At 43.3% G+C, this 288,358-nt stretch overlaps 1 protein-coding gene across 2 annotated transcripts; it reads left to right on the top strand.

Annotated features, from left to right (window-relative positions):
* The first annotated feature begins 65,083 nt into the window (after positions 1-65,083).
* On the top strand, positions 65,084-280,865 carry LOC138785988 (protein unc-13 homolog A). 2 transcript variants are annotated; one of them, XM_069962556.1, is made up of 42 exons: positions 65,084-65,173; positions 65,793-65,822; positions 73,698-73,797; positions 74,037-74,154; positions 77,559-77,682; positions 78,523-78,596; positions 79,245-79,299; positions 81,062-81,097; positions 122,542-122,752; positions 137,662-138,138; positions 139,312-139,396; positions 146,188-146,240; positions 148,461-148,539; positions 149,344-149,415; positions 149,510-149,729; positions 151,294-151,521; positions 155,626-155,767; positions 157,416-157,585; positions 172,627-172,742; positions 172,897-173,060; positions 180,541-180,691; positions 190,130-190,198; positions 192,022-192,111; positions 195,377-195,511; positions 197,339-197,472; positions 212,239-212,324; positions 220,406-220,532; positions 220,790-220,886; positions 224,277-224,420; positions 224,743-224,832; positions 234,066-234,143; positions 234,387-234,475; positions 234,876-235,028; positions 241,862-241,985; positions 263,550-263,588; positions 263,991-264,020; positions 265,622-265,678; positions 265,810-265,890; positions 266,334-266,481; positions 273,448-273,540; positions 276,706-276,865; positions 279,596-280,865. In XM_069962556.1, coding segments are annotated over exons 1-42 (5,016 nt in total). In that variant the 5' UTR covers positions 65,084-65,172; the 3' UTR covers positions 279,882-280,865. The 2 variants fall into 2 exon arrangements, with proteins under 2 accessions (XP_069818657.1, XP_069818656.1); XM_069962555.1 differs by lacking the exons at positions 65,084-65,173; positions 65,793-65,822; positions 73,698-73,797; ... (8 more) ...; positions 263,550-263,588; positions 263,991-264,020 and adding an exon at positions 139,675-139,735.
* Positions 280,866-288,358: the final 7,493 nt, after the last annotated feature.

Here is a 288,358-nt window from a genome sequence, read left to right as displayed (position 1 = left end):
TAACAAAAGTTCAATACACAGGCACAAGTATTCTTCTTCTTCTAAGTGTTTATCAACCTCATCCGCCAACATCCCGGCAGAACACAGTACTACTTGGGTTGGCACTTTCACAACATCCTCCTCTCTGCTTCTCTGTATTACTCAGTACACTACTCAGTCGGCACAACTGTATCCTACACTATATTCCTACTGCAGATTCGGATGCTGTATTGTCAAGTATTTGTCTTGAACTGTTGTCAATTATATTATCAAGTGCTTTATCAAGAGAAACTTCATAATCGTGTAACCTTGCCTCAAGCACACACTTTCTTAGTAAAACAAGCTTATTTAAGTTAAAGAGACTCTGTTAACTTTTGCTTTCCATCGACACAGTATACCACAGTATACTATCTATCTATCTATCTATCTATCTATCTCATTACAGGAGGAGATATAAGAGGACAATGATCACATGTCCTTCATGCACCAGCATCTTTTCAGCCCCGCCTTCCTCATCGCTCTGCAGGCTGTCTGCAAAAGAAATAACTTTTGCAGACAGCATTAAGCCTCTGAGACCTCAGTGAGCCACTGCCAGTGTGGGCCCAGGAGCCACTGCCCCCCCTGCACCCCCCAAATTTCGCTTATGGTCTGAACCCAACCACTGTCCCTACCTACTTGCCTCAGTCGGCCCTAGGCGGCCGTGGACAACTACAAAGGCGTTCCCTACGCTGTATATGTGGAACACTCAACAGGACAGACAAACAAACACAATGAAGGATAGTGAACAAGCCAAATCAGAACCAAACGGAAAATGCGGTACAAAACCAGCAAACAATCGGATAGTCAATAGTCAGGCAGGAGGTCAAATAACAAGTGGAGCAAAACAGAGGGATTAGGAACGGGGATCACAGGAGTAGACAGGGAAGCTGGGACCAGGGAGTTAACCTAATAGCCAGTGATCAGTAATTGACCGCTGGCTCTTTAACCCCTTAAGGTCAAAGCCAATTTTCGTTTTTGCGCTTTTGCTTTTTCCATTTTATGTTTAAAAGTCCATAGCGCTTGCATTTTTTCACCTAGAGACTTATTTGAGCACTTATTTTTTGCGAAACCAATTGTACTTTGCAATGACAGCCATTATTTTTCCATAAAATATGCTGCAAAACCAGAAAAAAATCATTTGCGCTGTCAAATTTAAAAAAAAAAACTAATTTGTTTTGATTTTGGGAAATTTAGCATTTACGCCGTTCGCCCGATGGTAAAACTGACTTGTTATGCATGTTCCTCAAGTTGTTACGATTACAACGATATATAACATGTATAACTTTTATATTATGTGATGGCTTTTAAAAATTTCAAACCGTTGTTAACAAATATATGTTCCTTAAAATTGCTCCATTACCATGCTTATAGCGCTTTTATACTTTGGTCTATGGGGCTGTGTGAGGTGTCATTTTTTGCGCCATGATGTGTTCTTTCTATCGGTACCTTGATTGCACATACACTACTTTTTGATCACTTTTTATTACATTTTTTCTGGATTTGATGCAACCAAAAATGCGCAATTTTGCGATTTGGAATTTTTTACCGCTGACGCCGTTTACCGTGCGAGATCAGGAATGAGATAATTTAATAGTTCGGGCGATTACGTGCGCGGCGATACCAAACATGTTTATTTATTTGTTTATTTATTAATTTATATTTATAAAATGGGAAAAGGGGGGTGATTTGGACTTTTATTAGGGGAGGGGATTTTTTATTAATAAAAACACTTTTTTTTTTACATAAACTAGAAGTCCCCCATGTCTCTATGATAACTCTGTGACGTTTCTATGTCATGTCTCTATGATAACTCTGTGACGTCTCTATGTCATGTCTCTATGATAACTCTGTGACGTCTCTATGACATGTCTCTATGATAGCTCTGTGACGTCTCTATGACATGTCTTTATGATAACTCTGTGACGTCTCTATGACATGTCTCTATTATCAGGGGCGTAACTAGAAATGGCTGGGCCCCATAGCAAACTTTCCAATGGGCCCCCCCCCCCTCCTCGCTGCTGGGGAGGAAATGGACGCATGGTTTCAGCACATGCATTGTCTGACTTTTTTTCTACGTGGTTTTTAACTGCTTAAAATATAAACAAGGTTGCACATTAAATATCTGCATACCAGACCTGACCAATACCACCATACTGTGACTACAATTCCTCGTGGAAGCAGTGGAATCCCCTCTAAGACGCACAGTCCTCAGTCAGGTTGGCTAACACCCGACACGTAATCCAGAAAAAGGTTGGGAAGACAGCGTCCTTTTGTAAATTTACAAAAGGACGCTGTCTTCCCAACCTTTTTCTACCATACTGTGACTAGATAACACCGCCATACCAGACCTGACCAATACCACCATACCAGACCTGACCAATACCGCCATATGGTGAGTAGATAACACCGCCATACCAGTCCTGACCAATACCGCCATACTGTGACTGGATAACACCGCCACACCAGACCTGACCAACACCACCATACCAGACCTGACCAATACCGCCATACTGTGACTGGATAACACTGCCATACCAGACCTGACCAATACCACCATACTGTGACTGGATAACACTGCCATACCAGACCTGACCAATACCGCCATACTGTGACTGGATAACACTGCCATACCAGACCTGACCAATACTGCCATACTGTTACTGGATAACACTGCCATACCAGACCTGACCAATACCACCATACTGTGACTGGATAACACTGCCATACCAGACCTGACCAATACCGCCATACTGTGACTGGATAACACTGCCATACCAGACCTGACCAATACTGCCATACTGTTACTGGATAACACTGCCATACCAGACCTGACCAATACCACCATACTGTGACTAGATAACACCCCCATACCAGACCCTACCAATACCGCCATACTGTGACTAGATAACACCAGCATACCAGGCATGACCAATACCGCCATACTGTGACTGGATAACACTGCCATACCAGACCTGACCAATACCAACATACTGTGACTGGATAACACCGGCATACCAGACCTGACCAATACCGCCATACTATGACTGGATAACACTGCCATACCAGACCTGACCAATACCACCATACTGTGACTGAATAACACTGCCATACCAGACCTGACCAATACCGCCAAACCACACCTGACCAATACCGCCATACTGTGACTGGATAACACTGTCATACCAGACCTGACCAATACCGCCATACTGTGACTGGATAACACTGCCATACCAGACCTAACCAATACCACCATACTGTGACTGGATAACACCGCCATACCAGACCTGACCAATACAGCCATACTGTGACTAGATAACACTGCCATACCAGACCTGACCAATACCGCCATACTGTGACTGGATAACACTGCCATACCAGACCTAACCAATACCACCATACTGTGACTGGATAACACCGGCATACCAGACCTGACCAATACCGCCATACTATAACTGGATAACACTGCCATACCAGACCTGACCAATACCACCATACTGTGACTGGATAACACTGCCATACCAGACCTGACCAATACCGCCACACTGTGACTGGATAACACTGCCATACCAGACCTGACCAATACTGCCATACTGTTACTGGATAACACTGCCATACCAGACCTGACCAATACCACCATACTGTGACTAGATAACACCCCCATACCAGACCCTACCAATACCGCCATACTGTGACTAGATAACACCAGCATACCAGGCCTGACCAATACCGACATACTGTGACTGGATAACACTGCCATACCAGACCTGACCAATACCACCATACTGTGACTGAATATGTATATCGTATTCTTCGCTTTATAAGACGCACTTTTTTTCCTCCCAAAGTGGGAGGAAAAACCAAGTGCGTCCTATAAAGAGAAGACGGCTCCCAAGCAGTGCCGAGCACCGCATGGAAGCCGTCCCGCCGCCCCCTCTATTGCCGCTCACTATGCATATGCATAGTGAGCGGCCCTGAACTATCCCCTTCGCCCGCCCAGCCTTCTATCGCCGCTCAGCTGAGCCGATCAGAAGCCCGGAAAAGTGCAATGAGCTGCACTTTTCTGGGCTCCTGATCGGCTAAGCGGCGATGGAGGTGGCGGGCGGAGGGGATCACTGTCCTACTCACCTGTCCGCCGGCCCCAGCAGCTCCTCTCCCGACACTCCGGTCTCCCGTCATCCTCCGGGCAGCGTACCCCACTGCCTGTGTCCCGGAAGTGTTCTGCAGCGGCAGTCTCTCTGTCCCCCGCTGCCTGTGCCGGAGGATGACGGGAGACCGGAGTGTCGGGAGAGGAGCTGCTGGGGCCGGCGGACAGGTGAGTAGCCTGTTTGTTGTTTTTCTGGTCGCAGGGGGGAATTGGCTACTATGGGGGGCACTATATGGGGGCACTGGCTACTATGGGGGCATTGGCTACTATATGGGGGCACTGTATGGGGGCATTGGCTACTATATGGGGGCACTGGCTACTATATGGGGCCACTGTATGGGGGCATTGGCTACTATCTGCAGTCACAGGGCTGCTTTCTTTACAGACAGTGTGTGACTACAACTCCCAGTGTGATCTGTCTGTTTCTTTGGGTGGAGGGGAGATGCGCAGACAGACCACATTGGGCGTTGTAGTCCTATGTCACAGCACTTGTGCAAATAAAACCCCACACTTATGCTTCTTTGTAAGCACACACACACCTTATCAGAGACAGTGTATACTTACAGAAGGGGGAGTAAGGAGCTGTCACTGTCTCTGGGTGAGGTCCGGCGGGAGAAAGCTAGGGGTCAGAGGTCATTCAACCTCACAGGTTGCTCCTGCGTGCTGGCAGCTGACAGGCCAGACAGTAGAGCGACCTCTAGCTGCTACAGATGCAGAGGAGTCTCTGAGGGAGCAGCCATGCTTTATCTTCCCCTCTCTTTATACTCTGATGCCCGGCCCCCTGCTGGTGGGTGTTCCCTCGACATTCTCCCCTGGTTAGCTAGTGTCAGGACAAGCGTCCAGAACAACTAACCAGGGCAAATCACACAGGCGGTCCTCTCCTCACAGTGACAGGGAGAGAGGGAGATGGAGCGCACAGGCTTTATCTCCCTCTACACAGTCTGTGCCCTCAGACTGTGACTTCGCCCCCCTCTCCCACCGTAACTGTACGGCAGAGCAGAGAGGACCTGCGTACATGCACTTATGTGGGGGAAGAGACAGTTCAGCTGTGGCTTCCGAGGCGGCCCAGAAAGCAGGAAGCAACGTGAGAGGTGGGAGGGGGCGACTTACGGGGGCGGGGGTATGTGTCCGAAGTTCAGATGCAGAGTGCAGACAGTTTATCCCCGGGTGGCCTAACCGGGGAGAAACTGTCTGCACTTTGAGAGGAGACAAACGACTAGCTGGCCGGGCCCGGGCCCCTTGATGCGGCGGGCCCCGTAGTAACCGCTACGGTTGCTACGGCGGTAGTTCCGCCACTGTCTATGATAACTCTGTGACGTCTCTATGACATGTCTCTATGATAACTCTGTGACGTCTCTATGACGTGTCTTTATGATAACTCTGTGACGTCTCCATGAATTGTCAAAGGTTTTTTATAATGACAGGTACACTTTCAGCATCCCACCACCAAAGAGATGCTGACCTATAGTGTGGTGTAGTGCAGTGCGCCCCATTCACTTCACTTGCCATAATGTAGTCAGCTAGAGATTGTTTGGGACACTTTCCATTGATATATACTAATTTACTTGGAAACAGCAGTGTGGTATACTGTGCTATTGTGTCCTCTTAAATAAGTGTATATCAGCCAGAAGCAGAAACAACGGTAGTTGTGCATTTATTGAAACGGTGGTAACCAATAGCAACAGTCTCTCTGGATGCAACCAGGAATAAGGCAGTCTTGGATATAACGAAGTAATGGGTGATGCTGCAATAGGCTGTGATGATAGCGTTACTTGTAGTAAGGAGACTGAATGATGGGAGTAGTAGTGCTGAAGATATGATACTGGGCGGAATGAGTTGAAATGAATATTTGCTGTTGATGATAATGAATGATGACGAGAATAGTGACTGAAGAGCGACACCCAGATCTTTGTTAGAGATGAGAATCTTGAAGAATCTTGAGAATCTTGAGAAGGAGAAACAGGTCCCGACTAGATGGGAGCACTTCTGGTCAGTACAGGAGCAGGTACCGCAGGGTTGCGGCCTTGTGACACAGGAGCAGCAGCAACACACACCCTTCTCCCCTGAAGGTGGAGAGAAGACTGAGGTAGACAGGAAGTGACATAGCATTCCCCAGCCAAAGCTCGACGGCTATTGGAGTTACTATGGCAGTCGGGGAATAGTCACGTGACTCACCAAGCCATTGCATCATCACACCATTAGGCACTGATAACTGAATATGCATGAGAAATAAATAAAATAGCAGACCTGAATACTGAGAGGGGTGACATAATATACACAGTTTGCAGTGGGCCCATATTTTTCTAGAACAGAACTGACTATAATGAGGGTGCAGACATAAAGTTACAGAAAAATACTGTTCTGGGACACTGCATAACTCCCTACTAATAATGAGCCGACCTCGGCGAATCACAAGTTGAGGTATATGTGTGAATGAAACATGGTGGACCAGGACAATAAGACAAGAGGAAGGAATGTGAGTGCGATTGTATGTGTGTGTTTCCCACGCTCAAGGCACAGGTGAGAAGAGAAATATGAAGAGAGAGGAAAACCCTAGTGGCAGGACTTCCCCTAGGGGTGCCTAACGTACTCTGGCGACCAGGTAGTTAGTGCGTGTACCATCTGACATGGAAGTCAGGACTACTTAACTGCTGGCGGGTGACCCTCAAATTCCAGACAGTTTCGACTGTAGGTTTTCAATGAAATAGGTTACCCTACTGGAAAAAGAACACGTGAAGACCTGTGTAATGCCTTGGGTGTGCTGACAACTGTGTGGATAGAGTGATTTGGACACCTGAAGAGAAAAAGGAGAAAAACAAGAAAGGCAAGCATACATTGGGGCCCCTTTCATACCGCTCAATCATACAACGCAATTATCCAATAGGCCAGACACACGAAAAAGGTGCCAAAGGTGCAGTATGTATGGACAAGTGTGAGTGTTGTGTGGGACTATGTGTGGCAACTACTGTGTGTTGGGACAAAACAGGGGTAAACAAACAATGGAGACACAAGGAAGGGAAACATGAAAGACAAAACACTGTGAGGTCCTGAAGAACACTGGCTCAAGGAATCTTTCCAGTTGAAAATACCATGACATAATAATGAAGAATACAATACTTTGTTAGAAGATACACTCTTTCAAAAGATACATTTTACTCTGAGACTATCTATACATAACCTTGCTTCTTACTCAGAGGGAGAAAAGTATATGACCCTGATAGGAAAATAAACGTTGACTACTGAAGTGCCATACTAGAGTGCAATAGTAAACCTTTTATAACCAAATACTCTTGAAAAGCGCTTTAGGAAGAACTGAATAAGTGTCTCTGTTTAGAATGAGTCTCTTTTAGCAATGAAAACCATCGTCCATAAAAGGCTCTGGGACAGGCACTGAAGAACTGAGTAATAACTTAGTGTCCTTTCAGCACATGGCTGGGTAATAAACAGGGAAGCTTGTTTAGGAGGACCAGGTACACAGCTTAAACGTTACAGGTGAACTTTTCTTATACTAAGGCAACAAGGTGAGCACAAGGAAACATAACATAGGGACAATCAAGAACTTTGCAACAGTCGGAATAGCCACCTTGACCTAGCTCCCGAATCGAGCCTAGTAGGAGGAGGCAGGAGGGCCCGCAGCAGACTTCTTTTTCTCCAACGGATAGTAAAAACGTGAGTGTGCTGGAGCAGAAGCATCACTAGATGCAGTGGTGACCACAATGCTGGGCGTCACTGTGGTGATAGGAGAGATGATAGGGGCCACATGATAGGTGACTGTAGTGGTGGAAGTAGCGGCTTTAGCCACAGCAGTAGGAGCAGCAGCGCTGGTAGCTGTAGTGGACGAGCCCGCTGTAGTTGAAGCTGCAGGAGCAGCGATAGGCATAGCGGTTGTAGCTGTAGTGACAGGCGGCAGGGCAGCGAGGGCCTCCTGAATGTCCTCGATCAGCTGCATAATTTTAGGCCCACGCCCGAGCACCCATTGCGGCGGGGGGGCCAATCACGCCCTGGAGGCCGCCACAGACCCGGGGATACTGAGGCCTTAGCGGAGGTCTCCCCTTTAGGGCTGAGGACTGAGGACAGCGGGGACGGTCCACTTACAATTAGCTCGCTGTCCGGTGATAAGGACCCTCCAGTAGAAGAAGCGAAGTCGGAGACACTGGAGTGATCGGGCCCTGGGGAGGTACCGGTCTCAGATGTAAGATCCTTGTTCGGATGAGCGGAGGTCAGAGTGGAGGCCCGGCTACGACTCCCATCATCCGATGTGGCAGTGCCCCAGCTGGTGTCGCTGTAGGATGGGAGCGGTGCTAGCAGGCTCGCCGGATCAAGCGCTGGCAGGGACGCTGGAAGCTCCGGTAACACAGAGTCAGTTGCGGCAGGAATGCGCTCCTCACAGGTCGCCATCTTGCTACGCACTGGCGTGTCTTTGAGGACCTGGGAGGAGGAGGAGCGCAGAGGCTGAAGTTCCGTCCCAACAATCTGCCTGCAACAGTGACGTCAGTGGGCTCAGATAGCCAATGAGGAGGCAAAGTCTATGGCGCCTTGCGATTCCCGCGCTTTGGCGGCATGGTGGTTAACCCCCTCCTGTCCGGGGTATGGCGCAGTCAGTAATTCTACCACAGTAGGCCCCAATAAAATGCAATAAACATTTTCCTCCTGGACATGGGCGCGGGGCACTTCTATAACTCCCATAGCAACACCACCATAGCAAAGTCTTTCTGGGGATTGTAGTACAGTTCTAGGGGTACTGGGAGTCGGCACAACGTAGTTTGTATCCTGATCGTGACGGCAAAATTTGCGCTGGGCCATTCCGCTGAGGGTAGTAGTAGGTGAAAGTACTGGGTAGGAACCCGGGTAGCCACTTGCCTAATGGTAGTCACGGTATGGGCACGAGGGATAGCAGCTGTAGACGGGGAACCTGACCAAGCGGAGGCCGAGCAATTCTTCATTGTCCTTAGTCAGGGCACCAATAATTAAACCAATGCCATGGTTCAGAAACAATGGTAGTTGTGCATTTATTGAAACGGTGGTAACCAATAGCAACAGTCTCTCTGGATGCAACCAGGAATAAGGCAGACTTGGATATAACGGAGTAATGGGTGATGCTGCAATAGACTGTGATGATAGCGTTACTTGTAGTAAGGAGACTAAATGATGGGAGTAGTAGTGCTGAAGATATGATACTGGGCGGAATGAGTTGAAATGAGTACTTGCTGTTGATGATAATGAATGATGACGAGAATAGTGACTGAAGAGCGACACCCAGATATTTGTTAGAGATGAGAATCTTGAAGAATCTTGAGAATCTTGAGAAGGAGAAACAGGTCCCGACTAGACCGGAGCACTTCTGGTCAGTACAGGAGCAGGTACTGCAGGGTTGCGGCCTTGTGACACAGGAGCAGCAGCAACACACACCCTTCTCCCCTGAACGTGGAGAGAAGACTGAGGTAGACAGGAAGTGACATAGCATTCCCCAGCCAAAGCTCGATGGCTATTGGAGTTACTATGGCAGCCGGGGAACAGTCACGTGACTCACCAAGCCATAGCATCATCACACCATTAGGCACTGATAACTGAATATGCATGAGAAATAAATGAAATAGCAGACCTGAATACTGAGAGGGGTGACATAATATACACAGTTTGCAGTGGGCCCATATTTCCAGAACAGAACTGACTATAATAAGGGTGCAGACATAAAGTTACAGAAAAATACTGTTTTGGGACACTGCATTTGTCTGGAAGGTTCTGAAGAGAAGAATTGTAGCTGGAAGAAATCGTCATGGTGGTCTGGACTGGATGGAGAGAAAAAGTGACGCCTCAGACCCGTGACCCGTGAGTAACTGGATGATTTTTCCTTTTGTATTTGGTAAAACTGGGAGGGGGGTCTGTGCACCATGTCATTCCTTGGTTTATGGTTTATGTTGTGAGAGTATTTGCTCCTTCTATTGTTTGGTAACTGTATGACTGTGTGTTAGAGGTACAAGGAGTTTCTGTTTTTGCCCCAGGCAACAAAAAAGCTAGAAGCAGTCCTGCATGTGCCACCATAGCTAAATTATCTCATTTCTGAGTGTGGGGGTCGGGTTGTGGTTTTGGAGTCGCAAGCCACTGCGTATGTGTGTTTGGGGGGGCAAGTTTACCTCTTGCACCAGGGCCCATGAGACATTAGCTATGCCCCTGTGCCCCACTAATCTCCCATTCTTTTGGGGCACCCCAAGAACACTGGCCCACTTCAGTGAGAAACTTCGGTGGTGACTCAAATTTCTCTCTTTGTCTCCTGAGCAACAGGTGGATATTCTATTGGATTAACTAGAGGGACCAGCAGCTGAAGAAGTCCGCACCTGGGCACCTGCTCACAAGACCAGTGTTCATGCTATTCTCCGCAAGCTGAAAGAAGGCCAGACATAGATTCTATGACAGACATCAGAAGCCAGGTGAGACCCTCAGAAACTATGCACTTTCACTACACGCTGCCTCCAGTTAGACAAATTCATGCCTGCAGATACAGAATGCATCATCATGGACAGATTCATAGAGGGTGTAGATTCTTTATCCACACAAGATAGACTCCGGGACTGGCACTCAAGTCACTTAGCCCACCTGGCACCAGTGATCCCCCTGCAGAGACACTCTATGCCACTCCTTCTCCTTCAAGTCTGGCTGCTCCATCTGTTTTACCTGCACTTCCTGCCACCTCACCAAGTCAGGCCTTCCAAACTGCAGCAGCCACTGTTAACCCCTTACAAGAACAAGTAGAAGCGATGACAGAAACTCTTAAAAGTGTATGTCAGGCCTTAAATGACTTGCAAGTATCCTCTGCTCCTAGCTCCTGAGAGTCCTCTGGAAGCCGACAACATTCCCCTGCACCTTCCATTCGGCTTGCCAGTCCTGAATGTCCTCCACCTAGGAGAGGACGCCCTTTGAGAGACCTTACTGTACCTCCTGCAAACGGTCTGGCCACTACTGATGAGCTTGCTACCAGGTAGGGCCCTATTACATCAACAGTTTATCTGACAGATTTTTTTTTTAAACTAAATCCAGGAATGGCTTCGACAAGAGGAGAAATCTCAGTCTTTCCTTTATTACCTGTTCTCTGAAGCGCAGTAACGTCACCCACAAAGATGCCTATCCTTTCCCCAGGATAGGAAAATCTCTGGCTGCATTGGAATCAGCTTCCTAGTTCTCCACCTTGGATTTAACCACTGGATACTGGCAGGTACCGGTAGCCCCAGAAGCCCTAGAGAAAACTGCCTTTACTACCCCCATGAGCTTATAAGAGTTTACAGGGATGCCCTTTGGCCTATGCAATGCAACTGCAACTTTCCAGCGCCTCATGGAAAGATGTCTGGGCCATGTCAACTTTTAAAGTGTCCTACTATGTCTCGATTATGTCATTGTGTACTCTGGCTCCTACCAGGATCACCTGCAGCACCTGACGGAAGTCTTTCAGGTTCTTATCCACCAAGTGTCACTTGTTGAAACCCCATGTCAACTACCTGGGTCACGTTGTTAGTTCCACAGGCGTCCAGCCTGACCCCGAGAAGATCGCTGCTGTCACCAACTGGGCTTCACCCAAAACTGTTAAAGATGTCAGAAGTTTCCTGGATTTTGACGAATACTACAGGGGCTTCATCCACACTTTGCCAAGATTGCTGCCCCTCTGACTGAGCTTTTATGTGGCTGCCAAAAAGATGTTCCTGGGAAGAGATTACCTATCCACTGGCAACAGGAACAAGAAGAGGCTTTCCAAGCTTTAAAAGTCTTCATTAATCAGCCCCCAATTCTGGTCTACACAGACTACACTCAACCATTCTGGTTGTACACTGATGCCAGCTATAAGGGCCTAGGAGCTGTCCTCTCACAAGTACAGGACAACAAAGAACTAGTCATTGCTTAGGCTAGCAGGCTAAAGCCTTAGAGAAAGCGAAAAATGACCAAACTACAGCTCCTTCAAACAAGAACTTCTGGCCTTAGTCTGGGCGGTCATCAAAAATTTTAAAGATTACCTGGCAGTCTTCAGCTTCCCTGTCTACACAGATAACAACCCTCTGGCACACCTTAACACCACTAAACTGGGTGCCTTAGAGCAAAGATGGGCCTCCCGCCTACCAAATTTCAATTTCACTATTAAGTACCGCAGTGGCAAGGCCAACGTGAATGCAGATGCATTATCCCGCTTACAGACTGGCGAAGAGGCATCATCTGAAGACCAGTGGGAAGATGTTGAGATGCCACCCTTCTATGACCGCTTCGCCCACCAAGAGTTAGTAACTGTGACTCAGCAGAAGCAAGAAGGTCCTAAAGTCGACCCCCGGCATGACCTGCCCAAATAGAAACTATTGCAGGTAGAAAGCTGAGTCCTTGAAGAACTCCAAGACTACCTGCTTACAGGCAAGATTGACATTGAGTTGCAAAGACTCTGGTGGCAAAGGAAGCGTCTCTTCCTAGAGAGAGGCCTACTCTTCAGGAACTCCTTAGATCCTGTGATAGGCGAAAGGGTCCAGCAAATTCTCATCCCCAGGCGAGATGCCATGATGGTCCTGGATGCCTACCATGATCAGTCCGACCACTTCTGTGTACATAAAACAGAAGCTACAATCCGGAGAAGATTCTATTGGGTCGGTATGAAAACTGACATTGAAGGTTGGTGTCAGAATTGCCCTGATTTCAATCTTGCCAAGCTAGGGAAGACGGATGCCAGAGCCCCTCTACATCCCATCAACACCTCCAGACCAGGAGAAATTGTGGCCATAGACCATGAGAAATTGGCCCCCACAAGATCTGACTAATGTTATGCCCTGACCATGATTGACCACTACAGCAAGTGGGCAGTAGTCGTTCCAGTGAAAGACTTAACAGCAAAGACCACGGCTATTGTATTGTATCACCATTACATGAAATACTATGGTTGCACTGAAGCCATCCTCTCAGACCAAGGTCTGGCGTTCGAGTCTCAGCTCTTCCAAGAACTTTGTCACTATCATGAGTGCAAGAAGGTCAGAACCACAGCCTACCACCCTCAGGGGAAAGGATTGTGTAACAAATGAATCAGGTGGTCATCAACATGCTGAGGACAGCCGCAGTCTCTAAACCAGGTGAATGGCCTGATCTTCTGGAAGAAATTGTTGAGATCTACAACAATACCATTCACTGTTCCACCGGCTATACTCCGTTCTATCTGATGTTCGGGCGACAAGGCCAACTACCTTAATAAAGGGCTTTAGGAATCCAGGTTACAGATTCTCCTGACCTGCTACCACAAACAAACTGGGTTCAGGAACACCAGCGGAGAATCCAAGAAGCTCAAGAGATAGTCAATAGCAGGATGAAAGAGGTTCACCACCGTCAAGAGGAATATTATAACCGGCGTGCCACCGTTTAACCTCTCAAGGTTGGTGACAAAGTCTGGCTGAAAGATGGTCATCGGTCTGGGAAACTTGATCCACTCTGGGAAGAATATCCCTACACCATTGTTGCAATTCCCCTTGAAGCTACTGATGTATACCAGATTCAGAAAATGGGAAAACAGCCCGTGAATGTCCATCGCAACAGACTGAAACTCTGTAGCAACAGAGATCTACCAATACAACCCTTGGCTCTTGAAACCGTTAAAGAGCCCCCTCTTCCAGCTCAGTTGCCTTCCATAGAAGGGGTACTTTTAAACACTGAACCCCTCTACCTGCCTTTCAGCCTAACCACAGGCCCAATTCCGGCAAAGGTTCCCTATGCCCAGCCAAGAAGCCAAGTTCACTCTCCTTCCTATGATCCAGCAGACAGCCACCATGTTGACTCTGTTGTCTCTCCAGAAGAACCTCCTTAAGTAAGAAGATCTACGAAAACAACCAAAAGACAACCTCCTGCACGTTACCATGACCTGGTTTATGTTTAGTTTTGCCCCTCGATTTAGGCCCCTTGATTTATTTATTTCCACATAGTTGTTGATTAGAGTAGTTAACTTTAGCTTAGTTAGGGATTTGAAAAAGCCATGGACTAAATGGACTTATACCTATTGTACATATGTTGCTCTTAAGGACTCTTGATGACAAGTTATTTGCACTATGGACAATGGATCATTGCCTTTGCAATGTTATTGTTACTGTTGTTGGTGTGAAACTGTTATCTCAGTTATGCAATGTTTTATAACCCATGCTGTGCCTTAACAAACGTCCAGTTTTTTCCTCAAGGTGGTACGCCGTGGACGGCTTTTCTCAAGTGGGGGAGTATGTGGTGTCCTACCAAGGGTGTTACTCTTATATACACCCTTCGTAAAAGTCTGTACTTATTGTACTTGTGTGGTGATAAAAGTAGTATTACAGTTTCGCCACTAGATGTCACTGTATTGTATATGTGTATTCAGAAGCTGCACAGCTGAAGTGTATAAAGGGTTATTGTTTCTTTGTATGTCACATGGATCTGCAGACCAATGGGAATCTGTTCTTCTTCTCTCCTATCAGCTCTCTCTTTGCTTCTTCTATTGCACGCTTCACCCACTTGAAGCACACATTAGATGCCCTGGAGGAAGGAAGTCACATAAGTGTAGGAAGTGTATGAGTCTTTCGTGGTGGACATCTTAGAGAAAGGACGCAAGCTAGATAGCTGTCTACGAGTGGTCCTATCTGGGCCATGGCCCTCTGCCAGGTCCCCTACCTAAGTCAGTCTTAGCTAGAACCTTGTATGGGAAGGAAGCAAGACACAGCTCACAGTTTCTTCTCAGTAACACTACACAACACTATTCAGTGCTAAACCTACACAAGAGAGGACAAGTCAGAGACAACCTCAACCCACGCCGTGGACTAGGAGAGTCACAGAGCAGGACAGTATCCACAGACAGCAGTAAGCTAGGAACTGATCCGGATAGAGCAAAGTGCAGTAAGCCTATTAATGCTATCTCGCAGCGTGGATGTCAGCAGGAAACCCTTAGCATTCCGCTTATCCCAGGTAACAAGGTCTGTGGTCTTGTGTCACCCTCTAGGACGGTTCAGTCAAATCTAGTGGGCATTAGGTGGTGTGAAGACTAACAAAAGGTCAATACATGGGCATGGGTTTATCTCCCTCATCCTCCAACATCTCAGCAGAGCACAGTACTACTTAGGTTGGGACTCTCACAACATCCTCCTTTCTGCTTCTCTGTATTATTCAGTAAACTACTCAGTCGACACGACTGTATCCTACAATGTATTCCTACTGCAGATTCAGTTGCTGTATTGTCAAATATTTGTCTGGAACTTTTGTCAGGTGCATTATCAAGTGCTTTATCAAGAGAAACCTCATATTCGTGTAAATTTGCCTCAAGCACTTCTTAGTATAACAAGCTTAAGTTAAAGAGACTCTGTGATCTTTTTCCTTCCACCGACACAGTATACCACACAGCCTTGGGACACTTCCCCATTCTATGGGTGGTGGTTCCGATACTCCGGGAGGGTCACTACACCACTCTGGTCATCTGTGATCACACTAACCCAAGGGACCCTGTAGCAACCCGGCAGGACACTGAACACAGGGGAAAAAGGTACAAGGGACTTTGTAAAATAAAAGCAGGCGTGTCATCACACCTTTGTGCCTACCCGGCACTAACATCACAAAGTAGCAACTCAAGGTCCGGCTGTATCTCGGCCAACCAGAGTGGAGTCACACCAGAATGGACTCACACTTCACCACCTAGCAAGTGACGGGCCAATTCCCCTAACACAACATCTACCGGGGGCTTTACCACAACAGATTCCCTTTAAAGTATTTCTTACTAGGGCGCTCTTGAAGTCCCTGTTAGGCACTATTATTTTTCTCCTAGAAATGCATACCTACAGTAGTTAAATGTGAACTTCCTCCATAAAAGGAGGCAGACTTTGTAGCTACAGTACATTATATGTTGTGATAAAAGCAGCTAGCCAAAACATGTTTTTTATGTCCAGAAATATTTTTGAATAAAGAAATATTTTATTTTTACTCCTTGGTGCTGGATTACTCCTTTCTTCAGGTAGGAGGGGAAAGGGACACGTTAGGAAGAAGAAAAACATTTAAGGAAAGTATAATTAGAGTTCATAGCGTATTGGGTAATGTAACTTAGCTGTAGCAGGTATGAAACTTCAAAAGACCATGTGGGAAAGAGTAGGATATGGGGGGAAGGGTGCAACATCAGTAAATACAGGCTGTGCAAGCATAGGTATACAGCCCAGATAATGGTAAGGAAGGGACTGCAATGCAAAGGTAGACTGAAGAGAAATGTTATGCAGAATAATAAAAGAGAGTGAATCAGGGGATGCTGATGTAGAGAGACTGCTGGTAGTAGTGTTAAAGGGGTACACCAGAGAAAAAATATTTTCAAATTAACTGGTGTCAGAAATGTATACAAATTTGTGAATTACTTCTATATTAAAATTAAGTCTGACACAGTGCTCTTTACTGCCACCTCTCTCCGTGACAGGAACTACCAGTATAGGTTTTCTATGGAGATTTACAGCTACTATCCTGGACAGTTCCTTTCACAAACAGAAGTGGCAGCAGAGAGTCCCATATAACAATGGAAAGAATCCACTACTTCCTGCAGGGCATACAGCCGCTAATAAGTACTAGAAGATTAGAGATTGTTAAATAGAATAGTTGATTTGAATTTTTTCTCTCCAGAGTACCCCTTTAAAGTATGCAGATTGGAGCTGGGTATGTGAATTCATGGAGAAAGCACTGTGGCAGCTGAGAGCCGAGTCAATGGGAAATGCTCTGTCAGGGAGAAGGCATCAGCACCAGTTGATGACAAAGCTAAGGTGTGCCATCACTGTCATGTAATAAGGACTCTCTTCAATATAGTACACTGTATGTGTCAATGCAAGGAAATTAATAGTGTTAGGAGAAGTGGCTCTAGTGAAGAGCAAGTGAACTCCAGGGAACGGTGTCGGACTGGGGTACCTTGAGACCTCCCGGGAAATTGATACAGCAATTTTGCATAGAATTGTTCAAGTGACCATTGATGCTAGCACACTGGCAGTGGCTTATACAATCGTTGCTGTGGCACCATATGCAAACAGCATACAGTGCCACATAATTTTTTAAGTGAAGCAGGGACTCCTATCAGCCTGACAGGAGCCCCAATTTCTTGCGGCGAAATACCAGGTGTAGAGAATTCTAATATATATATATTTTTTGCCATTTAATGACCGCTGTAAAGGCATATCAGTGGTTAAGAAATCATTACTGTCATTAGGGCTGGGCGATATGGCCAAAAAATAGAATCTCAATTGTTTTTTACATTAAAGAACTATTCTCGATGCACCCCTTTAGTTGACATCCTCTGTAGTCAAGTTTTACCCATGTAAGGCCCACAGTACATAATTCCCCTTTAAGCAAAGCAGCAAAGCCCCCTCCCCTGTAGGCAATCACTCATAGAAACATAGAAGATTGTCGGCAGAAAAAGACCACTGGGTCCATCTAGTCTGCCCTTTTAGTATTTTCTTTCTTATTATCTTAGAATAGATATATGTTTATCCCAGGCGTGTATAAATTCTGTTATTGTAGATTTACCAACCACCTCTGCTGGAAGTTTGTTCCAGGTACATACTACTCTTTCCGTAAAAAAACACTCCCCTCTTGAACCTTATTTATTCCTTTAACATACTTAAAGGTTTCAATCATGTCCCCCTTTTCTCTTCTTTACTCCAGACTATACAGATTCAAATCCTTAAGTCTTTCCTGATATGGTTTATGCCTCACACCCTGCACCATTTTTGTAGCCCGTCTTTGGACCTGTTCTATTTTATTAATGTCCTTTTTTAGGTGAGGTCTCCAGAACTGGACACAGTATTCGAGATGTGGCCTCACCAGAGCTCTATACAGCGGGATCACAATCTCCTTCTTCCTACTAGTAATACCTCTAACTATACACCCCAGCATACGATTTGCTTTCCCCACCGCCTGGCTGCACTGGTGACTCATTTTAAGGCTGTCAGATATCACTACCCCTAAATCCTTCTTTTCTGAAGTCTTTTCCAACACAGTACTGCCGATGTGATACTCGGATAGAGGATTCCTCCTCCCCAAGTGCATTGTTTTACATTTGGAAACGTTGAACTTCAATTTCCACTGTTCGGATCTCTTATCTAGCAAAGCTAAATCATTTCTCATATTACTGACACCTCCAGGAATATCAACCCTATTGCACACTTTTTGTCATCAGCAAACAGACAAACTTTACCTACCAAACCGTCTCCTATGTCACTTAGAAACATATTAAAAAGAATAGGACCCAGAACAGACCCTTGTGGCACACCACTTGTAACCAATCTCTGGTCTAAATCATTTTCCATATTACTGACACCTCCGGGAATATCAACCCTATTGCACACTTTTGTGTCATCAGCAAACAGACAAACTTTACCTACCAAACCTTCTCCTATGTCACTTACAAACATATTAAAAAGAATAGGACCCAGAACAGACCCTTGTGGCACACCACTTGTAACCAGTCCTGTACTAATACCCTACCCCTGTAGGAAATTCCTCTTGCAAGTAATCCCCCTTTTGAAAAAAGAAAAATAACAAACACTCATACTCACCTGACTCCTGGACAGTCCTTTGGTGTCTTCTCTTCCTCAAATCCTGCAAGCTAGGTTTCTGGTGGAGAAAGAGCCCTCTTGTGGTCTGAACCAAAATGCCTGAAGCCAAGTTTGCCTCCTCTTTAACCCTTTTTATGCTGCAACCTGTCATTGAAACAGTCATTTACATGCTGCAACACAGAAAGAATTAACAGCTAAAATCCTCTGAAAAAAGCAGACCTTTGCACTGAAGTCCTGCCCATTTTTCCTACTTGCTGGTAGCCTCAAAATAGAGGTTGGGGGTTGTCATCAGGAAACGAAATGCTTATTCTTCTCAATCCTCCAACCCCAGTTCCAAGGCTGCTGGCAAGTATCGCGTTTCGCCGAAAATGAGACGGTGCCCTATATTTCCCCTGTCTCAAACAGACACTATGGGGGAAGTTATCAAGCAATAAAGTTGTATTTGTTGGCATAAAATGGCCAGATGCGACTTAATTTATTCGCAAATGGCTGTTTTGCAAATAAAATATTCGCATCTGCCCATTTCACGCCACCTTCGCCAGTGGGGCGGGAAAGGGGTGTGGAGGGGGCGGGACTCTGGGTCCCCTGCATTTATCATTTTTCGCGATAAAAAATGATACTGAAACCTACAACAGCTCTGAGCTGGCGTAGGTTTCAAAATTTTCGCATGGAGAGGCTCTGTGAAATCGGGATTAATGTGGAGGCAATGCGTCTCTACATAAATCCCTTGAGCTCTGGAGCTGCGGGGACATTTTTACGCCCCGCGTAAAAAATGCCGGACTTAATAAATGTCCCCCTATGTCTTATTTTCAGGGGAATATCTTATTTCTCTCCCCCGGCTGGGGGGGGGGGCAGGGGGAGAGAAATAAGGCATCTTCCCCGGAATACCCGGAGCACCAGTGTCGTGTCAGGCATGTGGTAGCGTTGTCGGGTCAGGCGTGCAGCAGCGGCATTGGGTCAGGAGTGAAACGTCCTTTCAGGCAAGCGGCGGAGTGACATTTGGCTGCGTGCTTCGGGACGTGTGGATGACGTGGGGGCCATGGACCAGGCTGCCTGTGGTGACGGTTTCAGAGGTCCACAAGGGGATTAGGTGAGTTCTGGGTGGCCGGGTGGCAAGGTGTGGACTTACTTTCAGGGAGCCCCTTACTTTTGGGGGGTGTCCTAGTTTAGAGTAGGAGGTGCCTGACTTTCGGGGGATGCCTTACTTTAGGTTAGAGGGTAGAGTAGGTGGGGTGTCTTATTTTAGGAGGGTGTTTTATTTTAATGTGCAGGACTCCCAGTGTGGCGTTCGGAGGTCATATGAAAGTAATGCAGAAAGTGATGTAGTGATTAAAGTGTCACTGTCGTTATAATTTTCAAAATTTAAATCAACAGTAGATGTAAAATATAGCAAGTTTTTTTTCTTGTTATCATGCTGTAAAACAAAGCTGAACTTACCAGAAATCCAAGTCGAGTCTCCGGAGGGCAGATTTTTAGAGTTGTGCTGGTTGAAAAAACAGTCTAAACTCAGGAATTCCAGTCAATACAGAAAATCACGGCATAATGTGTCCATCAATCACATGGCTGTCTTCTCTCTGTGAGTGCTCAGATGGCCTGGGATACACATGACTTCCTGTTTTCTGACTGTTTCCTGTTTTTTAAGGAAAAAAGAGTCAGAAAACAGTGCTATGTTTTCCATGATAGCTAAAAAAACAATTAATGTAAATAGCAAAATTGCTTTATATCACATCTACTGTTGATTTAGATTTTGAAAGTTATAACGACGGTGATATTTTAAAGGGGTAGTGCGGCGCTAAAAAATTATTCACAGAATAACACACATTACAAATATACAAATATGTAATGTATGTTATGTCTGTGAATCGCCCCCTTCCCCGTGTCCCACCACCCCTGCACGTGTACCCGGAAGTGTGTGGTGCATAATACATTACCTGATCCATGTCGAGGCCATCGGCCATCTTGTGCCAAAGCATCATCTTCGGACAGCCGCGTCATCAGCCGCTCAGCCGCGGTTAGTTGAGCATAATTGTGCTCAGCCAATCGCGTCTGAGCACAGTTGTGACGCGGCAGAGGGGGGACGGCGGCAGCGATCCGTCCGTCCGTCCGAAGATGACGTTTGGCACAAGATGGCGGACGGCCTCGACACGGATCAGGTAATGTATTATGCACCACACACTTCCGGGTACACGTGCAGGGGTGGTGGGACACGGGGAAGGGGGCGATTCACAGACATAACATACATTACAAAGTTGTATAACTTTGTAATGTGTGTTATTCTGTGAATTATTTTTTAGCGCCGCACTACCCCTTCAATTATATCTCTTAAATGCTGCCCTGCATCTTCTGCACAGCCCTGTCCTGCACTTTTTTTTTCCAAGTACAGGAGGCAAAAATCAAAATAGCATTTTTTTTTTGGGGGGTCGGGGGGAAACTCAGCATAATTTCACTGACATTTTTTACTGTAATTAAGCTGAAATTGTAGCAAAGCAGAAGAGGTTTTCTATGGGGAATTGCTGCCGCTCTGGACGGTTCCTGTCTCAGACAGATATGTCTGCAGAGAACACTGTGTCAGACTGAAAAGAAAATAACATTTTCTGCAAGACAAACAGCAGCTGATAAGTACTGGAAGGCTGGAGATTTTCAACTAGAAGTACATTACAAATCTATATAACTTTCTGAAACCAGTTTATTTGAAAGAAAAAGATCTTTGCTGGTTAACCCCTTTAAGTAATCAGTCCAAGGGGGGAGCATGTGGCACAGGTGAGTTTGTTTCTTTATTATTATATAGACAAGAGTCATCATATGACTGGGCCATGTATATTGGGGACAACACTGCAGGGGCCATACATGAATATTCAGGCAGCAGGGGGTCATGTACCATAGTGGGAGCCCTATCCAGATGGCCATCTATTATAGGGGACAGCAGCATAGTGGGTTATCTACTAAATGGGTACTGCACAAAAAGGGCCATTTACTATATGGGGTCACGGTTCAGCTAAAACTACAAAGGGAAGAGAATTTCTAAAAGGAGAAGTCCAGCGAAAAGTATTGTATTGCCCCCCCAAAGGTTATACAAATCACCAATATACACTTATTAAAGGAAATGCTTATAAAGTGCTTTTTTCCCTGCACTTACTACTGCATCAAGGCTTCACTTCCTGGATAAAATGATGATGTCACCACCCGACTCCCAGAGCTGTGCAGGCTGTGGCTGCTGGAGAGGATGATGACAGGGGGATGCTCAGTGTCGCTCCAGTGCCCTGTGTCCCTCTGCCATCATCCTCTCCAGCAGCCACAGCCCACACAGCTCTGGAAGTCAGGTCATCACCATTTTATCCAGGAAGTGAAGCCTTGATGCAGTAGTAAGTGCAGGGAAAAAAGCACTTTATAAGAATTCCCCATAATAGGTGTATATTGGTGATTTGTATAACTTTTGGGGGGCGATACAATACGGACTTCTCCTTTAACCTCCTGCAGGATAATTTTCTGGGCCAGTTTGTGGAGGAGCCAACTAGAAGTGATGCACCATTGGATCTGGTTATTTCTAACAACGCTGAGCTGGTTGGGGATGTCACTGTCCATGAACACCTGGGTAACAGTGACCACAATATAGTGACTTTTAGCTTAAAGTGTAGAAAACAAAGACATGTTGGGAGGGAAAAAACATTTAATTTTAAAGGGGTCAATTTTCCTGGGTTAAGGGCTGAACTACAGAGCATAGACTGGGAGCGGCTGCTGTCACATACTGATACCCAGGGCCGCCATCAGGAATTTCGGGGCCCCATACAGTCGAATTGTCTGAGCCCTTTTCCCCATTAATAAAATATATGGAACATATCTTTGACTCAGGGCCAGCCTTCGGGGGGTGCGACCTGTGCGGTTTTGGGGGGTGCGACCTAGGCCAGGGGTGCTCCGGCAGACAAACAGCACACTTAACTTACAAATTGAAATTATGCTGGGCAACTACAACCTCTAAGTATGCCTGGCCAACTGCTACTGTGAAACTAAAACCCTCATCATGCGTAGACACCCGCTGCTGTGCAACTACAACCCCCAGCATGCCTAGTCAGCCACTGCTGTTCAACTACAACCCCCAGCATGCCTGGTCAGCCTCTGCTGTGCAACTACAACCACGATCATGTTTAGACACCAACTGCTGTGAAACCACAACCTCCAAGCATGTCTGGCCAGCTGCTACTGTGAAACTACAAACCTCATCATTGACATCCTTGACACCCGCTGCTGTCACCTACAACCCCCCAGCATGCTTGGTCAGCCGCTGCTGTGCAACTACAACCCCCAGCATGCTTGGTCAGCTACTGCTGTGGAACTACAATCACCAGCATACCTAGACAGATAGCCATACAGCCTGGGATATAGTATACAGATAGCCATAAAGCCTGGATATAGTATACAGATGCCATACAGCCTAGATATAGTATGCAGATGCCTACCAGCTACCAAACAGCCTGGCCATAGTATACAGATACCATACAGCCTGGATATAGTATTCAGATACTATACAGCCTGGATATAGTATACAGATACCATACAGCCCGGATACAGTATACAGAAGTCAAACAGCCTGGCTATAGTATACAGATATCATACAGCCTGGATATAGTATACACAAACCATACAGCCTGGATATAGTATACAGATACCATACAGCCTGGATATAGTATACACAAACCATACAGCCTGGATATAGTATACAGATCCCATACAGCCTGGATATAGTATACAGATCCCATACAGCCTGGATATAGTATACAGAAGTCATACAGCCTGGCTATACTATACAGATACCATACAGCCTGGATATAGTATACACAAACCATACAGCCTGGATATTCTGGAAATTCAAACCATTGTTAACAAATATGTGTTCCTTAGAATCGCTCTATTCCCAGGCTTATAGCGCTTTTATCCTTTAGTCTATGGGGCTGTGTGAGGTGTCATTTTTTTGTGCCAAGATCTATACTTTCTATCGGTACCTTGATTGCGCATATACAACTTTTTGATCGCTTTTTATTACAATTTTTCTGGATTTGATGCGACCATAAATGCGCAATTTAGCAATTTGGGATTTTTTTGCGCTTACGCCGTTTACCGTGCGAGATCAGGAATGTGATTAATTAATAGTTTGGTGCGATTACGCACACGGCAATATCAAACATGTTTGTTTATTTATTTTTATTTATAAGGGGGGGGGGGGCTTTTTATTAACAACAACACTTTTTTTTTTTTTTTTTTTTACACATATACTAGAAGCTCCCCTGGGGGACTTCTAGTATATGTACTCAGATCTCTCATTGATCTATGCTGTATATACTTATACAGCATAGATCGATGAGATAGGCACTTGATTGCTTTCGGCTGCTGAAAACAACCAAGTGCCGAGCCGGGGCCAGCGCCATCTTGGACTGGACCCCGGCAGGTAAAAGACACGGAGATCGCTCCTCTGGGACAACGTCCCGGGGGGCGATCTCCGCCACTAGACACCAGGGACGGCTGCAAACAAGTGATCGGATGCAGCTGTCAACTTTGACAGCTGCCTCCAATTACTTAATTAGCGGGCACGGCAATCAGACCGTGCCCGCTAATAGCCGCGACCCCGGGTTACACGCGGCCCCGCTCTGAACACCTCTTGCGGACACATGACGTACCGGTACGAGGTTAATGCAAACAATTTGCGAGCGAGCAACGATAAAAATAGGTCCAGGCCTTATTAAACAATCAACAAATTCTCGTTCGGTCGTTAGTCGTTAACTGCTATTTAAACGAACGGTTATCGTTTAGATTTGAACGATTTAACGATAATCTGAACGTTAATCGTCCGGTGGAATAGGGTCCTTAGACACATTGGTCGGAGATTTATCAAAGGGTGTAAAATTTAGACTGGTGCAAATTGTCCACAGCAACCAATTACAGCTTTCAGCTCTGATTAAAGGAAAAAGGAGCTGTAATTAGTTGCTGTGGGCAGTTTGCACCAGTCTAAATTTTACACCCTTTGATAAATTTCCCCCATTAAGTGTTTGGGCATCCACTTTGCAACGAGGTTCAAAGTAGATAAATGTTAAGTTATCTACCTGGGTACTAATAACCCACATGCATTTTATGTCCTAGGGGGAGTAATGGTGATTTATCTATTTATCAGAGAGATTTATCTGACAGATTTTTGAAGCCAAAGCCAGGAATGGATTTAAAAAGAGGAGAAATCTCAGTCTTTCCTTTATGGCCTCCTGTTCTCTTTTTATAGTCTGTCCCTGGCTTTGGCTTCAAGAATCTGTCAGATAAATCTCTCTATGTAAACTGGGAGAGTCACTGGTAAAGGATCTGGGTGTACTTGTAGATAATAGACTACATGACAGCGCACAATGTCAGTCAGCTGCTTCTAAGGCCAGCAGGATATTGTCATGCATTAAAACAGGCATGGACTCTAGGAGCAAGGATATAATATGGAGAAAAGATGTTCCAGGTAAAACCCCCTCAAAAGACAAGAGGGCACTGCCTCTGCCTGGAAAAAAAAGGTTCAGTCTCCAGAGGGAACAAGCCTTCTTTACCATGAGAACAGTGAATCTGTGGAACAGTCTACCTCCGAATCTGGTCAAAGCAAAAACAGTGGAGGGCTTCACAATAGGCTTAAACAAGTTCCTAGAACAAAATAACATTAATGTATATGTATAAAATCTACCCATCATCCCTTCCCTGTAACCATCCTCTCCTTGTATAACCCCCTTCCCTGTATCCATCCCCTCCTTGGTTGAACTTGGTTGGGCATGTGTCTTTTTTTTAACTGTATTAACTATGTAATTATGTAACTATTAGATAAGGAATTTGATGGGGCACCCATCTCTCTATAATGAACATTGAACATGAGTTGTTTAGAAGGTTGGATGTATAATAATAATAACAATAATAATAATAATAATAATAATAATTTTTATTTATCTAGCGCCAACAGATTCGGCAGCACTTTACAATTCTGGGGGGAATCTTTAATGACTTTAGCATTAACGCCTTCACGACAAAGGGCGTAACTGTACATCCTCGGTCAGGTAGGGGAGTTCAGGGTGGGGTCGCAATCCCGGGTGTTATTAATAGCCTGGACCCACGGCTATAAGCGGGCACGGTCCAATCGCCGTACCCGCTAATGAGCCATTTAGATGCAGCTGTCATGGCTGACAGCTGCATCTAAATTGCTCTTTGTGCCCCATCCCTGGTGTCTAGTGGGCAGATCACCCTCCTGCGGTGCGATCATGGAAGGGCCATTCCGTTTAATTTACCCAGCCGGGCCTCAGCATCAGAATGACACTGATCCCAGCTCGTTATTCTGCTGATCTGGTCTGCAGCAGACCAGACCAACAGAGCACTGATCTAATGGATCGGTGCTCTGTAATGTACGCAGCATTGATATCAATGGGAGATCAATGCTGTGTTTATAGAAGTCCCCAGGGGACTTCTAATTATTGTGTAAAAATAAAAATAACGTTTTTTAATAAATAAATAAACCCCTCTCCTAATAAACCATAAGGATAAAAGCATTATAAGTATGGTCATAGAGCAATTTTAAGGAGCATTTAGATTTTTAAAAAGTTTTTAATTTTATTAAAAAAAGCAAATAAAAGTTACACAAGTTACATATTGTGGTAATCGTACTAAATTGAGGAACATAGATAACATGTCAGTTTCAATTTCACTGTGCAAATATTTTTTTTCTGGTTTCGCAGCATATTTTATGGAAAAATTAAGTTTGTCATTGCAAAGTACAATTAGTGGCGCAAAAAATAAGGGTTCGTGTGGGCCTGTAGGTGAAAAAAAGGAAGTGCTACGGTCTTTTAAATGCATGGAGGAAAAAACTAAAGCGCAAAAACGAGAATTTGCATGGTCCTGAAGGAATTAAAAGTGTTTGCAAAAATTTGCTTTGCAAATTTGTGCATGCTTTATTTTAAAAATTTGGAAAAAAAAGAAAAAGAAATGATATGCTCACCTGTCCATTCTCCTCCGATGTCCTCTTCTGTGTCGCTGTGCCTCCAGCCCGCTCAGACAATTACTGATTGAGATAGGACAGCTTTACTGCCCGTGACTGACTGAGGGGGCTGTCCCCAGGATAGCACATTCAGCAAATCACTGGCCGCAGAGCTGCCCCGTCTAAGTCGGTAATTGGCTAAGCAGGCTGGAGGCACAGGGACACAGAAGAGGCAGGGCCGTTTTAATACATTTGTGGGCCCAGTGCACAGCTCTCAAGAATTGCCCCCCCCCCCCCCCACCCCACCCAGCGTTATCAGATTCGGAGCTCCACACACAGTATAATGCCCCCACACTGTATTAAGAGCCCCAATACATAGGGTAGTTACCTTATAACCTTATAAAGATATCACCAATGATACCATTACATAATACCGCCACACCATGACCACTATCACTACAGACCCTATAACAGTTACATCCATATACTCACAGTCTTCTCTGATCAGAGTCTTTCACCTTTTCTTTCTCTCCATCCAGCGTGGGCCACCTTTAAGTATTTCCCCAGCTGTGAATCCTCTCTCCGGAATCTGTCAGAGAAACATTTTAGGCTCCAACACATTTTAGGCTCCAAGTAGTTAGGTCCCCTGTACCCCTATATAGTAGTCACACACTTCTGTGTCCCTATATAGTAGTTACCCCCCTCTGTGCCCCTATTTAGTAGTTACACCCCTCTGTGCTCCCACTTAATAATTAGGTATGCTTTATGCCACAATATACTGTAGTAGTAAGGTCCCTATATAATATAGGCACCTCTGTGCAGCCCCAATGTTAGTATAGACCCCCTGTGTGCTGCCCCCAGTAGTATATAGATCCCTGTGTGCTGCCCCCAGTAGTATAGAAAGCTGTGTGCTGCCTCCAGTAGTATAGACAGCTGTGTGCTGCCCCCAGTATTATATAGACACCTGTGTGCTGGCCCCAGTACTATAGACAACTATGTGCTGCCCCCAGTAATACATAGACCCCCTGTGTGCTGCCACCAGTAGTATATAGACCCCATTGTGCTGCCCCCAGTACTATATAGACCACTTGTGTGCTGCCCCTAGTACTATAGACCACTAGGTGCTGCCATCAGCAGTATATAGCCCCCTCTGTGCTCCCCCAGTTATATATACCCCCATGTGCAATGCCCCAGTAGTATATAGCCCCCCTGTACACCCCCCAGTTATATATACCCCCTGTGCACCCCCCAGTAGTATGTAGCCCCCCTGTGCGCTTTCCCAGTTATATATATACCCCTCTGTGCACCCCTCAGTAGTATATAGCCCCCTGTGCGCTCCCTGACTTATATATACCCCCCTGTGCACCCCCCAGTTATACCCCCCTGTGTGCTCCCCCAGTTATATATATACCCCCTGTGTGCCCCCCCAGTTATATATAACCCCCTGTGTGCCCCATCCCCCCAGTAGTATAGGCCACAAGGATGACTGACAGGGAGGGAGCCAATGGCTCCCGAACTGTCAGTGCCTCTGCTGCTGCCTGTAGCTATGAGCACTCGTTACAGTGCAGAGCGCAGAAGCAGGCGGGGGGGGGGGCCTGCAGGGGGCTCCATGGATAGGTAACTTACCCATCCCGATGGCGCCCCCCTGGCAGGCTGGTGGCCGGAGCCCTGTGTGACCGCGCTGGTGACACGGAACAAAGGCCGGCCCTGCTCAGGGTGGGCCCCTTTAACCAGTGGGCCCGGTGCACGTGCACCATGTGCCCTCTGGTTAAAGCGGCCCTGAGAAGAGGACAATGGGGGGCATGGACAAGTAAGTACTACACAAAAACTGCTTAACAATTGTTTAGCTTTTTCAGTGTAGTTCATTAAGGTTTAGTTCAAACGTTTTTGGTGTAGAACTTGGGGACTGAGCAAACCAAATTTCTTAAACTTTCACCCATCTTTAAAGGCAATTCTAAAAAGAAATATTTGATCTTATGTTAAAGAAAAACTGTGGTTATACTCCACTGAAAAATCTTTGCCTATTTTTTCTGGTAATAAATAAAGTGGTAACTTGTTGATTTATATATTTTTGCACATACATTTCAAAGAAACTTCTCCTGGTTGGGTGGACAGCCCAGGGTACATTTAATCCACCACTGGAAAATACTATTAGTGCAATGTATATAATAGACTTATGTTATAAAAAGCTATATATAAAGAGCAATTGATCTTGTGTTTGCAATTTAAGCTGCTTGGTTCCATGTTTTGCAATAAACTGACACAGTAGGCTTTTTTTCATAAGTGTAGCCTGTCAATTGCTCTCTCTTTGTAGGAGAGGGATAAGTTCCTGTAATTGAAAGCAAAGCTGCAAAATGGTATGTCAGGCTTGGTGGAAGTGAAATGGGATCAGTAGAAGGTAGTAATAAGTTGCCCCATTTGATGTACGATGGACGGTTGGTAAATCCTGTCTTTTCTAGTCTCACCTATGTATAGCAGTCCACAGAGAAATTTAATGGCGTTCACTACAAAATTGCTATCACAGTTAAAAAATCATTGATTGGCATGGGGTGATACCGTTTGTCCCTTTTGATAACATGGGTGCATTGTATACAGTGAAGACATGGGTATGTTACCCTTTTTTGTAGGTAAATTTGGCGTGTGAAGGAGGTGGGTCCTATGTTTGCTCTTACAAGGTAATCACATACATTTTGGGGCATTTTGTGCAGGACAGTGCTGTTTTGTGGAATTCTTTTATTTGTTGATACGCCTTATGTGATAGTGGCCAGTGTTGGCATATGGAGTAAAGAATCTTATTCATAAATGAATAAAATGTATGCACAAATGGTTTTCTGTGGGTAATGTCATGTGTGGTAGTGTTATTAGTGGTTGGGGTATGCTGTAGTAGACAATCATGGTAGCACTGGGCTATGAATTTCTCAGCCATTTTAAAGATGCGTAGTTGTTTGATGGTGTGGTCAGTGACGATTCTTTCTACTCTAAGGCTATGTTCACACTACGTAAAACTACGGCCGTAGTTCTCGCCGCAGAACTACGGCCGTAGTTTTGAGGGGTGGAACATAGCTTTATTTTCAATGGGATCCCGTCCGGAGCGTACACACATCATATGCGCTCTGGCCGGGATCCCATGCGGCGCCTGGAAAAAACTGACATGTCAGTTTTCTGCAGCCAGTGAATTCCAGCTGCAGAAAGACCTGTCAGTTCCCACAGTGAAGCAAGCGGCTCCGGCTATGGGAAGCTCTGATGCGGACGCGCGCTGATGTGCCCGCATCAGCGATCCACGGCCGGAAAGATCAACCGGCTGGTACTTAAGTACCGGCCGGGATGATCCGGCCTGAGACCGGCCGGGGTCACGGAATGGCCTGGTGTTCACAGCGTGTGACCATAGCCTAATACTGTATATGGGAATGAAAGATAGTATGTAATAAAAAGCTGTTTCCATATGTCTCTTTGGTGTAGAGATCTAAGATACATTTGCCTGTATAGTACCAGAAAATTAATTTTGTGGTTTTCTGCATGGAGTGTGAAAGGTAGTTCTGGCCAGATAGAGTTTGATAAGGTATGGAAGATATCTAAGTAGGTGTAGGAGTAGGAGTAGGTGTTTGGAATTGATTGGGTAGGGGAAGAAGTAGATTTGCTTGAAGTGGGCCATAAGGGCGGGGGCTACATAGACCTGTAGCTGTGGGAACAACTGATCTTGAAATAGTAAATAATAAATCAATGTGGTGTCAATAGTAGATTGTGAACTGCCAAAATGCCTTTGGAGTGCTGGATTAAAGTATAAATAGTAATAATGTCAAATGTGACCAGGATAGCATCAGGGTTTATGTGGTCTCACTGTCTGTTAAGTTGTAGGAGGGCTGAAGTGTCAAGCAAAAATGATCCAGTTTCCGTTTGCTTTACATCCTTTTTTTTTAAACCATCATCACCATCTACACATCTTCACTCTTATCCCCTCTGCATATCTGACACCTTACAATACATTCTGTACTATCTTTCCTGCAGTTTATTTGTCCATCCCTAGGGGCACTAACACTATTAATTGCCTTGCATTGACACATACTAGTACATGTAGCTCCGCCCACCAGAGTCCTAAACACACAACAGTGACATCACACCCAGGCCTAGTGATCCGCTTAGAGCGGATTCTCCATTTGCTTGACTCTCAGATGCCACATCGCTTTCTCCAAGGAGCCACCTATCTCTTGGGCAATCCCAAATGTACCCCGCTCCACTCTGCATGCTTTATTTCCAGAGATTTTTTTTTAACTCAACCTTTGTCAGAAAGTCAGTAAATTACTTTTCTATTTTATAATCTCAAGTCCAGTACTTATCAGCTGCTGTATGTCCTGCAGGAAGTAGTGGATTCTTTACAGTCTGACATGGTGTTCTCTGCTGCCACCTCTGTCCATGACAGGAACCGTCCAGGGTAGTAGTAGTAGTAGTAGTAGTAGTAGTAGTAAATCTCCATAAAAAGCCTCTACTCCTTTGGACAGTTGCTGTCACCGACAGAGGTTGCGGCAGAGCAGAGAGCGCTATGTTAGACTCTGAAGATAACACCACTTCCTGTACTTGTAGAACATTCAGCAGCTGATACATACTGGAAGGCTTGCGATATTAATATAGAAGTAATTCACAAATCTATCTAACTTTGGGATACCAGTGGATTTGAAAATAATTACTTTTCTCTGAAGTACCCCTTTACAGCTACTGCCAGCAGCCTCTCCATATCCTTATTTACCATTTACTGGACTTTATACTTATGCTCACCTAGCCTGTGTTTACTGATGTTGCCCCCCGACCCTTCACCCCCATAACCTCCTCTTTCCCTACAGGTCTCTTGGAGTTGTTTTTGGATTTTCAACATTCTACCATAGGCCAAGTTTCTCTGCTATACTTCAGCAATAAACAAGCTCACTCTAGGGGACCATGAACGTACCCAAGTGTGTTGTCTGAGATGTTTTACTAATGCACTTTTCTCTATTTACTTTATACACAAACCTTTGTGTGAAGTACCTCCTGCTAAAGTTATGGCTTAGCCCAACAATTCCTTCCTTCCAACTGACCATACCCACATCATCACTGTGAATTTCATGTTACTTGAATAAGGCAGCAATTGCACCTGAAAAGCCCCCCCCCCCCCCCTTCATCTTCACACTTTTGCCTAGTTGGGTCAAGGCAGGGAGCAGGTCTGATGGCAGCATAGGAATGGTGGTCTGGATCTTCTTTTGTTATACTAGGTGGTTATGTGCCTTCAAGCCTTGCTTCCAGGATATATCTTACATATACATAGGATTAACAAACTACTGAAGCACAATTTATAGTCCACTGCTGTTAGGATGTAAGTTCTTTCCCAGTACCACCTCCTCTTTACACTACATAGTCACTATACAGAGCCTGGGAGTGGGGGGTGCACTTTCTTCTAGTAGTGACATGTTAAAGACTTTGTGGGTTTTTCAGGTGTGTTGATTCCTCCTCTCTCCCTCCCCTCAGAGCTGCACTCACTTCTCCCCCTTCTTCTTCCCCTGACGTCAAACGGAGCTCTCCACAGCCCTGGTGCTGAAAGACATAGAAAGATGGCAGACAGTGTGCGGTGTGGGAGACAGTCAGTATGAGCAGCTGCAGCCGGAGGAGCGCACTGACCAGCTAAGGCTGCAGGAGGGAGCGGTGGGCATCACTCCCCTCTCCACACTAGGCACCAAGCATCATGTCGCTGCTGTGCGTGGGAGGTAAGGCTCACCCATAGGGAACCCATGTCGCTTAGGGTGTTGGCTGCCAGATCATTTTCCTGGACACTTTATGATTCTACATTTGGCTGGAAAACGATCCCATGGTTTTATAGTTTTCTGGTTGTGAGATCTGTATGTGTGGAGAAATGTATTTTTATTTTATTGTATCTTCTGGAATGGAGGGGGCTAATGTATAAATAAGGTGATCTTTCCATCTTCGGATATATCATTGTATTCGCCTAAATTTCTAATTTCTAATAGCCATCTATACGGTATGTGTGTGCCCCTTGTTCTGTCCCCAATGCCCCTGGTTCCTGTATACAGTGCACTGTGCCTTCCTGCAGATTACCCTATGTACACATGTTCACTGTCCCCTGTAGAGCTGAATCTGCTTTTTTTCACTGAGTGAGGAATTTATGAATAGAAAAACATGGAGGTGACGTGAGCAGACGGAAGAGGGTGGGGGAGATGAGTTTATGGTGTGCATAGACTGAATCTATCCTGCTAGCTATATGCCTGTCTGCTTATCCTTATCAATATTTGAAAAGGGTCTTTATACTTGCATATATTATATTTATTTGTCCTGAGACCCTTGGAACCATGACTAATTTAGCCAAATGCAATCCACAGTAAACATATTCTGTATATTAGAAGATGGTTGTATTTTAACTGAAGCTGTTTGGTGCTCTTTACGCTACTTAAAAGATGCAATATTATACGATTATAGAAGTAATTATTCAAAGCAACCTTTTGTGTATTTGATCCCTGCCATCCCTGCCATGTGACTAAATCTAGATGTCTTTTATATGTACATCCACCTTTGTGGATCTAACCAAGTCTGGAATGTGCCAGCTTAACTAACAAATAGGTGAAATGAATATTAGGCTATTAAACCAAGACTATAAGATGCTATATATATTCGACCTTCTGTATGTTCTCATAGGTGCAATGTAATGTATAAGAATGGGAAGCCGACTGACATGGCAGCACTTCTATCTCATTCATTGGACAGCGCCTATTGCTCCACAGAAATTGCTTCCATGATGACATGCAAGTCCTCTGGTTATGGACTCTTCAGTGTAGTCTCCCATCTATTGGCAAAGAGGTCTGCTGAATGTCTATGCAGTGTATTGTACATTGTTTTACCAGAGGGTCATAGAATCCATGTACTGCTGACAATAGAGGGGTTTACATATGTAATGTTCACAATGCATGATGTGCTACAGTTTCTTTTCCTTCCTTCCCATTCCGTCGCTTTCTTCTTCTGGAAGCATTGATTTCCTGTAGAGATCTTGGTATGGTTTATATAGTAGGAGGCAAACTGACCCCCCCACACAGGCACACACCTCCCCCTTCACTCTTGCTTTCTCCCTGGAGTTCCGGAGCATCAGCTGGGACTGAGAGATATTGGGCTTGCACTATATAGAGCCTGGAGGGGAGCACTTCCTTCAATCAGTGACATGTGAAACACTTGGTGTTTTTTTTTTTTTGCAAATCAGGTGTGTTCACTCCTCCTCTCTCCCTCCCCTCAGAGCTGCACTCACTTCTCCCCCTTCTCCTTCCACTGACGTCAAACGGAGCTCTCCACAGCCCTGGTGCTGAAAGACATAGAAAGATGGCAGACAGTGTGCGGTGTGGGAGAGAGTCAGTATGAGCAGCTGCAGCCGGAGGAGCGCACTGACCAGCTAAGGCTGCAGGAGGGAGCGGTGGGCATCACTCCCCTCTCCACACTAGGCACCAAGCATCATGTCGCTGCTGTGCGTGGGAGGTAAGGCTCACCCATAGGGAACCCATGTCGCTTAGGGTGTTGGCTGCCAGATCATTTTCCTGTTGATTTGTGTAATCTATCTTTCAGAGGAAAGTGATGCATCACACAACCAGAATTCTTCAATCATAGATTTGTATAGGTGTTAGACACATGTATACAGCATTCTGCTTTGATGTGCTATGTACAGCAGAAGATGGGTGGAATAGCTTCTTTGCCTCATGGTTATAAGTGTGACTTTAACCTGATAAAAAAAATGTAGATTTTTTTTTTGTATTTATCTAAAATCATCTGAAATAAAATGAAGTATATAGGTGGTTCAGCAGCAGTAGATCAGTATGAATTGTCAGCTATATTTCCACTCTCTTTCACATGTAATATCTTTGTAATAACTACAACATATTACTGGATATTAATCCACTATCATATACATAGACTATACATATAATGTATAGTCTATCTCTTCCATTGCCCCTCTCTATATTTATTAACATCTCTCTAGAATCTATCTGCCTATAAATCTAGAATACATATACATACACAAAACATATAAAGTTTATTCTATCTATTTCATTGCCTTCTCTCTCTCTCTCTCTCTCTCTCTCTCTCTCTCTCTCTCTCACTTTATGCATACAGTATATATATATATATATATATATGTATTTATTCGTGTATCTTTTTGATCATCTGTATATCTACCTATACATTCATTTTATATTAATATGTGTATTTGTGAAATAAATATCTATCTCTATCTGTCTGCTTAGAGGCTTTTAATTAACCATATGGACTCAATATTTGTACATCTTTGTCTGTCTTTCTACTACAACTCTGTGGAGTGCCCACTCTGTCTCCTACACGCTGTCACTCTTTTCTTTAGGTTGTCAGAGACATCTACCCACTCTCAGTCTGTCCCTTATTCTTTCCTCAATGTCCTTTATTTGCTGTATACAGCACACTGTGCCTTGCTGCATATTTCCTTATGTACACATGTTCTCTGTCCCTTGTAGAGCTGAATCTGCTTTTTTTTTCAGTGAGGAATTTATGAATAGAAAACACTAAACTGATGTGAACAGACAAAATGAGGGAGGCAGTTCCAGCCTGTGGGCAACATAAATCTATCTTGCTAGCTATCTGCTTATCTTTATCAATAATGAAAATATCTATCTATCTATGGTATTTAATTCCGCTGAGACCCCTGAAACCATGGTTGATTTAGCAAAATATGATACATAGCACATGTAGTCTGTATATTACAAAATATATGTATTTTAATTGATGCTGGTGCTTTTTATGTTGGTTACGATATGATGTTATAATATGAATATTATTGTAATTAGGAAACCTAAATAAACCATTAATGTATTTGATACATGTCATACCATGTAAATATATGAAGATTACATACATCTACTACTAGATGTCTAGAAAATGCTAGTTTAGTTAGAAATGCATGAAGTGAATATCAAGCTATTTTATCAAGATTATGGTACCGGTTGTGTATCAACATTCTGTGTGTTCCTAAGGTTGTAATGTATGGGAGTGTCATGACAACTCAGTCATGCATCATGAAAAATAGTTGCAATAATACCATGTATGTCCTCTGGATATGGACTTGTAATTCTAGTGTTGAAAGGACTTTTGTAGAGCATTAGATTTGCTGAATGTCTACGTAGTGTATTGTAATTTTTTAACCTGAGGGCCCTATTAGTAAATCTTTTAAATGTTTAGTTTGCGATATTTTTACTGCAAAATTCACGAACGTTGCAGCCTGAACTTGACGAATATATAGTATCCTTTCTGCATTCCCCTGGTTTCCTCTTTCATGTCTTCAGCCGCCTCCAGCTTAGACAATCACTGATTGAGAGACAGACATCTCTTATGGCTCTACTAGGCATTGCTCCCACCTAGCCAAAATCCTGCTCCACACTGATGAGGGGCAACACCCAAAAACAGCTGTGTGTGGATGAATACCTGGCCTTGGTTTTTCCCTTGTCATTAAAATGACTTATAGGGACACTTAATATGGTGGTTTTGGTGGTTTCCCTACAGGAGCCACCCCTTGGCTGGATCCTTGCCGGAGGGATATTTAGCTAATCCTCTGTTTCCAGACTCTTTAATGAGGCTTCCTGGGCTCTTCTTTTGCATATTTATGTTTCCCAAAGGGCAATGCACCCAGGAGAGCGCTTTCACTAGCAGCCGGCAGTGTTATCTTTGGCTGGTCTCCCTGAGATTAGTGATCTGTTTCTCTTATGGCTCTACTAGGCATTGCTCCCATCTAGCCAGAATCCTTCTAAACACTGATGAGGGGCAACACCCCGAAACACCTGTATGTGGATGGATACCTGGCCTTGTTTTTTCCTTGTCATTACATTGACTTATATTGACTTGCAGAGCTTTCTCTCAACACCAGAGGAGCACAGAAAGGTGAGCAAACCATTTTTTATGAATTTAGCAAAAGTTTGCCTTGTCAATAAAGCAAACATTTGCTCATCTCTAGACCCTACATCATAGAACACATGTTCCTGAGAAAAAAGGAGTTTATATATTTAGTTTTACAATGGATCATATGCTGCAGCTTATTTTTCTAAAGCTTTATTCTTTCTCTCATGTGATTTCCCATTCATTTCTTCTTCCTCTGGAAGCATTGATTTCCTGTAGAGATCATGGTATGGTTTAAATAGGAGGCAAGCTGGCTCCCCGCCTCCACACAGGCACACACACCTCCCCCTTCTTCACTCTCACTTTCCCCCAAGGGTTCTGATGCATCAGCTGAGCTGTGAAATAAAACAACTGCACACACAATTACTTAAAAGAGATGAAATGCCTAATTCTACCTATTAAAGCCTAAAATCTGTCACTGCAAATAAACAGGTCTGGGAATGTGACAAATATTGGAAGAACTCTTTGCCTTGTGCTACAGAAGTGAACTACAGAGTAAATATATGTATATCATTGTGATATATATGATTTTGATTTTGATATTAGAGAAAAATCCAAGCCATGAGAAGGAAAGAACTGCCTGTAGAGCTCAGAGACAGGATCATGTGGAGACCCAGACCTGGAGAAGGTTATAATAGTTTTCTGCAACAAAGTGTCCTCCATAATAATTAAATGAAAGACATGTGGAACAACAGTATAAATGTAAGCTTATGCAATTATGTGCTAAATAAAACACTGGGTGAATCTTATTCTGAAAAGGACCTGGATGTATTGGTGGGCAGTAATGTCTGCTTTAGTGATCAGTGCCAGGCAGCGGTTGCCAAGGCTAATAAAATAATGGGATGCATCAAAAGAGACATAGATACTAAATATGAGAATATAGATTTGCCTCTTTATAAATCACAGGTCAGACCACACATGGAATACTGTGTACAGTTTTGGGCAGCTGTATGACATGGCAGAACTGTAGCGGGTACAGAGGAGGGCGACCAAGGTCATTAGGGGAATGGGTGGGTTACAGTATCAAGGCAGGTTATCCAAAGCAAAAAAACTAAGAAATTTATAGATAAAAACATATAGCTAAGCTTATTTCCAAGTAAATTATACATTATAGAAGATTGCATGTGGTCGATGCCAGTGGCGGGTTAAATGTACCCTGGGCCCCAGCTGTCCACCCAACTTGCTCCCCCAGTGCACAGGCAAACTGACGTGGCATGTGCCCTCTGTACATTCTCTTTATAGCAGATGCTCTCTATGCATCCCTCATATAGAAGATGGCCCCCTGTGTAGGTTCCCCTATAGTAGATGCCGCCTGTGTAGGTCCCCCTATAGTAGATGGCCCCTTGTATAGTCTTCCTTTAGTACATGGCTCCCTGCAAAATCCTCCTTTAGTAGATGACCCCCCTGTGTAGCCCCCCTTTAATTGATGAACCCCTGTGCAGTCGCCTTTTAGTAGATGGCCCCATGTGTAGTCCATGGTCCCCAGTGTAGTCCACCCCTTTCAACCATGGTCCCCGTGCAGCTTCTCTAAATTGGATGAATAGAAAAGGTTCAAATGAAACTCACCTCCCACATGTTCCCCCCATTGCTGTTGCTTTTCCCTGTTCTTCTGGCGCAGGCAGCGTGTATTACAGACACTGCCTGCACCCAAAGTCCTGGCCTCCTGTCACCGCTCCTGACAGGTTGTCAAGATTTCCTGTGCAGACAATAACTGTAACACAAGCTGCCTGTGCCAAAAGAAAGGTCAGGGGAGAGCAGTGCTGGGTGAACTTCAACAATGGGGGGGGGGGGGGGGGGGGAGTTTTGTTTTTAACTTGGGGTGGCTCTGCAGCTGCACATCACTCCAGTGGGCCTGTGTGTGATGTGAAACTGCAGTGAGGTCAGATGTGGCCACAAAGGTAGGTCTGTAATTTTAGAGCTAAAAGATGGCCATTTATTGGTACTGACAGATGCAAATAATGTTCACAATCATTATTTGCTGCCTTTTTTAATGTCCATCCAGAAAAACGGGTGTGAAATCTAGTTGTGGAAGCATAGCCTTAAAAGAATAAAATACAAGTTATAACAAATACTTTTCCCCAAAAATATATTAGTTTGCTTAGTTCCTCCATTTCTACAGGTTAGACAGCTTGTTTAAAGTGACTTCTGTATCATATTATCAGATCCACTTGGTCTATTAAAGGAAGAAACAAGTTAAAAAGTTAAGTTAAGAAACATTTAACCCTGTTCAATCCCCACCAATAAAGCTTGTTTGTAATAGGGCTCTATTACATGAATTGGTGCATTAATCTGCAGCACATCCTGACTCACACACTGAAGCTACTGAAAATCATCATTTCCTGGTCCACTCTGTCTCCGCTTCTCTGTCCTTCCCCTCTCTTTTGAGACAGTGGTCACATGATCTATGTTTCTTCTGTTGCCAGGTAAACTGTAACACCTAATCTGTGACCCCACCCAGCAGCCTTTCCTGAGTAGTATAGGGGAAAGAAGACACTGTTGTTTCCTCTCTTTCTATTTCTATATAGATGAATAGATCTTGGACAGGAAGATAAATAGATGCTGTGCTTACTGTGCAAAGCAGAAGCAGATCAAGCCGGTGGTTGGAAGATACTACAAGATGGAGTGGGTACCTGGAAGTTGATTCTAAGAGTCATGATGTTAAACTGGAATCATAGGAAAAGTTTAAATCTGGGGCTATAAGCAGTGTAGACAAGTGTCAAATGTGCCAAACAATCACTGGGGGATTAGTGAATGCACCTGTATGCCTTTGTGCTTTTTATTTTTATGGGATCGCTCGACTTCCCTTTTAATCCAGTGTTATTAGGTTTTATTTTGGTTTGTGTTAGGCTTGTTTCATACTGTGTTTTTGTTGCATTTTAAGGTAGTTCTTTGTTTTAGTTGATGGACTCCCATTTCTCTCAATGTGTTTGGGGCAATGGAACTATTACTTTACCCCTAGGTGTACCAATCCTCCAGCTTCTATAACAACACCTCCTGATGAATGCAGTGAAGTAAGCCACGTCCACTCTGAGTTCCCAAGCTTAGGGGTGGATTATAGTGAGGTTGATTTGGGCTGCTGTCTAGGGTCCAAGGTTCCTGGGGGGCCCTCTTTGAGCGATGTCCAGGCCCCCTCCTTTTCCCTGTACCAGGAAGTGCTCCAAACAGGGTTTAAAGGGCACTGTCTCACTGGACTCCCAGTGTGGTGGTGTAGAACAGGACATCTGGCTAGCTCTAACTAGTACTCTCTCCGCCTGCACCTGCGCTCTGAACACTCAACCTCCGCCTGCTGTGCTGTATGCTCTGCCTGGCGTTCCTTTATTACAAACTCCATTCACTGGTTAGGGTAAATTTTTCTCATCTCTTGGAGAAGTAAAGGTACAAGAGAATCCATACCATTCTGGTGCTAGTGATACTTCCTAGTCCAGTCAGTTTCTGAACAGGACTCTCTGATGGTGCCCACAGACTGCTGTCGCATGGCATCATTCTCCACGAGTACTTGGATCAGCTCCTCTTTCATTTGGTTCATTCCATCAAGCCCTTCGGCATGCAGGATTTTTTTTGTGGCTGTGATATGCCTCTGCCTTCTTAGCAGGTGCGTACCAAAAAAAATTGAAGGGACAAACTGTTTTCACGTATATATATCTGGATAACCAATTGTATGCACAGTTGAGAGCCTTCTTGTGGACCGAGATATTCTTTTGCAAGATATACTAGCCCTTAAGTGTAAGGAATATTTTATTGCTCCCACCACTTAAAGAGATTATTCAGTTAGGTAAAAAATATGATGAATCATCCTTCCCCCTGGAGACTAACATTTCATTCCATACATGTTATTATGGTATCTGCCTCTTTCCCTCAGTTTGGAGCTGCTGCTTTCTGCTAAAGACTCAAAAAACTGTGTCTGAGCTGTTTAGTGCATCTCTGTTCACTACCCCTACTTTGCCTCTCCCTTCCAGGCAGCTGATGCAAACAAGTCCCTGTCAGGCTTTTTATGCAACATTATAGCTGGGAGAGTTAATCTTAGGTCAAGTTGCTGATGAACTCACTGTCATTATTTGTCCCTTTATTACAAAGTTGCTACAGTGTTGCATATAAGGAGTTGTTTTTTTTTACCACTTTATTTTTACTTTTATTAAAACAAACCAGAGAATGATATAAACAAGAAAAAGAGAGGTGCCGCATATAGTCCCCACTATTGAGAAAGACATCAGCAATCATTACATTTATAGTCTCAAACATGGTTACCATAATTAAGTATGCAGAGGCCCAATCTCCCTGACGCCACCACGATACTTCTCGTCAATAACAACTGCAACCTGTCTCAGTCCCCTACTACCACTCCTCCCCCTAAGCCTAATTGACGATGATTCCATATCCTCCAGCCCGCCCACCGGGGGACAGACCACCAGCCCCAGCCTCATTCTTTAGTCAAGATTTACCACATTGCATCTGTTATTCACTACGTTGTCTCTATCTGAAATAGGACTCAAAAGACCATTCATACAAGTTAATTAAAGTGGTAGAAAAGGTCTGCCTACCTCCTTTCATAAGCATTCAGAACCATCAAGTCCACTTAACTATTCACATGTATACAAGTGCGGGCGTCCACATATTATGAGGCACACTCGCCCTATACCCAGTACTCCATGTGGCTCTTCCAACCATTTATTAAGATCGAACAGACCCACCATGGGCACCAGGTCATTCTTCACACATTCCTGGTTCAAAAACAGCCGCATATTGACCTGATGTGATCTAGTTGTTAAGCATTCAATCACACTATGTAGACATGTGCTACCTATATACATATTGACCATATATATATCTCAAAATCCACATAATATATAAACTTGCATTTTGTTTTGCACTATGAGGCCGGGGCCACTACTCCACCCCCCACTGCACAGGCCGGAAGGCACAGAACCCCCACCCTATCTACTATTATGAGAAAAATAAAGGCAATAGCCACAGGTTACTAAATCCATAGTATACAGTTCTAAGGCGCCAGGAAGGAGAGGGCCTCCGTTCACATTACATAGCTATTTAAGACCTTGCAGTAGTTCCAGAGACAGCTACAATTATATACATAAGAATATTGTTTTGCATTGATGCCAGTGTCTCTCTCATGCAGAGAACCTCCCTATCTATCTCTTTATTTTATTTTCTCTAACATACAATTTATAAAAAATTAAACCCACCCCCACCCCCCCTAACCCGCCCTGCCAAGGGAAGAAGGGAAGGAAGAAGAAAACCAAAACAAAACAGCAGAGAAAAATTTAAGAAATAAAAATAAAAATTATTTCCCATTTCATGTACTATATATTTTAACAATTCCAGCCTACGTATAGTATTCTTCATATCTAGCTTTACATCTTTCCCAATACACTATATTAGGGGCCTCTGGGCAAATCCAGTTTCGTATTAGCAACAGTCTGGCATAAAAAAAACATCTAAGTACTTTTTTCAAAGTTTTTTTCCCCATTTTAATCCCTCCAGATTTCCCCAAAACAGCAAAAAGGAGAGAAGGTGTCAATTTAATACTCCCTGATGGTGCCCACAGACTGCTGTCGCCTGGCATCATTCTCTGCGAGTACTTGGATCAGCTCTCCTTTATTTGGTTCATTCCATCAAGCCCTTCGGCATGCAGGATTCTTTTTATGGCTGTGATATGCCTCTGCCATCTTAGCAGGTGCTTACCAAAAAAAATTGAAGGGACAAACTGTTTTCACATATACATATCTGGATAACCAATTGTATGCACAGTTGAGAGCCTTCTTGTGGACCGAGATATTCTTTTGAAAGATAAACTAGCCCTTAAGTGTAAGAAATATTTTATTGATCCCACCACTTAAAGAGATTATTCGGTTAGGTAAAAAATATGATGAATCATCCTTCCTCCTGGAGACTAACATTTCATTCCATACATGTTATTATGGTATCTGCCTCCTTCCCTCAGTTTTGAGCTGCTGCTTTCTGCTAAAGACACAAAAAACTGTGTCTGAGCTGTTCAGTGCATCTCTGTTCACTACCCCTACTTTGCCTCTCCCTTCCAGGCAGCTGATGCAAACAAGTCCCTGTCAGGCTTTTTATGCAACATTATAGCTGGGAGAGTTAATCTTAGGTCAAGTTGCTGATGAACTCACTGTCATTATTTGTCCCTTTATTACAAAGTTGCTACAGTGTTGCATATAAGGAGTTGTTTACATCAGCCATCTAGAAGGGAGAAGGAAGAAGGGGTTGAGAGCAGAGACAGATTCAACAGCTCTCACACTGTTTTTCTTATGTCTTTAGCAAAAACAGCTTGCTCAAAACTTAGGGAATTAGACAGATAAGGTAATGACAACATATATTTTACTTAACTGGATAAGGTTCTAATATAAAATAATCCCACTGCTGCCACCAATGCTGTAAAAGATCCTAGTCAGATCTCTGGACTTAGATTCTGGATGAGAGCTTGCAGACAGTGTCGGACTGGGGTGATTAGGGCCCATCAGTTGCCCCACTCTACAATTACTGTACATATTATTATTTAGCAAGAGAAATTCCTATAATCGGGAGATAGAGCGACACTGCCAGACAACCCTGACCCTTTCCCTAATGGTCAGGCACAGTGCTCATTCAGCTGCTGAGTGAACGGTCTATCCCCTCCTCCTGCCAGGTACCGATCAATGCCAGGCAGGAGAAGAATCTGGAACTTATCCATAGGAACTTATCCACAACATGAACTAAGGAACCTATAGGAACTTCAATGATGTCACAGTCATGTGATAAGTCATCATGACTGTGAAAAGAGCTTCCTAGAGATACAGTGCTGTAAGTAGGTACGGACAATCTGTATTAAATTTCTGTGTGTGTGTGTGTGTGTGTGTGTCTGTTGCACGTTTGTTTATGTGTGTGATGTAGCAGAGGTGTCTGTATAATGGTGTAGTAGCACTGTGTGTGTCTGTAGGTATGTTAATGTATCAAAGCTCTGTGTGTGTGTGTGTGTGTTTATTTGTATGTTGCAGAAGAGCTAGTTGTGTATGATGCAGTAGAGCTGGGTAGTGTTTTAAAGTGGACCTGTCATTCTTAAACCACAAGAGAATTTTATTAACATAAAAAAAATATCATGTTTTTAGTTGTCTACATCAGGGTGTCTTATAGTCAGGTGCATCTTATAAAGCGAATAATATGGTAATCCTTGGATAGTTAATTTGTCATTGAAAGATAGATATCATTGTGTGTCCACTTCCATGTTCCAAGATGTGACATATAAGTAAGCTTGTCCTGTGTCGTCAACAGGTTAAGGACCTAAATCTGTATAGTCTGGAGGAAAGAAGAGAAAGGGCAGACACCATCGAAACCTTTATAAATGTTAAAGGACTAAATAAGGTTCTGGAGGAAAGTGTTTTAATGTATTAAGAAATGTATTGGCCACAATTTTTTTAGAGGGCATAATTTTACATGTGATAATATATCTAAATAATATTAAGGGAGCAATGTATATTATACAGAATTTTAAGGGGTCATTGTGTGTAATATAATGAATTTTAAGGGATACATTGTATATAATAATGACATTGCATCACAGTGTGTATTTTAATAGATTTCAGGAATCTGCAGTGTGTATTATAATGGATTTCAAGGAGTGACAATGTCTGTTATAATGGATGTCAGAGGTCATGGTGTGTAATATAATGGATTTCAGGGAGTCACAGTGTGTATTATAATGCATTTCAGGGGTTTTTGGTGTGTATAATAATGGATTTCAGGCTATTATGGTGTGTATTATGTATTGCAGGAGCATGTTGTGTATTATAATAAAGATAACACAGAACTGTTTTTTGGGGGGTACACTGCATGGCAGTATTCAGTAGGCACAGCCTGTGGAGCTGTTGAGGCACTAGTCTTCGTATAGAGAATAAGTATTTGCTGGAGAATTTAACAGCCAAAGACACCATAGCAGCGTAAGGTTCATCCCTGAACTGGTGAAACAAGAGCCCCCTAACTCTTGGATCATATGCATCTCTGATGCCTTCACTATTGTAGGGAGACAGGGATTGCTAGTGCTCTACAGTTAAGGGGGCACAGATTAATGGCTTTCCCGGGCGCTGATGCTAGACCACTGATGACAAATGACTGTCTCCCTGTAAGTAGGGAGCAGAGGGAAAAGGTTGGTGATTGGTACCCACCACACACACATATTTATACACAACATATACACAGTTAAAATGTACCTGTCGTTTTTTAAAAAAGAAAAAAAATGAAAAGTTTTTACAAATGGCAGGTATAGTTACCTAAATTAGGACTACTTATTACCAATGTCCAAATGCATCAGACAATATATACAATCTACAACGCAAAAATTGATGCTAGACAGTACCTTCAAAAATCAATACTTTATTGTTACACACATAGAAAATATATATTTAAAAAACATATTAAAAGCAGAGAGATACGAAAAATACTACAGTAAATGCATCAGATGGCTCACAAGGCAGATGGGATAATGTATGTCCCATATACACACATAAGTAGATGATAAGTCACTTAATCCCAGGGGGGCAGAGGTATATAAATCGTACTCCAAAGTACTGTAATCAGTAAAATATAAATCCAAATATATATACTGTATATATATGTGAGTGTGCTGCAAGTGCAGCTACAAAAACAAAATTGTATACAAAATTAGCCTACAGAAATATGCAGGGTACAAAATGTAATCAGAAAAATAAATATACTGAGAAATATAGCAGGGAGTATACTTAAACCTCAGGGTACAAGGAGTTTTTTCTGCCTGGTAAGACCACTCACCCAATGCTGCGTTTCGCTACACAAGCTTTATCAAGGGTCATGCCTTGTGAGCCATCTGATGCATTTACTGTAGTATTTTTTGTATCTCCCTGCTTTTAATATGTTTTTTAACCCCTTAACGACATCGGGCGTAAATTTACGCCCTCGCAGCCTGGTACTTAACGCACCAGGGCGTAAATTTACGCCCCAATGTTTCCCCGATCGCTGTGTGTTAACACACAGCGGTCGGGGAAGATGGCCTGCTAGAGATAGCAGGCCATCTCTGCTCATCGGCACGGGGGGTGATTAACCCCCCCCCCCCCCGTGCCGATGATCGCTGCTATCGGCTGATCAATACAGATCAATGATCAATAGCAGCTAAATACAGCTTTCCGGGTCATCGGTGACCCAGTGACCCGGAAAGCAATGGCGATTGGTGCTGTCCGGGACAGCACCAATCGCCATTAGTGTCCCCAACAAAGATGGCGCCGGTGCCACCCCCACGATCGCCGTGATAGGCCGGCCAGTACCGGCCGGCCCATCACGGTGATCTAACAGTTAAAAAGTGTCCGGCCGGGTTCTGCACCCCTCAGCTAGGTAGCTGAGGGGTGCAGAACAGGTGTGTGTGGTGCAGGTGTACCATACTCACCTGATCCTGGCCTCAGGAACGAAGATTCGCGGTCCCGCGCGTCCTCTTCTCCTCGTCGCCGCCACTTCCGGGTTTGTTCGGTCTTCGTCGGGAATCTTCGGCTCTTCGGGCTTTTCCGTCGCCCCCATCTTCAGCCATCTCCGCCAGCTTCATTCTACTGCCCCCTAGCGGCTGATCAGTGTATATTATAAACTGATCATTTTTTTTTTCTTTTTATTCGCCCTAACGCCGCTGAGTGCTGATCAGCATCGCACGTATCAGCACCGCTGATCAGCAACTCCTCCTTTTTGGCGTAGGGGCGTTTTTCCCCCCTATATCCTACCGCCACTGTCTGCTGATAAGTGCCACACATAAGTGCGGCATTTATCAGCAGATCCTTTCTTGGCGTAGGGATATTTTTTCTTACTGTCAAAAAAAACGTTAAAAAAACACTACATTACACCACACTACACAAAATAAAGTTTTACACTACACCAGAAAACATTTACATACCCCATATACTAGTCCCGGTATAAAGATGGCCCCCAGGGTGTTTTCGGCATCAGAGGCATACGCTATTATTGCCTCCGACACCGAAGCAGCCAGTGAGGATGAATGGGGGGATCCTTCTTTCCTCTATTCATCCTCCTCATCATCCAGTGATGTGTCTGGGGGTAGCGTAGCGTACGCTGACCCCCAGACACGTCTTTTCCGCCAGTACCGTCCCAATAAGAGATCACGGTATGGCGTGAAATTTTCCAAACTCTGTGAGTGTACCTCAGGGTACACTTACAGATTTAGGGTACGTGCACACTGCGGAATGGCGAAGGATAACCCTTTGTGCATTCTGCAGCTGGCACCTGCCGGCGGACTGATGTGGGCGCGCGTCTCCACCCGTGTCATAGACTCCATTCTATGCACGGGCGGATTCCATCGTCCATCCAAAGAATGAACACATTGATCGGAGAGTGGAATCTGACCGTGCATAGAATGGAGTCTATGACACGGACGGAGACGCACGCCTGCATCAGTCTGCCGGTGGGTGCCAGCTGCGGAATGCGTGAAGAGATATCTGTCGCGATTCCGCAGTGTGCACGTACCCTTAGAGTGTATGAAGGAAGGGACACCCGAATCCTGCATACCCCCCCCCCCTCCCATCCTCGGAGTTAGTGGGAAGATCGTTCGGGAACTGATCTTCCCACTGCTGGATAAAGGTCACCACCTGTATGGGGATAACTTTTATACCAGCACCCCCTCTTCCGGTCCCTCGCTGCCCAAGCTACTGTAGCTTGCGGCACGATCCGAAAATATCAGAGGCAGTAATAAAGCCCTAATATTTAGCAGCCATGGAGCGGCCCCAGCGCTTCTGGATATGAGGGACCCCGTATTGCACCAGGGAAACATTTTCCAGGTGACGCTCCACTCACTGGAAAACAGCAGACCCCAGAAGAAGTGCAGAGTGTGGCGTAACAAGGGGATCAGGAAGGACACCATTTTCCAGTGTGACGCCTGTCCTGATCACCCCGGCCTCTGCATACTGGATCGCTTCAAGGCGTACCACACGTCATTGGAGATCTACATTTTTTAAATTCTGTCCCTTATTCCTATTTCAGGAGTCACGTTGATCCGGGGATTATTCTGATCGCCATTATGGAGTCGAGAAGGAATTTTTTTCCCAGTGATGAGGTTACTGTTGTCTACCTCCTGAGGGTTTTTTGCCTTCCTCTGGATCAACACAGGTTGAATTTAATGGACAACTTTCATTTTCAACCTTATAAACTAATAATTAGCCTAATACCCCCAAATAAATTAGAATTGTCCCTTTTCCCCAGCTAAATAGGTATGGCCGCCATTCCCATTAGAGGATGCCATGATGCAATTACAAAGCCTCTGTGCGGCCAGGACAGTAGAAACCCCCCACAAGTGACCCCATTCTGGAAACTACACCCCATAAGGAATCTAACTAGGGGGGCAGCAGGGATATAGCCCCCTGTGGACGGCCACATTTGGGACGTGAAAATGAAAAAAATTGTATTTTTTATTTTCCTGGCACATGTTCGACAAATTTGCCCGTCACTAGTGGGGTCCATATGCTCACTGCACCCCTTGTTAGATTCCTTATGTGGTTTAGTTTCCAGAATGGGGTCACTTGTGGGGGGTTTCTACTGTTCTGGCAGCACAGGAGCTTTGTAATTGCGACATGGCCTCCATCCTCCATTCCAGCCTCTAAATGGCGCTCTGTCCCTTTGGTGGCTTGCCCTGTGCCCATATGGCACATAATGTCCACATGTGGGGTATTTTTGTACTCAGGGGAAATTACTCTACACGTTTTGTGTTCATTTTCTTTTTTAACCTCTTGTGGAAATGGGAAAAATCAAGGCTAGACCAACATTTAGAGTAAAAAATGCTTAATTTTTACACTAAATCATTGATCTTCGAGGGCCATGTTGCATTTAAAAGGCCCCTGTGTTGCCAAGACCGTTGAAACCCCCCACAAGTGACCTGTTTATGGAAACTACACCCCTCAGGGAATGTAACAAGGGGTGTAGTGAGCATATGGACCCCACTGGTGATGGGCACAAATGTGAAACAATGTGGCGTGAAAATGAAATATTAAATTTTTTACACTATAATGTTGGTTTAGCCTTGAATTTATCATTTTCACAAGGGGTTAAAAGAGGAAAAAAAAACAAAATGTGTAGAGCAATTTCCCCCGAGTCTGTAAATACCCCACATGTGGACATAAAGCGCCATGTGGGCGCAGGGCAAGCCTCCGAAGGGAAGGAGCGCCATTTGGATTTTTGAGGCTGGATTCGGCCAGAATGGATGATGAACACCATGTCGCATTTACAGAGCCCTCGTGCTGCCAAAACACTGGAAACCCCCCACAAGTGACCCTATTCTGGAAATTACACCCCTCAAGGAATCTAACAAGGGGTGTAGTGAGGATATGGACCTCTTGATGACGGGCACATTTGTGCCGTGAAAGTGAAAAAATGAAAAATTTCCCTTTCACGTAACATTGTTCCACATTTGTGCCCGTCACCAGTGGGGTCCATATGCTCACTGCACCCCTTGTTAGATTCCTTAAGGGGTTTAGTTTCCAGAATGGGGTCACTTGTGGAGGGTTTCATGTGTCTTGGCAGCACGAGGGCTCTGTAAATGTGACATGGCGTTCATCATCCTTTCTGGCCGAATCCAACCTCCAAAATCCAAATAGCGCTCCTTCCCTTCGGAGGCTTGCCCTGCGCCCACATGGCGCTTTATGTCCACATGTGGAGTATTTCTGTAATGTTTTTTTTTTTCCTTTTATCCCATTGTGAAAATGAAAAATTGAAGGCTAGAACAACGTTATAGTGTAAAAAATACATTTTTCTTTTTTCACGCCACATTGTTCTGAAAATCTGTGAAGCACCTGTGGGGTCCAGATGCTCACCGCACCCCTTGTTACATTCCTTGAGGGGTCTAGTTTTCTAAATGGTGTCCCTTTTGGGGTGTTTTTTAGGTTTTGGCACCCCAGAGCCTCTGCCAACCTGAAGTGGTACAGTCAGAAATGACCAAATATAACGGAGCCATTGAAATTTACTAGGCGCTCCTTTGTATCTGAGGCTTGTGGTTCCGTCAAACAATGCATTAGGGCCACATATGGGGTATTGCAGAAACGGGGCAATCAATATTGGGGTGAATTTCTCTGGTAATAAGTTTATAAATATGAAAAATATTGGATTAATAAAATCTCTGCACAGAAAATTAAAATTTTCACATTTCTTACACACTTAGCTTTTATTTCTGTGACTTTCCTAAAGGGTTAAACACTTTCTGGATGTGATTTTGCAGAGTTTTGGGGGTGCAGTTTCTGAAATGGGGTGCTTTGTGGGGCTTTCTAACATACAGGCCCCTCAAATACACTTTGAGGCTGGGTTCACACACACAGTATATTTCAGGCAGTATTTGGTCCTCATGTCAGGTCCTCATAGCAACCAAATCCACCAGGAGTGGATTGAAAACACAGAAAGGCTCTATCCACATAATGTTGAAATTGAGTGGATGGCCGCCATATAACGGAAAATAACTGCCATTATTTCAATACAATTCAATAGCCTTTCTGTGTTTTCAATCCCCTCCTGGTTTTGGTTGCCATGAGGACCTGACATGAGGACCAAATACTGCCTGAAATATACTGTGTGTGAACCCAGCCATACCTGAACAGGTCCCTAAAAATATCTGATTTTGAAATTTTACTGAAAATTTGGAAATTTGCTGCTTATGTTTTAAGCTTTCTATTGTCTTAAAAAAATGAAAGATCATTTAATAAATGCCGCCAACATAAAGTAGACATGTTGCTAATGCTATTTAATATATAATTTATGTGGTATAACCACTTCTGTACAAGCAAAAAAGTTTCAAAGTTGGAAAAATGCATTTTTTAAAAATTTTTCACTTTATTTGGGTTTTTTCATAAATATTCGTTATAAATATCGACTACAATTTACCAGAAATGTAAAGTACAATATGTCACGAGAAAACAATCTCAGAATCAGCCGGATAGGTAAAAGCATCCCGAAGTTAATAATGGCTAAAGTGACACAGGTCATTTTCATAAAATTTGTCTCTGTCATTAAGGCCATTTCAGGCTCTGTCCTTAAGGGGTTAAATATATATTTTCTATGTGTGTAACAATAAAGTATTGATTTTTGAAGGTACTGTCTAGCATAAATTTTTGCGTTGTAGGTTGTATAAATGGCAGGTATACTTTAAGCACACACACATATAGAAACCTCTTCCTATATGATCGGGGACCACCCGATGTGGTCCCGGTACAAGCGATCAGCGGTAAATACTACATACGGCTAATCGCTTGTTCCTAATGCTACCGACACTTTTTATCTTCTGTCACAAAAGTCAAGTGCCCCGGATTACCTGAAACCACCCCGGATTACCTGTAACCACCCCAGATTACTCATTACTAGAGATGAGCAAACCTCGAGCATGCTTAAGTCAATCCGAACCCGATCGTTCTGCATTTGATTAGCGGGGGCTGATGAAGTTGGATAAAGCCCTAAGGCTATGTAGAAAACATGGATATAGTCATTGGCAGTATCCATGTTTTCCAGACAACCTTAGAGCTTTATCCTACTCCAGCAGCCACCGCTAATCAAATGCCGAACGATCGGGTTCGGATTGACTTAAGCATGCTCGAGGTTCACTCATCTCTACTCATAACTACTCCAGTTTACCTGTAACTGCTCAGATTACCCGTCACCACCCCCGATAACCCGTCACCACCCAAGATAGCCAGTAAACACCCCTAGATTGTCCGTAACCACCCCAGATTGCCACAGACTTCCCATAACCACCCTAGATTGCCTGTAACTACTCCATATTGCCTGTAACCTCCCCAGATTGCCCATACCACCCCAGATTGCCCATACCACCCCAGATTGCCACAGACTGCTTATAACCACCCCAGATTGCCTGTAACCACCAAAGATTGCTCGCAACCACCCCAGATTGCCCGTCACCACCCCAGATAGCCAGCATCAGGATTTCCTGACAGTAATCAATCAGTTTTTAACTTCAGCACCATCAGGACATGCCTTCAGGATTTCCTAATCGGGAAAAAAAAAGAAGTGTTTTCAATATGGTCTAGTATGCCAACATACATCACAAGTACCGACATGGCCCCTAGTGTACTGTGCCACTGTGTTCCCCTCGTGTATCCTACCCCCCTTGTGTACTGTGTTCCCCTTGTGTACTGTGTCACCGTCTCCCCCTCATGCCATGTGTCATCCTCTAATCCAGGGGTTGAAAATCAAAGCTAAAGCTTTGGCTGTCCAGGCATGATGGGAGTTGTAGTTTGGGGTTTGGGTGGCAAGAGGTCAGCAAAGATGAGGTTGAGGGGGGGGCACGGGTGGTCCAAGGGGGTGGTGTGGGTCCGGTGGTGGGAAGGTGCAGGGGAGGTGCGCTTCACCACTGCTGCTGAGGTCCAGCTGGGGGGGAAAACACCCTGCACCGTTGCAGTCTGGGGTTGGGGCCGCTCTCAACCAATCTGGAATTCCAGATGCTTTCCTGATGTGTATCAGGAAAGCGCTCTTCATTTAAGCGCTCCCATAGAGTTCTATTGGTGCGTCTGTGCCACATTTTTCCTGCTAATGTACCCCTATGGGACCAGAAATCCGGGCAGATTTTCCGGACATGTGAAGGGGCCCTTACAATTCACAGCTGGTAGACACACATATGAGAATATATGAGAAAAATAAATATTTAAATCACTTTACACAGTCTCTAGTTACTGGAATAGACTCTTTAGTCACTGAACAGTGGTGACATTGGACTGCCAGTAGTTTCAGGAGGTAGTTATAGCCCTATCCACACCCATGGCTGTGGGGGCTTAGAGTAGAGTACCTATGTCCATTGGAATTACCTTCGGCCTAACGCTGTCTTGTCGGCACCCAGTGACACTCCACCAGGAATGTGGGCCCACCTAGTGGGAAAAACTAGCCATTGGGGTGACCCTTAAGGTACCTGTCCTGACATCCTGGAATGACCTTCAGGACTTGGCCCAGTGTGGTCAGTATGAATAGGGTTGTCCCATTCCCTATACCGCATCCAGGGCCGTATTTACCATTAGGCACCCGTGGTCCGGTGCCTAGGGCAGCACCTTGCAGGGGGGCAGCACCAGGGAGCAGGGGGACAGAAAAAACTAATTTTTTTGTTTTTATTTTTTTTTGTTTCCCTCCTCCCATTCAGACTTGCCAGTAAATCTGGTGTCTTTTCCAGGGGGGTGGGAGTATGGGGGTATTGGTCAGGTCTGGTATCGCCAATAGGTGCGTGAAGATGGGGCGTCTTCAGGTTTAGTGCTTAGGGCAGTAGCAGCTGTTAATACAGCCATGACCGCATCCCCATGTGCCCTAGCCAGACATAGCTAGGATAGATAGGTACAGAAGATGTAAAGAGAAGTCGGTCATATACTCCCACAAAGTGAGCCCTGGCCTTCTGGCCAGACCCTGGAAGGGTCTCCTCAGCAGTCGCTTTCTCTATATACACCTCGTCTCTAATATACAGAACAAGAACCCCTCAACTAGCTCCAACCCCACTTCATATCTCTTCAGGGGGGATCCAATTGGGCAGGAAGACTAGGTGAACCCTCTATGATAGGTTATAAGAAACACAGAGGAGTACCCAGCTCAGGCATTGTCATGTATAACAAACATGACAGTGCCATAGATAATAGAAAATACATACAATACAGTTCACAGTTAACCCTTCTGTTTTGCTTCCTTCAGCCGTGCTACATTCGACATATGATACAATGACATCTGGTGGTGGGAGTGCAAAATCTTCCTATCCCAAGCATATAAACACATACTGTATTACCGACTTACATATGCTGAAATAAAGCAGTAGACACCTGCTCTTCGACATTGCATTTTCATAACTCCAATCTACACTATAATGAGCCTGGCTTACTTACTCCTAAAGAACTACTTTATAAGATAGATTTTCAAGGCCAGAGCTTGCTAAGCTTCCATTTTAGAACAAAGCATATTAATTCACAGTGAGTACAAGATTAACCCATGATTGTACTGCAAACCTATACAATAATTCTCATAGTATGACGACTATTTATAAATGTTTAGGTCTTTTGCTCATTACAAGAACATTATAGAAACAATAGGCCTGTTCCTTAACATAATCACAACTGGATTATCAGTATAATGAGTAGGGAGCTCTCCTGACCGACCACCGACAGATGATGAGGGGTGGAGACAGGTCAGGCCTGATGTAAAATTTTTGGCTATCCGTTATTAAAGGTGCACAGAGACCTTAAAGTGTTATTGTCATTTAAAAATTTTTTGCAGAAATCAATAGTACAGACGATTCTAAGAAACTTTGTAATTGGGTTTATTAGCTGAAAAATGCATTTTTATCATGAAAAAGCAGTTTGAAGCTCTCCACCCCCTGTCTTCATGCTTGTCTATGCAGAGGTGAGGGATGGAGGGAGATGAGGCACCAAAACAGGACAGCAAAGAGTTAATTTACAGCTGACATCAGCATTGACCTCTCTGACCTCTGAATACCGGCTTTTATACAGCCCTCACTGTGTAATCCTTTGTTTTCTCCTCTCTGCTGGTGACTAATCTCCCTCCTCCCCCCTCCATAGATTACACAGGGCACGACTGATGTAAACTAATCGAGATTTCCTGATAATGAGCAGTGAATGAGAGGAGGGGGGGGGGCCTGGGCATATTTGCCTAATAAATCCAATTACAAAGTTTCTTAAAATCGCCTGTACCAAAAAAAAAAAAAAAAAAAAACAACAACAACAACAAAACACAACACTTTAACCCCGAGGACAAAGCCCAAAATGACCCAGTGGACCATGAAAATTTTCATTTTTGTGCTTTCGTTTTTTCCTCATCCCCTTCTAAGAGCTCTAGCATTTTCATTTGTTTTTTACAGGAATAGTTGTACTTTGTAATGGCGTCTTTCATTCCACCATAACATGTATGATGGAACCCCAAAAATATTATTCATGAAGATATAAATTGGTGAAATTGTAAAAAAGAATCTAATATGGTAATTTTTTGGGGGTTGTGTGACTACGTAATGCACTATATGGTAAAATCAACATGATACCATTATTCTATAGGTCAGTCAAAACACAACCACATGCAGATTCAGGGTGCGTTCACACGTACAAGATCTGCAGCAGATCCGCAGCAGATTTGATGGCCCTGAATTGATTTGCTTTGAATCTGCAGCTTAAAATCTGCCATAAAATCTGCTGCAGATCCTGTACGTGTGAACGCACCCTTACACAGATTCTCTAATGTTATATATTTTTTCTTATTAAATCCTTTTTTTGGCAATTGATTGTTGATAAAATGGTCCTATTGTGACTCTTATAATGGTTTTAGTTTTTCACCTTCAGGGCTGTATGGGCTGTCATTTTTTGCACCATGATCTCTAGTTTTTATTAACCCCTAGACGACCCTGGACGTACAGTTAAGCCATGGAAGTCTGTCACCAGACGACCCTGGGCGTAACTGTATGTCCAGGGTGTTTCTCCTGCTATGAAGCGCGCTCCGGAGCAGAGCGCGCTTCATAGGAGGTGGGGGCCGGCTAAAGTGAGCAGCCGGCACCTCACCGTTAATGACAGACTGCAGCGATCACGCCGCGACGTTTAAGTGTAAGTGACGGGGGAGTCCCCTGTCACTTACCGATCGGGACCCCCGCAGTGTGACTGCAGGGGTTCCGATCATTGTAAAGGACCGCCGGAGGTCTCTTACCTTCCTTTGCACAGGCAGGCTCAATGATCAGATCGCCTATCACACTGATCAATGCTATGCCTATGGCATAGCAATAATCAGTGTATAAAATCAAAGTACTGTATGTAAAAGTCCCCCAGGGGGACTTAAAATTTGTTAAAGAAAAAAAGCAAAAATCATTATTACACTACCCCAAAGCCCCTCCCCCAATAAAAGTTAAAATCCCCCCACTTTCCCATTATATAAATAAAACGTATAAAAATAAATAAATAATCATATAATATACCGTAGCGTCTATAATTGTCTGATCTAATAAAAAATAACAAGCGTTATCATGAAAGGCATAAATGAAAAGAGGGAAAAAAGTGCCAGGATTACCGATTTTTTGTTACATATATATAAAAAATATTATAAAAAGTGATCAAAACGTCCGATCTACACAAATATGGTATTAATAAAAAGAAGAGATCATGGCGGAAAAAATTAGAACTCATACAGCCCTGTAGGGGAAAAAATAAAACCGGTATAAGCGTCACAATAGAGACACTTTATTAATAATTAATTGCAAAAAAAAGATTTAATAAAAAAAAAATATATGTAACCTTAGAGAATCTAATCATTCATGTTATGGTAGAATGAAAGACGCCAGTACAAAGTACAACCATTCCTGTAAAAAAAACAAGCCCCCACATGGCCCTGTAAATAGAAAACTGAAAGTTCTAGAGCTCTTAGAAGGGGAGGAGGAAAAAACAAAAACACAAAAATGAAAATTGTCATGGTCCACTAGGTCATTTTGGGCTTGGTCCTCAAAGGGTTAATACCATATTTGTGTAGATCGGACGTTTTAATCACTTTTTAATACTTTTATATATAAAATTTTTATACTTTTATATATAAAATGAAACAAAAAATTCAATAATCCTGGCACTATTTTCCCTCTTTTTGTTTACACCGTTCGCCATTAGTGATGACACTTGTTATATTTTAATACATCGGACAATTACGCACGCTACGGTATATAATATGTTTATTTAATTTTAGGTTTTTGATTTATATAATGGAAAATGGGGTGATGTTAACTTTTATTGGGGGAGGGGCTTTGGGGTACTTATAAAAACTCTTTTATTTATTTTTTACACATTTTAAGTCCCCCTGGGGGACTTTAACATGTAATCCTCAGATTGCATACACTGTACAATGCTATGCCATGGGCATAGCATTGATTAGTCTTATAGGCAAACTGCACATTGAGCCTGCCTGTGGCAGGCTCAATGAAGAGAGAGACGATCGGACCACGCAGAGGCAGGTAAGAGACCTCCGGCGATCGGAACCCCCGCAGTCACACTGTGGGGGTCCCGATCGGTAAGTGACAGGGGATCGTGGCATTTAAGGGGTTAATGACATGCTGCAGCCTGATTAACCTCATTAGCCTTCTATGAAGGGTGCGCTTCCTAGCAAAGGATGTACCGGTACGCCAAGAGTCGTCTGGGGACAGGCACCCAAGGCATACCGGTACGTCCTTGGTCGCCTAGGGGCAGGGCCGTATTTACCATTAGGCACCCGTGGTCCGGTGCCTAGGGCAGCACCTTGCAGGGGGGCAGCACCAGGAAGCAGGGGGACAGAAAAAACTAATTTTTTTGTTTTTATTTTTTTAGTTTTCCTCCTCCCGTTTAGACTTGCCAGTAAATCTGGTGTCTTTTCCAGGGGGGTTGGGGGGTATGGTGGTATTGGTCAGGTTTGGTATCGCCAATAGGTGCGTGAAGATGGGGCGTCTTCGGGTTTAGTGCCTAGGGCAGCAGCAGCTGTTAATACAGCCCTGCCTTGGGGTTAAGACTCTCATATTATATGATTTTTAGGACATTTACAAAACAATTTGGTGGACAAAAATCTGTGTACATATTGATGATTTGCTGCAGATGTTTGCTGTGGATTTCACTTTCTTCCAGAGACTTTCTTGTCCCCAGCTTGGGCGGGGTTTTGCTGCTCAGTTCCACTGAAGTGAATGGAGCTTAATTGCAAACCGCACCTGAACTGGAGACAAGAGTCGTGTTGTCTCTGAAAGAAAGTGGCCATGTTTTTGTAGCACTGGATAACCCCTTTAAACAGTACTTTTTTTACTACTACTGCCCCAACTTATTTTTTTATAAATTTTACATGTAAGAGCGGTAAATATGATATTATAGAACCACTAGAAGTCGGATAATGTCAAGAGGTTGATGTCTGATGCTGAGTATGTGAGGCTGTGGATGCTGAGAGGAAGCAGGAGAGCTGCAGTGTTTAGGAACCACTTAGTATTCCAAAGAGCTCCTGTGCCTCATAGTACAGTACAGAGGAGCTAGCTGACAGCAAATGGCTGGCAGTGAGTGTATGGAGTCGGAACATGCATGTTGGAGCTGCAGCATGAGGCAATGAGACCCCTGGGGGAAAGTATTATCTTACCATCTGCCCCAAGATTTGCGCTGCCTATAGAAAGTAGAGTCAGACAAACAGCAGTGAATTAGATCCAAAGAGTCACAGTAGCTGGAGGAGCAGCAGCAGCTGTGACAGACAGTGACAGTGAGTGACTATGATCAGGCTGCTGAGTGCTGAACATTATAAAGGTAGAGGATGGACTGTTTCACAGGAAGTACAGAGATCCCCTCATGAAGCTGCAGCCTGGTATGTCTGTACAGGCAGTGGGTTCTGTGATTTTCATTTTATTTAATATGTAAGAGCAGCAGAGATGTTCTATTCTTTCCCCAAACATACAGCAAATGTTTCCACCTGTGCTCCACACTTTCAATATGTCCATCCTCCTCCTTCTCCCTTAGAGTCTTCAGCCTCTTATATCCCCTAAGCCCCTGCACGCTTGGGCTGCCCAGTTATATATATGGCTATGATAAGAGACGACTGCAAATCGCTGTGCAGAGATCAGGCTTTGTAAGGGATAAAGTACCTGGTTACTTTGTGACCCACAATGACCTGATGGACTTCTTGCAGCTGTGGTATGGTAGGCACTTGTGGGTCATAACTATGTTTAGTTACCCTCGTGCCAATGCAGCGCAGTCCAGGCAGAGCCCTAGCTTCATCTTGTATGGGTTCTACTACTTTGCCTGCATCCCTCCGTGCCAACCTGCATTCTTCTCTGCCTGCCTACAGAACCTCCTTGCCACCCTGTATGCCTCTCTCTGCCTCCATACAGAGCTTCCTTTCCACCCTGCATCCTTCTCTACCTCCCTACAGAATCTCCTTGCATCCCTCTCTGCCTCCCTACAAAACCTTCCTGCATCCCTCTCTGCCTCCCTACAGAACCTCCCTGTATCCCTCTCTGCCTCCCTACAGAACCTCCCTGCATCCCTCTCTGCCTCCCTACAGAACCTCCCTGCATCCCTCTCTGCCTCCCTACAGAACCTCCCTGCATCCCTCTCTGCCTCCCTACAGAGCCTCCCGGCGACCCTCTCTGCCTTCCTACAGAACCTTCCTGTATTGCTCTCTTCCCCCCTACAGAACCTCTTTTTCACCCTGTGTCCAGTGCTCTCTCTCTCTCTCTCTCTCTCTCTGGGACAGTTGCCTATTTGTTGGTTGTGGCCTAGCACTAGACCGGCAAGTAGACAAGAAAAGAGGCTGTGGCTAGATCAGGGCTCACTACTCCTCTGTCGTGGACATGATGGCTGTGTTCATTTCTGAGACCTCATCTGCAAGAAGTTATTTATAAAATAGAACATGGTGGACTGTCTGAAGCATAAAATATCAGGAAAGGCTTAAAGTGTCACTGTCATTAAAAAAAAATTTCTTGCAGAAATCAATAGTACAGGTGATTTTAGGAAACTTTGTAATTGCCGAAAAATGAATTTTTATCATGAAAAAGCAGTTTGAAGCTCTCCCCCTGTCTTTATTGTTCTCCTATGGAGAGAAGGGAAATGAGACAGGACAACAAAGAGTTAATTTAAAGCTACATCACCGGGCTCTCTCCTCTAATGTCACCACTGACCTACCTGACCTCTGAATAGCACTCTGAATAGCTCCCCCCTGTGTAATCCTTTTTTCTCTGCTGCGAACATTTCTCCTCAGTCTCTCCTCCCCCCTCCCCTCTCCATAGCACAGACAGGATCCGTCTGATTGAGATTTCCTGATTCTGAGCAGTGGTTGACAGAAAGGAGAGGAGGGGGGGCCTGGTAAAAGTCTTTTTAAATGCAGATAATGGCATATTTGTCTAATAAACACAATTACAAAGTTTCTTAAAATCGCCTGGACTATTAATTTCGGCAAAAAAGTTTTTTTTTTTACGACAGTGACTCTTTAACCCCTTGCCGCAAAATGACGTTTGGGGAACGTCATGTAAAACAAGTAGTTCCCGCAACATGACGTTCCCCAAACGTCATGTCTTCCCTGTCTCCCCCGCTGTCCCTAGGTGAGATCGGGCAGCGGGAGGAGGCTGTGTCACACAGCATCCTCCCGCTGCCTCTGCCCGGAGTGAGCCGCGCTCCCCACGGGCAGTTAACCCGATAAACGCCGCGGTCAATGCGACCGCAGCATCTATGGGGAGATTCAATGTCCTCCCGCCGATCGGGCGGCGGGAGGAGGCTGCAGAACGTTGCCTCCTCCCGCCGCCACTTCTAATGTGTCCCCCCGGTCCACCCCCCTTGTCCCCCGATACCGGCGGATTGCCGCTATTACCGTTATAGCGGCGATCCGCCGGTAACGGGTATTACCGGCGCCGCCAATCGCTTTCATCTCCCCCCACCGTGAATCCACACACTTTTTATTATAGTAATAATTGCAGTTTACTCCCAAATTACCCCTTACCCCCCCAGATTACCCGTAACCACTGCAGGTTGCCCATATCCGCCCCAGGTTGCCCGTATCCGCCCCAGGTTGCCGTAATCACGCCAGATTGCCCCTAACCACTGCACGTTGCCCCTAACCACCGCACGTTGCCCCTAACCACCGCACGTTGCCCCTAACCACCACACATTACCCATAACCACCGCACATTGCCCATAACCACCGCACATTGCCCATAACCACCACATGTTGACCGTAACCACCCTGAATTGCCAGTGACCCCCTCCAGATGGTGCGTAATCAGCCCCGATTGCCTGTAACCCCCCAGATTGCACGTAACCACCGCACATTGCCGCTGACCACTGCACGTTGCCTCTTACCACCGCACGTTGCCCATAACCCCACCGCACGTTGCCCACAACCACCGCACATTGCCTATAACCACCACACATTACCCATAACCACCACACATTACCCATAACCACCGCACGTTGCCCATAACCACCGCATGTTGCCTGTAACCACCACATGTTGACCGTAACCACCCCGAATTGCCAGTGACCCCCTCCAGATGGTGTGTAATCAGCCCCGATTGCCCGTAACTCCCCAGATTGCACATAATCATCGCACGTTGCCTCTGACCACCGCACGTTGCCTCTGACCACCGCACGTTGCCTCTGACACCCGCACGTTGCCTCTGACCACCGCACGTTGCCTCTGACCACCGCACATTGCCGCTGACCACCGCACGTTGCCTATAACCACCGCACGTTGCCTATAACCACCGCACGTTGCCTCTAACCACCCCAAATTGCCAGTGACCCTCTCCAGATTTCCCGTAACCACGCCAGATTGCCTGTAACGACCCCAAATTACAGGTACCCATCCCAGATTACCTATAAGCACTTCAGTTTATCCGTAACCACCTCACGTTGCCCGTAATCACCCCACGTTGCCCGTAACCACCCCACGTTGCCCGTAACCACCCCAGATTGTCTGTAACCACCCCAGGTTGCCCATAACCACCCCAGGTTGCCCGTTACAACCCCAGGTTGCCCGTGACCACCCCACATTACCTGTAATCTCATTTTTTATTGTATTTTAGTAACTGCGCTATTCTAATAACTATTACTAGCTGCGGTTTTGCTCCAGCAAATTGGCGCTCCCTTCCTTCTGAGCCCGGCTGTGTGCCCATACAGTGGTTTATGCCCACATATGGGGTAGCGTTTTACTCAGAACAAGCTGCGTTACAGATTTTGGGGTACGTTTTTTCTCCCATTCCTCGTGAAATTAAGAAATCTTAAACTAAACCAACATATTATTGGAAAAATTCGAGTTTTTCATTTTTACTGTCTTATTTTGAATACTTTCCTCTAATACCTGTGGGGTCAAACCGCTCACTGCACCCCAAGATGAGTTCTTTGAGGGGTGAACCTTTGGTGGGGTTCTATTCTGCTGACACTACAGGGGCGCTGCAAACGCGCCTGTTGCTCAGAAACTTCTTCGGAAAAATCTGCACTGAAAATGCTAATTGGTGCTCCTTCCCTTCTGAGCCCGGCTGGGTGCCCAGACAGTGGTTTATGCCCACATATGGGGTACCGTTCTACTCAGGAGAACCTGCCTTACAGATTTTGGCATGCAGCTTCTCCCCTGTTCCTAGTGAAATTGAGAAATTTCAAACTAAACGAACATATTATTGGGAAAATTCTAGTTTTTCAATTTTACTGTCTAATTTTTAATACTTTCCTCTAATACCTGTGGGGTCAAAATGGTCACCACACCCCAAAATGAATTCTTTGAGGGGTGTACTTTCCAAAATGGGGTGACTTTTGGGGGGTTTCTCTTCTGCGGACACTACAGGGGCGCTGCAAACGCACCTGGCGCTCAGAAACTTCTTCAGCAAAATCTGCATTAAAAAAGGTAATTGGCGCTCCTTTTCTTCTGAGCCCGGCTGTGTGCCCATACAGTGGTTTATGCCCACATATGGGGTACCGTTGTATTCAGGAGAACCTGCATTACAAATTTTGGATTACTTTTTTCTCTTGTTTATCGTGAAATTGAGAAATTTAAAACTAAACAAACATATTATTGGAAAAATTTGTGTTTTTCATTTTTACTGTCTAATTTTGAATACTTTCCTCTAATGCATGTGGGGTCAAAATGCTCATCCTACCCAAAGATGAATTTTTTGAGGGGTGTCCTTTCCAAAATGGGGTTACTTTTGGGGGGATTCTATTCTGCGGACACTACAGGGGCTCTGCAAACGCACCTGGCGCTCAGAAACTTCTTCAGCAAAATCTGCGTTAAAAAAGCTAATTGGCGCTCCTTCCCTTCTGAGCCCGTCTGTGTGCCCATACAGTGGTTTACGCCCACATATGGGGTACCGTTGTATTCAGGAGAACCTGCGTTACAAATTTTGTCACGCTTTTTTTCTCATGTTCCTTTTGAAAATGAGAAACTTTAATCTAAACGTATATATTATTTGAAAATTTTAATTTTCAATTTTTTTATGGCCTAATTGTGAATACTTTCCTCCAGCCCCTGTAGGATTTAAATGCTCATTATACCCCTAGATTAATTCTTTAAGGTGTCTAGTTTCCAAAATGGGGTCACTTATGGGGGTTTCCAGTATACAAGCCTTCTAAATCCATTTAAAAAAAGAACTGCCCCCCCAAAAAAATTAGTTTTGGAAATTTTCACAAAATGTGATAATTTGCTAATAAATTTCTAAGCCCCGTAACACCCTAAAAAAGTAAAATATGTTTCCCAAATGATGCCAGAATAAAGAGGACATATTGGTAATGTGATTAAGTAACTAATTTATGTGCTATGACTTCCTTTTTTAGAAGCAGAGAATTTCAGAAGTTCATAAAATGCTAAATTATTAAATTTTTCATGATATTTTGATGTTTTTCACAAAAAATACACAAAGTAGTGACCAAATTTTGCTACTAATATAAAGTGTCATATGTGACGAAAAAACAATCTCAGAATCGCTAGCATACGTGAGACAGGTCAGATATTGAAAAATGAGCCTGGTCATTAAGGCCAAAACAGGCTTTAGAGGCAAGGGGTTAAGGATCTAAATCTGTATAGTCTGGAGTAGAGAAGGGAAAGGGGGGACATGATCAAAAGCTTTAAAGTGTCACTGAAACTTTGTAAGCCGAAAAATGAATTTTATCATGAAAAAGCAGTTTGAAGCTCTCCCCCCCCCCGTCTTCATTGTTCTCTATGGAGAGGGGAGTGATGAGGCACCAAAACAGGACAACAAAGAGTTAATTTACAGCTACATCACCAGGCTTTCGCCTCTGACATCTGTGCTGACCTCTCTGACCTCTTAAATAGGGGCTTTCAGCGGTTCACTGTTGTGCAATCCTTTGTTCTCTGCTCTCTGCTGGCATCTAATCTCCCTTCTCCTCCCTCCCCTCTCCATAGCAGTTAAGATTTCCTGATAATGAGCAGTGGATGACAGAAAGGAGAGGAGGGGGACCTGGGAAAAGTCTTTTTAAATGCAGATAATGGCATATTTGCCTAATAAATCCAATTACAAAGTTTCTTAAAATCGCCTGGACTATTGATTTCGGCAAAAAAAAAATGTTAACAAAAGTGACTCTTTAGGGGTTATTCAGCAACAATCTTTTTCTGGTGTCAACTGGTGTCAAAAAGTTATCTAGATTTGTAATTTACTTCTTTTAAAAAATCTCAAGTCTTCCCATACTTAGCTGCCGTATGTCCTGCAGAGAAAGCTGTTTTATTTTCAGACTGACACAGTGCTCTCTGCTGACATCTCTGGCAGAGACAGGAACTGTCCAGAGCAGGAAAGGTTTTCTATGGGGATTCAAAGAAAACCAAGACAGAGTTCCTGCCTCGGCCAGAGATGTCAGCAGAGAGCACATTTCAGACTGAAAATAAAACATTTAGTAAAATGATTTAGTAAATCAAGTAAATTACAAATCTATATAGCTTTCTGACAGCAGTTTATTTGAAAGTAAAAACTTTTTGCTGGACAACCCCTTTAAGTATGTAACACAATAACAAGTGGACACACTCTGAGGTTAGCTGGGGGAAAGATTAGAAGCACAAAAAATATTACTTTAGTGAAAGAGTTGTAGATGCTTGGAACAAACTTCCAGCAGATGTGGTTGGTAAATCCACTTTAACAGAAATAATGCTTGGGATACACATATATCTATCCTATATAGATATATTAGCAGGAAAATACTAAAAGGGCACACTAGATGGACCCAGTAGCCTTTCTTTTAATCTCCTGTTTAGAAATTAAAAAGGGGGGTCACAATGTAATATGAAGGGGATGGCGTTCTAAGTTATTAGGGTGCACACATCTCTAGTGGAGGCACAGTGCATTTAATCTCATTAAGGGGGCACAGTATGATATCCTATTAAGGGTTTGTTCACACGTACAGACTCGCTGCGTATTTCTCGCTGTGAGTTTCTCGCACATAAATCCACAGTGATACTGATTGCTATCAAGCCAATGTATGTGTATTCTCGCTGCGTGTTTGGTGCGATTTTTAAATGCGAGTTTTCATTTTCACATGATTTTCACAGGCGAGTTCAACACCACAAAAAACGCAGCTACTTTCATGCGAGTTTGATGCGACTTCTGTGCGAGTTTTATGCAGCGAGTCTGTACGTGTGAACAGACCCTAAGGGTGCACAGTGCATTATCTCTCATTAAGCGGAAATGTGCATTAAAACTAGTTTGTTGGACACAGTGTATGTTAAAGGGGTTGGCCTCTTTATAGTAAAATAGGTCAGTACAAAGTATTAGTAAGTGTACTCAATGTAAATACTGACAGCAGCTCCCTGTGTACCTCATAAAGCCAAAATCAGACTCCCCTCCTCCAGGTTGGGCTGCCCTGCTCTGTTTAGTTTCTGTCCATAAAATGGCTGACATGGAGGAGCATGTGACCATGCCCCGCCCACTGTGTCCTCTATAGACATATACAGGCTCAGTGGTGGACACTGGGGGGCGGGGCATGGTCACATGCTCCTCCATGTCAACAATCTTATGGATAACACACCACAGAGCAGGGCAGCCCAGCCTGGAGGAGGGAAGCCTGATTTTAGCTCTGTAAGGTACACAGGGAGCTGCTGTCAGTATATACAGTGAGTACACTTACTAATACTGTACACTGAGCAATTTTACTATAAAGTGGCCAACCCCTTTAAGATAAATTGAGGGTGGTATAGTGTGTATGATTCGTTTCCATGTGTAGCACTATTACACTGAATATTTACACCTCTAGCTGTAAGAACTTGTGGGTTGTACACAGATGTGTAACTTGAAAAGGCTGGGCCCTCCATTATAATGCAAGCAAGTGCACACAGTGACAAAATAAAGAAAGCTTTCCGCTGCCTCCAAACTTATGGGAGGTCAAGGAGCTTTTTGTTCTGTTACATCTTTCGTTTGTATGTGCATTGTATTATATAGCTGAAGCTGCCTTTATTTACACCACCCCTGAACAGAACATTACAAGTGGTGGTGGGTGTCCACCCTAATGTCATGTGCCCCTTCACAGCCACTATGGTTCCGCCCCTGTTTGTTTAATATGGAAGTAATGACATTAAGAATGGGTGAATTTTAATAAACTACAGGACTATAGGGAGTTTCCTGGTGGCTGTCATGCAGGTGGAAGGACATATTAATGTGACACATTTATTTTATATTTTTCATATTACTACAATATAGATTATTATATCTGATTTTTCTTTCTTTTTTTTCTAGTGAAAAAGGCTAAATTTGATGGGCCACAAGGTAAGAAATACCATGTGTATTGGTACCTATTTTGTTCTCTCCAGACAATGGGGGAAAGTTATTAAACAAGAAAGTTGTATTTTTTTGGCGTAAAATGGTCAGATGTGTATTAATTTATTCGCAAATGGCCGTTTTGCGAATTAAATATTTGCATCAGGCCATTTTACGCCACCTTCGCCAGTGGGGCAGGGAGGGGGCGGAGCGGAGGTGCGGACTCACGGTTCGCTTCATTTATCATTTTTCGCAACGAAAAATGATAAGGAAACCTACGGCAGACTGAACTGGCGTAGGTTTCCTTGCGCACACACTGGTGCGCACAGGATTTATGTAGAGGCAATGTGCCTCTACATAAATCTCCGTAGTGTCGGAGCTGCGGGAACATTTTTACGCCCGCACAAAAAACACCAGACTTTATAAATGTCCCCCAATGTGTACACCAATCAGCCACAACATTAAAACCACTGACAGGATAAGTGTATAACATAGTTTTTTTACACATTTGCCTACAAATGAAATGTCAGTTCTTGAAGTTGCCATGTTGGAACTAGGTGTTGGTAGTGTTTGAATAAGAAGAGTTAGTAGAGACTGTGTTGGGATTCCATTTGACAATTAGGTCAATTAGTTTAAAAAAAAAAAAAAAGACTATACCCCAGGGCAGCATTTCCCAACCGGGGTGCCGCGGCACACAGGTGTGCCGGAAGAACCCGCCAGGGGTGCCGCGGGATCCCGGTGGGAAATGTGCGCTGTCACTTTAAGCATGCACAGATCACTTTGATGTTCCGCCCGCACAGTGAGCGGGCAGAACATTAAAGTGACCATAATGTAGGAGCAGGAAGTGTCAGCATCCTGCTCCTACATTCACCCCCATAGGCTGCCGGCACTTCATGCCAGCAGCCTATGGGAGGCCTCTCCAGCAGGCGTGATGATGTGACTTCATCACGCCTGCCGGACGTCCCGTCCCCGCGGCTTGCAAGATGGAGCCAGAAGAGGAGGAGGAGAGCTTCTGCCTGCAGCCACAGCGCGGATTAGGTGAGTAGGATGTTTGGTTTTTTTAGGGGCAGACCAGGGGGCATTATTAGTTCATGGGGGGCACCTCGGGGGCATTATTAGTATATGGGGGCATTATTAGCTCATGGGGGCACCTCTGGGGGCATTATTAGTTCATGGGGGCACCTCTGGGGACATTATTAGTTCATAGGGGCCACCTCTGGGGGCATTATTAGATCATGGGGGCACCTCTGGGGGCATTATTAGTATATGGGGGCACCTCTGGGGGCATTATTAGTTCATGGGGGGCACCTCTGGGGGCATTATTAGTTCATGGGGGGAACCTCTGGGGGCATTATTAGTTCATGGTGGAACCTCTTGGGGCATTATTAGTTCATAGGGGGCACCTCTGGGGGCATTATTAGTATATGGGGGCACCTCTGGGGGCATTATTAGTTCATGGGGGAACCTCTGGTAGCATTATTAGTTCATGGGGGCACCTCTGGGGGCATTATTAGTATATGGGGGCACCTCTGGGGGCATTATTAGTATATGGGGGCACCTCTGGGGGCATTATTAGCTCATAGAGGCACCTCTGGGGCATTAAGAGCTCATGGGGGCACCTCTGGGGGCATTATTAGCTCATGGGGGCACCTCTGGGGGCATTATTAGCTCATGGGGGCACCTCTGTGACGTCACCCGGCTCTGTAGCTGCGTCCGGCCTCCAGTCCCATCTTGATACTGCCTCCAGCATCGTCTCCTGGTGCCACAGCCCGCATCCTGGACAGCAAAATTGTAAGTGTGTGGGGAGGGATGAGGGTAAGGGTATGGTTCGGATGGGGAATTGTGTGTGCGTGTGGGAAGGGATGGGGCCAGGTGTGGTATTGTCTGTGTGTGTAGGGAGGGATGGGGTCAGGTGAGTTAGTGTGTGTGGGGATGGAGTTCAGTTAAGATAGTGTGGGGGGATTGGGGTCAGGTGGGGTAGTGTGTGTGGGGATGGGGGTCAGTTAAGATAATGTGGGGGGATGGGGTCAGGTGGGGTAGTGTATGGGGAGGGATGGGGGTCAGGTAGGGTAGTGTATGGGGAGGGATGAGGGTCAGGTAAGGTAGTGTATGGGGAGGGATGGGGGTCAGGTGGGGTAGTGTATGGAGAGGGGTGGGGGGTCAGGTGGGGTAGTGTATGGGGAGGGATTGGGGTCCGGTGGGGTAGTGTATGGAGAGGGATGGGGGTCAGGTGGAGTAGTGTATGGGGAGGGATGGGGGTCAGGTGGGGTAGTGTATGGGGAGGGATGGGGGTCAGGTGGGGTAGTATGTGTTTGTGGTTTTTAGTTTACTTCACACAATATTTTTTGGTTTATTAAGTACAGTTATATATTACAATTACATATTTTTGTTATTTAAACTATAAATAGTGCAAAATTATGGTGTTTTTCCCAAAGTGACACACCATCCTAGTTATACTCGGTTTTTTTGGCAAATGATAACACACCAAGCTCAAAAGGTTGCCCATCACTGGCCTAGGCCAAACTATACCACTCCAGGACAGAATATATCCTGGTGTGTAAAATAGCCTAGGCCAAACTATACCCCGGTGTGTAAAATAGCCTAGGCCAAACTATACTCGGCTAAGTGGGTGGGACGTCATTGACACATAGGTCCTACCCTCTCACCGACCATTGGAACAGGCAGGCCTAAAAATCTAGGCCCCACCCCCTATAGGTCGGCCCATACCAATGGCCGTTGAGGGGGCGGGCCTATGTGCCAATGATGTCACAGAGGGGTGGGGCCAACTGTGGCGCTGTGGGCAGGGCTACGTGGTGCTTTATGCCATGAAGCCCTGCCCACTGAGCACAATCTGCAGATGATTAAAGATCACAAGCACCATGACCAAGCACCATGACGTTGAACAAGCACCATGACATATGATATAAAATAAGGTGTGAAAACTGCTAAATTTACCCATTACACCTGTGTAGAGAAGTCATAATGCAAAAAGTTGGTGACAGTGTCTTTTTAAGCCAAACTATACCCCTCCTGGCCAGAATATACCCATCTAATGCCGTACCTGGGCCACAGTAAGCCCCAAGGGATAAACTCTATACTTGGGGGTGTAAAACAGCCTAGGCCAGACTATATCCCTGTGGCCCATAAATTTATCACTTTATAAGTTTTCATACTTTTTATATGTTTTCATACCCAGAGGTGTAAAATAGCCTAGATCAGACTATATCCCTCCAGGCCCTAATGTTATCACTTCAGTGATTTTCTCACACTGTCTAATTTGTTGAAAATTGCCCTGTCTCTTATCTCTGCAGGGCTTCCAGGTCACGTGATTAGTGTATGACACGTCATGTGCTGATCAGTTTAGGACACGTCATGTACTGATCGGTGTTTGACATGTCATGTGCTGATCGGTGTAGGATGCATCTTGTGCTGATCAGATGACCCATTAACATTCACCCGATAATTGAGCCATGTAAAGCCACCTTTATAAGTTAAAGCTTCAGGATGTTATTACTTCCTCATATTATGAACAGTCAAGATTTTCTGGTTGAAGTAATAAAAGTCTATAGGGTGAATATATCATCTGCACAATTTTTTGAGCAGGAGGTGGTTTTAATGGGCTGCGCAAAATTTTACAATTGTTGCGCAAAAATCATCATTACACACAAGTGCCTTAATAAATCTTGCAAAATTTATGCCTAAGGCTGGGTTCACACAGCATTTTTGCAGTCAGTTTTTTTCCGACGTTTTTTGCAAAAAAATTATGCTTTTTTGTGCATCCGTTTCGATACGTTTTTCTATTGATTTCCATAATAATAATATATATATATAAAAAAAAAAGGTTAAAAACTGATCAAAACACATGCTTTTTTAGCGTACAAAAAAACATGGTGACTATGCTTTTGTGTTTGCAAAAAAAAAACGAATGCGTTTTGATCTATTTTTTGAACTGTTTAATTATTATGGTAGTAATAATTGGCTAAAAAGCTACGGTAGGGGAGGATTTAGTGAAAAAACTGAAAATTCGCACATGATAAATGTAATGTAAAAAGTAGGTCAGTGGAAACTGATGTAAAATAGCACAAAACCCTTAATACATCTTGCACAGATTTTTATGAAGTGCACAAAATCTCAATTGCCAAAAATAAATTGTGCAAACGCAATGGTAAATGCCCCTGATGTGTTAACACTTTAAAAATTTACATAAGTCAGCACTTTGTTTGATCAGTGCTCCGCTCAAGAAGCCGACTGCCTTTCAGCGCTGCTCTGCTCCCTACCGCTCCACCTTGGGTGCTGGGGAAAAGCTGGATTCAATCCTAGGAAACTGGAAGAAGATCCATCTTTTCCCGACATCTTGGGAGGAGTTGCAGGGAGCAGAGCAGTGCTGAAAGGCAGTCGGCTTGATGAGCGGAGCACTGATCCAACAAAGCCTTTCGTGTAGATGAGCGATTGGCTAACCTCTAGTTACAATCACAATTGTGATTGTATACAAATGATCATAATAAGGAATGAATAATGTGTACATACAGTGAAAGAATTGCATAGATTAATAATGATTTTATGTTAAGTTCAAAAGGTACGATCAACCACATACAAATTTTCTTTAGTCATTTAATTGTTGACTGCATACTCAAAGAAAGATTATTGCTTAAATATGAACAATATAATAATTTTTTACACAATAATCTTTCCATGTAACATGACCCTAAGACATTTTTTTTTCTAAACTAAATAACCCCAAGCTTGATAACCTGTCTTGGTACTGTAACCAACCCATTCCCTTGGTCTCCCTCCTCTGCACCCACTCCAGTACAGCTGTGTGCTTCTCATATACCATGTGTGGTCTTCATAAATCAGTTATAATCTACTCCCCCCCCCCCTTTTAAATATCTATCGTAAGACCAGATACCACTGTGGACACATTTAGAGGTTTTGTGGTTTACTTTATGTCTCAATGGGTCAGAGCTTTACTGGCAGCAGGAGGAGGACATGTATAGCGAGCTGGTGGTTTTAATGATATGGCTGATCAATATATAAGTTATATGAGATGTTAAGAAACGTGCAGTTTTAAGAACCAGTTTACTTACAAGGAAAAGAGAACATTCTTAAACATTACATTTCCTGATGGCATGTTCCTACATGGAAAAATATTTTCCATAATCTGAATGGGGTTATTTCTGTATTATGAGTATAGCTTTTTCCTAACACTATTTAAATATTTGTTGACTTGCAACACTGTGCAAAAGTTTTAGGTAGGTGTGGGAAAAAATGTTGCACAGCAGGAATGCTTTTGAAAATAGTTTAAGGGTAGCGTCACACATACTGGATCCGCAGCGGATTTCACACTGCGAGTTTGCAGCGAAATCCGCTGGGGATCCTGTACTGTGAAGCTGAATGGGTCCCATACACGCGGATCCGCTGCGTGTATGGGGCCCGGCCCCTTTAACCCTCCCGCCGCCGGCCTCCGGCATACATTACCTGCTCGTCGCTGCAGCTGTGTGTGACGTTCCTAGCTCCCTTTGCTCCCCATCAGCCAATCAGGCAGCACTGATTGGCTGATGGGGAGCGAGGGGAGTCGGGAGGGTCACACACAGCCGCAGCGCCGAGCAGGTAATGTATGCTCGCGGCCGGGGCTGCAGGGGGGTTAAAGGGGCCGGGCCCCATACAGGCAGCGGATCCGCTGTGTGTATGGGACCCATTAAGCTTCACACTACTGATTTCACTGCAAACTCGCAGCGTGAGATCCGCTGCGGATCCAGTACGTGTGAACGTACCCTAACAGTGTTTAGTAGTTTAGTAGGGGTGCCCTCAGACACAGGTTGTTTGTGGCATTTTTCTGGCCTCCACAAAACCGCCAGAAAAAATGCTGGCGTCTGCTTTTTTGGTGTTTTTGTGTTTATGTGTGTATTGTTTTTTGTGTGTCTTTTACGTTTTTTCAGGTCTGCGTTCAGAACCGAACACAGACACTTATTGCAGATTGGCTGAGCAGACTTTCGAGGAGCCAGAGTCCACCACTTAACCCCCTTGCTTTCCGAGTGCAGTGCAAGATCAGTCTGACCCCCAGAGGGGTTAGGTGGAGGTGTTATGCATCCTCACTTAACCCCTTGACTGCCAGATTGTAAGCAGCTACCTGTATAGATGCTGCATACTGTAAGGAGCAGAACACCAATGAAATGATGAGTGTTCTGCTCCTGCTTTTTTTGTGTCTCTCCTTTTAGTTTTTTAGATATCAGTATCCTGAGGAATATGTTGGATTTCGTGGACTACGCAGACTTTTTGGTTTAATAAAATGTTCAACAAGGGGTATTTTTATTTGATTAGAAAATATTTTTCACTTGTGTATTGTCTATTTTTCTTTACTTTACAGGCTTAGCAGTGGAAGGCAAAAGATAGATGGCATCCATCACTAAGCCAGGGCTTGTATAAAATGGCTATCACTAACCTATAACTATAACTGGCATTATTAGGCTGGAGAGGGCCAAAATAAAAAAAAACCTTCCCATCCTGGTACTGCTGCTCTGACTACTGCTGTTTGGTTTTAGGCCTGGCAGGTTAAAGTAATGAAGTAATGACCCTCCATGCATTTTTTAAAAAATATATATATATTTATTTATTTAAAAAATAAAAGTATGTACGGGTTCCTTATTATTTCTATAACCATCCAGGTCAAAACCCAAACCGCAACAGCCTAGTAGTACCAGGTTGGGAAGAGCCACTTATTTTGGCTCTCTCCAGCCTCAGGTAATTACTGCTACCTGGCTGCTCCCAGTACCCCTGTTGTGGTGAATACTAGGGGAAGGGGGTAAATGTTAGCCATTTTACCAGCTAACACTATGCTCTCGCTTAATAATGGATGCCATCTATCAGATGGTTTCCACTAGTAAGCCTGTAAAGTAAAGAGAAAAAGACAATACTCAACTATAAAATATTGTTTATTCAAATAATAAAACCCACACCCCTTTTTAACCATATTTAAACTTAAAAAGCCGCTGGTCATTGCCTCAAAATCTGCCGCAATCCTCAGGATATCGATATCTGAAAAAGAAAATGGAGAGACACATTTTGACAGGTGTTCTGCTCCCTGTATACAGCACCCTTATAGTTCATTTTTATCAGTTAACAAAGAGCTACGGGAATGAAGAGTAATCCAAATGGAATCATTCTTCTTCTATGCACACTCAGGGATTTTGTGGGATTATAGTCAAATGTATGATCAACCAATTCTAACAAATAACGACCATTACTTTGTGTGTGTGGGTTGTAACACAATCATTAACTGAAACAGAAATTGGAAGCTGTAAGAAGCACCCAGACTCTGCTATAAAGGAAAGGTTGTGGAAGACAGCACAGAAACACGACACAAGGTTCTTATACTGTATCAGCAAGGTCTCTAGAAAGCCTACATCCACATAAGATCTATGGTTAGTTTCCTAAAATGTTTGGAACAACCTCTCTGCTGTATGCAAGTGTACATTGAAGAACTGATGCTTTGAAGGCAAAGGGCAGTCACACCAAAAAAACAATTTCTTTTAGATGTTTCTTCTCTTCATTCACTTTGTATGAACTAAAACCACTTTGACTTTCTAACTTTGTAGCAGTTTCTCCACACCTGCCTTAAACGTTTGGGCAGTGTATTCACCTATTATAATATTGAAGCATTCCACTTACCTAGGTCATAACATTGTTACCTATGGAAGTCCGACCCCTGGGGCCTCAATAGTTCTGGGAATAAAATGATTGAGTTCCATGTGGCTTTTCCCCACACAGTAGTGCTCCTGTTTACCATCTGTTAAAAGAATTGCCACACATCTTCATTCTTGTGATACTATTAGAACACTACTTAAATGTGTACATTAAAACTACTCTGTTTACATATCTTGACAGAAAAATTTAATGCCTATGTAACACTAAAAGTACAAAATGTGAAGAGCACAACTATTGCGGTAAGGGGAAACCTTCCCTGCTGGGAGCAAGACTTCATGTTGTGAGTATAAAGTTAATAATATTAAAAATAATAAAAACAGTAATAATGTTTATTTATATAGGGATAAAAAGTTTTACAGCCCTACAAATCTGAGGGTACATAGACATAATCAGACATTATACAATTAAGCACTAATTACCGAAACAAGAATGAGGGCCCTACTAGCAAAATCAGAAAACGTTCCATATAAAATCAAACTTGTATGTGTTATAACCTGAGGCTATATTTTCTGCTTTTAGTGAGATTAACAGGCTGGACCTTGGCCTAACAGTTGAAGTCTGGAACAAAGGACTGATTTGGGACACCATGGTGGGGACTGTATGGATCCCACTGAGAACTATCAGACAGTCTAATGAGGTATGTTTTTTCAATAAAAACACAAACACATTTACATTTGTAAGATATAAGCTTAACCTGAGTGCTGGCTTCTGTTTGCAGCCTTACACGTCATGACCCGGGTCCCCACTCTGAACTGGAGTGGAGGACAGCAGACAACAATGCTACAGATTAAGGCACGAATTAAGCTTCACATAGCTCCTCATAGATGAAAAAATAAAGTTATCAAGGTCAGAATAGGATACATTTAAAGTGTCACTGTCGTTATATACAGTATATATATATATATATATATATTTTTTTTTTTTTTTTTTTTTTTTTTTTTGCAGAAATCAATAGTACAGGCGATTTTAAGAATCTTTCTAATTGGGTTTATTAGCCGAAAAATGCATTTTTATCATGAAAAGCAGTTTAAGGCTGGGTTCACACACAGTATATTTTAGGCAGTATTTGGTCCTCATAGCAACCAAAACCAGGAGTGGATTAAAAACACAGAAAGGCTCTGTTCACACAATGTTGAAATTGAGTGGATGGCCGCCATTTAACGGTAAATAACTGCCATTATTTCAATACAACAGCCGTTGTTTTAAGATAACAGCAAATATTTGCCATTAAATGGCGGCCATCCACTTAATTACAACATTATGTGAACAGAGCCTTTTTTTGCATACAATCCACTCCTGGTTTTGGTTGCTATGAGGACCTGACATGAGGACCAAATACTGCCTGAAATATACTGTGTGTGAACCCAGCCTAAAGCTCCCCCCCCCCTGCCTTCATGATTTTCTATGGAGAGGGGAGGGGTGGAGGGAGATAAGGTACCAAAACAGCATAACAAAGAGTTAATTTACAGCTACATCACTGGGCTATCTCTTCTGAAGTCAGCACTGTCCTCTCTGACCTCTGAATACCAGCTTCACACAGCTCCCACTGTGTAATCCTTTGTTCTCTGCTGGCAAGTAATCTCCCTCCTCCCTCCTACCCCTCCCCTCTCCATAGGTTAGACAGGGCTCAACTGATGTAAAATAATCGAGATTTCCTGATAATCAGCAGTGAATGAGAGAGAGGAGGGAGGGGGGGCCTGGGGAAAGTCTTTTTGAATGCAGATAATGGCATATTTGCCTAATAAACCCAATTACACAGTTTCTTAAAATTGCCTGGACTATTGCTTTCTGCAAAAAAAAAAAAAAAACACACTCGACAGTGACACTCCTTAGAGGACCGGGCCAATTAAAATTTTTGCATTTTCGTTTTTTCCTCCTTGTGCTTAAAAGGCCATAGCACTTGCATTTTTCCACCTAGAGACCACATGAGCCCTTATTTTTTGCGCCACTAATTGTACTTTGCAATGACCGGCTGAATTTGTTCATAAAGTACACTGCAGAAGCAGGAAAAAATTGAATGTGTGGTGAAATTTTTTTATTTGGAGGGTTTTTGTTTTTACGCCATTCACCCTGGGGTAACATTGCCTTTTTTGATATATATTCCTCAAGTCGTTAAGATTACAACAATATGTAACATGTATAACTTTTATTTTATCTGATGGCTTGTAAAAATTTCAAACCATTGTTAACAAATATAAGTTCCTTAAAGAGAACCTATCACCTAAAATTCACTATCCCTATTATCAAAGGTAATCTCTCCCTAAGTCTATCTATGAAGATACAGACTGCCTTTGGAACGCAAGTGACGTCATCAAGATGGTGGCGGTGGCATTACTACACCGGAATAAAGGAGTAGGTAAAGTATAAGTTACAGACTGAAAATGCAGTCTGTATCTTTATGAAGTCTATTAATGAAGATACAGACTTCATTTGCAGTCTGTATTTTATACTTTACCTACTCCTTTGTTCCGGTGCAGTAATGCTGGCCGCAGCCATCTTGGTGACATCATGTGCGCTACAGCGGTGCGTTACAGCGGTGCGTTACAGCGTGACGTCATCAAGATGGCAGACTTCATAAAGATACAGACTGCATTTTCAGTCTGTAGCTTATACTTTACCTACTCCTCTTGTTCCGTGCTTTACCTACTCCTCTTGTTCCGTGCAGCAAGGCCGGGCGCCACCATCTTGATTACGTTACTTGCGTTCCACCACTGGAATGCTGACGCACTGCATGAAAAAAGTAAAAAGTAAATATTTAAAAACGCAGCATTAAAAATAATGCATTATATTTACAAATATTAATAAAATCATTATTTACATCTAATTAGGGGGGAAAAAAATTGATTTTCGTCCATGATTGGTTCTCTTTAAAATCGCTCTATTCCCATACTTATAGCGCTTTTATCTTTTGGTCTATGGGGCTGTTTGAGATGTAATTTTTTTGCGGCATGATGTGTACTTTCTATCGGTACCTTGATTGTGCATATGCGACTTTTTGATCGCTTTTTATTACAATTTTTTGGGATTTGATGGGACCAAAAATGCGCAATTTTGCACTTTGGGATTTTTTTGCGCTTACGACGTTTACCGTGCGAGATCAGGAATGTGATAAATTTATATTTTGGGGTGATTACGCATGCGGTGATACCAAACATGTTTATTTATTGATTTTTATTTATAACATGGGAAAAGGGGGTGATTCAAACTTTTATTAGGGGAGGAGGCTTTTTATTAATAATAACACTTTTTTTTTTTACACTTATACTAGAAGTCCCCCTGCGGTACTTCTAGTATAAGCACACTTATCTCTCATTGAGATCTATGCAGTATAGTTATACTGCATAGCTCAATGAGATCGGCATGCGATTGCTTTCGGCTGCTGCAGCCGAACACAACCGAGTACCGAGCCAGGATCAGCGCCACTACGGCGCAGACCCCGGCCGGGTAAGGACACGGGGATCGCCCCTCCGCGATTGCATCGCGGGGTGCGGGGCGATCCCCCCACTAGACACCAGGGAATAGGCTGCAGTAATAATCAGATGCAGCTGTCAACTTCGACAGCTGCATCTTATTACTGGATTAGCGGGCACAGCCATCAGACCGTAGACCATAGCCGCGGTCCAGGGCTACATGCAGCACCCGGGACCGCGTAGGTTCAGAACGGGGCCGGCGCGCGGCCCTGCTCTGAACACCCCTAGGTGGCCCAGGACGTACCTCTATGCCCAGGGTTGTCTAGGAGTTAAGCCTGTAGAAAGGGAGAAGGCAAAGAAGAGCAGAAAAACGCCCATTCGTTGGCTGATTGCATCATTTGCGCAGTGCTAAAATTTATCGCTATTGGCCGCACAACTCCCTCTGTAAACGAGATGTGTGGCCAATAGCAATATATTTAAATGTCCACACAAAAAATGCAGGGATCGTTTATGCGGCTCGGCCGCGTGATTGGTCATGCTTTGTATGGGCACTGCAAATAAGGCGGACAACCAAAGACTATTCAGTGAAAACATACCCAACGGTTTTCTTCTAACCTGTTATTGCTTGCAGGAAGGCCCTGGTGAATGGCTGACTCTGGACTCACAAGTTATAATGACAGATAATGAGATCTGTGGAACCAAAGACCCGACCTTCCACCGCATTTTGCTTGACACTCGATTTGAACTTCCATTAGGTAATGTGGAAGTCATGCTAGATATAACATTAGATGACATCCATAACTCTGATGATCTCCTCACAGTAACACGTCAAGAGGTGGGATATATAATAGGCAGAAAGTGAACAGTCAGTTCTTGAAGCTCATGTGTAAGGGTCCTTTCACACAGACATATTATCTGACAGATTTTCAAAGCCAAACAGGCTGTACACAGATCAGTACATTACAGGAATGGACCACATTATTACCACATGGGAACACAAGATGAAATTTCTGTTTAGGGACACAGAGGGCCTTATTACTATATGGTGGGATAGTAGCACATTATTGCTACATGAAGCACAGGAGCACAGTATATGGAAGCACAGGAGCATGGAAGCACATTGTTTCTATATGGGGGCACAGGAGCACATTATTTCCATATAGGATGGCATTAGTGTCATATGGGGACAGTAATTATTACCATAATCACTATACAGGGGGACAGGAGGACATTATTGCTATATTGGAGCACAAAGGGCATTACACTATTTATATATGGGCACAGATGGGCATTGTTAATTTGTACGAGGGCACAATAGGGCATTTTTATTCAGTCCTTGTACTGTGGGGGGATTATCAGAGAGGACATTACTATCGAAGGTTACATTAAGAGGGGCTGCAAACTCTGCTGAGACATGTCGCAGTAGGGAGAAGTCATTATGATGGCCTGGGACACATAGAAAATAAAAGGGAAAGTGAGTGAATAAATTCATTAGTAACTGCGTAAATAAATGCTGATTCTACATAGATTCTTCAAAGCATTTCTACAATTTAATTAACTCTAATGACACTAAAAAAATTATTATTTACTTATAGATATTCCTGAAGAGGAGGCTCGCTATTGGGCGAAAAAACTTGAACAGCTGAATGCCATGCGGGATCAGGATGATGTAAGTAATGCACCATAATAGATCTACAGGGATAGAGGGTTTAACCAACACACCACAGAAACCATAGATTTTTAATTGTATTATGTCTAATCAATCCTATTGATAATTTGGCATGTGAATGGCATGAATTTATGATACTATTAAAATGCCTCTGGTTATTAAGTGTACAAGTGCTGATCTCTTGAGCCTTAGTTGTAGGCAATGGGGAACTGACTTTTCACAGTGTTCTTTCATGGACATAAAAGTTTGAAAGTAGGGATGTGCATATGCATTTCTTCCATGTAGAACCAATCTTATTTATTCGAAATGAGCGCAACTGGAGTTATATCGTTCAGCATTTGAATAACGGTGAATGGTGTTGAATGCAGTCCTAGGGAGTCCTGGTAAACATGCCATAGCTATATCCATGTTCCCAGGACCACCTAGGGCTGCATCAAACTTTTTCATTCACCGGTAATAAAATAGCAAACAATTGGACTCTAGCATGCTCGAGTTTTACTCATCCCTAATAAATTATACCATGTAAAATGCATCATGAGTCATGAGTATCCATTACCACTGAACTACTGTATATACAGTAAAACATTGTAAAACATTGTCACCATATCTTCTGGTGAGTAGAATTAACAGTACATCTCTTACTTCCAGTATGTGTTTCGAGAAGAGGAAGAGAATCCACTGCCTGTCCATGGTTCTCAGTGCTGTATGTATATCTTTTTTTTACATTTTTGTATAGTCAAATGTACAGTAAAGTTTGGTTTTAATTCTGTTGATACTGTCAAGTCTTTCCCACCTAAAGAAGAAGTTACATCTTATAAAGTGATGGAATACTGCTAGTATTTGCCAGCAGTTTATGGTGGAGGTTGAACCTATAGGACCTACACTGATCCTGAGTATGAAGCAATTGCAGTGTTGGTGTAACTCTGTTGCCCCTTCACTGTATTTCTTTGTGCAGGGGTGCTCCAGCCACCCACCTGAGCAGGAGAACTACAAAGCAGCTGAACTGCAGTGTATGAAGTTCATTGCAGTTTAGTTCACAGCCAAAAAGCAGAGTACCCGTGTGGTGGAAGAACTCAGAAGGGACCACAGTGCTGAATCCCATTTTTTCTTAGGATCAGTGGGGCGGGCCAGAGGTTAGACCCCCATTTTGATCATAAAATGAGGGCATATCCTAGAAATATGCTATTACTTTGAATAGAATTTTCATTTATAGAAAACAAAACTATTAATGCCTTCATAATAAATTGCTCTCTATCTACTAGTAGCAACTTTAATGGTGGAGCAATTACATTTTTGAGCCATTCCTAAGGCTATGTTCACACATGGCGTTTCATAAGCATTAAATATAAGTACATCGATTTTGATGCTATTTTGCTGCAAACTGTGCCGTGACAGTATCATGGCAAAAGTAGTACTATTTTACCACATTTGAGCAGTTCACGACAAAAACACATAATTAACGCTAAAAAAGCAATGTGTGAACATAGCCTAAATGAGGGACCCTCCTTTCTTACTATTAATTACAAAATCCTTAAATTCCTTAGGCCTAGGAAATGGGAAAATTGCTTTTGTAAACCATACAACCCATACAATATTATAGTCCTATTATAGAGAGCGATATTGTATTCTTGGGGCATGCCATCACGAGGATGCCACAGCACCGAATTAGAGCTTTGTCCCCATTTAGGGAAACAGCAGGTTAAATGATTCCCTGATAATTAGAAGGTGCAAGCTGGCTGTGGGCAAATCGGCACTCTGGGGGCAGTAGCCCCACCCCCATTGTTTCAAATAGCCTTACAGGACGCAGGATTACACTACAAACTGCTCAGGAACAGTGCTGAGGATGAAAGTAAGATACTTAGCCTCATCCTCAGCACCCCTTGTGCATTAGGAAGATATCAGCAGGATAGATTCCTCTAACCGGCTGATAGTTTTCCTTCAAGGTTTTTCTTACACAGTGCCACTCCTGGATACCAGCTGTGTGGGGAGGTAGAGCAGATCCCTCTGTTTGAAAGTTTGGTGGGAACTGCAGAGGTTGGACCCCCCATAGTCATAAAGTGATGTCATATTCTACTGATCACTGCCAGAACTGTGAGATGAGAATAATCCTTTAACTGAGTTATTACTTTTGTAACTAAAGAGTTTTGTGGAATTGGTTCTTCTAAGTTTATTGTAAACACTCCTACTTAGCAACAGCTATTCCGAAATACTGTATATATGATGATTTACATTAGATCGGTTTATTGTATTAGCCCACAACATCCAGAAATATCTTTGAACAAAATGCTGAAAAAAGGCAATACTATCTGAATAATGCAAAACAAGATGGCACACAAGACATTGAATTCTCATACAGTGAGATACATTTTTTTTGAATATTGCTAGTTTCCAGTTGAATAAATGAAAAACTGATATTCTGAATTTGATGAGCACTGTTTATCTCATAGATTCATTATTTTATTCAGGTAACTGGAATTACTTTGGCTGGGGAGAGCAGCACAGTAAGTATAACAACAAACATTGTACCTTGCATGCTGTGCTATTCTTTCCTGTTAAAATAATGTACATCCCCATTTCAGCTGCTCAGCTTTATCTTCCATGGGGAATGGTTTGCACACCTACTAGAGCTTGCCAGACAATTTTTTTTTTTAACACAGTATTTCCACATTTCTTTTGTTTCAAATTTAACTGTGCTGTTGGCAGGACTGTTACAATAGATTTTCAGAACTGATGTAGTTTCAGTGTATATTCTTTGTTTAAGTCTTTTTTATATTTTCTATTGGATTTTTATACTCCTAATGGCTTCATGTCAAACGCCATAGATAAGTCTTTAAAATACTCATGTTCTAAAAAAGTGCAATTTCCAGAGGAATTATTTCTTGTCCATACAAAATGTAATGGATAGAACAGTTCCTTTGGTCAAACCTTAGCCTGGATTTACTTATTGCTGTATTTTAAATTAGTTGAACATGAAAAGGATCAAACATGAAGTAAGGTATCAGCTGTTAAAGAGGGTATACATCCTGTAAATTACTCAGTAAAATAAGAAAAAATGAGGTCAAATTTGGAATATGCTAATTTTTGTTGCTTAGCCAGTTGGTAATGTGTGTTTCTATAAAGGTTAATTTTTATCAGGGATATATATCTCATTATAGAAAGACAAAAACATTTTGGCACCTAGCATTTCTGTGCACAAAAGCCTTAAATGTCCTGCCCACTGTCACAGTTCATTTTTATTTATAACAAGAGGGGTTGGTTGCTGTGGTTTCTAGTAATGTGCTTGCTATAAAACCTATAGCCATAGTTTAGAACAGAATATATAAAATAAATCAAGTAACTCACCTGGTATATATGTGGGTAAAAAAATGCTAAACATTACCCACTCCACAAAAGAATGCGATCAATACAATGTGAGGTACACAAAAAAAATATGCATAGGACAAAACAAAGACGGTACCAGCGCTCAGAGACCATACAAAAACTTTGGTATAGTTTGTATGAAATAGTAGTAGCCACAAGATAGTAAACTTACTAGACTTGAGATAAAAGGTAGTGTTAAAGGGAATCTGTCAGCTCCTGGGCCCTACCTGAGGTGCTGACAATGTAATGTAGTATGGTGCCTTTTTGGTAATTTTCCGTGCGGCGGATTATGTACAATTTTATGTCTCCTACTGTACTGAAGAGTCAAAGAGAAGTTGTTCGTGCCACACTCTGGCAGACCTCTACACTCCTTCCTCCTATTCATCAATAATCAATGCTGCCTGGCCTACTGCTCGCTCAGCTGTCAGATTGCAGATCAGTCCTCTGTAGGCAGTTTATGTCTGAAAGAAACACTCAGGTATAATTGAATCTCTCAGCCCAAATGTGTAGGAGCTGTGGTCTAGGGGTAACTAACCTGTCTAGTGACCTGCCAGCAATTCATTTTCTGGTTTGAAACCCTTGATGGAAATTAAATAGAGGTCTTTTTTTTCTCATTATTGTATCATTTTTATCATGTTCACACAGTATTTTTACTCAGGATTTTGGTCAGTATTTTGCAAACAAAACCAGGAGTGGATTGAGAACACAGAAAGGCTAGGTCCTCACACTGGTGAAATTGAGCAGATGGCCGTCATTTAATGGCAAATATCGGACGTTGTTTTAAAATAACAGTAATTATTTGCCATTAAATGGCAGCCATCCACTCAATTTCAACAGTGTGTGCCTTTCTGTGTTTTCAATCCACTTCTGGTTTTGGTTGCAAAATACTGACCAAAATATTGAGCAATAATACTGTGTGTGAACATAGCCTTAAAGGGGTAGTGCGGCGGTAAACAATTATTCACAGAATAACACACATTACAAAGTTATACAACTCTGTAATGTATGTTATGTCTGTGAATAACCCCCTTCCCCATTTCCCACCACCCCCACCCGTGTACCCGGAAGTGTGGTGCGCTACACATACCTGTCACGTGCCGACTCGTCTCCGATATTCAGTCTGCGATGTCGTCTTCGGACGGCCCGGCCGAATCCCTCTGAGCATCCTGAGTGCTGGCCGGGGGTGGTGGAACACGGGGAAGGGGGCCATTCACAGACATAACATACATTACAAAGTTGTATAAATTTGTAATGTGTGTTATTCTGTGAATAATTGTTTACCGCCGCACTACTCCTTTAAAATGATACAATAATGATTAAAACATAAATAAATAAATAAATAAAGATCTTTATTTAGTTTCCATCAGGAGATTTGAACCAGAGAATGAACTGCTGGCACGTCTCTAGGCAGGTGAGCTACCTCTAGACCACAGCTTCAACTATATTAGACATAAACTACCTACAGAGGACTGATCTGCAATCAGAGACACCGGCTGGCAGCTGAGCGAGCAGGAGGCCAGGCAGCATTGATTATTCATAAAGAAGAGGGAGGGGAAGGAGTGGAGAGCTGTGCCAGAACAACTTTTCTTTGCTTCTTCAGTACAGTAGGAGATATAAAATTGTGCATAATCCGCTGCACGGAAAATTACCAAAAAGCACCATGCTCATTAGGGGACTGCCAGCTACAGCACACTGTAAGCACCTTAAAAAAGGGAGATTACCTTTAACTACACTATCCCCCCTCCTGGACACCTGTAGATAGCATTAAGGCAAGCCAGTACATATGCAGGTCCCAAAAAATAGTACATATAACACATTTATTCTCCAAACAATAGTGACGTATCATGGGTTGGACTGGAAGTTACCTAAACGTTTCACTGACGGAACGCTGACAACGCGCCTCCATTAGAATTAATCACCTACTCATAAATACATGCACACACATTCACGTTGGTTCACTATGAACTGCACGTTATGGCACACATATAATATATATACATATATATCATTATATGTAAATAAAATGTGAACATACACATTTAGGGTGCCTTTACACGTACCTGATCCGCAGTGGATTTCATACTGCGGGTTTGCAGCTAAATCCGCTGCGGATCCATGTAGTGTGTATGGGTTATATATCCGCAGCAAAATTTTCAATATGTAAGCCGGGCCCGTTAACACCCCTCCGCCCGCAGCCCCCACACGAAGCATGCATTACCTGCTCAGCGCCACAGCTGCAGTGAAGCTCCCGACTCCCCTTGCTCCCCATCAGCAGCACTGATTGGCTGATGAGGAGCTAGGGAAGGCGGGAGCCTCACACAGCCGCGGCGCCGAGCAGGTTATGTATGCTTCGGGCCGGGGCTGCAGGGGGTAAAGGGGCCAGCTTACATATCCGCAATGGAATGAAAATTTAGCTGCGGATATGTAACCCATAGACCTTTACACTACATGGATCAGCAGCGGATTTCGGTACGTGTGAAAGCACCCTTAAAATGTATACTACAATGAGTTATTTACTTTTAAAATACCTGTTCGAGGGCTTCTTTTTATCCATGGGGATTCAATGTATTTATCCAAAATATCCAATACATCTCTTTTCTACATCATTTCTATTATCCACATCTGGAATATTTTCTATTGGAATAATGCACAATAATTTTGCATTGCTATCATGGTATTCCAAAAAATGCCTAGAGATACTATAGGTTTTTATTACAGATGAGCGAAGTGAAACATTCACTTCGCAAATCCGTTAAACATGGCGGCCAAAGTGTAAAAGGAAAACTTGGTGGGAGCAAGGGGTTATTAATAATCCCTTGCGCCCATGGAATATTGAGAGCCCCAGTCCGTTGGCCCAGCCTCTCCCTCTGTATATAGAGCAGCACGCTGGTGCTTACGGGATTCACCTAGTGCAGAGGCCACTTAGGTGTAGAGGAGGTAGTAGCAGAGACAGAGAGCAGGGAGAAGAGGTAGGGAAATAGTGAGGATAAAATAGGTTAGTGCAGTCCATTGTCAGGGCTGTATTAACAGCTGCTGCTGCCCTTGCCACTAAACCTGAAGACGCCCCCTCTTCACGCACCTATTGGCAATACCAGACCTGACCAATACCACCATACCCCCAACCCCCCTGGAAAAGACACCAGATTTACTGGCAAGTCTGAACGGGAGGAGGGAAACTAAAAAAATAAAAACAAAAAAAAATAGTTTTTTCTGTCTCCCTGCTCCCTGGTGCTGCCCCCCTGCAAGGTGCTGCCCTAGGCACCGGACCACGGGTGCCTAGTGGTAAATACGGCCCTGTCCATTGTGAGTGAATTTGGGTAAATTGCCATAGCTATTCCTATTGTGTGAATGGTGTAAAGTTTAAAGCCTGAAGCCAGTTTAAATTGTAACTCAGGACTTGGGTGAATTAAACCCATAGCTATTCCTATTGTGTGGCTGGTGTAAAGCCTAAAGCCAGTGTATACTGTAAAGCAGGACTTGGGTGAATTAAACCCAAAGCTATTCCTATTGTGTGGCTGCTGTCCATCAAGTTGCAAGCCAATGTGTATTGTAAACCGGTCTGTGGGTGATGTTAACGCCCAGCTATTCTAATTGTGTGTCTGCTGTCAAGCAAGCGTCAAGCCAGGGCGTATTGGAAACTAGTCTGTGGGTGAGGTTAACCTATAGCTACTCCTATTGTGTGGCTGCTGTCAAGCAAGTGTCAAGCCAAGGGGTATTGGAAACCAGTCTGTTGGTGAGGCTAACCCATAGCTATTCCTATTGTGTGGCTGCTATCAAGAAAGCATCAAGTCAGCGTGTGTTGTAAACTAGTCTGTGGGTGAAGTTAACCCATATTTTAATTGTGTGGCTGCTGTCAAGCAAGCGTCAAGCCATGGTGTATTTGTGATTTAAATTTTTTATTAATTTTCAAACTTTACAAAAATTTACATTAATAAGGTACATACCTTATACTCATGATACGAAGCAAACACATAAACAATTATAAGCAATACTCTAAGTCCTGTCCCCCCCCTGACATGTGATTCTCTATGCTAGCCTGTTACTATATATATCACTAATTCTCAGTATATTGTACCTTAATTTTTATGTTTCTTATCCTAACTTCTATTGGGGTAAAGCTGTAAATAGTACATGCACCATTTTTGCCAATGTTTATGGGATCTTATAATCCCATCCGTCCCTACAGCTATTGGAGTTTCCATCTTATAATTTTGTTGTACCTTAGCTATAACCTCTAGTGTAGATGGGATTTCACTAGATTTCCATCTTCTAGCTATGCTGCTTCTTGCTGCCATTAATACATGCAGCAATATTACCGTGTCTTGGGGTGGAATGTTCTCAGTATCCATTGAAATTAATGCCAGACCTGGACCCCAATTTGGTGGGTAACCAAATATACTTCGTATAAGGTCCTCTATTTGGGACCAGAACATCTTAATTAAATGGCATTCCCACCATATATGAAGCAGAGTGCCATTACTCTAATGGCACCTCCAACATACCGGGGACATATTTGGAAAAAATTTTGCTAACTTATATGGTGTCCTATACCAACGGTATAATAATTTACGGCATGCTTCTAGGTGTCCAATACAATGCGAGACTCTAGATGGAATACTATACACCGTGTCCCATTGATCCTGTGTAAATATATGACCTAGGTCCTCTTCCCATTTCATTGTAAATGTAAATGATTTTCTTTGAGATGATAAAATTCTATATGTTAGGGCGAGGCCCTTTTGACTTTCTTTTAAGTTGTATAGGAATTCTTCATATTTTGTTGTTTTAAGATCAGATAATGAATTATTTGATTTGATCGTGTGAAGGCAGTGCCTCAGTTGAAGGTACTTCAACTGAGCCATGGTGTATTTGAAACCAGTCTGTGGGTGAGGTTAAATCACAGTTATTCCTATTGTGTGGCTGCTGTCAAGCAAGCGTCAAGCCAGGGTTTATTACAAACTACACTGTGGGTGATGTTAACCTATAGCTATTCCTATTGTGTGGTTGCTGTCAAGCAAGCATCAAGCCAACCTCTTCCATTTCAAGTGAGCCCCGATTAGTTCATGTCAACCCAGCAATATGTCCAAGCGTGCCAAGAAAACTGGGCCTTCTGAGGGTATGACAAGTGATAGCAGCTAAGGTGGCCCCAGTGGAATGCAGTGGATTGGTGATAGGAATGCAGTGGAGTAGTACCACAACATTTAACTGACAAGGCCAGAATGTATCCTCTGCCCCATCTCCTGTGGTGCCCCACACACACAACACTGCTTGCCAGGCCTGTGGGCGAGAGAGCTGCTGGCAAGCCCAGCACTCCCAGCCAGTCTATTTAGAGGATCTGTTAGAGGAATTGCCTCACAGGCAAGACCTGGAAAATAGCCTTGAGACTCCTGGAGTGGACAGGCTTAAAATGAGTCATGAGAGCAAGGCAGGTGCAGCTTCCGGCCAAAATATTGGATCCTCCCGTATGCCTACAGAGGAGGAGAGCTTGGGAGAAGATACTTTCATCCCAGACTATGATGATGATGATGAATGACAGATGTCATTCTCGGCATCGTCAGGGGATGGCACTGTATTTGTGCCTCCAACCCAGCATTAGCGCCCATTGACAGCTCTTGGTCCGGAGGAAAAAGAGGGAGACGGACACTGTCAGTTAGTCCGTGTTAGAAAGGCCCAGGCACTCAATGAGCACCCAAAGGCAGCGGCAGCATTCCACAACAGGCTAGCACTGGGCCTGCTCTGAAGAAACGCTCACTTACATCACCGGTCTGGCAGTTTTTTGTTGTCAGTGGCAGCAAAGACCATGCAGCGGTTTGCTGCATTTATGAGCTTAAAGTTGGTCATAGTTTGGGTTCAATTGCAGGCACCACTTCTATGATACAGATATGGAGCAACACCACCCTCGCTGCCTGGGAGAATCGGTACCACCACACTTTGCCAGGAACAGCAAATGGCTGCGGCTACCACCCCGCAGCCAATAGCTGAAAGCCAGGATTCTGCAGCCTTGGTTGCAAGTAGTAGGTCCCTAACCTCTGCCTCCTCCATCAGCTACAGTAGGCAAACATCATCACTGATCAGACAGCAGTCACTGTTGAAAGCAATGGCCAGAAGACAGCACTACTCGTATAACCACCGGATGGCACAGGTCCTAAATGCCCACCTGGCTAAGATCAAAGCCAATCCCTTCCAATTCAGTTAGTGGACTCAAAGCCATTTAAGGACCTGATGGCTTGTGCACAACCAAGATGGAGAGTGCTCAGTCACCATTTCTTTTCCAACAAGGTTATTCCAGCAATGCACTTGCACCTCCAGAAAAAAGTTGGCGACTCTTTGGGCCTCTCTGTGTCTAATCGGGTGCAAGCTATGCCCAGGGGCAGTATATGTCTGTGACTGCCGACTGGATTAGTGTAGTCCAGAGAGATGCAGTGGCAACAGGGAGCAAAGGAGGTCACACCACTGTCTCCTCCCAGAATTGTCTGTGGACATCATGCTCATCCTCTGCTTCCACCACCTTGTCCGGTCATTGCGCCACTGCACACCCAGTCCGAGTGGCGTGCCAACACTGCTGAGCCCAGTGCTGTCAGGCTGTCCTTCACCTGCACAGCCTGGGTGAAAGAATCGACACTGGGAACAAACTCCTTCTGGCAATGGAAGACATCACAAAGTGGCTGACCCCCTCGGCATTGTGGATAGGTTCCTCTGCCCATTCCCTTGACTTAAAGATCTCCCGAGGATGGCAAGGAAACTGTGCACACACTTGAGCCAATTTTACGTGGCATGAAACGCCCTTCGCAAGATACAACGCCAATGTGGACTGCAGAAACATTGCCTTATCTGAGATGTGCCGAGTTGGTGGAACTCGTCCCTACATATGTTGGATTGGCTGTACCAACAGAGATTGTCGGTGTCTGACTTCCTTGTCGCGCATTCTGGCAGCTTCACACAAAACTGCAATTTCCAGGTCACTGATTGACAGAAGATGTGTTATATCTGCTGCTTGCTGGTACCATTCGAGGAAGCCACTCTGTTGGTCAGCCACAATGAGTACAGTGTGAAAGACATCATCCTCTTGCTTTACATCATGAAGGCTGCTGACTAGTAGCACAAGCGTGGGGGGAACAGCAGCCACTTTAGCCGTTTAAGCCTCCACACCATGCCAAGCGTCTTCATAAAGCGTCTTGCCCCTGAATATTTCAGACCTGCTGCAATTCTGGGCAGAAAAGCTGGACATCTGGCCACAGCTGGCAGAGTACACTATTACCCTGCTGTCATGCCCAGCCAGCAGCGTTGCATCGGAGAGGGTGTTCAGTGTGGCAGGGGCCATTGTGACCCCCAGGAGAACCAGACTGTCTTGCCTTAGCATAGAAAGGCTTACATTCCGCAAAATGAATGAAGTCTGGATAGGATCCGATTTCACCACCCCCGTGCCTGATGACTGAAACGTCAGCCAGAAGTCAGCACTTAGGCATGTGCCAGGCTCTATCCAATTGAAGATCGCCGCACCCGCTAATTAGGACAGTTAAATGCAGCAGTCAAACATAACAGCTGCATTTTAGAGTCCTTTGCAGCCCATCCATGGTGGTCTAGTGGCTGGATCTCCCCCCTGCTATTTGATGGCGGGGGGGGGGGGGGGGAGATCCATTACACTGGCCGGGTCAGGACTCAGCATCGTCAGAATGACACTGATTCCGGCTCGGCAATCCATGTATCTGGTCTTCTGCAACGGCGTAAGAGCAAAAAAAAAAAAAAGTTCAAAATTGTGCATTTTTGGTTGCATCAAATTCAGATTCATTGTGATGAAAAATGATTAAAAAGTAGGTAAGGTCCGATAGAAAGTACAGATTATGGTGCAAAAAATGACTCCTCACATACTCATAGACTAAAGGATAAAAGCATTATAAGGGTGGGAATAGAGCAATTTTAAGAAACATTTAGTTTTTTTTTTAAAGGTATTAAGTTTTTAAAAGCTGTCAAATAAAATAAAACTTATGCAACTTGAAAAATTGCGCAAAACTTAAGGGCATATGTGAGTCTGTAGGTGAAAAAATGCAAGCGCTGTGGCCTTTTAAACATGAGGAAGAAAAAACTAAAACGAAAATTTGTCCAGGTGGGAACGGGTTAATGGCTCTTGTGGTCTCTTGAGTGGTTTAAAGCTATAGAAAAGGACTGGGGCACCTTGGGCCCACCAGGGAAACTTACTCTAAAGGCGGACCCTACATACACAGATTTAACCAGTGCCAAACCTTTCACATTAGTACCGCTACTTTGCATAGAGCTGTCTATGTGATTAGCGATGCTAGCTCACTGCCAGTCACTTGTACAGTCGTTTCTGTGGCACCATATACAGAGAGCACAGATTGCCACATACGTTTTTTAAAGGGGTTGCTCACCTGTAGAAATTCTACTCAGCACTTCCAGGTTCCTGGTACAGTTAGAAAAACACTATCATATGAGAATACCCTTTTAGGTGAAGCAGGGACACCTCTGTAATACCTGTGTGGTACCCAACCTGACAGGAGTTCCTTTTTCTTGTAGTAAACTAGAATAAGGCCTAATGTCCATCACGAAAGGCATAGAGTGGTCATTAAAACATTGTCAGACTGACATGTTAAAATGTTTGATGGGCCATAGTTTTAGTGCTGAAACCCCCAACAATAGCTGGATCATCACTCACCTGTCATATTGCTAGTGACAGGCTCAGCACCTATTGCAGGACATGGGTTCCATCAGTGGCGTAACTACCAGGGTCGCAGCAGTCGCTGCTGCGACCCGGCCCGCCACAAGGGGGGGCCCGCGGGGCCCGCTGGGCCCCTGAAGCCCCCCCCTCATCAATCACTCTTGTGACCGCAAGCATTGTGTTGCTTGCGGTCACAAGAGGCCGCCTCCGTCTGCCCCGGATCATGCGCTGCTGCCGGGGGTGTCGCGTCCTATCCCCGGCAGCGCGCGCATCATAGAGTTCACTGCTCCGGCACAAGGAAGCGCACATTAGAGACGCTCCCTGTGCTGGAGGTCCCAGCACAGGGAACTCTATGATGCGCGCGCTGCCGGGGATAGGATGCAACACCGCCGGCAGCAGCGCATGATCCGGGGCAGACGGAGGCTGAAGAAGAAGAGGATCGCCGGGGGAGCGCGTTGTTAGGTGAGTTGTGTGTGTTTTTTTTTATTTATTTTTATTTGTTTTAATAAAGGAAAGAGGGGGCTATCTATAGGAGGGAAGGGGCCATTTATAAAGGAGGGGGGAGAGGTGGCCATCTATAAAGGGGGGCAAGAGAGGGGGACCTTCTAGAGGGGGGGTATCTATAAGGGGGGGGAAGAGGGGGACCATCTATAAGGGGGGGGGGGGGGGACCATCTATAAGGGGGGGGAAGAGGGGGACCATCTATAAGGGAGGGGGGAGAGGGGGACCATCTATAAGGGGGGGGAAGAGGGGGACCATCTATAAGGGGGGGAAGAGGGGGACCATCTATAGGGGGGGAGGGGACCATCTATAAGGGGGGGAAGAGGGGGACCATCTATAAGGGGGGGGGAGAGGGAACCATCTATAAGGGGGGGAAGAGGGGGATCATATATAAGGGGGGAAAGAGGGGGATCATCTATAAGGGGGGGAAGAGGGGGGGCCATCTATAAGGGGGGGGGGAGGGGGACCATCTATAAGGGGGGATAGAGGGGGACCATCTATAAGGGGGGGAGGGGGACCATCTATAAGGGGGGGGAAGAGGGGGACCATCTATAAGGAAGGGGGGAGAGGGGGACCATCTATAAGGGGGGGGAAGAGGGGGACCATCTATAAGGGGGGGAAGAGGGGGACTATCTATAAGGGGGGGAGAGGGAACCATCTTAAGGGGGGGAAGAGGGGGATCATATATAAGGGGGGAAAGAGGGGGATCATCTATAAGGGGGGGAAGAGGGGGGCCATCTATAAGGGGGGGAGAGGGGGACCATCTATAAGGGAGGGGGACCATCTATAAGGGGGGGGGGAGAGAGGACCATCTATAAGGGGGGGGAGAGGGGACCATCTATATAAGGAGAGGGGAGAGTGGGCCATCTATAAGGGGGGGAAGGGGCCATCTATAGCAGAGGGGGCCATCTATAAGGGGGAAGGGGCCATCTATAGGAGAGGGGGCCATCTATAGGAGGGTGGGAGAGGGGGCTATCTATAAGGGGGCAATATATAAGGGGGGAAGGGGCCATCTATAAGGGGGGGGCATCTATAAGGGGGGCAACATAGGGGGAGAGGGGGCTTTCTATAAGAGGGGATATACAGAGGGGGCATCTATAAGGAGGCTACATAGTAGGAGGCATATACTATAAGGGGGGATACACAGAGGGGGCATCTATAAGGAGGCTACATAGTAGGAGGCATATACTATAAGGGGGGATACACAGAGGGGGCATCTATAAGGAGGCTACATAGTAGGAGGCATATACTATAAGGGGGGATACACAGAGTGGGGACCATCTATAAGGAGGCTACATATAGGGCATACACTATAAGGAGGTCACATAGTGTCAGGGTTACCCACTAAATGAGGCCAATACAAATGTGCAGTTTGTAGAGAGATTACGATGGTGTCAGAGTGAGGAGTCTAATATGTTTGTCTGGCAGATTCTGTGGATTCGTGGCTCGGAGAAGTTCTCATAATGGCCGAGAGCAGATGGAGAAGAAGATGAAGAGGGAAGAACTCCGATCAGAGAAGACGTCCCCTGTGAGTCACCTGATGTAACTGCACTGTAATATATATGGTGTCTAGAGCCTGTGTGGAGCTGCGTCCACCTCTATATGACTGGATGCGGTGATACGTGTACAGTGGATGTTATTCAGTAGCAGCGGTGGTGTTAGTAGGTGGTGGTGTTAGTAGCAGCGTTGATGTTAGTCAGTATGTGGTGGTGTTAGTCAGTATGTGGTGATGTTAGTCAGTAGCAGCGGAGGTGTTAGTCAGTATGTGGTGGTGTTAGTCAGTATGTGGTGGTGTTAGTCAGTAGCAGTGGTGGTGTTAGTCAGTATGTGGTGGAATTATTTGTTACTTGCTATCTGGTACTATGTTTTATTGGTCTTAGTATACAGGATTTGGTCAGTAACAATATGGCGGTAATATGTGTGGTGATAATATTTTCTCTTCCTATCTTAAGATCGTTATTCGTAATATCTGTCTTGGTGTATATATATATATATATATATATATATATATATATACACATATACCAATAGCATCAATTGGTCGAGGAAGGGGGGGGCCAAGTTGACCTCTCGCACCAGGGCCCAGGAGTCATTAGCTACGCCCCTGGGTTCCATTATAGTGTATAGAGCCCATTACTTACAACATAATGGACTGACTAATGATCCAGCCATCAGCACAGCATATACTATAAAACCAGTGATAATTGGTAACACTATATGCAGCATGAGATCAGTTATAACCAGTTACACATTATATACAATATTCACCATGAGACTAGTGATCACCAGTAACACTGTATACAGTATTAGGCTGCGTTCACACTACGTATATTTCAGTCAGTATATGTATATTTCAGTCGGTATATTTTAGTCAGTATTGCAACCAAAACCAGGAGTGGATTAAAAACACAGAGAGGATCTGTTCACACAATGTTGAAATTGAGTGGATGGCCACCATTTAATGGCAAATATTTGCTGTTATTTTAAAACAACGGCTGTTATATTGAAATAATGGCAGTTATTTACTGTTATATGGCGGCCATCCACTCAATTTCAACATTGTGTGAACAGATCCTTTCTGTGTTTTTAATCCACTCTTGGTTTTGGTTGCAATACTGACTGAAATATACTGACTGAAATATACGTAGTGTCAACATAGCCTTAGGCTATGTTCACACTATGGACCGGCCGGTCTCTGCCAAGATCATCCCAGCCGGTACTGAAGTACCGGCCGGATGATCTTTCTGGCCGCAGTATTCTGATGTGGGCGAATCAGCGCGCGCCCGCATCAGAAACTTTTATGGCACACAATGAAGCAAGCGTCCGGAGCCGCTCGCTTCATTGTGTGAACTGACAGGTCTTTCTGCGGCCGTAATTCACTAAATTGCGGCCGCAGAAAACTGACATGTCAGTTATTTGTGAGTCCGCATGGGATCCCGGCCGGAGCGTATATGATGTGTATACGCTCCCGCCGGGATCCCATGGAAATGTAGGCAGTGTTCACAGGCGTACAAAGTACAGCCGTTGTTGCCAATGGCAACAACGGCCGTACTTGTACGTAGTGTGAATATAGCCTTAAGCATGAAAATCTATGATAACCGGTAACACACTATATACTCCTAGCTCGGGATGCACGATGCACTGAAATATCATTACTACTATCGATATTCCGGGCAAAAAAACAGTTCGATACCAGGATTTCTACATATATGATTTCTCTGATAACAGAGTCTGGCTGTTACTGTATGTTACGCTGCCTAATTGTGCAGCTTAAAGCGACACAATCTGTCCCCCCCCCCCCCCCCCAAACCGCTTGTACCTACGGACAGCTGCTTTTAATCGAAGATCTGTCCTGGGGTCCGTTCAGCAGGTGATGCAGTTATTGTCCTAAAAAACAACGTTTAAACTTGCAGCCCTCTGCCAAACTGCCATGGCCTAGAGTATCTGTCCCCTAACTTTGCACCACCCCTCCATCCCTCCTACCCACCCTCCTCATCATTAGGAATGCCACTGGCAGGATTTTTCCTATTCCTCTGCAGTGAAAACTGCCCAGGTGCCTTAACAATCCAGCCCATGTGCCGTCCTCACACAGCTGATGAATAGGAAAATACCTGCCTGGAGCATTCCTAATGATGAAGAGGGTGGGGGGGGAGGGATGGAGAGGTTGTGCCAGCCTAATGCATAGTTACTCTAGGCCAGTGATTTTCAACCAGTGTGCCGTGGCACACTAGTGTGCCGCGACACATGGTCAGGTGTGCCGCGGGGAAAGTTCCCCAAACTATGGTGCCCCTGTGAAACAGGAGAAAACAATGGGGGAGAGAAACCTGGGAATGGGGGAGAAACAGGGGAGAGAAGCAGGGGGAGAGAAACATGGGGATGGGGGAGAGAAACAGTGGAGAGAAGCAGGGGGGAGAGAAGCAGGGGGAGAGAAACATGGGGATGGGGGAGAGAAACAGCGGAGAGAAACATGAGGATGGGGGAGAGAAACATGGGGATGGGGGAGAAACAGGGGAGAGAAGTATGGTGGAGAGAAGCACAGGAGAGAAGCACGGAGGAGAGAAGCACAGGAGAGAAGCAGGGGGGAGAAGTATGGTGGAGAGAAGCACAGGAGAGAAGCACGGAGGAGAGAAGCACAGGAGAGAAGTATGGGTGAGAAGTATGGTGGAGAGAAGCATAGGGGGGAAAAGCACAGGAGAGAAGCAGGGGGGGAGAAGTATGGTGGAGAGAAGCACAGGAGAGAAGCAGGGGGGAGAAGTATGGTGGAGAGAATTAGGGGGGCGAAGAAAACAGGCCCAGGTTTCACACTGAGTGAGTATAAATACATTTAGAATCTATATTATTAACTATATGTATAATATGTACTGTTTTAGGGTCATTTTGTGCCATTTTGGTTGGTGGTGTGCCCCCGGGATTTTTTAAGTATAAAAAGTGTGCCGCGGCTCAAAAAAGGTTGAAAATCACTGCTCTAGGCCACGCCAGTTTGGCACTGGGTTGCAAGTTTAAAAGATTAAAAGCAGCTATCTGAAGGTACAAGCGTTTTGGGGTGGGCAGATTGTGGGTACAGAATCACTTTAACATAAAGTATAGTGCAGAGAACACAGCAGGCGGCTAGCTGAGCGCCGGCCATGTTCTCTGTGTGCTGCCCCCAGCCCCCAACTGCCCCAGCCCCTCACCTCCTCTGCTCTCCCTCCGTTCCGGCGGCGCCAATCTCAAATAGCCGGCACATAGCGATCGCTTGTGCCGGCTATGTAACTGTGTAGATGCCGCTGTCACAACTGACAGCGGCATTTAACCCCTCCTGAGATGCTCTATATGCAGCAGGGGTCGGCTACTATGTGTAGCAGACCTATCGCTGTCGGTGTCTGTCTGATAATAGGGCCAGGCTCAGACAGATGCTGTTTTCAGAGAAATTATATATGTGGAAGAGCCGGAGCTGCATGGAGGTATCCGTGGCTGAAGAGGGAGAGTGGGAGGTCCTGGAGAGAAGAAAGGGTGAACCTGCTTCAGCACATGTGAGGAATCAGCTGGCTGTGAGGTGAGGGAGGCAGGCTGTGAGGTGCCGAAATGAGTGATGTGGGGGCAGGGGCGTAGCTAATGTCTCTTGGGCCCTGGTGCATTTTGGGCCTCCCTTCCTCGACCAAGCAATTATTATCTCAAGACTGATATTACCTATAATACCAGTATATAGGAAATGTAATCATCATACATATTACCACCATACTGTTACTAACCAAATCCTTTATACTGAGACCAATATTACCAATAATAACAGTATACAAGGGGCAAATTTTACCGCCACAACATGACCACCATATTTTTACTGACTAAATCCAGTATACTAAATCCAATAAAACAAAGTACCAGATTACAAGTAACAAATACCACCACATACTGACTAACACAACTGCTGCTACTGACTAACATCACCACATACTGACTAATACCACTGCTGCTAATGAATAACACCACCGCTACTACGGAATAACATCCACTGTACAAAGACCAATATCAACTCATTCAGTCATATAGAGGTAGCCTCAGATCTACACAGGTTCTGTACACCATATACATTACAGTGCAGTTATATCCAGTGACTCACAGGGGACATCTTCTGATCAGAGTTCTTCCCTTTTCATCTTCTTCTCCATCTGCCCTGGGCCTCTATGAGAACTTCTCTGAGCCACGAATCCACAGAATCTGCCAGACAGACATATTAGGTTTCTCACCATCCTCATCTCTATACGAAGTGCACATCTGTCTTGTCCCCCTTGTGCCCTCATTAAGTGGGTAGGCTGGCGCTATGTGATCCCCCTTATAGTTTATGCCCCCCTTGTGTAGTCCACTATAGTACATTCCCTATTGCATACACCCTCCATGAAGTCCCCCTTATAGATGCCCCCCTATGTTATCTCCCTAATAGATGCTCTCCCTATGTTATCCCCCTTATAAATGGCCCCCTATGTTATCCCCCTTATAGATGCCTCCCATGTTATCTCCCTTATAGATGCCCCTTGTTATCCCCCCTATAGATGCCCCCATTATTCCCCTTATAGATGCCCCCTAGTTATCCCCCTTATAGATGCCCCCTAATTATCCCCCTTATAGCTGACCAGTAGTGGATTATAATAGGGGCGTTTTGCCCTGAGCTCCTGGGGGGCCCATGACCACCCAAAAAGACTTATACTTTCAATGGTGTACTGTCTCCTGGCTACACTTCTGCCATGATTTGCAAAAAATCACTGTTTTTTTTATGGCAATTTTGCACAAATCAGGACATCATGACATTATCTATCCTGTACTATGAACGCCAGGCTAGTGCTTCCATAGTTACAGTGGGGTGGGGGGGCCCAGGCTTGGTGAACAGCCCGGGGCCTATGGTAAAGTTAATCCCCCCCTGGGCTGACCCCTAGTTATCCCCCTTATCGATGCCCCCATTATCCCCCTTATAGATGCCCCCTAGTTATCCCCCTTATAGATGCCCTCTAATTATCCCCCTTATAGATGCCCCCCGTTATCCCCATTATAGATGCCTCCCTTGTTATCTCCCTTATAGATGCCCCCTGGTTATTCCCCTTATACATGCCCCCTAGTTATACCCCTTATGGATGCCCCCTCCCTTATCCCCCTTATAGATGCCCCCTAGTTATCCCCCTTATAGATGCCCCCTAATTATCCCCCCTTATAGATGCCCCCGGTTATCCCCCTTATAGGTGCCCCCTGGTTATTCCCCTTATAGATGCCCCCTGGTTATCCCCCTTATAGATGCCCCCTCCATTATCCCCCTTATAGATGCCCCCTCCATTATTCCCCTTATAGATGCCCCCTGGTTATTCCCCATATAGATGCCCCCTGGTTATTCCCCTTATAGATGCCCCCTAGTTATCCCCTTATAGATGCCCCCCGTTATCCCCTTATAGATGCCCCCTGGTTACCCCCCTATACATGCCCCCATTATCCCCCTTATAGATGCCCCCTAGTTATCCCCCTTATAGATGCCTCCCGTTATCCCCCTTATAGATGCCCCCTAGTTATCCCCTTATAGATGCCCCCTAGTTATCCCCCTTATGGATGCCCTCTCCGTTATCCCCCTTATGGATGCCCCCTCCGTTATCCCCCTTATAGATGCCCCCCACCCCGTTATCCCCCTTATAGATGCCCCCTAGTTATCCCCCTTATAGATGCCCCCCGGTTATCCCCCCTATAGATGCCCCCATTATTCCCCTTATAGATGCCCCCTAGTTATTCCCCTTATAGCTGACCCCTAGTTGTCCCCCTTATCGATGCCCCTGTTATCCCCCTTATAGATGCCCCCTAGTTATCCCCCTTATAGATGCCCTCTAATTATCTCCCTTATAGATGCCCCCCGTTATCCCCATTATAGATGCCTACCATGTTATCTCCCTTATAGATGCCCCCTGGTTATTCCCCTTATACATGCCCCCTAGTTATACCCCTTATGGATGCCCCCTCCCTTATCCCCCTTATAGATGCCCCCTAGTTATCCCCCTTATAGATGCCCCCTAGTTATCTACCTTATAGATGCCCCCTAATTATCCCCCCTTATAGATGCCCCCTCCGTTATCCCCCGTATCGATGCCCCCCGTTATCCTTCTTATAGATGCCCCTTAGTTATCCCCCTTTTAGATGCCCCCGTTATCCCCCCTATAGATGCCCCCATTATCCCCTTATAAATGCCCCCTAGTTATCCCTGTTATAGATGCCCCCTAATTAACCCCCTTATAGATGCCCCCTAGTTATCCCCCTTATAGATGCCCCCGTTATCCCCCTTATAGATGCCCCCGTTATCCCCCTTATAGATGCCCCCTAGTTATTCCCCTTATTGATGCCCTCTAATTATCCCCCTTATAGATGCCCCCCGTTATCCCCCTTATAGATGCCCCCTGGTTATCCCCCTTATAGATGCCCCCTGGTTATCCTCCTTATAGATGCCCCCCGGTTATCCCCCTTATAGTTCCCCCCCCGTTATCCCCCTTATAGATGCCCCCCGGTTATCCCCCTTATAAATGCCCCCCGGTTATCCCCCTTATAGATGCCCCCTGGTTATTCCCCTTATAGATGCCCCCTGGTTATCCAACTTATAGATGCCTCCTCCATTATCCCCCTTATAGATGCCCCCTGGTTATTCCCCATATAGATGCCCCCTGGTTATTCCCCTTATAGATGCCCCCTAGTTATCCCCTTATAGATGCCCCCTGGTTATCCCCTTATAGATGCCCCCCATTATCCCCCTTATAGATGCCCCCTGGTTATCCCCCCTATACATGCCCCCATTATCCCCCTTATAGATGCCCCCTAGTTATCCCCCTTATAGATGCCTCCCGTTATCCCCCTTATAGATGCCTCCTGTTATCCCCCTTATAGATGCCCCCTAGTTATCCCCTTATAGATGCCCCCTAGTTATCCCCCTTATGGATTCCCCCTCCGTTATCCCCCTTATGGATGCCCCCTCCGTTATCCCCCTTATAGATGCCCCCACCCAGTTATCCCCCTTATAGATGCCCCCTAGTTATCCCCCTTATGGATGCCTCCACGTTATCCCCCTTATACATGCCCCCTAGTTATCCCCCTTATAGATGCCCCCTGGTTATCCCCCTTATAGATGCCCCCTGGTTATCCCCCTTATAGATGCCCCCTGGTTATCCCCCTTATAAATGCCCCCTGGTTATCCCCCTTATAGATGCCCCTGGTTATTCCCCTTATAGATGCCCCCTGGTTATTCCCCTTATAGATGCCCCCTGGTTATCACCTGAAAGATGCCCCCCATTATCCCCCTTATAGATGCCCCCTAGTTATCCTCCTTATAGATGCCCCCTAGTTATCCCCCTTATAGATGCCCCCTAGTTATCCCCCTTATGGATGCCCCCACGTTATCCCCCTTATACATGCCACCGAGTTATCCCCCTTATAGATGCCCCTGGTAATTCCCCTTATAGATGCCCCCTGGTTATCCCCCTTATAGATGCCCCCTAGTTATTCCCCTTATAGATGCCCCCTGGTTATCCCCTTATAGATGCCCCCTGGTTATCCCCCCTTATTGATGCCCCCCCGTAATCCCCCTTATAGATGCCCCTAGTTATCCCCCTTATAGATGCCCCCTAGTTATCCCCCTTATAGCTGCCCCCTAGTTATCCCCCTTATAGATGCCCCCCATTATCCCCCTTAAAGATGCCCCCCATTATCCCCCTTATAGATGCCCCCCCGCTATCCCTCTTATAGGTGCCCCCTAGACATCCCCCTTATGGATGCCCCCTCCGTTATCCCCCTTATGGGTGCCCCCTCCGTTATCCCCCTTATAGATGCCCCCTGCTTATTCCCCTTATACATACCCCCTAGTTATACCCCTTATGGATGCCCCCTCCGTTATCCCCCTTATAGATGCCCCCTAGTTATCCTCCTTATAGATGCCCCCCCCCGTTATCCCCCTTATAGATGCCCCCTAGTTATCCCCCCTATGGATGCCCCCACGTTATCCCCCTTATGGATGCCCCCTAGTCTGTGAAATGCAGATAAAAAAGAAAAAAACAACAACAACTCAGTTCCCCCGTCGTGGCTCTTCTCTCCTAGAGGCTGGAACTGGCCCCCAGCTGACCCGCGGCTCCCCGACTCTTTCCTGTCCCAGTCCCGGCGGCATCCGCACCATAGAGCTCTGTGTGCACCAGGGCTGTTACTTCCGGCACAGGGGGCGCGTGTTCCCCGCTGCACACAGAGTTCAGTTGTGCGTGGTGTTGCCAGGGCTGGGACGGGACAGTGTCGGGAAGCCGCGCGTTAGTTCTAGCAAAACACTGCTTGCTGTCACAAGAGGGAGTGGGAGGGGGGTAGAGTGGTGGCAAGGGGGGACCCCGCAGGCCCCCCCTTGGTAGCAGCCCGGTCGCGGCGGCTACTGCTGCAACCGCAGTCGCTACGCCACTGTGTGGGGGTGACTGAGGGATCGGCCTTGCTCTGGCTATACTGTGTGTGGGGTCTTCCTGACAAGCTGCAGCACATGTTTTTCACTTGGGCTCCCGACCTCCGCTGTCCCCTCGTCCCACCACCGCAAAGCACTGATAACCTCAGGCTGAAGAGAAAGAAATGGGCTGCAGCATGGGTCAGTAGCAGATCTGTGTTAAAGAGGTTGTCCAGAAAAAATCTTTTCTGGGTGATATCTGGATTGTCCAGGCAGCCCATAGGGAATAGCGATGGTCTGCTGCCGCCGCTCCTATTATACCGAGCAACGGCAGCAGATTGTTGCAGATCTAAGTTGCAAGACAAAACTACAACGATCAGCCGACTTTGTTAATGTCAGCTGATCGTTGCTTTCTATTCGAGGGGTGATTATCGAGCGCAACAGCAATATCAGCCGATAATCATTCCGTGTAATAGGACCTTGAAAGGGTTATCCAGCGCTACAAAAACATGGCCACTTTCTTCCAGAGACAGCCCCACTCTTGTCTAATGCTTGGGCGGGGTTTTGCTGCTTAGTTCCATTGAAGTGAATTGGAGCTTAATTGCAAACCGCACCTGAACTGGAGACAAGAGTCGTGTTGACTCTGAAAGAAAGTGGCCATGTTTTTGTAGCACTGGATAACCCCTTAAAGTGATGTAGCTAAAAGGTGTCGGTAATCCTGGTAACTAGTGTGGCCAGTAGCTGTTGTAGCAGAGCTATTTGGCTATTTGGGTGGTCAACGTATCTGGTGCAGAAGAGCCGTGTTAGTGCTAATAATATCTGGTGCATCAGAGCTAAGTGTCTAATGCTGCGTTTAGACGAAACTATAATTGGCCCGATCGTACGATTAACGATGTTGGAGTAACGTTTTTTTTTCCATAACGATCAGCGTTTAGACAGTACGATATATCATATGGAAAATTCTTTTTGCGATCGTTTTGCGATCGCTTAAGCCTATCTCACACATTGGTTAAATCGGCGAACGACTGTTTACACGGAACGATTTGCGAATTTTTTGCGAACAACGAACAACGATTTGAGAACATGTTGTAAGATCAAAATGAGCGATTTCTCGTTCGCCGTTTTATTGTTCGCTGCGTTTACACGTACGATTATCGTTCGAATTCGGTCAAATTTGCATGATAATCATTACGTGTAAACGCAGCATAAGTGATCAGAGTCTAAGTGATCACTCTACTTGGTATAGCAGAACTGTCTAAGTGATCACTTTAGAGTATGTGCACACTACGGAATCCCAATGGAAAATCCGTTGCGGATTGCGCAGCTCGCACCTGTTTGCGGACTCTGGCGGCTGCGCGCGTCTCCGCCCATGCCATAGACTCCATTCTATGCATGGGCGGATTCTGCTGTCCATCCAAAGAATGAACCTGTTCATTCTTTGGACGGACGATGGAATTTTTCAGCTATCATAGCCTGATGCTGAAATATTACAGGACTACAACCCCCAGCATAGCCTGATAGCTAAAATATTACAGAACTACAACCCCCAGCATAGCCTGATGCTGAAATAGAATAGGACAATTTTAACCACAATTATTTAAAAAATGTAAACTTTATTTTTTAACATAATAAAATAAAAAAGGTTCATAAATTGGTATCTATGAAGAATAGATAGTAAGTATCGAACTGGTATTGAGTATTTTGAAACTCAAAATTCTGGTAACATGACTTCACTACTCCCAGCAATCAGTAATAACCCGTAACATACTGTGTACTACAAGCAATCAGAGGGAAAAGGTATACAGTGTCGGGGACAGGGCATATATACGGGGCTAGGGGGAGATAGAATATACAGGGCTGGGGGGAGATGGAATATACGGGGCTGGGGGGAGATGGAATATATACAGGGCTGGGGGGAGATGGAATATATACAGGGCTGGGGGGAGATGGAATATACACAGGGCTGGGGGGAGATGGAATATATACAGGGCTGGGGGGAGATGGAATATATACAGGGCTGGGGGAAGATGGAATATACACAGGGCTGGGGGGAGATGGAATATATACAGGGCTGGGGGGAGATGGAATATATACAGGGCTGGGGGGAGATGGAATATATACAGGGCTGGGGGGAGATGGAATATATACAGGGCTGGGGGGAGATGGAATATACACAGGGCTGGGGGGAGATGGAATATATACAGGGCTGGGGGAAGATGGAATATATACAGGGCTGGGGGGAGATGGAATATACACAGGGCTTGGGAGGGGCAGTTCTGGCTCCAGGGTTTTGTGGGCCCTTGGACGACAGAGCCTCAGGGGGCCCCTTTGTGGACCACTCTTATAGATGCCCCCCTCTGCCACACAAACATCTTAGGCAGAATTCTCTGCAGTGGAATGCGGCCAGCCCCCCTGTCATAATCATAGTCTATGGGAGGCTCACGCGCCTCCTCTCTCTGCGCTGAAGAATGAACATGTCCATTCATTATGACAGGGAGGCTGGCGGCATTCATTCCGCTGCGGAATTCCGCCACTTTTGCTCTGTGTGTATGGAGCCTTAGGGCCCTATTACACCAACAGATTATCGGACAATTTTTTTTGAGCCAAAGCCAGGAATGGACTATACATAGAGAACAGGTAACAAAGGAAAGACTAAGATATCGCCTCTTTTCAAATCCTTTCCTGGCTTTGGCTTAAAAAAATCTGTCAGATAATCTGTTGGTGTAATAGGGCCCTTAGGCACTTCAACAACTTGCTCTATACAAGCTCCCAACTGTAACAGGACCCTCTTTGTGCCTTTAAAGGGGTAGTGCGGCGGTAAAGAATTATTGACAGAATAACACACATTACAAAGTTATACAACTTTGTAATGTATGTTATGTCTGTGAATGGCCCCCTTCCCCGTGTCCCACCACCCCCACCCGTGTACCGGGAAGTGTGGTGCGCTATACATACCTGTCACATGCCGACTCGTCTCCGATCTTCAGTCTGCGATGTCGTCTTCGGACGGCCGGGCCGAATCCCTCCGAGCGTCCTGAGTGCCGGCCGCCCTCTACAGCGTCATCAGATGCTCAGCCGCGATTGGCTGAGCACAGTTTGGCTCAGCCAATCGCGGCTGAGCAGCTGATGACGCGGCTGTGGTTAGGATGCCATCTGTAGTTGAGCCCCATTTCCTTATCCCTATCTGTAGCTGTGCACATATCTGTAGTTAAGCCTCCTTTCTGCCCCTCATCTGTAGCTGAGCCCCTTTGGGCTTCAATCTGTAGTAAGGCCCTCTCTTTGTGCAAAAAGTACTTTGCCCTTATGAACTATGCCACTACTCCCCCCTCCGCACAATAAACTCTCACTGCCCCCAATAATCTGGGCCACTGCCCCCTCCGATAAACTGTGTCACTGCCCCCCAATAATCTGTGCCACTGCCCCCTAGATAAATTGTGCCATCGTCCCCATAAATCAGTGTTTCCCAACCAGTGGCTTGACAGTTGTTGTCAAACTACAACTCCCCTTATGCCCTGCTAGCAAAGCATGGTGGGAGTTGTAGTTTTTCAGCAACTGGAGAGTGACAGGATAGCCAGTTTTCATTTTTGCACTTTCATTTTTTCCTCCTTGTGTATATAAGGCCATAGCGCGTGCATTTTTCCACCTAGAGACCCAGATAAGCCCTTTTTTTTTTTACGCCACAAATTGTACTTTGTAATGGCAGATGTAATTTTTGGCTAAAAAATGCTGTGAAACCAGAAAAAAAATATATGTGTGGTAAAATTGAAATACAAAAAATTCTATTTTTTTTATTGGGGGGGGGGGGGGGGGGTTATGCTGTTCCTCCTAGGGTAAAACTGACTTCTTATATATGTTCCTCAAGTTGTTACGATTACAACGATATGTAACTTGTATAACTTTTATTTTATTTAATGGCTTTTAAAAAATTTAAACCTTTTAAAAAATATATATGTTCCTTAAAATTGCTCTATTACCATGCTTATAACGCTTTTATCCTTTGGGGCTGTATTAGGTGTCATTTTTTGCGTCATGACGTTTACTTTTTATCGGTACCTTGATTGCGCATATGCGACTTTTTAATTGCTTTTTATTACAATTTTTCGAGATTTGATGCGCCCAAAAATGCAAATTTTTTAACTTTTGAATTTTTTTGTGCTTACGCCATGCGAGATCGGGAAAGTGATAATTTATTAGTTTAGGCGATTACGCGGCGGTACCAAACCTGTTTATTTATTTATTTTTATTTATAAAATGGGGGAAGGGGGGTGATTCTGACTTTTATTAGGGGAGGGGATTTTGTATAAATAAAAATACTTTTTTTTTTTTTTTTTTTACACACATACTAGAAGTCCTCCTGGGGTTAGGGTTATAACCCCTGGTGGACTTCTAGTGTTACTACATTGATCTCTCATCTCATAGCGAGATCGCGTCGCTGCGACAGCTGCATCTGAACACTTAATTAGCGGGCTGCATGTAGCACCCGGGATAATGGCATATCAGACCCACCTCTGAACACCCATAGCAGCACCAGGACGTTCAGTAACGTCCTGGTGCAGCTATGGGTTAGAGTTGTTGTCAAACTACAACTCAAATCATGTCCTGCTAGCAGTACATGGTGGGAGTTGTAGTTTTTCTGCAATATGTTATATGTTACAGAACACCACAAGAAATATAAATGTTACAGAACACCACACTATAGAACACTGCACTAATATACTATCCAACAAGTCAATGTTTACCAACAAGTGACTCTTCAGTTGTTATCAAACTACAACTCTCATCATGTCCTGCTATCAGTGCATGATTGGAGTTGGAGTTTTTCAGCAATTGGAGAGTCACATGTTCTGTAAACAGTCTACAAACACTGCCCCACTCCCCTTAGTACACTCACCCATCTCCTGGTCCAGAGCTGAGCTGCTCTGCTGCTCTGGCCTCCTCTATTCAGGTCTGGGCCAGGGCAGAAAGGTGCAGGGAGTGAAGACCAGGCAGAGTTTCAGCAGGAGCAGACGCTGGCTGGCCAAGCAGGCAGGTGAATGTTCCCTACGTCCAGCCAGTCTAAGGCTACGTTCACACAGAGCAAAAGTGGCGGATTACGCGAGGAAATATTTCCGCCTGAAATCAACTGACGCTGAATCCCGAGCAGAATATAAGCAGAATGTAAGCAGAATCCCTGCGTATTCCGCTAGGAAAGTGTTCAGCTCGTAATCAGCTCTTGACAAATTCAGCGAGGAATCCGCGCTGAATCCGCATGCATTCAGCGCTGAAATTCAGCGAGTATTTGGCGAGTAAACTAGACTATACCAGAATATATACTAGAATCCTCCTCCCCCCCTTTTTTCCCCATTTCCGCGCTGATTCAGCGCGTAATTCCCACTTGTATTACGCTTGTATTCCGTGCTGAATACGCGCGTATTCCGCGCTGAAACAGAAAATGAGAGCCCCATTGATTTGTATAGGCTTCCGCTAGCGGAAGAATGAACATGTTCATTCTTCTGGCGGAAAGCGGATTAGTTCAGTGCGGAAATTCCACAGTGTGAACTGCAGAGCAGAATTTCCATTCAACACAATGGAAATTAGCTCTGCACCTATTTTAACGGCTGAAATTTCAGCGCTGATTCAGCGCAGAAATTCAGCTGCTTTTGCTCTGTGTGAACGAGCCCTAAGTAAGGAAAGAAAGCAGTCCTGGTGGGACAGGGCCCATAGGGATGCTTTGGGCCCCGGCACTTGTCCAGGTAAGCTGGGTGCTGACGCTGGCCCTGGGGAGGGGATATACACAGGGCTGGGGAGAGGGGATATACACAGGGCTGGGGGAGGGGATATATACAGGGCTGGCGGAGAGGGTATATACACAGGGCAGAGGGGATTATATACAATGCTGGGGGGAGGGAAAATATACACTGCTGGGAGAGGGGAAGCTCTAAAGTGCAGATAAGAGGGTAAAGTTCTAGGGAGGCTCTGATGTGCTGGGGAGGATGTACATACTGTGCTGAGAGAGGTGGCATTTGGGGTGGTGCTGGGGGTCCTTTACAGAGTACAGGGCAATGTTAGGTGGGGGATGGACGTCTCATATATAGTGTTGGTCACTATTTGCTGTAGGGAGAGTATCTGCACAGTTTTGTGGGGGAGAGGCATTTTCACACTGGATCCCAGCAAGAGGGGCCAACCAGGGGGGAAGGGGGGCAAGGGGCCCACCGTGGTGGCCCAGTCTGACCGTGGGAAAGGATCTCAATGGGGTACATATCACAGAGGCTAATGTCGACAGGTTACTTTGCCCAGTTTAGAGTGCATTTATCCGTCAATAGTTGCTTTTCAGTTTCTGTTGCCTAAAACCTACAGCGGATGGGCTGCTGTTTTACAGCCACCGTTCAGTACTATGGGACGGGCTGATAAAATAAAGTTCAATGCAGAACTACCTAGTTCAATTCTGCAACTGTGTATTTCCCAAAGTCTACATATTACTGACAGGCATAACAATCCGCTGCTGGTTTTACACAGCAGCCCTGGAGTAACATGTGAGTGCACCATTAGGGTGAGGTTTTTTAGGAGTGACCAAAGTGAGGGTGGGAAGGTCACTCCCATAGCCGTAGCCCATCAGGGGTTTCCCTCTTCCCTGTTCATTTAAAGTGACTGTACCACCAGGCCCAGGCAGAAGCACTGGAGGCGGGCTGACCAACCCTTAGTGGGAGGAAACCCCCGCCCCTCTATGATAGGGTTCCATTGATTCTAATGGAGTCATGTCATGGAGGGGCTGGAGTTTCTTCCCACTAAGGGTGGGTCGGCCCGCCTCCAGTGCTTCAGCCTGGGCCTGGTGGTACAGTCACTTTAAACTGGACACAGTTTAGGGTCCATTTACACAGAAAGATTATCTGACAGATTATCTGCCAAAGATTTGAAGCCAAAGCCAGGAATGGATTTGAAACTAGGAGAAATCTCAGGCTTTCCTTTATGACCTGATCTCTGTTTATAGTCCATTCCTGGCTTTGGCTTCAAATCTTTGGCAGATAATCTTTCTGTGTAAATGGACCCTTAAACACTCCAATAGATGAATGCATTTTGCTGAAGCATTAAGCAGGTGTATGTTGTAGAGTCTTCAAAGACGAAGATATTGCCCCTAATGGGGCTGCAGTTTTACACCGGCTACATTCAGCACGGCTGCAGGAACGCTCTTATTTTTACAACTGACTTGCAGGCACTGTCGGGTGTGCCCGCAAATCAATTAACCATTTACTTCAATGTAAATGTTGTGTGAACATAGATAGCTCGACGGGATGATTGACAGTAACGGACCTCTCTGCCTGTCAATCATCCCCTCTGAGCGCGCTGACAGGCAGAGCGCAGTGACTAGATACGAGCGGGGAGCCGCCCACCATGTCTACTTCCCCGCTCGTATCTAGTCACGAGCCAGGGAATAAGTCATTTTCTCCGTTATAAAGCACCTGCTGCGGCCACGGCCGGTACGTGCCGGGGCCGCTCCAGGTGCTTTATACGATGCTCAAGGGAACCATATCAGCCCAAACGGGCTGATTGGTTCCCTTTAATGTGTGTGTATAATATGTATACAAACACATGCTCACAAAAATATAGACACACATTAGGCTAGGTTCACACTTCCATTAAGGAAGCTGGGTTAACAAATTTAGTTTATCTTGTGTGGAAAAAAAATAGTAATGCAAGTGGTAATCCACCTGACAGAAATGTGTCCACTCTTGAACAGATTGCCTAGCTACTTTCTGTGGCCGTAAATGGACTCTTTAACCCCTTGCCGCAAAATGACGTTTGGGGAATGTCATGTAAAGTAGGTAGTTAATGCAACATGACGTTCCCCAAACGTCATGTTGTTCCTGCCTCCCCCCGCTGTCGGTAAGTGAGATCGGGCAGCGGGAGGAGGCAGTATCACACCACATCCTCCCGCTGCCTTTGCCCGGAGGGGAGCCGCGCTCCCCCCGGGCAGTTAACCCCATAAACGCCGCAGTCGATGCGACCACAGCGTCTATGGGGGAGATGTGATGTTTTCCGCCAATCTGGCGGCGGGAGGAGGCTGCAGCACGTTGCCTCCTCCCGCCGCCACTGTCACTGTGTCCCCCGGCCCCCCTTCCCCTGCCGCCGGTACCGGAGATCGCCGCTATCAACGTTATAACGGCAATCTCCGGTACCGGCGCAGCCGACAAATGTAATAATCAGACCCCAGATCAGCCCCCCTAGTGCCCCGATCACTAACGATGTTTGTTTGCAGGGATGGAAATGAAAAAATGATCAAAGCCCCATGCTCTCCGCCACCGGAGGTAGCGGAGAGCATGGGGCAGTGATCGGGGACCCCGCTGTGGGGTCCCGGAACAGGCGATCGGCGGTATATACTATATACCGCTGATCGCCTGTTCCCAGTGCTGCCGGCACTTTTTATCCCCTGTCACCATAAATCATTGGTGACAGGGGATAAAAAGTGTTACAGTGTCGCCCCCAAGTCGCCCCCCACCCCCCCAGTCACCCCCGTCCCCCAGTCACCCGCCCTCACCGGATCCACGGAGCTCCTTCCTCTTCGGTGTCCTGGCTAGTTATGAAGTGCGCATGCGCTTCACAACCAGCCAGCTCTGAAAATTTAAAGTGACAGAGCCCAATTTGGTCTCTGTCACTGAACTATGATTACTGTGATAAAAAATATCACAGTAATCATAGTAATACAGTGAAAATGAGTGTGTAAAGTACAAAAAGTGACAAACATACAAAAAAATAAAACACACACTTTTTATTATAGTAATAATTGCAGTTTACTCCCAAATTACCCCTAACCCCCCCAGATTACCCGTAACCACCGCACGTTGCCCATAACCACCGCACGTTGCCCGTAACCACCGCACGTTGCCCTTAACCACCGCACGTTGCCCGTAACCACCGCACGTTGCCCGTAATCACGCCAGATTGCACATAACCACCGCACGTTGCCCCTAACCGCCCCAGGTTGCCTGTAATCACACCAGATTACCCGTAACCACCGCACGTTGCCCCTAACCGCCCCAGGTTGCCCGTAATCACGCCAGATTACACGTAACCACCGCACGTTGCCACTGACCTCCGCACATTGCCACTGACCGCCACACATTGGCACTGACCACCGCACGTTGCCTCTAACCACCGCACACTGCCTCTAACCACCCCAAATTGCTAAAGACCCCCTCCAGATTGCCGTAACCAACCCAAATTACATATAAGCACTTCAGTTTATCCGTAACCAACCCAGATTGTCCGTAACCACCCCACGTTGGCCGTAACCACAGCAGGTTACCTGTAACCACCCCAGATTGTCTGTAACCACCACAGATTACCCGTAACCACCCCACATTTTTTATTGTATTTTAGTAACTGCGCTATTCTAATAACTGTTTCTAGCTGCGGTTTTGCTCCAGCAAATTGGCGCTCCCTTCCTTCTGAGCCCCGCTGTGTGCCCATACAGGGGTTTATGCCCACATATGGGGTACCGTTCTACTCAGGAGAACCTGCATTACAGATTTTGGGGTACATTTTCTCTCCTGTTCCTCGTGAAATTTAGAAATTTCCAACTAAAGAAACATATTATTGGAAAAATTCGAGTTTTTCATTTTTACTGTCTACTTTTGAATACTTTCCTCTAATACCTGTGGGGTCAAAATGGTCACCACACCCCAAGATGAATTCTTTGAGGGGTGTACTTTCCAAAATGGGGTGACTTATGGCGGGATTTTACTCCGCTGGCACTACAGGGGCTCTGCAAATGCACCTGGCGCTCAGAAACTTCTTCAGCAAAATCTGCACTGAAAAAGCTAATTGGCGCTCCCTTCCTTCTGATCCCTGCTGTGTGCCCATAGAGTGGTTTATGCCCACATATGGGGTACCGTTCTACTCACAAGAACCTGCGTTATAAATTTTTCAGTACATTTTTTCTCCTGTTCCTCGTGAAATTGAGAAATTTCAAACTAAACAAATATATTATTGGAAAAATTCGAGTTTTTCTTTTTTACTCTCTACTTTTAAATACTTTCCTCTAATACCTGTGGGGTCAAAATGTTCACCACACCCCAAGATGAATTCTTTTAGGGGTGTACTTTCCTAAATGGTGTGACTTTTGGGGGGGGTTCTATTCTGCTGACACTACAGGGGCGCTGCAAACGCACCTGGCGCTCAGAAACTTCTTCGGAAAAATCTGCACTGAAAATGCTAATTGGCGCTCCTTCCCTTCTGAGCCCCGCTGTGTGGCCATACAGTGGTTTATGCCCTCATATGGGGTACCGTTCTACTCAGGAGAACCTGTGTCACAGATTTGGGCATACAGCTTCTCCCATGTTCCTAGTGAAATTGAGAAATTTCAAACTAAATGAACATATTATTGGAAAAATTCTAGTTTTTCAATTTTACTGTCTTATTTTGAATACTTTCCTCTAATACCTGTGGGGTCAAAATGGTCACCACACCCCAAGATGAATTCTTCGAGGGGTGTACTTTCCAAAATGGGGTGACTTTTGAGGGGGTTCTCTTCTGAGGACACTACAGGGGCACTACAAACGCACCTGGCGCTCAGAAACGACTTCAGCAAATCTGAACTGAAAATGCTAATTGGCGCTCCCTTCCTTCTGAGCCCGGCTGTGTGCCCATACAGTGGTTTATGCCCACATATGGGGTACCGTTGTACTCAGGAGAACCTGTTTTACAAATTTTGGTGTGCGGATTTTCTCATGTTCCTTGTGAAATTGAGAAATTTAAAACTAAACAAACATATTATTGGAAAGATTCAAGTTTTTCATTTTTACTGTCTAATTTTAAATACTTTCCTCTAATACCTGTGGGGTCAAAATGGTCACCACACCCCAAGATGAATTCTTTGAGGGGTGTACTTTCCAAAATGGGGTAACTTTTGGGGGGTTTCTCTTCTGCAGACACTACAGGGGTGCTGCAAATGCACCTGGCGCTCAGAAACTTCTTCAGCAAAATCTGCATTAAAAAAGCTAATTGGCGCTCCTTCCCTTCTGAGACCGGCTGTGTGCCCATACAGTGGTTTACACCCACATATGGGGCACCGTTTTATTCAGGAGAACCTGCGTTACAAATTTTGGCATGCTTTTTTTCTAATGTTCCTTTTGAAAATTAGAAACTTTAATCTAAACGTATATATTATTTGAAAATTTTAATGGCCTAATTGTGAATACTTTCCTCCAGCCCCTGTAGGGTTAAAATGCTCATTATACCCATAGATTAATTCTTTAAGGTGTCTAGTTTCCAAAATGGGGTCAGTTATGGGGGTTTTCAGTATACAAGCCTTCTAAATCCATTTAAAAAAAGAACTGGTCCCTAAAAAAAATCAGTTTTGGAAATTTTCACAAAATGTGATAATTTGCTAATAAATTTCTAAGCCCCATAACACCCTAAAAAAGTAAAATATGTTTCCCAAATTATGCCAGAATAAAGAGGACATATTGGTAATGTGACTTAGTAACTAATTTATGTGCTATGACTTCCTTTTTTAGAAGCAGAGAATTTCAGAAGTTCATAAAATGCTAAATTTTCAAATTTTTCATGATATTTTGATGTTTTTCACAAAAAATACACAAAGTAGTGACCAAATTTTGCTACTAATATAAAGTGTCATATGTGACGAAAAAAACAATCTCAGAATCGCTAGCATACGTTAAAGCATCACTGAGCTATAAGCACATAAAGTGAGACAGGTCAGATTTTGAAAAATGAGCCTGGTCATTAAGGCCAAAACACGCTTTAGAGGCAAGGGGTTAACAGAGGACTTTGGCAGAAATGTGAATTTATCCTTACACATGTGTAAAACATACAGTATCCATATATCATACATAGACAGTGTAATTAACATACAGTATACATATATCATACATAGACCGTGTGTATAACATACAGTATCCATATATCATACATAGACCTTGTATAGAATATACAGTATACATATATCATACATAGACCGTGTGTATAACATATAGTAGAAATATACATAGACCATGTGTATAACATACAGTATACATATATCGTATATAGACCATGTATATAGAATATAGTATACATATATCATACATAGGCTTTGTTCACACAACGTCAAAAATAGAGAAAAAGCGGCCAATTTTGATATTTAAAAAAACGTCCGTTATTGCCGCAATTTAACTGACTGCAATGGCAATGCATTGAAGTCAATGGAAAGACGGACGTCCAATGCACACAATGTATTAAATAACGGATGTTTTTGCAGCGGACATCAAAATAACGATCATGACAATTATTTTCGGATATCTTTTGCAAACAGCGGATGTTTTTTATTAGTTGTTCATGCACAGTTTTTATTTTGTCACCGTTTTTTCCTCTGTTTTTACTATTAAATCCAATAGACTTTTCAATTAAGCCACACCCAAAGTCCAATTAGTGCAATCTAGGGTCTATTTACACAGAAAGATTATCTGACAGATTATCTGCCAAAGATTTGAAGCCAAAGGGTGGGTTCACATTGAGGAATTCTTGCGGATAAACTCAGCGGAATTCCGCCGGCTATACACGCACACAGATGCGCGTTTTTCCGCCGGCTCCATAGACACCATTCTATGGGCCGGCTGATTCTGCATTCCGCCGAAAGAATTGACATGTCAGTTCTTTCGGCGGAATGCTGAATCAGCCGGCCCATAGAATGGTGTCTATGGAGCCGACGGAAAGGCGCGAGTCCATAAGCGCAAACAGCCGGCGGAATTCCGCAGAGTTTATCAGTGAGAATTCCTCAATGTGAACCCACCCAAACCCAGAAACAGACTATAAATAGAGAACAGGTCATGAGGAAGGAAGACTGAGATTTTTCCTCTTTTCAAATCCACTCCTGGCTTTGGCTTCAAATCTTTGGCTGATAATCTGTCAGATAATCTTTCTGTGTAAATGGACCCTAAACTAGAATTATGTACCAACAGCCTGGGGGAGGCCAGACAGCTAAATGATGTCTGTATTTTAGACTCAAAATGACGGACATCATTTTAAATGGAGCTGAAAAAATGTCGTGTGAACATAGCCATAGACTGTGTGTATAACATACAGTATAGCATACATATACATAGATTGTGTGTATAACACACAGTAACCATATATCATAGACCGTGTATATTTGCAGGACAAACATTACAACAAACAGTATTTTATTTATTCACACAAATCTTTTTTAAAATGATAAAAGATAGGAACAGAAGCAGTGACAAACACCACAAAATCAGTGAAAGGACATAAACAGTCAGTTTCATATAACATCATATATTTCATATAACATCATATATTTTATATAACATCATATATTAACATGATATGAAATAATATAAAGGGCTGGGTGCATGTATCTGACAAAGCAACGTGAAACGCACGTAGGGTGAGTGGGTGAATAGAACAATTAATACATGCATCCAACACCTTTTATTATATTATTTATATCATTTATTTTATGTGGTTCTCAAGTGCCAGGGCATCGCATTGCATTTTCTCATGCTATGACTTTCAAACCTCACATTCACATTGAAAACAAAAAAAGAACACTTCTGTTAGTAAAATTTGAAATATGCTATATTTTTGGCTTCGTAATGTGAGACTTGGACATAGGAAGGTTTCATACCATTAAAAGTTATATGTGACTACACATTGACCTGAAACATTCTGATAAACGTTTTCCTACACAAAAATGCATTAGGCTATGTTCACACAATGTTCTGTTTAAAATTGCATCCGTTATTTTAAGTCTAAAATAACAGACGTCATTTAGCTGTCTGGCCTCCTCTTAGTGCAATGACTGGTGTATGTACATTATTCTAGTTTGGGTTACTATCTGGGTTTTGGGCTACTATCTGTTATTCAATACACTGTGTGCATTGGATGTCTGTTTTCCTGTTGACTTCAATGCATTGCCATTGCAATCAGTTAAATGTCAGCAAAAACAGACTTTTTTTAAATATGAAAATCCTTTTTAAAATTTTTGACATTGTGTGAATATAGCCTCACATCCAAATTAATTGTTGTTTAATCTAAATGACAAATAGTGTAACATTGCAATAGGTCTTGGTTATTTTTACAACTCCTATTCAAAGCAATGTTTCTCTATGGTAACAGACAACAAGCAAACACCATATTATCTATACCCTAAGTAAAACGGACTAGTTTATTTTCAGAAGTAAAATCAGCAAGTTTTCTTATCATAGTGTGTACTATTGTTGAAAAATTGTCCATTAGAACACAAATGAGAAAAAATGGCCCATTATTTCAACAGTGGTTAAAGTAAGCATGACCGCTGCCTTTTTAGTGGCAAATTCCTCTCTTCGTCCAGAAGTCTGGGTAAAGTTTCTGTTGCGGCATTGTTTATAACCCTGGACACCCAGACTTCCGGATGAAGAGAGGAATTTGCCACTGATCCATCAGCAGTAGTGCTTACAGGTGCACTTTAAATACATTTGCATGTCTTTTACTTTTTGTCAGTTTGGGGTAAAAAGCAGGAAAAAAAGGAAATCAGCTTTTAAATGTCAAATTTTAATAGCTACAAAAAAAGTTACAGAAAAAAGCAGTGGAGAAATAAAAACTAACAGCAAAACTGTCTGGCTTCCTCATAGCAACCAGTCAGAGAACTTGTTAAGACATGAAAGCTGAGCTTTGGATTGGTTGCTATGGGAAGGCCAGACAGTTATGCTGTTAGGGTGGGTTCAGACTACGGAATTCTCACGGATAAATTCAGCGGAATTCCGTCACTTGTATGCGCCCTGTCACATCAATTCTTTCGGCGGAATGCGGAATCAGCCGGCCCATAGAATGGTGTCTATGCAGCCTGCAGAAAGGTGCACGGCCGTAAGCGCGTACAGGCGACGGAATTCAGCAGAATTTATCCGCGAGAATTCCGTAGTCTGAACCCACCCTTAGTAAGGTTTTTTTTTTTTTTCCCCAGTGTGTGAACATGGTTATTTTTGTTGTGTTTGTTGACTACTTCAGGTACTGCATATCTATATCATAAAAATAAAAATCTGTCTGTCTGTCCGTCTGTCCTCTATAGACTTCCGCCGTTTGACTCCAAATTTGTCACACAGATACATTGGGTACCTGGGAAGTTTAGAGCGAAGGTCCCTTCCTTGCCACATGTACAGGAGGGGAGGGGGAAGAGTGCCCCATAGAGATGAATGGGAGAATCTCCACACTACACACACAGGTGATATAATTAGTGCTGCAGCTGCCCAGCAGAAACAGCAGTTGGAGGCCTTAGCAACCAATATGATTACTAGTTCTATTTTCATAAGGTGCTGAAATGTGATTGGTTGCCAGTGCCAGCTGCCTCACAACAGATCCACATAAATAAACACAGTAAGGGTACAAACCCACTGGGCGTATCCGCAGCGGATTTCTCGCTGCGAATTCGCAGCGAGACCCGCTGCGGATCCCTGCCTTGTACACTCTAGGGGCAGACAAACTCGCAGCAGGATGGACATCCCGCTGTGAGTATGTCAGCAGCTTGTCCCATTAGTCCCCCCGCCGCAGGAGCGTATACATCACCTGCTCCCCGCTCTGGCTTGCTTTGGGGCTCCCGATGTCTTCACGTCCCGTTCAGCCAATCAGTGCACTGCAGCGGGGCAGCGCACTGATTGGCCAAGCAGGACGTGCCGGGAATCCCCGAAGCAAGCCGGAGCGGGAACCAGGTGATGTATACGCTCCGGCGGCGGGGGGTTAACGGGGCGGGCTGCTGACAAACTTGCAGTGACTACCTGCAGGGGGGGTGTATAGAGTATGGGGGCTACCTGCAAGTGGGGGAAGTGTATAGAGTATGGGGGCTACCTGCAGGGGTGGGGGGTGTACAGTTTGGGGGATACCTGTGGGGTGGAGTGTATACAGTATAGGGGCAACCTGCAAGAAGGGGGGGGAGTGTACAGAGTATGGGGGCTACCTGCGGGGGTAGAGTGTATACAGTATAGGGACTACCTGCAAGGGCGAGGGGGTGTATAGAGTATGGGGGCTACCTGCAAGTGGGGGGAGAGTATAGAGTATGGGGGCTACCAGCAGGGGTGAAGGGGGAATACAGTATGGGGGCTACCTGCGGGCAGGAGTGTATACAATATGGGGGTTACCTGCAGGGAGGGGCTACCTACAGTATAGGAGCACCTGCAAAGTGGGGGAGTGTATACAGTATGGGGGCTACCTGTGGGAGGGTTTGTATACAATATGGAGGTTACCTGCAGGGAGGGAGTGTATACAGTATGGGGGCTACCTGCAAGGGGGGAGTATACAGTACGGGGGTTACCTGCAAGCAGGGGGGGTATACAGTATTAGAAACTTTGAAACCTCTTCTGTGTTGTCCTCACCAAGGGTGAAAGGCAGTGCCTAAGAGGGCCAGAATATGATGATGCAGGATTGTGTTTGCACGTATTATTATAAGCTGCAGGTATTCTGCACACGCTCACACACTTATGGTCTGAGGTCAGCGGGGGGGGGGGGGGGACCTTGGAACAAATCTAATTAACACACTGACACTTTATACCCAGGCAGCGCCGGGTACATTTTCTAGTAGTAACAATGTAAACAGGCCTACAACATTGAATCAGTTATTAAAATAGACTGCGCAATGTGCAGTGACTATATGCAATCGGTTTAAAAAATGCACTGGTTTGCAACATTTATATTTTGGACGAATAGAAAATGGTATGCAGTAACATAATGTCAAGAAACTTGAATTCACACAATTTGCCAGTTTTTTATTGTTGTTTTTTTGTGTGCCAAAAAAATGCCCGTAAAATGTTCTTACGTTAAAAAATTGCATTAAATTATGTAATCAAAAATTACATTAAAAGAAGACTAAAGATAAACAATACAGATTCAAGTAAATATAACAAACTTGCTATTACATCTTATTTGAAAAACATGCCTCTTTATCCACTCATGAGCCACCTCCTCTCTCCTCAGAATGACCACCTGTTCACACTATTTTTTGCCTTTTTAGGGTAGCTTCACACGTACCGTATTCCAGCGTATCTGTAGCAGATTTGACTAAATGAATGAACACAGCATCAACTCTTTTGACGGATTTTGGCGGATTTGATGCTGTGTTCATTCATTTAGTTAAAGGGGTAGTGCGGCGTTTAAAAAGTATTCACTAAATAACACACTTTACAAAGTTATACAACTTTGTAATGTGTGTTATGTATGTGAATGGCCCCCTTCCCCGTGTCCCCCCACAAACAGAAGTGTGGTGCAGTATACTCACCAGATTCATGTCCACCCCGGTTGCCATCTTGGGTCGAACGACATCATCTTCTGGAGGCTGGCGGACCACATAACTGTGCTCAGCCAATCACGGCTGAGCAGCTGATGATGTGGCAGGTGGGGGGGCAGCATGATCGACGGCTGGAGCGATCCGGCCGGCCTCCCGAAGATTACGTATTTCAACCCAAGATGGTGGCCGGGGTCAACAGTAATCTGGTGAGTATACTGCACCACACTTCGGGGCGTGGAGGGACATGGGGAAGGGGGCTATTCACTTATTTACTTTGTAATGTGTGTTATTTAGTGAATAATTTTTAAATGCCGCACTACCTCTTTAAGTCTGCTGCGGATCTGCTGCAATACGGTGCGTGTGAAGCTACCCTTAAAGAGGTTCTCTGGGATTTTTTTACTAAAGCTCATCCTGCAGGGGACATGTGAGTAATATATACTTACCTGTCCCGTTCTCCTGCAGCTGCCGCATCTCAGATTGCCTGTTCCCTGCCTCTGATATTTTTTTTTAGAACATGTTGAGACATTCTGCTTCCTCCAGAAACAGACGGTAAGCATAAATCCTATACTGTGCTGACGAGCGTTTCCAGAAGGAGCAGCTTGTCACCGGATGTTTATAAAACCATATCAGTGGCAGGGAACTGTGTAGAGGTAAGTATACATTACTAAGCCCTGCAGCTAGGAGGAACATAACAGCGTTTTTTTTTATATTAATGTTTGTTAATAATGATCATAATCATTATAAATGGTTGTCATTATGATAAAACAGCAGTTTTTCCTAAAAAAGACATTGTGGTAACATAGCCTTAACATTTGTTTTTTTTTTGTTTGTTTTGATTTGTAAGTTCATTGAGAAACATGGGCGGACATTGATTGCAATTGAAGCAGCGTCCGTTCTTTACTGCATGGGCGGCATTGCATTGAAGTCAATGCAATGCCGTCCGCTGTTTTCACACAGCGTTATGTTAACGCTCACCCTTCAGAACGGTCGTTAAAATAATGTACATGCCTATTATTTCCAGACGCCAGTCCACCAAACAGCATCCGGAAATAATAACAGTTCACACAATGTAAAGTCGGCCGGCGGACGCACTTTACATTGAAGTGACTGGCTAATTGATTTACGGGCACACCTGACAGTGCTCACAAGTCAACTGTAAAAATAAAATGTCTCTTCAGCTGAGACAGAGATATCGGCTGCAGCAACGTCCTGAATGCAGCCCGGCGGCCGGCAGTTTACCGGCGTCCGTTGCTATGCAATACTGTTATATATATTTGGGCCCACAAAGAAAATGATTTTAAAAAAAACTATTGTTTTATCTATTGTTTTATCTTTTAGGAGTCCCCTGTCATGTCTTTGGGTCATGTTTATTATTATATATTTACTTATATTATTATATTTATTTTCTTTATGTACTCTAATCTATTATCTATAAATCCATCAGCACTTGTTGAAAGGACCATTTAGAGAGCCAAACTGTTGGGGGTTGATGACCACTCAAACAATGCTTTCATTGTAGGTGACAATGTTCACCTTCATTATGATTTTTGTGTCTGTATACACAATGCAATTAGTTGGCAAATGACTGTTTGCTAATTTGTCAGCTGATCACTGTGACTTTAAGGGTTGATTTACACAGAAAGATTGTCTGACAAATATTTGAAGCCAAAGCCAGAAATGGATTTGAAAAGAGGAGAAATCTCAGGCTTTTCTTAATGACCTGATCTTGGTTTATATTCTGTCTCTGGCTTAGGCTTCAAATCTTTGGCAGATAATCTGTCAGATAATCTTTCTGTGTAAATGGACCCTTACGAGGGGCAATAATCTCACACAGATAAACACAGATGCACTAAACTAACTTCATTAGCGTTTTCAGAAATACTGGGGGAGATTTATCAAACATGGTGTAAAGTGAAACTGGCTCAGTTGCCCCTAGCAACCAATCAGATCCCACTTTTCATTCCTCACAAGCTCTTTGGAAAATGAAAGGTGGAATCTGATTGGTTTCTAGGGGCAACTGAGCCAGTTTCACTTTACACCATGTTTGATAAATCTCCCCCATTAATATGTTTAAAACTAGCTGGTAAGGTAGCCAACCCTTTTAAGCAATATGAACGTGTATCTAATAATCATAATCTCCATTGGAGATGAGCAAATCGCTTTGTTAGATCAGCAATCTATTTATCAGTCTTCTGCCTTTGAAGTCCTGTTTCCCAGGACTGGTTCCAGCTTTTTCAGGCACCTAGGGGGTGCTACACGGAACAGCATTGGTCTTCAAAAGCCGCAGATTGATAAGCAGATTGCCAAGCTAATGAAGCGATTTGCTTTGTTCGTACTGTAAATTCACTCAATGGAATCTGTGTTCATTCTATACTGCAGGGGCGGCATTGAAGTCAAGGCAATGCTGTCCGCTGTGTTGACACATCGTTATTTTAACGCCGTTCTTTACATGTCTATTATTCTAGGATGTTGTTCTATAAACCACGTCCAGAAATAATAACTGTTCACACAGTGTGGTGCACTTTGCATTAGGGTGCGTTCACACCTACAGGATCCACAACAGATCCGCAGCAGATTTGATGGTGCAGTTTTGATGCTGTGTTCAGTTATTTAAATGAAATCTACTGCAGATCTGCTGCGGATCCGCAGCAGAAAATATGCTGCGGATCCAGTAAGTGTGAACATACCCTTAAAGTGAATGGTTAATTGATAGTGGCTGCAAGTCACTTGCAAGTTTTTGCAAGTGTTCAAAAAAGAACGTTCCTGCATACATACAGAGGTTTCGGCAGCAGTAATGTCCTGAATGCAGCCCGGCGACCGGCTGTTTAAAAGAGTCCGTTGCTATGCAACAGACGCTGTTAAACATAGTGTGGACATAGCCTAATACTTAGTTAGAATAAAGAAAAAATGTCTAGTGTATTCACACTTGGACAAACAGTTGGGCTTCTGTAGTAGTACCTAAGGCTGGACAGATTTTTTAACCCCTTAACGACACAGTGTCGCATGTAGCCCGGGACCGCGTCTATTAGCGGGCATGGTCCGATCGTCATGCCCGCTAATAAAGTAATTAGATGCAGTTGTCAAAGTTGACAGCTGCACCTCATTACTTATGCAGCCCGATCGGTGGTGGTATAGTGGCGGTCTCCGCCTCTGCTGCCGACCGGGGTCTGCACCGTAATGGCGCTGATCCCGGCTCGGCACTCGAATGCTTTCGGCTACAGCAGTCGAAAGCAATCGAGTGCCTATCTTATTGATCTATGCTGTATTACTATTCAGCATAGATCTCAATGAGAGATCAGTGTACTTATACTAGAAGTCCCCCAGGGGGGCTTCTAGTATAGTGTAATAGAAAAGAAAAAGTGTTATTAGTAGTAAAAAAGGTTGAATCAACCCCCTTTTCCCATGTTATAAATAAAAATAAATAAATAAACAAACATGTTTGCTATCGCCGCGTGCGTAATCGCCTAAACTACTAATTTATCACATTCCTGATCTCGTACGGTAAATGGTGTAAGCGCAATAAAATCCCAAAGTGCAAATTTGCACATTTTTTGGTCGCATCAAATCCAGAAAAATTGTAATAAAAAGCGACCCATAGACCAAAGGATAAAAGCGCTATAAGCATGAGAATGGAGTGATTTTAAGGAACATATATTTGTTAACAATGGTTTGAATTTTTTACAAGCCATCTCATAATATAAAAGTTATACATGTTACATATCGTTTTAATCGTAACGACTTGAGGAACATTTAACGTTTTACCCCAGGGCGAACGGCGCAAAAACAAATACCCCCCAAATAAACAAAATGCGGGGGGGGGGGGGGGTTCAATTTCACCACACATTGAATTTTGTTTTTTGGTTTTGCAGTGTACCTAATGAAAAAATTCAGTTTGTCATTGCAAAGTACAATCATGTGGGTTTCTAGGTGAAAAAATGTGCTATGGCCTTTTAAACACAAGGAGGAAAAAAACCAAAGTGCAAAAATGCAAGTTGGCTCTGTCCTTAAGGGGTTGAGCCAAAGCCAGGAATGGATTTGTAAAGAGGAAAAATCTCAGTCTTTTTACGACCTGTTCTCTGTGTATAGTTCGTTCCTGGCTTTGGCTTCAATAATCTGTCAGATAAATCTCTCAGTGTAAAGGCACCCTTAGACAGCAAGACATTTATGTTGATCTACAATGATAGTCAACCTAATTTACTATTTTATAGTGTGTTATATGGTAAATTTACATTCATGTAACAATGTGGTTTTTTTATTGCAGATAATGAGGATCCTGATAGTGCTGTGGATGACCGAGATAGTGATTATAGAAGTGAGACTAGCAATAGTATCCCTCCAGCATACTACTCCACATGCCAGCCAAACGCCTCAGTACATCAGTACCCAGTACGACATCAGTACAGTTCCCATGGATCATATACTGACTCAGTACATAGTTATGAAATGGATTTCTCTGACCACCGACTAATCAGGTACAGACAACAATCAGTTGTTTACATTAATATGAGGGTATTTCAAATGCTTTGATATGTTATAATGTTGAACATCATTATACATTAATAACTGGATAGCAGGATGGAGGGGTGTGTGTTACCCCCTCTGACCTGTCTCCTCTCTCCCTGGATGGCAGGCGTTACGATAGTGCAGACTCTGCCACAAACGGGCGCAGTGATGTGGAGTCTGTCTCTGGTTCAAGCCGCCTCACCAGTCGGCAGCATTCACTGGAAAGCCGGCAGTCACTAAACCTGTCTGATAGGTGGGTCCGTCCCAAAATGTTGCAGTGTGAGTGCTGCAGAGTCCTGTGCTCGTCCCATGCACATGCCAAGACAGGCCATAATCTATAGTTTTATAACCTTTGTGTGGTAATTTGCCACTTTTCAGCACACGCTCACTGGATAACTTTTCTCAAGTTTTTCTCAGGTTTTTAAGACTTTTATCTTTTATACAGCAATAACACCAGTAAAAAAGACCCAACCAATGTGTGTTAAAGAAGCACCCCAGGGTTTTTGCTGCATATAATGCACACTTACTATCACTGTTCCTACAGTGCCATCTGTTTCATTCCAGCTGAACTAAATCAATACATTTCATGGCCGCAGTTGGGTCATGTGACCAGCACTCCGCCCATCATAAAATGACATGTTTTTTTTGTCACAGGAGGTGGTCTGTCTAGGTTCAGATGACTAACGGATTCTGAAGTGCATGGTTACAACACCTATCAGATCCCTCCTGGAAGCTCTCAGATGACTTCCCTCCCCAACTCCGTCTATCTCTCTCTCTCTCTGTATAGCTTGCTGGTGCCACTATCTCTACTGGACTATAACATACCCTGTGTTTTTCCAAAAATAAAGTAGGGTCATATGTTATTTTCTTCTCTGTACAAAGACTCATTTGCAGGGTAGGGCTAGTTTTTGGAGAAACAAGGTAGCTGTTTATGAGTCTTTGCACTGATTATCTGAGTTATAGAGTTATACCTAACCTGATTACACTGCAGCCTATGCTGCGTGCTGTGGCCACATTCTATAGTGTCCTATGTGATATACAATTTAGCTGTATCTAAGGGGGTATAACACTCTCACAGATACAGCCTATATTGTAAGGGGACAGACCTTGCTCTATCAGTTACTGCGCTTAGGTGCAGTGATAAGACTCCAGCCTCTCTCTGCAAAGCCAAAGGCATCATAGAAATGTAGGCGGCATTAGGAAGCCATATTAGTTGAAAAATAGGAATCAAGGCTCAAAAGCTAAAACAGGTGTACACAAGGCATATACAAGAACCTCTGCATTATTTTCTTATAATAGTCTTTGCTGCAGTACATATATAACTACATTTACAGGAGTGCTTCTTTAGCTTTTAAACAATTCTCTATTTGGGCAGGTAAGACTTTGTAAGATACTGTGTATAATTATGTACTTTAAGGGTATAAACCCACACACCGTATACACAGCGTATTTACTGCTGCGATACGCAGCGAATACGCAGCAAAAACGCAACAAATACGCAACAAAAACGCAGCAGATTAGATCTAAATAACTGAACTCAGCATTAAATCTTCACCATCAAACTGCTGCGTATTTGCTGCGTATTTGTTGCGTATTTGCTGCGTATACGGTGTGTGGGTTTGTACCCTTAGACAAAACTTAATTCAAATTTTGTAAGAAGCTATCTCCATGTATCCAATAAATTATATGCACAAATGTATGCATGAAAACTATGCACCAGCACAAACAAGATACCCTTGGAGTACCTTCACACACTGTCTTTACTTGTAGTGTTTTTTCATTGGTTTATAGAAAAGCAACTGCAGCTTTTTATTTTGCACTAAGTTTTTTTTATATAAGGGAGCGTGTTTTAAGATTTTTGCTGCGTTTCTTTTGTTGTTGTTTTTTCTGCCAAGTCATGTGATTCTTTGATCATGTGATTTAAAGGAGAAATTTAGGCAAAATGTATTTTTTAACCCCTTCACATCAGCAATCTGTATACATACTTTCCTACTGCACATACCCCGTGCAGTAGGAATGTATATATATATATGTTCCTGCTCTGACGGGGTTAGAGAGAGCGATCCCGCTCACATCAAAGTCCAGGGCCGGAGGTAATGAGAATCAGCTGCGATCCCGCAGCCGACTATCATTAACCCCTTAAACGCCGTGATCTAAAGCGATCACAGCGTTTTAAGGTGCTCAGTGACAGATCAAGCGTGATCGGGACCCCCTCAGCCATTGCATGTGCGGAGGTCCCGATCGCATGTGCCGACAGGCGGGAGTAAGCTCCTTACCTCCGTCCTGTTGGATCGGTGATATATGTATAGAGTCTGCTCTCAGGCAGGCTCTATATATAGATCGCCGATAACACTGATCTATGCTATGCTATGGCATAGCATAGATCAGTATATGCAATCTAATGACTGCATATTTTACAGTGAAAAAAAGTAATAAAAAAGTTTTATAAAAGTATTTAAAAAACCCTTATAAACCCCCTCCCAATAAAAGTTTAAAAGACCCCCTTGCCCATTATAAAAAAAAAATATATTAATAAATAAATAAACATATTACATATCGTAGCATGTGGAATTGTCCAATCTTTTAAAATATTACTATATTGTTCCCGCATGGTGAACGGCGTAAACAAAAGAAAAAAAAACGCACCAGGATTGCTGATTTTATTAAATTATATATCACAAAAAAATTAATAAAAAGCACTCAAAATTTTTCTGTTACACCGATATTATATTAATAAAAACTAGGGATCATGGCGCAAAAAATTACACCCCAACCAGCCCTGTAGGTGGAAAAATAAAAGCGCTATGGCTCTTAGAAAGTGGGGAGGAACATTGCATTAATTTGACCTGGACTTTTGTGCATCTGTCTTGAAGGGGTTAATATGTTATTACATAAGGAAAGTTAGACAAATTTCTAATATACACTAATTATGGGAAATGCACATAAAATGCTATTTCCCTCAATTTAGTAGATCAGTCAGGCTTCAATTCTGCAAAAAAAACATAACGTCTCAAATCAGAGCAGGGCTGGGTGTAATTCCTATGAAGCGTCCAGCGGGGGGGGGGGGGAGCAGTGTATGGAGAATTACATGGTAAGAATAACTATATCACAAGTGCCAGCAGTCCCATGCACGGCACATAGGATTGGACTGCTGGCACTTGCGGTGTGGCTTTCCGCTGCTCACCCCAAATTACACAAAAGAAACCTTATCAGAATAGTGTTTTACTTATTACTTATTAGCCTATGTTCCCACTTCGGAAACGTGCCGTCATTTAGCAGGGAAAAGCAGTCGTCTATTGATAGTGACGGTCACAAATAATGATCATGATTATTACTTTTGGCAGGGATATTAAAAAAAGCAAGGGTGGCCACCACAATCATATCATTAGTTATTTAATTGTTGTGAAATAACATCTGTTATTTCACAACAATGGGCATTGTTTTGAAATAATGGACAATATTTGATGGCAAAATGACGACCGTTCGAAAAAAAAATGGTCGACAAATTGCAAAAAAAACCTTTGTGTTGTCATGACAAGCCTATGCGTATAAATAGAAAACATTACCAAACATTACTGTCTTTCCCTGACTAATGATGGTATGTTCCCTGTAGTGGGAACACAGCCATAAAGTAATTGTCCTATTGACTTGCAGCTAACATATGGTATTTTCACCAAAAAAGAAAATAGAAATGCATTTTTTTTATTCCATATGTAAAATACCTTTAATTTTCAAATCAGCAACTACATAAGTATACAAAGCAAATGTTGTTAGTGCTCCCAGATGCTCATAACTGCATGAGCATTAGATAGTTGTCAGGACAGGTCAGGGTACACACAGAAGACACAGAGACAAGTACAACCCCGACGCTGCCCCACACCCACTGTCCCTGCCTACTCGCCTCAACATATCCTAAGCGACACGGACAACTTGAAGACATTCCCTGCGCTAAAATAGGTGTAAAAGGGCATGAGACAAATACAAGACAAGGACAAGAATACACAATGGCAGGTGGTCAGCAAGCTAGGGTCAAACCAGGAGAGGCAGAAACAAGTACAAAGTCAGAAAACACCTAAGGAATAAAATACAGACTGAATCAGAAGGCAAACATGTAGTCAGAGACACAATCCAAGGTCAGGTTACCAATAGATCAGGATAGCTAGCACAGAATAAGACATATGTATAGGCACATGAGGTGAACACTATAGTAGGCTTCAGGCACAGTAACTTACTCAGTCTTAAAGTAAGTCAGGTTCCGGTCTCAGAGTTGATTGAGGCAGACAGACAAGAACTAAGGCTGCCTTCACACTACATTTTTGCAATCCGTTTTTTTTTTTTCATCTGTTTTTTTGCAAAAACTCATTGACTTCCATTATTAAAAAAAGGTTCAAAACAGATCGGGGTTTTTTTTACGTACACAAAAACGTAGCTGACCCTACTTTTGTGTCCATTAAAAGAAAGGATCTGTTTTGATCAGTTTTATTTTCACAATGCAAGACAATGGAAAAACGGATCAAAACGGATGCACACAAATGCATCCATTTTTTGCAAAAAACGGATAAAAAAAACTGATTGCAAACACGTAGTGTGAACCAAGCCAACCTAAGACAGGAGGAAAGGGCTGTCAGTCACTGGCCAGGTAAGGAGTTAACTGCAAAGGTGCTGGTAAATACACTCTTAAAAATGCAGGGCGTTAACCAGAACGTGATTAGTTAGGCCAAGACAGAATACAACTATGTTCATACCAGTGAAATGCAAGCATGAAAACAACTTGCAAAAACATAACTTCTGCCGCAACTGCCTTAGCAGGCAGTCAGAGCTTAAGACTAAGCGTTTATCAGATACCGTCATGACAATAGTGCTGTATTATGTCAGCCAGCCAAATCCAAGTAAGGCTGGGTTCACAATACGTTTTTCTTATCCGTTCAACCTACTGTATCAGTTTTTATTTGGTTACTTAGTCAACACTATTTTTTGTACGTTAAAAAAACACATCTGTTTCAACGGATTCAAACAGATGGCATACAATTGCATCCATTTTTTTAATAAAACGTATATGTTAAATGGATAGGAAAAACGTAGTGTGGACCCAGCCTGATGGTAAATACTTTTGTTTCCAAAACGACAAAGTATTTAGGTGAAGACAAAAGATCCAAACGGGATCAATAGACCAAGCGCCCCCCTTCCTTCGGAACAGAGCAGGTCTAAGGGTGAGTAGTCGGTAGTAAAAACGCATACACACCATTCACAGTGAGCGGTAGACCGTACACCTAATAAGAGTTTCCACCTACAATATCTAGACTCTGGGGATATGGTAGGTGGAAACACCTATTAAGTAAGAACTTACATGGGATTGTCTTAGCTGCCCATTTCTATTTAGACTTTATTATATTTATTTGTTTTTTACCATATTTATCTGCCCGAGTGCATTGTTTACATTTTGGCCTGTCACAGACCCAGAAGCCATTTGACACTTAGTAATATTTAACAATGGATGTGTATGCTTGAGAAAGGCTTGTTTAGATCTCAGGAGACGAAATGCCCTGCACTAAATGAACACAAACATGGAATCATCCATGTGTATGATCTACCGCTCACTGTGAATGGTGTGGATGCGGTTTTACTACTGACTACTTACCCTTACACCTGTGCTGATGCGAAGGAAGGGGGACACTTGACCCATTGATTCTGTGTGGATCTTCTGTCTTCATGCTTCTGACCTCCTCGGTGGTCCCCCCAGGAATAGCTGTGGTGTCAACTTTGTGATTTTTGCCTAGTATATTACACAACTTACCCAGGTGAATGCACCCCTGTGGCAATATGGCTGGAACTTGCTACTTTTAATGTTGCTGCACCAAGAGGCACCGCTGTGTAGTTTTTCTTTTCAAAATATTTTAGGTGGGATACCTTGATTGGCTAACTAGAGAAAATCATTATGTTCATAAGCTTTCAGTGTGCAAGGACATCGCCATCAGATGAGTTATGGATGTAATGACTCCAAAACTCCAAACTTAAAGGATGTTACATAAAGAAATTTGGGGGGGGGGTCAGAAGGAATAGATTCAAGATAAACACTATAAAAACATTTGGAGTATGGTTACAAGTAACAAGACAACAGAGGCCTGATTAGGAGACCAGGGATCTGGAGTCAGTCTGTTGTGAAGTTTATGAGACACCCCAGTGGGCAAACATTTCTCTGGACCGGCATGCGATATTATGAACCCTAAAGATCTTGGTGCAAAAGGCAGAGAAAGATCTGTGAATTGAAGCAGATATAAAACAGATATGTTCCAGTCATTGACATGTGGGTTGGGTTTAGGTTGGGGTGGGGTTTTACAACTCAGTTCCATTGAAGTAAATGGAGCTTAAAGGGGTAGTGTGGCACTAAACATTTATTCACAAAATAACACACATTACAAAGTTATACAACTTTGTAATGTGTGTTATGTATGTGAATGGCCCCCTTCCCTGTGTCCCCCCCCCCACCCTAGACCCGTAAGTGTGGTGCATTATACTTACCGCATTCGTGTCAACCCCCGGCCGCCATCTTGTGACAATGATGTCATCTTCGGGAGGCCATCCGTCCCTCATGCCGACCCCCCTCTGGCGTGTCATCAGCTGCTCAGCCGCGATTGGCTGAGCATAACTGTGCTCAGCCAATGTGTGTGTTATTTTGTGAATTAAAGTTTAGCGCCGCACTACCCCTTTAATTGCAAACCACACCTGAACTAAAGCCTAAAGTCGTTTTGTCTCTTGTAGAAAGTGTACATGTTTTTCTAAAGTTGGATAACCCCTTTACCAACTAGTTATATGAGCCATTACATTGATAAACCTCACAACACACTGACTTCAGTCCTCTGGTCTCCTAATCAGGCCTCTGCTGTCCTGTCACCTGTAACCATAATCCAGTGTTCCTATCGCGCTTATCTTGAATCGTATGCATGTATTCCCTCTGTTTTGCCCTCACCCCCAGATTTCTCTAAGTAAAGTCCTAAGGCTATGTTCATATGCTGTACGAGACTGGCCGTTCTGTGACCCGTCTGGTCTCAGAAAAGATCATCCCTGCAGTACCGGCCGGATGATCTTTAGCGCCACTGAGTTCTGATGCGGTCGCATCCGTGGGCGCCCACATCAGAACTCCCCACTGCACACAATGGAGCGTGCGGCCAGAGCCGCTTGCTCCACTCTGTGCATTGACAGGGTTTTCTGCGGCCGCTGTTCAATGAATACCAGCCGCAGAAAAATTACATGTCAGTTTCTTGCGGTGCCGCTGGGGTCCCGGCCGGAGTGTATACTATGGGGGACATTTATTAAAATGGAAAAATGCCTTTTTTAAGCGCAGATGGGCCCAATCGGCCCAATCAGGACGCAGAGGGGGCACGGCCTCTGCGTGAACCGCATATATCATTTTTCTGGTGGAAAAATGATACTGAAAACTACGCCAGCTCTGAGCTGGCGCAGGTTTCAAAATTTTTGCACAGACAGGCTCAGTGCGATCGGGATTTAGATGCAATGTGCCTCTACGTAAATCCCCTGAGCTCCAAAACACTGGACTTCATAAATGTCCCCCTATGTGTATACACTCCGGCCGGATTCCTCAGAAGGCAGCACTACGTAAGTACCGAAGAAATCACGTCCATTGTCACAACGGCCGTGATTACTACAGAACTTACGTAGTGTGAACATAGCCTAAGTTTGTAGTTTTCTCAGTCATCTCATTTGTAAATTATCTGATGGCGATGTCCTTGCACATTGAAAGCTAATGAACATAATGATTTTTTTCTAGTTAGCCAATAAAGGTATCACACCTAAAAAACTTTGTCATTTTGGACAGAAAAGTATTTACCATCATTTGCATGTGAGATCCAATGTAATGTGATACTATGGCGTTGGGTCTTGTATAGGAGATGGGTGCTACTGCTATGGACACTTCTTGCACCTTCTAATGCTCAGTTATGAGTGGTCGGGAATGCAGACACACATTGTGTTCTTGTGGATGATGGCCGCTTCATACCGGATATCAAATTTGTGTCATGGATCGCTATCTTCTCTGTAGTGGTCCGTGAAGTATGGAACACTAATGATGCACATTCATAGAGCAGTCCACCGTTGCATGCTTAACTACAGACATGTGAATGAGGCCTAAGAGTTTACACAGAACTGAAACTGGTTTTAAGGGATTGATAGATACTTCCCTGGTCACATGCTGTAAAGAGATATGAGAAAAAAGTTTGTTCTAATGATTCCACACTTCTAAACCAAGTATGGCTATCTCCAGTGATCAACTAAGGCTTGTTTTTCTTAGGCCTTATGGTATCTGTCCAGGGAAAACCCTTAAAGAGTATCTGTCACTACATAGCAGGCCTCAGCTGAGATCCAGTCTGATCAGAGGATATAGCCATGTAGAGATTGCAGAGGCATGAGCCACTCCCTGGCCAGTCGCTCATTCCATCAATATTTTTCAATGTAAGTCTTTGAGAAAATTTTTAATAAATGAGCATCTGGATGGGGAATGGATCATGATCTCTCCATGGCTATATCTCCCAATCAGACCAGATCTCAGCAGCGAGACCCGTTGTGATCAGTAACTTTTGACATGTCCGATGACAAGATATTTGTAGCGACGATGCCCATTTAAGTCAGTGCCCATTTAAGGGATTTGTTATCCAGACACAAATACTGTAAATATGAGTTAGTTCTAAGCATATGGAGTGCAATTTTTAGTTTAAAAGTAAACCTAATTTTTAACCAAAGAAATACATAAACTGAAACTATATAGTTGACGTATAGGTAAACATGCAAAAAAAGTATGGGTAAGCAATTATTACTTACCAATCAGTAACCATAATATTTAGAAAGTATATTGGCCTGTCGTGGGGTGTGCATCTGTAAATCTGTCTGCATGCGCGCTTCAGGGTGTGGCTTCCTGTTGCAGAAATATGTATGATCCACATGGTTTTTACTTTGCTGCAAAAACTAACTTAAAAACATTATGGTAAATTCTAGATGTATGGCATATGTGCACACATATGAAGTAGTGTAAAATTAAAGGGGTTGTACATCTTCCAAACCATACCACCCATACTTATAGGATATTTAGGCACCATGTCCAACTTTTATATAATACTGATTTACTACCACTTTAAGACCTTTCCAGTTCAGTATTTGCAGGATTGATTCTTACCTGTTAACAAGCTTGTCAATGTTCTACACAAATGTATTCAAGCTATTTCTTTTTTCAAAAATGAAGGGGCTGTACAGAGTTAAATAATTGATAGCCTATCCACAGGATATTACTAGTTGATTGGTAGGGCTCTTATACAGTACGAATGGAGCCAGAAGCAGTTGTCCCTGTTTCCTGTGTAGCAGTGGCACCAGGTTACTGTAGCTTCGGCTCGTATTTAAGTGAATAGGAGCCAAAACTGCAATAATGCTGTGTTGAAGCTATAAAGAGAATTGGGGCCAAATGCTTCTGGCTCAGTTCTGAGTGCAGTTGGTGCACGGAACAGCTGGTTGGCAGGCATTCCAGTCAATTGTTTTTATCCTTTTAAGGTTTTTTTTTTGTTTTTTGTATTTTAATTTTAACTTGTTATTGTAGTTCATTGTATTTAAAAAGTAACAGCAGCTATGACCATGTATAAATGAAATGACTAGTTTTTCATGTGCTTAGAGTCATAGCTGTACTACAAAATCACATAACAGCAATACAGACCTGAATAACTTGTTGTTTATGTACATGTACTGTCTGTGTGTTTAAGGTGTAAATAAAGGGGTACCCACATACAGTTTATGGGAACAGAATCAAAATGATCTCATTGGTTCTTCATAGTGGCACTTTCTTTAGACTTGCTTTAACAGAATAGAAAAGTTGCTATTTCTGGGTAAAGCTTATTCTTCAGTTTTGCCCACTTGGCTGCTTTTGGGTGCTTTGGGACTGGACCCAAAAGTAAATCTGAAGCAGAATATCTGCACTGAAAACATGCAGATTTCCTGCCAGAGAAATAATTATGGTATATTTAGAAAAGTGAAAAGAGTTAAATAAAAATCTACAGGTGCAAATTTTGCTGTGGATCTGCAGTGTTTTCACAGCACAAATGTAAACTAGTAGTCAGAAAAACTGTCAAGTAACTATAATATATATTCTGAAGCAAGGGGGAATTAGGTTTGATTAAAATAAAAATCAAATAAATACATGTAAACAATTCTTAAAATAATATTAGATGCACCGCCATTTTGAAAGTAGGGTCGCGCACATTGCAGTCTCATGCATGTTTATCATTTAGATTGGAGTTCACTGCTGTTTCGGCAGAGGCCCAGATGAGAGTTTCACTTTCAAGAATCTTGTGTATGCCTTGTGTATACCTATTTTACTTGATGTGCCTTTAGTGTCTAGTTGGCCGCCATTATAGGACACACTAAAGCACAGGAGTCAAACTGAGGCCCCCAGCTGTTACAAAACTACAATTTCTATCATGTCTGGACAGCCAAAGCTTTAGCTTTGCCTGTCCAGGCATAATGGTAGTTGTAGTTTTGCAACAGCTAGAGGGCCTGCACTAAATGGATGGATATCCCTGGATATCCCTGCACTAAAAGACTTTCCTCCCTCCCTAAAAGCCATAACTTTTTTTTTTAATTGCCGATGTTATGTTTTGTGTGTTTGGTTTATGTGTTTTTCTGTAATTCTTTTGGCATTCATCTAATATTTATTCTATTTATCCCTCTGTCAGTTTAAAAGATTAGCAGAGGCACAAATAGAAACATAGAAGATTGCTAGCAGAAAAGGACCACCTGGTCCATCTAGCCCACCCTTATATTATTTCCTTTATCAATATCTTAGAATAGATATTTTTTTCCCAGGCAAGTTTATCTAATGTGTGCTACACTGTATGATTCTGGACTCTAGGCTGTGTAGTTCACTAAGCAGTGCCTAGACCTGATACATTTGGAGTCATTTTTGGGCTATGTTCTCACATTGACCGTATTTTCAATGTAAGGCTATGTTCACACAACGTCAAAAAAAGAGAGAAGGCATCTGCTTTTTCTATTTAAAAAGACGTCTGTTACTGATGCAATTTAATTGACTTCCTTGCACTGTATTGAAGTCAATGGGATGACGGACATCCAATGCACACAATGTATGAAATAATGGACATTGTCTGCGCAGACGTCAAAATAATAATCGAGTCAATTATTTTCAGACATCTATTGCAAACAGCAGACGTTATTTTTTAGTTGTTTAAACACAGTCTTTTTTTTCACCATCCTTTACCATTTTTACTATTAAATTCAATGGACTTTTCAATTAAAGCCACACCCAAAGGCCAATTAGTAAAATAATGTACCAACAGCCGTCATTGCACTGACAGGCAGCCAAACAGCTAAATGACGTCTGTCATTTTAGATTCAAAATGTCGGACATCATTTAAAACTGAGCTGAAAAAACATTGTGTGAACATAGCCTAATAATGTACTCTATTGAAGTCTATGGGGAACTGACCATCAGTGCACACACAATTGATTACAATGTAATAAAGAAATATGCTTTATTTACAACCTGTTTGTTGCAACAACAAAAAAATGCCATTTTCTCATCACCTGTTCACACGTTTTATTTTTTTTCTCAAAATTACAACTGCAAGCTGATAGCAAGACTATGACTAAGATATGTACAGATTTGCAATTGTTCTAAATGTAAACAACACTCTCCAAGGGCCCTTTTAAATGGTCCAATTATTGTTAATGAGTGTTTCTAGGGGTCCGTTTACACAGAAAGATTATCTGACAGATTATCTGCCAAAGATTTGAAGCCAAAGCCTGGAACAGACTATAAACAGAGATCAGTTCATAAAGGAAAGCCTGAGATTTCTCCTCTTTTCAAATCCATTCCTGGCTTTGGCTTCAAATCTTTGGCAGATAATCTGTCAGATAATCTTTCTGTGTAAACAGACCCTAGGAACACTCAATCACCCGCTAATCGCACTGTGTAATGCTAAGTTTACACGAGGCGATTATTGGCCCGATCGTACGATTAACGATTTTGAAGTAACAATTTTTTTTTTTATAACGATCAGCGTTTAGACGGTACGATATATCGTACGGAAAAATCGTTTTGCAATCGTACGCCCGCAGCCCGGCCCGCCCGCCCGCTGAAGAGGAGCACTGATTGGCTGAAGAGGAGCCGTTTGAAATTGCCGGCTTATCTCTTTAGCCAATCAGTGCGCTGAAGAGGGGAGCCGGGGATGTCCGAAGACCTGCTGCGCGGAGCAGGTAACGTATGTTCTTGGGCGCGGCGGTGGGGGCGATCGGAGTGACGGCGGGAGGGGGGGCAATCGGAGCGGTGGCGGGTGGGGGTGGCGATCGGAGCGGCGGCGGCGATCGGAGCGGGGGTGGCGATCGGAGCGGCGGGGGTGGGGGTGGCGATCGGAGCGGCGACGGATGGGGGTGGCGATCGGAGCGGCGGCGGATGGGGGTGGCGATCGGAGCGGCGGCGGGGGTGGCGATCGGAGCGGCGGCGGGGGTGCCGATCAGAGCGGCGGGGGGGGTGCCGATCAGAGCGGCAGGGGTGGCGATCGAGACGGCGCAGGGGGCTGCGGATGAGCGGGGGGCCGGGCTGCGAGCGGGGGTCGGGCGGCGGGCGGGGCTGCGGGCGGCCCGGACTATCGCGCGACAACTGTTTACACAGAACGATCGGCAAATTTTTTGCGATCGGCGAATGACGATTTATGAACCTGTTAAAAGATCAAAATGAACGATTTTTTGATCGTTCGCCGCGTTTACACGTACGATTATCGTTCGAATTCGATCGTTATCGCGAAAATTCGCCCGATAATCGCTCCGTGTAAACCCAGCATAAAAGAGCCAGAGATCACGCCAGCTCCTCAGCTAATTTGATCTTTTCTATCAGTAAAATCACTGTTACCGACTGCACATCAATTTGTGTAAACAGGAGATGTGCAGCAAATAACAATGTATTTAAAGGGGTTGTCCGGCGCTAAAAAATTATTCACAGAATAACACACATTACAAAGTTATACAACTTTGTAATGTGTGTTATGTCTGTGAATGGCCCCCTTCCCCGTGTCCCACCACCCCCACCCGTGTACCCGGAAGTGTGGTGCGCTATACTCACATGTCACGTGCCGACCACGGTCTCCGATCCTCAGCAGTGACGTCTTCTTCGGGCGGACGGCGGATCTTCCCGAGTGCCGGCCGCCCTCTGCAGCGTCATCCGAAGCTCAGCCGCGATTGGCTGAGCATAACTGTGCTCAGCCAATCGCAGCTGAGCAGCTGATGACGTGGCCGCGTCATCAGCCGCTCAGCTGGCCAATAAATGTAAACGAGTGTCGATCTTCTAGATCGGCGCTCGTTTACTGTGCCTATTACACGGCTCGATAATCGTTTAACAAGGGCTGCAGGGACATCATTACCAATGTCCTTGCAGCCCTTGTTTAAACTTTATACATTACCTGTCAAGGCTGCAGAGCTCCTCTTGCTCTGTACTTCTCCCCGGGTCCCCACGCTCCCGGCCAGTGATTGGCTGAGCGGCCTGTCAGCTGAGACAGGCCACTCTGAAGCTGGAGCGCCCGGGACCCGGAGAGAAGCACAGAGCAAAAGGAGCCCTGCAGCCTGGATAGGTAATGTATTCTTCTTTGCTAATCGTCAGCGCCGGCCACGCACCGCTATTACATGTAGCAATGCATGTCGGCGTCCGACAATTATAGGTCAGAACCTATATCAACGATCAGCCAATGACAACGATCATCAGCTGATCGTTGTCTTTATTACATGGAACGAAAATCGGCGGGGTAGGAATGATTATCGTTCCGTGTAATAGTACCCTTAAAAAAGTTGTATTAAACTTCATATATACAATGAATGATCTTTCCAGCCGCAGGGTTCTGATCATCAGAACCTCCCACAGCACACAATGAAGCAAGCGGCCGGAGCCGCTCGCTTCATTTTGTGAACTGACAGGGTTTCCTACAGCCGCAATTCATTATATTGTAGCCGCAGAAAACTGACATGTCAGTTGCCGATGGCAACAACAGCCGTACTTTTACGTAGTGTGAACATAGCCTTACAGTGTATGAACATAGCCTTATACTGTATATATAACTATATACAAATAGATAGATAGATAGATAGATAGATAGATAGATAGATAGATAGATAGATAGATAGATAGACCATTTTGTGGAAAAAGATCAGAGTTCCTCATGTAGGTCAGTCTGTGGTGGATATGAAGAAGTTGAGCAGTTCTGTGGCAACTGAAGTATGAGCCAAGAGGAATCATGTCTTCCCTAATATAGCATATAAACCATATTGGAAGTTACTTTTGGAGTTGGGTGTCTTGACCTACAGCATTGTGCATTTTTATGGTCATGGAAATCCCTGGTGACCCCTAATATGCTTATATTTTCCAGTACTTGAATATATTATTGCGTCTATTAAGATACAATCAGTTAAGAATAGGATGTCATTTTTTTAGTGCCAGTACATATATATTGGGATATACTCTATGCCTACATTGATCTCTTTATGAAAAGATCTTCAGGAATAAATTAAACACTTACAAAAGCCTAATCTTTGAAGAGGCTACAAATACACACATATGAATTTATATTATTTTAAGTGTGTTATGTTATGTCTTGAATAATTTCATGGTCATTTGTACATTCATTTTGAATTTATCATATCTATATGAGCAAAAATATTAAAAAACAAAAAATCAGTGGATCGCTCGTGTTTATATTTTGGCAAGTGCAATAGTGGCTTGCTGTTTGTCTGTGATATTGCAGCAATAACAAAGGAAAAAGATGCTGCATTTTGTTTACTTTTCTGCTTTCATCCCTCTGCCCCCACTTTGTAATTTCTCTAGCCCTACTGGAAGCAGTCGATATGCCTCATCAGGAGAACTCAGCCGAGATTCCACCCAGCTTAGTGATGATTTTGATCCAGAGAATGACAGCCTACAGGGTTCAGAAATAGAAGAAGAGAGGGACAGAGATTCATATCACTCCTGTCACAGTTCAGTCAGTTATCAAAAAGATTCTCCAAACTGGGAGGGAGAAGAATGTCCTGAGGGCTACAGTGAAGAAGATGATGATGAAGGGGGGTACCCTGATAGCAGAGGACAGCTCTCTGACAGAGATATTTATGATGATGAGCTTCAGGATGAAGAAGATGAAGATGGAAAAATGAGATATGAATTAGAAGACTCCTTATATCTTTCTGAAGAGAGTAAAGAGAAGACACCTCCTGAGATCCCAGAGGAGAAGGAAAGGTCACAAGAGGTTGTTGCACAGGATGAGGCAGTATCAGCTCCTCCTGAAGTTCAAGAGCCACTATCAGAAAGGTAAAGGTAGTAGATAAATAAATTCTTGACTTAAAATGGGATTGACAAGGTTTTCAGGCCCAGAGATAGACATAATATTGAAGATAATGTATACGTCATATACATCCAGTTCACTTATGCTCCGTTATGCCACAGTATGAGCCATGTTCACATGTTGTAAGAGACAGGCTGCTCACGGAACGCCCAGTCTCGGAAAAGATCATCCCGCCGGTACTGCAATACCGGACGGATTATCTTTAACGCCGCTGAATTCGGATGCAGGCGCATCCGTGCGCGCCCACATCTAAATTCCCCACTGCTCACAATGGAGCGTGCGGCCAGAGCCATGTGTGTGTTCCATTGTGTGAACTGACAGGGATTTCTGTGGCCGCTATTCATTGAATAGCGGACGCAGAAAACTGACATGTCAGTTTCTTGCGGGGCTGATAGGGATCCCGGTCGGAGTGAATACCATGTGTATAAACTCCGGCCGGGATTCCATAGAGGGCAGCACAGTGTAAGTTCAGTATTAATCACGGCCGTTGTTTATATGGCTGTGATTAATACTGAACTTACGTTTTGTGAACATAGCCTAATATTGTATGATTGCTATTACTGCAGTACAGCATATGAAAGTGTGGCTGATGATCAGCACTCCAGTACTCATTTATGGAAAAGGATTTAAATTTATAAGTAGAGGTGTTAATGTGATCTATTTCACAGCTATATAAAGTCCAACAGCACTAACAAGCAAGTCCAAATAGCTACTGTAGATGTATAGGATGCACACAGGAAGGTCCGAAATCTCCAATACAAGCAATACTCACTCACTCACATAAATAAGGTCCAACAGCATCCAGTTGTAGTGTCCGAAACAGCAAATTTATTACATAGTGTACTTTGGAGAAAGCAACGTTTCGACCAACAAAGGGTCTTTTTCAAGCCCTTTGAAAAAGACCCTTTCTTCGGTCGAAACGTAGCTTTTGGTCTGTGCATGTTATGCAATAAATTTGCTGTTTCTGACTCTACAACTGGATGCTTTTGGACTTTATTTATGATGGTGTATATACATTTGTCCACTAGAATGACACATAAAATTTTCACAATATCTAATTAAATATCTAACTGAATAGTACATTTTTCTGCCAATCTTCATTTTATTGTTATAAATATTTTTATAACACATTTATTCAGTTACAGAGATGAGAGCTCCGGGATGTCAAGAGCTAAATCAAACTGGCTTAGGGCATTCAACAAGGTGCGGATGCAACTACAAGAGGTATGTGTGATGGAAGCAATGTCTTGAATATGAATTACCAACTTTAGAGGTCAACTTAATGTAGAAAAGCTTAGACAACAGTCGTCTAGAAGCTGTCAAGAAGATTCTGAGGTTATATGAAAAGATGTTTTTGTTTTGCTTTTGTTTACCTTCACCTTTTTCTGTTGCCCTGTCTGATTGGTATTTTATGTTTTTCCCTGTTTTATTTTGTTTTGTATTTTTTGTGTCATTTTGTGATTTTTCCATTCAGAATGGCTCCTTATCTCGCCCCCCCTGTTCACACATTCATCTTAAACATCATTTTGTCCAATTGGCAGTGGCCAAAGATATCCATCACAGGTAGGTGAGGATCTAGTACATCTATCTAGTACATTATAAAATTAGTTTATTTTGGCTTCAGAAATTACAATGCTTTGAAGAGAAAAATGTAAAAAAAAAAAAAATGCTTGGATCTTAAAGCAAATCTGTACCAACATGTAGCCCACCCAAAACCGCCGGTACCTGGTTCCACAGGTCCTCACGCCATGTTCGGTTTAGGGATTGGCCTTTCTCCCAGTGCCAGTATTTTGGAGAAAAAAGTAGTTTTATTTCTGCAGCGAGGTGGGAAGTCAATTCGGCATGGCCTAGAGCATCTCTCTTCATTTTCAGCACCCCCCTGGGCTGGATGAAAGCAGGGAGAAAGGCGCTGCATTCCTAGGGCACAGATGCTCTAGGCCATGCCACATTGGCTCTCCGCCATGCTGCGCTGAAGAAATAAAACAACTTTTTCTGGCCAACCCCCTGAACCGGACACAGCATGGGGACAAAGTGGTTCCTGTGGTTTGTGGGGTGGCTACATGGTGTTACAGATTCGCTTTAAGGAATATTGGATTTCTGCATTATCATAACATATTTAAATTAAATTAAAAGGGTATTCTCATCTCAACTAAAATAGTAAACTTGTAGGACTCTTCAAGTTAAATATTTTTACAAATACATTCATTTAACAAACTTGCCTCTTTCTACTATACCCATTAACTATACCCATTCTTTCTCTGCAATTGTTCATTGTCTAGGTTACAGACCAACACTCTGGCTAACATAATACCATCCTATTTTTTTCGGACCAACACACTAAAACAGTGGTCTGGCTTGTGTATATATATATATAGCTATAATGTTGATGTGTAGCAATATGGGGGATATTCATTAAGACCAGCATACTCGTACACCGGTCTTAAATTAGGGCCCCCACCCTTTTCCTTGGCCAAATTCACTAAGAGGTGCACGCCTCTTAATCTGGCCATCCGTGCGCCCGACCCTGCGCTCGGTAAACAAAATCCGCAACTGCTTCCTGGAGGTGTAGATATGAATCATGATTTATGCCTGCGAGCAGGCGTAAATCATGATAAATGAGGCGCAGGAGGAGGCCACTCCACCTCCCCGCTTTACGCACCCCCCCCCCTGTATGCCCACCAAGCGAGTGGGGGATATAAATTTGATAAATGTCACCCCATATTGAATATATACTGTATACAATACATATAAATATGTATACTATTACTATATCCTAGCCAGACCAATGTTATTAGAGCAGAGTGGTGGTCGGTAACCTAGACAACAAGCTGTCAACAATAGAATGGAAAGAGCAGCGAATCAGAAGAAAGAGACAAGTTTGCTAAATGAATGTGTTTACAAAAATATAAAACTAGTTAAGCCCTATGGCATTAATTATTTTAGTTGAGACGAGGATACCCCTGGGGAAGGCCCTTTTAGATGTTTCTTGAACAGTGAATCCTGTTTGAACAAATTAGAGTAACTTTTTCAAACAAAACCTTCTAAAAGTTTCCACTGCTTTCTTTGATATGGTTTGCTGGCAGTATGCAGTCTTGTTTCTGATCTAATGTGTACCCCGCATATCCATATCACAGGTATCTGAAAGACTCTAAAGGAACAATAAGGATAATTTATAAGAGCTCAAAGATTCTTTTATTCAGTTTAAGAGGCTTTCCTTTTACACATTGGGGCATATTTACGAAGACCGGTGTTTTAGTGTAAGATTACATGGAATTTATCAAGAGGCCCCCGTCCTATGTCTGCTCAGATCAGGTGCAGGTCTAAAATTTCCCTATAGTCTTGAGCAGTTCTAACAGCATAACAAAATATACAATAGCCCTGCATATTAAACCTTGATTGCAGGATCAAGATAATACTGAGGTTAAAATGGTTGTCCAGCGATAGCCAATTTTTAATATATCGCTGCTGATATAAAAAACAAAGAGCCTATACTTACCTCTTCACGCTCCCCTCATGTCTGGTTGTGGTGTTGCCACTGTCCCCTGGCAGCACCTCCACTTCCAAAACAGCCTGCCTAGCTGATCACTTACTGTGATGGGACATCACTATAGTTTGTGATTGGCTGAGTGGGCTGTCACTAACAAGACGAGTTTGCCTTGAAATTGGAGGCACTGCAGTCAGCAGGGGACATAGGCGACATCACAACAGGACACCAGAGAGCGGGAAGAGATAAGATAAGGCTCTTTTTTTTTTTCTTTTTTTTTTTTATACCAGCAACGATATATAAAAATTGCTTCACGCCAGACAACCTCTTTAAAGTGTGGTCTTTTTCTGCCGACAGTGTTTTATGTGTCTTTGTGTATATTTGATTCACTGGTGTGTCCTTTTAGTGTTTTTAACATGGGAACATAAATAAACTTCACTGTTTTAACAGATATAAATAAATTTGCAGTCATTTTTAGTGTATGTGTTTAACCCTTAATGCAAATTTGCAATCGCTGTGATTGGTCTGTAATTACAGATAGACCAATCATGGTGTAAACTGAGGCGGGGCTGGCTTTTGACAGCTGTTTTAGCTACGGCCCCTACCAGCACTGATCCACCTGCCCTATTGATTACACTGGTATACATCAATTATGCTGACATAACATGTCATCTTAATGTATTTTGGTGTGCTGAATCCAAAGATAACATCCGTTTCCTTCAGTCACGTCCTGCAAAATGTTGTTTACTAATAAACTCTTGCAGTTATAACGTAACATGATATATAATTATATTATTTGGAAATGCTGAGTGTGAAAAAAAGATAATAGTGTGCAGAAAGATGTGCTGTAGGTATAACTAAATGGAAGAATTCTGAATAAGTAGTTTAAAATTGCTGACGTCAGCATTTTGTTGCTATATAAGGCTCTCTCTCTCTCTATATATATATATATATACAGTATATATATATATATATATATATATATATATATATATATATATATATACATACATACACACACACACACACATTATACAAGGAAAGGCCTGTTAGAGAGACATTCAGGATTGGTAAAAAGAATATCAAGGATGAACCACTTGTTAATCCTCAGAAAGTGTTGCTTCAGCCACTGCATATAAAATCGGGACTCAATCGGGGGGTGCTTCAAGTATTTCTGTACCAAATTTCCTGCTCTTTTCCAAGAGAAGTTAAAAACTGGCATATTTGATGGCCCACAAATAAGACTTCTAACCAAAGACAAAGAATTCTTTAATAACATGAAAACCATAGAAAAGAATGCTTGGTCTGCCTTTTCTGATGTAATTGCAGACGTTCTTGACAACTTCAGGGAATTATAACCTTTTAATTCTAAAGTTATTGATTACTTTTCAAAGACTCAGGGCAAACATGAGTGTTAAATTGCATTTTCTTCATAGCCACCTGAACTACTTCCCTTCAAATCTGAAAGCTATGAGTGAAGAACAAGGAGAATGGATGGAGGAGAAGGAGGGCAGGTGAAACACAAACATGATGGCAGACTACTGCTGGTGTTTACAGCTTGACAACCCTGATCAGAACTATTGCAGGGCATCCAAAAAAAAGAATTGCGGAGGGAAGGTCCCTTCATCTCACCCATCCAGGCCTTAGCATCACACTGACACTGATCCCGGCTCAGAAATCTGTAGATCTTGGCTGCAGCAGCCCAGAGTAACACAGCATTGATCTTATCAATCAGTGCTGTATTATATATACTGTACTGATCTTTTTGAGAGATCAATGTAGTTGTATTTAAATTAATGTATGTAAAAAAAAGAAAAGTTTTCTTTATTAATAAAAAAAAGTTTTTCCCATTTTATAAAAAGAAAAATAAATAAACATATTTGGTATTGCCACATGCGTAATCACCAGAACGATAAAATTTCACATTCCTGATCTTACATAAACGGCGTTAGAGCAAAAACTCGCCAAAGTGAAAAATTGCATATTTTTGGTCACATCAAATCCAGGAAAATTGTAATAAAAACTGATCAAAAAGTCACGTATATGCAAGCAAGGTACCATTAAAAAGAACAGATCATGGTGCAAAAATTAACACAGCCCCATAGATCAAAAAATAAAAGCGTTGTAAGGATCAGAATAGAGCAATTTGAAGAACTTGTAGTTTTTTTCCCCCAAAAGTTTTAATTTTTTAAAAGCCATCAAATAAAATAAAGGTTATATAAGTTACATATCGTTGTAATCGTACTGACTTGAGGAACATAGATAACATGTCAGTTATACCATAGGGCGAACGGTGTACACGAAAACCCTGAAAATAAAGAGAATTGCACTTTTTTTCAATTTTAACTGCACAATTTTTTCCATTCTGTCATTGCAAAGTATAATAGGTGTTGCAAAAAATAAGGGCTCATGTGGATCTGTAGGTAAAAATATGCAAGCACTATGGCCTTTTAAACACAAGCAGGACACAATGAAAGCACAAAAATGAAAATTGGCTTGGGTAAACAAACATTTCTCATTTGTGAAAAAATTTGACGTATTGCATATTTTTTGCCTTCAAATAAGGTATGACCACCTTTCATTTAGGTACAATCAGCTAAATTATTTAGGTCAGCAGAATTTTTTTAAAATTTAGACCAGTGTAATCAATAGATAAGGTGGATGGGGGCAGGCCAAATCCATGTTCAGAGGGGTGGTAGCCGTGCCCCCAGTGCTCCTAGCGGCTTACAGGGCACAACAAACAGCATAGGAACAGCACAGAGGATGTAGTTAAGAGACATACCTTCTTCCTCAGCACCCCATGTGCAATAGGGAACTATTAGCAGGAGAGATTAATCTAACCTGCTGAAAGTTCCCCTTTAAGGCTGCGTACACACTACGTATATTTCAGTCAGTATATTTCAGTCAGTATTGCAACCAAAACCAGGAGTGGATTAAAAACACAGAAAGGATCTGTTCACACAATGTTAAAAATTGAGTGGATGGCCGCCATATAACAGTAAATAACGGCCATTATTTCAATATAACAGCCGTTGTTCTAAAATAACAGCAAATATTTGCCATTAAATGGCGGCAATCCACTCAATTTCAACATTGTGTGAACAGATCCTTTCTGTGTTTTTAATCCACTCCTGGTTTTGGTTGCAATACTGACTGAAATATACTGACTGAAATATACGTAGTGAGAACGCAGTCTTAGACTGGGTTCACACTACGTATATTTCAGTCAGTATATTTCAGTCAGTATTGCGACCAAAACCAGGAGTGGATTAAAAACACAGAAAGGATCTGTTCACACAATGTTGAAATTGAGTGGATGGCCGCCATATAACAGTAAATAACTGACATTATTTCAATATAACAGCCGTTGTTTTAAAATAACAGCAAATATTTGCCATTAAATAGCGGCCATCCACTCAATTTCAACATTGTGCGAACAGATCCTTTCTGTGTTTTTAATCCACTCCTGGTTTTGGTTGCAATACTGACTGAAATATACTGACTGAAATATACATATACTGACTGAAATATACGTAGTGTGAACGCAGCCTAAAGCAGTATCTATGGCATTATACATGTTCCATTTGGATACAGAATGTTTTATTTCTGTATACAGTTTTTACAGTGTTTGTCTAGATCTGAATATAAATAAAATGTAGCAATATTTGTATTATTTGAAGCATATTTTATTTTCCCATTTTTCTTTTTGTTTTGATGTAATAGAAAAATTCTAAAATAACCTTTAAAGAGGTTATCCAGTTAGCAGAAAACAGCTGAAGTCTTCTGCTCCTTGACGCTCACTTTTGGCTTTTTCTTGTCTTATAAGTAAGCCTTTCAAAACTTTGAGGGGTCAGGCACATATCCCGATCATTGTATGCAGGCAAATCACACCCCTACGCGCTGTCCAATAGCTGCATAATGTTGCCTCACCATTGGCAACATCGTTCAGCTATGAGACATAGTATGCGGTCATGGCATTGGGATTCAGACAGCTCCAGGAAGCAGAAGGCTTCAGCCGTCTTCTGCTCCCTAGACAAACCCTTTAGGATATTTGGCGGGGGTTCCTTTAAAGCCATCAGTACTATTGTATACATAAAGAATATAGTTCTAGAATTTGGAGTAACAAGAGCAGTAGCTGCCCCCATTGTTTTGTGATACCAGAGATAAATACAACTAAGGTAAAATCCGCATGGTACCTCTATATTCCCCATATCTTTGTATATGTTTTCAACTGAATTTTTCAGCTTACCCCCATTACTCTTATAGAGGTAGGTAAATTGCTTTTAATAAATTGGTTCTAGTGGTAGCATATCCGGATTTGTTATAAACACAATCACATTATGGCCATAATATATTATAGAAAAATTACTGTTGATGGATAGCTCCATTAAGTTAGGAAATCATGTTTGTGAATATACTTTGTGTACAGTACTGTAAACTATAGTAAATGAATAACTGTGTTTGGGTCAATAAAAACCCATATGAAATGGTCGTATCACATATTTACTTTTTTCATTTTTTCCTCTTCCAGGCCAGAGGTGAAGGAAGTGGAGAAATGTCAAAGTCTCTTTGGTTTAAAGATGGGTATGTAGCATGCGATGTCACGTTCAATTCAGTACAACAGTGGCAGCTTCTGGCAGTACATCCACAACACTGAGGCTAAATCAAAGAGCTATTAACAGTTCTCTTGTTTAATACGTGGCTTCTGCTTATACAGGACTCATAACACATAAAATGGTCTATTGGCCTTCATGGTTTAGTCCAGAAATCTGCTGCCAGTGTCATCAGAACCATAAGACAGCAGTCTGCTTTAAACAAGGTTTTTTGGTTTTGCTATATGGGCAAACCCAGGGATGTACCTAGCCTTTGACTTACCTGGGGAAGTTGGTATTAACAAGTTCCAGATTTTCTTTGAGGAGAATGTCCACAGCATAAAGTATTCAATGTTTTCTATTTGGTGAAATTAGGCTGCAGATGTGGCTTAAATTACACTTTTACAAAACAAAAGATGAGAGCCTTGGTCCCATTTAGGGAAAAAAAATCAAGGCGGAATGATCAGATAACAGCTGAAAAAGTTTGCAGTGGATTCTTTAGACCTGTGATCAGCATAAAATGTCAGCTATAGAAAATAATATATTTTGGAGTCATTGGTGTTGAAGGGGGAATGCTCACATTTCTGGGTCAAGTGCCTGAAGTCCAATAGTTTTCTCACCTCCTCAGGCTTAAGTGCTGTTTGATGTCCAATCACTGGTCAACACCTAGACTGGCAGAGGCTAAGAGGGCAGGCATTCTGGCATAAAAAGTGCAAAGAACAGGCATATGGCAACAACAGTCTCACTGTCACTAACACTTAGTGACGGAGAGGCTCACATCTACAATAAGCACACATATACGTGTACAGCAAAAAAACATAAACATAGACTCACATGATTTAATTGTATAATTATAAGTAGTGAAATCAGGGAGGTTCTGAAAAGTGGCAATGGCAATGACCCAAACACCACATCCAACAAGCTACGTCGCACTCCTATATAAATACAGACTTCAAATAACCTGAAACCCTAAAATAAATACGTCCCCCAAAATAAACATATACAACCAGAAAAGCGAAAAAGGTAAACGTATTTCCTAATGGCCATTGGCCCCATGTTACAGAGGATGCAGAGTATGTTGGGGATCTTTAATAGCAAATTGTGGCTCTGTATATTCATATTTAGGCAATACAGTCTGCAGATGCTTCCCTTCTCACAATATGGCGGTATTTCTCATGTTTCATAACTTAACCTAAGGGAAGAGAAAGGTTTATGTCATATAGGACATTTTAGCTGATTTCTGAGAATATCATGTTTCACTCTATTTTATTCATGGGAAATATAAAGGACTCTCTCTCATCTGCCTACCCTTCCCATCCCTCCAAATCATCTAAAGTTCCGACTTTTTATTAGGGGAGATGCTGGTCACCTTTAGGCAAAGTTTAAACTACAGGATTTTCGCTTTAGGTAAAAGGCATCCGTCTGTTGATAATGATTGCCCTAATTAAAGATCTTGATCATTATTTGCGTCTGTCACTATGAAGTCATCTGCATTTTTCTGTTAAATGACGGCATGTTCCTGTAGTGAGAACATAGACTTTTAAGAGACACTGAGGATGAAAAGAATCTACTCTAGACCATGATGGCTATATTACTCCTTTCTTCAAGTTTTCCTCTAATGAAAAGACTTTAGCTGTCTAGTTTGAAACCTAAAGTAAATACACATCCTAGACTAGACCCTACAATAAGTGTAGAACACAGTCCAATTTTTTCTCTTTCTTATTGGACACTTTATTAAAAAACCTAATATTTTTTACAAACTGGAAACCAGAATAAATCATAAATATTAAAGTGAAATATTTCTACAGCCTAGAATACTGAGATGACCCATTTTGTAGTATTTGCTGTAACTTAAAATATAAAAGGCATATATCGTGTTGTGGTTAGTGTTAAGCGAACCTGTCCAAATGTTTGGATTCGGTAACATTATCCAAACCCTTGGTGTTTGATTGCCAATGTGGCTGCAGAAGATAAAAAAGGGAAATATTTGGTAACAATTAGTGGAATTCTTACCTCTGGGATTTCACATCAGTCTAGATAGCTTGATAATAAAGTGATAGCTTATCTTAGAGAGAAAACATTACTATTTTTTTTTTACAACTCATGGCTGAGTCTTCTAAAGGCAATAGTTTATTTTTTATTGTATAAAAATACAAAACCAAAAACAGTTAATTGGAGTTATTGGTACTTATTACATCTTATGTTTTTTTAGGCCTGCAGGTGGTCTTATTATCATTGATAGTATGCCAGACATCCGGAAAAGAAAACCCATACCTCTAGTTAGTGACTTGGTGAGTAACCTCCATAACATTTCTTTTAATCTTTTTTTCTTTTTTATAATCTTATATTATTCACTAACTCTTTTCTGTTGTATTTCATGCATTCCTCCTCTGTAAAGGCAATGGTAAGTTTGTTTAGTTATAATACACAGTTTGACACATCAAATATATATCTATAAATCAAGAGCAAATTTTTTCCTATTTCCAATGCAAGGTCAAAATATCATGCAATGTAGTAGCCATAGGGACATGTTGGATTGCCAATAGTTGACTCATTTCTTATTTTAAGGTAATTAAATATATGAAATTAAAGTCTCATGTCCCTTTCTTTATGCCTACATTTAAAGGGTTTATTCAGGATTAGAAAAGACAATGGGGGAGATTTATGAAAGAGTGTAAATATACACCTGGTGTAAACTGCCCACAGCAACCAATCACAGCTCAGCTTTTAGCGCTGGTAGAATATAAGAGGAGCTGTGATTGGTTGCTGTGGGCAGTTTACACCAGGTGTATATTTACACCCTTTCATAAATCTCCCGCAATGTGTTTTGCTAAGACAGCACCCCTGTCCCCAGGTTGTGTGCGGTACTACAATTCAGCTCCATTCACTTCAAGCAAACAAGCTGCAACATCACACCCAAATTGAGGAGAGGTGCTGTTTTTGGAAGAAAGCAGCCATGTTTTCTAAGCCTTTAATACAACTAGAGAATCTTATATTTATTATTCAGTTTAAGATAATAACAATTTGATATTGACAATTTATCCTTTAAGCGACAGAATTTTAATTAAGGTACTTGTTTTGTGTTTTTCCGTCAGTCCCTGGTCCAATCACGCAAAGCAGGCATAACATCTGCACTTGCAACAAGCACTTTAAACAATGAAGAGCTAGTAAGTACTAGAGTTGTATAGTAAATGTTAAGTGTGAGGTGTTAATGGTAAATTTACATCACACTCACTTTACTATATTCTATGATGTTTTCAGAAAAACCATGTTTACAAGAAGGCCCTTCAAGCTTTAATATACCCGATCTCCAGCACTACACCTCACAACTTTGAGGTGTGGACTGCTACAACTCCCACCTACTGTTATGAGTGTGAAGGGCTCTTGTGGGGTATTGCCCGGCAGGGTATGCGCTGTACAGAATGTGGAGTCAAGTGCCATGAAAAATGTCAGGACCTCTTGAATGCCGACTGTTTGCAAAGTAAGCAATTGTTTGTGTGTGCACAGCTCAATATCTACACTCCTCAGCACCATTCAGGCAGACCTGTGTGTATATATTTGTAGGTAATGCTAACTATTCCTTTGGGAGGCAAGCATATACCAACATAGCCATTATTGGATTACTTGCTGTGATCCTTTATCAATATTTTTCTAACAATAGTTAGCATTATAACTAAGTCTAATGGTAAGAAAAAAGTGACAGAGAAATGACAAAAGAAAAATTGCCACTCGCATTTCTTGTGAATGTTGTTGCTAGTAAATGACCTGTTAGCCTCCCGAATAATTTACCTGTCACATAGGACACAAATTTTAGCAACGTATGTGCCTATTTGTCCACATTTACTACAGCTATAACAGCAATTGTGGTCAACATAAGTCATAGCATCCTGGACACTAAATTAAATATAATGCAAACAATGCCTTAAAGAGTAGTCCCCATTACACAAAACTATTATCGGCCGTACTACAATAATCATTGTAGTTTCACTATTATAGTAATTTTATTATTTGGTCGACTATTTGTTTTTTTTATAGAACTGCCAGAACTTTATTGGTAATGGGGTGTGAGCATGAAGCTTCCAGTCCCCTGAGTCTAGGGTCACAAACCATTTTTTTTAATAAAGGTCCCACCCATCGGATAATCATATAGCACAAGATTCAGTCCAGTGCCAACTCCGTGAACATTTCCATGTAATTCTTAAAGTGTACCTGTCATGCTGGCCCACTGCCAGATCAGCTGTGAGTTTCTCTGTTAAACTGGAGGTTTGGATCTCCTTGGATACCAACACACAATGGGACCATAATACTCACAATCCCTATTGGATCCAATAGGGATCACAAACATTACAGTCTTATTGTGTGTTGGTATCCAAGGAGAACCAAGCTTAACAAAGGAACTTGTCGCTGATCCGGAAGTGGGCCGGCATGATACACTTTAAAGCGTCTCTGTACCCACAATCTGACACCCCCAAATCGCTTGTACCATCAGATAGCTGCTTTTAATCCAAGATCTGTCCTGGGGTCCGTTCAGTAGGTGATGCAGTTATTGTCCTAAAAAACAACTTTTAAACTTGCAGCCCTGTGTCAAATTGGCGTGGCTTAGTGTGTCTGTACATTAGGGTTGTGACGTTTCTCTCTGTCCCTCCTCCCCACCCTCCTCATCATTAGGAATGCCCCTGGGGAGAATTTCTCTTATTTCTCACTTGTGTGAACACTGCCTTAATAATCCAACACACATGCACTCTAGGCCACGCCAATTTGACACAGGGCTGCAAGTTTAAAAAATTTTCTTTAAGACAATAACTACATCACCTACCGAATGGACCCCAGGACAAATCTTGGATTAAAAACAGCTATATGAAGGAACAAGCGGTTTGGGGGGGGGGGGGGGGCAGATTGTGGGTACAGAGTCGCTTTAAATTATTAAGTTGAGGTACACTTAAATGTAGTGTATACTTGAGGTACAATTATATATTAGAGGTATACTTCAAATTATATAGGTGAAAGGCTTACAATAATGTTTTGTTCTGTGTTTTCGCTAACAGGGGCAGCTGAAAAAAGCTCTAAACATGGAGCTGAAGACCGTACTCTTAACATTATTATGGTTCTGAAAGATAGGATGAAAATCCGTGAAAGGAACAAACCAGAGATATTTGAGCTTATTCAGGAAGTCTTCGGTGTTGCTAAAGCCACACATGCGCATCAGATCAAAGCTGTGAAGCAGAGTGTACTAGATGGGACCTCAAAGTGGTCAGCAAAGATCAGCATCACAGGTAAATAGGGTTTAATAATGAATGCAGAAAGAAAAGTAGAAACCAATTGAGTAACCTGCACTTTACATGTATGTGTAGAAAATGTTAAATATGTTTTGCAAATTGCAAACGGATAATTTTAAATAGAAGTCACTCATATATTTATTGTATTTGACATCATCACGAAAGGATTAGAGATGGGACCTGAAAGTTGTATATAAACTGCGATCCTCTCACCTTCCTTTGTATTAAAATCTATGGACCTTTTAATTAAAGACACACCCAAAACGGCCATCATTAACTTTGAACTAGAATAATGTTCCAATGGCCGTTATCACTGGAACATGCTAAACCACGGCTATTGTTTGGTATTTAAAACATTTATTTTAAGTATCAAAAACTGTCCATAGACAATCGTTTTGTGAACATGGCCTAGTATTTAACCCTCTAAACTGCATAAACTGGAAGCAGGGATTAAAACCTGCAATAAATGAGGTTGTACATTTTGGTAAAGAGCTATTTTGTAGCTTATTGCTGTAAAAGCAATATTTATAACCACTGACAGCAACATTGAAATGCCTTTAAATAAATGAAACTTTACTGTATTTATGCTTTATTTCCATAAAGCAAATAAAGTACTTTTAAAAGGAGTAACTATAATAACTTGGAGTGTTAGATAGCACAAAATGTAATGACTTTAGAATCAAGTAAAACATTCGTCAAAATCTATATAATGCTGTAATAGTAATATGATGGTGCCCCTAGGTGTTCCTTTGATTCCCACTAAGAATGCTTACCTAATGTATATTGTGCCAGTGGTCACACATACCCAAAAACTTAGTCTCACCACCTGATTCCTTCTTTTTGTTCAAAGGAAACAGAGTCATTATTGCTATCATGCAGGACAGCCAATAAGAATCTGTAAGTGACTTCCCACCAGCACTGGACACATGAAGTAAACATCCTGTGAACATTCAATGCCAAGCATGTAACAGCAAAATTTGTAAATAAATAAAAAACTATTTAGTCATGGAACAACTTTAAAGGGGATATGTCATGAGTTGCATTACTGCAATCAGAGTATGCCGAAGAGAAATAATAGTGTATAATACCTCCACAATGTAAAGTCAGACTAAAAAGCCTAAGAATGCACCAGATTTATCCAAGTGAATAAATATGGTACAGGTGTCCTGTCTAGGGATGAACGAACCGGCCGAGGTTCGGGTTCGTATAAACCTGAACTATCGGCTTCTGATTCCCGCTGTCTGCCCGCTCTGAGGAGAGGGTGGATACAGCCTGAGGACCGCCTGGAAAACTGGGATACAGCCATAGCCATAGGCTGTATCCAAGTTTTCCAGGAGGTCCTCAGGCTGTATCCACCCTCTCCACGGAGGAGGCAGACAGCGGGAATCAGAAGCCAATAGTTCAGGTTTATACGAACCCGAACCTTGGCCGGTTTGCTCATCCCTAGTCCTTTCCCCTTTGCAGAAAAGCAGTCCCAAAGTATGATGTTCCCACTACCATACTTCCCGGTTGGGACTTTGTTCTTGGGACTGTACTCATCTTTCTTCTTCCTCCAAACATGGTAAAGTGGAGTTTATACTAAAAAGTTCTATTTTGGTGTCATCTGACCACATGCCATGCCTTCTCTGGATCATCCAGATGTTGACAGGTGAACTTCAAATGGGCCTGGACATGTGCGGAAGTGAGCAGGGTGACCTTGTGTGCAGAATTTTAATCCATGACAGCGTACTGTGTTACTACCAGTAACCTTTGACACTGTGGTCCCAGCTCTCTTCAAATCATTGACTAGGTCCTCCCTTTGACACTGTGGACCCAGCTCTCTTTAAGTCATGGACCAGATCCTCCTGTGTGGTTCTGGATTGATTCCTGACCTTTTTCAGATTTGTCCTTACCCCACAAGGCGAGATCTTGCATGGAGCCCCAGACTGAGGAAGACTGACAGTCATCTTCTCTTTCTTCCTTTTTGCTAATAATTGTGCCAACAGTTGTTGCCTTCTCACCAAGCTGCTTGCCTATTATTCTGTAGCCCACCCCAGCCTTTTGTGGGTATACAATTTTGCCCCTGGTGTCCTTAGACAGCATTTTGTTCTTGGCCATGGTGGAGAGGTTGGAGTGTGATTCATCAAACACTTGCAAATTAGGAAGGCTTTAAAAAAAAAAAAAAAAAAAACACTAAGAGTGCCTTTACACTGAAAGCGATTCTATATCCACAATCTGACCCCCCCAAACCGCTTGTACCTTCGGATAGCTGCTTTGTCCTGGGGTCCGTTCAACAGGTAATGCAGTTATTGTCCTAAAAAAACAACTTTAAAACTTGCAGCCCCGTGCCCAACGGCCGGGGCTTAGAGTATCTGTGCCCTAACTTTGCACCACCCCTCTGTCCCTCCTCCACCACCCTCTTCATCATTAGGAATGCTCCAGGAAGATTGCCTCCTATTCCCGCACCTGTGGCAGCCTGGCACATGGGCTGGATCGTTATCCACCTGTGCATGGGGAAAATGTTCCAGTGGCATTCCTAATGATGAAGAGGGTGGGGAGGAGGACAGAGGGGTGGTGCAAAGTTAGGGCACAGATACTCCCGTTTGGCACGGGCTGCAAGTTTAAAAGTTGTTTTCTAAGACAATAACCGCATCACCTGCCGAACGGACCCCAGGACAGATCTTGGATTAAAAGCAGCTATCTCAAGGTACAAGTTGTTTGGGGGGTCAGATTGTGGGTACAGAGTCGCTTAAAATATTTATCTGACAAATTGAAAATGAAGCCAAAACCAGGAACAGACTATGAACAGAGAATAAAGGAAAGACTGAGATTTCTCCTCTTTTCAAATTTATTCATAGCTTTGGCTTCAAAAATCTGTCAGATAAATCTCTCTGTGTAAAGGCACTCGGGTCTACGAGAGTCAGAATTCTTGCTTGTTGGTAAGTGATCAAATATTTATTTAATGCAATTTTGTCTCTCACAGTTGAAGTGTACTCATTCTTTGTAGCCAGGGCCGCATTAACAGCTGCTGCTGCCCTAGGTACTAAGCCTGAAGACGCCCCATCTTCACTTACCAATTAGCATCATGATTTTCTAGTTTCAGAACATTATTTTGACATCTGATCAGTCTTAGGCCGCATTCCCAAATTTACTGTACGTCACCACATGCAGCCGAAACCAGACACTCATGTGGTAATCAATAGGTGTATGGCCTGAAGGAATTTGCATTACAAGATTGGTAGATTGGTAGGTAATAGCTCCAGGCATCACATTTAGCACGGCCACACCAGACCTGAATAATACCGCCATACTGTGATTGGATAACACCGCCACACCGGACCAGTTTTACTCCATGTGAACAGAGCCTTAAGAGGCACCTTTGGAGTAATGGTGTGTTTACACAGAGAGATTTATCTGACAGATCATTGAAGCCAAAGCCAGGAACAGATTATAAATAGAGAACAGGTCATAAAGGAAAGACTGGGATTTCTGCTCTTTTCAAATCCATTCCTGAGATTTCTCTTCTTATCAAATCCATTGCTGGCTTTGGCTTTAAAAATCTGTCAGATAAATCTCTCTGTGTAAAGGCACCCTAAGGGTAAGTCCTATTGTACAATACATTACACATATAGAAATCTGTGAGTTACCTGATGCCACAGCTTTCACATTTGTGATCTTATTACAGATAAAAAAAAAAATTTCTTTTTATATGTGGGATCAGGGGCGGACCCAGACTGCATAGGGCACTATGCAAAAAATCTGCATGGGCCCGCCCATAAGCAAACCATGCCACCACATTCCTCCCCCACCCAAGAGGATTGGTGCACGCTGGGCTGCTGTTATTTTAGCTAAGCTAGACTTCGGTAAAAGTACAGGGCAAGATTGGGGCGTCTCTCAGGGACCCGAGAATCTGCCCTGCATGGGCAAATCCTCACTGGCTGCCTGAAACCATGGCTATCTTAGCAGGCGGGGCCCTCTCTCTCTCTCTCTTGGGCCCCTGTGCCGCCAAAGCGGCTGCACATGCGGTATGTCCGCCGTTGTGTGGGATGATCACAATGTTAACCAGATTACCACTTTAACTCACGTTGAAGGTGCCATTCACTATTGTTTACTCTTTTGCAGTGGTGTGTGCGCAGGGTCTACAGGCCAAGGATAAGACAGGCTCCAGTGATCCCTATGTTACTGTACAGGTTGGAAAAACAAAGAAACGAACAAAGACCATCTATGGAAACCTTAACCCTGTATGGGAAGAAAATTTTCACTTGTGAGTGTCTGAATTATCTTAACAAATGTGTATATATTTTAAATATTCTTTTCACTCTTTTGTGTAGCTCTGTATTTTAGTCCACATTGTTTTCTGTGATATGTTAGTAAGCCCAGTATTGTTCCAGTTTTTGTTTTGTTCCAGTAATAAATGTGTTTAAAAAAAAAAACACATGTCAACTCTTGACACTGCTGTTTTTTTTACAGGATCCATTAAAAAGAAGACATATTTTAGGTCAGATTATGTGGATTAGGATGAAAAAGTGCACTGTACTGTACATAATGTGCACAGTCTCATTTGTGCGGCCACCGTTTACTGACATGTCAGTTTTTTTGTGAAAGGTAGAGTAGGTTTTCGGCGTATCTTTGAGTTAAAAAAATGATAAATCGCGCCCCCCATTCCGCCCCCTCCACACCCCCTCCCCGACCCCCCGGCGTACTCCGCGTGAAGTGCCGATATGCGAATATTTTATTTTAGCGGCACTTTACGCAGAAAATCATCAGTACGCCGGATGATGCATGTCCCCCATAGTGTGTAAACTTGGCCTCAAAGGGGAAATCCAGTGAAAATCTTTTTCTTTCAAATCAACCTGTTTCAGAAAGTTATACAGAGTTGTATTCAATTCAATTCAAATTTCAAGTCGTCCAGTGCTTATCATCTGCTGTATGTCCTGCAGGAAATTGTGTTTTCTTTCCAGTGTGGCAAAGTGCTTTCTGCTGCCAAGTCGGTCTGTGTCAGGAACTTTCCAGAGCAGTAGCAAACCCCTATAGAAAACCTTTCCTGCTTTGGACAGTTCCTGTCAGGGACAGAGGTGGCAGCAGAAAACACTGTCAGACTGGAAAGAATATACACCTTCCTGCAGGTTTACTGCAGCTGATTAGTACTGGAAGACTTGAGATTTTTTTTACATAGTCAATTAGAAATCTATATAACTTTCTGACACCAGTTAATTTGAAAGAATTTTTCTTGCACAAGTTCCCCTTTAATAAGGAGTATATGCCTATGTACATTTGATGCAATTGACTCCAAGTCATCTTATTTAGGCCAGCTTTACGTGAGTGTAATACAGGTATATTTCATCTTTCTTGTTAGTCCTGTCCTGACCATGAGTCATAGATTATATGTTACTATGAGTTCAGACAGGCTTGTACATTATGCTGTAATTCAGCTTATGTGAGACTGGTCTTATTAAGACAAGACAGTCTTAAGTCAGACTGCTAATGTATGTGAATAGAGCCATTTGGCAAACAAATCTTGGTTGCATCTCCCATTTATATGAACAGGAAGGTGGGCTGCAGTAACCACCACCACTTCTGGCTCCACTCACTGTGGCACCAAATGGTGGAGCCAGCTTTTTTACCAGGCTTGCTGCTATACCTATCTTTCTGCAGGAGACTGATTCTATTGTAAGTCTATGTGGCCCATCTCCTGCAGTGGTACAGGGAGAGCAGCCAGGGAGTAAAAGCAGTCAGCTAGTTTGGTGGCTGTCTAAACATGTCTCTTAAACCTGTCAAACATTTTATGTAATGATAGTGAAGCTTTAAAAATATAGAACAAATGTTGAGGGTAAATCTGCTTGTGTGAATGAGCCCTTGGTATGCTGTACGTGGCTGTATTACATTGTTTTGGGCTGTTTTTCAATTTCTAGTGAGTGTCACAACTCTTCAGATCGCATCAAGGTACGTGTATGGGATGAGGATGATGACATAAAATCAAGAGTGAAGCAAAGATTCAAGCGCGAGTCAGATGATTTTTTGGGACAGACTATCATTGAGGTTCGAACCCTGAGTGGAGAGATGGATGTATGGTACAATCTAGGTAAGCCATCTATTCTTGTATCAAACAGGATACAAAGCATTTACTACTATGGCTACTTTTGCTTCTTTGATACTGTAGCTTACGCTCTTATTTTTATTGACTCTTACTGCCTTTCAGCTCTTTGCCTCATCTCTACATTAATAAGTGTCAGATTATTTTGATTGTCTTGCCATCTTTCTTACATTTTGCTGTAGTGAGGCATGTACCACTTGTACATGATACAATAAAAGTAACTAGCTCACCACAGATTCACAACAGCTTCTTGTAGACTAATTTCAGAAAAATTCTATCATTGACCAGGAATTAAAATCTTTTGTTAATATAAATTTTGAAAGTAATATGTGGAGCAAGTAATATATAGTAAAAAAGTAATATGTGGAAAAATCCCCATGGTCTCAACTTACACGTTTCTGGCCTAAGATGCTCATAGTTGTAGTCAATTTAAACCAAGTTAAAACACTTAAATAAGCACTATCATTAAAAAAACAACTTTGCATCAAATATCTAACATAATTGTAAGTGACTTCATTTAAAAACAAACAAACACGTTGTTTGCATGTAATTAAAAGTTATAAGATTCTTTGGGTGGATGGCGGAGTGCGTGTAAGACATCCTATTGAATCGATGGGACAGGAGTAACTTCAAACTAAATCCACGGAGCAGACTCTGCTTTAATTTCCGTGCTAATTCCATAGTGTGAACGTACCCTAATACTTAAGCCATTAGGATAAGATGTATTTAACACTAGTATAAAGTAACAATCTCTATTAATGGGGAACTCCTCTATTAAAGGGGAACTCTATTAAAAGTACATTAACCCATTCATTCAGTGGGCAGAATTAAAAAATGCCATATTAAAGGCAACTAGACTACATGTGCGAGAAGTTAGCAAAAGTAAAAGGAAGAAGAATCCATTGTGGTTACTAGAGAGGTTAAGGCCATTGTAAAGGGAAAAAAGGCAGCGTATAGGAAGTATAAGGAGACTGGGAATGAAGCTGACAGAGAGACGTATAAAACTATACAGAAGGAGGCAAAGCAGATTATAAATGCTGCTAAAGCTTTAAAAGAAGAAGAAATGGCAAAATCTGTTAAGGAGGGGAATAAAAACTTGAGATATATCAGTGACAGGAAGAAGAAGAATGGCTGCAGCATTTCTAAAATAAGTAATGGGGAGAATATGCTTATTGATGGAGATAAGGCGGTCGCTGACTATTTGAATAGTTACTGTTCTTCTGCTCAGTGTTTTCAGAAGGAGGCCTTCACAATCACAGGATGGCTGGACACAGCATTGCCTCCAATTATATGGGTTCAGCTCCAGTATTTTCATAGGCTGAAGTTGCAGAGGAACTTGCCTGTTTAAAGCTGAATAAGGCGATAGGTCCAGATGGCGTCCATCCCAGGGTTCTTAACCCCTTCGCATCAGTAACATGTATATATACGTTCCTATTGCACATACCCCGTGCAGTAGGAATGTATATATACGTTTCTGACTTCAGGGGGCTTTGTGATGAGAGCGGGATCGCTGCAGAGATAGCGATCCCGCTCTCATTTGAGTCCAGCACCGGAGGTAATGAGAATCAATAATGACATAGTCTGTTCACAGTGATCAAAAAGTAAAAATTAATGAAAGCCCCATGATCTCTGCCACCGGAGGTAGCGGAGAGCATGGGGCAGTGTTCGGGACCCCCCTATATATACTATATACCGCTGATCGCTTGTACCATGTGCTGCCGGCACTTTTTATCCCCTGTCCCCATAAATGATTGGGGACAGGGGATAAAAAGTGATACTGTGCCCCCCACCCAAGTCGCCCCCCAGCCCCCCAGTCACCCCCGTCCCCCAGTCACACCCCCTTCCCCATAAACTCACCGGATCCAGGGAGGTCCTTCCTCTTCTGCGTCCTGGCTGGTTCTGAAGTGCGCATGCGCGGCAGAACCAGCCATCTCTGAAAATTTAAAGCGACAGAGACCTCTGCCACTGAACAATGATTACTGTGATAGAAAATATCATAGTAATCATAGTAATACAGTGAAAATGAATGTATAAAGTACAAAAAAGTGACAAACATACAAAAAAATAAAACACACACTTTTTATTATAGTAATAATTGCAGTTTACTCCCAAATTAACCCTAAACCCCCCCCCCAGATTACCCGTAACCGCCCCAGGTTGCCCGTAACCACCCCAGGTTGTCCGTAATCACGACAGATTGCACGTAACCCCCCAGATTACACGTAACCACCGCACGTTGCTCGTAACCACCGCACGTTGCCAGTGACCCCCTCCAGATTGTCCGTAATCACCCCAGATTGCCTGTAACCACCCCAAATTATATGTACCCACCCCAGATTACCTATAAGCACTGCAGGTTGCGCATAACCACCCCAGGTTGCCCGTAATCATGCCAGATTACATGTAACCCCCCAGATTGCACGCAACCACCGCACCTTGCCTCTGCCCACCGCACCTTGCCTCTGACCACCGCACCTTGCCTCTGACCACCGCACCTTGCCTCTGACCACCGCACCTTGCCTCTGACCACCGCACCTTGCCTCAAACCACCCCAAATTGCCAATGACCCCCTCCAGATTGCCCGTAACCACACCAGATTACAGGTACCCACCTCAGATTACCTATAGGCACTTCAGTTTATCCGTAACCACCCCAGATTGTCCGTAACCACCCCAGATTGTCCGTAACCACCCCAGATTGTCCATAACCACCCCACGTTGCCCGTAACCACCCCATGTTTCCTGTAACCACAGCAGGTTGCCTGTAACAACCCTAGATTGTCTGTAACCACAGCAGGTTGTCTGTATCCACCCCACGTTGCCCGTAACCACCCCAGGTTGCCGTAACCACAGCATGTTGCTCGTGACCACCCCATGTTGACCGTATCCACCCCATATTACCCATAACCACCCCATGTTGACCGTATCCACCCCAGATTACCCATAACCACCCCAGGTTGCCCGTAACCACCTCCAGATTACCCGTAACCACCCCAGACTGTCCGTAACTACCCCACATTACCTGTAATCTCTTTTTTTTTTTTAGTAACTGCGCTATTCTAATAACTATTACTAGCTGCGGTTTCGCTCCAGCAAATTGGCACCCCCTTCCTTCTGAGCCCGGCTGTGTGCCCATACAGTGGTTTATGCCCACATATGGGGTACCGTTGTACTCAGGAGAACCTGCATTACAGATTTTGTGGTACATTTTTCTCCTGTTCCTTGTGAAATTTAGAAATTTTAAACTAAACCAACATATTATTGGAAAAATGTGAGTTTTTCATTTTTACTGGCCAATTTTGAATACTTTCCTCTAATACCTGTGGGTTCAAAATGCTCATCCTACCCCAAGATGAATTCTTTGAGGGGGGTACTTTCCAAAATGGGGTTACTTTTGGGGAAGTTCTATTCTGTAGACATTACAGGGGCTCTGCAAACGTACCTGGCACTCAGAAACTTCTTTAAAAAAATCTGCACGGAAAATGCTAATTGGCGCTCCTTCCCTTCTGAGCCTGGCTGTGTGCCCATACAGGGGTTTATGCCCACATATGGGGTACCATTCTATTCAGGAGAACCTGTGTTACAGATTTTGGGGGGAATTTTCTCTCCTGTTCCTCGTGAAATTGAGAAATTTCAATCTAAAGAAACATAATATTGGAAAAATTTGAGTTTTTCATTTTTACTGTCTACTTTTGAATACTTTCCTCTAATACCTGTGGGGTCAAAATGCTCACTACACCCCAAAATAAATTCTTTGAGGGGTGCACTTTCCAAAATGGGGTGATTTATGGCGAGATTTTACTCCGCTGGCACTACAGGGGCTCTGCAAATGCACCTGGCGCTCAGCAACTTCTACAGCAAAATCTGCATTGAAAAAGCTAATTGGCGCTCATTTCCTTCTGAGCCCCACTGTGTGCCCATGCAGTGGTTTATGCCCACATATGAGGTACCTTTTTACTCAGGAGAACCTGCGTTACAAATTTTTGGGTACTTTTTTTCTCTTGTTCCTCGTGAAATTGAGAAATTTCAAACTAAACGAACATATTATTGGAAAAATTAGAGTTTTTTATTTTTACTGTCTAATTTTGGATACTTTCCTCTAACACCTGTGGTGTCAAAATGTTCATCCTACCCCAAGATGAATTGTTTGAGGGGTGTACTTTCCAAAATGTGGTGACTTATGGGGTTTTTTCTCTCTGCTGACACTACAGGGGCGCTGCAAACGCACCTGGCGCTCGGAAACTTCTTCAGCAAAATCTGCAATGGAAAAGCTAAGTGGCGCTCCCTTCCTTCTGAACCCTGCTGTGTGCCCATACAGTGGTTTACGCCCACATACGGGGTACCGTAGTACTCAAGAGAACCTGCGTTACAAATTTTGGGGTGCTTTTTCTCTCATGTTCCTTTTGAAAATGAGAAACTTTAATCTAAACGTATATATTATTGGAAAATTAAAATTTTTCATTTTTTTACGGCTTAATGGTGAATACTCCTCGAGCCCTTGTAGGGTTAAAATGCTCATTATACCCCTAGATTAATTCTTTAAGGTGTGTAGTTTCCAAAATGGGGTCACTTATGGGGGTTTCCAGTATACAAATCTCCTAAATCAACTTAAAAAAAGAAATCAGTTTTGGAAACTTTCACAAAAATGTGGTAATTTGCTGATAAATTTCTAATCCTGTAACACCCTAAAAAAGTAAAATATGTTTATGAAATGAAGCCAGAATAAATAGGACATATCGGTAATGTGACTTAGTAACTAATTTATGTGATACGACTTTCTTTTTTTAGAAGCAGAGAATTTCAAAGTTCATAAAATGCTAATTTTTAAATTTTTCATGATATTTTGATGTTTTTCATAAAAAACACACAAAGTAGTGACCAAATTTTGCCACTAATATAAAGTGCCATATGTGACGAAAAAACAATCTCAGAATCGCTAGCATACTTTAAAGCATCACTGAGCTATAAGCGCATAAAGTGAGACAGGTCAGATTTTGAAAAATGAGCCTGGTCATTAAGGTGGAAATAGGCTTGGTCTTAAAGGGGTTAAAGAACTCAGATCTGTGATTGCTGCCCCCCTGACAGATCTGTATAACCAATCCCTGCTAACAGGAGATGTCCCCGATGATTGGAGAACGGCCAATGTTAAACCAATCCACAAGAAGGGGAGTAGAGAAGAGCCCAGTAATTACAGGCCGGTGAGCTTAACATCTGTAGTAGTGAAAATGATGGAAACTCTTCTAAAAAAGAAGATAATGGATCACCTAAGAATCAACAATTTGATGGATCCAAACCAGCATGGCTTTACTGCGGGCCGATCATGTCAGACTAATCTCATTGATTTCTTTGATTATGCCACAAAAGTGCTGGATGCAGGTGGTGCTGTGGATATTGCCTATCTGGACTTCAGCAAAGCTTTTGATACAGTTCCCCATAAAGAGCTGAGAGAGAGTTGGAGAAAATTGGACTTAATCCCTGGATAGTCCGGTGGATTTGTGGTTGGCTGAAGGATAGATATCAGAGGGTTGTTGTTAATGGTGTATATTCCGAGCAGAGACTGGTTACAAGTGATGTGCCACAAGGGTCTGTTCTGGGTCCTATTCTTTTTAATATGTTTGTAAGTGACATAGGAGAAGGTTTGGTAGGTAAGGTTTGTCTGTTTGCCGACGACATAAAAGTGTGCAATAGGGTTGATATTCCTGGAGGTGTCAGTAATATGGAAAATGATTTAGCTTTGCTAGATAAGTGGTCCAAACAGTGGAAATTGAAGTTCAACGTTTCCAAATGTAAAATAATGCATTTGTGGAGGAGGAATCCTCTATCCGAGTATCACATCGGCAGTACTGTGTTGGAAAAGACTTCAGAAAAGAAGGATTTAGGGGTAGTGATTTCTGACAGCCTTAAAATGAGTCACCAGTGCAACCAGGCGGTGGGGAAAGCAAATTGTATGCTGGGGTGTATAGCTAGAGGTATAAGCAATAGGAAGAGGGAGATTGTGATCCCGCTGTATAGAGCTCTGGTGAGGCCACATCTGGAATACTGTGTCTAGTTCTGGAGACCTCATCTAAAAAAGGACATTGATAAAATAGAATGGGTCCAAAGACAGGCTACAAAAATGGTGGAGGGTGTGAGGCATAAACCATATCAGGAAAGACTTAAGGATTTGAATCTGTATAGTCTGGACTCTGGAGGAAAGAAGGAAGAGGGGGGACATGATTGAAACCTTTAAGTATGTTAAAAGGACTAAATAAGGTTCAATAGGGGAGTGTTTTTAGTAAAAAACTGAGCTCAAGAACAAGTGGACACAGTGAGAGGTTAGTTGGGGGAAAGATCAGAAGCAATGTGAGAAAATATTATTTTACTTAAAGAGTAGTAGATACCTGGAACAAACTTCCAGCAGAGGTGGTTGGTAAATCTACAATAACAGAATTTAAACACGCCTAGGATAAACATACATACATCTATCCTAAGATAATAAGAAAGAAAATACTAAAAGGGCAGACTAGATGGACCCAGTGGTCTTTTTCTGCCGACAATCTTCTATGTTTCTATGTAACCCTTAGAGGACCAGGCCAATTTCAATTTTAGCATTTTCGTTTTTTCCTCCTTGTGCTTAAAAGGCCATAGCACTTGCATTTTTTTTTCACCTAGAAACCCACATAAGCCCTTATTTTTTGCACCACTAATTGTACTTTGCAATGACAGGCAACATTTTTTCATTAAGTACACTTCAAAAGCGGAAAAAAATTTAATGTGTGGTGAAAATGGAAAAAAACGCATCATTTTGATCTGGTTTTTTTTTGTGTTTTTTTTTACGCCTTTCTCCCTGGGGTAAAAGTGTCTTGTTATATATGTTCCTCAAGTCGTTACGATTACAACCATATGTAACTTGTATAACTTTTATTTTATTTGATGGCTTTTAAAAAATTTAAACCACTGTTAACAAATATAGTCCTTAAAATCGCTCTATTACCATGCCTATAGCGCTTTTATCCTTTGGTCTATGGGGCTGTATGAGGTGTAATTTTTTGCGCCATGATGTATACTTTTTATCGGTACCTTGATTGTGCATATGCAACTTTTTGATCGCTTTTTATTACAATTCTTCTGGATTTGATGCAACCAAAAATGCGCAATTTTGCCCTTTGGGATTTTTTTGCGCTTACCGTGCAAGATCAGGAATATGATAAATTAATATTTTGGGCGATTACGCACGCGGCGATACCAAACATGCTTATTTCTTTTTATTTATAACATGGGAAAAGGGGGGTGATTTAAACTTTTATTAGGGGAGGGGATTATTTATTAAGAACACTTTTTTTTTTTTTACACTTATACTAGAAGTCCCCCAGGGTACACTGATCTCTCATTGAAATCTATGCAGTATAGTAATGCTGCATAGATCCATGAGATAGACATTTTATTGCTTTCGGCTGCTGCAGCCGAAAGCAATAGAGTGGAGAGCCGGGATCAGCCCCATTACTGCGCAGACCCCAGCCAAGGTCAGAAGCAAGGACTCTGCGGTCGCGTCGCGGGGGGGAAGTGCCCCACTAGACACCAGGGAACGGTTGCAGTTAGTTTTCAGATGCAGCTGTAAACTTTGACAGCTGCATCTGAAAACTTAATGAGCGGTCCCGGCGATCGGACCGTGCCTGCTAATAGCCGCGGTCCCGGGCTACAAGTGGCACCCAGGACCGTGGTGGTCCAGAGCTGGGTGGTCGCGCAGCACTGCTCTGAAGTCCCCTAGGCAGCCCAGGACGTACAATGTGGTTCTGCCACACTGGTAGCTGATAGAAATACAGGAAGTGAGTGAAAAAAATGGCCTCCGTGCCTATTCACATTGTATCCTGCTCCTTCTGCTATCCCCCCTGAGGAGACAAATATTCCATGCCTTTTTCATTTTTTTTAACTTCTACCTGGAGTTCCCCTTAAAGCAGGCAGTGTCTCCTAAAAAGAAATTCTAATTCACTGAGAAAGAATCAAAAAGATTACTACTCTCAAAACATTTCTTAAGGGGTACTCTGGCGGGGGGGGCACTTTTTTGATGGGACCTACGAGGGGGTGGCTGATGAAAAAGACGTCCACTTACCTCCCCGGTTCCAGCGGCGGGTCCCGCATTGCGGCGCTCTGGTCCCCGGTTCCCAGACGCTTCCTGGTGTTCTGACGCCGCCCGAGACGCTACGCCTCAGGTCCGCTCAGCCACTCAGCCAGTGAAGGAGGCGGGATCCGTGTCAAGTCTGCTCAGATCCCGCCTCTTTCACTGAATGGCTGAGCGGACCTAAGACATAGCGTCTCGGGCGGCGTCAGACACCAGGAAGCAGCCGGGGACCGGAGCTCCGCGATGCGGGACCCGCCGCTGGAACCGGGGAGGTGAGTGGACGTCTTTTTCCTCAGCCACCCCCTCCCCGGTCCCATCAAAAAAGTGCCCCCCCCCCCGCCGGAGTACCCCTTTAGTTCTTAGTTGCATCTGGTTTAAATAAAAACCTTCTTTTAGATGTGCTGCCACCCGTTATTCTTTATTGACAACATGTAATTAGACAACATGTGACTAGCCTACAAGTCACTTATTAAATGCATGTATCTGTTCTGCTACAACATATAACTTTGGTCATCAATAATGCTATTTATTAGAGACGAGTAAACTTGCCGGAATCTGAATCAAGTATTTACAGCAACCACAACTACCAAGCAATCAATGTTGCTAGTTACTAGCTTCACTATCATCTCTATTTGCCTGACAAGGATATATATGATCAGTGCAGGGCAGGTGAGAAATGTGCACACACATCATGTTCAGTTTCCTGTGATAGGGTATGTGCACACTGATCAATTCTCGAGGAATTGTAGCTGAAAGTTTTCAGGCAGAATTCAAGCAGAATTTAAGCCCCCCATTGACTTCTATAGGATTCCTCTAGCAGATCTACAGCAGAAAATTATGCTTGGAAATTCTGCAGTGTGAACAACAGAGCAGAAAACCCATTGAGCACAATGGGACTTTGCTCTGTACATTTTTTACGGGAGGAATTTCAAGCTGAATTTCAAGCTGAATTCCAAGATGAATTCCTCGCCTTTTTCTCAGTGTGCACATACCCATAGTGAGAACTTTGTGACTGTTCACTGCCCTAGAGTCTAAGTGCCCAGGACTGTTCTGTTTGCTCAGGGCAGGAAGGAAAGCTGAACGCAATGTGCACAGCTTTCTGTTAGCTGTGTCACATAGCTAGAGCATAGGTAAGTGAGTTAACTGTCACACACCTAGGTATTTACCTTTTAGGGTAGTTATTGAGCAGATTATTATCTAATGAACCATCACTTCTCAGACATAGTCTTAGGGCCCTATTACACCTTCCGATGACTCTCTGTAAGTGAGCAGTGATCTCCTAGATCAGCGCTCACTTACTGAGCCCACACAGTGCCCGATAATCGGGCAGCAAGGGCTGCACGGACATTGTTACTGATGTCTGTGCTGCCCTTGTAAAAAATTAAACTCCTACATACCTCTCCACCTGCCCTGACTTCCTGCTAGCTTGGGACATCTCCTGGAACTGTGTGAAGTCACAGGCCACTCCCACAATGTAAAAATAAGGACAAAACAATGGCCGTTATTTATTATCAGGACCATTATAACGGCCGCTTTTTTGTAACAACGGCTGTTATCTGCCTTTATTTTTACCTACTTGAAACATAGCCTTAAAGTGTACCCACAATCTGCCCACCCCAAACCGCTTGTACCTTCAGATAGCTGCTTTTAATCCAAGATCTGTCCTGGGGTAAGTTTGGCAGGTGATACAGTTATGGTCCTATAAAATGACTTTTAAACTTGCAGCCCTGTGTCAAACTGGCGTGGCCTAGAGTGTCTGTGCATTAGGCTGGCACAACCTCTCTGTCCTTCCTCCCCGCCCTCTTTATCATTAGGAATGCCCCAGGCAGGTATTCTCCTATTCATCAGCTGTGTGAACACTGCACATAGGCTGGATCGTTAAGGCACCAGTGCAATGTTCTCTGCAGAGGAATAGGAAAAATCCTGCCAGTGGCATTCCTAATGATGAAGAGGGTGGGGAGGAGGGACGGAGGGGTGGTGCAAAGTTAGAACACAGATACTCTAGACCATGGCAGTTTGACACAGGGCTGCAAGTTTAAAAGTTGTTGTTTAGGACAATACTGTAACTGCATCACGTGCCGAACAGACCCCAGAACAGATCTTGGAATAAAAACAGCTATCTGAAGGTACAAGCGGTTTGGGGGGAAAAATTGTGGGTACAGAGTCGCTTTAAAGTGATAAAGTTTAAACTGGCTATACATGATTACACCAGGCAAAAAAAAAGATTGCTATAACAACGTTATTCCCTGAATGACTCTTTTTTAAATTAACTATGGCTATAACCACACAAGGTATTTTGGTCAGTATTTGTGGCCAAAATCAGGAGTGGAACTGGCTAAATTAAGAAAAACTAAATTGGGAACATGCAGTTTCTGTGTTTTCAACCCACTCCTGGTTTTGGTTGAAAAAATACATAGCAAATTTAAAAAAATACATGTGAACGTAGCAAATTTAAAAAAGTATGTGTGAACATAGCAAATTTCAAAAATGTCAACCACTACTTTTTTGCAGACAGTGACATGTCTTCATATCTATCAACGGTTAGCTATACAAATAAAAGCATTTGTTAAATATTAAACAAAGTAGAATCCGTTAACACGATCCTTTTTCATCAACTTTAATGTTATGTCTATGGATAACTTTTTAGCATATCAACCTGGAAACAAAGTAATAATTCCCCCATATACCAAAGACCACGGAGGTGTCAAACCCCTATTTTACATCATTAAATAAAATTATATACAACCCTCATATATATATACATATATCCACCTTAAAATGAATTGTGAACCCCTTCCTATACCTCTAGACCTAGTAGCATTCATTTTTCCACTACCAGAGAAACTAGGCTATGTTCACATAATGTTGCTTTGCAGCCGAATTTTGGACAGTTGTAATTTCGATGGCAAAAGACAACCATCTTTTGGTGTCAAAATGAGGACTGTCCGAAAAGATGCCCGCCAAACAATGTTGTGTAAACATAGCCTTCATGAGTATAAAATTATTATTTTCTTATTTTCTGTTTTCTAGACCTGGATGTATAGATTCAGGCTATGTTACCGCACAGTATTTTTGCTCAGTATTTTGCAACCAAAACCAGGAGTTAGAAAGGCTATGTTCACACACTGTTGAAATTTGGAAAAAGTGGATGGCCACCATTTAATAGCAAAAACTATTTAAAGTATACCTGTCATTCCTTAAAGCTTTTGGCATGTCGTGTCAAGACATGTCAAAAGTTTTCATCAGTCCGGGTCTGAGTGTTCAGCTCTGCACTGCTTCCCGCTCTATGTAAGAAAAAAACATTGACTTACATTATTAGGCTAGGTTCACACTATGTAACTGTGCGGCTGTATTTTTTATGCGGCTGTAAATGTGCGGATGAAACTCCGGCCGTGGGAAAAAATAGACATGCGGCTGAAAACATACGGTCATTTACTTGGAAATCTGGTTCAACTAAAAATAACAAATAAAATCTTAAGAAAGTGATGCAAACACCTCTGGATGCATCTGGGAAAGCAGGGAACACAGTTTACATGAATCGCTATTACCGGGGTTTGCGATCCTCTGCAGTATGCCGATGCCTCTCATGTTTAATATATTGAATTAATAAAAAACATTTTCGTTGTAATAAAGTCCCTTTCATTGTTCAATAATTTAATTTAAACGATTCCATCATTTTGCAATTAAATATACTGTTAAAATAAATATATATATAAATAAATGTATATTTATATAAATATTTATTTTTTGACAGTATATTTAATTGCACAATGATGGATTCGTTAGAATTAAACTGATTTTATTTTAACGAAAATGTGTTTTATTAATTAAATATTAATTAGTACAGGAAGCTCCAGTAAGCCGTTAATTCATATTGCCGGCAATAGAGCATTCTGTACTAATCATCACTTTACTGTAATTAAAACATCAAATGTTTCTTCTAATTATGTTATCACAATAGCATTATTAGAAGAAACATTTAGAATTATATGTGCGCTCAGCTGATTGGCTGATCGGCTCAGCGCACATATAATTAGCGGGTCCGCAGCACAGTGACTTCATTGTGCTGCGGACTAGCGAAGAGGACACATCGGGGTGAGTATACAGATCTCCTCACCCCCTCCCCAGCACTGCACCCCTCCCAGCAAGGAAGGGGGGTCACTTAACCCCTTCCTTGCTGGGATGGGTGCAGTCTGACATCAGTCTGGCCCCCAAGGGGTTAAGGGGGATACAATACATCCTCCCTTAACCCCTTGGGGGCCAGACTCTAAGCAGCGATCTGTAAAGATGCTGCATACTGTAGGGTGCACAACACCGCTCACAATGATGGGTGTTGTGCTCCTGTTTGTGTGTTTTTTGTGCGTTTCTCCCTTTTTGTTTTTCAGATATCGGTATCCTGTGGATTACGTCGGATTCCGTGGACTACGTCGATGACCAGCGGTTGATTGTTGTTTTTTTTTTTTTAATAAAATGGTCAATGAGGGGTGTGGGGGTGTTTTTATTTGAATAAAAAAAAATTTTAACTTGTGTCTTGTCTTTATTTCTTTACTTTATAGACTTAGTAGTGGAAGCCGTCTAATAGATGGAATCCATTACTAAGTTGGGGCCTAGTGTTAGCCAGTATAAAATGGCTAACACTAACCCCCTATTATTACCCCAGTACCCAATGCCACCAGGGGTATTGGGAAGAACCGGTTGCCTGTGGTCCCGGAGCGTCAAAATTGGCGCTCCTGGACCGGGCGGCAGCAGGCTGGTAAGATTTAGGCTGGGGAGGGCCTAAACCAATGGCTCTTCCCACCCTGGTGTTACCAGGCTGCTGTCGTTTGGTTTTTAACCCGGCTGGTTATAAAAATAGGGGGAACCCTATGCGTTTTTTTAAAAATATAAATAAATAATAAAAAAAACCCGCATAGGGTCCCCCCTATTTTTATAACCAGCCGGGTTAAAAACCAAACAACAGCAGCCTGGTAACACCAGGGTGGGAAGAGCCATTGGTTTAGGCCCTCCCCAGCCTAAATCTTACCAGCCTGCTGCCGCCCGGTCCAGGAGCGGCAATTTTGATGCTCCGGGACCACTGGCACCCGGCTCTTCCCAGTACCCCTGGTGGCATTGGGTACAGGGGTAATAATAGGGGGTTAGTGTTAGCCATTTTATACCGGCTAACACTAGGCCCCAACTTAGTAATGGATTCCGTCTATTAGACGGCTTCCACTACTAAGTCTATAAAGTAAAGAAATAAAGACAAGACACAAGTTAAAAAAAAATTTAATTCAAATAAAAACACCCCCACACCCCTCATTGACCATTTTATTAAAAAAAAAAAACAACAAACAACCGCTGGTCATCGATGTAGTACACGGAATCTGACGTAATCCACAAGATATCGATATCTGAAAAACAAAAAGGGAGAAACACACAAAAAACACACAAACAGGAGCACAACACCCATCATTGTGAGCGGTGTTGTGCACCTTACAGTATGCAGCATCTTTACAGATCGCTGCTTACAGTCTGGCCCCCAAGGGGTTAAGGGAGGATGTATTGTATCCCCCTTAACCCCTTGGGGGCCAGACTGATGTCAGACTGCACCCATCCCAGCAAGGAAGGGGTTAAGTGACCCCCCTTCCTTGCTGGGAGGGGTGCAGTGCTGGGGAGGGGGTGGGGAGAGCTCTATACTCACCCCAATGTGTCCTCTTCGCTTGTCCGCAGCAAAATGAAGTCACTGTGCTGCGGACCCGCTAATTATATGTGCGCTGAGCCGATCAGCCAATCAGCTGAGCGCACATATAATTCTAAATGTTTCTTCTAATAATGCTATTGTGATAACATAATTAGAAGAAACACTTGATGTTTTAATTACAATAAAGTGATGATTAGTACAGAATGCTCTATTGCCGGCAATATGAATTAACGGCTTACTGGAGCTTCCTGTACTAATTAATATTTAATTAATAAAACACATTTTCGTTAAAATAAAATCAGTTTCGTTGATCAATAGTTTAATTCTAACGAATCCATCATTGTGCAATTAAATATACTGTCAAAAAATAAATATATATATAAATATACATTTATTTATATATATATTTATTTTAACAGTATATTTAATTGCACAATGATGGATTCGTTAGAATTAAATTATTGAACAACGAAAGGGACTTTATTACAAAGAAAATGTGTTTTATTAATTTAATATATTAACTATTAGAGGCATCGGCATTCGGCATCATTGCCGGCTATTTTTGAAGTACTCCGTACGGACCGCCTGTCAATCCACGGCCGCATGTCCAGCCGCAAACAATGGTCTTGTTAATTTTTTACGGGTCCGTTTACGATAGGGCCGTAGATTCATACATAGTGTGCACTGTGCAGCCGTATATCGTATACTTTCCAGCGTACGCATGAACCACCAAAAATACCGCCGCACAATTACAGCCGCAAATACAGCCGCACAGTTACATAGTGTGAACCTAGTCTGAGCCTGAATTTTTTATAACAAATATCACAATACAAGAAATCCTCCCTTTCAACAAACAATTGTTTGCCTCGACCAGGCAATCATGTGTGAACTCTTGTGAAATCAGATACATAGCTGTGATAGATGTGGCACCCACTAAGTGTAGCCACATTTGGTTTGGTTAGGGAATAAAACCTATTTAGTTAAGAAATAAAAGATCAAGTTTGTTACTACACTTGGTGAGTGCCACATCTTTTCTTTCTACGTATTTGATTTCTTTTTTCTAACACAGGCTGGGAGTGGACCGTGCTGCAGCGCATGCTCTCCCGCTTTTTCTCCCAATCGGTACGGGTCTTCACCGACCGTTCAAAACTTTTGGCATGTCTCTATGACATGTCAAAAGTTTTTACAAACAAAAGGTACACATTAACTTTCTTTCCCTTTTTCTAAACTTTTCTTTTTTTTCTTTTTTTAGATAAGCGAACAGACAAATCTGCAGTATCTGGTGCTATCAGGTTGCACATTAGTGTGGAGATCAAAGGCGAGGAGAAGGTGGCTCCATATCATGTACAATACACTTGTCTACATGAGGTTTGTAAATAGACTCTTACTCTCCAAACTGATCACCTTTTTCTTGTTGCATTCTCTTAATAATGTGTGTGTTGCTTTTTATGACTTTGCAATTGGCTGTATTAGACAGTAATAATGGAATCTCATCAGTGATTCACATTTTGTTTTCTTTTAGAACTTGTTCCATTACCTTACAGATGTGCAGAATAATGGGGTTGTAAAAATTCCTGATGCCAAAGGTGATGATGCCTGGAAGGTTTATTTCGATGAGACGGCACAAGAAATAGTGGATGAATTCGCAATGAGATATGGAGTGGAGTCAATATACCAAGCAATGACGTGAGAAGCAGTAATTTTGGAGAGAGAGGGGGTTGATGGGCTGAAGAGAAATGTTGCATATGCACACCTCCAAGACCAACCTAGTTGCAGAAATTTCTGCATCTGAAATATTTTCTATTTATGTTAAGGCTGTGTTCCCACAATGTCTTTTTAGGTTAAATGACGGCCTTTATTTTTAAAATAAAGTGGTGCCTTGGATTACGAGCATATTTTGCACCGGGACCATGATTGTAACCCAAATCCACTGTTAAACCAAAGCAAAACTTCCCATAAGAAATTACTGAAATGCAGACAATTGGTTCCATACCCCAAAAATAATGATTTTTTTTATTCTGAATAACATGTAAAACAAATGAAACAAAGATTTAAAAACATCTGAATATGTGATATTATAAGTTACTGTACAATATAGCAATCAGCATGTGGTGTATAATGTATAGTAACTGCATAAACCTGAAAAAACATCAGCTGTTTGTAGATACAGGATGGAACTGCAGATGCCCATATTGGCGAGGATGGGAAACACAAGGGCTGACAGAGACTGCAGGGAGTATGAAGGAATTAGCAGGGCAGATGTGGGAACATAAATGCAGCACTCTCTGTCCAGGGAAAGAGGGGTTACAGCTATAAAGAGAGTACCCCCACAGTCCTGTCCCCTGATGCAAGCCCCAGCCTGAAGTGGATCTGCTATGATTTGGAAGGTGAGGGAGACTTCCTGGGTCAGAGTACAGGGCTGTAGACCACCCTATGCAGACTATGCCCCTCCTCTTAAACCAAAGCAATGCTCTTAAACCAAGTCCCAATTTTGAAAAACTGTGAGCTCTTAAACCAAAACGCTCTTAATCCAAGTTACTCTTAAACCAAGGTACCACTGTAATGGCCGTTATTTTAAAATGGCGGCCATAAATAATGATCATGATCAATATTAATGGCCATCATTATAAAGAAAATGGTTGTTTTGTCACCCAAAAAAGTCGCTGTGGCAACACATGAGTTGCACAAGCCCTATTCCAAGGTAACAGAAATACCTACAACAAATCTGCAGCACATGCTTGGCACATGGCTAGGCTTATCTGCTTATTTTGACAAATAAGCACATTTAAAAATGCTGTTTGCAGTTTTTTTTTCTGGTCATATAAAATATACATATTTGTACAGTGCCATCAGATTCTGCAGCACTTTTTTTTTCATACACACGCAATACAGGGGTTGCTTAACATACACACATTACAGAATTTAATAATTTTAATAAATAAAAAGAATAAAGGACCTGCTCACAAGAGCTTACAGACTAGGAGGACTGGGGGTAACACATAGGCAGTAAGTGCTTAATTTGCAATTGGTCCAGCCATTGTACATAGAATCAGAAAGTGCTTATAAAATTGTTGGGTGAGCCAGTACAGGTACAAAGTAAATGGAACCGTTGGATATATAGTGTAAGAGGGGAGGGGACAGCAGAAAGGGAGACCAGTTTTGGGAATGTTATTAGCGTGCCTGAAGAGATAAGTCTTAAAACTGTGAGTGTTGGGTATGAGCCTGAGGTCTTTGGGTAATGAATTCCAAAGAACTGGTGCAGCACAAGAGAAGTCTTGGAGGCTGGAGTGTGATGTTCTGATTTTGGAATATGTTAGTGTAAGATCGTAGAGCACAGGCAGGATGGTAGATGGAAATGAGGGAGGAGATGTATGGAGGTGCGGAATTGTGGACAGCTTTATGGTTAAGGGTGAGAGGTTTGAAATGAATTCTGTACTTAATGGGTAACCAGTGCAGTGACTTGCACAGGGGGGAGACATCAATGTCGGCTTAAGAAAAAGATGAGTCTTGCTGCTGCATTCAGGATAGACTAGAGAGGGGAGAGCTTAGAGAGAGGAAGACTGATTAGTAGGGAGTTACAGTAGTCAAGACGAGAATGGATCAGGGCAACAGTAAGAGTCTGAGCTTTATCAATGGTTAGAAATGGGCGGATTCTGCATATGTTTTGAGGTGTAGGTGACAGGAGCGTGCAAGAGCTTGAATATAGGGAGTAAAAGATAGATCCCAGTCTAGCATAACTCCCAGACATTGAGCTTGATGCACAGGAGTTATGCTAGTACCACAGACTGAGAGTGAGATGTTGAGCTTAGATTTGTCAGCGGGAGGGAATAAAAAGTTAAATTTTAAAAAGATTAAGTTTGAGAAATAAAGAGATCATAATATTAGAGAAAGCAGATAGACAGTCACTGGCATTTTATAGGAATGCAGGGGTGTTGTCGCAAGAAGAGGTATATTGCACACCACAGTGAGTACTAAAAGTCAGGGGGGTCTCATGGGATCCTTTACTGCTGCTAAACTGATTCTGCGATGGAGACCCTTAACCTAGTCTTAGTTACAACCTGAAAAGGAGTACATCAATTATTTTTTGCCATAATGTAGCGGGAAAAAAACTGATCAGAAGCATGGCACTGTGCTTGAGACATAACTGTTTTATCAGCACAAAACAGTATATTTTGAGGTCGGAACGGTAATAGAGGTTTTTTGTTTTTTTTTACCACTCTGGCACAGTAGAAACTACTGTATCTTCCCAAAAAACATTGCACATTGCAAGATCCATAACATTCCTAACTTTCACATGACAGAGCTGGTTTTGGGCTAATTTTTTGCGGGAAGATGTATTGTTTTTATTTATAACAAGTTTTGCATATAAATGACTTTTGGATCTCTTTTATGATGTTTATGCTTAGGCAGATTGACAAAATACAGCAATTCTGGTGCTGTTTTATTTGTTCTTATTTTACAGCATGCATCTTGCTATAGATATAGTGATATAGTTTTATGGATTGGGTCGTTACAGACATGATCATAGCAAACAAGTATAGGTTTCAGGGACGTAACTACCATTGTAGCAGCCATAGCGGCTGCTACGGAGCCCGCCACATCAGGGCTCCATCAGGGCATTTGTATCGGAATAAAGCCCATTAGTGATCACCGTGATAAGGCGTATTGTCTGTCACTAATAGGTTACAGATAGTTTGTTTTACATTGTGAATCGTGTATTTACCTGAAGGAAAGATTGTTCTGATCTCGAAATGCGTTATTTTGTGCTACTAAAGATTAGATCTAGTTACGTCCAGAGTGCAGCACCATCATTCTGGTATTGTTGTCACATTGTATCCATTTAAAACTGGAACGTTTCCATAAAAAGGCAAGGATTAAGGGCGACAGCTATGGGCTACTTCATCCAGCAGTCACAGATAGGATAGGTGTTGTGCCCTGTGTACAAAACAACAAAATTAGCATGTTTCTTTTCCTTTCTCACCGTCTCTCCCATCCTTTATCTATCTGCACATAGCTTTCTCTCTTACACTCTACATTATAGTTGGTAAAGTTGACCTAAGTCAAAAGTCACTTAAAAGAAGCTGACAAGATGAATGTGGCCAGCAAATCAGACAGATATGGATATGTGTGTATTCTTTTTTCTACTCTATTCATATTTTTTGATGCTACAATAAATCAGATTACACATGCACAGTTTCAGAGCAAATGATCAAGAACAATCGATCTTTCTTTGGCTCCATCTGTCACTTTACTCCCGTGGTTGCATGACTATTCATACAGTCACAAATACTAGGCAGTGGGTGGTCATTAAATGGTAGAGCAAAATCTACAAAAATAGATTAAACATAGTCTACAGAAAGATCTGTGTGTTGCCCTCCTGCTGTCATTTTTGTACACAGAATCAGAGGTAAAAACCTAAAATGAGAAAGCCTTGTGATGAATGTGCAAGGAATAATGAAAAACGTGACTTCTGTGAAGTATAAAGCTTTCTAGAGTCACTCTTAAGTTCTTTTGTGTTCTTATTTGCTCAAAGAACTGCTCAAGTAGGGAGCAGTGGGGTGATTTTTCCATATCTACTGTGTAAAAAAAAAAAGGTACAGTCTTCTATGGCTTATTATTCTCAAAAGAAAATAAAAATCATTGCATCTCTTTATACCCATGAGAAAGATTATTTAAGGCTGATAAAATTATGGAACTTCCTGGAGAAACTGACTGGAATATTTACATTAATTAAAATTAGCAAAAAAATAAGCGGAAAAACTTCTGTTGTTGCAAAACCAGGGTCGTTATTAATGAACAGGATCATTAAAGGGGTATTCCACATACAGGATCACAAGATCATTAAAGGGGTATTCCACATAACTTTTGATATGTTGCTGCCCATGGTGAGACTTTTGATTCCAGACTTATTATTATTTATTCTGTCTTCTTCCCCAATTTCTCAGCTGCTGCTTTTTGCTGAAGACACAAAAATCTGTGTGTGAGTCTTGCCCTCCTCCCCAGCAGAAATGCTAGACAAATATACAAAATATAATATAGTTTATTGAATTGAATATAGTTTATTGAATCAAATATTACCCAAGATAAAATACACAATAAATTAAAGTGCAGCAAGAAAGACCAACAGACCAGCGTTTTGTGTACTGCTATTCCTAAACAACCCGGAACATTGCATTTCAAAGATCATTGATTTTTTGCAATGTTAGCTTTTCAGGGTACAAAATAAACATCTCAAAAAGTGAGATTCTTCCCTTGGCTACCTCCCCAGTCACCTAACAATACCAGATACACATAGGGGGAGATTTATCATAGGGTGTAAAATTTAGACTGGTGCAAACTGGCCACAGCAACCAATCACAGCTCCTCTTTCTTTTCACTAGAGCTGGAAGTTGAGCTGTGATTGGTTGCTGTGGGGAGTTTGCACCAGTCTAAATTTTACACCCTTTGATAAATCTTTCCCATGGTCTCTACCCACATAACATATTTAAGCATTAGGATTGGCAAGACAAATGACACCCTATACTCTCTCTAAATTATATCCCAATCATTAAAAAGATCACTGAGGAATTATGCAAATGGTAAGCTTTATCACTTATGTTTATGTGCCGCTGTCACCCGATCAAAATGGTCAGTTTCTCGCTCGCTCGCTGCTCGCTCTACTCCTTACAAACCCTTCCCATACTAGTTAAGCACTGAAAGTGAGGGACCTCATGGACCGGGAAAGCCATAGGTGGCTTATGAAATCTGAAATAACTGTCAGATTTAGCATACTCCCCCCAATAGGTTATATCAGTTACATGCCTTTTGCACATCTAGGGCAGCAAACCTGTCTAAAGAGCTTCAGACAAACTCCTTTGATGATCTCATAAGGTCAAAACCCAGCAAATCCTCCTTTTCCTTCCTATACATTGCTAAAACTAAACAAATCTATGATATTTAAGACATGGTCACGCTGGACCCAAGATCAGACCATAATTGAAAGAGTATGAAGACTTTGCAAATGTATTGTGGCACAAACTACATAAATTTGGTATTAACAAAATTGTAAAACAAATATAAATAGGTATTGCCATCTCAGCATTTTACTCCTTTCCACAGGAAAGAACATAACATGCTTATCTGTGGGGGACCCCCACTGATCTATTAAATGGAAGTGAAATGACCAGAGAATGAATGGATAATAACTCGGTTGATAGCCAGTGTTACATTTCTTAAAGGGATTATCCAGTGTTAGAAAAACATGGCCACAGACAACACAACTTTTGTCTCCAGTTCAGCTGTGGTTTATAATTAAAGCGACTCTGTACCCACAATCTGTCCCCCCTAAACCAATTGTACCTTCAGATAGCTGCTTTTAATCCAAGATCTGTCCTGAGGTCCGTTCTGCAGGTGATGCAGTTATTGTCATAAAAACAACTTTTAATCCGGCAGCGCTGTGTTTTATGTCCGGGGCTTTCATTTGTATATGCATTAGGCTGGCACACCCTTTCTGTCCTTCCTCCCCACCCTCCTCATCATTAGGAATGATCCAGGAACATTTACTGCTGTTTGAATTTTTCACAGGTGTATTAACGATCCAGCCCATGTTCATTATACACACAGGTGGGGAATAGGAAGCAATCTGCCTGGAGCATTCCTAGTGATGAGGAGGGTGGGGAGGAAGGACAGAGCGGGTGTGCCAGCCTAATGCATATACAAATGTAAGCCCCGGCCGTTAGACACAGCGCTGCCAGATTTAAAGTTGTTTTTATGACAATAACTGCATCCCCTGCCGAACGGACCCCAGAACAGATTTTGGATTAAAAGCAGCTATCTGAAGGTACAAGCGGTTTGGGGGGGGGGGTCAGATTGTGGGTACAGAGTCGCTTTAAGCTCTATTCACTTCAATGGAACCAAGTTGCAATACCCCACCCAAATGGAAGACAGTAATGTTGCTGTCTTTGGAAGAAAGTGGCCATGTTTTTCTAACATTGGATAACCCCTTAAATTTTGGGGCTTTTGAACATTGCCAAGCACTAAGCTCAGCAATGTTCAGAAGATTTAATAAATTTTGTATGTTATACTATGGACCCAGCATAATGTTGCTGCATTAACAAGGACTATGCTTCCTGGAACCTCCTGTATCACCCCCTATTCTCACCCGAGGGTTAAAAGTGAAACCCTCACCTAAGTGATCATAAAACTAGTTCTTCATTACTTCAAAATTCTGGGAATCAGAAATGTTATATATATTGCTTTGGCTAATGTAAAAATGAAAACGTTATGCATATTTACACCCATCCCCTCTCTTCTCCTTGATTCTGTGAAAAAACATAAAAACAGAACTTGCCTGCTAAGCCAATCCCTGTGGAAGGCGGGAGGTCATTAAGGCTAATGATTGGCTGAGCGGGCATGTTGCGTGACAGGGGACTAGAAGCAGCAATGGGAGTGTGGGGGTCTGGAGTAGGTAAGTATAATAAGTATAACTTTTTTTATATTTTTCCTTAATTTTTACTGCAGCCCAAGCAATATATAAAAAACGATTCACCGAGCACCCATTTAATAATTTATTATGGGTTTTTTTACATAACAATACACAGTTGCACTATGTGTAAAAATCATTAGTTTTTTTTACTCTTACGTTGGTGTAGGGAATATATTACAAATGGTAGATTTCTCTTATATACATGGTTAGGCCATGTTCACACAACGTATGTTAAGCATAAATCACAGCCGTTGTTGCAATTTGCTACAATGGCCGTGATCCATGCTGAACATACGTTGTATTTGAATGAATGGAATCCCGGCCGAAGTGTGTACACACAGAATACGCTCTGGCTGGGATTCCTTCCGGCTGCACGAAAAACTGACATTTCAGTTTTCTGCGGCCGCTATTCATTGAATAGCAACCGCACAGACATGTCAGTTCACTCATTGGAGCGTGCCGCAGTGAATTGGGATGCGGGCACACACTGGTGCTCTTCTGTCACCCAGCCGGGGCACAGAATGGCCAGTGTTATACTCAGTGGGAACATGGCCTTACAATGTATCTGTTGTATTATTGAATATAATGATACATTTATAACTGATGCCCTGGAAATTATATAGGGCATTATAATAAGTAGAATATGAGGTTTCTTTTAATCATTTTTTTATGTTATTACTTTTTTCTCCTTTATTTTTTCAGTCATTTTGCCTGCCTTTCTTCTAAATACATGTGCCCAGGAGTACCAGCTGTTATGAGCACCCTTCTTGCTAATATTAATGCTTACTATGCTCACACCACTGCATCAACAAATGTGTCTGCCTCAGATCGATTTTCTGCCTCAAACTTTGGAGTAAGTTAATTTTACAATCTATCATACTAAACAGCATGTTTATACTTTGCCATGAAAAACAAGGAAACATAAACAGCTATCCAGATTTATCCTGTGATGTGTAAAAAGTGAAGATACTCTGGCAATAAGTATTAGGCTATGTTCACTTAACGTTTTTTCTTTCATTTTTTATTTTTAAAATGACGTCCGTCATTTTAAGTTCCAAATGATGTCAGTAATTTACTTTTTGGGCACCCATCATTACAATGACGGTTCTTGGTACATTATTGTATTTTAGGCCCCTTTGGGTGTGTGTTTTGTTTTTTGTTTTTTTTTGTAGGTCCATTGAATTTAAGAGTAAGGCCATGTTCACACATGGCAAAACTGTTGTGTGACATGGCCGTGTCACAGAATAGCCGCTGTCTGAGATGTTAGCCTATCAGGCTATGTTCACACAACATATATTTTCGTAAAATCATCAATGTGCAACAATGACCGTGATTATTACGAAAATATACGCTACCTTGCCTTCTATGGGATCCCTGTCAGTGCACACTGTGGAGTGATGGGGAGTTCTGATGCGTCCGCATCAGAACTCCACCGGGCTAAAGATCTTCCAGTACTGGCCGGGATGATCTTTTCTGTGACCGGCCATTCCATAACCCAGTCGGGTCACGGAACAGCCACTCTCTTACTATGAATGAACATAGCCTCATCCGGGTGAACATAATCTCATCTTAATTAGAATGCAAATGTAAAGTACTGCCGGGTGAACAGTATTTTTTGTATATCTGTTCACTGAATAGTGGCCTCACAAAATAAACATGGAATCTCGACCCTAGAGTATACAGTGTGTCAGTCTCTATCATTAAACCGCTGCAAACCTGCAACAACGGCCGTTGTTTAGTGAAAAATACACTGTGTGAACTTGGCCTAAGGACGGTGAAAACAATTAAAAATAATGTCTGTTGTTTTCAGAAGATGTCCGCAAATAATTGCCATAAATTTGATGTCCGTTGTTAAATACACTGTGTGCATTGGATGGCCGTCATTCCATTGATGTCAATTAAAATTTGGTAATAACGTACGTTATTTAACCCCTTAAGGACCCGCTGCCTGGGCTTTAAGGCAACAGGGCGTAAATGTACGCCCACGGTTTCCCCGATCACTGTCTCTGTGCTCCAGAAAGATGGCGCCGGTGTCATCCCCACGATTGCCGTGATTGGCCGGCGATCAAATAGTTAAAAAAACAGTGTTGCCGGGTTTTGCACCCATCAGCTATGTAGCTGAGGGGTGCAGAACATGTGTGTATAGTGTAGGTGCACTATACTTACCTGATCCCGACGCCCAGAGCGAAGATCAGGTCCCACGGTGTCCTCTTCTCTGTGACAACTGTGTTCGGCTCTCGTCGGGTCTTTGGCGTCTAACTTCGGAAATTCGGAAATCTTCGGTAATCTTCGGCTCTTCGGGCTTCGTCTATCTTCGGTAATCTTCAGCAGCTTCACTCTACTGCCCCCTAGCGGATGATCAGTGTATATTATTCACTGATCAGTTGCTTTGGGGTAAAAAGAGGGTTTTTTTGTTTTGTTTTCAAATTTTTTTTTTCTTTTGATGCGCCCTAACGCAGCTGAGAGCTGATCAGCATAGCACGTAAGTGTGCCGCTGATCAGCAACATCTCCTTTTTGGCGTATGGGTTTTTTCCCCCTTTTTTTTTTCTTTATCCTACCGCCACTGTCTGCTGATAAGTACCGCACATAAGTGCAGCATTTATCAGCAACTCCTTTCTTGGGGTAGGGTTTACACTACACATGAAATAAAGTTCTACACTACACATTTACATACCCTATATACCAATCCCCATATAAAAATGGCCCCCAGAGTGTTTTCGGTGGAGGAGGCATACACTATTATTGCCTCCCACACCCAAACAGCCAGTTAGGATGAATGGGGGGATCCTTTTTTCCTCTATTCATCCTCATCATCCTCATCATCCAGTGACGTGTTTGGGGGTAGCGTAGCGTGTGCTGCCCCCCAGAAACGTCTTTTCCGCCAGTACCGTCCCAATAAAAGATGACGGTATGGCGTGAAATTCTACAATATCTGTGAGGGTACAGTTACAGATTTAGGGTACGTGCACACTGCGGAATGGTGTAGGATAACGCTTTGTGCATTCCGCAGCTGGAACCCGCCGGCGGACTGATGCAGGAGCGCATTCCGTTGTCCGTCCACAAAATGAACACGTTCATTCTTTGGACAGAGGGCAGAATCCATCCGTGCATAGGATGGAGTCTATGACATGGACGGAGATGCGCACCTGCATCAGTCCCCCGGGGGGTGCCAGCTGCAGAATGCATGAAGGGTTATCCTTCGCCATTCCGCAGTGTGCATGTACCCTTAGAGTGTATGAAGGAAGGGACACCCGAATCCAGTGCCCAGATGCCCCCCCCCATCCTCGGAGTTAGTAGGAAGATCGTTTGGGAACTGATCTTCTCACTGCTGGATAAAGGTTACGACCTGTACGGGGATACCTTTTATACCAGCACCCCCTTTTCTGGTCCCTCGCTGCCAGAGCTACTGTAGCTTGTGGCACGATCCGAAAATATCAGAAGCAGTAATAGAGCCCTAATATTTAGCAGCCATTGAGCGGACCCAGCGCTTTTGGATATAAAGGAGCCCTTTTCGCACCAGGACAACATTTTCCAGGTGACGTCCCCCACACGGGAAAACAAGAGACCCCAGAAGAAGAGCAGAGTGTGGTGTAATAGGGGGATCAGGAAGGACACCATTTTCCAGTGTGACACCTGTCCTGATCACCCCGGCCTCTGCATACAGGATTGCTTCAAGGCGTAACACAGATTATTGGAGTTCTACATTTTCTAAATTCTTTCCCTTATTCCTATTTCAGGGGTGATCCAGGGATTATTCTGATCGGCATTATGGAGTCGGGAGGGAATTTTTTCCCTGTGATGAGGCTACTGTCGTCTGCCTCATGAGGGTTTTTTGCCAGCCTCTGGATCAACACAGGTTGAATTTGATGGACTCCTGTCCTTTTCAACCTTATAAACTAATAATTAGCATAATACCTCCAAATTGATAAAAAATTGTCCGTTTCCCCAATTAAATAGGTATGGCTGCCATTCCCATTACAAGCTTGCCATGATGCAATTACAAAGCCTCTGTGCGGCCAGGACATTAGAAACCCTTTACAAGTGACCCCATTCTGGAAACTACACCCCATAAGAATCTAACAAGGGGTGCAGACGGATATGGTCACCAGTGGGGTCCATATGCTTACTGCACCCCTTGGGGTGTAGTTTCCAGAATGGGGTCACTTGTGGGGGTTTCTACTGTCCGGGAAGCACAGGAGCTTTGTAATTGCGACATGGCCTCCATCCTCCATTCCAGCCTCTAAATGGCGCTCTGTCCTTTTGGTGGCTTGCCCTGTGCCCATATGGCACATTATGCCCATATGTGGGGTATTTTCCTACTCAGGGGAAATTACCCTACACGTTTTGTGTTCATTTTCTTTTTTAACCCCTTGTGGAAATAGAAAAAATCAAGGCTAGACCAACATTTAGTGTAAAAAATTGTCTTTATTTTTATACTAAATCATTGATTTTGGCTTGATTTTTTCATTTTCACAAGGGGTTAAAAGATAAAAAAAAAGTGTAGAGCAATTTCAGAAATACAGAAATACCCCACATGTGGACATAAAGGGGGAGATTTATCAAAAGGTGTAAAATTTAGACTGGTGCAAACTTCCCCCAGCAACCAATCACAGCTCCTCTTTCCTTTCACCAGAGCTGGAAGCTGAGCTGTGATTGGTTGCTGTGGGCAGTTTGCACCAGTCTAAATTTTACACCCTTTCATAAATCTCCCCCAAAGTGCCATGGGGCTGCAGGGTAGGCCTCCAAAGGGAAGGAGTGCCATTTGGCTTTTGGAGGCTGGATTTGGCTGGAGTGGATTTCGAGGGTCTTGTTACATTTAAAAGGCCTCTGTGTTGCCAAGACAGTTGAAACTCCCCAAAAGTGACCCCATTATGGAAACTACACCCCTCAGGGAATGTAACAAGGGGTGTAGTGAGCATATGGACCCCACTGGTGACAGGCACAAATGTGGAACAATGTGGCATGAAAATGGTATAGCTTTGAATTTTTCATTTTCACAAGGGGTTAAAAGAGAAAAAAACACACAAAATGTGTAGAGCAATTTCTCCCGAGTCTGTAAATACCCCACATGTGGACATAAAGCGTCATGTGGGCGCAGGGCAATCTTCCGAAGGGAAGGAGCGCCATTTAGATTTTGGAGGCTGGATTTGGCCAGAATGGATGATTAACGCCATGTCACATTTACAGAGCCCTTGTGCTGCCAAGACACTGGAAACCCCCACAAGTGAACCCATTCTAGAAACTACACCCCTCAAGGAATCTAACAAGGGGTGCAATGAGGATATGGACCCCTTGATGATGGGCACATTTGTGCCGTGAAAGTGAAAAAATGAAAAATTTGTGCCCGTCACCATCAGGGTCCATATGCTCACTGCACCCCTTGTTAGATTCCTTGAGGGGTGTAGTTTCCATAATTCGGTTACTTGTGAGGGGTTTCCAGTGTTTTGACAGCACGAGGGCTTTGTAAATGTGCCCTTGAAATCCATTCCAGTGAAATTCAGCTTCCAAAGGCCAATTGGCGCTCCTTCCCTTTGGAGGCTGGTCCTGCGCCCGCTTTGCACCTTATGTCCACATGTGAGGTATTTCCGTACTCGCGAGAAACTGCGCTACACGTTTTGTGTTTTTTTTTCTTTTATCCCCTTGTAAAAATGAAAAATTGAAGGCTAGAACAATTTTTTAAGAGAAACAGATCGCTGATCTCAGGGAGACCAGCCAAACGACAACACCGCCGGCTGCTAGTGAAAGCTCTCAAAGCAGTGAAGTCCTAGGTGCATTGCCCCCTGGGAAACATAAATATGCAAAAGAAGAGCCCGTGGAGCCTCATCAAAGAGTCCCAAAACACAGGACTAGCCAGATATCCCTCCGGGAAGGACCCGGCCAAGGGGTGGCTCCGTAAGTGAACCACCAAAACCACCATATTAAGTAGCCCTATAAGTCAATGTAATGACAAGGGATAAACCAAGGCCAGTTAACCATCCACATACAGCTGTTTCGGGATGTTGCCCCTCATCAGTGTGGAGCAGGATTCTGACTAGGTGGGAGCAATGCCTAGTAGAGCCCTAAGAGAAACAGATCGCTGATCTCAGGGAGACCAGCCAAACGACAACACCGCCGGCTGCTAGTGAAAGCGCTCAAAGCAGTGAAGTCCTAGGTCCATTGCCCCCTGGGAAACATAAATATGCAAAAGAAGAGCTTGTGGAGCCTCAAAGAGTCTCAAAACACAGGACTAGCCAGATATCCCTCCGGGAAGGACCCAGCCAAAGAGTGGCTCCTGTAAGTAAACTACCAAAACTACCATATTAAAGGGGTTGGCCACTTTATAGTAAAATTGCTCAGTGTACAGTATTAGTAAGTGTACTCACTGTATATACTGACAGCAGCTCCCTGTGTACCTCATAGAGCTAATATCAGACTTCCCTCCTCCAGGTTGGGCTGCCCCGCTCTGTGGTGCTTTGGTCCATAAGATTGCTGACATGGAGGATCATGTGACCATGCCTTGCCCCCTGGTGTCCACCACTGAGCCTGTATATGTCTATGGAGAACACAGTGGACAGGGCAGGGTCACATGCTCCTCCATGTCAGCCATTTTGTGGACTGAAACAAAACAGAGCAGGGCAGCCCAGCCTGGTGAAGGGGAGTCTGATTTTAGCTCTATGAGGTACACAGAGAGCTTCTGTCAGTGTATACAGTGAGTACACTTACTAATACTTTGTACTAACCTATTTTACTATAAAGTGGCCCTATAAGTCAATGTAATGACTAGGGAAAAACCAAGGCCAGGTAACCATCCACTTACAGCTGTTTCGGGGTGTTGCCCCTCATCAGTGTGGAGCAGGATTCTGGCTAGGTGGGAGCAATGCCTAGTAGAGTCCTTCCCGGAGGGATATCTGGCTAGTCCTGTGTTTTGAGACTCTTCGATGAGGCTCCACGGGCTCTTCTTTTGCATAGAACAATGTTTTAGTGTAAAAAGTGTAATTTTTCCTTCACGCCACAATGCTTTGAAAATCTGTGAAGCACCTGTGGGGTCCAAATGCTCACCGCACCCCTTGTTACATTCCTTGTGGGGTGTAGTTTTCTAAATGGTCTCTGCCAACCTGAAGTGGTACAGTCAAAAATGACCAAATATAATGGAGGCGTTGAAATTCACTAGGCCCCTCCTTTATATCTGAGGCTTGTGGTTGCGTCAAACAACGCATTAGGGCCACATATGGGGTATTTCTATAAACTGCATAAACGGGGCAATCAATATTTGGGTGCATTTCTCTGGTAATAGGTTTACAATTATGAAAGTTTTTGGATTACAATAAAATCTCTGCACAGAAAATGAAAATTTTCAAATTTCTTACACACTTAGCTTTTTATTTCTCCACATTGGGTAAAATCACCTTCCGGAGGAGTCCTATTTGGCTGTCTGAGTCCTCAAAAATATAGTATATATGGGGGGGTTCGCGTACTCCTCTCTCCCGCTGCAGAACTTTGAACAGAGTCCTTCAGATTCCAACGTGACATCACATCTCCTATGGAAGCCTGGAATGGTCAAACAACCTTCGACATGTTTCGAGGGATACACCCCTCTCTGTCAAGAAGATCTTCTTGACAAAGCTTGGCTACCCATATATCCGGGAGGTGATATTAATGTGGAGAACATTAAGACAAACCACACTGCTGGGTGAGCGACACCTACTCTGTATTATTTTTAGACACCGACCCTCACTGAGTGGATACAAACAGGGCACAGAAACGTTTTTGGATTGCTTGACAGTCCACTTGCATATATACCATCACTTAACATAGGAAGAGGGCTAGCAAACACAGAGAGACACTCAGGGGGACATTTATTAAGTCCGGCGTTTTTTACGCCGGACTTATAAATGTCCCCGCATCTCCGGCGCTACAGAGATTTATGTAGAGGCGGACTGCCTCTACATAAATCCCGTGCGCGTCGGTGCGCACAGCCGAAAACCTACGCCACCTGAAAGGTGGAGTAGGTTTTCGGCGTATCTTTGTGCGGAAAAAATGATAAATCGCGCGGACTCTGAGTCCGCGCCCCCCGTAACGCCCCCTCCACGCGCACTCGGCGGAAAGTGCCGATATGCGAATATTTTATTCGCAAATCGGCCATTTGCGAATAAGAAAATACGCAAATCAGCACTTTCCGCCGAAAATCATCCGTACGCCGGATGATACATGTCGCCCTCAGTGTATACTAATACAACTGTTTGTTTTATCCAGCTAGACAGTGTATCCGTCTAGCAGAGTAATCTATTCCTCTAGTTGCTGCACTCACACAGGAGCGCGATCAGCCACATTGTCACACATATTATTAAAGGTCCATTGAATTTTGTTGAAAAGACAGTGAAAGGACAGCCAAAAAAAAACCTGTGTGAATAACTTAAAAAAACGGTTATTGTTCACTAAATAATGGCCACACAATAAGGGCCAGTTCACACTGAGTAATCACGGCGTAATTCTGCAACGGAGCTCTCCGCTGCAGAATCCTACCGCGCTCAGTGTGCTGCTTTGGGCAAATGGGAGAGCACACTCTCGTCCGCTTCCTCTCCGCTCAAAGAACTAACATGTAAGTCCCTTGAGCGGAGAGAGCGGTGGCAGCGGACAAGCGCGCGCCCTCTAATTCACTCAAAGCAGCACACTGAGCGCGGCGGAAAGTTTGCTGCGGAATTACACCGTGATTACTGGCCCTAAATGTCCTGAACACTAATTTGACAGCTGCTGCAAGCAAGAGCCGTTATTCTATGCACTCTGTGAACTAACAGCTCTTGTTTCCATAGACTTCAATGGAAATCATTGAAGGCTGACAACAACCATTATTTTGAGAATAATAAAAAAAGATAGTGGGTGAACATGGCCTTAAGGTTAGTTTTCAAAATCAGTTAATATCAGTTGCCATACGTTTTTTCCATTAGTTGTCATCAGTTTTTTTCTAATACGTCATATAGGGGGGCCATCTATATCGGGGGCAGCACCAGAGCAGGAGATATAATATTGTGTACAACTTACATGGGAGTCCTCTACTGTGGGCAGCAGGACATGGGGAAATCTTCTAGAGCAGGGGTAGGGAACCTTGGCTCTCCAGCTGTTGCAAAACTACAACTCCCATCATGCCTGGATATCCCAGACATGATGAGAGTTGTAGTTTTGCAACAGCTGGAGAGGTAAGGGTTCCTACCCCTGTCCTAAATGGTTCTGCCCCCTTATAGAGGAGCTGGGGGGCCAGGGGTCAGGGGTCAGGGATATCTCTGTTTGGATCGCCAGAGGCAAAAGCATAATAAGGATGCATAATGCATGCCTCTGCACACTGCATGCCTCCGGCGCTCCATAAACTTTAATGGATGCGGTGCCGGATGAGGGAGCTGGCCGCACGTCAGAACACTGCAAGCTGCGTTTTGACATGCGGTCAGTCCGGCGGCACTAATGTGGGAACGCATGATCTGAACAGTCCCATTGAAAACAATGGGTTCAGTTCAGAGATGGGTTTTCCCTCCGGTGCGTTTCTCCTGCACCGGAGGGAAGAGCAGCCGGATATATGTAAACTAGGCCTAAGACAGCCCTGCAGTTCCCGACACAATTATTGGGTTGCGGCAACAACACCCCTTGTTCCTGCAAATTTAACAAAAGTTGAGTAGTACTGGAAAAACTTAGCAGTGCGAGCACAAAGAAGAAAAAAATCTAAGTACATAATTACATAATTTTTTGTCACATCACATGCAGAAAAAAAAAGAAAAAAAAAAGATCCAAAAGTCGCACATCTAAAAAACCAAAAAACTGTTTGTGACAAGAGAGCCTGCTCAGTCAATGACTATGGCCCTGACCCGTCTCGGTCAGTGAAGCAGGATTTGGGTGGCTGCAGGGGTCGGCAGAGACTAGAGAAGCAGGACACCGAGGAGCATAGACATGGGGGCCTTCAATCGTTTATCTCTTTTGTGCAGGGGGAGTGCCTCCAGTGCTTCATGCTGGACCATTGCTCGGGAATTGGGCAGCAGTTCAAAAAAAGGACTGGCATCCACGCACTGGGGCTGGTCTGTTAATGTGAAAAAAGCAAAGCAGTATGGTTTGCTCATCTCTAATTAAAACGTTCCAAACAAAACAAAATGGAGATCATCTAGAGACGTTTCTCAGTACATTAGTAGTGCTCATTTATTCTTTGTTAATATACAATAAATGGAATACTGAATGTGAAAAAGTATATTAATTTAAGTATTTATGCAATGAAAGTTTTAATGCTACTGAAAATCGCCTTCTTAAAGCATATTATTTATTTTACTTAAACAGAAAGAAAGATTTGTGAAGCTGCTTGATCAACTGCACAACTCATTGCGTATTGACTTATCAATGTATCGGGTAAGAAGAAAATCCAGTCTTGTTCTTACAAGTGGTATGTCCATACATAAAAAAAAAAAAATATATATATATATATATATATATATATATATATATATATATATATATCAGAGAAAACATTTACTGAAACCCAAAGTCCTTAGGATACCAGCATCTGAAAAAACAAAAAAAAAGATTTAAAAAAAAATGGAGGATGCCATTCCATGTTGCGGTGGTATGTCCTTACATTTAAAAAGCTATAAACATAAAGGGGAACCTGTTCATAAAGTCTGCACCTGGCATAGATTTCCTGAGGTTGTGTTTGGTATTATCAGTTTAGCTCCATAAGCTCCATTCACTTTAATGGAACTGAGATGTCAAACTACACCCAATCTTGTAAAAGATAGCTGAAATGTTTTTCTAATCCTGGATAACCCCTTTAAGGGCTTTGAAAAGATGTAGAGAAAGGAGGTACTAGATTTAGACTCATCTACACCTGGTATACTTACCCCTCTTGCTCCTTTTCTCTTTTGCTCTTAGTTTTAACCAGTGGGGACACTCTTTTAGTGTGCTTATCTCTGGTTAGGGGGGGTTAAGGCCCTATTCCACAGAATGATTATCGGCCAATATCGGCCGCTACGGACGATAATCATCCCATGGAAAAGAGTGCATGTCGTAGAGTGCATCCTTCATCTCGCCTGATCCTTGCAGACGCTTGTTTTTCAACATGTTGAAAAACAAGCGACTGATATAGCAGCGATCTGCTGCCGTCGCTCCGTTGAATAGGAGCATCGGCAGCAGACGCTGCTGTATCCTATGGGCTGCCCGGACGATCAGCGATCACCCAGGCAGCTCCCCGCCGCCCCTCCCGCACTCACCCGCTCACTGCTGCTGCATTAAATAGCAGCGGCAGCGAGCGGGAAACGAGGAGCAAACAAGCGCTGACAACGCTCGTTTGCTCCTCTATAATGGCCCGTGGAATAGGGGCATTACTGTTTAGGAGTAGACTGAAACCAAGGTGACCACTGGGCTGGTGAGTACCAGAGAAGCTCTGATGCTGTTGAGTAGGTTGTTAACAGTTCTGTGGAGTTTGCTCAGTTAAGGGACAGCAAGGAGTATTTATTTCAAACTTAAAGACAGCTAAAAGCCCATAATTTCAGTCATAGAAGTACTATAGTCTAACGTCTAATAGCTATTAGTGTCACCTTCTACTAGTGACACGAGCCTATACTCATGGTATTCTGTGTCGACCAATGTCAGTTGAAAAGGGCAGTGGCAGAGCTAAATGGGTTATGGTAAAGGGTGAATAAGAAACAGAAAAGGAAGAATATTACATCTTACTATCACCCATACATTCTTAGGCTGGGTTCACACTATGTATATTTCAGGCTGTATTTGGTCCTCATGTCAGGTCCTCATAGCAACCAAAACCAGGAGTGGATTGAAAACACAGAAAGGATCTGTTCACACAATGTTGAAATTGAGTGGATGGCCGCCATATAACGGTAAATAACTTCCATTATTTCAATATAACAGCCGTTGTTTTAAAATAACAGCAAATATTTGCCATTAAATGACGGCCATCCACTCAATTACAACATTATGTGAACATAGCCTTTCTGTGTTTTCAATCCACTCCTTGTTTTGGTTGCTATACAGCCTCAAACATACAGCCTCAAATATACGTAGTGTGAACCCAGCCTCAAAAGTTAAATCATATGCTTTGCCCATTGCCCAGACATCCAATTGTTAGCTACAGTAAACTGGTCTTTAAAATGTGTTGCTACAATTATTTTCCTTTATAGGTACTCCCATGCTCATTTCTTTTTTTTGCTTTTTCATAGAATAATTTTCCAGCTAGCAGCCCAGAGAGACTTCAAGACCTCAAATCTACTGTTGATCTTCTTACCAGTATCACATTTTTCAGAATGAAGGTAAGAAAAATAAGAAAAAAAATCTACCTCAGGTTTACACGTTTGCACTTGTATGGATTTTTGACAATCTGGAACTGACGATACTTTGTCCTTTCCACTATCCCTAGGAGTTGGGTACTGAAGTAATAATGCAGGAAATAGTGTTACCCATTTTACAGCCATTGTCTCAATTTGCACTAAAAAGCTTGTTAGTTAAAAAAAAAAATTTAAATATATATATATATATATATATATATATATATATATATATATATATATAGTGTATATGTATATATAAATATATATCAGATAAACATAAAACATTTTATTGAAATAAAAACACCACCACTTGACCATTATATGTCCACCAGTCATCCATGTACTACACTGAATCCCACAGTCCTTAGGATGCCAGCATCTGAAAAACAAAAAAAGAGATAAAACAAAAAAAAAATGGAGGACGCCATTTCCTGTTGCGATAGTAGCTGCCACATGCTCACAATGACATCTGCTGCAACGTCTCCTGCCGATTCAGCTTTCACCCAGACACAATTCCATATTACAGCGAAGTAGAAGAAAGCATTTATTCAATCAATGCGATTTATTGTGCCCTTTGCATATAAATTGTGACATTTAGCTTCTATAGCATCATGAGCCTTTTTCAAGCATATGCAAAATATGAACCACCATTTTATACAAAAAGTAGCCAATCACAATTGTACAAACAAAAATCATCAATTGACATTAAACAGGGGGCGATGTCAACAACACATCAAGTTCCATTCTGTTATTTAACAATATTCTATCTTATAATCAATGTCCATGTAACATCTTGTCATCATACAGTCTTACTTAATGATTTATGTTTCCACTGATGCTCTCCGGTTCATCAGGGTGGATCATCATCTCCGAAACACAACGCCATCTCCTGCACTTTGTTTGTAAACATTGCATCTATGACTGTGCTTCACAAAGCATCCAATTGGTCTGGCCGCTCTCCTTCCCTCTTCTTCATAGCTACCAGAAAAATTCCTGTCTCAGACTGCTAATTCACTGTGGCTGTGCATACGCCTCCATTGCTAAGGTTATCACTGATGCAGGTCACTCACCGCAGCACTTTGTTTATCACAATTGCCCCTCACACACATAGATATCAGGATACTAGTCCGCATTCAGAGGTAAGTAATCACCTATGCCAGGGGAATCAAACCCATTCTGCAGATAGAATTCAGAGAACACCTCCCTGGGACACTTGTTCACTGTGGTCCTGAAAGCAACATCGCTCATTATAGGCAGATCCAAAGGCTGTCTTGCTAGGTGGGTTCATTCAATTACAAGAAAGAAGGAGCTATGTTCAGTTGAGTGTCCAGATAGGTGCAGTATGCGTGGTTCCCGTCAAGTACTGTCATCCGCTCAATGCTCACACAGCATTAGAATACACATCAGCTCCCCTGTGATGCATAGACTATGAGATTAATACAGTGAACAATAACACTCATTAAAGGCATAGGACAGATTCTGTATGGGCAGGGCTACTGATATACATTCAAATTATATTTTAAATTCATACCAGGGGCCCAAAGAAAGTCCAAAGGGTCTATCCATATGATCTCTTTCTATTTGAATAACTTCTATGGATCCCCACCCCTTCATAGTGCAGGGATGCTGTCTATGACTGTGAACTTAAACTGGCTCACTGCATGTCCATTCAATAAAGTGTTTGGCTACAGGATGGTCTATCTTTTTCAATCTGATTTTATCTTCAATTTAGCGTCTGTTATGATCTCCCTGTGTCTCATTGTGAGATGACAACAGACGTTAAAGTGACACTGTCACCCCCTTTTTGCATTATGACTTCTCTACACAGGTGTAACTGGTAAATTTAGCAGTTTTCATACCTTATTTTATATCATACATCATGGTGCTTGTTCCAGTAAAAATTGATCTTTTATCAACTGCAGATTGTGCTAAGTGGGCAGGGCTTCACGGCAACACCACCACTGTTGGCCCCACCCCTCCATGAAGTCATAGGCACATAGGCCCGCCCCCTAGATGACCATTGGAACAGGCTGGCCTAAAGGTCTAGACCCCACCCCCTGTAGGTTAGCCCATACCAATGGGCGTCAAGCGGCGGGTCCTATGTGTCAACGGGGCTAAGTGGCGCTGTTGCCGTGAAGCCCACTTAGCACAATCTGCAGATGATAAAAGATGACTTTTTACTTGAACAAGCACCATGAAGTATGATATAAAATATGGTATGAACTGCTAAAATTACCCTTTACACCTGTGTAGAGAAGTCACTTTAAAGCGACCCACAATCTGCCCCCCCCCCCCCCCCCCCCAACCGCTTGTACCTTCAGATAGCTGCTTTTAATCCAAGATCTGTCCTGTGGTCTGTTCGGCAGTTATTGTCCTAAAAAAACTACTTTTAAACTTGGAGTCCTGTGCCCAACGGCTGTGGCCTAGATTGTGTATGCATTCGGCTGGCACAACCTCTCTGTCCCTCCTCTCTGCCCTCCTAATCATTAGGAATGCTCCAGGCAGATTGTCTCCTATTCATTACCTGTGTCAGCACGGCACATGGGCTGGATAGTTAAGGCACCTGTGCAATGTTCAGACAGGAGAAAATGTTCTAGGGGCATTCCTAATTATAAAGAGGGTGGGGAGGAGGGATGGAGGGTGGTGCAAAGTTAGGGCACAGATACGGCCGTTTGACACAGGGCTGCCAGCTTAAAAGCTATTTTTTAGGACAATAACTGCATCACCTGCCGAACGGACCCCAGGACAGATCTTGGATTAAAAGCAGCTATCCGAAAGTACAAGTGGTTTGGGGGGGACAGATTGTGGTTACAGAGTCACTTTAAACTGAGCATGAACAATCATAAAAGTACAGATTGGAAATGATAGACCATCTAGTATAGAGTAAACTAGAGCTCGTACTGCACACTGAAGAATGAAAAAGAAAAAGCACAAACCATGTTGACAAAACAAAAACAAAAAACGTTTTTAGTCGCTTAGCCATTTATTACTAATAAATGCCATCACTTTATAATCAGAGAGGGTCCAACCTATTGCAATACTAAAAATTAAGGAGTATAGTGCTGTGTCTCCTTCACTGTTTTTGCATTACACAGTGATTCCCTGGCCGTCAAGTGTCCCAGAGTTCTGCTGTGTAGGAAAAATAAGGAAGGGGAAGCAGTAGTGATGGTATTACAATACTTCGTCTTTGACATTTATAGAGGGGTTCACTGTTTAAAAAAAAAATTTTAATGTGATTTTTTTGCAGGTGCAGGAACTCCAAAGTCCACCCAGGGCAAGCCAAGTTGTAAAGGACTGTGTGAAGGCCTGTCTCAATTCTACTTATGAATACATCTTCAACAACTGTCATGAGTTGTACAGTCGAGAATATCAAAGTGACCCGGTAATGTCAACAGTATTGTTACTAATAAAATGCAAATATCATATGGGATATCATAAAGATGTGATAGGTGTGGGATCTGAGAATCCTATGGCTGATAGGAGAAGAGCAGCACTCCTATGACTGGCAGCAGAAGCAGGTTCTCTGTACACTGCACTGAGCCTGTGATGACGACCGCACCCGCATTTTTGTTCTATCTTAACGCCTCTGTTACTAGTGAAAGATTGAACCTAATAACAGTGAACAGCAGATAAACATCACTTCAACTTAATTGGAATATAGATACATTTAGGTATGTCCGCACTTCAATTAGCCATAGCATACAATGTAAAGTATGCCCGGGAAATGTACTTTACATTGTGTGCACAGTTTATTTGGTACGGCCACTGTTCATTGAATGGCGGCCTCACAATATAGACCTGCCAGTTTTCTGTGCGGCCACATGGAATCCCGGCCGTAGTGTAAACAGTGTGTATACACTACAGCCGTGGTTCTATAGGGGTTAACGGCAAATTACAGCCTTTATTTCAAAATAACGGTGGTTGTTTTAAAATAACAGAAATTATTTGTCGTTAAATGACGGCCATCCACTAAATTTCAACAGTGTACGAACATAGCCATTCTGTTTCCAATCCATTCCTGTTTTTTGGTTCGAAAACACTGACCAAAATGCTTAGCAAAAATACTGTGTGTGAAATTGGAAACACAGAAGTTGTGGGCAGCATGGTGGCTAAGTGGTGAGCACTGTAATCTTGCAGCGCTGGGGTCCTGGGTTCAAATCCCACCAAGGGCAACATCTGCAAAGAGTTTGTATGTTCTCTCCGTGTTTGCGTAGGTTTTCTCCCACACCCAAAAACAAACAGATAGGTGAATTTAAATTGTGATTGGGGACAGGGAGCAATAATTGGCAAAAACTATGTGAAGTGCTGCGGAATCTGTGTGCGCTATACAAATAAAAAAAGCAAAAAGCAAGTTGTGCAAATCTTTCCATTATAAGCCTTGTCAGGTCCACTCCTGATTTTTAGTTACCAAAAGACTGACGCAAATCGCACAAAATAGACCTGGTAGTTTTCTGTGCGGCCACATGGAATCCCGGCAGTAGTGTATTCAGTGTGTATACACTACAGCCGTGGTTCTATAGGGGTTAATGCAATTGGCCACTGTGATTAAAAACGGACGTTGTTGCAAACCTGCAGCAACGGACGTTGTTTAATAAAAAATACATTGTGTGAACTTGGTGTAAGGCTATGTTCCCACACTATTTTTGCTCAGTATTTTTGCTCAGTATTTTAAAACCAGAACCAGGTGTGGATTGAAAGCACAGAATGGCTATGTTCACACACTGCTGAAATTTAGTGGATAGCCTTCATTTAACGGCAAATCAAAGCCTTTATTTCAAAATAACGGTGGTTGCTTTAAAATAACAGGAATTAATTGTCGCTAAATGACAGCCATCCACTAAATTTCAACAATGTACAAACATAGCCATTCTGTGTTTCCAATCCACTCCTAAGGCTATGTTCACACATAGTATTTCTCTCAGTCTTTTTTCAAACAAAAGCAGGAATGGATTGAAACACAGAAGCTGTGCAAATCTTTCCATTATAAGCCCTGTCAGGTCCACTCCTGGTTTTAGTTGCAAAAAGACTTACTAAAAGACTGACGCAAATACTACTTGTGAAGATACCCTAAACCTAAAAAGAAATTTTAGTGACCATTTAAGATTTATTTACACAGATACAAAAAACTAAATAACCTAATAATAATAATAATAATAATAATAATAATAATTAAAAAAAACTATTGTTAACTTTTTTTATTCTGTTATAGGCTAAGAAGGGAGAAGTACCACCTGAGGAACAGGGCCCAAGTATCAAGAATCTGGATTTTTGGTCAAAGCTAATTACTTTGATAGTGTCCATAATAGAAGAGGATAAAAATTCATATACACCATGTCTAAATCAGTGAGTTTTACTTCTTACAGGAGACAAAAACAAACATAGATACTGTAGATACCATTTTCTGCCGATCTTAACTAAATCATTGCTCACTTTGCATATAAGTATGTTTGTATACCAGTGATGATCACTTAATACTTGCCAAACAATGAAATATCCTATTTTTTTTCACTTGATGCTGGCTCAATGATGTGTATGTTTTCCATGAGGAGCAGGGCCGTCCCTGTGCGGAATTTATTCTTGGTGCCCCCACACACACACCTAAAGGCAGCATTATCAGAATCAGTGCTCCACACGCAGTATAATGTCTTGAAAGTGCCCACACACACAGTATCAAGAGCTCCAAAACATACAAATGGTAGTTACCTTATAACACCCTTTTTTTACCACCACACAGTGATTATATATTGCTTCATTATAATATAAGGCCCACTGTGCAGTCCCCACATAGTATCAGGCCCCTGTGTGAAGACCCAATGTATAGACCCTTTGTGTGCTGCCCCCAGTAGTATATAGATCCCTCATCTGCTGCCCCCAAATTTTCAGTTTCACCGCAAATAATTTTTTCCCAGTTTCGCAGCATATTTTATGGAAAAATTAAGTCTGCCATTACAAAGTACAATATGTGGCGCAAAAAAAAAAAGGCTCATGTGGGTCTGTAGGTAAAAAAGAGGGAAGTGCTATGGCCTATTTGCTAGGTTCTGAAGAAGTTAAAATATGTAGATGATTGCAGCTAAAATGGTGAGACTATATGGGATATATTGCCCTGTAAACCAATTTAAAGACGTTTATTTTTCGCTGCAAAAAACAAGTTTTATTATCCCATTGGTTTCAAAGGGAGAAGTGTCAAAAATGCAAATTTTAAAGGGAACCAATCACGTTAAAAATGACTATTACGCTCAGAAAGTGTGCTGATAAATCACTCAGCACACTTCCCATACATGTCCTTATATCCCTTATCCCTGCAATTGAAAAATTATAATCTTACTTTTAGAGATTGGCGCGCTGTACGGTAATCACCCCCAAGTAGTCATCTGGGCGGTGGGCTGTGGAAAGTTAGTCACGGTCCCCTGGGCGGTTCGGCGATGTAATCACGCCCCTCTGGGCCGTGAGGGCCATCATTCAAACTCCAGTGAAGCTGAGACGTCCTCCAGAGGCGTGCTGTAGCGTCCGGAGGCGCGCCAACGTTCTCACACCGCCTGCAACACAGAATGGGAGTTGCTGTATGTGCGGCGTGATGAGAACGTTGGTGCGTCCCCGGACGCTACAGCATGTCTCTGGAGAACGTCACAGTTTCGCTGGAGTTTGAATCACGCCCCTAACGCTTAGAGGGGTGTGATTACATCGCGGAACCGCCCAGGGGACCATGACTACCTTCCCACAGCCTACACCTAGATTAGTGTTTCTCAACCTTTTCAAGACAAGTACCCCCATGCGACAAGATACTCCAGCCAAGTACCCCCAGGGATGCGATCTATTATAATCTTTGCCCTAGGGTAGATTCACGCTTACGTTTTGCAGCAAAATCCGCTGCGATACTCTGTACTGTTATGGCCTATAGTTTTGCATTCTCGCTGCAGATTTTCATTCCGCTACCAGAATGCCTATTTAACTTATTAGCTGCCGGACCTGAAATGCTCCCACCTGTTTCTCAGTCTCGCAGGTCACTGACAGCCTGCCCAGACAATCAGTGGCTGCGGGTGGCAGTCAGTGAGTCGGGAGCCAGGGAAGCAGGCAGAAGCTTGGACAGGTAATGATATGCCCCTTTCAGCTAGGTATGCCCCTGAAGCCAGATATGTCCCCTGCAGCCAAATACATCCCCTGCAGCCACATATGTAATTTTTTGGCCAGGTATGCCTCTTGCAGCCAGGTATGTCCCATGGAGCTAGATGTGCCCCTAACCATGTATGCCCCCAGAAGCCAGATGTGTATCATGTAGAGATGAGCGAACTTCTCAAAAGTTCGGTCCGACTGGACTTTCGTATTTTTTCGGAATGTTTGGTCCGACTGAATTTCGGATTTCTTCGGATTTCATAGTTTAAAGCATCTATATGATACGGGGGTAGTGTATTTGGTTGAATTTAGGGCTCTACATGTCAGTAACATCATTATCTTTTCAATATCTCAAAGTCTTTTTTTTTTTTAGACTTCAATATTCACCATTACAGGGTCTATGCTGCAGGAAAATCACCATTACAGGGTCTATGCAGGAAAAAGGTCACAAATGCAGTGAAGGAGCAGCAGTAGTCATTGGAGGCCAGTGGAGGTCCAGCAATAGTCATTTGAGGCCAGTACAGGAGCAGCAGTAGTCAACATGGAGGCCAGGCAGGAGCAGCAGTAGCCAACATAGAGGACAGACAGGAGCAGCAGTAGTCAACATGGAGACCAGGCAGGAGCAGCAGTAGCCAACATGGAGGCCAGGCAGGAGCAGCAGTAGCCAACATGGAGGGCAGGCAGGATCAGCAGTAGCCAACATGGAGGCCAGCCAGGAGAAACAGTAGCCAACATGGAGGCCAGGCAGGATCAGCAGTAGCCAACATAGAGGCCAGACAGGAGCAGCAGTAGCCAACATGAAGGCCAGGCAGGAGCAACAGTAGTCAACAATTGGGTATATAGCACTTTTTTAAAGATATACAGTACACACCTGAACCAGGTATTTTAGTCTCTCAGGATAAGACGTTTGTGATATACACACTTTCAATCAGAAGGGTCCAAGTATAGAAATTGGGTATATAGCATTTTTTTGAAAGATACAATGCTATACACCTAAACCAGGTATTTTTGTCTCTCAGGATAAGAGGGATGTGATATACAAACTTTCAATCAGAAGGATCCAAGTATAGAAGTTGGGTATATAGCACTTTTTTTAAGATACAATGCTATACACCTGAACCAGGTATTTTTGTCTCCTCAGGATAAGACAGATGTGATATACACACTTTCAATCAGAAGGATCCAAGTATAGAAGTTGGGTATATAGCACTTTTTTTAAGATACAATGCTATACACCTGAACCAGGTATTTTTGTCTCTCATGATAAGAGGGATGTGATATACACACTATCAGAAGTATAGGACTTGTATATCTGTACTGCACGTTTTGGTTGTGTGCACCCTTTTCCAATTCCTATTATGCCAATGCCAATCTATCTATCTTTCGCCCTCTCTATATTTCTCTCTCAATCACTAGATCTTTCTCCTCTCCGCTTTTCTAATCTTTCCTTTCCTTTCCCACAATATCTTCTCAGTAGTCTGTAGTACACAACAACAGCTGCTTGCTTTCTCTCTCTCTCCCTCTACACACTGCGTGCTGCGGTCATGTGACCGCTCCTTTTAAAGCAATACTGACGTCACACAGGCGGGTGGGCTAGTAAAAGATCCCTGCTGATTGGATGTGTTCCGTGCATCATGGGAAAGCGCTTTTTCTGCCCGGAACACCTCCTGCTTTCTAGAATGGCGGCTGACATTTTAGAAAGCAAGGGAAAAAAAATCGGAGCGGATTTCCCATACCGGGCGAACTGGTTCGCTCATCTCTAGTCTCATGGAGCTGGATATGTCCCGTGCAGCCAAATAACACCCCTAACATAGCCAGGTACCTTCCCATATATAGCAAGATACCTTCCCCCTTGCAGCCAGATACCTCCCTAAGTTGTCAAGACACCTCCTTCTATGTAGCCAGATACCTCCCCCAATATACTTCTGCATGTAGTCAACTACCTCCCAATGTAATCAGATATCTCCTCATGTAGCCAAATATTTCCCTATGTAGTCAGCTACCTCCCCATGTAGTCAGCTACCTCCCCATGTAGTCAGATACTTCCCCATGTAGTCAGATACCTCCCCATGTAGTCATATCTCCTCATGTAGCCAAATATCTCCCTATGTAGTCAGCTACCTCCTCATGTAGTCAGATAGTTCCCCATGTAGTCAGATACCTCCTCATGTAGTCAGATACCTCCTCATGTAGTCAGATACCTCCTCATGTAGTCAGATAGTTCCCCATGTAGTCAGATACCTCCTCATGTAGTCAGATAGTCCCCCATGTAGTCAGATACGTCCCCATGTAGCCAGATGCCTCCCCCATGTAGTCAGATACCTCCCCATGTAGTTAGATACCTCCCCCACGTAGCCAGATACCTCCCCCCATGTAGTCAGCTACCTTCTCATGTAGTCAGAAACCTTCCCATGTAGTCAGATACCTTCCCATCTAGTCAGATACCTCTTCATGTAAACATCTACCTCCCCATGAAAACAGCTACCTCCCCATGTAGCCAGATACCTCCCCATGTAGTCAGGTACCTACTCATGTAGTCAGTTACCTCCCCCATGTAGTCAGATACCTCCCCCATGTAGTCAGATACCTCCCCCATGTAGTCCGATACCACCCCCATGTAGTCAGATACCTCTGCATTTAGCCAGATACCTCTTCATGTAGCCAGATATCTCCCCATGTAATCAGATGCCTCCCCCATGTAGTCAGATACCTCCCCCATGTAGTCAGATACCTCCACATTTAGTCAGATACCTTCCCCATATGGTCAGATACCCACCACATGTTGTCAGATACCTCCCCATGTAGCCAAATGCCTCTCCATGTAGTCAGATACCTCTCCATGTAGCCAGATACCTCCCCATGTAGTCAGATACCTCCTCATGTAGTCAGATACCTCCCCATGTAGTCAGATATCACCCCATGTAGCCAGATACCTCTCCCATGTAGTCAGCTACCTTTCCCATGTAGTCAGATACCTCCTCCCCCATGTAGTCAAATACCTCCCCCATGTAGTCAGATACCTCTCCATGTAGTCAGATATCCCCCTCATGTAATCAGATGCCTCCCTCATGTAGTGAGATACCTCCCCCCAGGTAGTCAGATACCTCCTCCCCATGTAGTCAGATACCTCCTCCCCATGTAGTCAGATACCTCCTCCCCATGTAGTCAGCTACCTTCTCATGTAGTCAGAAACCTTCCCATGTAGTCAGATACCTTCCCATCTAGTCAGATACCTCCTCATGTAAACATCTACCTCCCCATGAAAACAGCTACCTCCCCATGTAGCCAGATACCTCCCCATGTAGTCAGGTACCTACTCATGTAGTCAGTTACCTCCCCCATGTAGTCAGCTACCTCCCCCATGTAGTCAGCTACCTCCCCCATGTAGTCAGCTACCTCCCCCATGTAGTCAGCTACCTCCCCCATGTAGTCAGCTACCTCCCCCATGTAGTCAGATACCACCCCCATGTAGTCAGATACCTCCGCATTTAGCCAGATACCTCTTCATGTAGCCAGATACCTCCCCCATGTAGCCAAATGCCTCCCCATGTAGTCAGATACCTCTCCATGTAGTCAGATATCACCCCATGTAGCCAGATACCTCTCCCATGTAGTCAGCTACCTTTCCCATGTAGTCAGATACCTCCGCATTTAGCCAGATACCTCTTCATGTAGCCAGGTACCTACTCATGTAGTCAGTTACCTCCCCCATGTAGTCAGCTACCTCCTCCATGTAGTCAGATACCTCCCCCATGTAGTCAGATACCTCCCCCATGTAGTCAGCTACCTCCCCCATGTAGTCAGATACCTCCGCATTTAGCCAGATACCTCTTCATGTAGCCAGATATCTCCCCATGTAATCAGATGCCTCCCCCATGTAGTCAGATACCTCCCCCCATGTAGTCAGATACCTCCCCATTTAGTCAGATACCTTCCCCATATGGTCAGATACCTCCCACATGTTGTCACATACCTCCCCCATGTAGCCAAATGCCTCCCCATGTAGTCAGATACCTCTCCATGTAGCCAGATACCTCCCCATGTAGTCAGATACCTCCCCATGTAGTCAGATACCTCCTCATGTAGTCAGATACCTCCCCATGTAGTCAGATATCACCCCATGTAGCCAGATACCTCTCCCATGTAGTCAGCTACCTTTCCCATGTAGTCAGATACCTCCTCCCCCATGTAGTCAAATACCTCCCCCATGTAGTCAGATACCTCTCCATGTAGTCAGATATCCCCCTCATGTAATCAGATGCCTCCCCCATGTAGTCAGATACCTCCTTCCCAGGTAGTCAGATACCTCCTCCCCATGTAGTCAGATACCTCCTCCCCATGTAGTCAGATACCTCCTCCCCATGTAGTCAGATACCTCCACCATGTAGTCAGATACCTCCACCATGTAGTTAGATACCTCCTCCCCATGTAGTCAGATTGCTCCTCATGTAGTCAGATACCTCCCCATGTAGCCAGATACCTCTCCCATGTAATCAGCTACCTTCCCCATGTAGTCAGATACCTCCTCCCCATGTAGTCAGATACCTCCCCTATGTAGTCAGATACCTCTCCATGTAGTCAGATCCCTTTCCTGTGTAGTCAGATCCCTCCCCCATGTATCCAGATACCTCTCCCATGTAGTCAGCTACCTCCCTCATGTAGTCAGCTACCTCCTCATGTAGCTAGATACCTCCCTCATGTAGTCAGATACATCCTCATGTAGCCAGATACCTTCTCATGTAGTCAGATACCTTCTCATGTAGTCAGATACCACCCCCATGTAGTCAGATACCTCCCCTATGTAGTCAGATACCTCCCCCATGTAGACAGATACCTCCCCCATGTAGTCAGATACCTTCCCCATATAGCCAGATACCTCTCCCATGTAGTCAGATACCTCCCTAATGTAGTCAGATGCCTCCCCATGTAGTCAGATACCTCCCCCATGTACTCAGATACCTCCCCCTTATGGCCAGATAATGTCCTCTGCTATCCCTCCATATAGTAATAATACTTCCTTGCTGTGCCCACATAGTATTTATGTTCCCCTGCTGTGCCCTCCATATAGTAATAATGACCCTGCCTTGTTGTGCCGCCATAGTGATAATGCCCCCTACCCTCATAGTAATAATGCCTCCCTCCCTACTGCCCCATAGTAAATGTCCCCTGCCCTATCACATAGTAACCCCCCCACACACAAACACACAGGCCCCAAAACAAACAAAACAAACTTCATACTCAACTAATCCTAAAACTCTCTTCTCCTGCCCCTGATCCAGGAGAATCAGAGTGAGCCATGGCACAGCAGAGTGAGGTCTGAAGGGGAAAGATGAGGCGAAGGGGGGAGAGAGGAGATGATGGTGAAAGAGTGGAGGAGAAAGGGGGGAAGAGAGGAGATGATGGTGGGAGAGAGGAGGAGAAGGGGCAGAGAGAAGGTGAAGGGTGGAGAGAGGAGATGATGGTGGGAGAGCGGAGGAGAAGGGGGAAGAGAGGAGATGACGGTGGAAGAGAGGAGGAGAAGGGGCAGAGAGGATTTGGGGGGGATGAGATGACAGTGGGAGAGAGGAGGTGAAGGTGGGAGAGGAGGAGGAGAAGGGGGATAGAGAGGAGGTGAAGGGGGGAGAGGAGGAGGTGAAGGGGGGATAGAGAGGAGGTGAAGGAGGGGAGAGGAGGAGGAGAAGGGGGGAGAGAGGAGATGATGGTGGGAGAGAGGGGGAGAGAGGAGGAGAAGGGGGGAGAGAGGAGGTGAAGGTGGGAGAGGAGGAGGAGAAGGGGGGATAGAGAGGAGGTGAAGGGGGGAGAGGAGGAGGTGAAGGAGGGGAGAGGAGGAGGAGAAGGGGGGAGAGAGGAGATGATGGTGGAAGAGAGGGGGAGACAGGAGGAGAAGGGGGGAGAGAGGAGGTGGGGGGGAGAGGAGAGAGAGGAGGAGAAGAGAGGGGGTTAAATCTGGTGTTGCAGTCATCTTAGCACCTGCGGGTAGGTGATGCTGCTAAGGGAAAGGAGACAAGTCAGGGCCGTTCCTATCAGCCGGCGACCACACAGGGCGCTGGCAGTGACACCCCTCTAGACCCGACTCAGACGCAATAGGACCCCCTTCCCTCCCTGACCGCATTCTGAGGATAGTAGCAGCCCGCCCTCCCCCAGGCTCAGCATCGACTGGGTTCAGGGATGGAGGGCGATTTGGAGGGCGGAGGAGGGTGATGGGTCCCGGGATGGAGAGCGATGGAGTTGCTTTGCGACACTTGCGCCCCTGACACCGAGGGTGCACAGCACCCGCGCCCTCCATCCCTGGACCCAATCGATGCTGAGCCAGGGGGAGGGCGGGCTGCAGCTATTCTCAGAGTGGGGTTCGGGAGGGAAGGGGAGTCGGGGTCCTATCGCGTCTGAGCCAGGTCTGTGGGGTGTCAGTCTGCCAGTGCCCTGCGTGGTCGCCGACTAATAGGAACGGCCCTGACTTGTCTCCTTTCCCCCAGCAGCATCACCCAGGGCCCATAACAGCATTATGGGCCCCTGGGCAGAGGTGCGAATTGGGGCATGTAATATATTCACCACATTTCCCTGTTCACTGCACAGTACTCCAGCGGCCATCCTCATAAGCTAAGACCTGACATCGTCCTCCTCAGTTAATACGTGAAGGAGGAGGAGTCTCAGCTGCTGTGTACAGCGTTCACAGACTCCTCTCCCTTCTGCTGGCCTGAGCCTGAGGACCCTGCACGGGGGGGGGTTGTGCAGCTGACGGCAGGACTCTGGGCACAGGCACTGCACGGCACCTACAAGGTGGAGCTTGCACCGTGCAGACTAGGGACAAGGAAGATGTCACGTCGGCCGACAGCAGCTCAGGCACAATACCTACAAGGGAGCTTGTTTGGAGACCGGGGACAGGGAATATGTCACAGCGGCAGTGTCGGACTGGGGTACCTGGGGCCCACCAGAGGAAATGATCCTTGGGGCCCACCAACATAGAACAAGTGAGACATGACATGCTGACCCCGCTCCTTCCCTGGATTCATCTGTATCTGTGACAAATCCCTTGTGAACAACATTTTCAGGCGAACTAAAACTCTCAGAACCCCCTACATTTATAAATGTATGCTGGGAGTTGTACTTTCTGAGGGCACAACCTTTTAAGAAATCAGTGTGTGCAGAGTCTCCTGGTGGCTGCAATCTATGGGTGACAACCATCAGCCCTGAAGGTCCAGCAATACATCTGTCTACACTGTGCTACAACTTACAGCATATCCTGGGGGCTGCAGACTGTCAACTTGGCCCTCCCCTTCCTCGACCAAGCGCATGCTATTGGTATATATATGGTATTACCAATAATACCAGTATACAAGCGGGTCCCGTTGCCGCGCCGGCTAATTAAGCCTCTAAGCGCAGCTGTCAAACCTGACAGCTGCACTTAGAGGCTTTAATCCACATGTCCCTGGTGTCTAGTGGGACGGATCTCCCCCCCGCGATGCGATCGCCGTGGGGAGATTCGTTCTTCTGCCCGTGTCGGGCCTCAGCGTCGGAATGACGCTGATCCCAGTTTGGCAATAGATTGCTATGGCCTGCAGCAGGCCAAGGCAATCTATGACCAATGAATCTTTGCTGTGTATATACACAGCATTGATCTCTATGAGAGATCATTGCTGTATATATACAAGTCCTCCAGGGGGACTTCTAGTTAAAGTAAAAATAAAAGTAAAAATGTTTTTTTATTAATAAAAAAATCCCCTCCCCTATTAAAAGTCCAAATCACCCCCCTTTTCCCATTTTATAAATATAAATAAACAAATAAATAAACATATTTAGTATCGCCGCTCGCATAATCGCCCGAACTATTAATCACATTCCTGATCTCGCATGGTAAACGGCGTAAGCTCAAAAAAATTCCAAAGTGCAAAATTGCGCATTTTTGGTCGCATCAAATCCAGAAAAAATAAAATAAAAAGCGATCAAAAAGTCGCATATGCGCAATCAATGTACCAATAGAAAGTACATGTAATGGCGCAAAAATTGACACCTCACACAGCCCCATAGACCAAAGGATAAAAGCGCTATAAGCACGGGAACAGAGCGATTTTAAAAAACATATATTTGTTAACAATGGTTTGAATTTTTTAAAGCCATCAGATAATATAACTGTTATACATGTTACATATCGTTGTAATCGTAACGACTTGAGAAACATTCATAACAAGTCCGTTTTAGCATAGGGCGAACGGCGTAAATGTAAAACTCCCCGAAATCAAAACAAATTCCTTTTTTTTTCAATTTGACAGCGCAAATGATTTTTTTTACGGTTTCACAGCATGTTATGGAAAAATAAAGTCTGTCATTGCAAAATACAATTTGTTTTGCAAAAAATAAGGGCTCATGTGGGTTTCTAGGTGAAAAAATGCAAGCGCTATGGACCTTTTAAACATAAAATGGAAAAAGCAAAAGTGCAAAAACGAAAATTGGCTTTGACCTTAAGGGGTTAAAGTAAGATTATAAGTTTTCATTTGCAGGGATGGGGGATATAAGGACATGTATGGGAAGTGTGCTAAGTGATTTATCAGCACACTTCCTGACCTTAATAGCCATTTTTAACAAGATTGTTTCCCTTTAAAAGCCGCTCTTAAAAAAGTGTTGTCCCGTCTTCAAGTTTGTGCTTGTTCCAGACATTAGAAATAGCAAAAAAAAACGCATCCAAAAGGTGCAAAAAAAAGTGTGTTTTTTAATAACCATGTAAGCTAGTTCTTAGAGAGTATTACTGCAGGAAAAAGTAATTAGTGGTAACAGTGGATTCAGTGACTTCACAGGCCACAGTGTAAGTGACCCCACAGGGGCTGGAACAGAAAATTCAAGGTCGTGACACTAGCAGCACTCTCTTGGACCCAGTAGGGCCTTGAATAGTCAGTTAATAGTGGAAGCAGTAGCCCCAGCAGCACTAATTGACAGTGTAAGCAGTAGCAGCATTCTCTTCACCTCAGTAGGGCCTAGAACAGCCAGTTGCTGGTGAAAGCAGAAGAAGCATACTCTTTGACCCAGTAGGGCCTAGAATAGCCAGTTGATGGTGGAAACATTAGCAGAAGCAGTACCCTCAAGTAATGTTAGTGCTGAGCTGATGGAGACAGTGAACTGTACAAAACTCCTAAATAACAAGTTAAGTAGGATACAATTGAATAGACAGCCAACCCCACCAGCAAAATGTGCTCCTTAACCCATAGCCACACTAAGCCATTGTTGTACTTCTGAGGTTGGCACTGCTGGAATAACGGGAGATTGGGAGCCGACCTCCCATTATACTGGGTGGCCCTCTGTTACCTCATGTTGGTGAATTAACCCCTTACATCCGTTAGATCTGAAAATGAGTTCTAAGGGGCTTTAAAACGGATACCTGATGGGCCGGCAACAATTGTGGGGATCCGGTCCTCCTCCCGGTACCAGACACCTCTGGATCAGAAAGCCGCAAACCTTACATGGACGTTAAATCTATGTAAAAAAAATAAAATGTTAAGTAAAGTTAAGTTAAAAAAAAAACCACTCCCATAATAAATGTTAAAATCAACCCCCTTTCCCCTTTTTCAAAATAATTAAGTATAAATAAATAATTAAATAAACATACGTCATATTGCTGCATGTGTAATTGCCCAAACTATCAAGATATAACACTAATGATTGCATACAGTGAATAACATAGATGAAGAAAAATTCCAGACACTGAAATTGTTAATTTTTGCTAAAAAAAAAAAAATTAGTGAATAGTGATTCAAAAGTTTGAACTAGACCGAAGTGGTACACCGATGGTAACTACAGACCATGGCCATGATCAATACTGAACTTGCATTGTGCTGTATACACATAGGGGGAGATTTATGAAAGGGTGTTGCTGCCCACAGCAACCAATCACAGCTCAGCTTTCAGCTCTGGTAAAATATAAGAGGAGCTGTGATTGGTTGCTGTGGACAGTTTACAGCAGGTGTATATTTACACCCTTTCATAAATCTCCCCCATAGTATACACTCCGGCCGGGATTGCTAGCGACCATGCAAAAAACTAACATGTCAGTTTTCTGCGGCCACAAATAACCTGTCAGTTCACACAATGGAGAATGTGGCTCGGGCCGCATGCTCTATTGTGTGCAGCGGTGAATTCGCCCGCATCCGATTTCATTAGAAGTGAAGATCATCCGGCTGGTACTGCAGTACCAGCCAGGATGATTGTCTCTGAGACCGGCTGTCTGTGACCCGGCCAGTGTCTTACGCCATGTGAACATGACCTAAATAAGCAAGTTCCTCTTGCATTGGCCTCTAAAAACACTAAAGCTAAAGCCATACAACTGGAGGCAATGTTTTGTCCAGCTATATTTTGATTGTGAAAGCCACTTTCTTAAAACACTGAGCAGAAGTATCTATTTAAATGGATAGCAACTACCTTATCTCCATCAATAAATGTATTGCCCCCATTACTTATTTTAGTAATGCTGCAGTTTTTCTTTTTCTTTGTGTCTCTAATATATATGGTTTTACTTCCTTCCTTAAAGGGTAAATGTCAGCAGGTTAGACGAATCTTACCTGCTTATATGTCCCTATTGCGCAGGAGGCTCATCGGTCCGGTAAGAAAGTAAAAAGCAATGCCCCACCCCCATAGCGGCAATCCGACGTGCCCCCAGCCAGTCTTCTCCACTGATTATCATTAAAAGGGGCAGGCTGGCACAGGCAGATTGCCACTATGGGAGCGGGGCAGTGCTCCTAATGGTCCCCCAGTGCTCCAAAAGGTCTTACTGGACCATGGAGTGAATGACTAAGTGCACAGGTACTGCACTGAGAATGAAAGTAAGAGACATACCTTCATCCTCTGTGCCTCCTGTGCAATAGGTTTGTCTAACCTGCTGATAGTTCCCCTTTAACAGATTTTGCAATTTCTTCCTCTTTTGAGTCTTTAGCAGCATTTATAATCTGCTTTGCCTCTGTATAACTTTATATGTTTCTTTGTAAACTACACTTCTAATCTCTTTATACCTCCTATAGGCTGCCCTTTTCCTTTACTATAGCCCTAACTTCTCTAGTAAACCATAGTGCTTTCTTCTTCCTTTTGCTTTTGGTAATTTCTCATACATGTAATCTAGTTGCCTTTAATATGGTTTTTTAGTACTGCTCACTAAATGCTCGCTCCTCATGTTTTGTCACACACTTTTAATTCATCATATAAATACTCTCCCATTTTCTTAAAATCCAATGCTCTTGTTGTAGTATAGGATTCCATGCAGTCAGTTTGTATGTTAAAACATAAACATTGGTGGTCACTGGGACCTACATTTTCTTCCATTCTAACTTCAGACACCCGATCCCCATTAGTAAATGCTAAATCTAGAATGTTCTCTCCTCTGGTTGGTGTCCTCACAAGCTGTTTTAGAGATGCCCCTGTAAGGGTCTCTATTACATTCTTGCTTTTATATGTAAGTGCACAAGGGATATTCCAATCCATGTTCGGCATGTTAAAGTCACCCATAACTACAATGTCCCCCTTTAATTACATTTTCGTAATTTAATCCATCAACATGTTATCATGTTCCTCGATTTGCCCTGGAGGCCTATAGATAGCACCTATTCTAATAACGGGTCCCTCTTTGGACTGCATGCAAACCCAGAGAGTCTCCAGCTCCAGTGATTTAAGACTATCCCTAACATAAATGGCTACTTCGCTTCCCCTTCTCTCTGCTCTATCTATCCTGTACAAAATATATCCCGGTATAGCTATTTCCCTTTCCCAATCATTAGAGTCTTTGAATCAGACTAACAGGCAGTAAGAAGAATCCCCAAGATAAATGGTTACCTCACCTCCCCTTCTCTCAGCTCTATCTAAAGAATTTTATTATGTATTGGCAAAGGCCTCAGAACCAGAAGATGCTTTCATTACCATAACCCATTTGGCACATTGGTTCAGTCAATATTTGCATCTCATTAGAGATGAACGAGCACCAAAAATACTTGAGTCAAGCACTCAAGCATTGAACAATACTTGACTCAACAAAACATTGAAAACAATGGGAGACTTGAGTGTCTAACTAGGTGCCCCCAAAGGGTACCTGGTTAATCTGTTAGTAAAAGTCCGTCAGGACCTCTGCTAATCCAGAAGGTCAGCTCTCATGCCATTTCTTATTTAAAAAAAATGAATAAAAAAAAAAAAAAAGTATACATATTATATATCTATCATGCGTAATTGCCTGATCTAGTAAAATATATCTATTAGAAAAAATAATAAAAAGCAATAAAAAATTCACATCTACACAAATATGATATTAATAAAATCTAGAGATCGTGGCGCAATAAAATGATTCCCCAACCAGGCTTGTAGGTAGAAAAAGAGAATTGCTATGGCTCTTAGATGGTGAGAAGGAAAAAAACACAAAAATTAAAAATAGCCTGGTCATTAAGGCCAAAATAGGCAGCAGAGTCAAGGCGTTAATGATCGCAGGCAGTTTTCAAATATACTCTCTTTTTTTCTATTTTTAAATCAGCATCATGCATATGACCACTAAATATCTCACTTCATGTCAAACTGCGGTCCATGCTCTCTGCATATATTTGATCCTTTCTCTGTTCCAAAAAAAAGAGACCAAACACAGGAAGTCCAAGTCCTTTGCCTGCTCATAGACATGACTTGGGATTAATTGACAGGCATTCCTGAGTATAAACAGAGCAGAACTTTACTGTGCATGTGTACAGCTGCTGCACGTCCACATTCAGTAGCAGAGAATCCTGAGGTTGCTCAAATTGTATGAACAGTTATTCTGTTACTCAACACCTAAACCTATGTAACCACACAGTGACATTATACTGACTTTTTACATAACAAAGAACGTTGTCTCCTGGTAAGCTGCTTAGTTAATAGCCTAATTACATTATTAACTTTTGATAGTAATATTAAGTTAATTGCCCTCAGTTGATATACAACCTGCATGATGAACATGTACAGTATAGATTTCTACATACCCCACTACAGCTACTTCTCTGTGTGTCCGTTTAGGTTCCCCCAGGAGCTTAATGTGGGTAAAATCAGCGCTGAAGTTATGTGGAGTCTCTTTGCTCAGGATATGAAATATGCCATGGAAGGTAAGTTCTTTCCAGTAAATTAGCAACACACAACAGGTCTTGGTTGTCCCATTCTATTTCAGATTAATGTCAGGAATCTGTGCAGTACTTTGCACTGCTAGAAAACATGGGTTGAGTAATTGGCTCATGGATCAAAGTAAGTAAAAACAAAATCACATCATTAGGTTCTGCGTGGCAGAAACAGGCGCCATAATGGAAGGGGTCATTTAACATTTTTTATGTGGCCTGGACTGTCCTATGTATATCACTGAATAAGAGGACCACTTTAATCTTGTCTTAGAAATGGTCATTACCAGATATAGAAATAATAATAATAATTATTATTATTATTATAGTGCTTGAAAAGCACTATATTGTAATCCGTATTCTTCTTCTTCTTCTTCTTCTTCCGTTTCTTCTTCCAGCCATTTTTCTGCGCATATGCGTTTTCTGCGCTTTGCGTTTCGAAGCCCTCGGCGGTGTGTGGTGTGCTATCTATTTTTCGTTTCGATCGGATTTGTCGTTTTTAAGAAATTTACGTTTAAAGACCCCAAATTTCCCATAGAAAATAATGGCCCATTGCAAATAATGGCCACACTCTAACCGCTGACAGCCAATCACAGCACATATGCTGAAATATAGCAGCCAATAGGAACTCTAAGGTCTCGTCATGCATTGTATCACACCATCCACAGTCACATGTCCACTATTGGCCAATAGAAGATGTAATATATGGAAGGTCCTTAACGATTTTGTCTCACTGACATGAGGAAGATTGTCATGGTAACCGAGCAATTGTCTTTACCATTATAAGTAGCAGAGGTCAGTCAGTAAAATAGCAGAGCTGAGGCAGCCATGTAGCAGGTACGGGATCCAAGCTGCTCTTAAAGGGACGGTACCCAAGCCGCTCTTAAAGGAACGGTACCCAAGTCGCTCTTAAAGGGACTCAAGCCGCTCTAAATAGGTCCCTTTAAAAGCGAACTAAGTACCTGTAAGAGCGACCCGGGTCCCTTTAAGAGCGATCTGGGTCCCTTGAGGGGGTAAATGGGTCCCTTTCCCCTAAGAGCGAAATATGTCCCTTTAAGAGTGACCTGGGTCCCTTTAAGAGCGAAATGGGTCCCTTTAAGAGTGATCTGGGTCCCTTTAAAGGAAATATTTTGCTCTTAAAGAGACCCGTTTCGCTCCAACTGGGTCCCTTTAAGAGTGAAATATGTCCCTTTAAGAGCGACCTGGGTCCCTTTAAGAGCGGCCTGGGTCCCTATAAGAGCGAAATATGTCCCTTTAAGAGCGACCTTGGTCCCTTTAAGAGCAAAATGGGTCCCTTTAAGACCGACCTGGGTCCATTTAAGAGCGAAATATGTCCCTTTAAGAGCAAAATATGTCCCTTTAAGAGATAAATTGGTCCCTTTAAGAGTGACCTTAGTCCCTTTAAGAGCGACCTCGGTCCCTTTAAGAGCGACCTCGGTCCCTTGAGGGGGGAAATGGGTCCCTTTAAGAGCGAAATATGTCCCTTTAAGAGCGACCTGGGTCCCTTTAAGAGCGAAATGGGTCCCTTTAAGAGTGATCTGGGTCCCTTTAAAGGAAATATTTCACTCTTAAGGAGACCCATTTCGCTCTTAAAGAGCGACCTGGGTACCTTTAAGAGCGACCTGGGTCCCTATAACAGCGAAATATGTCCCTTTAAGAGCGACCTTGGTCCCTTTAAGAGCGAAATATGTCCCTTTAAGGGCAAAATGGGTCAATTTAAGAGCAAAATATGTCCCTTTAAGAGCGAACTGTGTCCCTTTAAGAGCAACCTGGGTCCCTTTAAGAGAGAAATATGTCCCTTTAAGAGCAAAATGGGTCCCTTTAAGAGCGACCTTGGTCCCTTTAAGAGCGACCTGGGTCCCTTTAAGAGCGAAATATGTTCCTTTAAGAGAAAAATGGGTCCCTTTAAGAGCAACCTGGGTCCCTTTAAGAGCAAAATATGTCCCTTTAAGAGCGGCCTGGGTCCCTTTAACCTGAGTCCCTTTAAGAGCAAAATGGTTCCCTTTAAGAGCGAAATATGTCCCTTTAAGAGCAAAATCGGTCCCTTTAAGAGCGACTTTGGTCCCATTAAGAGCGAAATATGTCCCTTTAAGGGCAAAATGGGTCCCTTTAAGAGCAACCTGGGTCCCTTTAAGAGCAACCTGTGTCCCTTTAAGAGCGACCTGGGTCCCTTTAAGAGCGAAATATGTCCCTTTAAGAGCAAAATGGGTCCCTTTAAGAGCAACCTGGGTCCCTGTAAGAGCAAAATATGTCCCTTTAAGAGCGACCTGGGTCCCTTTAAGAGGAAAATGGGTCCCTTTAAGAGCGAAATATGTCCCTTTAAGAGCAAAATCGGTCCATTTAAGAGCAACCTGGGTCCCTTTAAGAGCAAAATGGGTCCCTTTAAGAGCGAAATATGTCCCTTTAAGAGCAACCTGGGTCCCTTTAAGAACAAAATGGGTCCCTTTAAGAGCGAAATATGTCCCTTTAAGAGCAAAATCGGTCCATTTAAGAGCGACCTGGGTCCCTTTAAGAGCAAAATAGGTCCTTTTAAGAGCGAAATATGTCCCTTTAAGAGCAAAATCGGTCCCTTTAAGAGCGACCTTGGTCCCTTTCAGAGCAAAATATTTCCCTTTAAGAGCGACCTGGGTCCCTTTAAGAGCGAAATATGTCCCTTTAAGAGCAAAATCGGTCCCTTTAAGAGCGCTTTTGGTCCCTTTAAGAGCGAAATATGTCCCTTTAAGGGCAAAATGGGTCCCTTTAAGAGCAACCTAGGTCCCTTTAAGAGCGACCTGTGTCCCTTTAAGAGCGACCTGGGTCCCTTTAAGAGCGAAATATGTCCCTTTAAGAGCAAAATGGGTCCCTGTAAGAGCAACCTGGGTCCCTGTAAGAGCAAAATATGTCACTTTAAGAGCGACCTGGGTCCCTTTAAGAGGAAAATGGGTCCCTTTAAGAGCAAAATATGTCCCTTTAAGAGCAAAATCGGTCCCTTTAAGAGCGACCTGGGTCCCTTTAAGAGCAAAATGGGTCCCTTTAAGAGCAAAATATGTCACTTTAAGAGCAACCTGGGTCCCTTTAAGAACAAAATGGGTCCCTTTAAGAGCGACCTGGGTCCTTTTAAGAGCGAAATATATCCCTTTAAGAGCAAAATCGGTCCCTTTAAGAGCAAAATATGTCCCTTTAAGAGCGACCTGGGTCCCTTTAAGAGCAAAATCGGTCCCTTTAAGAGCGAAATATGTCCCTTTAAGAGCTAAATGTGTACCTTTAAGAGCAAAATGGGTCCCTTTAAGAGCGAAATATGTCCCTTTAAGAGCAAAATGGGTCCCTTTAAGAGCAAAATATGTCCCTTTAAGAGCAACCTGGGTCCCTTTAAGAGCAAAATAGGTCCCTTTAAGAGCGAAATAGGTCCCTTTAAGAGCTAAATGGGTCCCTTTAAGAGCTAAATGGGTCCCTTTAAGAGCGACCTGGGTCCCTTTAAGAGCAACCTGGGTCCCTTTAAGAGCGAAATATGTCCCTTTAAGAGCAAAATGGGTCCCTTTAAGAGCGAAATATGTCCCTTTAAGAGCAACCTGGGTCCCTTTAAGAGCAAAATATGTCCCTTTAAGAGCGAAATAGGTCCCTTTAAGAGCTAAATGGGTCCCTTTAAGAGCGACCTTGGTCCCTTTAAGAGCAAAATATGTCCCTTTAAGAGCGAAATATGTCCCTTTAAGAGTTAAATCGGTCCCTTTAAGAGCAAAATATGTCCCTTTAAGGGCAAAATGGGTCCCTTTAAGAGCAACCTGGGTCCCTTTAAGAGCAAAATAGGTCCCTTTAAGAGCGAAATAGGTCCCTTTAAGAGCTAAATGGGTCCCTTTAAGAGCGACCTGGGTCCCTTTAAGAGCGACCTGGGTCCCTTTAAGAGCGAAATATGTCCCTTTAAGAGCAAAATGGGTCCCTTTAAGAGCGAAATATGTCCCTTTAAGAGCAACCTGGGTCCCTTTAAGAGCAAAATAGGTCCCTTTAAGAGTTAAATGGGTCCCTTTAAGAGCGACCTTGGTCCCTTTAAGAGCAAAATATGTCCCTTCAAGAGCGAAATGTGTCCCTTTAAGAGCAAAATGGGTCCCTTTAAGAGCAAAATATGTCCCTTTAAGAGATAAATCGGTCCCTTTAAGAGCGACCTTGGTCCCTTTAAGAGCGAAATATGTCCCTTTAAGAGCGAAATATGTCCCTTTAAGAGCAAAATGGGTCCCTTTAAGAGCTTTCTGGGCCCCTTTAAGAGCAAAATGGGTCCCTTTAAGAGCGACCTGGGTCCCTTTAAGAGCGACCTGGGTCCCTTTAAGAGCGAAATAGGTCCCTTTAAGAGCTAAATGGGTCCCTTTAAGAGCGACCTGGGTCCCTTTAAGAGCGACCTGGGTCCCTTTAAGAGTGACCTGGGTCCCTTTAAGAGCGACCTGGGTCCCTTTAAGAGCGACTTGGGTCCCTTTATGAGCGAAATGATTCCCTTTAAAGAGCGACCTGGGTCCCTTTAAGAGCAACCTGGGTCCCTTTAAGGGACCCAGGTCGCTCTTAAAGGGATCCAAGTCACTCCTAAAGGGATCCATGTAGCTCTTAAAGGGATCCATGTAGCTCTTAAAGGGACGGGACCCAAGTCACTCTTAAAGGGACCCAAGTCGCTCTTAAAGGTATGGGACCCAAGTCACTCTTTAGGGACGGGACCCATGTCGCTCTTAAAGGAATGGGATCCAAGTTTCTCTTAAAGGGAAGTCACTGGTAAAGGTGCGCTCTTTTCAAGAACTATGTATTTTCCTGGAAATGCAAATCTAGTATTGTAATCCGTATTCTTCTTCTTCCAGCCATTTTTCTGCGATTAATACAGCCCGAAACGCTTTGCGCACAGACTCCGTTCAAACTGCGTTTCGAAGCCCTCGGCGGTGTGAGGTGTGCTATCTATTTTCAGTTTCAATCAGATTTGTCGTTTTTAGGAAATTTACGTTTAAAAACACAGAATTTCCCATAGAAAATAATGGCCCATTGGAAATAATGGCCACATTGTAAACGGTAACAGCCAATCACAGCACATATGCAAATAGCTGAAATATAGCAGCCAATACAAACGCTAAGGTCCTGTTAGGCAATGTCTCATAACATCCACACAGTCACATGTCCACGATTGGCCAATAGAAGATGTAGAAGATGGAAGGTCCTTAATGATTTTGTCTCACTGACATGAGTAAGATTGTCATGGTAACGAGCAATGATCTTTACCATTAGAAGTACCCAAGTCGCTCTTAAAGGCACCCAAGTCCCTCTTAAAGGGACGGGACCCAGGTCGCTCTTAAAGGGGCCCAGGTCGCGCTTTAAAGGGGCCCAGGTCACTCGTACAGGGGCCCAGCTTGCTCTTAAAGGGATGGGACCCAGGGTTAAAGTTTCTCTTAAAAGGAAGTCACTGGTAAAGGGACGCTCTTTTCAAGCACTATGTATTTCCCTGGAAATGCAAATCTAGTTAACATTACTATCACTATTATTTGTATAGCCCCAACAGGTTCCGCAGCACTTGACCGATAGATAGATAGATAGATAGATAGATAGATAGATAGATAGATAGATAGATAGGATAGATAGAATAGGTTAAAAGAAATCAAAGTGACTGGTCCTGGTCAGATAATTGGTTTCTATGCAATTCATATGTTCATATGCAATTACTGTTATTTGACTTTTCAGGATACTGGTAATGTTGGGTTATTGCAAGTCTTTAATAATAGGTATCTTCTTACAAAGTTGGGTTATCACAGATCATCTAAATGTTGATACAAGTTTTTTTGCTGATTGGCAATATCACTGAAAGAGCTCGCTTGCTTTTCAACATCTTAGGATTTGTCACAGAACATGCAAATGTATACCAGAGTTCCTTACTCATTGTAGATAGAGTGTTTTCAAAAATACCCACATTATACTCACTAAGGTGCCTTTCACATGTCTACAATAATGTGTAGGTATGAGGGTATCGTCCAGCGATATTCTGTACTGTTGGTGGAAAACTCAGTGTTCTTTTCTGGGTATGATGCATCCAGCATGGAAGCAGGTCTCTATTATTCTTACTGATTAAAAGAGACCTGCCCGCACACTGGGGGCATTATACCCAGAACAGAACATTGACAGCTCTCCACCCACACTACAGAACACCACTGGAAGATATCTTCATATCCACACATTTGATCACTATTGAGAGCTTTGACTGATTACAGCTTCCTGTCCATGCTATAAATTATAACTAAAGAATGTTGACTCTTTATGAGTATAAGGGCACAAGTGTCCGTGTCCATTTTCCCCAACCTGCTCGGGGTCACGCTGCACTGTGAACACCTCCCTTTCTCTCAGACTGCTTTTCCCCTGGCAGTTTCTTTTGCTCTGAGCTGGCCTCCTGGAGGATTGGGCTCCCTCTAGTGGCAGACATGCATCTGTCCACCTGTATTTTTAAGCTCAGTTCACAAGCTCTGGGGTCTTCTGGCATGTTCTCCTGAGGGTATATTTATTCTTTACCTCCTAACTTCCTTGCTCAGTTGTTGTTTGTCAGTAAGCAGTAAGCATCTGTGCTCCCTGGCTATCTGCGACTTCCTAGTGATCTTCTTACTATTTGGATCTCCATCCATTCCTAGTTCCAGCTCAGCTCCAGTCTGAACTACATCCTAACATTGCATCCTGCACTTCTACCACACAGGAAAAGTACCAAGTCCTGGACTCCAATACTCCTTTACTCCATTACTGCATTAGTCCTTCATTTCTTCAGTCACTGGTCACCAAGGTCTTTTCCCGTGGGTAGCTACCTGGGAGTTTCCTGCAGCAAAGTCCAACCCGTCTTGTGGCGGGCGCTGGTGAAGAATGGGGGCTCCTTAGACTCTGCTCCTCGGGCAAGGAACTCCAGCACTTCTCGGTGATCCAGGGGATCCACCTCCTTGTGCTTGGACCATCCATTGCAATAATACCTATAATACCAATCAGATTACCGAGTGAGTATGATTGATTTTGAAACCTAAAAGGAGTAATGAACTACATTTGCATGTTTTGTGACAACTCAGCATTTCTAAGATTTTGAAATGAAGACAAGTTCTTGCAGTGACATTTCCAATAAGCAAATAACTCTTACACATACCTATTTTTAAGGACTTGCAATAATCCAACTTTCCTGGTATCGTGAAAAGTCAGTTAACAGTAATTGCATATAAACTATGCAACTTGTTTACTTATGAATTTCAGTACATCATTTTATAGATGATATCCTATAGAAAACATCCTATTTCTTCTATATGAATTGTATATAAATTTTTAATATAGAAAATAATTTTTTGGTAATTTTTTTTAAATCTATTTAACTACCGTGTTTCCCCAAAAATAAGACGCCCTCCGAAAATAAGACACCCCTACTAATCCACCCTATAGTGTAAAGTAAGGCACCCCTACCCTAAACTAGGGCACTCCCTAACAGTAAGGCACCCCCCGAAAGTATGGCCGACCGCCACCCACGACTCACGTAATCCCCTCGTGGAGCTTCACTCCCGGCGCTGCAGGCAGCTTGGTCCATGGCCCCCAACATCCGCCACGCGTTTAGACGCACACCGCTGCACGCACGACCCGCCGCAGAAGGCCGCAAGGCCTGACCCGACACACAACTCTGCACGCACGACCTGACGCTCAGTGCTACCGCTGTCAGGACCCGACGCCGTATGGTCCCGCCTCTGCACCCATCCAGCAATGATGTGAGTATTGCGGTGAGGTCCGAGGGGATGTCTTATTTCTCCCCCTTCGGCCAGGAGGAGAGAAATAAGACATACTCCGAAAATAAGATAGTGCCTATTTTGGATAAAAAATTTATATAAGGCACTGTGTTATTTTCGGGGAAACACAGTATATACATAAGTGACAATGGTTATCATGTTTTAGAAACCAATTATCTGACATTGAGGACCAGGCACTTTTTCTTATAGTATGGATTTTGAGTAATTCTGGTATTCCCGGTTAGATATCAGAACATGGACAGAGCCCATTACAATCTCCTATTTATTGCTCCATTAGATAGACACAAATGCTCTTACCTGCTTTATTTATCAATTTATTTCCAGAACATGATAAGCACCGCTTGTGTAAGAGTGCCGACTATATGAACTTACACTTTAAAGTCAAGTGGCTGTACAATGAATATGTAACAGATCTTCCAGCTTTTAGGAGCAAGGTTCCTGAATACCCTGCGTAAGTATTTATACATTATAAAATGTACATTTTAGATCTTTTTTGTATAATATATTGTCTTATAAAATACAGTTTTCTTAACACACTACAGTGAATCCCCTTCGAAAAGACAACTTTTTAAAGAAGAAAATTCCCTTATCCAGACAATTCATGTTACAGATTACACAATAAATAATGCATAGTGACCATTTTCTTTAACCCCTTCACTTCAGAAGATCACATCTTATTGCTGTTTTGGTGGTTTTATGTCTCTGCAGTTGGTTTGAACCATTTGTTATTCAGTGGTTGGATGAAAATGAAGAAGTTTCAAGGGATTTTCTTCATGGGGCCTTGGAAAGAGACAAAAAGGATGGGGTTAGTTGTCTACAATCTTAAACATCACTTTTTTTTGTTATTAATAGATTCAGCATATCATTTCAGATATCACAGTTCATTTCTCTGGGGATATATAAGACAGCTCATCACCACCTAGAAAGAATTTGGATTAAGCCTTACTTTACTTTAACACTAATGGCATGCACTCCTGGAACTTTCTTTGAAGTCCAGAGTTCCAGGAAATGGAAAGTAGGAGTTGTAAGAATGTATTGCTGTCATTAGGCTTCTTCTTCATGCTGCCTGGGTGCAGTCAGCGCAGTTTGTCATTTTGGCACTCAGTTTAGCCCTGGGGAAGGAAGGGGGGCTTTTTATCAAGATTCGGGTTACTAAGAAGAAGTAATGTGCGTGCTACAGCATAGAGCAGTGTTGCGCCCCTTCCAAGTAGTGTTTTACTGAATACAAAAACGCTATTCAGTGACTCACAGGTGACGTCTTCTTTGATCGGAGGTTTCACTTCCCTTTTCTTCTCCATCTGGCCCAGACCACCATGATTTCTTGCAGCAACAATTTGTCTCTTCAGAATCTGCCAGACAAACATCTTGGGCTCCACACTTTTCCAGCAACTTTCTTTCCCTTTTGCCACCCATAGGTATTTTAAACTGTAGTAATTCTGCTGTTTGGTGGACTAAAGTCAGTAGGTATCTGGGGTCCCCCATGTATGTAGGATTCCCCTATGGTACCCCCATATAATAATAATGTCCTCTGCTGTGCCCCTATATAGAAATAATGCCCCTGTTATGCCCTCCATATAGTAAAAATGCACCCTGCTGTTCCTCCATATAGTAATAATGCCCCCTGCTGTGCCCTCCATATAGTAATAATGCCCCTATTGTGCCCTACATATAGTAATAATGCCTCTATTGTGCCCTCATATAGTAATAATGCCCCTGTTGTGCCCACATATAGTAATAATGCCCCAGGCTGTGCCCTCCATATAGTAATAATGGCCCCTTCTGTGCCCTCCATATAGTAATAATGGCCCTATTGTGCCCTACATGTAGTAAAAATGTCCCTATTGTGCCCTCTATAGAGTAATAAAGACCCTATTGTGCCTTCCATATAGTAATAATGTCCCCCTGTTGTGCCCAATAGTAATAATGTCCCCCTGCATTGCCCCAACGAAAACACACACACAAACAAGCATTATACTCACCTAATGCTGCAGGCATGGAGCCGGCCTTCCTCTCTTCTGGCTTCTTCTCTCCGGCCTGTCAGGCGCCAGAGGAATCCCCCAGCAGGGGAGAATCCCTTTGCTGGAGAGAAGGGAACCAATCAGTACATTTGTGCTGATAAGGCTCCCAAGGACCTTTCAGACGGGTCTCCCATCATGTCAGAGGTTGCTGGCTCTGGAGCTTTATGTTCCAGTAAAATGCTGTTTAATCTTGCACGCAAGGAGGGGGGAGAACCATGAACTAATCATATGGGAGGTGTCTGAGCTGTAACTAATCATAGCTCTTTGCCTGTCAGCGCGCTCTGCAGGAGTGATTGACAGGCAATTTGGCCCCTAATGGACGATACATTCACGATACAAGTGAATCTGTGATTGATTGATTGATTGACTGCCTACTGATTTGGTGGCATTGCAAGATAGATATAATAAAAGCATTCAGAACATAGCTTTGTTGCTTGTGTCTATGTTTATATTTTCATAAAAATCACATCACATTTATTTTTTAAGTGAATAGAATCAAAGAGGCGGTACAACTCACTGTGCTATATACTTAGGGCGACATGTATCATCCGGCGTACGGATGATTTTCGGTGGAAAGTGCCGATTCGCGTATTTTTTTATTCGCAAATGGCCGATTTGCGAATAAAATATTCGCATATCGGCACTTTCCGCCGAGTACGCCGGGGGGCGGGGAGGGGGGGTGGAGGGTTGTGTTACGGGGGGCGCGGACTCAGAGTCCGCGCGATTTATTCATTTTTTCCGCACAAAGATACGCCGAAAACCTACTCCACCTTTCAGGTGGCGTAGGTTTTCTGCTGTGCGCACCGACGTGCACGGGATTTATGTAGAGGCAGTCCGCCTCTACATAAATCTCCGTAGCGCCGGAGATGCGGGGACATTTATAAGTCTGGCGTAAAAAACGCCGGACTTAATAAATGTCCCCCTTAGTGTATGCCACTGGTTAAGCAAGGGGCAGGCATACAGTATAGTAAGGTGTGGCAGGGCTAAGGCCCAGGAAATAATAGGCTCTGCCTCCTTGACTCTATTCACAGTCTAAGGTTGCCCTCACACCCATTATTTTTCGTCTGGCGTCCGAAAAACCACCAATGTGGCAAATTTTTTTCATGGGTTTGCATTTTTTCTGGCATTTTTTCCCTGCATTTTTGGCTTCATGTGTCAATGATCTTTTTTTGCGATTTAGGCAGTTTTATGTGCTGGACTTTTTTCCCTCAGCAATTACATAACCTAGTTGCTGGACCTCAAAAGGAGACAGACAAAAATACAACATACACACAACAATGGAGTTTTTGAGAAAAACAAAACAATCTAATTCTGAAGTCTATGGTAGAAAAAATGCCACACCCTCAGCATGCTACGTTTTGGAAAAATTGCTGAAGAGCCTCAAAACATCAGAGAGGAGAGAAAAACACCAGGGGGAGATTTATCAAACATGGTGTAAAGTGAAACTGGCTCAGTTGCCCCTAGCAACCAATCGGATTCCACCTTTCATTCCTCACAGACTCTTTGGAAAATTAAAGGGGGAATCTGATTAATTGCTAGGGGCAACTGAGCCAGTTTCACTTTACACCAGTTTGATAAATCCGGCCCCAGGTGTGTTAGGCAGATCGTAAACTTCCATTGACCTCCAGCTAACATCAGCCTGCAGGCGTTTTTTAAAAAAAAGAAAACATGGTGTTTCTATTGGCGTTTTCCCAAGATTTTAAGGCAGTGTCAATAAAGTTGTTCTTTATGAAAATTAAAACACAGACAGACATACAAAGATATGTTCTGAATGCTTTCATTATATCTATCCAGTGGCGGTGTAGCCAGCTCAATTCATGGTCAGAAGGTCACAGATTCACTTTAAGGACCAAGCTGCTTTTCCTGTTTTTCATAACCCCAATCCAGGATTCCCTTTTTTCTCTATTGATGCAGATATGTCAGGGTTTTTTTGTTTTTTTTTTGTAGCGTGAGATTTTTTAGTACATTTTTGTATGCATTTAAGTTAGTGAATATATTTTTAATAAAAAAAAAAATCAGTAAAGGGAATGCAATTTAGTCACTAAGGGGTATTTATGGAGAAGGAAAGGGATAAAAAGAGGAAGGGGGAAAGGGAGAAAATGAGAATGAATAATGGAAAGATTTTTCTGAGAGTTCTCATTCACCATACATGAACATCGTTTCCATTCCCATTACAGTTTCAGCAGACCTCAGAACATGCGCTCTTTTCCTGCTCTGTGGTGGATGTTTTCTCACAACTCAACCAGAGCTTTGAGATAATTAAGAAACTGGAATGTCCTGATCCTCAAATTGTTGGACATTATATGCGCAGATTTGCCAAGGTATGAAAACTCTCATTTCTGTTTTATTTTTTGTTTCATATGCTATTTCTCTGAAGATTCTATCTAATCTTTACTCTCTGTGGTGGATGTTTATTCATTCATTAGAAGTTTTCACCATTCTAGTCTGAATGCATTTAGTTTTAAATGTATTTTACACATTTTACACGTGCACTGTACAATGCTTTAAAAGAATTGTTAAAACTTTTAAATAAACAGCTGTACAAAAATTCAGCAGGTTGTAGCTTTTTCCTTGAACTGTTGCAAAACTCCCTTCTAGAATCTAGAATCACACGTGTGTCCTACTTTTATCTTGCTCTTCTAGACAATCAGTAATGTCCTCCTCCAGTATGCAGAGATAATCTCTAAAGACTTTGCCTCACATTGCTCCAAAGAGAAGAAAGAAGAGAAAACGGTAATGTATATACTATACAAGTATACAAGAATATGCTATACACATTATACATTGTTAGGCTATGTTCACACAACATTTTTCAGCTCTGTTTAAAATAACGTCCGACATTTTGAGTCTAAAATAATGGACATCATTTAGCTGTCTAGCCTTCCCTTAGTGCAATGACGGCTGTTGGTACATTATCCTAGTGTGGGGTTACTAATTAACTGAAAAGTCCATTGAATTTAATAGTAAAAACGGAGAAAGAACGGTGGAAAAAGAAAAACTGCGTGTGAACAACTAATAAAAAAACATCCGCTGTTTGCAAAAGATGGCAATGTTCACACAACATCAAAAATAGAGAAAAGTCATGTGCTTTTGCTATTTAATAAAACACCTGTTATTGCCGCGATTTAATTGACTGCAGTGCAATGCATTGAAGTTAATGGAAAGACGGACATCCAATGCACATGGACGTCAAAATAACAAACATTATCATTATTTTCTGACCGTTCACCGTTCTTTCTCCGTTTTTACTATTAAATTTAATGGCCACACCCAAAGGCCAATTGGTAACCCCACACTAGAATAATGTACCAACAGCCGTCATTGCACCAAGGGGAGGCCAGGCTGCTAAATGACGTCCGTTATCTTAGACTCAAAATAACGGACGTCATTTTAAACGGAGCTGAAAAAAATGTTGTGTGAGCATAGCCGCTGTCTGAAAATAATGTCCAACGTCCGTCTTTCCATTGACTTCAATGCATTGCCATAGCAGTCAGTTAAATTGCAGCAATAACGGACTTTTAAAAAAATAAATAAATTGGACGCCTTTTCTCTATTTTTGACGCTGTGTGACCATAGCCTTACAAACATTTAATATTTCATTTATGTAATAGAAATGAACATATGTTCAGTATACTATTTAGTTTATATAATATTAGACACACAAAAAAATAATACTGGCAACTATTTTGAGTATCAATTCAGGGATTGAAATCTTTTTTTATCTATTGCTGGGGGTCTGCTGAAAATAAATATGTATGATATCTATATATTCTCTTTAACCCTTTCATTCTACAGCTTGTTTTGGTCTTTATGACCAAGATTATTTTTCAAAATCTGATGTGTCTCATTTTATGCAGTTATAGCTCTGTGATGCTTTAGTGTATGCTAGCGATTCTGAGATTTTTTTTGATGACGTATTGTACTTTATGTAACAAACAAAAAGAACAAGGCACTACTCAAATAATAGATAAATAACTAACGCGGGGTGCTCTACCCAACGTGGATAAAGGATATGTATAGCACTAAAAAAAAGGGAAAGCTATGCCATATACAAAAGGGTGGCGCATCCACAGAAAATATATAAATAAGAAATAATGAACTGTATCCTCGATATTATAAACAATAGAGAAATCTTTATTAATGTATAAAGCTACAGGTGCAAAACATACAAGATAAAACCATTTAAAACACACAAAACACACATGGAGCTGTGCAAGGTAAGCACAGACCCAACAGGTACCCCGACATGTACAAGTGTACTGACCCCTTCAACAGCTCAAAACCTAGCATAAGGTATAAAGTAAATGTATATGTAAACCTGTAACCAAAAAATGCTAAACAAGAAGTGAATAAATATGTAAAAATATGTATGAGTAAATATGGCCAGATAGGGCCCAAACATAAAGAATGAATATCACCATGGAAGGGAGTCCATGTCGGGGTCCAATGAACCCAACCATGAGACTTTCTCAAGGGTTTCTCAAGCTGTTGAAGGGGTCAGTACACTTGTACATGTTGGGGTACCTGTTGGGTCTGTGCTTACCTTGCACAGCTCCATGTGTGTTTTGTGTGTTTTAAATGGCTTTATCTTGAATGTTTTGCACCTGTAGCTTTATACATTAACCCCTAGACGACCCTGGACGTACAGTTAAGTCATGGAAGTCTGTCACCAGACGACCCTGGACGTAACTGTACGTCCTGGGTGGTTCTCCCACTATGAAGCGCGCTCCGGAGCGGAGCGTGCTTCATAGGAGGTGGGGGCCGGCTGCAGTGAGCAGCCGGGACCTCACCGGTAATGACAGACTGCAGCAATCGCGCTGCCGCATGTCATTAACTCCTTAGACGCAGTGATTGCGGCGTTTAAGCGTAAGTGACAGGGGGAGTCCCCTGTCACTTACTGATCGGGACCCCCGCAGTGTGACTGCGGGGGTCCCAATCGTTGAAACGGACCGCCGGATGTCTCTTACCTGCCTTCGTGCGGTCCGATCGGCGATCTGCTACAATGAGCCTGCACAGGCAGGCTCAATGAGCAGATCGCCGATCACACTGATCAATGCTATGCCTATGGCATAGCAGTGATCAGTGTCTGCAATCAAAGTACTGTATGTAAAAGTCCCCTAAAGGGACTTCAAATGTGTAAAAAAAAAAAGTTCAAAACACTATTAAACTACCCCAAAGCCCCTCCCCCAATAAAAGCTGAAATCACCACCCCCCATCCCATTATATAAATAAAATATATAAAAATAAATAAATAAACATATTTATAGCGTGCATAATTGTCCGATCTATTAAAATATAACAAGCGTCATTGCGAACTAGAGATAGAGACTAGAGATCATGGCGGAAAAAATGACACCCCATACAGCCCCGTAGGTGAAAAAATAAAACCGTTATAAGCATCACAATAGGCCCATTTTATTAATAATTAATTGCCAAAAAAAATGATTTCATAAAAAAAATATATATATTTAACATTAGAGAATCTGTGTAACCTGCATATGGTTGTGTTCGGCCTGACCTATAGAATAATGGTATCATGTCGCTTTTACCATATAGTGCATTACATAGACACAGGAACCCCCCAAATGTTACCATATTGCATTCTTTTACGATTTCACCTATTTATATCTTCATAAATAATAATTTTGGGATTCCGTCATACATGTTATAGTAAAATGAATGACGCCATTACACAGTACAACTATTCCTGTAAAAAACAAGCCATTACATGGCCTTCTAGATAGAAAACTGAAAGTGGTAGATCTCTTAGAAGGGGAGGAGGGAAAAACGGAAACACTAAGATCAAAATTTGCGCGGTCCACTAGGTCATTTTGGGCCTGGTCCTCAAAGGGTTAGTAAAGATTTCTCTATTGTTTATAATCTTGAGGATACAGTTCATTATTTCTTATTTATATATTTTCTGTGGATGTGCCACCTTTTTGTATATGGCATAGCTTTTCCTTTTTTTAGTGTTGTACTTTATGTAAGGGGCAAAAGCTGGTCACTATCTTATTTTTTGTGAAAAAAACTCAAAATATCATGAAAAATTGGAAAAAATATAATTTCTTTTTCTTGTTTCTATTATTAAACTTACGTTATTCAGCGTGCGGTAAAAATAACATTATAAATGTATAATCTGGGTCACTACGATTACAGCAATATCAAATTTGTATAGTTTTTTTTTTTTTTAACTATTACGACTTAGCACAATAAAAACTATCTTTCTGGTTTTGGGCTCATTTCCTGCAGGAAAATGTTTTTATTGATACCAAATTTTACATATACAGTGGTGCCTTGGATTACGAGCATAATTCGTTCTGGGACTTTGCTTGTAATCCAAATCCACTCTTAAACCAAAGCAAATTTTCCCATAAGAAATCACTGATATGCAGACAATTGGTTCCACTCCCCAAAAATAATGATTTTATATTTTGAATAACGTAAGACAAATGAAACAAACATTTATAAACAGCTGAATATGTAATATTATAGGTTACTGTGCAGTATAGCAATCAGCATGTGGAGTAAAATGTATAATAATTGCATAAACCTGAAACACAGCAGCAGTTTGTAGATACAGGGGGGAACTGCAGATCCCTATAATGCAGTAGCCTAGTACAACATGCTAGAATAGAGAAGCAGGACTGTCAGAGATCTGTGTGGTCACATGACAGCAATGGGGAAGGGGTGTGTGCTCAGCATGGACTTATCATGACTGACAGAGACTGCAGGGAGCATGAAGGACTGAGCAGTACAGATGTGGGCACATACATGCAGTGCTCTCTGTCCGGGGAGAGAGGGGTTACAGCTATGAAAAGATTACCTCCACAGTCCTGTCCCCTGATGTAAGCCCCAGCCTGAAGTGGATCTGCTATGATTTGGAAGGGATGGGAGACTTCCTGGGTCAGAGTACAGTGCTGTATACCCCGCTATATAGACCATGTCCCTTCCCAACTCGCGCTCCCACCTAGTACAGGGAGCTCTTAAACCAAAACAATGCTCTTAAACCAAGTCACAATTTTGAAAAACTGTGAGCTCTTAAACCAAAACGCTCTTAAACCAAGTTACTCTTAAACCAAGGTACCACTGTACATGAATTTTTGATCTGCCTTTTTGAGGCAGATTGACAATATACAGCAATTCTGGTGTTTTTAAAAAAAAAATATATATTTTTCAGTGGTCACTGTTCGGTATAATTAATCGTACAGTTTTGTGGCTTGGTTCATTACGGAACTGGCAATACCACATCCTGTATAGTTTTTTTGTGTTTCTTTAACCCATAGCTGCACCAGGACGTTACTGAACATCCTAGTGCTGCTAGGGGAGCTCAGAGGGAAGTTGCACAGTGAACCCGCTCTGAACTGCCACGATCCCGGGTGCTATATGCACCCCGGGACCGCCGCTATTAGCGGGCACGGTCTGATTGCCGTGCCTGCTAATTAAGTATTTAGATGCAGCTGTCAAAGTTGATAGCTGCATCTAAATACCTTCTCTCCCTCATACCTGGTGGTTGATCGCGGGGGGGGGGGCAATCCCCGCATCTGCTCCGGGCCGGGATCTGCGCCCTGACGGCACTGATCCCGGATCGGCACTCCATTGCTTTCGTCTGGAGCAGCTGAAAGCAATAGAGCACATATCTCATTGATCTATGCTGTATATCTATACTGCATAGATCTTAATGAGAGATCTATGGGGGACTTCTAGTATGTGTGTAAAGTAAAAAAAGAAAAATTTTATTAATAAAAAATCCCCTCCCCTAATAAAAGTAAGAATCGTCCCTCTTTCCCCATTTTTTCCACATGAAATCTCGAAAAATTGTAATAAAAAGCAATCAAAAAGTCGCATATGCGCACTCAAGGTACTGATAGAAAGAACACATCATGGCGCAAAAAATGACACCACACACAAGAATAAAAGCGTTATAAGCATGGGGGGTCAGATTGTGGGTACAGAGTCGTTTTAAGGAACATATATATTTTTTTAAAGGTTTTAATTTTTTAAAAGCCATCAAATTAAATAAAAGTTATACAAGTTACATATCATTGTAATCGTAACAACTTGAGGAACATGTATAACAAGTCAGTTTTACCCTAGGGCAAACGGCGTAAAAACTAAAAACAAAAAAAACCAAATAAAAAATTTGTGTTTTTTTTTTTTAATTTCACCACACATATAATTTTTTTCTGATTTCACAGCATATTTTATGTCTGCCATTGCACATTACAATTAGTGGCGCTAAAAATAAGGGCTCATCTGGGTCTCTAGGTGGAAAAATGCACGCGCTATGGCCTTATATAATTATGGCCAAAAGTTTTGAGAATGATACATATAAATTTTTTTACAAAGTCTACTGCTTCAGTTTTTAAAAAGGCAATTTGCATATACTCCAGAATGTTATAAAGAGTGATCAGCTTAACAGCAATCACTTGCAAATAGTGGCGTAGCCACCGTTGTCGCAGGGGTCGACCCGGCATCGAGGGGGGCCCCCTGCCACCGGCCGCCCCCCGCCACCACCGGTTCCCGTCGCATTGATTGATCATTCTTGTGACCGCAAGCAGTGTTTTGCTTGCGGTCACAAGAGTCAGTGTTGGACGGGCCAACGGTGATGCTCAGCTCCCTGGGGGTGTCCCCGGGATTCTCGGGCAGAACACGCGCCAGGGAGCTGTATGCGCTGAGACTGTTACTTCACGGTCAGCGAGTGCTTCCTGAGCCGGAAGTAACATCCCCGGCGTACACAGCGCCCTGGCTCGTGTTCTGCCCGGGAATCCCGGGAACACCCCTCAGGGAGCTGAGCATCACCGGGGGCCCGTCCAACACCACAGAAGAATAGATGAGAAGCGAGCTGCCACGGGGGAGCGAGGTGTTAGGTGAGTTGTTGTTGAGTTGTTTTTTCTTTGTTTTTATCTGCTTTGCGATTGGCAAATATAAGAGGATAACACAGGGGCAATGTTTAAGGGGGGCATGTATAGGGGACAGTGGGGGCATCTACAGGGGGAATGTATAAGAGGACAACACGGGGGGCATGTATAAGGGGGCATTTACATGGGGGGGCAACATAATGGGGACAACACAGGGGCCATCTATAAGGGGGGCATCAATATGGGGGGCATGCATAATGGGGCAACACAGAGGGGCCATCTATAAGGGGGGCATCAATATGGGGGGCATGTATAAGGGGGAAACACAGAGGGGCCATCTATAAGGGGGGACAACACAGGGGGGGCATCTACAAGGGGGGCAACACAGAGGGAGGCATTTACAAGGGGGGCAAAACAGAGGGCCATCTATAAGGGAGGGGGAGCAACATAAGCGGGCCATCTCTAAGGGGGACAACACAGGAGGACATCTATAAGGGAGGGGGGGCAACATGAGGGGGCTGTCTATATTGAGTAGCAACATAAGGGGGCCATCTCTAAGGGGACAACACAGGGGGCATCTATAAGGGAGGGGGGGCAACATGAGGGGGCCATCTATAATGGGTAGCAACATAAGGGGGCCATCTATAAGGGGGACAACACAGGGGGCATCTAAAAGGGGGCAGAGGAGGACAACTCAGGGGGCATCTGTAAGGAGGACTACACAGAGGGGGTCATCTATAAGAAGGAATATACAGAAATGGGCAATCTATAAGGGACTCTACACAGAGGGGGGGCATCTGTAAGGGGCCATCTGTAAGGGCGACTACACAGAGGGGGGATGTATGCTATAGGGGATACACAGAGGGCACAATCTATAAGGGGGACTACATGGGGGGCATCTAATATAGGGGGACTGCACAGAGAGGGGCTCTCAAGGAGATGCACATGGGGCCATCTATATGGAAGACTCAGCAAGGGGCCAGCTACACAGAGCGGGGCATATACTATCAGGGGGGGATCACAAAGAGTCAGCCTACCTACTAAAAGAGGGTGTAAAGGGGCCAATACAGATGTGCAGTTTGTAGAGAGATGAGGATGGTGCCAGAGTGTGGAGCCTAATATGTCTGTCTGGCAGATTCTGTGGATTCGTGGCTCGGAGAAGTTCTCATAACGGCCGAGGACAGATGGAGAAGAAGATGAAAAGGAAACAACTCTGATCAGAGAAGACGTTAGTCACTGGATATAACTGCATTGTAATGTATATGGTGTATAGACCCTGTGTGGAGATGGGGCTACCTCTATGTAACTGTACGAGGTGATAGTAATCTGTGTACAGTAGATTTTATTCAGAAAGATTGCACCTCAGTCAACAATCTATCGCATCATCAAGAACTTTAAGGAGAGAGGTTCCATTGTTGCCAAAAAGGCTCCAGGGCGCCCAAGAAAGACCAGCAAGCGCCAGGACCGTTTTGTAAAAGTGTTTCAGCTGCGGGATCGGGCTACCAGCAGTGCAGAGCTTGCTCAGGAATGGCAGCAGGCAGGTGTGAGTGCATCTGCACGCACTGTGAGGCGGAGACTCTTGGAGCAAGGCCAGGTCTCAAGGTGGGCAGCCACTTCTCTCCAGAAAAAACATCAAGGACAGACTGATATTCTGCAAAAGGTACAGACCGATATTCTGCAAAAGGTACAGGGAGTGGACTGCTGAGGACTGGGGTAAAATCATTTTCGCTGATGAATCCCCTTTTCGATTGTTTGGGACATCTGGAAAACAGCTTATTCTGAGAAGACGAGGTGAGCGCTACCACCAGTCTTGTCTTATGCCAACTGTAAAGCATCCTGAAACCATTCATGTGTGGAGTTGCTTCTCAGCCAAGGGAATCGGCTCTCTCACAGTCTTGCCTAAAAACACAGACATAAATAAAGAATGGTACCAGAATGTCCTCCAAGAGCAACTTCTTCCAACCGTACAGAGCAGTTTGGCAATCAACAATGCCTTTTCCAGCATGATGGAGCACCTTGCCATAAAGCAAAGGTGATAACTAAATGGCTCAGGGAACAAAACATAGAGATTTTGGGTCCATGGCCTGGAAACTCCCCAGTTCTTAATCCCATTAAGAACTTGTGGTCAATCATCAAGAGATGGGTGGACAAACAAAGACCAACACATTCTGACAAAATGCAAGCATTGATTGTGCAAGAATGGACTGCTATCAGTCAGGATTTGGTCCAGAAGTTGATTGAGAGCATGCCAGGGAGAATTGCAGAGGTCCTGAAGAAGAAGGGTCAACACTGCAAATATTGACTTGCTGCATTAACTCATTCTAACTGTCAATATAAGCTTTTGTTACTCATAATATGATTGCAATTATATATCTGTATGTGATAAAAACATCTGACAAACACACATAAAAACCAGAGGGCGGCAGATCATGTGAAAATATCATATTTGTGTCATTCTCAAAACTTTTGGCCATGACTGTATACACAAAGAGGAAAAAACGAAAGGGCAAAAATGAAAACTGGCTGTGTTCCCAAAGGGTTAATGTTTTATGTAACTTTTTTTAAATTGGGAATAAAATGTAATTTTATTATTTTATTATTTTATTTTATTTTTATTTTACACTAGTGTACATTAACCAGTGATCTGATGATCACTGGTAAAATACTCTGAACTACCACTGTAGTGCAGTTTATTGTATATGTCAGCATTATGCGGACAGACAAACTAAACAGCCATGCCTTTGGCATGGTTGTGTAGAGACGTATCCATTGCAGGCCCAAGGGCCTTTAGAAGGCACCCAGGACTGCCATTCTGACTGATCAGAAGCCAGACCTTGTCACTGGAATTCTGATCAGGTGAGTATACTTCCTCACCTCACCAGAACCCGTTACATGCTGCAGTCGTGATTTGACAGTAGCATGTAACTACCAGGAGCAGAAGAATTTCATACTGACAGCTGATCTCCTGCGATGTCGGCGCACAAGCAAGGCATTAACTTATTCTGATCCTGCCAATTTTGATGCTTTGGTAACAGTTGTGCACAAATTAAAGCACATTGATACTCTGCAAAATTTACTGACTATAACAGTATTTTAATCCCTTTACAGCCATGTATATTAATGAATAACATCCAACAGCTTCGGGTCCAACTGGAGAAAATGTTTGAAGCAATGGGTGGGAAAGAAGTAAGTAATTCATTACATCGTCCTTTATCTGAATTAATATTTATAGTTTAAAATAGATTTATTGATTTACACAGAATAACATTTGTTCAAGAGGTAACAGGTCTTTAAAATAAGACATAAATATTATGTCAACCAATAAGAACTGTATATTATGATTTAGAAGGTACAGTACTTTGTTTGTGTATTCTACATTTGGGCCTGGTTTCATACATATTCACTTTTTACCTAAATTTGAATCTTTAGTTGGATCCAGAAACAAGTGACATCCTAAAGGAGTTACAGGTGAAACTCAACAATGTCCTAGATGAGCTTAGCAGAGTGTTTGCCACAAGGTAAGTAAATATACTGTATCCCTGTCTTTTTGTAAATGTACATACTGTAGTTTTCTATATGCGCCTTTTGTATAGCTTTAAAAAATTGAAGCTTCTTAAAGGGAACATGTCATTAGTTTTGTGCTATCCAAACCACATGCAGCTTGAAACCTTGACAGATACCCTTTACTCAGTATACCATGAAGCACTGAAAATGGCTGGGCCTCTTCAGAGTAATTGTAGACGGAACTGTGTGATCACTGTGTTAGGATCCCTGTCAGCCTTTTATGCTGCTCATGATTCAGGCAGAATACAAATAATGAAAAGTTCCCTTTAAACTGTAAAGTTTGTATTGTATTTTTCCACTGTTAAAAACCTAATCTTGTTTTGTGTCTTTTGCTTTGCCAACATCTTTATGCAGTTTCCAACCACACATAGAGGAGTGCGTGAAACAAATGGGAGAAATTCTAAGTCAAGTTAAAGGGACTGGAAATGTACCTGCCAGTAACTGCAGCAGTGTGGCCCAGGATGCAGACAATGTTTTACAACCTATTCTGGATCCATTGGACAGCAAGTAAGAGGGAAACTTTTAAATTTAAAAAAAATAATCATTGTCAGAAGAAGAGAGCAGTGACGACTTGTGTCAGAATAGCAGTGGCAGGGAAGCTGAGCCTATTAATCCCCTTTAGAGGTTTACAGGGGTTATCCAGGCTTAGAAAAACATGCCCACTTTCTTCCAGAAACAGCACCACTCTCAGTTTGGGTGTGGATTTGCAGCTCAGTTCCAGTAAAGTGAATGAAGCTGAATTGAAATACCGCAAACAACAGAGGCAGGGGTGGTGCTGTTTTGCAAGAAAGTAGCTATGCTTTATCTAATCTTGGATAACACATTTAAGTCATGTTCCCTTTTTCCCTTCGAATTGTACAGACATGCAGGGAATTTACCATTAGATACAGACTGTGAAAAGTTACAAAATGTGTTCTCTCACGCCTCACAAGCTAAGTGGGTGGGGCTTCTGGTAAACTGTTTGTGCAAGGAGGCATGACCTTAAGATTCACCAGATTTATAATTTACAGGACAGGAGTAGCATAAATTGTAGATGAAATCTACACTAGTTCAAAAATAACTGAAAGTGTACCTGTCGTTCTAAAAAAATCTTTTGACATGTCATAGAAACATTGGACTTATAATGGGCTGCTATGGAGCCTGACTCTTTTTTTTTTTAAACTCAGAGTGGGAGGGGACCGATCAAAGCTGATCAAAACTTTTGACGTCTCTGTGACATGTTAAAAGTTTTTATAACAAAAGGTACACTTTAATAAATAGGTAAACGGAAATCAGTCACACTTCACCAAAAGGCTGGCTTTACACTGCCTTAAAATCTTGGGAAAAGCCAATTTTTGCCATGGCTTTTTTTTTTCTTTTTGCAAAAATGCCAGTGGGCAGATGCTAGCTGGAGGAAGTTTATGATCTGCCTAACACACTGCTTTTTTATTCATTTTTTTGGTGTGACATTTTTCTCTCCTCTCTAGCATTTTTAAGACTTTTTCAGTTTTTCCAAAATGTATTATACTGAGGTGTGGCATTTATGTCACCTTTTGTAGTCCAGCAACTAGGTCATGTGATGACAGAGGTAAAAAAAAAAAGTTCAGCACACAAACGCACCTAAACCACAAAAAAGATCATTCACACATTAAGTCAAAAACACCAGAAAAAGTGCCAAATAAAACACAAATGCATGGAAAAAACACATTGGCAGTTTTTCTGGAGGCCTGAAAAAACGCCACACAAAAAAGATGTGTGAGGGCACCATTATGTAAAAAATCAGTCTTGACGCTTAATGCATTATTGTCCCACACTGAGGGCATGTATGATAAAGAAGCAGGGTGGTCTATTGAGACCTGTTCTTAAATAGACACAACTTTTATCTATGCAACAAAGTTTGCCTAGATCAATAGTATGAGCAAATATAAGAAACTTTGGAATATCTCTTAGAAAACAAAAGTGCTTCCATTCTTTTCTATTCTGAAAAGTCAACTATATACCGACCTGTAGCCAACTAAGGTATCATATGAAAGACAAAGCAAGTCAATAGAGGGGGCAAGTATAATGAGGATAGCCAGAATCACCACTCCTGCTGGAATCCTCAGTTCTTCACAAGATACTCCTGATGGTGGAGACAGGCTTTCCCGGAGGATATGCCACCTCTAGAGATAAACTGAACATGTGACAGCTGGTCCGGACAGACCAACCAACAGTATGGGCACAACAGATGTAAAAGATAGACATGGTTAGGTTCAAAAATCACCTCTAGGTGGAAACATATGGACAGGAACCAACCAGGAGTGCAGGGCCAGACAGCAGGAACACTGGGATACGGGAACACTACAACAGAAACACAGGAACCTGCACAGAGATGGCGGGAACACCACTGTGGGAACAGGTGGAATCAGGATGAAGAGTACAGTAACCGCCCCCCCTTATGTCCCCCCTTCTTTGGGGTGAGACAAGAGAACTTCTTTTTAACGAGACAAAACCACGAATGTTCTTCTTTGACTTCTCTCTTCTCAGGAGCAAAATGTTTCCAGTCCGAAAAAAATATCTGCTTGGCTCTGGCAACTTTGCAGTCCAAGATGTACTTGACTTTATACTAGTCATCAGGATCAACTGTTAATGAAATATGTGGAGATGGCTTAAAGAATCTGTTATAGATTAATGATTTGAGAAGTGATGCAGTCTGATGTTTTGAGAGGAGAGATAACCCTTGTCTTCTGGCTGAACTGGGAAGCCGATCTCCTTTTGATGTCCACGTTTCTTTACATGCAAACTGTGGCCTTCACTAAGATGTCCTTAGTCCGCTCACAAGTCCGTACAAGAGTAAGAGAGAATCACTTGCATGATTGTTATAGCAAAGCTAGCAAAGGAAAGCCTCCAGCTCCTGATTCATTTTAACTACCTGGAATTTGGTCTGTGGATGGTACCCTGAAGAATAGTCCAGCTTTACCTCCAGGAGTGGACAAAGCGCTCTCCAGAATTTTTACCTGAACTGGATGCCATAATCAGACATGATGTGGGATGGAAGACCGTGCAATTGAAAGATGTACTCCACAAACAAATGGGCAAGCTTGACAGCAAACTGGAGCTCTGGCAAAGGGTTGAAATCTTAAAGAACTAGTCTATCACTACCTATATCACTGTATTACCAACAGAGGAGGGCAGATCAGTAATGAAATCTTCCTAAGATGTTGCCAGGGATTCTCTGAAAGTGGTAATGGTAAAAGCACCAAAAGCAGTAAACGATTAACTTTACTATACGCCCCGGCTGTTCACCAAGTCTGGGCCCCCCCCCCCCCGCCTCACTGTAACTATGGTAGAACTAGCGTGGTGTTCATAGTACAGGATAGATAATGTCATCATGCCCTGATTTGTGCAAAACTGCGTTAAAAAAGCAGAGATTGTTTAGCAAATCATGGCAGAACTGTAGCCAGGAGATAATACATCACTGAAAGTATATATTTTTGGGTGGCCATGGGCCCCCAAGGAGCTCAGGGCCCTGGGCTACCGCCCAAAATGGACCTATTATAATCTGCTACTGACCAAAACGTTCCCATGTGGAATGTCCTTTACCTGTGTCGGAGCAGCGGCGACAATACGAGATGGGTCTATTATGTGCTGAAGCTCCTCCTTTCTGTCAGACAAATCAAAGGAATAGAACAGAGTGTCTGCTTAGGTGTTCTTCTCTGTGGGCCGATAATGGAGCTTGGAGTCAAGTTGAGAAACCTCTGCCTAAAAACTGCTGCAACCCCTATAGATTAGGCATCCACTGCCACAGAGGACTGGTGGGAGATGTCCAGATGATGTAACATCAGGGCGGCGGCAAATGCCTCCTTCAAACATAAAAAGGCTCACTTTCTTCTTTGTCAAGGCAGAGATGGGAGACACCAAGGTAGAGCAATTGGGGATGAACTGCCTATAGAAATTGTGGAACTCCAAAAATCTCTGAATAGCCTGGAGCCTCTGTGGGCGGGTCAATTCAAGACCGCAGATAACCTTTCTGGATCCATCTTCAAACTCAGGTCAGATAGCATATATTCCAGGAACTGCAGGGACATCTTCTCAAAAGCATATTTATCCAGCTTTTCGTATAGATGGTTCTGCCAAAGGTGCTGCAAGACCTGGCCAACATGTCTGCGATAGGAGTAGAGTATAAAGCAAGTCCTGGAGGCTGTCATTCACAAACCCATGAAAAGTGGCTGGTACATTACAGAGGCCAAAAGGCATTACCAAGTACTTGTAATGCTCTTTAAAAGTGTTGAACACCGTCTTTTATTTGCCCCTCTGCAAAAACAGGATCAGGTTTCAGACTCCACTTGTTAAAGATCTTTGCTGTTCGTATACAGTGTAGTTTGGGGATCACAGGCAGTGAGTACTTGTTTTTGACTTTGATCTTCTTGCTGAAGACATCATACTGGGGCAGAAGCTCAGACAGACCCTCTCGAACCAGTGGTAACTTGGATGGATGAACTTTGGCGAGACAAGAAGGTTGGTCCCCGCTGCAAGATGTCTCCAGACTGCCAGTCAATTACTGGTTAGTACAGACAGAACAAGGGCAGGCCCAGAATAATGTGATCCAATGCAATTGGTAATACAGAAAATATGATCTCCTTGCAGTGCAGGGCACCCAATCTGCAGCTTGAGGGGTTTGATGGCATACAACATGGGGTCTGGCAAAGGTGAGACATTCACTGAAATTACATTCAGTGGCCTCCCCAACCTGGTCACTGGTAGATGGTGCTGTAGGACAAGAAGTTACAAACGGAACTGGTGTCCAGGTAGACTGGAACAGAAAATGGCCATTTCTCCATGGAGATGGTAACAGCCATGGTCAGCTTCGGAGAGGGGTTTTGCTTGTCTAGGACAGCCTCTCCTACTTGTCCTAAACAATGGTGTTTCCCGACTTCTCTGGACAATTCCTGACCACATGCCCTTTGCCACCTCAGGACAGAAATGTTCAGCTAGGTGTGGCTGATCCTGCTGGGAAAGGTTTCTAGCTGCGTATGTGCCTCAGCAGAGGGAGCCGCTGGTGGAAGAATCAGCCTCTAGAACATTGTTGCCAGCCAGGACAATCTTCTGAGGCAAGTGACCTCCTTGAAATGTTCCCGAAATCTCTTGTCTATCCGGATTGTCAGAGAAATCAGTTGATTCAGGGTGGTGAGTCACGACCTGCCAGCTCATCCTGAATTCTGTCAGCTAGTTCCTTCCAGAAGACTGGGACTGTGTTTTGGAACTCAATGGCATAGTCCCCAACGGTCTGGTACCCCTAGCACAACTGAAACAAAGCTGATGTTTGACCAGGCTCCTCAAAATGAAACTGGGCAAGGAAGAGCTAGATACTGGACCCAACACTCCCAAATGGAATTTGCCCACACCAGGGCCTTACTGGAAAACAGAGGCAAGCCTCTGGAGCTCAAAAAGTATGGAACACTGGTTCAGAAACCCTTAGCACTGGACGGGATCACCGTCATACTGGCATGTCAAAGACAGCTGGGCTGCTGCTCCTTGGTCAGTAAGCACGGCTGTTGGAAGAGGATTCTTTGCTGTCTGTACAGGCACAGACAAGGTGTTCAGAGAAGACAAGATGGTATTCAGGAACTGCATGAGGACATCTTGCCTATCACTCTGACATTTCAGTTCTATCTTTAATTCCTCCATAGCGGAACTTGGTTGACCAGCAGAGCTCTTTGCCTGAGCTTACTTTTAGGATCAATGGATGTGAGACCACTGTGCCATGTGTCTATCCCTCAGGGTGTTGTCTAAGCATATCCTCCATTCTTCACCATCAAGATACCCCTGATGATGAAGATACGCTTTCCTGGTGGATACGCCAGGTTACTACCTCTTCAGATAAACAGAATACGGACAGGTGGAATCCGGATACCACTTGGTAGTGCAGGGCCAGACAACAGGAAAACTGGGATAATGGAACACCACAACAGGGAGACAGGAACCAGGACAGAGATGGCAGGAACACCACAGCTGAAACACAGGGAACCAGGATGGAGAGTACAGGAACACCAGGCAGGGTATTACGGGTACAAGAGACTCTAGAATGCTATAACAGCGCAAATACAGAACACACCTTAGCAGGACCTTGATGCTTAGGCAAGGGAAATACCCTCCTTAAATAAATGCAGGGAACAGGAAGAGGTGGGAGCAACTGAGCCAGTTTAACTTTACACTATGTTTGATAAATCTCCCTCTATATCTTTAAATCTGAAGGAGGCAGGTGCATGCCTCCTCTAGTGGCCAGTGTCAGGAATTGCAATCAAGCATGCTGCTCCAAGCAGCTGGGCAAAGCGGCAGCATGCAGAAGGAACACTGGCTGCCATGCCCAAAATGCGGCAGTAGCAGGGAGCACAAACACTGTCTGGTAAATGCAGCTGCAGTGCTGAGTACCATAGTAGGGGCCTGAACTCCCAACCACTGTTACAACTTGGGGTCCAGAGCCAGCCTCCTAAAGGCAGCTTTTCAAGGCTTGTGCAGGTTTAAAAAAAGAGACTAAATGCAAATATAAAAGTGACAAATGTACAAACTCTTAGGGTTTCTGGTGTTCAATACCCAAGAGGCCCCACATCTCTAGACTGTGTAATATCAGGATATCAGCTGCACAGGACTGTCTGGGACTTCCTGGTTTTAGTCTCTTTTTTTTTTTAACTAGCACAAGACTGAAAAACTGCCTACAGAAGACTGGACCTGGATTTCAAGTAAATAGAGTAGGGATGGTCCGAACCCGCCAAGGTTCGGGTTCGGCTGAACCCGAATGCTCGGCATCGGATTACCGCTGTCTGCCCGCTCCGTGCAGCGGGCGGATACAGAGGGAGGACCGCCTGGAAAACTGGGATACAGCCTATGGCTATCATTGCGGATGGTTCGGGTTCATACGAACTCAGTTCGGACCATCCCTAAAATAGAGTGTTAGCATGATGAGGTTTAAAACACTGTGACACCCCCCCCTTAATGAGTTATAATGCACTGCAACTCCCCTTAATACTTTGAATCCCTTTAATTAAGTATAATGCAGTGCAACCCTAACACCCCCACACACACACACACACACAGTTATAATGCACTGTTTCGCACCTGTTGAGGTATAATGATTTGTGCATCCTATAATTAGATGTAATATACTATGCCCTGCCTAAATGGGGTCTCCCCTGTTAATAAACAGTTTATATTAAAGACTCTGAGGACAAAGAGTGAATATTTTTAATAAGTTGTATAAATAGTCCATTTAATTTCTTGAAGCCCAATACATGTAACAATATTTGTCATATATATGTCATATGTATATAAATATAATTATAGATTAACATATACATGTACCTGTCTCTTCTTTTTCTCTTTAGCCTCACCCTATTTGCTAAAATTTGTGAGAAGACTGTTTTGAAGCGTGTTTTGAAGGAGCTCTGGAAACTTGTCATGAACACTATGGAAAAAACTATTGTATTACCGCCACTGACTGACCAAACGGTAAGTCTGTATGAATTGGATCGTTATTCAGTTGCCTAAACCCATGGTTTACAACTGCAACGAGAACAAAGCACCTGTGACATGTCACTAGTGGCAGTGTACATTTACAGACACATGCACATTCTTTATTTCATATAATTCTCTCAGGACAACTTATGTGTAATTGAGCATTACACAACACTTTTTTTGAGCTGATAAACATGGCAGCAGTCTCTAGTTCAGTATCACTTTTATCTGAGAGTATATGTTTACTATTTAAAATCGTGAAAGATGAATAATTTTCCTGAAATTAAATTGAGCTACTGTACATCAAATTGGTGAATTCAAGATAAAATAAAAAAAATGCCAAGTCTTCAAGTTAGAAAATTAACTTAATAGAGACTTTTGAAAGTCATAATGATCATCATTTGAGGATAGGAGTAATTTTGAAATCCTTTTACAGTGTTTTTTTCTTTCAATGCATATTGTAAATGTTAAATAAATGTAAAAAAGACAATAAAAGACACGCGCTGCATCAATAAGCCAATAATACCACACGTACCATGTACAAAAACCCTAAGGCTTCACACTACGTATATTTCAAGCAGTATTTGGTCCTCATTGCAACCAAAACCAGGAGTATATTAAAAACACAGAAAGGCTATGATCACATAATGTTGAAATTGAGTGGATGGCCGTCATTTAATGGCAAATATTTGCTGTTATTTTAAAACAACGGCTGTTGTATTGAAATAATGGCAGTTTTTACCGTTATATGGCGGCCATCCACTCAATTTCAACATTGTGTGAACAGAGCCTTTCTGTATTTTCAATCCACTCCTGGTTTTGGTTGCAATGAGGACCTGACATGAGGACCAAATACTGCCTGAAATATACTGTGTGTGAACCCAGCCTCAAGGTGTGTGGTGTGTGTCCTTCACACCTACCGGATCCACAGCGGATCTCACTTCTGCGGATTCGAAGCGAGAACCGCTGCGGATCCGGTATCAATTCACCCCTATGATAGCACATATTCGCAGCGGGATTGACATCCCACTGTGAATATGTGCTTTAACTCTCTGGTGCCCGCAGCCCCGCCGCCGCATCCCCCCATCCCGGCCACATCCCCCCATCAGCCCACCCCCCATGATTAAGCGCATCGGCGCAAAACGCGTAGGTCCTGTTATGGAGTATCATTTTTAATGTTCGAATAAAAGTTATATTTTAATTGTTCACGTTCTCGGTGCTGGCTCCACCACTCACTATTCATTGTGTAGCTTTGGTGATGTGTAACTGCAGCTCAGCTCCCATCCAAGTAAATACGAGCAGTTACAGGTTGCCATTGCTACGCAATGACGGAAACAAACTCCATTCACTATGTAGTGAGTCAGTGAATGATGAGCTATCCTAAAGCGGTTTCCCAAGCAAAAACCCTTAAGAGATACAGCCCCCACCCCTTCTGCTAAGAGGGGAGGTCAAAATGGGCAATGGGCAAAATGAATCAGGTTATTCTGGGAGCAGTGGTGCCATTAAGTTAACCCTCAATGATCTATAGCTTTCTAAAGCCTGGCACCACTCTGGACTACATCTACATACTTCATATCCTGCAATTGTCCTGCATATTCCCTTCAGGTTAGTCACCTAGGCTTATGCAGATGTATGCATATTTGCATTGTTAGGCACTGAGATATACTTACCACTTTATATCAACACACCTTTAGTTTCTTTGTACATGGTACTTTGTGGAGCATGGTGAATGTAGAAAAATCTGCGTGGAAAGGTATGTTTTTATAGTGTAAATGTTACTAACCAAACCCCCACTGCTATAGATCCACATGTACCAATAAATAATGTCTGTTCACATTATAATGACACTGTCATGGAAAGTCACTAATTGCTATACTTTATGAGTGTGACTATTGTGACTAAGAGGAGTAAGAGCCACACCACAACTCTAAATAAACAGAAAGTGTACACAACTCTTATTGTGTTAGGCCCTCAATTTGTGTCATCATAATGTAAATGAACTATTATTATATAGACCCTAACCAAAAGGAGAGGCAAGTCATAACGCCAGTGGAGCTGTAGGTTTATATGTTATGTGTTTTTATTTTACTGAAATATTGAGATCTGCACAGCAAGGCTCTGGTGAGTATACATCGGTGATTTTAAGAAGAAAAACCTACAAACATATTACCAGGGCCAGCCTTAGGGTAGATGGTACACTTTGGTGCTCCCTCCACCTTGTGACACATCAAAATCTCAGTCAGCACAACCTGGGACCAAAAGAATATTAGGAAGTGCACAAATATACTGCAGTGCACTGCTAATAATTTGCCTGCATAACAGTTTTTTTACTTCATACTGTGTCTCTTTGTATTGGGGCACAGTATAACCGTACACACTACACAAGGAAAAAATAATTCCACCTCACCACTACTGCCATTGCTTCCACATAGTAAATGGAAAATATTGCCATATTGATACTGAATAAAAACCACAAACACAGAGCAATATTCCCCCATACAGTGGTGATCCTAGGTCTACACAAGGCCCTTAACAGTATAAGAGGTTTTATTGCAGTTACAACCAGTGACTCACAAAGGGCTTCTTCTACTTCTTCTTGGAAGCATTCTCTTTCCTTTTCTTCTCTATGCGGCTCAGACTACCTTCATGAGTCATGGTTGGAGGAAGTCTTTAAGCAGTCCACATAATCTTTCTCTATTGCACAGGCTTTTGGAGTCCCTGGTAATTAAAGAGGTGGTCCCTTCTTTTCACACATTATGACATGTATTAAAAAAATCACACATTAAAAAGCCCGATGGCGACCCCTCTGGAGAAGATATATATCAGAAAATGACAACACATGTTCGTGATCAGTTAGGTATTGACAGTGAAAACATAAAATTATTCAAAGTGCCAGTGCCAAACTTCACATAACAAGTCACCCTTACCTCCTAGAAGGACCTCTACTTGGATGTTGGAATGTCCTGTAAAGTGCAAGTGCATATCATATAACTTCTTTTAAAGAGTGTAATGAATGGACCAGGCATGGGAAGGTGGATCGCCTCGATCACAGGTGCTGACATAGCTTCTCCAAGGAGCAGAGTCTAAGGTCTTAAACAGAGCCTGCCGCAAGGCCGGATGGGCTTCACTGTGGGAAACTCCTTGGTCGCTACCCTCAGAGGTGGTCTCCTGGTGAGCACCAGCTGAAGAAAATAAAGGAATTCTGGAGCCAAAGACTAGATGTTCTTCTTCTGCGGTCAAACATCAATGTTTCAATGCAAAGACATTGGTCAGAATGGAGTGGAGCAGAGAACAAGGAATGGAACCCAAATGGCTAGAAGGTTGCTAGGAAATGAAGAAAGTGACATGTAGCCAGGAGCACAGACTTTGAGATCTGGAGGTGATGGCAATAAATCCCTTCAGGTGATTAGCTTAAAATTTAGTAGAACTTGTCTGCTGACCCTTTAACCCCTATAACATCCGTGTACGTCATAATTCTGTTAAGGGGGTACAGAGAGGGCTCACAACTCAAGCCCTCTATGTACTGTGCCACCCAACCGGACACAATGACTATCATACAAAGTGGGCCAATAACCTAATTAACCTCTTAAGGACCCATGCCGTACGGGTACGTTATGGAATCCTGTCACTTATGGACCCATGCCGTACCCGTACATCATGAAGTCCAGCAGTGCTTTAAAGTGAGCTCGAATCAGACTAATCAGACTAATCTAATCAGAGTTTTATGATATGCACTACATTCCAATTCTAATATTCTAATATTCTAATATTCCAATATTCCAATTTCAATATTAGGGGTAAGGAGGTAAGTGTGATTTGTTATGGAAGTTTGGCACTGGCACTTTGAATATTAATGTCCTCCCTGCCAATATTTATCTGACCAAGTACTTATGTTGTCATTCCCTGGGGTTGCCATCAGGCTTTTTAATGTATGATTTTTAATACTTTTATGTCATTATGTGTGCAATTGATAAATATTTTTTTGGGTGTTCAATATATAATTTGCTAGTCAGTTCTCAATGTGCTTTTCCTATGTAGGCTATATGGCTTGAAGATCATAAAAAGTGTAGGATCCATTCAGGGTGCTATGAGGGTTTAGATAGCTGTGTAAAAAAAAAAAAAATTATATTATATACATATATATATATATATATATATATATATATATATATATATATATTAATAATAATAATAATAATTAGGCTGCAGAGAAAAATATATCAGATCCCATATATAGGCAGAAAATTGTTTACATTAAGTTACCTGTATACAAACAAAATGATATTCCGACATATACTGTGGAAGTCAGTGGGGCGGCACATACCGGCAAAGTGGCCTAAAAAACACATGTAAATTGGGCCTTAAAACTCATTTTATATCCATACTTTTTATAATCCTTTTCTGGTTTTGGCTTACCAATACTGGTGAATATATACCATTGAGAAAATGACATCTAGTCCATCACCCATTGACCACAGAATGTTTTAAAAAAAATAGTTTTTATGGAACTGATGAGAACTAATGCACTTTGCCATCAAAAATGTTGCTCTTATTAAAATAAATGAAATGTATTATCTACAATTATACTATAAAACCAAAAATTATACTATAATCCAATTGGAAATGCAGTAAAAAGGTTTGATTTGGTATGAATGCCTACTATGGATCTCATATGCAATGGAGCAGTGCATACTTTAATAAAGTATAATTCTTACAACATTTCATTTATGACCAATGTACAGCAATTGCCAAATATATTGCACAATACAGTCATATTCATGGGACCATTTTATTGCTTCATGCTATAACATGTTTTTATTTACAAGATTTTTTTTTTTAGTTTGAATACATTTTTATTAAGTATTACGCAGAACAAGAGAAATATTATGGAAAGGAAAATGCAAAGATCGCAATTATCTCCCAATTGGAGCAAATAGGAGAGACTCCCTTCTAAAAACAAACTTATAAAAAACTATTTACTGAAGGAGAAGTCCAGCAGATTATAAAATCCTACAACCAGAAATTACTTACAAGTACTAACTTGCCTTTCCCCATGTGATGTCATCACAAATGCCTTCCGGTGGGGGGCCCGAGGCCAGTCCCTCCACTCGTCACTGGCATGGGAGAGGTAAGTTAGAACGTGTAATCAATTTCCCCCCTGCCGGCTGCATGATTTTATAATCCGCCAGACTTCTCCTTTAAACATTTGAAACTTCAACTAAGTTGAACACTGTCCAATAATATAGCATCAACTTGTTGATTTTAGTTGTGACAGTATTACATACCTTGCCTTGTGTTAGTATCACCTACAAGACTATTACCCAAGCGATTATCTGTTTAATCAGATAGATATCGCTGCAAGATATAATAGGGCCAGCATTCAGCCAATGAACAAATAAATGCTCATAGCCTGATCACTCAATTCTGACAGAAACTGATGGCAGCACATTGTGTAAAAGGGGGTGTGTAGCCAACAGCTGATTAAAGCAAAGGGCCACATAAACAATCTAGCGGTTATTTGTGCAGCCCTGGCTGCACCTTCACCAAGCCATACATGAGGAGGGAGAAAAAGTAGGGGAAGGGAAAGGGGGAGAAAGGAAAATTAATCACATAATGAAAATGGTAAACTAAGACTATAGTCCACCCAGACATGTGCAAAGTACTGTTCCCATCCAAGTCTGCATATCTGTAGCCCCTGAGAGAAAAAAAAAGACAATGGATCCAGTAACAGTATCCAGTATATCACTCTAACGTTATAAACCATACCACTCAGGTCATCCATCCAATGGATATACTGTATAGCAGAAGTTTCATAAAAGCCCTGAGGGCAGGGGTTCAGTGTCTAGCAATTGTTAGCCAACCAGAAAGCAAAACCCTCTAAGAGAGCTTAAAGGATTTATGTTTGATTCTAATAGATCCAGAAACACGTACAGTATTATAAATTTGATACTGGTTATAACATTCTGAATACCTAAAGTACATTAACTGTTTGATTTGTGACATAAGTAGGGCTGCCTTTATTGTATTAGATGTTTTTGTCTCCTGAAGACAATGCCTTTTTTAAATAGAGGCCATCACTGGAGAAAATTTTCAGTGGTGACCATTTATATGATTAGCTATTCAGAAAGAGCATGGATAGGCACAGTCACATATAACTGAAACCACTTTTACTAAGTAGCTCTCCATTTTGTCTCATAAAAGTGAAGTCTAAAGCTGTCATGTCATAAACAGCACTCTGTAAAAGTGTTTATGCACTCGTAATAGATTTGTCCCTAGAAAAGGCCATCAGCATTGATCTCTGCCACCCAGGCCTAAATGTTCTCCTAACAAGGAAACATCAACCATCATAAACTCTTGATTGCTGTGCAGTTTGGTCAGTATTTCTACATATCTTATACCAAAGTGATCACCACAATAATTCTTCACTGTATGTCACTCATAAAAATTTGTCCTACATCGGACCTTCCCTATATAAATTATAAACAGTTGTCATTTATAGAAAACTTACAGCTCTGTGTTCTGTTGAGCAAATCATGGCCATCATAGAAATGAAATTACAGTGGTACCTTGGTTCTCGAACTTAGTTCAGGAAGGCAGTTTGAGAACCGAGCAGTGTTTTCCCATAGGAAATAATGTAAGTGTGTTTAATTGGTTCCAGCACCCAAAGAATATTACCTACAATACTCACTTATTACATTGAAAAGTGCCTAGTTTAATTCCTACAGTACATTACAGAACAGCACTATACTGTACTCATCCTTTACTGTATAGAGTCGCCCCCCCAATGCTAGCACTGTAACAGATGGGAGATAGTGGTGCACTGACTGTACTACTACTGTACTGTATATGCACTCCAGCAATCTTATACTGTACTGAACTGTATGTGAAGCCGAGTCACCAGTGCTAAACTCACCAGGTACAACCCACAATCCTTGCTTGCAAAAACGTTCAAATACAGAGCAAAGGTTGAATTTCGAACGTTACTTCCAGGTAAGTTTTCATTCCAATACTGCAGTATTACTGTGCTGGGTGCCCAAAAAGTGTTTGAGAATCGAGCAAGAGTTTGAGAACCAAAGCAAACTTTCCTTGAAAATACTGTATGAGTTCCAAGCAGTTTGAGAACCAAGGTACCACTGTATATAATGTATATAGTTTAGCTTCACGTATGTGTAATGCCCACATACATTTATAAACTGGTATACCAATACCTATACTGTACTATATTTATCCTTATGTAATCTTTGGCAATCAGTCACTAATAAATGAAATTTATAACTGTACTTTGCTGCATTGCAAATGATATATATTCCAAAGGATTTCATGAGAATAGGACTTTATTTGGCTTACTATTTTGGCTTCACGATACAGGTTCCAGCATGTCATATAAACATAATAAAACACATGACAATATACAAGAAAAAAAATAATAAAGACAGAGAGCAGAAAGATTCATTTACCCTAAGCAGTGTGGTAACACGTTGCTATATGTATTGAATTATTGACTGTTGTTTATTTCTCACTGCTCACCGTTCGTGCAGATGATAGTAAGTAGATGTCGTGTGTCTCTGTCTGCTCCTAGTCAGCCAATCTCTGTCACATGTGAAGCTGACACCTCCTCTTTTTTCCCTTCTGCTCTGGTCCCATGTCTATATCAGCTGTATTTGTTGCTATCCCTTTTATTTGTAACATGTGGGTCACCATGCTTAATCCACATTCTCCATCCTGCTTGTTGGTGTATACAGTCCTCCACAGGAAGAACCTATAATAGTTAGGAATTGAATAGGCAGTACAGATCTACCAGATGCTCTAGTTATCTAAGTTATATCTGAGAGAGCCATTTAAAAGGCTTATAAAAAGCCATGCTTGGTGGTCTAGTGGCCATATTGGCTTGTAGATTTTTTTGGTCACTGCACATCCAGAAAAGTGATCAAAGGCACATGCAAGTGTGGTACTGATATAAAGTACAGATCATGGAAGAAAACATTACGCCGAAAACAGCCGTGCGCCTCTTAGTGAATCTGGCCAGGGAAAAGGGGCCGTGACCTAATTTAAGATCGTCATACAAGTACGCCTGTCTTAATAAATGTCCCCCATAATCTCCCACTTACGTATAGGAGCTATTTGACAGAAAAAGCATAAAAGTACTGCACAAAAGGCCTCAAACCTATGAATGTTAGTTTTTGGTAAATCCACAATAACAGTTTCATGACAACCTGTAACATGTGTCCCAACCTAGCACTGGATAGCAGTAAATAGCAACGTTGTTCATTATGGCCTCTTTCAGTAAGCAGTATTTTGGTTGGTATTTTGCATCAGTATTTATAAGCCAAAAACAGGAGTAGGTTCTAAACGCAGAACTATCTTTCCATCATAAATTTTGTATGTTTCACTCTAGGTTTGTCCCGTCAACCGCACAACCCCTCCAACCCATTCAGTGGTTGCAAACAAATATAGTGTATGAACCGTTGCTAAACAGGGACATACACAGGATTAGGTTATAAAAAAAATCAAATAACACCTCCACACCAGGGCTACATACCACTACCAAATAATACCACTTACTGTTTAAAAAACAAAACAAAAAAAACACTATACGCAGACCAATATCACTAATTCTACCACTATGGAAGTGAAAATACCACCATACCACGAAGCCACATGACCAGGTCCATATAGGTCAATATCCTCCCATATAGTGATAATCCCAGCTCTACACATGCTCTTCACTGTATTAGTGGTTACCATGTCTCATATCTGCAGAAGCTTTCAGAAAAACATTTTAGGATCTTGCACCCTTCCTTACCTTTACCCCATCCATCCCATCCCAAATAGTGCCTCCCTTGGTGCCCTCTATAGCAAGAGTGAGTATCTAAGTGGGTTTAAAGGGTAGGTGAATTCGGTGGGGACAAGAAGGCGGACCACTTCATTAGGGTTCTGTTACACAGAACAATAATCTGCCGAATCAGGCAGCCATCACTCTGTATAATAAAGACAATGATCAGCCAAAGAGTCGATCACCACCCTACTCATGGCTACTGAGAGGTAATCTGACCCAGAATTTATGCTCAAGACATTCCCTTCCAAATACATTGTGATGTCTTTCCAAAGTGGTACACATTTGATCACAAGATTATCATAGTTAGTTCTCATTAAAACCATTGCACAGTTGCTGCTAGACACATATTGGATTATATGTTTCATAAATCATAAATGAGTGTACATGTTAGTCACTATAACCTGTATATATGTTGCAGTGAATTGATAGAATTCAGGGATTTGATTAAATCACTAGGGATTCGATCAAATCCTGGGAAATGATGAAAGAGCAAAGCCCTTTCATCATTTCCCTGAAGAAAGTCAGTGATTTTATCAAATAACCGACCCCTTTCAGGGGAATGATGGAATGAACGAGTCAGGAGTCGCCTGGCTCTATATTTATTAAGTAACATGACAATAGTCATTGAAAGGAAAATTATTTATTCGAAACCAATTAATAAAGGAAAAAGGGAGCAGGAGGCAGCATCACACAGCACACGGGACCGGAGGCAGACAGGGGAGCAGAGCCAGGAGCAGGAGGCATCATCACACAGCACACGGGACCGGAGGCGGACAGGGGAGCAGAGCCAGGAGCAGGAGGCAGCATCACACAGCACACGGGACCGGAGGCGGACAGGGGAGCAGAACCGGGAGCAGGAGGCAGCATCACGCAGCACACAGGACCGGAGGTAGACAGGGGAGCAGAGCCAGGAGCAGGAGGCATAATCACACAGCACACGGGACCGGAGGCGGACAGGGGAGCAGAGCCAGGAGCAGGAGGCATCATCACACAGCACACGGGACCGGAGGCGGACAGGGGAGCAGAACCAGGAGCAGGAGGCATCAGCACACAGCACACGGGACCGGAGGCGGACAGGGGAGCAGAACCGGGAGCAGGAGGCAGCATCACGCAGCACACAGGACCGGAGGCGGACAGGGGAGCAGAGCCGAGAGCAGGAGGCAGCATCACGCAGCACACAGGACCGGAGGCGGACAGGGGAGCAGAGGCGGGAGCAGGAGGCAACAGCACACGGGACCGGAGGTGGACAGGGGAGCAGAACCGGGAGCAGGAGGCAGCATCACGCAGCACACAGGACCGGAGGTAGACAGGGGAGCAGAGCCAGGAGCAGGAGGCAGCATCACACAGCACACGGGACCGGAGGCGGACAGGGGAGCAGAACCGGGAGCAGGAGGCAGCATCACGCAGCACACAGGACCGGAGGTAGACAGGGGAGCAGAGCCAGGAGCAGGAGGCATAATCACACAGCACACGGGACCGGAGGCGGACAGGGGAGCAGAGCCAGGAGCAGGAGGCATCATCACACAGCACACGGGACCGGAGGCGGACAGGGGAGCAGAACCAGGAGCAGGAGGCATCAGCACACAGCACACGGGACCGGAGGCGGACAGGGGAGCAGAACCGGGAGCAGGAGGCAGCATCACGCAGCACACAGGACCGGAGGCGGACAGGGGAGCAGAGTCGGGAGCAGGAGGCATCAGCACACAGCACACGGGACCGGAGGTGGACAGGGGAGCAGAGCCGGGAGCAGGAGGCAGCATCACGCAGCACACAGGACCGGAGGCGGACAGGGGAGCAGAGCCAGGAGCAGGAGGCATCAGCACACAGCACACGGGACCGGAGGCGGACAGGAGAGCAGAGCCGGGAGCAGAAGGCAGCATCACGCAGCACACGGGACCGGAGGCGGACAGGGGAGCAGAGCCGAGAGCAGGAGGCAGCATCACGCAGCACACAGGACCGGAGGCGGACAGGGGAGCAGAGGCGGGAGCAGGAGGCATGAGCACACAGCACACGGGACCGGAGGTGGACAGGGGAGCAGAGTCAGGAGCAGGAGGCATCAGCAGACAGCACATGGAACCGGAGGCGAAAAGGGAAGCAGAGCCAGGAGCAGGAGGCAGCATCACACAGCACACGGGACTGGAGGCGGACAGGGAAGCAGAGCCGGGAGCAGGAGGCATCAGCACACAGCACACAGGACCGGAGGTGAACAGGGGAGCAGAGCTGGGAGCAGAAGGCAGCATCACACAGCACACGGGACAGGAGGTGGACAGGGGAGCAGAGCAGGGAGCAGGAGGTATCATCACACAGCACACGGGACCGGAGGCAGTTAGGGGAGCAGAGCTGGGAGCAGGAGGCAGCATCACACAGCACACGGGACCGGAGGCAGTTAGGGGAGCAGAGCTGTAGCAGAAGGCAGCATCACACAGCACACGGGATCGGAGGCAGTAAGGGGAGCAGAGCTGTGAGCAGGAGGCAGTATCACACAGCACACGGGACCTAAGGTGGACAGGGGAGCAGAGTCGGGAGCAGGAGGCAGCATCACGCAGCACACAGGACCGGAGGCGGACAGGGGAGCAGAGCCGGGAGAAGGAGGCATCATCACACAGCACACGGGACAGGAGGCGTACAGGGGAGCAGAGCCGGGAGCAGGAGGCATCATCACACAGCACAGGGGACCGGAGGTGGACAGGAGAGCAGAGTCGGGAGTGGGAGGCATCATCACACAGCACACGGGACTGGAGGTGGACAGGGGAGCAGAGCTGGGTGCAGGAGGCATCATCACACGGGACTGGAGGTGCACAGGGGAGATGAGCGGGGAGCAGGAGGCATCATCACACAGCACACGGGACTGGAGGTGAACAGGGGAGCAGAGCTGGGAGCAGAAGGCAGCATCACACAGCACACGGGACAGGAGGTGGACAGGGGAGCAGAGCAGGGAGCAGGAGGTATCATCACACAGCACACGGGACCAGAGGCAGTTAGGGGAGCAGAGCTGGGAGCAGGAGGCAGCATCACACAGCACACGGGACCGGAGGCAGTTAGGGAAGCAGAGCTGCGAGCAGGAGGCAGCATCACACAGCATACGGGATCTAAGGTGGACAGGGGAGCAGAGTCGGGAGCAGGAGGCAGCATTAGCAGCACACGGGACCGGAGGTGGACAGGGGAGCAGAGCCGGGAGGGGGAGGCATCATCACACAGCACACGGGACTGGAGGTGGACAGGGGAGCAGAGTCGGGAGCAGGAGGCATCAGCACACAGCACACAGGACCGGAGGAGGACAGGGGAGCAGAGTCGAGAGCAGAAGGCATCAGCACACAGCACACGGGACCGGAGGCGGACAGGGGAGCAGAGCCGGGAGCAGGAGGCATCATCACACAGCACACGGGACCGGAGGCGGACAGGGAAGCAGAGCTGGGAGCAGGAGGCAGCATCACACAGCACACGGGAACGGAGGCAGTAAGGGGAGCAGAGCTGCGAGCAGGAGACAGCATCACACAGGACACAGGACCGGAGGCGGACAGGGGAGCAGAGGCGGGAGAAGGAGGCATCATCACACAGCACATGGGACCGGAGGTGCACAGGGGAGCAGAGCCAGGAGCAGGAGGCAGCATCACACAGCACACGGGACCGGGGGCAGTAAGGGGAGCAGAGCTGCGAGCAGGAGGCAGCATCACACAGGACACAGGACCGGAGGCGGACAGGGGAGCAGAGGCGGGAGAAGGAGGCATCATCACACAGCACATGGGACCGGAGGTGCACAGGGGAGCAGAGCCAGGAGCAGGAGGCAGCATCACACAGCACACCGGACCGGAGGCGGACAGGGGAGCAGAGCCGGGAGCAGGAGGCATCATCACACAGCACACGGGACCAGAGGCGGACAGGGGAGCAGAGCCGGGAGCAGGAGGAATCATCACACAGCACACGGGACCAGAGGCAGACAGGGGAGCAGAACCGGGAGCAGGAGGCATCATCACACAGCACACGGGACTGGAGGTGGACAGGAGAGCAGAGCTGGGAGCGGGAGGCAGCATCACACAGCACACGGGACCGGAGGTGGACAGGGGAGATGAGCGGGGAGCAGGAGGCAGCATCACACAGCACACGGGACTGGAGGCAGTTAGGGGAGCAGAGCTGGGAGCAGGAGGCATCATCACACGGGACAGGAGGTGGACAGGGGAGCAGAGCAGGGAGCAGGAGGTATCATCACACAGCACACGGGACTGGAGGTGGACAGGGGAGCAGAGCCAGGTGCAGGAGGCAGCATCACACAGCACACGGGACCGGAGGCAGACAGGGGAGCAGAGCCGGGAGCAGGAGGCATCATCACACAGCACACGGGACTAGAGGTGCACAGGGGAGATGAGCGGGGAGCAGGAGGCATCATCACACAGCACACGGGACCGGTGGCAGACAGGGGAGCAGAACCGGGAGCAGGAGGCATCATCACACAGCACACGGGACCGGAGGTGGACAGGGGAGCAGAGCTGGAAGCAGGAGGCAGCATCAAACAGCACACGGGACCGGAAGTGGACAGGGGAGCAGAGCTATGAGCGGGAGGCAGCATCACACAGCACACGGGACAGGAGGCAGACAGGGGAGCAGAGCCAGGAGCAGGAGGCAGCATTAAACAGTACACAGGACCGGAGGTGGACAGGGGAGCAGAGCCAGGTGCAGGAGGCAGCATCACACAGCACACGGGACCGGAGGCAGACAGGGGAGCAGAGCCAGGAGCAGGAGGCAGCATCACACAGCACACGGGACTGGAGGCAGTTAGGGGAGCAGAGCCGGGAGCAGGAGGCATCATCACACAGCACACGGGACTAGAGGTGCACAGGGGAGATGAGCGGGGAGCAGGAGGCATCATCACACAGCACACGGGACCGGAGGCAGACAGGGGAGCAGAACCGGGAGCAGGAGGCATCATCACACAGCACACGGGACTGGAGGTGCACAGGGGAGATGAGCGGGGAGCAGGAGGCATCACCACACAGCACACGGGACCGGAGGTGGACAGGGGAGCAGAGCTGGAAGCAGGAGGCAGCATCACACAGCACACGGGACCGGAGGTGGACAGGGGAGCAGAGCTGGGAGCGGGAGGCATCATCACACAGCACACGGGACTGGAGGTGGACAGGGGAGCAGAGCCAGGTGCAGAAGGCAGCATCACACAGCACACGGGACAGGAGGCAGACAGGGGAGCAGAGCCAGGAGCAGGAGGCAGCATTAAACAGCACACAGGACCGGAGGTGGACAGGGGAGCAGAGCTGGGAGTGGGAGGCATCATCACACAGCACACGGGGCTGGAGGTGGACAGAGGAGCAGAGCCAGGTGCAGGAGGCAGCATCACACAGCACACGGGACCGGAGGCAGACAGGGGAGCAGAGCCAGGAGCAGGAGGCATCATCACACAGCACACGGGACTGGAGGTGCACAGGGGAGATGAGCGGGGAGCAGGAGGCATCACCACACAGCACACGGGACTGGAGGCAGTTAGGGGAGCAGAGCTGGGAGCAGGAGGCATCATCACACAGCACACAAGACGGGAGGGGGACAGGGGAGCAGAGGCGGGAGCAGGAGGAATCATCACACAGCACACAGGACCAGAGGTGCACAGGGGAGATGAGCGGGGAGAAGGAGGCATCATCACACAGCACACAGGACCGGAGGCAGACAGGGGAGCAGAACCGGGAGCAGGAGGCATCATCACACAGCACACGGGACCGGAGGTTTACAGGGGAGATGAGCGGGGAGCAGGAGGCATCAGCACACAGCACACGGGACCAGAGGCGGACAGGCGAGCAGGAGGTATTTTGCAGGGGAAATGATAGAATTCCATTCCATCATTTCCCTGAAAGAGGTCAGTAATTTGATCAAATTACTGACTTTCTTCAGGGAAATGATGGAAGGGCTTGGTCATTTCATCATTTCCCGGGATTTGATCAAATCCCTGATTCTATCATTTCACTACAACATATATATGACTGCTCCACCGAACTCTGTTAAATCAGGAGCAGGAGTTTGTGGCACAGGTTCATGCCATTAGGTGCCCTGGCATCTAGCTGAAATAGCCAGAACACCTCTCTGTCCTGCAACCTCCACCTCTAGGTGGCACTGTTACTATACAAGTGCATCTCAATTAATTAGAATATCATCAAAAAGGGTTTTTCAATTCAATTCAATTCAAAAAGTGAAACCCCTATAATATATAGAATTGTTAGAAACAGAGTGGACCTTTCCTAGTGTTTCTTTCTGTTAATGTTGATGATAATGGTTTGCAGACAAGGAAAACCCAAAATTCATATAGATAAAATTTTGTTTTAAAAAAAGGTAATTTCTAAAAAAAAACTATCATATACACGGCGCTGTACTTAGAAAAAAGCCAACTGTTATGCTGCTAAAGTGTAGCAAGGGATTCCGTGGTCCCTCCTAATAGTTAAAATATGCCAAAATTATGTGTATACACTTAAAGCGCTACAGTATGTGCTTAAATGATGGAAAAGAGGCTGCATCGAGGCCAAAATTATCTCTCATGAGGGCGACCGCTGATCGCTGAAACATGTTAGATGTTTGACCTGCATGAACTATGGCAACTACTACAGTGACGTCACTGCTACTCCGTGGAAAACCTTTGGATTACTTACCTCATGCCGAGAGTTGGTAGTAGTGGAGCCACCGGCCGGGGCCCGCTCCCAACCCGACACCTCAACACCTACAACTACTGAAAAGATACAGAAGAATCAAGAATACTATACCACATCACAAAATTACCAGGTATTCAGCAGTATAGCTATATATCACTAAGGATACTTAAACTGCTTGAATGGACCATTTTTACCATTTACTCACGTACTTTACATAAGATATATTATGTTAACATTTTTATAGGACAATATCTCTCAGAAAACCTCTTTTCCATCATTTAAGCACATACTATAGCGCTTTAAGTGTAAAACCCAAAATTCATTGTCTTAGAGAAAATTTGAATAATTAACCCAAAACAAATGCAAATGCTTCCTAAGTGTTTAAAAGGTCCCTTATGGTGTGTTTTCACAGAAAGATTTATGATAGATTTTTGAAGCCAAAGCCAGGAATGGATTTGAGAAGAGGAGAAATCTCAGTCTTTCCTTTGAGACCTGTTCTCTGTTTATATGGCTTTGGCTTCAGAAATCTGTCAGATAAATCTCTCAGCGTAAACCATGATTCTGGTTCAGTAGGTGACACAATCATGGGGAAGAATTCTGACTTGCCCGATGTCCAGAAGCTGTCTGTCACAGAGTGCTGTATCAAAGCATATTAATGGAAAGTTGAGTGGGAAAAGTGTGGTAGAAAAAGGTGCCCAAGTAACCAGGATTACTGCAGTCTTGTTAGGATTGTTAAGAGAAGGCCATACAGAAATTTTGGGAAGTTTGGGGAAGGAGTGGACTGCTGCTGGAGTCAGTGCTTCAAGAGCCATCAAAAGAGGAGTCCGTGGAGCCTCATTGAAGAGTCTCAAAACACAGGACTAGCCAGATATCCCTCCGGGAAAGACCCAGCATTGAGCGCTTTCATTAGCAGCCGGCAGTGTTGTCATTTGGCTGTTCTCCCTGAGTTCAGCAATCTGTTTCTCTCAAGAGCCATCACACACAGACATATCCAGGATATAGGCTACAAGTGTCACATTTCACATGTTAAGCCATTCCTGACCAATAGACAGCATCAGAAGCGTTCTACCTGGGCCAAGGAGAAAAAGAAGTAGACAGTTGCTGTAAATTTTTTATTTCAATTGGGTCAAAGGGGTAGTTACTCTCCTTAAGGAGAGCTCGTCATAAAGACGTGTGGAGACTTACAGACCATTGCTGCTCCACTGAGAATTCTGGAAGAAAGGATATGCTCTCACACCTCTTGAGCAAAGAGATGTCCCTTCAAGTCAAGTCTCGCTCAGTCATGGAGCCTTAGAACATTGACTGGGGATTTTATGCCAAGCCAAACAATCTCTCCAAAAGGAAAGATTTCCCATCTGCAGATAGCTATTTCGGGGTTTTTGCCTCTCATCAGTGCAGAGTAGGGTGTTGGCTGGCTAGTGAGAGGTCTATCGACATGGGTCAAAGGGGTAGTTACTCTCCTTAAAGAGGATGTACCACTAGGTACTTCCTCTTTAACCTGACACAGGGATAGAACGGCACCGTGACAGGGAAGCCGGTGCCGCGGTCCATTTTTCTTTCCACGGTTACCGGCTGTTGCTCAAGCACTGGAGGTAGGCCGGCCCGCCCCCAGTGGGAGGGAATTCCCTCCCCTCAATGACGCAGCTCCGTTAGAACCTAAGGAGCCGCGTCATAGACGGGAGGGAATTCCCTCCCACTGGGGGCGGGCCGGCGTACCTCCAGTGCTTGAGCACCGTCCGGTAACCGTGGAAAGAACTACGCCATACGGGGGAACCGGGACGCGGTTTGAAAAACGGACCGCGGCACCGGCTTCCCCATCACGGCGCCATTCTATCCCTGTGTCAGGTTAAAGAGTACGTACCTGGTGGTACATCCTTTTTAAGGAGAGCTCGTCATAAAGACATGTGGAGACTTACAGACCATTGCTGCTGCACTGAGAATTCTGGGAAGAAAGGATATGCAAAATAGCTCTCACACCTCTTGAGCAAAGAGATGTCCCTTCAAGTCAAGTCTCGCTCAGTCAAGGAGCCTTAGAACATTGACTGGGGATTTTATGCCAAGCCAAACAATCTCTCTTTGCTCAAGAGGTATGAGAGCTATTTTGCATATCCTTCATTTCAATTGGAAATCAAGGTCCCATCTTCTGGAGGAAGAGACACACAATCCAAGCTGCTTGAGGTCTAATGTGAAGTTTCCACAATCAGTGATGGTTTGGGGCGCCATGTAATCTGCTGGGGTAGGGTTCTATCAAGAGAAAAGTCATCGCTGCCGTCTACCAGGAAATATTAGACTTCGAGCTTCCCTCTGCCAACTAGCTTTTTTGGAGATGGAATTTTCATTTTTCAGCAGGACTTGGCATCTGTCCACACTGCTGATAGTACCAATACCTGGTCAAATAACCACAGTATCACTGTGCTTTATCGGCCAGCAAACTCGTCTGACCTTAACCCCATAGAGATTCTAAGGGGTATTGTCAAGAGGAAGATGAGAGCCACCAGACCTAACAATGCAGACGAGCTGAAGACTGCCATCAAACCTGGGCTTCCATAACACCTCTGCAGTGCCACTGGTTGATCGGTAATGATATGGATTTTGCATTTAAAAATTAGCATTATGATCTACCAAAAGATATTTTAGAGCCACCTGTTTAACAAAATTCAGATTCTTTAACTTATTTTGTTCATTTAGTATTTTATAAGATTTTTTATTTTCCATAGCATGCTCACCATAGAAGTGTTTTTAATTGCCAAGACCCTTACAAACTTATTCACATTTACTATAGTGGAAAAAAGGTCAGAGTTCTTTGCTACATTCAGTCCCAGTGAGAACATCTGGCTGTGATCTTCCGTAAGGGCTAATGCACACGTCCATAGGATTCTGTCTGTACATGGACGGTGTTTTGTGGACTGGATCTGGGAGTACACTATCACCAACTTTTAAACTGTTTAGGAGCTATAATATAATTAATCTCGATGCTGGGAGCTCTCAGGTTCAGTCCCCATTCAGTGTGCATTGTGCATTCATTTAATGTCTTCATAGATTTAGGATGCTCCTGTCTTTTGTTTGGAGCTATTTCTCAGGCTTTTCCTGCTTTTCATTTGTGCTGGGATGTTTATGTTTTCGTCCACCCTTCGGGTATGTTTTCCGTTTTTTGACAGCTTCTGCCTTCTTGTTTCATTATATATATATATATATATATATATATATATATATATATATATATATATATTAAATATTTTACTGGTTGTCACAAAAATAGAACAAAGTCTGCACTAAATAGCTTCATGCACCCTCCACACTGCCAGACTCCACCAAGTCCAGTCTACAAACAGTATTATATGATAAGCATGGAGGAAAGGTAATTTCTCACCAATTAGCTGTCATTGTTTTTCAAACAGTTTCTAGCTCACTCCATGTAACATCGGGTGAATAATGCACACAATGTCCTCATGACATCAGTTCACTTTTATTATATTCGATCATCGATGCAGCATACAACAGAGCTCTTATAGTTGATGTATCCCATGAACTCAGATGCCCAGGCATGTCCTCCCTGCAGACATTTCAGAGGCCAATACTCTTCCTTCCACGCTACATTTTCAAGAAGCCTTAATAATAAACATAAAGAGGATTTATCAAGAGCTAATCTAAATCCCCCCCCATTCCCCACACTGGGTTTATTGAAAGGTGCACACATCCCAGGAAATCCAACAAATCGGAGGCTGCTGTGTGGCAGTCTCAGAAATCTAGACAAGCTCTGGATTGTGTAGATTGTTGTCTATAGCAACCAAGTTGCAACTTTTTTTTCACCCAAAACTTTGATTCTTTTTAGAATGTGGCATTTCTGCTACACTATTCCATTCTCTGACCTGGTAGTTAGGCAAGCTTTTTAAACATGGCTTCATTTGGTCATATTGTTAGGACGGGATTATACAAAGAATTTTGGTCAGTATATTTGGTTGTGTTAGTGTTGAGAGGAAATGTGAAACTGCTTGAGTTCGGCAACAATCTCGGAGGACGTTGCTGCACCTAAACAGTTTCACAGGTCTACTTAAGTCTAGTCAGTGTTTGTAGCCCAAACCAGAATGGGTCTAAAATAGGGATGGTCCGAAACTGCCGAGGTTCGGGTTCGTATGAACCCGAACGCTCGGCATCAGATTCCCGCTGTTTGCCCGCTCTGTGCAGCGGGTGGATACAGCGGGAGGACCGCCTGGAAAACTGGGATACAGCCTTTGGCTATGGCTGTATCACAGTTTTCCAGGCGGTCCTCCCGCTGTATCCACCCTCTCCACGGAGCGGCCAGACAGCGGGAATCATTTCCGAGAGTTCGGGTTCGTACGAACTCGAACCAAACTCGGTTCGGACCATCCCTAGTCTAAAACACAGCAAAGATACTCTATGGCTGTCATCATAATGGGCAAAAAAATGAATGGAAATGAAAAGGAGCTTAAAAGGAAAATAAAATAAAAAAAACATAAAATAAGTATATACTTGCAGCCATTTTTCTATTGTAAATTAGCATTAGTGTTTTTTTAATGCATTTATAACTGAATGTGAAGTAGTCCTTTAAACTGTGCAGTTTTATTGCACTAATTTGTTGTTGAGCAAACATTAAAAATAGTGCAAAAGTCTTGCACTGAAATGAAAAATTGAGCAAAAATGCTGATTGAGTGTATTGGAACCCAAACTATTGACATTAAAATCCCGCTGCCTAGGTGGATGCAGCCACAGTACTCCCTGTAAAACCATCTCTAGTAAGAACAGATGCTGCTGTATGCCATACTACAAAATCAGTTTCCCATTGACTTACATTATAAAGGAAAACTGATTAAAACGGATCTGTGTTTTTCTTTACGTACACAAAAATATGGTTTACCAAGTTTCTCTGCTTTTTAAAATTAAGAGTACTGGAATTTAAACAGTGAAACAGACTAATATGCGTAAACTCTGCAACTTTTTTTGGCAGGATGCTGACATTGCATACTGTACCTATGCATACCAGGTAAATGCAGTGTGGAACAGTTATAGCTATGTGATATGTGCATTGGAGATAAAAAAAAATTCATTAGGAGCTTCTAAATCCTTTAGGAGGACAAAAAGGTAATGTTTAGAGATGAGCGAGTATTACAATTCGATCGAATATTACACTATTTGATGTATTCATTTTCAATTGTGTATCCGAGCGAAAATGTTGTAAAAAATTAGTTTCCCCTCCCCCCCAAGGTTGTCACTTTTTCCCAGCCAATAACTATGCAGGGAGGCTGTGACAGGCCCTTGGAGCATGCAGGCATTGCAAGAACAGCATCTTTATTAATTAGATGGCTTACTCATGTGACCTCCAACTATAAGAACTCAGCTCCTGCTGCTCGTTATCAGATGCCATCTTGAAGGTAGTAAGGGAGAAATCCTGGAGTAGGGTCAGTTAGGATTTAGGTGATTTTAGGCAGGCAAGACCCCAAAAGCCCTTCTTAGGGCTAATACACAGCACAGCATATACTCCATTTGCTCATTTTCCTCATAATCATTCAACAAGTGCCACAATACTACAGCTATTCAAACTGTAAAAAAAAAAAAAAGACGTTTTTTCAAAAACAGAAAGATAAAATAAAAGGCAAGTTAAATTAGGCCTCGTCAAATACTGACAGTTTATGTTAATAAAGTACCCACTGTAGTTTTCCTGATGCATTGTGACTCTACCCTTCTAACTTCATTGTGTGTTAATTTTGCTTTTAATTTACTGTCCTTTTTGTACCCTGTGTTAAGTTAAAACTATATTGTCGTGTCACATGTATGAGTGACGCCCGTTTACATTCAGTGTCGCTGGAATTTTAAAATTTAACCAGGTGTGTATAAAATCCTCAGTCACAAAGCCTTGCTCTGCTCTTGGCTATTAAAACATTATCATAATCCTTTCACACCAACCAGTGCCTTCACTCATGTTCTTCTTCCCACACTTTATACTACACGTTTTATAACCCCTAGCACAACAACCTATGCGCTCACTCCTTTAGTTCAACACTTGACTGCCATAAAAAAAATGCTTGTTCCAAAGCAGTGACCAATTGTGACATGTTTCTGCAGGGGACGCTGCTGAGAAAACATGGCAAAGGGCTAGAGAAGGTAAACATGTATGCAGAACCTTCAGTCTTGTATATTGCAAGGTTACATAGTTAATTAAACATTGCAAGAAGCCCCCAAACCTGCAGATTTTTTGCAGTAGAAGTATTGTGTCAGCCCTAAAACTTGTCAAGAGTTTGCTGTAAACTACGCAGAAGAACATGTGCAGTTTTCTGTTGTTGTATTAATATGCTGCATAATATTCACCTTAGCCTATTGTTTTCCTAGGTAATGCTGAATATTCTATATAGAGAAGCTAACAAATGCATATTTCGTGTGGATTTGTGCAGTGTGTATGTAGCAGTGTTGTATATGTACAGTTTGTGTAGACATAAAATGGCTGTTCTTGTATGGTCTTCTTTTCACACCCACACTCATATGTTAATCTCACACTTCTCTCTCCAGAGCAGGGTGAAGCTGCCGTACCATGCAGATGTAAGGACACTGTGTGTGTGTCTGTCTTTCTGCACTCTTCCCTATACTCTTTATGTCTCTCTGTGCAATCTGCCCTTGTGAGCTGTGTCTTAAACTTTTACCCTATTACGTGTTCTCTGCAATTGTGCTGTCTATAGTGTGCAGTCAAGCTGTGTGCGCCAAGCTGTTGTTGATTATGTTCTAACGGATACAGATCAGATTTCATAAGTTAAGGAAGACTCTCCTATTGAAGGCTCATAAAAAGAAGAAATATAGCATGTATTGTCCTGGTGACCTTTTTATCCACTATAAAGCATAAACACATACACATCATGATGCAATGGATCGGTGCGATGTGGTTTTACATTTTTTATATCAGAAATTATGCATGGACATTCATAAAGTCCACCATTACTGGATTTTCAGTTAAAAAAAACAGCTCTTGGGCAAGAAAATGCTAACTAGTGTATAACCTGTAGATCTGACAGCCCTCCTGACATGACTGCTTAGTAGACACTAGTATTCCCCATAAGATAACAATGTAGGAGTTAACGACTGTATTGTGCCCACTTTGTTATTCTAAATGGAAATGTATGAATACATTGAAAATAGGTGTCATCATTCCCCTTGGAGGTACCCCTACACACTGCATCCAATTACTGATGACACACCAAGTGTATAGCCTATTGAGAAGGGCGTTTGTGCTGCTCAGTTAACAACTGCTCATGCATTTCTAGGAGGAAAAAAATGATTAAGGCCTAAATCTTACGTCCGCAATGTTTTTCATAATTGTGGATGGACAGACATGTAAATGGGGTTATTTAAATGCATGGGCCATGCGGATGCATAAGTAAGGCCCAATGTTGGGTTTGAGGAAAGGGTGTTCCTAAATTCCTATTTTATGAGGAATGCAAGTATTTACTAAAACAGACATGTGAGAAGAATTTAAAGGGAACGATCAACAGGTTAGATGACTCTAATCTGCTGATAGACCCCTATAGCGGCCAGGATGCTGAGGAGGAAGGTATGTGTCTAACCTTCCTCCTTAGCGCCACTCCCGCACTGTTAGTACAGCATAATCTTTGGCCAGGAGCACTGCCCTGCCCCCACAGCATCATTCGTCTTGCTTCATTGAATATCAATCAATGAATATCAATGCTTCATTGAATATCAATGTGGGACTGACGTCGAGGAGAAAGGGGGAACTATCAGCAGGTTACATTTGTCTAACCTGCTGATAGTTCCCCCTTAAAGGTACTCTTTAAGGATAGATGTGACAAAGTAGAAAAAAGAATAAAGAAAACTTGTCTCAAGCTAATATAGGGTTACAGAACTAAAATATAATAATAGGATGTAGTGGTTCTGTAGAAACAAATTGATGAGTGGATCTTCATCAAATCAAAGACATGTAGGATAAAATATTTTAATAAAAAGACATATTTACAGAGGCTGGCATGGGTAGCATGGAAGCAATAGTAGTATAATAACTGGGAATCCACCTTCAAACACAGAGGCGAAACAAATAATGTATACGGGAACATTAATTGTATACATTGATAACATTGGTTGGTTTGTCTGTTATTCTCTGTGTAACCATTCTGGTGGTCCTTGTTTTTCTCCAGGGAACGCATCTCATAATTAATGCTGCTAAGGAGTTAGGACAACTTTCCAAACTCAAGGTACAGATCATACAATCAAGTTCATTTTCCAGTCTTTCCATTTTTTAAACACATTTAGGTCTCCTCAGTTTGTCATTTGATGTATAATAAACAATGTGATACATTTTATTCTCTACTACATCTATCTGTAGGATCACATGGTAAGGGAGGAAGCAAAGAGTTTGACCCCAAAGCAATGTGCTGTTGTGGAGCTTGCACTGGATACAATTAAGGTAATCGTATATCTCCCTAGGTAAATCCATAGTTTATGTCGTAATTCTTAAAGACACAGTCCCACAATTATTTTTTTTACTCATTATTCAGCTAGTCAACCTATTTATATATACCAAGTGTTAACTCATTTAGTTGTTCCTTTCTATCTAAAAATGGAATCCTTTCCTACAGTTGGGTCTTGTGGTGATTCCCACCTCTCAGTAGTTACATGTCTTTCTGGAACATGAGATTGATAGTGGATTTGAAAGTAAGAGTATGCAATCCGAAAGTAAAGATAGTGGCTGATGAAAGGTCACATGATCCAGATGCACTAAGGAAATGCATAGATACATCACAGCTGTAAAAAAAAATTGCGGGAGTGCTTCTTTAAATGACTGTTGGCTTTACTACATTTGAGATAAAATATTAGTTTCTAGTAATTTAGGCTTGCTTTACTTTACAGCAATATTTCCATGCTGGAGGTGTTGGTCTTAAGAAGACTTTCCTGGAGAAAAGTCCCGACCTACAATCTCTACGCTATGCACTGTCTCTTTATACACAGGCTACAGATACACTTATCAAAACCTTCGTCCAAACGCAGTCTGCTCAGGGTGAGATCTTTTATTACCACTTATTCACAAACTGCTGTATGTGTTCAAAGACAAGAATTAGCATTCACATAGTCAGAGCTGCCAGATTTTTTTTTTTTTTTTACAGAAGACATACATTATTTTATGTAAATTGAATGTTTCATGTTTAAATTTTATTCATTGGATGTAAATGAAAAATAATGGTCCAGAATGTTCCAAAATCTTAGTGTATTTTGCACCTAAAACTGGCAAATATGACTTATACCACATTTATTCTGTTTTAGATACTTTTTTAACACCTTTTTTCTTCAGTGTTAACAAATAGGTGTGTGCCTTATAAAAGAATATGCTGGTTCAAAAAAAAAAAAAGGGAAGGGGGGTAGGGGGCATGGTCTGTATGCACCAACATTTCAGCACACAATTCTGAAATATGCAGACTAATAGTTGGTGTAAATTGTAACTAGACGGTCTACAAATTCGCAGACCGTTTTGCTGAGGCTATACCACTTTTGTAGGACTCTACAGAAAAGTGTCAAAAAGGTCTTTAAAAAGATTATGGTGCAAATCTTTTTCAAGACAAAATTGAGCAAAAAGAATATTTTTACTGTGTGACAGTGACAGTGCTTAGCAAAACAGTGGGCATGATTTTGCATAATATGGCATTGGCTTATATGTGCTAAAGATTAAGCCAAATTAAAGATGGTGCCAAAGTAGGCAGTCTAAAGATGCATCATATTTTTAAACAGCCTATTTGACAGTCTAGTGCATTTGCAGAATGTCTAGTTTAAGCTTAGAATCACTGCCTTTATTATTATTCCTCCCAGTGTTTGCTCTGTGTTTATCTGCTGTAGCTATTATACTTATTTTTAATGGACAGGCATTAAATGTAGAGCTATATTGGATGCATAGTCCTCCTTCCTCCTTGCATTTTCTGTACATACAGTGTCGCATTTTGTGTCTACACAAAATGTCATAGACTAGAGGCTGGTTTCCCATGAATTGACATGTTTTCAGCAGGTCCCAGGTGAAGTACATGATTTTTATTGTGTCATCTGTCCTTACTGGAAAACTATGGCAATTCACAGTAAACCACATACTTATTGGCTGCACTGCGCAACACGTGAACCCAGCCTAAAGGTCCCCAATCTAGGGTATATAGTGCTCTCCCAAACAACCACCGATGGCATGATGGAAAATCATTGCCCAACCCCTTTGTTCAGGGAGATATAAGTGAGAGGTCTCTCGCTGCGGTTAACCCCTCCCCCCCTCATAGAGAATAAAGAATGTACCCATCCACATGCCCCTGTGGATCCACATCACTACCTCTCTGACAGCCACCAGGCTTCATTTCCTCCCAGCTTCCTGGTACGTCACAACCCGGGGAAAGTAATCAGTGAATGCAGCAATGTCTCTCCTCAATGTACTGTCCTGCCGCAGCCAGTGATTGGCTGAGCAGGCCTTCACTGAGAAGGGACCCAGAGAAGCATGGGGAGCTCGCCAGTGGAACACAGACAAGTAAGCATGGTGTGAGAAGCTTGGTAGTTCATTTTAGCCTATGACACAATTCATTCTTGCAGCAGAATAAAAATCAGCTGCAAAATGGCATGCCATAGATAGAAATTAGTATCGTAAAAAGAAAGAAAATCACTTTGTGAAATCCGTTGCAAATGCGGTACATGTGTACCCTTAAGATGCAAAAATCTAAACATCCATTTATGGGTGTCGAGTCTACTTTAGGGTTGTGTTTCTGAAGATCTCTGCTGAAAGGTCTTTGAGGAGGGTTTACCATCACATAGCTAAAGTGCCTAAGGTGTCTCAGCTACCTTAATAGTTTATGTATGCAAAGAATCCTGGGATTGGAGCCTCTTGCTAGATATCTTATTTCTTCTGACTTTTTCTCAGGCATACCAGTTGGTTCCCAAATCATCAAAGTTACATGCTTTGCTGATGATACTTTAATATATTTAGATAACCCAGATCTACATGTTCCGGCAGTATTAGATGCCTTAAAATTTTTTGGTTCCTTTTCTGGGTATAGAATCAATATACATAAAAGTCAACTTCTTTACCTAACTCCACATAAGAGGTCTACTTCGGGTCCTGCGGGGGTCTCCATCGCTAAATCCTATATTACTTATCTTGGAATCCAGATTGGCAGAACTCCCTCCTCACTATATTCCCTGAACTATCGCCCTATAATTAGGAGAATAAAACAAGATCTCTAGAGACGGGAATCTCTACCATTGTCAATTCTAGGACGTACCCACTTAAACAAAATGATGTGTTTTGGAAAACTGTTATATCCAATGCAAACAATACCCCTTTTACTCAAACATTCTGACGTTTCCCTACTCCAATCATATTTCACTAAATTTATTTGGCAATCAAAGAGACCTCGTATTGCCTATTCCACTCTCTGTCTCCCTACTTCTAAAGGTGGTGCTCAATGCCCAGATATTAGATTATATAATTTAGCAGCTCTTTTTCGCCATGCTAAAGATTGGATTATGGACACGTCATATTTCTCCAATATCTTAATTGAGAAAGCTTTAGCAGCACCTTGGCCTTTACCCACCCTGCTACATGCTAAATTACCAGAACTACCCCCAGAAATTAAGAGAAGTGTTATCTTTAAAGACACCATTGCCACATGGAAGGCGATACAAAAATTATGGTTTACCCTTTTGCGTATCGAAAAGATTTCCTCTGTGGCATTCACCACTTTACCCACCTGACTCAGACAAATTGGACTACTCAGAGTGGCAGAGTGCACATGTTTCTTCTGTTGGGGATCTGCTGGATACTAATTCCAACACTTTCTTATCATGGGATATCGTCAGAACACGATTTAAATTGTCTTAATTTTATTTACCTCAATACGATTCTATAATTGAATTTCTTACTTCCAGAGTGCGGGACATAGCAGAAGCAGAAAGTGATATAGAATTTGATAATCTATTCCCAACACCACCGGTTCATAATTCTTTATCACATACATATGGAGAACTTAGATCACGCTCTCAAAAGAATTTATCTAGACAAATTTTTTTAAAAAAATGGTCCTCCGTAATTTTTTCAGAGGATCTGACCCAACAAATATTGAGAGGATCTCAGCTAGTGCATTCTGCCACTCCCAATGTGGTTCTACATGAAATACATTTCCGCTTTATACACAAGGCTATATATGCCTTTAATATTCCTTTTTCCAACTCCCACACTTCTCACATAAACAGTTGCCCGAAATGTTCACTTCCTAAAGCAGACTTGTTTCATTGTGCCTGGGCCTGCGCGCGAGTGCAGGAATTTTGGGACTCTGTGCGGCTCTATCTTTTGTCCACTTGGGGCCATGCCATACCACTTCTCCCTCTTTGTTATCTTTTTCATTTTATTGATATAAACTCTAGTACTCCCTCTCCTAAATTACTTACTTCTAAAGGAATTCATTTAACTCTATTAGTTTTCCTGAAATGTTTATTAAGACACTGGATACTGGATACTCTACCAGACATTTCTGAGGTAATCTCCGCTCTGAAGGAGATCTTTCATTGGGAACTTTTGGATGTATTGCGCACCAAAGAAAAATCAACAAAAACATTTATGTCCAAATGGACACAATTTCTAATTCATGATTTTACTATAGAAGAGAGAGACTCTGTCATTAATCAATTTAAGGACACTGATTGGTATTGCATGGCCGCCCAAAAGGAAACTCTGGGAGCACTCCAAATATCTTAAGCTTTTCCCTTTCTCTGTTAAAGACAATTCTCTCCATTCTATTGGTAGCATATTTGAATATCTGACATCTATACTATGTTTTAAGGTGATTTTATAAATTACTGTTTTTCTACTTACGTTTTTGGTAAGACTACGTTTTATTGTATATGATAATATATCTTTTAAGGTTATTACAAAGGCTCATAGTATCTGTATGATATTGTAAACATACAATCCTTTGTTGCCTGTGAGCGACTTTCTTTTTGAATATGTAATGAATTTTCAATATGTATGTTCAAATATTACATAAGCCACTAATAAAAAAAAAAGAATCCTGGCACTCACTAATACAGTAAGGAAAGATTTCTCTCCCTTAGGGTCAGTTCACATGTACAGACTCACAGCGTAAATCTCGCTGCGAGTCTGTCAGGTCCTGTCCGATCGCTGCGTGTATGTAATTCTGCCGGCCCCTTAACCCCCTCTGCTGCTGCCCAGCTACCGCTCTGTATACATTACCTTTTCTCGCTGCACGGGGTCCCGGCGTACTGCTCTCCCACCCGGCCAATCAATGGCTGGGCAACACACTGATTGGCCGGGCGGGAGAGCAGTACGCCGGGACCCCCTGCAGCGAGGAGAGGTAATGTATACAGAGCAGGAGCGGAGCAGGAGCTGGGTGGCAGCAGAAGGGGTTAAGGGGCCGGCAGAATTACATACATGCAGCGGTCGTTCAGACAGCTGCAAGTATGTAGTGACAGTGAACTTTACGCTGAAAGTCTACGTGTGAACTTACCCTTAAACAGACATTTGCTGCCAACTGTTGCTGTGTATGCCATCAATACGTCAGATGGTAGTCAGTGCTAAGCCATGTAAGAAAAAAACATTATCTGTTACCATTCTTCACTGGGTGGTACGTATTTAGTGCCTCTTTAAATGCATAGATGTAATATTAACTACTCTATACTATATCACCTGTCTCCGGTAAAACCTAAGAATTTATGTTTGGCTGCTGTTACCACTAATATTACATTTCTCAGAATCTCACAGGGATCCAGGAAGCATGGATAAAGTACTCACAAATGGCTATTTTTATTGACTACTTGGAGCTTCTATTATGTTTGCTGTTTTGGTGCAGTTTAAGTCCATTATTGCAAGGACCTCATATTCTGCTTCTTCAAGCTTTAAAGTGTCACTGTCGTTTAATTTTTTTATGCAGAAATCAATAGTACAGGCGATTTTAGGAAACTTTGTAATAGGGTTTATTAGGCAAATATGCCATTATCTGCACTCAAAAAGACTTTTTCTAGGTCCCCCTTCCCTTCCTCTCTCTCATTTACCACTCATTATCAGTAAATCACGACTGGTTTACATCATTTGGGCCCTGTCTGTTCTATGGAGAGGGGAGGAGGGTGGAGGGATTACACAGCAGTAGCTGTGTAAAAGCCCCTATTCAGAAGTCAGAGAGGTCAGTGCTGACTTAAAAGGAGAGAGCCTGGTGATGTAGCTGTAAATTAACTCTTTGTTGTCCTGTTTTGGTGCCTCATCTCCCTCCACCCCTCCCCTCACCATAGAGAACAATGAAGACAGGGGGAAAGAGCTTAGAACTGCTTTTTGATGATAAAAATGCATTTTTTGGCTAATAAACCCAATTTCAAAGTTTCTTAAAATCGCCTGTACTATTGATTTCTGCAAAAAATAAACGACAGTGACACTTTAAGGATTTGACATAAGTAGAGTACAAGAATGAATGCATTGTAATACAAAACCTTATTATACTCTGTTTTGGCTATATAAAATAGCAAGTTCTTTTTTACAGCAGTACTAGAAGCATATAAAAAATTGAATCGTGAATAAAACTCCTAAATGTCAGATAATTCCCAACCTTAACATTTGCTCAAGTGTGCCATGTAATATACATGTATGAAAGGAATCAAATTCTATCCTGGTGTTTGACGCTTCTTTGTTATTTCCTGTATACATTTGCTCTAAGGTTATTGTCCTCTGCACTGGAATAATTGTCCTCTGCACTGGAATAATGCACTATAGTTTTGTGTATCATAAACCTGATCATATTCAGCAGAGTATGTAAAGCACCTCTCCTTTCCTTTCTTCCCATTACTCTACACCCCTCTCTTCATACCTCTCCTATCTCTTGCCTTTTTTCTTTTTCATCCCCCAGTCCATGGTGGAAAAGGTATTAGGTTTACTCTTAGTGAAGAGATTTATCCAGAAAAGGGTATGTCATTGGTGCAAAGGCTTTTGAAAGCATGTCCTATCCTGCTCTGTCAATAGTCAGTTTACTCAATATCTTCCCTGCCAGTTAAAGCTACTTTATGGGCTGATTAGGATGAGTAAGGGGGAAGCATGGAGAAACTCCAGTCCCACTTGTCAGGATATACTATACTTGTGCTTGCCTTCTACATGCATTAGGTTCTATGAATAAAAACGGATGTTTTTAGCCATTTAACATACCGTGACATCTCCTTATATAAATTAAATATAACTGAAAACTTGGTATAGGTCATGCAGTAGTTGTTTTATTTAAGATAAATTGGCAAGGAATTCTGTCATAGCATTGGCCTGTATAAGTGGGACTGAAGTGTTAACTCTTCTTGTGGCAACACCTTATGGCACGTTCTTGGGTTCCTTATTACACATACAAACACACACAGACACACTGAATGTGATACCGTCTTGCAAGACTTTGCAAGATGACCCTTTGCCTGTGAAAAGCATGCACTGCATCAGAATGCCCAGTCCATTCCAATCAAACTTGCAAGATAACGGCTTTATCAATCTATAATAGTAGCATTGAGGTTTAGTTTATACGAAACAGAGGTTAAGGGTAAGAAGATGAGAAAGGGAATCCTTGATGAGTGTGTCATAGTAAAAGCATAGAACATAGGCTTTCTTTAAGAGGATGATCTAAACAAATGCTTCAGAATTAACAATATATAGACTATTACTAAGCTGCATGTTGCACTTGGAAAGCATGGATAATCTGCAGTGGCCCTACAGCATCTCATTATTACTGACTGCTGGACTTGGGTTACAAGTAAAATGGTAACACAATTCCTCAGAATGTATAAAATCCTTAGAATGAATGACTGCTGGCAGGAACAAAATGGGAATCCCCGTGCCTTAGCTGGCATAAGAAAATACCAGCAATTGCAAATTGGTCTTAATATTAAGAGGCCAGTAAAATCCTGCCAGCAGTTCTACTCAGGGACTTTGTACTCGAGGCTTTGATCTTATTGTTAGCTCTTATTTCTCTAGGATCGGGTGTGGATGATTCAGTTGGAGAAGTTTCTATCCATGTGGAGCTGTTTACACATCCTGGAACAGGAGAGCACAAAATCAGTGTCAAAGGTAACAGATATAAAAGTAGTTGGCTTTACTGCCCAAAAACTGGAATTGAAAGAAATTTCGACTCCAGCAGATCACTGATTAGTATACACTAGTGTACAGTAATGTACACTAGTGTAAAAGTTAAAAAAAAAAGAGTAAAAAAACATAAAAAAATCCCCCTACTCTCCCCCAAAAATAGAAATTGATTATATCCCCCCCCAAAAAAACACACACATGTATAATAAAATGTTATGTAACACTTAAAAACACAAAACCTATACATGTTTTGTATCGTCACGTCCGTAACGACCAAAGCTATAAAACTATATCACTATTTATACTGTAAGACACATGCTGTAAAATAAATAAAAATAGAACAACACATAACATCACAAAAAAGATCCAAAAGTTATATATTATAAAAACTATACATCTTCTTACAAAAAAAATGCCCAACACCAGCTTGGTCACGCTAAAGATAAGAACGCTATGGATCCTGCAATGTGGTGACAGTTTAGGTTTTTTTTTTTGTTTTTTTTTTTAGGAAGATAGTTTCCATTGTGCCAAAGTGGTAGTTAAAAATACTACACAAATTACAAACAGGTCCTTAACCCCTTAATGACCACGGGCGTATATTCACGCCCTGCGGTCGTTAAGGACGGTCAGAGCGGGGCCGCGCGGCGGCCGCGCTCTGAACCGCAGCGGTCCTGGGTGCCGCTTGTAGCCCGGGACCGCAGGTATTAGCGGGCACGGTCTGATCGCCGTGCCCGCTAATACAGTAATCGGATGCAGCTGTCAAATTGACAGTCGATTACCGTTTGAAGCGTCATCCCTGGTGTCTAGTGGGGAGATCGCTCCTCCGGGACGTTATCCCGGAGGAGCGATCTCCGTTTCTGAAGCCGGCCGGGGACCGCTCCAAGATGGCGCCGTCCCCGTCTCGGCACTCGTTTACTTCCGGCTGCAGCAGCCGGAAGTAAATGAGTGCCTATCTCATGGATCTCTGCAGCATATCTATGCTGCAGAGATCTCTATGAGAGATCAAAGCACTTATACTCGAAGTCCCCCAGGGGGGAATAACCCTAACCCCAGGGGAAATAACCCCAACCCCAGGGGGGCTTCTAGTATAAGTGTAAAAGTAAAAAAAAAAAGTGTTGTTATTAATAAAAAGCCCCCTCCCCTAATAAAAGTCTGAATCACCCCCCTTTTCCCAGGTTATTAATAAAAGTAAATAAATAAATAAACATGTTTGGTATCGCCACGTGCGTAATCGCCCGAACTATTAATTAATCACATTCCTGATCTCACACGGTAAACGGCGTCAGCGCAAAAAAATCTCAAAGTGCAAAATTGCGCATTTTTGGTCACATCAAATCCAGAAAAATGTTAATAAAAAGCGATCAAAAAGTCGTATATGCGCAATCAAGGTACCGATTGAAAGTAAACATCATGGCGCAAAAAATGACACCTCACACAGACCCATAGACCAAAGGATATAAGTGCTATAAGCCTGGGAATGGAGCGATTTTAAGGAACATATATAAGGAACAATGGTTTTAATTTTTTACAGGCCATCAGATACAAGAAAAGTTATATATGTTATATATCGTTTTAATCGTAACGACTTGTGGAACATATATAACCAGTCAGTTTTACCTCAGTGCGAATGGCGTAAAAACACATCCACTAAAAACACAAAATTTCACCACACATTGAATTTTTTCCTGCTTTTGCAGTGCACTTTTTGCAAAAATGTCAGCCTGTCATTGCAAAGTACAATTAGTGGCGCCAAAAATAAGGGCTCATGTGGGTTTCTAGGTGAAAAAATGCAACTGTTATGGCCTTTTATGCACAAGGAGGAAAAAAAGAAAACACAAAAATCAAAATTGCCCCGGTCCTTAAGGGGTTAAGGTGTGTCCATATTCAGGAGAATGGATACAAAGTTTTATTAAGATGGTATAAAACACATTACTTCCCTCTACAGTATGCAACACTCCTCCGATTGTTGGAGATGCAAAAACAATTATGTTTCTTTCTTCCACATCTGGTGGACCTCTTCCCCATTACACACTTGATGGATGCATATCTTTCAGGCCTGTAATCTGGTCTGCAAAACACATATAGAGATACTGTAGCTCTCCTGATGATGCAACCACCCAGATGCAGACCATGCCTGGCGACCCTTTTCAGTCACCTGTTATCAGCGTAGTTATTGATTTCCGATACACTGCTTGCGCACTACCTACATTCACGGAGTTGACCAGATTTATCATATGGAGGAGCTCTCACACTGGTTGACTATCACGAGACAAAAAATTTTGGCCATATGGTCCCCTTGGATGGTCTATAGAGGGTCCCAACAGTACTTGCCCAATAAACCACCCAATACATCAGGTTTGAACAACACTAAACCAAAATAATAAAGGAAATTTATCTCTTATTGTTATTCCAGCACACAGGGAAAGATATCTAGGCATCGGAGATCGGGCTGTAACTAGTCACTCTGTGGGGATGAGGCTTTTATGTCATGCTGACGGGACAAAGAAGCCTCTTTTCCTGTCAATGACGCACAGGGTGTATAGATATCATTATCCAGCTGCAAATTTAAATATGTATAAAACATATTTTATACAATATGATCTGGCTCTATATTTATACATAAGCGGGGACATTTATTAAGTGCGGCCTTGCAAATGTCTCCACAGCTCCGGATCTCTGAGGATTTATGTAGAGGCACACGGCCTCTACATATATCCTTTGTGCACGGAAGCCCGTCCGTGCAAACAAAGTGAAACCTACGCCAGCTCAGAGTTCAGTTTTACGCCTAAAAAATTATAAATGCAGCGCAGGCACGCCCCCTCTGTGGGCTGCCGCGACCCTGGAACGCCCCCTCCTCGCCCTTTTGGTGCAAGTGGCGCAGAAAGCCCACTTGTGAATAAATTATTCGCAATACAACCATTTGTGATTACATTTATGCGCAAGTGGGCTCTCTGCACCAGAAAATGCCCTGTGCACCACTTGATACATGTCCCCCAAGATGTTTAATTCAGCATACATCAGTAGCCGATGACCAATATTGTGTCCACAGATGGATGTCTTGCACACAAATATATAGGATCTGTTAAGTGCATGAAGGTTCCTCCACTTATTCCTGGTTGGCTCAGTTTTACTCTTCTTTTATTTGTATAGTTGTTGCAGCTAACGATCTAAAGTGGCAGACCTCAGGAATTTTCCGTCCTTTCATTGAAGTTAACATGATTGGTCCTAATCTAAGTGACAAAAAGAGAAAGTTTACAACAAAATCCAAGAATAACAGCTGGGCCCCAAAATACAACGAGAGCTTCCAATTGTGAGTATGCACACAAAATCTTAAAGTAATAAATTGTAGGCAGGGGCCGATTAACTTTACTATAAGCCCAGGGCTGTTCACCAAGCTTGGGCCCCCTGACCCCATTGTTACTATGGCGGCACTCGTGTGGTGCTCATAGTATGGAATAATGTCATATTTATCATGTACCTGTAAAGGTTTATGAAAAATGATTATCAGGAAGCTCTGTGCTCACTTCTCATTTTCTAAATTACTTAAATTTTGAATTTGGTGCCTAAATACCATAAAGGGAACCGACTAGCAGTATGCTCAGGGAACTGCACAGTAGATCTTTAGAGTATATATTTGTATGTAAAAGGACCCTTGGAGCTTTTTTTTTTTAAGTGGCCAGGCAGAAATCAAATTTTAAAAGGCTGTAGCCCAGTTTCTGCCACTGCCGTTCTGAAAGTGAGTAGTCCCTGCTGCTCGTCGCTTCTTGACTTGACATATGGAAATACCCAGTCAGCCAGTAACTTGCATAGGCAGGTCACAGATGCAGCTAGTGACTGGCCAAGTAAGCATTTCCTACGTATTTTTAGGAGAATTGGGAGACTGTAGTGAGTTACAGGCACCGTTGGATGGGCAGCAGCAGAAATTGCACATCTTTTTACTGTATCTTCAGTTTTCATGGTATTCCAAAGAAAAAGTTTGTAAGTGTTACGCCACCAGCTTGGTAGGTTGTTGGGGGATTACTGGGATGTGTAACTTTGAAGAAACATTCCAGGTGTTTGTTAATTTTTTTTAAGCCCATATAATGCAAACCTCCACTATTACTACATATGCCTTATGTTTCCAGAAAATGAGCTTGTGTCTCATCCTGTCAACTACAGGATGACATCATGACTTGCTTTTAAAATTTGCTTCTTTGTTTAGAACATCATAGCCAAAATACAATGTATCTTGGAATGCAAACATATCACCACAAAGTTACAGACGAGAGGCTGGTCTTCATGCTGCAGCCACGGCGCTCTTCATATTCTCAGGTCTATAGAGGCTGTCACCCTCAAGGCGAAACGGGTAGTGACAAAACACGCTATTTTCGAGATAGCCCCTTTCTCAAGCATGTGTTTGAGAAAGGGGCTATGCCGAAACATAGCGTGTTTTGTCACTTCCTGTTTCGCCTTGAGGGTGACAGCCTCTATAGACCTGAGAATATGAAGAGCGCCGTGGCTGCAGCATGAAGACCAGGCTCTCATCTGCAACACTGTGGTGATATGTTTGCATTCTAAGATTCATTGTATTTTTGCTATGATGTTCTTAACAAAGAAGCAATTTCTAAAAGCAATCTGTGTCCTATGTCCTGCTTTACACTGCTTACGTGTTGGGATTACTGGGACTAGCGATCCAGAATAGGATGGTATTCACACAGTGTTGGGTATGGCACAGAAGTGTTTTATTTAGTTTGTGACATCATGACTTATCAGATTGTTTCTGACAGCTCTCAGATTTCACCCCACCTAAAAAAAAACACCTTATTTTAAATAGGGAAATGCATTAATACTGCATGTATTTTGTGAACTGAGAGCAACCCACTTATCAGTTCACCTTCCGGAAATCCAGGATATAGCATGCAGATGGTCTAAGTAGATTGTGGGTTGGTGTCCGTTTACATCACATGCAATTTTAATGTGTTTCCTTATTCAGGGTATGAACACACACACCGTATAAGCAGCGTATTTACTGCTGCGATACGCAGCAAATACGCAACAAATACGCAGCAAATTAGATCTAAATAACTGAACACAGTATCAAATCTGCACCATCAAATCTGCTGCAGATGTGCTGCGTATTTGCTGCGTATCTGCTGCATATACGGTGTGTGTGTTTCTACCCTCAAAGTGAGATTTTTAGAGAAAAATTGGCATTAGAAAGAGATGTGAGCTATTGTCCCAACTGAGGTCTTTTATAAGGTAATATATGTGGAGGTAAATACCTGTGATCAAAGTATTTTAGGAGTAATACCTTTATTGGCCAACAAAAAATTTTGAACCGTGAGCTTCAGACAAGTTTAAAACTGACTTAAAGAAACAGCACAATTCTTTGACTGGGAGCACCATAGCTGTCAAACAAGAAGAGAGAGGGGCAGAAAAGCAAATGGGGAGAGGCATTGCAGCCTTAAAGCACTGCAGCGCCTGTCCATACCCCCATGTCACTTCGGGATAGTAATAAAAGATTTGTCCACCATAGCACCAATGCAAGTAATACACTAATGCACTAATTCCATCTGCCGCTATATGCACATGTGAAAAGTTATATATATATATAATCTATCAAGCCCTTAAAGGAGTTGTACCTCAAAGTTAAAATCAGCCCCCCCCCCCTTTCCAGACTGTGCTGTCCTGCTCTGTTTTGTGTCTGTCCATGAGATGGCTGAGATGGAGGAGCATGTGACCATGCCCCGCCCCCTGTGTCCTCCATAGACATATATAGGCTCAGTGGTGGACACTGGGGGGGCGGGGCAAGGTCACAAGCTCCTCCATGTAAGCAATCTTATGGACAGAAACACCACTGAGCAGGGCAGCCCAGCCTGGAGGAGGAGAGCCTGATTTTAGCTTTATGGGGTACACGAGAAACTGCTGTCAGTATATACAGTGACTACACCTACTAATACTATACACTGAACTATTTTACTATAAAGTGTCCAACCCCTCTAGGCTTGATATGTATGCACAGTACCAGAAGATAACCTTACATTGTTCTTTATCCCTTTAGCACCCTTGGCAATGAGAATGGCCCAGAGTGCTATGAACTGCAGGTATGCGTGAAGGATTACTGCTTTGCACGAGAAGACCGGACAGTGGGCACAGCTGTTATGCAGCTAAAAGATCTAGCACAAAGGGGTAGCTGTGCCTGCTGGCTTCCTCTTGGCCGACGTATTCATATGGATGAAACAGGACTGACCATCTTGAGGATCTTGTCACAACGCAACAATGATGAGGTGGCCAAAGAATTTGTCAAACTGAAATCTGACACTCGCTCTCCTGAAGAGGGCAGCTAGGGTGATGGTCTGTTTACACCGCCATTACACAGATAAAAAGATTACCCTTTTTCACTGCCTTGCACCCCAGGCCCAAACTGTAAATAGTTTGAATACATTTTGAAATACACTTTTAACCAGGTCATTGCCAGCAGTGCTCCCCAAGCTCTGCCTAATGCTCACTGGTGCCTTTCTGGCAGTGACATGGGTAAAGTGTACATAAATACACACACCAAGGGCTGCGTTCATATGTGCCATTGTGTTAATGTTCTCCCTGCTGGACCACATAAGCACAGTTGTTAGGGGGCCTTAATTTCTGTCCTGCATTAGGCTGTTGGGCAGTTAATAGCACCCTGGTTGTGGGAGGATTACTTGTTTGAGAGACCATGTTTCCCTACAGTTAAAACAACTGACACATTCCCTCCCTTGACTTATCTGTCAAAGTTGCCTGCACCCCACCTGCTGTGTATATAGGATCTTCCTGTACCAGTGTCTTATTCTGTGCAATGGTGCTGCATGGGTATTAGTTTTCCAAGAAACAGTCCCTCAACCCCAAAGCTCTTGGTATAAGCCAGTCACCTCATGCCTGTCGCAATGCCTTGAATTGGACAGTCACCCACTTGCACGGTGCAGCAAAAAGAGGACACTGCCAGCTGCTTAGCACCTCTGTCCTTTTCTAGACCTGCCCAGATTATCCAGCACTAATGGGATTACAAATCCCTGATCCTTTTCAGGGCAGGACAGCAAAAAGCATCCCAACTCCCTTTTCACACAAATACTGCACAAGGATTAAAAGTCCAACATAAAAAAGTGTGGCATGTTGTATTGAGGAGAGATGCCGCAGTATCCCCCTCCCTATTTACCTGTCCGTCATGTATAGAAATTTCCTTTTTCCTTTCCTTCCTCTTGGGTGCATGTGAAGAAGTTTTGCACTAACTTGGACATTTTTGGTCTCTGTAAAAATATTTTATTATAACAGCCATTAAATACAAATAAGAAAGACAATGTCTGTCTGATTATTGGCATGGTTGTAAAACTCTTTCAGTCAGTCCGTATAAGTATAGGGTCACTATTTAAAGGGGCATTAAATATTTATTTATTTTATTAAAATAGAACCCATACAACGTAAAATGTTCTGTTTGTCATTGAGAAAGGAATTATATGTCAGTCAATTGATGCCACTGACACAGACACAATTTAGTGGCAAGCAAAATCTACAGGCACCTGCCATAAAACTTGGTAGAACTGACTAATGTATGGTTGTACAAGACACATTTTAACCCCTTCAAGACAGAGCCCTTTGATGCTTGGATGTCCTGGTCAGATTAATGCAATGTTCCTCCCTGGCTTCTAAGAGCCATAGCGCTTTTATTTTGCCACCTACAAGGCTGGTTGGGGTGTCATTTTTTGCGCCACAATCTCTAGTTTTTACTAATATCTTATTGGTGTAACAGAAAAATTTTGATAGCTTTTTATAATTTTTTTTTATATATAATTTAATAAAATCAGCAATCCTGGTGGTTTTTTTTTTTTTCGTTTATGCCGTTCACTGTGCAGGAACAATAATGTTATATTTTAATAGATCGGACAATTCCGCACGCTACGATATGTAACATGTTTATTTATTTATTATTTTTATAATGGGCAAGGGGGTGTTAGAAGGGTTTAATACTTTTAAAAAGTTTTTTTTATTACACTTTTTTTACATCAATACATCAATAGATTGCATGTACTGATCTATGCTTTGCCATAGCATAGCATAGATCAGTGTTATCGGCGATCTATGCATACAGCCTGCCTGAGAGCAGACTCTATGCACACATTGCCAAACCGACAGGACGGAGGTAAGAGGCTTACTCCCACCTGTCGGTACATGCGATCAGGACCCCTGCAGAAGCTTGTTCTGAGTACCTTAAACCCTGCGATCAATATAGATCGAAGCGTTTAAGGAGTTAATGAGACGCAGCTGCCTCTTATTACCTTCGGCCCCGGACACACTAATCTGTGCGGCCCCGCACACATCAGTAAACCCCTGAAGTCAAGAACGTATATATATACACATTTCTACTGCATGCAGTTCTACGGGTATGTGCAATAGGAACATTATATATATATATATATATATATATATATATATATATATATATATATATATATATACGTATTACTGATGGGAAGGGGTTAATTAAACGGTAAAACACGCAAATATAAGGGAAGGAGGCTCTCAACTTTGAGGCTATGTTCCTACAATGTTTTTTCTTGTCCCTTTATAATCTTTAAAATTACATTTGAAAAGTCTATTGAATTTAATAGTAAAAACGGAGAAAGGACGGGGAAAAAAGAAAAACTGCATGTGAACCACTAAAACATAACGTCCACTGTTTGCAAAAGATGTCCGAAAATAATTGACATGGTCATTATTTTGACATCCACGCAGATAATGTCCGTCATATATACTGTGCATTGGACGTCCGTCATTCTATTGACTTCACTGCATTGCGGTCAGTTAAATTGCGGCAATAATGGACGCCTTTTCCCTTTTTCTAACATTGTGTGACTATAGCCTAATTGTTTATATACTTGTTTCCCTAAAGTAGTGTTCTCCCATGTGTCTTATAAACTACCTGTGGGACCCAGGCTATTACTATTGTAAACTGGCCTGGACTTCATAACTGTAATTTTATTTGTCCCTGCCTAGGGATTTTTGCACATGCCTTTTAAGACATCTTGGTGTTAACAGTTTTGACTAGTCTAGTTCAGGGAAGAAAAAGAGCGCTGCACTTCACACCTATGGCTGATGCTAGTGCCCCTAGGCTAAATAAAAAAACACATCAGAATTTTATGTATGAATTGATCAAGCCATACTGCCCCATGTACCATTGTGCAGGTATCTGATACACATGGGTCCCTACACTAAGTCCACACCGTGCCAGTCAGTGGCTACCAACCCCGCAGGCGTGCACAGTCAGGGAACGGGGGCCATGGGACGGCCCTGCGACCCCCATGCCACATGCTTGATCAATTTATACACAAAATTCTGATGCGTTTTTTATTTAGCCTAGCGGCACTAGTATCAGCCATAGGTGTGAGGTGCAGCACTCTGTTTCTTCCCTGAACCGCATTTTGTTTCTCTCTTTTCTCCGTGTATTGCACTCCTCCTGGTGGGACCCACATGACCGCAATTAGCAGGAGACACCTGAGTGCACATGGTTTTAATCCCTCCTGTCTTTTCCCATTCTGTCTGCAGCAGCTATGGTGAGCGCAATACCTCATCCAGACTTGTGCTGTTTGGGGGCGACCTTCTCCGCCGGCGGTGCTGGCCGGGTTCTGGTGTGGTGTTTTTGGGTCTGGTCCTGTGGCATGGGGGTCGCAGGGCCGTCCCATGGCCCCCGTTCCCTGACTGTGCACGCCTGTGGGGTTGGTAGCCACTGACTGGCACGGTGTGGACTTAGTGTAGGGACCCATGTGTATCAGATACCTGCACGATGGTACATGGGGCAGTATGGCTTGATCAATTCATACACAAAATTCTGATGTGTTTTTTATTTACCCTAGGGGCACTAGCATCAGCCATAGGTGTGAGGTGCAGCGCTCTTTTTCTTCCCTGAACCGCATTTTGACTAGTCTAGGTTTGCAGACCTCAACCAATCACTAGAACAAGCCAGGAAAGTCAGCATGAAGTGTGCACTCTCCTGGATCTGACAGTTTAATAATTTAAGTATATGGGACTACTACTAGAGGGCATATCGTGGTAAATGTTTGTGATCAAAGTATTTTAGTAATGATACCTTTATTGGCCAACAAAAAAAATGTTAGAATTGTGAGCTTTCGGGATTCGAAAGATCCCTTTGTCAGACAAGTTCACAAATGAATGACTTACAGAAACAGCACAACATTTTAGGGATGTTACAAGCAAGAAAAGAAAGAATACAGGGGGGTGGGATGAGCAGCACTCGGCCATGCACTTCTGCCTGCTAGTTTTAGTGATTGGTTGGAGTCTGAACACCTTTTAAGTTCCAGTAAAGGAATTTAAGACAATAAACACCTATACTAGTGAGAGGCCTCAGCTATTAATTCCAATTATAAGTGCTAGGTCTTGACACTAATTATGAACAAATATGATGTAACTATGCTCTGACATAAGGTAACTCCACACAATACATATATGCCAGTGTGAGACAGTAACTAAGTCAATTTGGCAATCTTTTCATGGTAAGGTGAGTTTCTGGTATATGAAAATTGATGTGTAGGTGAAGCAAAAATATACAGTTGTAAAAATTAACCAAATAAAAGGGCAGATATATAAGGCCCCATTCACACGTCAGTGTCAGTTTTTACTGTCAGGAAATCCTGATCAGGAGGCTTCAAATGTCATCAGGAAAGTATCAGGAAACCTTCAGGATTTCCTGACAGTAATCCGTTTTTACCTTCAGGAAACCATCAGGAAACCATCAGGAAAAGCCTTCAGGATTTCCTGATCAGAAAAAAAAGTGTTTAATATGGTCTAGTATGCCAACATACATCACAAGTACCCACATCGCTCCTAGTGCACCGTGCCACCATCTCCCCCTCATGTACCGTCCCACCATCTCCCCCTCATGTACCGTGCCACCGTCTCCCCCTCATGTAGCCTGCCACCATCTCCCCCTCATGTACCGTGCCACCGTCTCCCCCTCATGTAGCCTGCCACCGTCTCCCCCTCATGTAGCCTGCCACCATCTCCCCCTCATGTACCGTGCCACCGTCTCCCCCTCATGTACCGTGCCACCCTCTGCCCCTCATGTACTGTACCACCGTGCCCTTGTGTCCCCTATGTGTATCGTGCCCCCTTACCCCCTTGTGTACTGTGTCACCATCTCCCCCTCATACCATGTGTCATCTTATCTGTTGCAGAACTACAACTCCCATTATGTGATGTAGTCCTGCATATTATTACACACTATGCTGGAAGATGTAGTTCTACAGCCTACCCTATATACCATGCTGGGGGATGTAGTCCTGCATATTACCACACACATCATGATGGGAAATGTAGTTCTACTATGCCACTGCCTCACCCCTCTTATACCGTGTCAACCTTTCATTTGTTGCAGAACTACAACTCCCATTTGAACTGCCAATAGCACATGATAGGAGTTGTAATTCTGCAACCTGGATGACCGCCGATTGCAAAACTACAACCCCATCATGCCCTGATGGCAATCCATGATGGGAGTTGTAGTTCTGCAACCTGAAAGGGCCGCAGGTTGCAAAACTACAACTCCCATCATGCCATGAAGGCAATCCATGATGGGAGTTGTAGTTCTGCAACCTGGAAGGGCCGCAGGTTGCAAAACTACAACTCCCATCATGCCATGAAGGCAATCCATGATGGGAGTTGTAGTTCTGCAACCTGGATGGCCACTGGTTGCAGAACTACAAATCACATAATATCCTGTCAGCAGGGCACGATGGGAGTTGTAGTTTTGCCATCTGAGACCATCCAGGTTTCAGAAATACAACTCCCACCATGCCCTGCTGACAGGTCATAATGAGAGTTGTAGTTCTGCAACCTGGATGGCCACAACTACAGCACCCATCAAGACCTGTCAGCAGGGCATGATGGGAGTAGTAGTCCTGCAACCTGGATGGCCACAGGCTGCAGAACTACAACTCCCATCATGACCTGTTAGCAGGACACATGATGGGAGTTTTACTCGGGGGGGGGGGGGTAATCTCACCAGTCTCGGCGGCCGTTGATCAGCGCTGAAGGAGCAGGAGCGGCGGGAGCAGGGGCAGGCGGTGGTGAGTCCCGGGGAGCGGGGGCAACCTGCTGCGGTCGCCGAGGGGGTGGGGGGGGGGGGGGTTGCAGGTGCGGGGTTGCGCGGGACGATCTCCAGGCACGGGGACGGGAGGCTGGGGACCGCGGAGCGGGAGCAGCGGCAGCACAGCAGGTGTTGAGTCCCGGGGGGAACCTGCAGGTGTTGAGTTCCTGGGGGGGGGGGTTGGCGGCGTTTGGGCTTCATCATCAGGCCCCGGGGGGTGGGTGAGAAGTCCCGGCGGCCAGCCGATTACAGCAGGAGGCCGCCAGTGAGGTTCGGGGGGTGGGGGGTGGCGGATGAGGGATATGAGGAGCGAAGGGGTAGTGAGGGGAGCTCTGTCAGGCCATCCGGAGGTCCGGACGCTTTCCTGATGTGCATCAGGAAAGCGTCCGGAGCTCGGGCGCTCCCATAGGCTTCTATGGGAGCGTCCGGACCGGGTTTCCGGATGAAAATAGGACAGGATCTAAAAAATCCTGACCTATTTTCCGGAACGGACACCCTTCCGGAAAAATCCGGAAGGGTGTCCGTGTCTAATGCAAGTCTATGGGTCCGGAAATCCGTCCGGATTTCCTGATAGGAAATCCGGGCAGATTTTCCGGACGTGTGAAGGGGGCCTAAGAAAGCACAATATCCAATTTAACACCTATATTAACTCAAGCATCTCTTACTGTTTCAACTTTATTACACATAGAGATGATCGAACCTCGGGATTTTGCAGGTTCGATCGAAATCAAACGTTCTCGAACCTGCAGCATTTGATTCCAGATGCCTTCCTGGTCGGTGGGGAAGAGGAGACAGCCCGAGTACCGCCTAGAATTCCGGGATACAGCCTATTACCTAGCTGTATCTCGGAATTCCAGGCGGTACTCGGGCTGTCTCCTCCTTCCTCACGGACCGGAAAGGCATCGGGATCAAATGCTGCAGTTTCGAGAACATTCGAGTTCGATCGAACCTGCTGAATTCCGAGGTTTGATCATCTCTAATTGCACACCCCTGGGTCTGCCCTGACCATTTCCAGGTGCTTGGCAGAAGCACTGACAGCTAGCCACTGTCTCCTTCATTTGCAGTATTGTCTAGAACGAGAAACCTGGACTGTTACAAACTGGAACAGTATTGTTTTTAACGACTAATATATATTCTGTTTGGGAACTTATGATGGTCCGGTTCAAGTATGAAGGCCTCAGAGCGATCACCGCCCTTGTTGTGAGTGACACACTGCCCAAGCTGTTTGGGTGGTGATCAGGGCCGGACTGTGACTGAAAATCAGCCCTGACATTTTAGAGCACACAGGCCCACTTGCAGTGCGGTAAATAGTTATAAGACAATGTGTTGGGTGTATTGTATCATCACAGCCATGACTGAAATTACAGATAATAACACAGTAAATGGGGTCAGAAGCATCTGTCTCTGTACACTGTGTAGCTGAGCTGCAGTTACAGGCAGAACTGTGCAGTCGGAGTCGTGGAGTCGGAACTAGTTTTGGCTGGAGTCAAAAAAATTTTGACTATTTTGTTATGAATGTTAAAAGTTTTTTTCATCAATACATATTATGAGCAACATTCTAATAGGACACTGGCCCTATTAGATAAGGGTGGTCAAGGAAAAGTTGGCGGTCACTATTTGGCAGTTTGTTTTTGAGCTGGAAGAGTCCATTGTGTAGGATGAGATCTATGCTGTTCACTTTCTGGATGCTGGATGACTGTATATGAGCAGCAGTGTAATATGCAAATATCCTGTGTAATATAGAGGAGGAGGAGGGGAAGACATAAGTACTGTAGCAGTAACCTCTGTCCTCAATGTGTTTTTCTTCAGTGTTCTATGGCTGCAGGTGTGTGTGTGTGTGTGTGTGCGTGTGCTATGGCTGCAGCAGGCTGTATGTGTATGTGTGCTATGGCTGCAGCAGGCTGTATGTGTATATGTGCTATAGCTGCAGCAGGCTGTGTGTGTTTGCTATGGCTGCAGCAGGCTGTGTGTATGTGTGTGTGCTATGGCTGCAGCAGGGTGTGTGTGAGTGTGTGCGCGCGCTATTGCGTGCCCCCTCACCCACAGTAACTTCTCTATATCACTATGTGTGACTTCTCTATATCACTATGTGTGACCCCCTGTATATCACTATGGCTGACATCTATATTACAGGTATCTGGCATTGTCAGCAGTGTTTCTGTGTGTAGGGTGAATATTTAGTTAGAAACATAGAAGATTGTCAGCAGGAAAATACCACCTGCTCCATCTAGTCTAGTTGTGAGTAGTTCAGGACATGGAGGCTGGAGACTAGCTGCATCCACTGCACACACACACACACACACACACACACACACACACAAGAGAATCTGCTTTATATACAGTATTCCTTTATTCACTCAGAAGTCGCCCCAGGATCATGAAGGACATTAGGGAGAAGCAGCTGAGCCAGTGTGATAAATGACTCCCCTGGTATATGACCGGCCATTTATGAAGGAGCAGGAGTCGGTCCTGATAAATTTAGGAGTTGGAGTCGGAGCTGTGGCTTACCTGGTTACAGGTTGACATTACTACACAGTGTACGGAGACAAACTGCTTCCGACTCCATTCACTCTCTGGCCCGGACACGGAACAACTGATTGTGGGGGTGCCGGGGGTTGCACCTCAGTGATCAGTGACAGATGAGCTATCCTGTGGATCCCATGTGTAGCTCATCAGTCTATTTTGGCTGAAAAC

This window comes from Dendropsophus ebraccatus, chromosome 3, assembly GCF_027789765.1.
Source record: "Dendropsophus ebraccatus isolate aDenEbr1 chromosome 3, aDenEbr1.pat, whole genome shotgun sequence".
Lineage (NCBI taxonomy): Eukaryota > Metazoa > Chordata > Amphibia > Anura > Hylidae > Dendropsophus > Dendropsophus ebraccatus.
This window is presented reverse-complemented; position numbering and strand designations above follow the sequence as displayed.

Excerpts from the sequence above, each read along its gene's own strand:
- LOC138785988 (XM_069962556.1), top strand. Across the intron at positions 155,768-157,415 it reads TGGGAAGAAAATTTTCACTT|TGAGTGTCACAACTCTTCAG; the intron begins GTGAGTGTCTGA and ends TTCAATTTCTAG. Across the intron at positions 266,482-273,447 it reads CCAAACGCAGTCTGCTCAGG|GATCGGGTGTGGATGATTCA; the intron begins GTGAGATCTTTT and ends TTATTTCTCTAG.